The 275,483-nt window shown below is 39.4% G+C and overlaps 5 protein-coding genes and 1 non-coding gene across 59 annotated transcripts; 3 read left to right on the top strand and 3 right to left on the bottom strand.

Annotated features, from left to right (window-relative positions):
* Positions 1 to 9,131: 9,131 nt before the first annotated feature.
* On the bottom strand, positions 9,132 to 23,343 carry ZNF485 (zinc finger protein 485). Its single transcript, XM_070491660.1, is given in 5 exon segments — positions 9,132 to 13,466; positions 13,469 to 14,128; positions 14,131 to 14,328; positions 19,887 to 19,982; positions 20,726 to 23,343. Coding segments are annotated over 4 exon segments (1,146 nt in total). The 5' UTR covers positions 19,924 to 19,982; positions 20,726 to 23,343; the 3' UTR covers positions 9,132 to 13,215.
* Positions 23,344 to 24,094: 751 nt separating this feature from the next.
* Positions 24,095 to 37,678, bottom strand: LOC106831318 (translation initiation factor IF-2). Of its 2 annotated transcripts, XM_070491762.1 has the most exons (4): positions 37,213 to 37,678; positions 32,303 to 32,335; positions 29,718 to 29,883; positions 24,095 to 25,746 (listed from the first exon to the last, which is right to left on the bottom strand). In XM_070491762.1, the coding sequence occupies exons 1-3, from the start codon at positions 37,676 to 37,678 to the stop codon at positions 29,726 to 29,728; spliced, it is 657 nt and encodes a 218-aa protein (XP_070347863.1). In that variant the 3' UTR covers positions 24,095 to 25,746; positions 29,718 to 29,725. The 2 variants fall into 2 exon arrangements, with proteins under 2 accessions (XP_070347863.1, XP_070347868.1); XM_070491767.1 differs by lacking the exon at positions 32,303 to 32,335.
* Positions 37,292 to 65,065, top strand: ZNF239 (zinc finger protein 239). 39 transcript variants are annotated; one of them, XM_070491545.1, is made up of 8 exons: positions 37,373 to 37,515; positions 38,266 to 38,305; positions 43,095 to 43,167; positions 45,852 to 45,928; positions 48,693 to 48,823; positions 50,910 to 51,101; positions 52,522 to 52,698; positions 54,554 to 65,065. In XM_070491545.1, the coding sequence occupies exon 8, from the start codon at positions 54,886 to 54,888 to the stop codon at positions 56,038 to 56,040; it is 1,155 nt and encodes a 384-aa protein (XP_070347646.1). In that variant the 5' UTR covers positions 37,373 to 37,515; positions 38,266 to 38,305; positions 43,095 to 43,167; positions 45,852 to 45,928; positions 48,693 to 48,823; positions 50,910 to 51,101; positions 52,522 to 52,698; positions 54,554 to 54,885; the 3' UTR covers positions 56,041 to 65,065. The 39 variants fall into 39 exon arrangements, with proteins under 39 accessions (XP_014696970.1, XP_070347697.1, XP_070347747.1 ...); XM_044758113.2 differs by lacking the exon at positions 37,373 to 37,515 and adding an exon at positions 37,543 to 38,074; XM_070491547.1 differs by lacking the exon at positions 37,373 to 37,515 and adding an exon at positions 37,543 to 38,074 and having other exon boundaries at positions 48,697 to 48,823.
* A 43,517-nt stretch (positions 65,066 to 108,582) lies between these two features.
* On the bottom strand, positions 108,583 to 230,851 carry ZNF487 (zinc finger protein 487). The gene is given in 10 exon segments (XM_070519415.1): positions 108,583 to 110,195; positions 110,197 to 110,574; positions 123,111 to 123,180; positions 125,558 to 125,653; positions 126,212 to 126,338; positions 184,547 to 184,640; positions 185,199 to 185,325; positions 201,676 to 201,734; positions 219,600 to 219,751; positions 230,381 to 230,851. Coding segments are annotated over 9 exon segments (1,344 nt in total). The 5' UTR covers positions 219,668 to 219,751; positions 230,381 to 230,851; the 3' UTR covers positions 108,583 to 109,870.
* Positions 218,249 to 218,355, top strand: LOC123283687 (U6 spliceosomal RNA). Its single transcript, XR_006524353.1, has one exon. It is a non-coding gene; the product is annotated as a U6 spliceosomal RNA (small nuclear RNA).
* Positions 230,852 to 249,231: 18,380 nt separating the features above from the next.
* On the top strand, positions 249,232 to 269,563 carry HNRNPF (heterogeneous nuclear ribonucleoprotein F). Of its 15 annotated transcripts, none has more exons than XM_070491831.1 (5): positions 249,232 to 249,356; positions 261,147 to 261,282; positions 263,102 to 263,161; positions 265,379 to 265,456; positions 267,650 to 269,563. In XM_070491831.1, exon 5 carries the CDS (start codon positions 267,701 to 267,703, stop codon positions 268,943 to 268,945), a length of 1,245 nt encoding a protein of 414 aa, XP_070347932.1. In that variant the 5' UTR covers positions 249,232 to 249,356; positions 261,147 to 261,282; positions 263,102 to 263,161; positions 265,379 to 265,456; positions 267,650 to 267,700; the 3' UTR covers positions 268,946 to 269,563. The 15 variants fall into 15 exon arrangements, with proteins under 15 accessions (XP_070347932.1, XP_070347956.1, XP_014696967.1 ...); XM_070491860.1 differs by lacking the exon at positions 265,379 to 265,456 and adding an exon at positions 249,671 to 249,738 and having other exon boundaries at positions 249,266 to 249,356; XM_070491822.1 differs by lacking the exons at positions 249,232 to 249,356; positions 265,379 to 265,456 and adding exons at positions 249,853 to 250,318; positions 260,154 to 260,305.
* Positions 269,564 to 275,483: the final 5,920 nt, after the last annotated feature.

Below are 275,483 nucleotides of genomic sequence, written 5' to 3' on the forward strand. Positions count from 1 at the left end.
AGGAACTTGTACATTCCTGGTCCCTGATGGACACTCACGAACGTTACCCCTTCCCCTCCTTCTGCCCCGACATGCCTGGGAACTCCTGTGAAGCACACTCGCCCTTCACCCTTCCCCACTAGCACCTACTCCAAGCAGCCAGGCCTTAAAACAACAGAAAACAAGACACCCGCGGAACGAGCAAGGGCCCCAGACTGTATTTCCAGCCTTAATCTGTCCACACAGGGAAGACAAATGAACCGGGCAGTGGACAGCGGGTGCCATTGCCAGATCATTAATTAGCAACTTGCTCAGCCTTGGCAGGAAATCGTTCATCATTTTCAGATGAGTAGAGAACTGCAGACCCCTCGAACTGCCCTCCCTCATTCTGCACCAGTGTGTTGAATGCGACCGTCCCCGCCAGAGCTTTCCTTCCCACGGTGCCTTATCAAGATAAGTGACCAGGGCGCTGCTGCCATGTGATCTGCTGAACGGAAGAACCCTGAACTCAGAAGGGCGCTGGGCCCAATGGCTTCTAGGGCTGCAGGGCCAGGCCGGAAACCCAAAAAGATAGAAGGAGACTTGCAGAACAAGATGAGAAGACGAATAAACTATTTGCTTTGAGAATGAACATGATGTTCCAGAAAAATCCACTTCGGCTGCCAAAGTAACCCTTTTGGAGTTCACAAAGAACCTCACCAGGGCTCCCACACGCACGCTCAGTGCTCAGGGCTTGTACGGCGTTTCACAGCAATCCGGTGAAGTAGGGTTACTGAGATGCTTCACAGAGGAGGGACCAGAGGCCTGGCCATCAATAGTTACCGTCCAAATCGAAATATCTAGTAAGAGGCTGATTTGGAATCCAACCAACATCTGTTTGATTCCAAAGCTCAGGCCAGCTCAATGACACCATCCTGTGTCCCTCGACAGGGTGACAGGTCACCATGAACAAGACAGCCACTGGCTAATAGTGTCCTAACCACTGATTGCCCACTGCCTTGAAACACACACAGGTCCTTTGTGCTGAACAGGTGATGCATCTTTGGCCTTTTGACTGGTCCCTAGTCTTTAGAAGCCCCTTCTCTCTGGTTGTAACAATTTCAGATGGCTCAGGTTTATGGACAATGACATGTTCGTTGTTAGAGTGAGAGGGAAGTCCACGTTTTCCCCTGTGCCACAAAGGCAGAGAGACTGTCTCAACCAATTCATCAGGTCAGGAGCCTTTCAGGAAAAGGACACGGCCGAAAGTTCTCCCGGGAGAGGGCAGGAGGCTTCTCAGGAAGGAACAGGGAGAGGCGTCTACATGGAACCTCCAACCTAACCTGGCGAGTACAGGCCATCAGATGCCAAGAAAATGAGCAGCAAACATTGCTCTGAGCCCTCGAGACTTGGCTGGAAGTAGGGGAGACTCCACGACCTGGGGTGGTCAGGTGGTTGGGTTTCTGTCCTTCCAAGTGTGGCCCCTGCAGACGGCGGCCCCTGCCCGGCTCGGCGGTCGGGGAGCAGCACAGTGATGGGGGCTGCAGTGGGGTTGCTGCCCCACAGGAGACCGAGGGTTGGAGGCGGCTGTTGCTTTCACCGATCCGTCGTGCGTGAGGGGGCGCGCGAACGACATTAGGAAATGTCTTAAATGGTCTTAAATCTAAAACTAAAATTATTGTCACAAAACCGTATGTAGTTCTTAGTCTCTGATAGAATTAAGAACACATTTATTTATACCTGTGGAGAGTAGATATTTAGATTAGGGAAATCAAGGGTAAGCATGAAACTACAATTTTTTTTCTTGTTTCACTTATACCCCACTTTCTCCATCTCTGCTTTTATTCCTCCCCAAATTATTTAAAAGAAAATCCAGATTCTATACCAATTCACTAATAAACGTTTAACTGTGTATTTCTAAGAGAAATGGGCTACTTTAAAAAACATAACCATTTACCATTATCACCACAGCAATGTGAAAAATAATTCCTTAATATCATCTAAATATTCAGTCAATGCTTAAATTTCCCTGATTCTTTTCATAGTTTAAAAAAAGGAAATAAAACAATGTGCACTATATCTCAACCAAAAGTTCCTCCTCCTTCCTTTATCCCTTTGTTATTTATTTGTTGAAGAAACAGTCATTTGTCCTGTAGAATTTTCCGCATTCTGGATTTGCTGACTCTGTGATGCTGTTTCTCTATCTTGTTTTGTGTGAGTTGATAATAGATCTAGAGTCTTGATCAGATTTGGATTTTTTGCAGAATGATGTCCCAGCTGGTCCTGTGTCTTTCCCATAACCGTCCACCAGGAGCACTGGAAGGCCGCCACCTTTCCTTTTGGGATGTGAAGATTCGTCTATGGCTCAGGTAATGTCAGCCTGATCCATCCAGTAAGAAATGTCTCATCAACCTTCTACCCAATGGATTTGGCAGCTGTTGATGATCATTGCCAGGTTCATTATCTTATTAGGTCTGCAAAACGGCGATCCTCTAGCACAGTAATTCCTTCTGCATTTATTAGCTGGAATTATTTCATAAATAAGAACTTTTATTCATGAATTGGTCAGCTTCCCCAAAAGGTAGTTTGTACAGAAAAGTCCAAATAAATGCTTGATTCTTTCCATTTATTCACCAGTTTTCAGAATATTGGCTTGGTCTTCCAGCAATCTCCAACATGATCAATGCCGGATTTTTTGCTATCACTTTGGACTCAGGAATTGTAACTTCTTTGTTATAGTTCAACTCTCTGTTAGCATTATTCTTTTTGATGCTTAAATTGTCCCACCCCTGGCCAAAAAGAGTCCTTTCAAACTGGTCACTGGGTCCTTTTGACATTTCCTTGGTAGTCTTGGTTAGCATCTTTGTTTTCTTGTATTATAAAATAGTCTAGAATTATCTCATATTTTCTGCTAAGACCGGGAGACTAAAGTCTGCATGCTAGGGGTGATCATTACCGTTTGGTTTTCATTACTTCTATGTATGTTCAGTGGAAATACATATTTCCACAGAGCTTGGAAGTACATATTTAATTTCATTTGAAAAAGGAAAATACCTTATGAGTTCATACTTGTATTTCTAAATCAAATGTACGATTACAGGGATTTTATCTAACATTTGATTTTATGTGAGTTTTCTTTATTCTTACACTAAAAGTTCTTGATTCCTAATAACGCTGTGAGGTGTCTGTATGTGTGTAGTTTCAAAATAACAATATCAACAGCACTACTTATTACTAATAAAAATAAGACTGCTGAATCCTTTAAAAATTTTCTTTGTATTCTTTTTTTTGTTTGTTTTTGATAGCTCTCAAATCCATTCACCTCTCTATACATCTCTCCCCAATCCTCTTCATTTTCTTGTGGACCACAGGCTGGCAAACTCCTTTTTTTTTTGAGGAAGATTGGCCTTGAGTTAGCATCTATTGCCAATCTTCTTTTTTTTTTTTCTCCCCAAAGCCCCAGTATGTAGCCGTATATCCTAGTTGTAAGTCATTCTAGTTCTTCTGTGTGGAATGCTGCTACAGTATGGCTTGATGAGTGGTGTGTAGGTCTGTGCCTGGGACCCAAACTAGCGATCCCCAGGCCACTGAAGTGGAGTGTGCAGACTTAACCATTCAGCCACAGGGCCAGCCCCCTTACCTTCATTTTTGAAGGACGGTTTTGCTGGCTATAAGATCCCTGGCTGTCAGTTTCTTTTTCTTTCAGCACTTTGAATTTGACAGCCACTATATTCTGGCCTTCATTGTTTCTGAGAAGTCCATTGTTAATCTCATTGTAGTTATTTTTATCTTGTTATTTTCAAATTTTTCCTTTGTCTTTGATCTTCAATGGTTTAACTGTGACATTTCTACTTGAGGGTCACTTTATGTTCATTCTAATTGGAGTTTGGTGGGCTTCTTTTTGTGTGATTGCTTATCATTAACTTTGGAAGTTTTCAGTCATTATTTCTTCAATTTTTGTTTTTTGCCCTTTCCTCTTTCTACTTTCCTCATAGTACTCCCAATACATGAATGTTGGTATGCATTGAATGTTGTCCCACTGATCTCTGAGGATTCGTTCTCTGTTCTCTTTTCTTTCTGCACTCCAGATGGGTGATCTCTATTGCTCTAACTTTAGTATGATCAGATTTTCCTCTTTAATGAAAACATTAGCATGTAAACATGGGGTAAATTCTATCATGTTAAAAAAAAATCACTCTCTTGCCCCACAGCCCCTCCAGCTATTGTTTCATTTCTATGCTCCCACCTTCACAAGAAAACTCTTCAAAAGACATTTCTGTTTCTCCTGTTCTGTTAATCCCACTTTAAATTTTCACCTCCACTACTGCATCAAAATTGCTCTTGTCAAGGTCACTTTTGCCCTCTGTGTTACAAAAACCAATTGTCAGTGCTCAACGGTCATCTTACTTGATCCATCAGCAGCATTTGATCATTCTTTCTGCTTTATATACTTTCTTCCCTTGGATTCAAGGACAATAAACTCTTCTGGTTTTCCTCCTACCTCACTGACAATTTCTCAGTGTCCTTTGCTGATTCCTCCTCATTTTTCAACACTCTCTTAACATAAGAGTGCCCATGGCTATATCCTAGAACTTCATCCCTAGGATCTGCTCTCTTTTGTTTACATTTAGCTCCCATGGAAATCTAATGTTATGGCTTTGAAATATCAACTATATAGTGATGTATCTCAAGTTTATATTTTTAACCAGGACATTTCCACTGAACTCCAGACTGACTACTACAATGCGTCCACCTGGACGTCTGTTGGGCATCTCAGTATTAACATGTTCAAAATTGAAATCCTGACCTTGCCCATGAAATCTGTTCTTCCCAAATTCTTCCCCAAACTATTAAATAGAAACTCCATCTTCCCAGTTGTTTGGGCCAAAAAGCCTGGAGGTATCCTTAATTCCTTTTTATCTCTCACAATCTACATCCAATTATTCATCAAACTATTACAGGTCTACCTTCAAAATGTATCCATTCTTTGATGATTGTTTACCAACTCTACCACTACCATTGTAGTCCAAGCCACAAGATCTCTTTCCTGAATTACTATAGTGGCCTCCTAACTAGTATCTACTTTACTATAGATGGGAAGTCTGTAGAAGTCCATTATCAACCAGAATCATGATTTTAATTTTTTCCAATTTTTATATTTTCTAAAATATAAAAGGGTTATGCAACGATCACATATATACACACATCTCTCTCTCATACACACACACAATTTTATTCTGATCAATAAAATTCATACACACACACAATTTTTCTGATCAATTTGAAAGTAAAGTTGCAGACATCATCATATTTCACCCTCAATACTTTAGCATGCAGCAATGAAAAATTAAGATCTTTCTGAGACTACATATCTACAATATCATAAACCAGAACTTTTTTCCTATATTCAGAATTCTCCAATAGCTTCCTATCTCTCTCAAAACAAAATTCAAAGTTTCTACAAAGGCTACAAGCCTTAACTTCTGGCCCCCATTGCCTCTCATACCTTATCTCCTACTGCTCTTCCTGTCAGCCACACTGGCCTCACTACTATAGCTGCTTTTGGATGCAGTTATGTCTTAATTGGATCATTCTTCCTCCAGATAGCCCAAAGACTTGCTCCTTCATCTTCTTCAGATCTTTGTTTGAATATCTTCTCAGTGAGGCCTCTACTCCACCCCAAACCAATGCAGTTCCTATGCCTCTTACCTGCTTGTTTATCAGCTAATGTGTAAGAAACTACCCCAAAAAACTTAGTGGCTCAAAAAAACAACCTTTGTAATTGCTCATGACTGCATGTTTCAGAAATTTGGTCTGGGGTCACTCAAGCAGTTGCACTTACTTATCCGGCTGCTCAACTAAGGTTGATGGTCTAAGATGGTCTCACTCACACAGAGCAGTTGATATGGCTGTTTGTTGGGTGGCATTCTCCACAAGATAAGCCCAAACTTCTTCACATGCCTCAGGTCTTAGCACAGCAAGAGAGTGGTAGGTACAAGGCACTTTGTGGGCTGAACTTAAAATTTATGCATCACTTTCATCACATAGGTCAAAGCAAGTCACGAAGCCAATCCAAATTCAAGGGTGTAGAGAAATAAACCACCTCTTGGTGAAAAGAATGGCTAAGTCACATTGTGAAAGAATGTACATATAGGCATGTAAAGATTTTGTAGTCATTTTCAGCAATTTACCACAATTCTTTATTTTTCTCCATAGTACTATTAGCATCTGACGCATTGTTTTATTTATTTAATGTCTGTCTCTCTCCCCATTAACAGACTGGAGTGATTCTGGGATCAATACTTGCTCTTCTCAAGGCACACTATTTCCTTTGTGATCTCATTTAGTCCTATAGCTTTAAATGCCAACTTCTTGTTTAAAATTATTTTTATCATACAGTAAAATTGACCTCTTAATGTACAGTAATATGAATTTTAACATGTGTATAAGTTTGTGTAACCACCACCACTATCAACATACACAACAGTTTCTTCAATCCAAAAAAATTACCTCCTCTCTCCACCAATAACCCCTGGAAACTGCTGATCTAGTCTTCAGGTCTATAGTTTGCCTTTTCTGAGAAAGTCATATAAATGGAATCATTACCACCTTTTGGAAGTGGCTTCTTTCACCCAACATAATGTGTTTGAGATTCTCCCAAGTTGTTGTGTGTATCAATAATTTATTCCTTTTTAAAGTAGTATCATGTTGTATGGATATACCAGTTTATCAGTTCACCTGTTGAAGGACATGTGGATTGCTTCTAGTTTTTTACTACTATAAATAAAGTTGCTACTAACATTACCATACAGGTTTCTATTCAAACATATATTTTCTTTTTTTCTAGGGCAAACACACAGAATTTGGACTGCTGGGTCTTCTACCTAAATGTGTTTGTAAGAAATTGCCAAACCATTTTCCAGAGTGGCTTTATCATCCTGCACTCCCACCAGCACTGTAAAAGAGTTTCCAGTTGCTCTGTATCCTCACCAGCACTTGGTATTGCTGCTATATTTTTTATTTTAGCCATTTTAATGAGTAGTGGTATCTCAGGATTTTAACTGGCATTTCCCTAAAGGCTAGTAACATTGAACAACTTTACATACACCTATTTGCCACCTTCATATCTTCTTTGGTGAGGTATCCATGTCTTGGGTTTGGGTTTGGTTTGGTTTGGAGTTTCGTTTAGTTTTAAAATTCTTTTTATATTCTGGATATAATGCTTCTTCAGATATGTGATTTTCCCCCATTCTGTAGCTTGTCTTTTCATTTTCTTGACAGTGTCTTGTATAGGGCAAAAGTTGTTAATTTGGATGAAGTCAATTTATACTTGTATTTTCTTGCATGGATTGTGCTTTTGGTATCATGCCTAAGAACTCTTTACCTAATCCTAGATCATGAAGATTTACTCCTATGTTTACTTCTAAAAGTTGTATAGTTTTTGTACTTTACTTTAAAATCTATAATCCTTTTTGAGTTAATTTCTGTATAAAGTGTGAGGTTTAGGTCAAGGATCATTTTTATTATGGATTCCCAACTGCTCCAATACCATTTGTTGAAAAGGCTAGGTTTTCTCTGTTGAATTGCTTTTGCATCTTTGTAAAAGAAAAATTAATTGGCCATATTTGTACAGATCTATTTCTAGATTCTCTGTTCTGTTCCACTGATCTATTTCTATACCTTAACCACACAGTACTGATTACTGTATCTTTAGAGTAGGTCTTAAGTTGTGTAACGTAAGTACTCTCAAGTTCGTTGTTTTTGAAAAGTTTTAGCTATTCTAGCTCCTTTACCCTTTCATGTAAATTTTAGATCAGCTTGTCTACATCTACAAAACAATCCTGCTGGGATTTTTGTAGTATTTTGTTAAATCTATTGATCAATTTGTGAAGAACTGACATCTTGACTATGTTGAATCTTTCCATCCATGAACATTGTATGTCTCTCCATTTATCTAGTTCTTCTTTTATTTCTTTTTATAAGCATTTTGTAGTTCTTAGTGTATAGGTCCTCTACATGTGTTTTAGATTTGTATTTCAGAATCTAGTTTTGGGGGCTTTAAACTGTACTGTTTCTAAGTTCAGCTTTCAATTGTATAGTACTAGTTTATAGAAATATAATTGATCTTTGTGTGTTGACTTTGTATGCCATAACCTTGCTAAACTCACTTATTAGTTCTAGCACTTGTTTTAGTTATTTTTGGTAGATTCCTTAGGATTTTCTACCTATGGTCATGTGCCACATGACATTTCAGTCGATGATGGACTGCACATATCATGGTGGTCCCATAAGATTAGTACCGCATAGCCTAGGTGTGTAGTAAGCTATACTATATAGGTTTGTGTATATACTCTCTATGATATTTGCACAAAGACAAATTCACCTAACGATGCATTTCTCAGAACATATCCCCATCATTAAGCGACATATGACTATATTCAGTCATTTCCTCCGGAAATGGAAACAGTTACATTCTTTCCTTTCCAGCCTGTATGCTTTTTATTTCCTTTTCTTGCCTTGTTGCACTGGCCAGGAGTGCGAGTGCTATGTTGATTAATAGTAGTAAGCACAGACATCCTTACTTATTTCTATTTTAGAAGGAAAGCATTAATTCTTTCATCATTAAGTATGATGTTATCTCTAAGTTTTTTGTAGTTGCCCTTTAAGAGGCTGAGGAAGTTCCCTTCCTCACCTAGCTTGCCGAAAGCTTTTACTATGAATGGATGTTGTATTTTGTCAAATGCTTTTTCTGTATCAATTGGTATGATCATGTGGTTTTTCTTCTTTAGCCTTTAATCTTCTTTAATGTAGATTACTTTGACTTATTTCCAAATATTGAACCAGCCTTAAATATGGGAGATAAACTCTGCTTGGTCATGGTGTATTATTCTTTTTATGTATTTCTGGATTGATTTGCTAATAGTCTGCTGAGGATTTTTGCTTCTATGCTCATGATAAATATTAGTCAGCTTTCTTTTATTGTCCTGTCTTGTCTTATTTTGGACAAACGCCACATTCTTTTAAAATGAAAAAATCTTCATTTTAAAATACACAATTATCAAAAATCTGATACTTTCTATTACCGTTTTGAAAGATTTTATTAATTTTCATATGCTAAAGTGGGTCACCTCAAGAAGACAAGCCAGTACCCAGGCTATGTTCAAGGTGTTTGACTATAGAGAAAACTACTGGCCCCTCCTGAACTGTGCACATGATACAGGTGATGGTGGAGCATGTTCTTTTGAGACTTTTAATCAATTCAGAGACCTCTCATATATTCATATACATGCACACACACACACACATACGTACATGTTACATACATAAGCACAAAAAAAGGAGGAGAATGATTACCACTAACACAGCACCAGCTAATACTTGCCTTGTGCTTACTATGCATCTGGCATTCAGCTAAGCATTTTACAACATTATCTCCTTTAAACCAAGCAAAAAAATGTTTTTTGTCTGTACATGGCAGATGCTTTGATAAGCCACGTATCTTGCAATGGCCTTACAAAGTATATAAAGAGGTGAGTTACATCTTGTACCCTGACCTCAAAGCTTATGTTCCTAATTACTATGTCATACAGTTTTGAGATACTATTCTTTTTTTTTATTGAGTTATTGATAGGTTACAATCTTGTGAAATTTCAATTGTACATTAATGTTTGTCAGTCATGTTGTAGGTGCACCACTTCACCCTTTGTGCCCACCCCCCACCCCACCTTTCCCCTGGTATCCACTAAACTGTTCTTGGTCCATAGTTTTAAATTCCTCATATGAGTGGAGTCACACATAGATTATCTTTCTCTTGCTGGCTTATTTCACTTAACATAATTCTCTCAAGGTCCATCCATGTTATTGCAAATGGAATGATTTTGTTCTGTTTTGCAGCTGAGTAGTATTCCATTGTATATATGTACCACATCTTCTTTATCCATTCGTCTGTTGATGGGCACTTAGGTTGCTTCCACGTCTTGGCTATTGTAAACAGTGCTGCAATAAACATTGGGGTGCACAGGACTTTTGGGATTGCTGACTTCAGGCTCTTTGGATAAATACCCAGTAGTGGGATGGCTGGATCATATGGTAGTTCTATTTTTAGTTTTTTGAGGAATCTCCATACTGTTTTCCATAGTGGCTGCACCAGTTTGCATTCCCACCAGCAGTGTATGAGGGTTCCTTTTTCTCCGCAACTTCTCCAACATTTGTTGCTATTAGTTTTAGATATTTTTGTCATTCTAACGGGTGTAAGGTGATATCTTAGTGTAGTTTTGATTTGCATTTCCCTGATGATCAGCGATGATGAGCATCTTTTCATGTGCCTATTGGCCATCGGTATATCTTCTTTGGAGAAATGTCTGTTCATGTCTCCAGCCCATTTTTTGATTGGGTTGTTTGATGTTTTGTGGTTGAGTTGCGAGAGTTCTTTATATATTACGGATATTAAGCCTTTGTCAGATATATGACTTGCAAATATTTTTTCCCAGTTAGTGGGTTTTTTTTGTTTCAATCCTGTTTTCATTTGCCTTGAAGAAGCTCTTTAATCTGATGAAGTCCCATTTGTTTATTCTTTCTATTGTTTCCCTTCTCTGAGAAGGCATGGTGTCCGAAAAGATCCTTTTAATACTGATGTCAAAGAGTTGAGATACTATTCTTAATCTACTTTTTCACTTAATATATCTCCTCCATCCTTTTTATTGGCTATATCATATTCCAGTGGTAAACTGCATTTTCCAAAATGGTCACAATAATCTCCCTTCCAATGTGCTATTCTTGCATTGTAATTCTGATTCTTCTCCCATGAAGAAGTGTGGTTTATTTTCCCTCCCCCTTGAATTTGGGTAGGTTTGACTGTGGAAGAAGTGATACTGTTATTTCTGAGGTTAGGTCACAACAGGTAATATTGATTCCCTGCCTGACTGTCATGAGCCATTCATTCTTGGAACTCTGACCATCGTCCTGTGAGGAAGCCCAAGCAACCACATGAAGAGGCCATGTGTCAGTATTCTTGTCAACAGCCCTAGCTGAGGTCCCAGCCAATAGCATCAACCACCGAATTTGTGTGAGCACCTTCAGATCAGCACTGGCCAACAGAAATATAACGTGAACCCCTAATGTGGGTCACATATGTAACTTTAAATTTTCTAGTAACCACATTAAAATCAATTTTAATATGTTTAATTTAACCCAATATATCAAAAATATCATTTTGACATGAATCAATATAAAAAAGTGATTGAGATAGTTTAGTTTCTCTTTATCACACTAAGTCTTCAAAATCCACTGGATGTTTTACACTAACAGCACATCTCAATTCAGACTAACCTCTTTGCAACTTCTCAATAGCCACTTGTGGCTACTGTACTGTGGCAGCTTCATATGATTCCACCTTTCAACTGTCAGTTCCAGCCTTGGGTTTTCACGGCTGAGACCCAAACATCACAGAGTTATAAAGTTGTTCCTGCTATCCTCTCTTTGAATTCTTGACCCACAAAATCCGTGAGATAACAAAATGGCAACTAAATTTGGGGTGGTTTATTATGCATCGATAGTAGCTGGACTACCAGCCTATGAAAGCTCTATAATTTATCAAAACATTTCCCTACTTAGGTGTTTTTCCCACCTCTTCCCAGGATTTTATGATAAACAATGCTATGATAAGCAATATAATCTCTGTAAGCTAGTCTACTTCCTTAAATAGTTTGAGAGTGGCTTTTCTGGGTCAATGGGAACCTACATTTAGTAAATTTACATTTACGTTGTCAAACTGCTATCCAAAGCAGCTTAACCAGTTTTCATCAACAATAATGCATACGTGCCCACCTGTGCTTCTTTTGATTAATTCTGGCCCTTTTCTAGTTTGACATGAATGCTTAGTTCCTTTCTTTTCTGTTCTATAACATTCCTCTATAATTTTGCTTTACTTTACATTTTAAACTACCAGTGATATATCTTTATTGTAAAAGATTCAAGTAATACATAAACTATATAAAAGCAGTCCTATACCATTATTATATGCTTTGGCTTTTTTCCCAATTAATGTCTTAGACATCTTTCCCTGTCAGTTCATAAAGTTTAACTCATTGTGTGAATTGATTAAGTGACTGCTTTATAATTAACTGTTAAATGTTAAATGACTGCATGGCAGTCCAAAGAATGCATGGATCTTAATTTAACCACTGCCCTGGTGACTCCAGCTTTTCACTACTATAATGTTCTAAAGACCAACTTTACTCTTTCTTAGATTTTAAGAAGTTGAAATGTTAGATCAAAGGGCAGAAACTTTTTAAAAGTTGGTAGATATAGTCAAATTATGCTTCTCACCACCCAACACATTGTTAATTCACAATTCCTTCAACAATACATGTGTGTCTATTTTCTTGCTCACTCAAAAGCATCAAATATATCTTATTAATTTTTGCCAAATAAGCCCCCCAAAAATATGATCATTTTAATCCACATTTTCTAAAGTTGGTCATCTCTTTTTGAATTTGACCCTTTGTCCTTTTTTCTGACAATTGTACATGCATATCCCAGACCATTTTTCCACTGAGAATTTTATATTTTTCTTATGTATTTTTAAGAACTCTTTAGATATTCTAAGTGTTATTTGTTATATATGGTGGTGGTAATATTTTCTCCAAGTCTGGTTCTTTGTATTTTAATATTGTGAAGCCTCTGGTCATACAAAAGTTTTTAGTTTTCATGTGTATGATTTTTAAATTTTCATGGCTTCTGAGTTTTCTAATTTAAAAAGACAACTGTTAAGTTATAGACAATACATGTATGTATGCTTGATTAAATATTTCAAAAGACACAGCCAAAGTCAAAATTTCACTTCAGCATTCCAATACCACATCCTTCTCAAAGATAACTGTTAAAGTTTGGCCTTTATTTTCCCAGATCTTTTTGAATACATATAATATATATGTACACACAGAAAAAGTTTCACTCTTTAAAATATAAATAAGGCCATAATATATAAATTTTCTGCAGCTTGCTTTCTTAACTTAACAAGATATCATGGGGGTATTTCTCTGGCCGTAGATAGAGCTCTATCTCATTCTTTTTACTTGCTACATAGGATTCTATAGTAACTATTTCCATATTGATAGATATTTAGGTTCTTCAAATATTTCACTAGTACAAACCATACTACAATGACATCCTCACAAGTGAGAAGTTCTTCAGGATAGTGGTGCACAGAATATTTTTGTTAAATGTGTAATTTATTGACTGTCTCCTCTTTGATGGTCAAAAGGAATAAACTACATCTGCATGATTTACCACACTACATTTAATGGCTGTTGCTTCGTTATGAGTTTTCTTATGTTGTTTAAGGGCTGAACTCTGGGGAAAAGCTTTCCCGCACTTATTACATTCATAAGGTTTTTCTCCAGTATGGATTCTCTAATGTTCAACAAGGCTAGAGCTATGTCTGAAGGACTTCCCACATTTGTTACACTGATAGGGTTTTTCTCCAGTATGAATTCTCTGATGTCCATAAAGGTTGAGCTCTTCATAATGGCTTTCCCACAGTCATTACATTGATAGGGTTTATTTCCGCTATGAGTTTTCTGATGTCCAGCAAAGGATGAGCTATATCTGAAAGATTTTCCACATTTACTACAATGATAGGGTTTCTCTCCTGTATGTATTCTTTGATTACTAATAAGAGTTGAGCTCTTCCTAAAGGCTCTTCCACAGTCATTACACTGATATGGTTTCTCACAAGTATGGATTTTCTGATGTTTCAACACAGTTGAGTTATCCCTGAAAGCTTTCCCACATTCTTTACATTTAAAAGGTTTCTCTCCACTATGTAGCCTCTCACGATGAGTAACGGCTGCATTCTGAGCAAAGGCTTTCCCACAGTCATTACGTTTGCAGGGTTTGTGACCAGTATGAATTCTGTGATGACTTAAAAGGATAGAGTTCTTTCTGAAAGCTTTCCCACATTCACTGCATTTATGGGGTTTCTCTCTAGAATGAATTTTCTGATGACTAACAAATGTTGAGTGCTTCTTGAGGAATTTCCCACATTCAGTACATCTATAAGGTTGCTTGCCTATGTGGATTTTATGATGATTTAAAAGGGATGAGCTGCTCATAAAGGCTATCCCACATTCTTTACACTTACGGGGTCTCTCACCAGTATGATTTCTCTGTGGCTAATGAAGGAGGAATTATATTTGAAGACTTTCCCACACTCCTCACATTTATAGTGCATCTTCTCTGTGGAACTTCTGCCCTCTCAACCTAGGCCTCTTTCCATCATGACAGTTTTTGTTCGCTCTCCCAGATCAGATCCTTCAGAAATATTTTGCTTTAGGGCCAACATCTTTGTTTCAAACCAGTACTCCTGGACTGAAAGAAAATTTCAAAAATCAAATGTTCTCTTTGTTGAAATACCGAAAATGAGAGCTACACAAGGATAAGGATAATGTTCTATTCTACACAAGTAAGGGTTATGTAAAATTAACTCATCCCGCTTGTGATTCTTGCTCAGAAAAGATGGCAAAACTAAAGATAGTAGAAGTAAGTAGCAGTCAAAAGAAATGGAAGAAAGTTATATTATAAACATTGTATTTAAAGAATGCAAAGAGTATCAAAGAAGTTAGCAAGGTATGAGAATAACACAGGAAACATGCAAAAAAAGAAAAATGATGAGAACTGTGAGGATAAGCATAAATTTGGGGAGAAAGTCAAGCATCATAAAGTAAGCCATGATTACTAGCACAGATTCCTATAGGGTGGCACATTTGAGAAGATTGTAATTTCTCCAAGAACTTAATAACAACATTTCCTATGAGAATTTAACAGAGAACCAACATTTAATGATGCAGATAAAAAACAGACAAAATATTTAAGGAACCAAAATAGTTCTCATGTCAAAAGATTTTAGTATAATCTAATTTTCTAACATATCTAAAAAAGAACATACCAACCCAAAGGAGAACTATGTGATTTTTCTCTAGCTGTTTACAAAATACAGATACAAGACCCAATAGAAAACATGCAGAATGAATCTGACAAAGAGATTCTGAAAAACTAATGGAGCCAAATTTGTGATAAATCAATAATCGTTGATCAATTCTTTTACTGAATGAATTTTTTCTACAAAAAGAAGTTATATCTACCTTTATCTACAGACATAGATATATATACACACATATATACATGTACATTTATAGTTTTTGTATATTTTATGTTTATTAGCCTGGGGAGAAATCCCATACATCAGATACCAGAGCTGAGACTTATTATTTAAGGAGATGCAACTTGGAGGTGAAGCCTGGTAAGAAACAGCTCAGATCCTTCAAATGTCCTTTAATGGGATATGTATTTAATGTGTAATGGTTAAACTAGAGAAAATTTCAAGATCCTGGTCGTAAAGGTAGGTGAAAGCAAATTAGTCATATGAAGAGGAAGACTGTGACAAAGGCAGCCCTGCAGAGCAGTGAGGAAAAGGAGACTATACCTATACTGGCATATTTGGGGAGGGGGCAGGGAGTAAATATGAACCCTACCTCATACCATGCACAAACATCCATTCTAAGAGGATGGTAAAGCTAAACATAAAAGACAAACAATAAAACTTCTGGAAGTTAACACAGGAAAATATCTTCATGAACTTGGGGAAAGGAAAGATTTATTAAATAGGACACAGAAAGCACGACAAGAAAGAAAAAGATTGATAAGCTAGAGTTCATTAAAATTAAGAGCTTCTATTCATCAAAAGACAATTAATAGTGAAAAGCAAACCACAGAGAGCAAGGTGATACTACATATGTAATCACTGAAGTGTTCTTTGGACAGATACCTCATAAACGATGATACGTTATGGTCAATAAACATTTGAAAATGTCCTCAACCTCATTAGATACCAGGAGTATGGATTTTAAAACCACAGTGAGATACATGACACACCCAAAGAATGACTAACTTCAGACGGCTGACAATATCAAGTGTTGGTAAGGATACGGCACAATGAGTACTCTCACACTGATGGTGGAAGTACAAATCAGTTTAAAACTTTGGAAACTATTTGGCATTATGTACCAAAGTTGAATATATGCATATCCTATAAAATAGAAATTCCACTTTTAGATACCTAATCTAATGCCCAATAGAAATGTATTCCATATGAATCAAGAGATAATATACAAGAATGTTCACAGCATTGATAATAGTCAAAAGTTGGAAATATCCATCCAAATACATGAGATAAACTATGGTATAGTCATATAGTGAATGAAATATTCTATAGCAGTAGTTTTCAAAGCATGGTGCCCAAACCAGTAGCATCAGCATCAGCACCATCTGAGAACTTGCATAAATTTTCAGTCCATACTCCAGGCTTACTGAATCAAAAATTCTGAGGGTGGGGTCTAACAATTACACTCAAGCGTGCATTCTGATACATGCTAGAGTTTTAAGAAACACTGATCCAGAGCAAAGACAATGAATGAGAATGGATGAATCTTACAAAATGTTATCCTTAAGAAGCCAGACCAAAAAAAATACTATACGGTTCCAGTCATATAAAATTTAAAAACAGGCCAAAATAAACTACAGTGTTACTTTTAGGGGAGAGGGAGAGAACGGTTAATGATTGGGAGGAACCAAGATGTGATTTGGAAGAGTAAAGCCAGTGTTCTATTTCTCGACCCGAGTGCTGGTTACCAGGGTATTCAGTTTAAAAATATTAATTTAGGCTGTATATATATTTTCTGTCAACTTTTCTATATATGTATTAAATTTTTTAAAGTCTTTAAGAAAGATGAAAGGAAGCCTAGCTTATGAGTCTCTTAATATTTTGATTAGAGAAATCCAAATACAAATTGCAAAATATCTAAAAAATGATGTTAATAAAATCTACATATCAGAATCTATTGAATAAAACCAAAACATTGCATGAACAAAAGTGTAAGGCTTTAAATATCTATATTACATAAACAAGAAAGAAAATCAATGAATTAAGTAAACTAAAAAGGTTAGAAAAAGCAAATAAACCTAAGGAAAGAAAAGGGAAAAGGAATTAAAGATTAAAAAGCAGAAAACAATGCTAATAAATGCATCTAAGAGCTCTTTAAAAAAACAAAATGGAGCTAATGAATGAGCAAAAACGGAAAGACAAACAATGTAAGAAATTAGGAGAAAATAACCATAAATGTGGAGAATATTATAAAAGCCTACTTTGTTCACAACTACGCAGACAAATTTCAGAACTTGAATTATGGGATATCTTTTGGAAACTCTGAATTACCAAAACTGTTTTGGGAGAGAGAAGGAAAATCTACTTGGACAACTTACTACATAGGAGAGAATGCTATCAGAGAACCACCCCCAATTCCCCTCCCCTGCCCCCTGCCACGATGAATGAGCAAAAACAAAACAAAGCCCCACACCTTCAGGGACCCAGCTGTCACGTGAATTAAACTATACCAGAGGATGGAAATAGGAAGGGTCCAAAAAATTTTTAAGAAGTATTGCAAAATTGAAATAAAAGCTCAACGAAAATGGCCCGACAAAACAGAACATAAACAAAGTTCTTATGCATATCAGTGCAAAAATTTACATAAGATCAGCAAACAGAATCATCTATTGACATATTGAAAGAATAGTGTGCCACGACCAAGTGGGGTTCTACTAAGAATGCAAAGTCATTAAGATAATCGAGAGTAAAAGTTACCATATTAATAGATCAAAAGACACATATCATCTCCACATATGCTGAAAAGGCATTTGACAAAATTCAACATCCATGCTTAATTTAAAAAACAAAAATTTCTTAATAAAAGAGGTGAATTAAATACTTCCTCTACATAATGTATCCCAACACAATAACCAGCTAGATGGGAGAACCCTAGACACAATCCCATGAAAGACACAGAAAGACAAGCATATCCATCATTACTATTATTGCTGACAATACGAAAAAACGTCAAGACAAAACAAAGTTCAAAAATACATGCTCAACTACAATTCTGATAAAGAGAAATGCAAATTAAAATTACAAGAAAATAAAAAACTTTATTAGATTGGCAATGATCAAAAAGTATAAGACCCTGTTGACAAGGTATGCTCAAACTGGCATGCATACATTGTCATTAGGAGTATAAATACATATAATCTCTATGGATATTGGTAATAGCCACTAAATTTGAAAATTTACTTACCCTTCCATCTAGCAATTCTTCTTCTGGAATTTATCCTAGAGATTTACTCATACTTGAGAGAGATGATACGTGTATGAAGATACACCGCAGCACTTTTCGTGCTGTTATGTCCCTTAATAGGGAACTGATTACATAAATTACAGGATATCCATAAATGGGAACACTATGCTGGCAGTGAAAAGAAAAATAGTGGCTCTAAACAATATACCTATGTGAAATGATTTCCAAGACGTGACAACTGTGCTTTAAAAACAAGAATACATGTACATTCTTGCAAAGCATATGTTATATCTGGAAATTTCCACAAGAAACTTATACAAGGATGCCTCTGGGGAAGGGAACTGGGTGATTAGGAAAGGTATGTGAAGGAGGCTGCACACCATTTGAACTATCTGAATTTTGTACCATATGCATTTCTAAAAACTAATAGAGGGAAATACGGAAAAAAACGGGGGGAAGCATAAGACACTCAATGGATGTGAAATTTTTGTATAAATATTTATTAGTCCTCTAAACAGACAGAAGAAATATCAGAGGAAACACTGTTACTTTTTACTACATCTAAATTTTAAACATCCCATTTCAAAAACACCAAAATTAGGGGCTGGCCCTGTGGAATAGTGGTTAAGTGTGTGCTTTGCTTCGGTGGCCCAAGGTTCACGGATTCGGACCCTGGGCATGGACTACAGACCACTCATCAAGCCATGCTGTGGCAGCATCCCACATACAAAATAGAGGAAGATTGGCACAGATATTAACTCAGAGACAATCTTCCTCAAGCAAAAAGAGGAAGATTGGCAACAGATGTTAGCTCAGGGCCAATCTTCCTCAACAAAAATAAAGAAAGAAAGAAAAACAGAAAGAATAAGGAAGACTGAGTTCACAAGAATTTAGGGGGGTTAAGTTAAACATAGTAAGAACAAAAGGAATTACTGAAAAGTATCTTTTAAAAACCTAGGTTAAGCAAGATTATGTATCACTGGTATTTTCCATGAAATTCAGTTAGAAAAGTTTTCCTGATGGTGATACAGACAAAATGACAGAGTTTTAAAAGAATGACAGGATAAGTATTTCAGGTGAGAAAAAAAATCTACTTTTAAAGATTTAAAAATGAATTATGACACAGAGAAAGTGACATACAGAAATTTATGCAAAGAATACATAGAAAATAATGACAGCCAAGAGCAAAGGATAACAGAAGAGAAATAAAAGAAGACCCATGAGAAGAGGGAAGAAAATGCTTCCCCATCAGTCTGTTTGCCAAAAATAGTAATTACCTGATAGTTAAGAAACTATGCTTATACTTGGAATCTGCCATGCCAAACTCTACTTAGGGATATGGAGATGAAAACTAGAAAGGGTCAGAGAGTCAGTGAACAAGCCAACCACGGGAGAATGTGGAAGGAACTGAGAATGGACAGAAGGTAGAAACAGACAAAGGATAGCCTGACAAGTGCCGGAGATGGGGAGGGAAACACACATGAAGAGACTGAGGAGTGCAGGGCGGAAGGCTATGGGCCTGAGGCCCCGTGAAGGGAGCAGCTCTCCACAGGAGAGGAGAATGAAGAGAAAAATAGCAAGTCATTTGACACAAGGATGACATTAAGAAGAGGAAACTAGTGTCAGGGGCCCCAGCCCTGCTGCACAGACACAGGCCCGCCTAAGATGAGCCTTCTGACCAAGAACCTCCTCCTCACTTCTGTGTGCTGAGCTGCTGCTTGAAATGGTTCCCGCCTCACTCACCTGCACAAGAACCTGATGGAACTTCCTGTACTTCCATCCACGGCTCTGCCCCCTGCTTCAACTAGGTGATTAGTTTGGGTCTGGAAGAGAGCAGCCCTGTTCATAGGGAAAGAAAAGGAATGTGACCATGGTTACGGGCGCAAGGAGTTATCCCAGACCTCAACCTCAACTCCGGGGTCTACAATGGGCGTGGGTATGTCAGGGAGCCTTAGAGTGTGGCATCAAGGAGGTCCAGATCACGTAGTCATAGAGATGTAGGAGGGAAAGTCTGTTAGAAAACTGGGCCTCCTTGAGGATAAGAAACTCCTGTTGTTGGTGGCAGATGAATCCTGACATGGAAAATTTAGGGAACTGGGCTCAACTACACACAAAGCTGCCCATCTCAAATTCTGTAAGATTCCAACCTTTCTGACGGGTGGAAGGAGCATAAACTCCAACCTCTAAGCCCACGCTAAAACAAAACAAAACAAAACAAAAAAACTCACCCATTTAAGATTTTTAAACACGCCAAATCATTTATCTTGTGAAAATGCATAGTTGCCCAGTAGACCAATTCTTCTTTTTTTTTTTGAGGAAGATTAGCCCTGAGCTAACTACTGCCAATCCTCCTCTTTTGCTGAGGAAGACTGGCCCTGAGCTAACATCCATGCCCATCTTCCTCTACTTTATATGTGGGACGCCTACCACAGCATGGCTTGCCAAGCCGTGCCATGTCTGCACCCTGGATCCGAACCGGCGAACCCCGGGCCACGGAAGCGGAACGTGTGCACTTAACTGCTGCGCCACCAGGCCGGCCCCCCAATAGGCCAATTCTAAGTCAAAGAGAAAGACGTCCTTACCCACAAATACTGGATTTCCATAGTTTTCCAGCATCACATCCCTGTACAGGGCCCGCTGAGCAGCATCCAGGTATCTCCATTCAATCTGGGTAAAGGCCACAGCCACATCCCCAAATGTCAGTGATCTCTGCAAAACCAGACCCAATGCTGTTCATCCGGGCCGCTGACACCCTCGCCCCTGAGGTAGGGAGCCAAGAAGGCCTCACAAAAGGAAAGCAAGAAATTCAAGGCAAGTTGCTGATAGTTCAGATTGTTTGGGAGGCAAGCGCGACACAGTTAACAAAAGAACGGAGGAGAAAAGGATGACATGTTCAGAGAGAAGACCTGCTTCACAGGAATGAAGAACTAAAAGAGGAGAAGCTGGAGAACCCAGCGAGGCGTGAGAGGAGGTTGGACCCCTCACTTCAGCAACACAGCTCTCCTCGTCTTCTTCCAGCACACCCAGCACGCTCCTTTCCCCGGGCCTGGCGTCTGCTCATCCCTCACTTCATTGGTCTTTGCTTAAAAGTCACCTTCTCAGAAAGGTCTTCTCTTTTCTCTTCTCCTATCCTCACCATGACTCACTTAAAACATTTTTCTTCACAGGATTTCTCACTGCCTGGCAGGAGAGGTGTAGATTTACTGTCAATATCTCCTATAATGTGAGCTCCAGGAGGGCAGAGATCACTTGGGTCACTGCTGTCTTCCCAGCCTAAAACACTGCTTGGCACACGGAAGTGTTCAAGGATTTGTCAATCAACACGTTAACAGAAACTCTGAAAGAAATGCAAAGTGATATTGGCTTTATCCTAGAATTTACAGGGACTATGGTCTGACTCTGGGGCAGAATATTAATGTACATATTTTTTTTAATTGCCATTCATAGCAGTAGCAACTTAACATGTACTAGTCACAGTGCCAGGTCCTAAGATATACGCCATCTCTCTGAATTCCCACCACACCTGTATAAAGCATTACTGTATCTATTTTATAGCCAAGGGTACTAAGCCTCAGAGAGTTGAAAGAACTTGCTTCAGGTCAAAGGGCTGGTTGGGGAGTACAGTATAAAAAGCAGCTACAAAAAGTGGTAATGAGACTACGGAGCAAACAGAAATAGCTCTGACATATTAAAAGGAAAAAATGGGTTAGTCTAAAAAACACAAAGGTGTTTCAAATGAAATAATTTGATTTGTTAGCCTGATAGCAATGTGGGTAAGCTCTAATTTTTAAAATTGTGTTACTCTTAGTTTGTACAATAAATATTCAAATATTTATTACTTCTTTTCAAAAAGTGCTTACTTCCTGCCAACTTCCCAAAATCCTCAAAACCCAGTTTTCTCCAGGATAAACGCAAACTCAGCCTAGCACTCTTGACCCTGAGTGTTTCCAACTTTCTTTGGAGCCAGATTGTTCTTGATCCAGCCGTAATGACTTCACTCATGTTGCAGCGCCTTCCCCTAGTCACCTCATCCTCAATTATGCAAACTTCATTTATTCTTCAGGAAGAACTACAGCGATCACCGCCACCCCACCCTGAAGACTCCTCTGATCCCCGAAGGTCAAGTGAGAGCTGCCATCCCTGAGCCGTGCATTTCATTCACTGATACTTTAGCCTGTGTGTCTTTATATGCTGTGTCTGTCTTTCACCTTCTGTGAGTTGGCAACGTCTTTGAGGCAATAGCTATGCCTTATGTGGAAAGTATTTTTCAGTTTCTAGCACTCTAGAAAGCAGAAACAGCAATAATCTATTTAGTGAAGGACTCTGTAACCGGCAGAGGGAAGGACGTGAAGGGATGCAGTGGAGACAGGGGTCCCTTCTCTAAGAGCAGCTCCCATCCAGCATTGGCTCAGGCAGCTCGCTCCATACACGGGGCAGAGCATCCTCCAGGCAACAGGCATAAACTCAACTTCACTTTGAAATTATGGCGATTTCTCAGGAAAAAGAAAAACCAAACTTGCCTAGATCTCAGCTCTTGGTAGTCTTGGGGCCATCTGTCTCCTGAACTGTTCTCCCCGGCAAAGGCAAAGAATCCTGAGTAAGCCAATCTGGGAAAGAAAGGAAACACGGGAAGTCCCTCGGTGTCCTATACTAGCTAGAACTTCATCTCTGCAAGGGGGACAAGGCCGGGCCACCACCATCCCTACTCCCCACAACGGCAGGGAGACAAGTGAAGATGTTAAGGTCAAGAAGAAAGGACATGGAACGTCTGCCTGGAGCCCAGCCTTGCAGGAAGCTCCAGGCCAAGCTCTGGCTGAGTCAGGCAGCCACCTTCGCCAACACGGTGGAAAAAGTTTCGTCGGTGACTCAGTCTCCGGGCCTCGGCGCAAACCTTTAAGCTTTCTGTGACGCGCCGCTCAGGCGGTCACTCAACACTGCACGGCTCCTGAAGGTGGGGCCTTGCCCACATCTCTCAGGCCCCTCCTAACCGGCTCCTTCCTCCATCTGACCCCGGGGAGAGGAGGGGCCCACCCGGTCTCAGACCCAGCCGTGCAGGCTGCGCCTACAGCGAAGCCACTACCACCCGAAGCGGTCCAGACCGCCGACACCGGCAAGAAAGCGACGCCCCGCTCAACTCACAGGGCAGGGCCAGAAACGGAAGTGGTCGCGGAGGCCTCTGGGAAATGTAGTCTGGGGTGCAGTCTGGGGTCTTAGGCTCTGCGTCCCATCCACCGGCAGTTTGGCATCTCCTAGGGAGCTTTGGAAAGTAATGCTGCCTGGGCCCAGCTGCGGAGATTCTGAATTAATGCTCTGGGTATGATCCTGGTATCAGGGTTTTTTTTAACGCTCCCAAGTGATTCTAATGTGCAGCCAAGATTGTCATCCGCTGCTAGATTGATGAGGATCTGTGAGACATGTTTTATGTTACTTTTGGGCAGCTGTTTATGGGTTCTTCGTTTGTTTTTCCCCCAAATATTCCTGTTTTGATTTCAAGCAAAGATGGTAAAAAAAAAAAGTATAGCATAGGGGCCAGGCCCGTGGCTGAGTGATTAAGTTTGCAAGGTCTGCTTGGGCAGCCCAGGGTTTTGCTGGTTGAGATGCTGGGCACTGACCTAGCACTACTCATCAGGCCATGCTGAGGCAGCGTCCCACATAGCACAACCCGAGGCGCTCACAACTGGAGTATACAACTATGTACTGGTGGGCTTTGGGGAGAAGAAGAAGAAAAAGAAGATTGGCAACAGATATGAGCTCAAGTGCCAATCTTTAAAAAAAAAAAAAGTATAGCACCGAGAACAATAAAAATTACGTTCTCATCATTTGTTGACATAGATGTTGGAACAAGATTGAATCAGTTTTTAACAAATGTATTATTTTCTAGAAAAAAAATATTTCTACTTATAAACTCCAGGAACTGGACAGCTTGGGAAGGAAAATGTATCTCTTTTCTTCAATTAGGACTTTTTATTTGGAAGAAAATTTTTCAGAATGGGTCGCATGCACCACTTTAACAATGATTAACTAGTGCCTCACTATGTGCCACTCATTGTTCCAGATGCTAAGGATAGGGAAGTTGACAAGGACTCCCGCCTTGACCAAACTTTAGTCAGGCTCCTCTGATCCCTCTTCTCAACTAAGCCTTGTCTTTGGCCTGCTGAGCCCGATTTTAGCAAAGAATCCTACTAAGCCAGTTCATCAAGAATTCCCCCACCCTTGATATCCAATCAAGCTCCTCTTCCTGCACCCTTGATATCTAATCAAGTCCCTCTCCCGGCCACCACCACACCCTTGACACCTAACCGATTTCTTCTTAGTAATTTTCCATCTACCCTCTCACCCCGACAGTTGGCTGTGAATCCCCACTTGTCCCTGTGTTATTGGGAGTTAAGTTCAAGCTCTCTCTCTTACTGCAGTAGTCCTGAATCAAGTCTTCTTTGCAGGTTTCAACAAGTGTCAGAATAATTTCTCTTTCACACAGTGAACACAATAATTAATGTCCCTCCTCTCAAAGATCTTACATTCCAATTGGGGTCAGGAAGAGAGGAATTAAACAAAAGCAGGGCAAAGAGGTGGAGGAAGGATTCTTATTGAATATAGAGCTGTAAGGACTGGTCTGTTTGATAAGAGATCATATGAGTAGAAGTCTGAAGGAAGTGAGGTAATAAGAAGGAGCATATCTGTGGGGAGTCTGTTCCAGGGGGATGGAACAGCAGATGCAAAGCCCCTATAGAGAGTGTGCTTGGTTTATTTAAGGAATAGCAAAAGGCCAATGTGGTTACAACACTGAAGACATAGGAAAAGCCCAGATGATATTTTTGATGCTTAATTTCATATGTCAACTTGACGGGGCTAAGGGATGCACGATAGTTATAAAACATTATTTCTGGGTGTGTCTGTGAGGGTGTCTCCGGAACAGATTAGAATTTGAATCTGTAAACTGAGTAAAGAAGATCCACCTTCACCAGTGTGGGCAGGCATCATCCAATCCATTGAGGTCCCAGATAGAACAAAAAGGTGGAGGAAGGATGAATTCTTTGTTTCTTCTTGAGCTGAGGCATCCATCTTCTTCTGCTCTCAGACATCAAGCCTCTGGCTCTCACACCTTCAGACCTGGGACTTACACTGGCACACCACCCCTCTCTTCTCAGGCCTTTGGTCTCAGACTGGGCATTACACCACTGACTCCCCTGGTTCTCAGATCTTTGGACACAGGCTGAATTACACCACTGGCTTTCCCCATTCTCCAGCTTGCAGATAGCAGGGGATGGGACTTCTCAGCCTCAATAACCACATGAGCCAAGTAATTAATTAATTAATTATACACACAATTGGTTCTGTTTCTCTGGAGAACCCTGACTAAAGAATGTTGGTTCAGGGGCAGGCCCAGTAGCACAGCAGTTAAGTTTGCACATTCCACTTCGGCATCCCGGGGTTCGCTGGTTCAGATCCCGGGTGTGGACATGGCACCGCTTGGCAAACCATGCTGTGGCAGGTGTCCCACATATAAAGTAGAGGAAGACGGGCACGGATGTTAGCTCAGGGCCTGTCTTCCTCAGCAAAAAGAGGAGTGCTGGCAGCAGATGTTAGCTCAGGGCTAATCTTCCTAAAAAAAATAAAAATTAAAAAAAGAGAATATTGGTTCATTTAGTCCACTGTAAGAATATTGGTTTTTATTTTGAATAAGAAGCCATCAGAATGTAGAAACATTGGAATCCTCATTCATTGTTGGTAGGATCATAAAATGGTGCAGCCACTTTGGAAAACAGTTTGGCAGTTCCCAAAAACATTAAACATAGAGTTACCATGTCACTCAGTGATTCTATCCCTAGATACATACCAAAGAGAAATAAAAATATGCATCCACACAAAAACTTGCATGCAAGTGTTCATAGCAGTGTTACTCCTAAGAGCCAAAAGTGGAAACAACACAAATGTCCATCAACTGGTGAATGGATAAACAAAATCTGTTAATCCAAATAATGGAATAATATTCGGCAGTAAAAGGAAAATGAAGTACTGATACACACTATATAATCAATGAAGTCTGAAGAAAATACTAAGTAAAAGAAGACAGTCACAAAATACAATATATTGTATGATCCCATTTATACGAAATGTCAAAAAAAGGCAATTCTATAGGGACAAAAATAGATTACTGGTATCCAGTGGATGGAAGGAAGGAGGAATGGGGAGTGACTATTAATGGGTATGGAGTTTCTTTTGGGGGTGATGAAATGTTTTAAAATTAGATAGTAATTATATTTGTTTCCTAGGGCTACTTTAACAAAGCACCACAAACTTAAACGATAGAAATTAATTTTCTCACAGTTCTGGAGACTACAAGTCCAAAATCAAGGTGTCAGCAGGGTTGGTTCCTTCTGAGACTTTGGATAGAATCCGTCCTTGACTTTTCATGGTTGCCATCAATCCTTGGCATTCCTTGACTTGCAATTCACATATGAATTGGGGGTTGGGGGGGACACAATTCAACCCCTAACATTTAGTTTTGTGTTTATGTTTTGCCTTTAATACTCTGCAATTTATTTTATAAAGTTCACATCTTATAAGAGAGAGGATCTAAGTTTGTCTCAAATGAATATATAATCTTTCCAGCACCATTCATTGAAAAGTCTGTTCTTTCCTCCACTAAACTGAAATGCCATCATCATCTTATGTCCCACTATACTGTCACCCAAACAACAGTGTTGGGGATTTCTCAACCTGTGCTGTTTTTCCAGAAGCACAGGGTTCAGATAAAGTTCAACATTCTCACTATTAATAAGGAGTGATTAAGTAAATTATCGTAAATCCATATGACAAAATACTAGGCAGCCATTAAAAATATCAATGTAGATGTAGACATATGTTACATAAATGTGCTGACAAAATATTGCTGAGTGAAAAAAATCACTTTCCAAAACAGCCTGTGTAGTAAACCCCACATAACATCTCACATAATAATGAAATAATGCCAATAAAGTGCTCGGCAAAGGCCCACTGCAAGGTCTTGACTTATGTCAATTCTACTTGAGTTATCTCACTTAATCCTCAAAGCAACACTATGAGGTAGATACTATGACTATCCTCAATAGCAAAAGCTTTTTGTTATAGAAATTTGAAAATAGACATGATGTAGAATAATATAATGAGCCTCCATGTATCCATAACCCAGATTCAAGGTTGTGCCCATTTTCTTTTATCTATCTATCTCCCCATGTCTTTGGTTTTCTGGATTATTTAATCTGCAAATAATCTGGTATACATCCTACCTAAGGGCATTTTATTTCATTTTTTACATTGTACTATTGTCACACTTAATAAGTAATAACTTGAGAGACTGAATATGCAAATCGACAACGGCAAGACCATAGATAAACACTCTGCAGCAACCAGCCCAGGAAACCAACCGACAATCCACAATATCCAGCCCAGGAAACCAGCTTGCTAAGGCTTGTAGGAAGTCACACCACGATCTCTAGCAGTCAGCCCAGGAAGCCAAACTACCAATCACCCCCAAATAGTCAGGTCTTAATTAATAACTGACAGCATCACTAATTTTTGTCCCCACTTCCAACTGAGCACCAACCAGAGAAAGGCAAGTATACTTCCCTACCAATCACATAGGACACCCTCTTCTACTTAGCTGCTACCAATTTCCCTCGCCGACAGCCTGCTATCAAGGCATACCTGAAGCCTTCCCTTTTTTCCACTCTAAAGCTTTCCCACTCCTCTGTCTGCTTTTGAGCCTCTGCCAAAATGCAAGTGACAGTAGCTGACTCCGTTTCCATAGCAAGCTTTGAATAGACTTTGCTTATTCTCATTTGGTTGGTCTTCAATTATTTCCACAAATTCTTTAATGTCTAATATCCAGTCCATACGCAAATCTCTCTAAGTGCCTCATAGATTTCTTTTATACCTGGTTTGTTTGAATCAAATAGAGGAGCTCTTCAAGTCAGCCCTGGGTCCTTATGACATGATGGTGGTAGTCTTTGGTGCTTCTTTGCTCCCTAGCAGACAAGTTGTCCCAGGCTCACACTATGCTTTGCCACGAGCGAGCCGTTTCTCCAAAGAGCTCCGGCTTCTTCAGGTTCCTGCAGTCTTGTGGATTCACCTACAAACTGGAGCTTGTGGAGGAGTCTGACGAACCTTAGCCCAGTTTCAACAGTGTTCTCATCTTCTTGCTGACAATTCCAGTCAGAGTGGGACTCTCTTCTTTGAGGGCTGTGTTATCTGTTGGCAGTTTCTGTCTTTTGGGTTTCAGGATCTTCGCTCTCTTGGCACAGCTGCTGAGCATGGTAGTGGTTTGACCCCACCCATTCTGTGATTTGTGGGGATACCCTTACTCTAGTTTTGTTGAAGATACTGTCCAGTGGGATGTTTCTCCCGCTATCCTAGTGACTCGATCCATTTTTATGAGCGACTGGGGAGATTCAAAGACTCTGCTGCCATGCGGATCTCACCCTGTTCCCCATTTCATTTCACAGATGAGGAAGATTTAGAGAGGATAAATAATGTGGCCTCAGTTTGCTCATCTGCAAAATAGTTAATAATCTCTGCTTGTCTACTTTCCAGGACTGTTGTGAGAATTAACTGAGATAAAAGAAATGAAAAGCCAGAGATTCAAAGAGAGGGAAGCCACAGAGAGCAAGCACAAGGGCACACACCCCTGGAGCAGGCGCAAAACATCCTCCCCTAGTGCCTCCATGTCCAAGGACATGCTTCTAATGACCGCTGCCCCCTGAAGGTCAATAATGAGGATGATAACAGCTAACCTTTATTGCCGGGTGCTGGGATAAGCACCTTCCGTACGTTATTTCACGTAGAGCTCACGACAGCCTGAAGGAGCAGGTATTGTGAGCCTCATTTTACAGAGGAGGAAATCAGTGCTTAGTGACATTGATAAACCTGCTCATGGTGCCATAGTTTTCTGGAGGCAGAGCCTGTATTTAAACCCAGGCTATCTCACTCCGCAGCCCCTGTCTTTTGCTGCTCTGCTTTGGCTCCTGGAATGCAGACAGTGCAGGTTTCCACTGAAGAAGAGGAAAGACAGAGGACAGAGGAGGTGACCCTGGAGGGCCTGCTTAGGATGCTCTCTGTCAAGAGGCTTCGGGCAGCCGCTCTCAGTATCCTCTTTCTCGGAGGCAGGTGACTGAAATGAAGGCAGGGCATAGCACACCTTCTGGCTTAGCCTAAGAGATGGCAATTGCCCACTAAGAGTCTTCCGAAGAGTCCGTGGGAGCATGCCCCTCTCCTAGGGTTGCCAGATAAAATACAGGATGCCCAGTAATATTTGATTTTCAGACAAACATTGCAGGGGACACACATTTTCTAAAAATAATAATAATAATCATTGTTTATCTGAAATTCAAATTTGGCTGGACATACTATATTATAATTTGCCAAATTTGGTGACCCAACCCTCCTCACTCCATATAGATTTACATTTCTATTATGCTAATACAACATCTAAAAAGCCACGGTTTTTTGGTTTAAAGATTTCCAGATCTTTAGGGATATCCTGTGATACATTTAAGCTTGGCTGGGGGGACACCCCTTAAGTTGTTATCTACTCACCAGTGTCCTTAGTTGGCTGAGCCCAACATCTTTGAGAAAATCAACAGCAGGGTTTGAAGAAAGGTGGGAAGTACAGCAACAACACATGATCGGGGGAAGAAGGTGATGGGGAGGAGAGAGGATTCACGGTGCTGAAAACTCTCCTCATCCCAGTGCTGGTGTGGCCCTGTGGAGAAACAGCATTTTGTGTGACAAGGGACACAAAATATATTCGCTGAAAGCTTTTGAATGAATAAGTGCAGGAATGATGCTGAGTTGCATCTGGCAGCATGTGCACTATAAGGATGAGTTTCTACAACCCTGATGCTGTCTGCCCAGACCCCTAGCAGGGCAGCACCAAGAGGCCTTCATTACTGGGCAGCACTGACTTCCCTCCTCGCTCTTCCCCTGCTTGCCTGGCTCCACTTAAGCAATTCTCCTCTTTTCTCTCAGCCTCAGTTCTCAGTCTGAAAAGTGAAGAGGGCTGGACGAGACCCTCCTCATCACGCTCTCTATTTCCATGGCTTCACAGCATTTGAGGACATCTGGGGGCAACCTGGGAAATAGAGCTGGAGACATTGTTAGACCTGGCAGGGATCTGGATGGAGAGCTCTGTGTTCCCCTGCTCTAGCCAGGATCCAGGCCAGGTGAGGAAAGGGCTCAAATCTACATAGGAGCCTTGGCCTCCCTTTTCCAGCTCCAACTGGGATTTCCCCAGGTTTTCTAGGAGTCCAGTATGGTCGGACCTCCATCTGCAACCGCCATGGTTGGCCTGGTGTATTTCTGTGTTTAGGGTGATCCGCCAGCAGGCTGAACTGGAAGGTTCAAGGGGTCCAACAGAAGCTCCTTTGCTCATCTCTAACCTGGCCTGTTCCATTTGTGATCTGAGTTTGAATCCTGGCTCTGCCATTTATCAGCAACAAGATCTTAGGCAAGTTACTCTCTCTCTCATCTGCTGTGCCTTCATTTTAAGATGAGTGTAGAATGACCCCTACTCTACAGCACTGTTAAAAGGCAAGGATAAACGTTGAGCCCTTAGTCCAGTGCAGGGCAGCCAGGAAGAAATCAGTAAATAGAGTCCCTCTACCTTTCTTTCTGTGTGTCTCTCAAGGGCTCCCCAGCTAAAGCCTAAAGACCCAGGCGCTCTCTGACCAGTGCTTCTCCAGGTCCCAAGACCTCAACAGGCAGAAGATGTACATCCTAAATGAAGACCTCCCAAGCTTCTTCTCAGAGTGCCCGGCCCTGGCAATACAGAGAGCATCCTGGATGGGCAGGGCTCGGCTGGGGCTTGATGGTCTCAGGAGGCTTGCACTACTGCTACCTTTCTCTGGGGTCAGGGTTGGGATCAGCTGAAGAGAGATGGCAAAAGGGTACTGGATGGGGGTGGGGCAAGATCAGGATAGAACTGAAAAGAAAAAGCACTGTTAGATCATCCACACAACAGATCATTTGCCTTGGAAAACAGATACAAACCTCATTCCTATGAGCCTCAGTCCCACTGTTTAGGTAAAAGTTTCCTTACCATATTGTGAGCCCCCTAAACAGGGCCCAAGAGGGCCTACCCAGCATCAGCGGTAATCACTCCACCATGAAGGGTGCAGTGCTGTGCCTCCCACCCCTGACCTCTTCCCAGCTAGTATCTCTGGGCTGGGTTCTGAGGTCATACATGAGAGTCTTCAGGCAGCACAGAGCAGCCCCACTTTCCCAAGTTCATGGAACAGTTAAGGTTGACATGAGCCTGCCATAGCCGAGGACTGCTAGAATCATGGCCTCTCCTGCTAGTTTCCTCTACCACTCCTCCCCTCTTGTCCCCTGGCCACCCGAGCTTCAGGCCAGTTGCTTGCTTGCTTTACTGCAATCCAGGGACTCTCAGCTTTTCAGAGCAATTGCTTCTAAGTCTGTGTACTGCCCTTCTCTTCACAGACTTCCAAGGCTCAATACTGATGGGGATTCCTATGGAATCTGGGTTTTCACCACTCCACTGTGATCCCTAGTGATCCCCTGGAAGGCTCATGGAGTGGGTACAGCATATAATGAACATGCCAATAGAAATTACCAAATATGAAAACAGAGAGAATGGGAAAAAATGAGCAGAGCCTCAGGGACCTCTGTGTTTATTTTTAAAAAAACCAAAAACTAACATTCCTATCACTAGAGTCCCAGGAGGAAAGGAAAGTGTGGGCTTAAAAAAATCTGAAGGAAATAATGGCTGAAAGTGTCTCAAATTTGATGAAAAGCATAAACCTACAGATCCATGAGGCTGAACAAATCTCAAATAGGATAAATGCAAAGAAATCCATGTCAAGATACATCATAATCAGACTTCTGAAAATCTAAAAGAAAAAATCTTAGAAAAAAGGCTGGAGAGAAACAACATATTACATAGAGGGGAACACCAATTAAAATGACACGGGATTTCCCATCTGCAACCACAAAGGCCAGAAAGAAGTGGCACAACGTTTTTCAAGTAGTGAAAGAACTGTAAATACCAAATTCTATAGCCAGTGAAGGAGGGGCCATTCCAGTGGCATAGTGCTTAAGTTTGTGCCCTCCCCTCCAGCAGCCTGGGATTCAGAGGTTCAGATCCCATGTGTGGACCTACTCACCATTCATCAAGGCATGCTGTGGCAGCATCTGATCTATAAGTAGAGGAAGACAGGCACAGATGTTAGCTCAGGGACAATCTTCCTCACACACACAAAAAAAAACAAAGAAGAAGGAAGGGGAAATAAAGACATTCTCAGATGAAGGAAAACTAGGAGAATTTACCATTAGTAGACATACCCTTAAAGAATGGCAAAATAAAATTCTTCAAACAGAAAGGAAATGATAATAAAATAGGGTTCAGAACTTCAGAAAAGAAAGAAGAACAAAGGAATGAGTAAAAATGGGGGGTAAATATAATATACTGCTGTTTCCCTCACAAGTTTCTTAAACCCTAGCTGACAGTTGAAGCAAAAATTATAACATCATCTGATACAGTGTTCAATGTACCTAGGGGAAATATTTAATACAACTATATTTTTTAAACAGGGGGGTAAAAGGAAGTAATGTTTCTGCATTTCACTCAAAGTGGCAAAAAACTGATACCAGTAGACTGTGATAAGTTACACATGTATATTGTAATACTAGAGCAACCTCTTAAAAAACTATACAAAGCAATATATCAACAGCATTATACAAATTTTAAGTGGAACTATCAAAACTTTCAAGTAACCCACATGAAAGCAGGAAAAAGAAAAGAACTAAACAAGAACAAACAAAAAATAAAATGACACACAGCCCTAACATATCAATACCTACTTTAAATATAAATGGCATAATATGCCAATCAAAAGACAGGTATTGGGGCCAGCTCGGTGGCACGGGGGTTAAATTCACACATTCCACTTTGGCAGCCCAGGGTTTGCCAGTTCAGATGCCGGGTGCAGACCTACGCACCACTTGGCAAGCCATGTCAAGCCATGCTGTGGCAGGCATCCTACATATAAAGTAAAGGAAGATGGGCATGGATGTTAGCTCAGGACCAATCTTCCTCAAGAAAAAAAGAGAGGAGGGGCCAGCCCCATGGCGCAGCGGTTAAGTTCACATGGTCTGCTTCAGCAGCTCAGGGTTCACTGGCTCGGTCCTGGGTGCGGACATGGCACTGCTTGACAAGCCACGCTATGGCAGGCACCCTACATATAAAGTAAAGGAAGATGGGCATGGATGTTAGCTCAGGGCCAGTCTTCCTGAGCAAAAAAGAGGAGGAATAGCAGCAGATGTTAGGTCAGGGTTAATCTTCCTCAAAATAAATAAATAAATAAGACAGGTATTGGCACAATGGATTTTTTTTAAAAAATATCCCAACTATATGCTTTCTTCAAGAAATTCACGTCAAACATAATGATATATGTAGGTTGACAGTAAAATAGTGGAAAAAGATACATCATGAAAATTATGTAATGATAAAAGGATCAATCCATCAGGAAGACATAGTGGTCATAAATGTGTATGCATCAAAAAGTAGCTTTGAAATACATGAAGCAAAAACCGATAGAGTTGAAAGGAGAAGTAGAAAAACCCACAATTACAGTTGGGGACTTCAACACCATACTCTCAGCAATTGTTAGAACTACGAGATGGAAATCAGCAAAGATACAGAATGACTGAACAACACTATCAACCAAAAAGATCTAATTGACATTTATAGAACATTCCATCCAACAGCAGCAGAATACACATTCTTTTCAAGCACCCATAGAACATTCACCAAGATAGACCATATCCTGGGTCATAAAACAAACCTCAACAAATTTAAAAGAATTGAAATCACACAAAGGACAGTCTCTGAGATAATGGAATCAAACTATAAATCAAGAATAGAACGACAACAGGAAAATCTTCAAACACTTCAACTCACTTCTAAGGAGGAAAACTAAAAGGAAATTAAAAACAATAAATAGAACTTCATGATGAAAATACAGGATGTCAAAATTTGTGCTAAAATAGTACTGAGAGGGAAATCCTTAGCACTTAATGCTTATATTAGAAAAGAGGAAAAGTTTCAAATGATAATCTATGAGTCTATCCCAACAAACTGAAAATGAATACAACGAAAGCATAAGAAAAGGAAACGAAATTGAAAACAGATAAAAGAGAAAATTAACGAAACATAAAACTTGTTTTTCAAAAAAAATCAATGAACTGATAAATCCCTAGCATAAAAGGAGAGAAGACACAAATCACCAACACCAGGAACAAGCCAGAAGATATCGCCATAAAGCCTGCAGTCAATAAAAAGGAAAAAGAGGAATACTACTAACAACTCTACGTTCATAAATTTGACAACTTCGAAGCAAGGAACCAGTTCCTTGAGAACCAGAAAGACCAAAACCAAACCAAAATAAAATAGATAATCTGAATAGTCATAAAACCATTAAAGAAACTTAACTTGTAATTTAAAATAAAAAGAAACCTGTAGGCTCAGACTGTTTCACTGGAGAATTCTACCAAACATTTAAAGAATAATTAACATAAATTTTACACAATCTCTTCCAAAAAATAAAAGAGGAGGAAACTCATTTTCATTTCCAACTCATTTTATGAGGCGAGTATTACCCTAATACCAAAATCAAAGACAGTATCAAAACAACAAAAAAATACAGACCAATAACTCTCATGAACTTAGATACAAAATCCTCATCAAAATATCAAATCAAATCCAGCAAAGTATAAAAAAGATTATGCACCATGACCAAGTGGAATTTTTTCCACGTATGCAAGACTAGTTCAATATTTGAAAACCTATTAGTATAGTCTACCATATCAACAGACTAAAGAAGAAAAATATTAAGACCAAATCAATTGTTATAGAAAAAGCATTAGACAAAATCCAACAGCTATTCATGATAAGAATGCTCAGCCAACCATGAATAGAAAGGAACTTCCTCAAACTGCTAAAAACCTAAAACAACATCACACTTAAAGACAAGGCTTTATCCCTAAGATCAGTAACAAACAAGCATGTCTGCTCCCACCTCTCTTATTCAACATAGTGCGGGAAGTTCTAGCTAGGGCAGTAGGTAAGAAAAAACATAAAGGGGATACAGATCAGAAAGAAAGAAGGAAAACTGTCTCTATTTGTAGATGATACAACTGTCTATGTAGACAATGTCAAGGAAGCTTTAAAAAAACCCACCTATAACCACTAAGTGAGTTCAGCAAGGTCAAAGGATCCAAGATCAACAGACAAAAATCAACTGATTTGCTATACGCTAAAGAACAAGCACATGACAATTAAAATTAAAAACACACTATCATTTATGATCCTCCTAAAAAACTTAAATACTTAGGTATAAACTTAACAAAATATGTACAGGGTCTAATCCTGAAAATTACAAAATTTAGTTATGCAAGACATTACTATAGAGAGAAACTGGGTAAAGGGTGAAGAGACTTCCCTATACATTTTTTCCAAATTCCTGTGAATCCATAATTATTCTAAAATAAAAAGTTTTAAATATATATGAACTGAAAAAAATGGGAATAATGCAATATACAGGCAATAATGGGTGAATACATGCTACAAATGACTATGGTTGTGTGGGAACATGCTTTGAGAGGGTACAGACTGTGTGTATGTCTACAGTTTGTATGAAAGAATAATGGGTATATGTTTGTGGGAAGGTTGACCACTGTCAGGAGAATGCCATTCAGCACACATCCCAAGCTCCCACCACCACCCTGTATAAAGTGAGAAAATGTGATCATTCTCTAGGGATTCTAAATTACAGAATACGATGTGACTGTCTTTGTCCCCACACTAACCACTGCCAAGGCCCCTCAACTCATCCCTACAAACACCGCCTGACATCTTCTAAGTACAGAGCACCACATTTCAGTGATAATCACCTTCAACCCTAGAGAGCACCGGAAAGTTTCTAAAACACTTTAGCCTACTTTGCCTTCCTGGGGGTCTCAGTGAAGGGGGCTGTGGTTACTGACTCCATTTTATAAATGAGAAAACCAAGTCTTGGAGGAGAGAAGGATTTGAAAAAAGCAGAGTAATAATAAAAGGAGTCAACCGCGAAGAACTTTGTGCTCTGGATTCTAAGAAAAAAACCTAGGTTTGAATACATCCTCTGCCCCTTATTATGAGACATTATGCTTCTTAAAGCCTTTAAAATGTAAAAGCTATAAAATGGGGTCACACTACCTACCTCATTAGGGTGTATGGAAAGATTACAGGAGATAAAGGTATAGTGTTTGGCACATATATGCTAATTATTGTGCTTAATTTATTAAAAGACAGACAGAATCAGGATTTTTCACTGCTAACTGGGCTGCCTGCCATTCTTGTCTTTCTTCTTCCTTACTAGATCATTAATGGGATCAATTTTTGTACTGTTTCATGTTTTTAAAAAATGGTTATCTCCTGATTTGGGGTCTACTGTACTATATCTACGTATTAAATCAAGCTTGTTAACTGTGTTTTTCTGTTTTTCTATATCCCAAGCAGATTTTTATTGACTTGATTTTTTCTGTAAGAGATATCTCAAAATACCCCACTATGATAGTAACTGTCAATTTCTCCTGTTCTAAAAGTTTCTGATTTATATATTTTGAACCTAGGTTGTTGAAATTAATGATTTTACACTGGATTGGTAGGGAACAAAACCTAATTACAGCGGGATCAAGAAAACATGGGAGATTTTTGTTTAAGTATCTTTAACAGTTCCTGGAACACAGTATGCCTTCAAATAATGTTTCCTAAATAAATGAACTTCGGACGTGAGACGGAGATCCCGAGGGGCACAAAGCTATTTTAGAATATTTTTAAAGGTAAAGACGAAATTATGGCTGACATCTAAGTTCATTTCCCCCACTAGCACTTTAACAAAACGAAAACACCTTAATGGATACTCTTAAAATAATTCTTACGCCTATGTACTAAAAAAAATAAAAACAGGATAATGTTAATAAACTATTCGCTAACAAACAACCACAAGCCGCAGCGACCTCATTACGAACCCACCCTCGACGCAGCGCCTCGTGAGGGCGGGTATCAGCGCCAGAAGAGGGCGCCGGAAGTAGGCGTGGCCCGCCCGCGGCTTTCTGGGATTTGTAGTTCTGGGCCCTAGGCGCGGGCGCGGGTCAGTATCCGGAATCCTGCGCTGCCAGGTGTCGGTTCCCACGTGGGAGGTGAGACGCGTGCGGCGCCAGCGCCTGCAGGGAGGCGTCGGACCATGGGAGTGCCGCGGGGGAGGCGCTGGAGGCCTGGCTGGGCCGCCGTGGGAGGGCGTGCGACCTGGCGGAGTTGTAGTTCCGGGCCGCACGTGTATCCGAGCGCCGCGGCCGCTGCTGCGTCCCCGTGGCCGGGCTGCGGTCACTTGGGACGAGGCGTCCCAGAGCGCTGAACTGGCCCCGACCCCAAGGGGCGCTCCTCCCGCCTGACCGAGCTCTGGCCTTGGCCAGCCTGGGGGCTTCGTAGTTGGCCACATCGGCCTTTTCCGCGGCAGGGATTGGCTTTATTCAAGGAGGTTTTCAGTGGTTGTTAGGTGACCGAGAGGGGCTCCTGTGAGGGACCGAGGTTTCTGTCCCCACAGCGCTGTCCTCGCTAAAAGGAGGCTGCATCTGAGCCTCTGCACTCCTGAAACGAGTCAGGTCGGGGAAGGCGTCTCGGGCAGTCGAAATGCATCCCGAGAAGCGACACATCCGAGCGGAGAGCGACACATCTTACTGCTCTGACTAGAACTTTAGGGCAGAAACCGGAAAGCCTGAGGAAATGGACACATCTTAGAGCTGCTGGGGGCTGCAGAGTTTACTTAGCCTCGTGGGTTTGGGCGGGGTTGTGGGGGACGGCTTGGCCGGCTTGATCCAAAGCCCTACGGAGAAAGGTGAGGGAGGTGCGGCGTGGGGAGCCGAGGGCGGCCTCTGGGGAGAGGGCGTGCGATGGGCTGACAGAGGGGTTAGGAGCGGGAGCTGAGGAATTTTTTCCCACAGCCTTGCTGGACTGGCTAGTCTGTGTCCTGCAAGGTGGACTTGATTTTCATGGCTCTTCCTCTTTCCCTAACTCTACCTTTCCAAGACTGTCTCCTTCCTGAGAGGAGGAAATGACCAAGTTCCAGGTGAGTTGGGGTTTCTTCTCCCCAGAAATGCCATCTCTCTGAGAATGGACATAGCCTTTCTTTCTTGGGACTAAAGAAGGACATCAGCATTAATTGCGTTCCTATCTGGTGTCACGTCCTGTCTTTGTTCTGTGTGTTGTTTTTCTCTTTATTGTCAGGCTTCAGCGTGAGATATAAGTATTTCATAAATATGGGTTTAGGAACATTAATACACGAAGGGCATATAGCTATCAGATGATGTTGCCAGAATCCGCACCAGTATCTACTGACTTTAAATTCCACATCATTTTTCACTGAACCACCCTCTCTCCATGAGCTTGGTCCTCTCCCCAGAGCACTGGGCTATGTGCTTTTATTCAAAGTCTCCACACTGCTTCTTTGCCTGGTCCACTCTCTCAAAGCCTGCTTTTTCCTGCCAGACATTTTTCTTTCACTAAAAAGTCATTCAAAGATATTACATGCTCAGTCCAGTACTAAGTGGCCTCAGGAAAACAAATGGAATTACACTAGTCCCCCCTTATCCGTGGGGGATACAGTCTAAGACCCCCATTGGATGCCTGAAACCTTGGATAGTACTAAACTCTATGTATACTATGATTTTTCCTATATGTACATACCTGTGATAAGGTTTAATTTATAAATTAGGCACAGGAGGAGATTAACAACATTAACTTCTCTTTGGCATATCTGAATTGCCAGCATCACTACTCTGGGGCTTTGGGGCCATTGTTAAGTAAAGTAAGGGTTACTTGAACACAAGCACTGCAATACCTCAACAGTCCATCTGGGAGAAGGCGGCTACCAAGTGACTACTGGGCAGGTAACGGGTAGCTATGCAGCGTGGATATCCTAGACAAAGAGATGATTCATGTCCTGGGCAAGGTGGAGCAGCATGGTGAAAGATTTCATCATGCTACTCAAAATGGCATGCAATTTAAAACTTATGAATTGTTTATTTCTGGAATTTTCCATTTAATATTTTCAGACCATGGTTGACTGCAGCTAAGTGAAACCATGGAAAGCAAAACCATGGATAATGGGGGCTACTGTATAAACTATGGTGCTTTTCTTCACGAGCAGAATATGTGTACGGGAAAAAAGTAGGCACATTAATGATAATCATTTTTGAAACATGAAAGAGTGAAAAACATAAGAAAGTTTGTTAAATAGCACAGTAGGTACCAGATCACTCCTAGAGATGCTCCTCAACCAAGCTATTCATCGGAATTGTCTGTGGTGTTCTTTGAGAATTAAGGTTCCTAGGCACCACCAACCCCCAGATCTGCTAAAAGGAGAATTTTACTCCTTTTTTATCTGTTGATCTTTGTGCATCCAAAGATTTGTTGCACTTATTGTGAAGTATTTCTCTGCATACTGATGTGAGTGTCACTAAGGTAGGTGAGATGAGTCATCTTTTATGCTCTGATTGCTTTGTTCCCTTTACCAACGTATCTACTTATTTAATTGGTACATTAAACTCTTAAATTACCGAGTAGCACTTTTTTTAAAAGCAGTTTCTCATTTGTCTCCATAAAGCCATTTCTAGAAAGGCACCTCAAGATTGGCACTTAGAATTATAAAATGTTTGAAATGGAGGAGGCCAGCCAGCCTCCTCGCTGCTGTGCTGCTGGCATTTTGCAGAGCAGAGCTCTAATCCTGAGGGAGCTGAGGAGACGCACCGTGTGCTTTGTTGCAGAGAGCCACAGAGTCAGAAGGAAACCCCATGTTTTCTAACTCCATGCAGTTCCTTCTCCATGGCTAAACAGGTCATCACACCAGAAGTTATTTGAATAAAATGTCAGACTGGATTTTAAGGAAAAAATAATTGGTTCTTAACAACGCCACCAGCAAGACCATCTTTTTATTATTTTATTGAGGTCATATTGGCTTATTGTATAATTTCAGGTGTACATTATTATATATCAGTTTCTGTGTAGACTGCATCATGTTCACCATGTTCATAGTCTAGTTTTTATCCGTCACCATATAAATGTGCCACTGTACCCCTTTTGCCCTACCCCCAACCAACTTCCTCTCTGCTAACCACTATTCTATTCTCCTTATCCATGTATTTATCTTCCACATATGAGTGAAATCATACAGTGTGTATCTTTCTCTGTCTAGCTTATTCTCACTTAGCATAATACCTTCAAGGTCCATCCATGTTGTTGCAAATGGCACGATCTTGTCCTTTTTTATGGCTGAGTAGTATTCCATTGTGTATATATATGCCACATCCTCTTTATCCAATCATCAGTCAATGGGCGCTTGAGTTGCTTCCACGTCTTGACTATTGTGAATAATGCTGCAGTGAGCACAGGGTTGCATAAGTCTCTTTGAATTATTAATTTCAAGTTCTTTGGATAAATACCCAGTAGAGGGATAGGTGGGTCATATGGTATTTCTATTTTTAATTTAATTTTTTGAGAAATCTCCATACTGTTTTCCATAGTGGCTGTACCAGTTTGCATTCCCACCAGCAGTGTATGAGGGTTCCCTTTTCTATACATCCTCTCCAACAGTTGTTATTTTTTTGTCTGGTTAATTATATTCTGACAGGTGTAAGGTAGCAAGACCATCTTTTTGGTCTTGGCAAATACAGTCCTCACATATATAGGAAGAGACCATGAGCTCTTATAAAAATCAGTTTGTTTAGAGGACAGTAGCCTGCCTCAAGGTACTGAGAGCGTTCTGTCTCTGTGCCTTAAAAAGTAATTGAGGACTTCAAGGGAGATTAGCATGAGTAAGACCCTGTGCTCTCTATATTTTCCTTCCTTCTCTTCTATCTGGTCCCTGATGAAGATTATTTATGATGAAGTTGGAAATTGCTAGTATAGTGAAAAATTGAGATTCTGACATATGTTAATAACTTTTTGAATTTAAAGAAAACCCTTCATTCCCTCAACACTTGCTGAGTGTTTCCTATGTAACAGACATTGTCCTTGAGTCTGCTGAAAGGGAGGAATCCCAATTTAACCCTTCCCTCCCTCTGTGACCTTGTGTAAGTCACTTCCCCATTATGAACCTTGGTTTTCTCATCTGTAAGATTAGAGTGTTGAGTTTGATGATCTCAAGGTTTTTACTTGTATAATTTCATTAAGTTGAATGTGAATTTATTTATCATTTGATTCTGTATCAGTTGTGCTAGTTGGTGGGGATTTAAAGATTAGTTGAGCATGGCCCCTATCCTTTGGAATCTTATAGCCAATTTGGGAGATAGATTTAATAACTATAGTAGAGGTATGTGGAAAATGCTATAAGATCTTGAAGGAGGAGGCATTTAACTTAGCCTTCTGCTTCAGAAAGGAGGTTATTGGTTGTCCTGAAACAAAGGATTCCCAAAATGGATGGGAGAAATATAAGTCAGGGCAGAAGAAATGTGTAAAGGGATATTCTGGACTAGAGCATGACCTTTGGATCACTGCAGGTAATCCTGGGTGACTACAGTTCCTGCCTGCCTCCTGCCTTCTGCATTACTGTTTCCTGAGTAAATTGTTGGAGCTAGCAGGGATGGGCTCTGGAGAGGAAGTGGAAAGCCACACGTGTATGTAGATTTGAGGAGTTTGACATTCGTTGGATGGGAACAGGAAACTACGGGTCCTGTGACCTTCCACTTTGGTCGGGCTTCAGGATGCTGAGTCCTCTTTCCCACAGTAAGCCTGAGTTCTACCTTGGGGTGACTCGTTAGCCCCACTGACACCAGGGGAGACTATTCACTATTCAGGTGCTTTCATTCCCAACTTTGTCTTGCTTTCGCAGAACCACTCCTTTCTTGCTGTTTTCCCTTTCCCTTGTCACACTGATTCCTTTCTTGTGGTCCACTGTCATCCCATTTCTCATCTTGGAATTTTCAGACTACCACGAAGTTGGTAGTCCATCCACATATTCTTTCTGTTCTCAGCATGGAATTCTCCCCACCACTTAACCTGTGGGATCTTAATAAATGAATAACTCTGACTGTCCAATCTACGGATTGCAAGATGACAAAACTTGTATTTTGAAGACTTGATAAGGAATTGTTGTGATCTAGGTAAGAAATGAGGACCTCACCTAGGATAGGACAGTGGCAGTGGGAATAAACAAGAGGTAACACATTGGAGGAAGATTTAGGAGAGAGAATTGACAGGATCTGAAGTGGTTTGAATACTGTTGAGGTAAGGAAGGAGTCTTAGACAATCCAGATGACTGGGTGGAAGATAGATTAAAAATAAAAGGGAAAAAAGATAATTGATGGACTTGACTCTCAGAAGGGAGGAAAGGATTCCATGTAGAATGCATAGGGGTGGTGACCCTTGGACAGAAAGTAGTCTTTTTTCCCTGAGGTGGAGAAGAAAAAGTCTGGGTGAGAGAAGTGGCTCATCCAACCACTTGACATTCACGGGCCCTGTTGTACTAACAAGTATATTTATGGCGGTCTAAGGCAGCGCCCTCCACTTTAACTCCTTCGTCCCACCTTGCAGGGACCTGCAGGCTTCTCTTGCCCAATCTCATCCCTCTTCCTCAGACACAGTAGAGACCTGTGACCTTGAGAGGAGAGCTTGGGAGGAAACACTTTCTCTCATTGCTGCCTTCTCCACTGGTGGCGAATAGGGTAGTTGTGTCACTCCTGGGGGCAGCCTGGTTGTGCTCTTTCCTGAGGAGGGAGTGTGTGGGATCCCTTCAGCCTCCAGCCCAAGGTGCCTGCGCTTCTGAAGGTTGCTGGGCACTCCCCTGGCCAGAGGTGAGCTGCTCTTTTGGGCTTCACCTGGCTCTCAGTCGTTTTGTGTATATTCTATCCTCTGCTTTTCAGAGTGTGGCCTGTAGACTGCTGCCAGTCCACCAACAGCTTGTTGCCAGTCTGCAAAGACACAAGGAAATTGAGAGTAAGTGTTTAAAACTTTTATGTCCATTAAATCTAATGATTTTAAAAAATTGGTGTTGATATTTTATATGTCTGGGTTTTTATTTTGTAGTAATTATTATGTTTTACAAAAGTATCAGTCTGTGACATATTAGAAATTTTTTAAAAGAAATTGGTTCTTCACCAGAGGCAATTTGAGAAGTGTTCTTCCATTGACAGAACCCTGGAGGGAACCAGACTCACTGTGAAGTTAACTAGATAAATATTTGGACTCCTTTTATTTGCCAGTCCCTGCTTGAGGCCTTGGGGATGCAGCCATAAACACACCAGACAGCCTCTCTGTTCTTAGGGAAACTGTGTCTTCATGGGGAGAGACAGACTGTAAATAAGAAAGCAAATGAGTAAATTAGAAAATGACATAAGGCATAAGTAGTACAAAGAAATTAAAACAGAGAAGTGATAGTTACTAGGTGCTACTCTGGGTTAGATGGTCAAGGAGATGCTTCTCTGAGGAGGTGGCGGTTCAGTTAAGATCTGAATGATAAGGAACCAGGCATGTGAAGATCAGAAAAAGAACATTGTGGGCAGAGGGACAGCCAGTGCAAAGGCCCTAAGTTGAGATGCATTTGATGTGGTCAAGCACCTGCAAGGTCACTGGGGCCAAGTGTGACACATAAGGGAGGAGTGACTAGGGCTGAGTTTGGAAAATTGACAGGACCCCAGTCTGTAAAGCCTTGTAGACCAAGATGAAGACTCTGGATTTTACTCGATGTCCATTGAAAAGTCTTTGGAGGGTATCACACTTGATGTAGTGTGTGTTTTAAAAGATCACTCTGGTTGCTATGTGGAGAATTCATTGTGTTGGGGAGCAGGAGTGGTAGCAGACAAATTAGGAGGTTGGTGCAAGTAAGAGTTAATGATGGCTGGAACTCGTGACAATAATAGTGCAAGATGGAGAGAAGTGGGTAGATTCAGATGTGTTTTAGAGGTACAGTTGATAGCACTTGGTGTTAGACAAAATGTGAGGAAGAGAGAAGAGAATCAAAATTACTTCGAGGATTTTGGCTTGAGGAATTGGGTGCGTCATGTGGCCATTTACTAAAATGAGGACGACTAGGCAAGAGCAGATGTTGACGGAGATTGTTGGGAGCAAGAGTTCTGTTGGGGCCTGTTAAGTTTTAAGTGCCTTTTAGACATGCAAGTGTAGATGTTAGGTGGAAAGTTGGAGCCTGGAGTTGAGGGGAAAGGTTAGGGCTGGTGGTAAGTATTTGGCAGTCAGTGATATTTTAAGCCAAAGGGGCTAGATGGGAATACCTGAGAAGAGTATTTTATGGCTATGTGTCTATATGCTATTTTGATTTTTCCAGGAATGTTCAACTACTTAGTTTAGAGGGAGAAAGGATATATGATTGATACGACTAGGGAAAAACTTGAGGTCAGAAGTCTGCTTTGGCTGAGAGGAGAAAAAGGAAAGGTTAAAGGATGGTGATCTTGACAAGGCAGGTGTGATGGAAGAGGAAGAGCAGAAAGAACAGGAAGATTTGTGTGTGTGTGTGTATGTGTATTTTTTGTGAGGAAGATTGGCCCTGAGCTAACATCTGTTGCCAATCTTCCTCTTTTTGCTTGAGGAAGATTGTTGCTGAGCTAACATCTGTGCCAATTGTCCTCTATTTTATGTGGGATGCTGCCACAGCATGGCCTGATGAGCAGCACTAGGTCCACACTAGGGATCCGAACCCGCAAACCCCAGGCCGCTGAAGTGGAGCGTGTGAATTTAACAACCATGCCACTGGGCCAGCCCCAGGAAGATGTTTTTAAGGTGTAGGATATTAAGAGGTTAATCCTTCAAAGGCAGAGTGATCCAAATCGTGAAATGGGCCTGATTATGGTTATTGAGTTTGATGAAATGAGGCAGAGATCATCAACCCTAAGGAGATTAAGAAATGTGAGGTTAGAGAGTTGGGTAACTTGTTCTCAGGAGTGTTGAGGTTGTCAGGATAATAGTGGGAATGAAGGGAAAGGACAACTCAGCAATGACCATGAGATGGCAGTGGAAAGGAAAGATTCGGTAGCTGGATAGCTTGAGCTTGGGTGAGTTGTGAGCAAGAGGAGAAGGAATTGGATGGAAGTAGCAATGTAGATGAGAAAAGAAAAATTTTCTGACAAAACTTGACTTAGATCCCTCAGATCCCTGAACTGCACACTTTTGTACCCTTCTCATCTTTTCCAGTGCTACCAACCTCTCCCTCCTTCCAGAGCATTTGTGCAGGTGGTTGTTGGTTGAGCAGGAATGCGCTTAATGTTTTAGGAACCAGAAACGGTCGAGTAACTGAGGTGTGGTGGGATTGCTGGGACCCTACGCAGAGGAAGCGCGCAGAGCTGTGGTGCTGGAAAACTCGAGCCACTTGGTCTCATGGGCCAGAACATGAGCCTGGACACCTGTCCTTGGGAGTTTTTTTTCTTCCATTTTAAATAGTAATGGGGCTCCAGGAGTTGTGGTTCAGAAATCAGAGTTCCCTAGTTTCTCTTTGGCACAAAAGGATGTTTCTGATTGTTCTAAGCACTAAAGAACTTTGCTTGGTAAGAATTGGAGAATGGTAGCTTTACTGAGTCGTCTCAGAAACCATACCTTGTCCATCCCTGATAAGCCAGGGTTTGGGACTGATTTAGCTTTCTGCACAGTCACCCACTCTCTGTGTTTCCCAGATGTGACCTCTCAGTTGGAGCAAGTTGAAACTGAAGATCATTAAATAATGGAGAATGAACTTGATGAAAAAGAACCAGTTAAGCATCGTGGCAAGTTGTGAGCCCCGGCTAACGCATGAAAGAGGAGTCCCTTTTTAATTGTTCCTGGAGTTCTCTTTGAAGTTCTCTGGTCTCTGGAGACAGCTGAGGCCTCAGTTTCCACGAACTGACCAACATTTATCTACTCGTTTCCTCCCCATTCTGCCTTTTCAGAAGCTTGTGGTCTTCCCCATTCACGCTGACCTTCTTATCTGTACTCCATCTTTCCCTCATTTTCCCCACATTGGTCTTGCACCATCTTTGCTTAGACTTCATTAAACCTCCCCTGTCCTGCAACACCTCCTCCCCACTGCTGCTTTTCTTCCACCTTCAGGGATGCATCCGTCTCCCCTTCTGAAGATACGACGGTACTTTGGAGAGACAAAACCTCATTCCCTAGCGATACATAGGGGTATAATTGATATGGTTTTTCTCAAAAACATTTTGACTGCTTGAGTCAAAGAGCCTTAAACATTTTTGATGTAATAATTCATTTTTAGGTATCTAGACTTAAGTCCAACTGAAAATTGTGTACAAAGATGAGTCATTATAGAATCATTTAAAATAGTGAAAAGTTACCCACCAAATGTATCAGAAGGGATTGGTTATACAATTTATTGTGGATCATACAAGAGAAGAATATGTGGCCATTAAAAATATGCTGATAGAGGCCAGCCCAGTGGCGTAGTGGTTAAGTTCACATGCTCCGCTTCAGCGGCCTGGAGTTCACAGTTCGCATCCCAGGCACGGACCTAGCACCACTCATCAAGCCATGCTGTGGCAGCATCCCACATAAAATAGAGGAAGGTTGGCACAGATGTTAGCTCAAGGCCAATCTCCCTCACAAAAAAAAAGTAGATGCTGATAAAGAATTTTTAATTAGATGGGAAGATGCATGTCTCCCTCCCAGGTTGAACCATGTGAAACTGCCATTTTGTAGTAAAATCAGACATTCTATAAAAACGACCAAAGAGAAGGATCTTGCGATCATGGCTTTCAGGGTTTTTTCCTGTCCCAATCCACATGGTTCTCTTCCCTTAGAAACTGTGGCTCTTGAACTGTTATTTTCAGCCAAACCTGGGGAGTGAGGGGATCAACCCAGAAGGAAGTGGTACCTGGAGGTGGGGAGAGTCCTGCGTTTCCATTTTCTTTATATAAACCTAGTGCCGGTGCTCTATCTTTGGACCAAAATTGCTCACTTGGAAGTCACTAGTAAACTTTTGTGCCTTTCAGAGCTTTTCCTTTTTTAATGTCTTTCAGAGCATTTACTATTGTTAATGTTTTGCATGGTTTTGATAGTGTTCACCTTGATCTTAAAATTTTTTGACTTGTATGAAATCATAGTTTTCCTATTTCCTCCAGCCTCTCTTTTATTCCTTTTTTCTGCGTATTTCTCAGTCTTTCCTCTAACTTTGGAAATCTCAAAATGCCCTGCTCTTTGATCACTGTATGTCAGTTTCTCACTCTTTTTCTTACTACCACCACTGCCCTCTAAGAACCAATTCTCACCACCTTGGAGGCAATAGTGCCCTGCTGAGAATGCACGCTAGATATGTATACTTGTCTGCCTGCATCCAAGAGCTGTCGTACATTTAAATGGCCTTGACTATCCTTTCTATTTCAATAACCCTAATGGCTTTATTTCCTCTCCTCATATTAAACTCTGTTCCTGTGTATTTTCTTGGCTATGGGATACCTACACTTGACTATCCAGTGTCACTTCAAATTCAGTGTATTGAGAATTTTCAAAATTCCTTTCCCTTTTAACTTCTCTTCTCATATTCCCAGTTCTGGGGGAATTATAACATTCCTCCAGTCCCCTAGTTTATTTTATTTATTTATTTATTTATTTAGTGAGGAAGATTGGCCCTGAGCTAACGTCTGTTGCCAATCTTCCTCTATTTGCTTGAGGAAGGTTGGCCCTGAGCTGTAATCTCTGCCAGTCTTCCTATATTTTGTACATGGGACGCCGCCACAGCATGGCCTGATGAGCAGTCTATAGGTCCACACCCAGTATCTGAACCTACAAACCCCAGGCTGCTGAAGCAGAGTGCGAGAGCTTAACCACTATGCCACCAGGCCCACCCCTCCAGTCTCCTAGTTTAGAAATAGGCCGTTAAGTTTCTCCCTCCCCATCCTCAGTATGTGTAATTCTCTCACCAATAATTCTTTTTTGACTTTAAGTTCTTTTAAATTTAGTAACACTCTTAAGTCCCCCAGATATCACCCTGAAATGGGTCCATTTAATGCTTGAATTATGGTAACAATCAGCTAGATTATTGACATCATTCTTCAGGCTGAAGTTGGATCTTGCAAGTAGACTTGTCTCCCTGACCTCCCATTTACCAGGTCACTCTGGGTAAAAGCCTGGCATGACCTTCAGTTGCTGGTGTAGAGCCTCTCAACTCCCACCTGGCTCTCGAGGCCCTTGGTGCTTGCTCTCCCCTGTGGAGCATTGTTCTCTGCTATCCTGAGTTTACTTTCCTTCCAGCTAAGCCTGTTCTCTGGAGGTCCTCCATGCTCGCTTGCTCTGGTACCTTTGATTACCGTGCTCTGGTTCCTGGTGAATTTTGTCGTTTAAGGTTTTATTCAAAGTCCATTACCTGTGTGAAAACTTTGACCATCTCTTCCACTTGACTGCTTTCTCTCAGAACTTTCAATTTATATCTCACAGTCCTAGACCTGATTACATATTCTTTTGTATGCTTTTTTTTTTTTTTAACTATTGAATCTGCAAGTCTGATTTATTTTCCTTGTTTCCAGCCAGGTTTCTGGAGGGAAAGCAATGTATCTAATACTTCCAGTGCTGTGTGCACATAGTCAAGATTTAAAAATTGACTGCTGTGGAGTTTAACAGAGAAGAAATAATTTTTTACAGTCTTGCGGAAGAGACAGTAAGTAAACATGATATATTACTATAAATTGATAAGTCCTGTGAAGGATGAAACAGTGTGCTCTGAGAGAATGAAGGCATGGGATGGGACGAGGCTGACGTATGTGTTGTTGAAAGTTTCAGGGAAGGCCTCTGAAGTGACATTTAAACTGAGATCTAAAGGATCAGCAGGCATTAAACAGGTGACTGGTTAAGGGAGGAATATTCCAGGCAGATAGAACAGTGCAAGAGAAGACCTGAAGACCTGGAGGAAGGAGTGTGGCTAGAAGACAGGGAGCAGCTGGGAAGAAGGGGTGGGCAGGCCCTGCGCACTTGTGACGTTGGAGGCCCTGGTAAGACGTGTATTCGGTGCTAAGTTCTGTGCGAAGCCAGTGGAGCAACGGAGCGGTACGATCTGATCTACCCAGTGTCACTGGGACTGCTCTTTGCAGAGGGCCGAAAGTGGAGTACGATCTGTGCTTCCACTTTCAATCTCTGCTCTAGGTTTTCCTTTTTAATTGATACAAAATTGAACATAGTTGTCTGACTTTTTTTTTTTTTTTTAAAGATTTTATTTTTTCCTTTTTCTCCCCAAAGCCCCCTGGTACATAGTTGTATAGTCTTCGTTGTGGGTCCTTCTAGTTGTGGCATGTGGGACGCTGCCTCAGCGTGGTTTGATGAGCAGTGTCATGTCCGCGCCCAGGATTCGAACCAACGAAACACTGGGCCGCCTACAGCGGAGCGCGCGAACTTAACCACTCGGCCACGGGGCCAGCCCCGTTGTCTGACTTTTTTTAAAGCAACATATAAAAATCTCAAAACTTCAGACACATTGGTATAATATGAAATGACGTCATTAATAATAGTTTGTTTATCCTATTTTTCCTGTGTATTCTATATATGCATATTACAAATATATGTGTTAAAATTTATGAGATTATTCTGAATGTGTTTTTCAACTGGCTATTTCATGCAGTATGTCTTAGAGATCTTTGTCATGTCGTATTAACTCCTGCTAAAAGGACCTCTTTTCTCATTATGTCAGCATTCTCTTCTAATATTACACACTCATTTTTCATAATATTTTAAATATTTTTTTAAGATTTTTTTATTTTTTTTCCTTTTTCTCCCCAAAGCCCCCCAGTACGTAGCTGTATATTCTTCATTGTGGGTCCTTCTAGTTGTGGCATGTGGGACGCTGCCTCAGCGTGGTTTGATGAGCAGTGCCATGTCCGCGCCCAGGATTTGAACCGACGAAACACTGGGCCACCTGCAGCAGAGCGCGCAAACTTAGCCACTTGGCCACAGGGCCAGCCCCCTATTTTAAATATTTTTTTTAAATAATATCACAAAGATTCATTACTACTTATAAAACTTACCATTAATGGAATTCCTGCCCCGCTGACCTGCACAGACCTGTCATTTCTGCAGCCATTCCCGGATAGCGTGCAGCCAGATGGGGAATTAGTGTCCTTGGCCATCTAATAATTTTGGCCCACCTCATGATTTAACTGCTCCAAACTGCACTGTTTTTGTTTTATTGTTTTTTCCTTTTTCTATTTGCCGTTACTTTTCAACTTTGTAAACAAAGTAATGCATTCACCTAGATAAAGAAATTGTACTAAAAGGCTTATAAGCAAAACCAGTTTCCCTGCTCTGCTGCTCCTCATGTCCACAGTGTGGCTTCTCAGAGGCACTCAGTTTCAGTCCTTTCAGCTTTCCTTACTGGGTTTGTGTCCATATTTCCAAAATTATTTTATATAAAATAAAATAATTTATAATTATTATACATATAAAATATTATACATATGCAGCTACTTGTTTTCTTTTTTTAAAGAATAAATGCATTAGTTAAAAAAAGCATAAAAAGGTAGACAGTGTTACTTGTCAATTATACCTAAATAAAGCTGGAAAAAAATGTACAATGAGAATTTTGGACATGCTGAAGAAAGGTAGAAAATAAATTATCCGTGAGTAGCAAATAAAAGTAAGATTCCCAAATGTACTAAATGTTTTCAAATTATTAAAGTTATATTGCAAAAATAAAAACAAACAAAAAGGTGCACAGTGAGAACTTTCTTTCATGTCCCTAACTCCACTCTACCCAGGTTCTCGTCGTTTGCTGTCACAAATCGTCTGCAGTGAGTAAATCTCATGCAAATATCATTTCACAGCTGTGTCTGGAAATCTGAGGAACGCAGCCCCCTGCTGGAACGCTGAGTGCATACATTGGTGATTTTGATAGATAATTGCCAAAATGTCCTTCTTCGGGGGTGATGCCAGTTTACACTGACAAGCAGGTGTGTCTTCAGGCTTTGGGTTTTTGCCAGCGTAACAGGTGGCAAATGGCACCTCAGCATAATTCTAATCTGAATTTATTATATTATGATATACTGCTATTTTTCAATTTATCAATACTTGATATTTTCTGTTGACTTCTTTATATCATAGATGAGCATTTAGCTCTTTTACATTACATCCCCTAACATGCTCATCCTTTCAAGAATTTATGTCAGAGTCACGTCAGTGATTAATGCTTATGTTGCTTTGACTTCGTAATTCTTGTTCCTGCAGAGTCAAGTAGTATACTATGATTACTGTGCCTTTTTTTCTTTTCCTAAAGTCAATACTTGCTTTTTTAAATATGTTTTATTTGGGGAGATTTTCATTCCATACTATTTTATAAAGTTTTGGTTAATTATTATTGTTTTCTTTTATGTATCAACAATTGATTCAACTTTATTGTCTGTTTGATTGACTTCTTGGCTCACTTGTTTCTTGTATCACGTATCATCTTTTTCTTAAAGGAATTTTTAAAATTTTGCTACAGTACATTCCTGAGTAATTGTTTAAGTAATTGTTTAAATCCTTTCTTGTCTGAAAAGATGTCTATTTATTCCTCCCAGTGAAATGATTGATTGGCTGTATATAGAATAGAATGCGAATTTCACAATCACTTTTCCTCCAAAATTAGAAGATATTGCTCAGTTATCTTCAGGTATCCAGTATTGCTGATTAGTAGTTCAGTGTCAATATTATTCTCATTTATTTGCACATAACCTAGCGTTTCTGTCTGAGTGCTTTTAGCGTTTTCTGGGGTTTTTTTTGCTTGAAGTCCTGAGGTTGTACATACAATAGACAGATGGAAAGATAAAAGTAAAAGTCCATCTTCTAGGAGGTCTGTGAATATTGTGAAGATAGATTGAAGGGAAAGAAATAACAGAAAAAAAGTAATTTTAAAAAATTTTGCTACAGTACCTCTATTAATAATAAATACTATTAATTAAAATATTACTAAATAAAAATTACTAAAGACTTAACCCTTTAGCTTAACCTGTGAGCTGAGTCGCTTAAGCTTTTCAGCCTTGGTTTCCCCTTGTGTCAGATGGGTGTCTTAATAGTTTACATCAAATCGTGCCACCAGTGCCTGAGTGCTCCCATGGGCACAGCAGGTCTTAATTGTTACGATTATCATCTTTTTCGATCTTTTTGTTAATTTAGAATAATTCTGATTATTTTTCATAACAACTTGTCCATATTTTATTATTGTGTTGTTTTTTTCTAGATGTGATATCCTCTCAGATTTCTCTGGACTTTTAATTACGTACCTTTTAAATTCTGTTTCCTCTGTTCACTTGAGTTTGTGCCACTCTTTATTGATGTTTTCTACTTTTTTTTTGGTCTGCTTATATTTTTTTACTGTCTCATTTTTTCCGAAAGTCTTATGTTCACACTGTGACACTGGAGTGCTCCTCCTCAGCTGATGCCCGACCCTCTCTGCTGCGTGCGTGTTCTACCCATAGGGGGCGCTTCTGCTGACTGGACTTGGGATGGATATAACAAGAATCCAGATGGTGGTGGTGTAGACCCCTTTTTTGAGGTTGCCACTTCAGGCCAGTAAGTTATCTGAGGCGTGCCCTGCTTTGATCTCCAGCTCTGGGGTGTCTCCCTTATCAGAAATCCCACTGCAGGGGTTACCTGGAGGCTTTACCCTGGGCACATGTGGAGTCCACCGCTTCTTTTTGTACCTTAATCAACACTGTCATTGTTGCAGGCCCATCATTACCTTAACTTCTGCTTCTCTCTTCAGCCCAACTAATACTCTGAGGAGTCTTTCTTTCTTTAGCAGATCATTTATTCTGTTCTTGAGGCTTTGTATGGGGCCACTTCTGTTAGCCACCCAATATTTGATTTTTTGTGGGAAGAAGGTGGTTGGGAGAGTGTTGGTGCTAACAGCAACAACTCATCCTGCCGTTTGAAATGCCTAACGTGAACACAAAGCTGAATTTCCAAGATAAACCTTTCTTACTTTATAATTGTTGATTCTGAGTTTGGAATTTGAATTTCCAGGACTTCCTGAGAAGACTTCTTACTCTTTCAAAGTCTTCTCCTGTACATGATTTGAGGTGTTGCATTTTTTTCTAGTTTCTCTGTCATCATAATCCATCTACTCTTTGCCATCTAGGAGTTCCTCAGCATTTTTGTTCTGCTGATGGAAACCTTTCTTTTTTCCCAAGACTATTACAGATTGCTTTTTTGTCATTTCAGTGTAATATTCACTCTACTTGTTTTGACCAACATATATACTATTAAGCGTAAGCTCTGTATTCCTAGCACGGTTCTGACTCAGGCCTTCCAGACTCATATATCTCACTGCTTACTGAACAGTGCAAGACTCTTCCAGGAGCACCACAAATTAAACCAGACAGATTTTGAGTTGGTCGTCTGTCCTCCTTTCCCACTCCAGCCTTTTCCTCTTGCTTTCCCTGTCTTCTTGTGCAGCACCTCCATCCCCCGTCACTCACACAGGGAACTTGGGAATCGTGCTTGATGCCTTCTTTCCCTTCTAGGCTTAGTTAGTCGTCACGTGATTTAGAATGTCTCTCCCATTCTTTCCATAACCACCAGCCTTATCACCCTTCTTCTGATTTGCTACAGCAGTTGTCTCTCTACCTAAAGTCTTGCCTATTTCTGATGCTATTTATAATCATGAAGTCAGTCATTCACTCCCATTTGAAATCCTTCAGTAGCCTGAAATCCCTGAGGGTTTTATCCGTAACTCCTTAATAGTACACACCAAGCCCTTTGTTCTGGCTCCTGCTTCCTCTCCAGGGCACACTCTTTACCCCTGGTACCTGTTTTATATCCTTCATAAGAAGCTGCCTACAGTTTTCCTGAATGTGTCATATTTTCTCTCCACATTTCACTTTATTTTTTTCCTTACATTTTCTCCCAGAAATCTTCCCCTAGACCCCAAGGTTTGGGTCAAATGCCCCTTGTCTGTGCTTTCAGGATTGGTTGTGCATGCATCTACCATAGCACTTACGTGGTCTCATCATTATTGCTATACTTTTCTTTCTTCCCAATAGGCTCTCGCTTGTTAAGCAAAAGGATTTTTTTATTTTCTTCCTTGTATCCCTAGCACCTATTAAAGTGGATTGCCAATTAAATGCAAATTTAATTAAAATAAAACGAAGTAAAGTGAAATGAAATGTTATTTGTGGCAAGGATTCATAGGGTTCTGCAGGGTTAGGGGAGGAATGCTTTCATTGGCCATGCTTAAAAGCAGAGAAAAGATTTCTGTCTTGTGTAGTCAGACTTCCTCTCTTTCCAACATTAACCCAAAGGACGTGACTATGAGGATAAGACTGAACTTTTTCCTAGTTACTAAATCTTCAGGCCTTAGGCACTCCAGTTTGAAATCTTGACATCTACCCTTTGTTCTTATCACTGAATTCTTTTTGTTCCCTAGGAGACCTGAGTGAAAATTCTGTGGAGAATCTTCAAAAGAAAGGACTAAGGGATCTGTTACATGAAGAGCTTTCCTGCTGGCTAATTTTGGGAGAGAGAGCCAATGCAATAACTGGGAGTCACGATTCTATTGGGACTCTTCAATGGGAAGTATGCAAGAGCCCTGAACTAGATCTTTCCCCATGTCGAAAGTGGGGAGAAGCTTCTTCTCATATTGCCAGAAACAAGAGCCATATGGTGACTCTTCAAAGTAATGGTTTCAAAAACATAGAAAGTGAAGAATAGTTGTCTTTGAAAGTTCCAGGCCACGTGGCCACACTGGACTCCCCAGCGATGTTCTGTAAGAATAAGCCCCAGGATCCTCAGGAAAGCAAAAGTCTGTTTGTAACTGAAGAAAGCACTGAGAGAAGAGTGACAGAGGGGAGTAGTCCTCCGAGGGACCGTTGTTCAGAGAACCTTCAGATTAAGCTTGTGTCTGATGTAACAGAACTGGTCCCACCATTGTTCAGTGGTGAGGCAATCTGCCAGAATGGCCAGTTGAAAGCATCCTTGGATCCCTTCGACTGTAACCACAAAGAGGTTTGTGGTTGGAAATCACAGGTGGCCAGTCGTAGTCATCAGAGAGCTCACACAGAAGAGAAACCCTGTAACCGTTATGACTGTGGGAAAATATTGAGCTCTAGCTCAGATGGCCATCCACGTGAGAAAATCCACACTGCAGAGAAATGCTATAGATGTAGTCGGTGTGGTGAGGACTTCAGTGAGAGCTCGGCACTGCTGCTTCATCAGAGAGACCACACAGGAGAGAAGCCCTACAAATGTGAGCAGTGCGGGAAGGGCTTCACCAGGAGCTCGAGTCTCCTCATCCATCGGGCAGTCCACACGGATGAGAAACCTTACAAGTGTGACAAGTGTGGGAAGGGCTTCACGAGGAGTTCAAGTCTGCTCATTCATCACGCAGTCCATACAGGCGAGAAACCTTATAAATGTGACAGGTGTGGGAAGGGCTTTAGTCAGAGCTCCAAACTGCACATCCACCAGCGCGTGCACACTGGCGAGAAGCCCTATGAGTGTGGTGAGTGTGGGATGAGCTTCAGTCAGCGCTCTAACCTGCACATCCATCAGCGAGTCCACACGGGAGAGAGGCCCTACAAATGTGGAGAGTGCGGGAAGGGCTTCAGTCAGAGTTCAAACCTTCACATCCACCGGTGCATACACACAGGCGAGAAGCCCTACCAGTGCTATGAGTGTGGGAAGGGCTTCAGCCAGAGCTCGGACCTCCGCATCCATCTCAGGGTCCACACTGGAGAGAAGCCCTATCACTGCGGCAAGTGTGGGAAGGGCTTCAGCCAGAGCTCCAAACTCCTCATCCACCAGAGAGTGCACACTGGAGAGAAGCCTTATGAGTGCAGCAAGTGTGGGAAGGGCTTCAGCCAGAGCTCCAACCTCCACATCCACCAGCGGGTTCACAGGAAAGAGCCCCGCTAAACCAGGTCTCAGTCTCAGTGCTCGTGTTTAAAGACGTAAATATGTTTAACATCACTCTTACCTTTGTATTCTATGAAGGAGAGAGGTAGTAAGAGTTATTCCGATATGTTCCCTCACTGAAAATCACTCGTTCATTTTGAGTATTTAAGTACCAAGCGCTTTGTTGTGCTATCCCATGAGTTCATTGTTCCGGTTCCTGAGATGCGTGGAATGAAACTGTCTGTCCTTTGCGGTTCAGCCAGTGCTATTAGAACTGCATATCCTACCCAGCGTTTATAACTGCAAGAACTTTACATTTGTCCAAGCGGAACATGTTTCCCTTTGTTCACGATCTCTTGGAAATTGGAACTCTCGTTTCTCTTCAAATTGTGTGCCTTGTGTTTTTCATCTTTCCTTCCAGCTCTGAGGCGCCCTGTCTAAACTACGGTTGTACAATATGTTAGTTCTAGGCTGAGGGGGTTGTTGGAGGTCCAGTGGGCCTGGAAATGTGTTGTGTTTATTGCAAAAATGTACAGCAGTCTGTGGCCATACAACAAGAAGGTGGAGAAGAGCTGCTTGTGCAGCACACCCCATACGCCATGTTACAGGGTGTTGAACCCCCTCCCCCCGCCTCCCCCAACGCAGCTGCTCAGGATCACGAGTAGCTCTTGTCCCTGGGTGCAGCTAGTCCTTTAGGATTCTTCTGAATCTCACCCCCTCAGTTGACTCCCCTGCAAACTACAGCCAAGTAGGGTACATCCACCATGTTGAAACATGTCAAATGAAGTTGAAATAGATTTAAATGTATTCAGTTCTTCTCTGAACACTTCCTTCCCTTGTTTCCTTAATTTTCTTCACCACTTATGTTCTATTCTAAGCAAAACAAAGGAGTCAAGAGAGAAAGTTTCTGATATTTCTCTCTTCTGGTTTATCCCTTGTTTTAATATTTGATGTACCCCCAAAAAATCATTTGTTTTTGCAGCATCCCCAGCCACTTTACACGTCACCATAGACATCTAACTTATATTTACAAATTATTTTTATATTTAGCTAAAAGAACTTCATATAAAAATAGCTATTTAAAAATTTTTTAACTATATTTGGAGAGTAGGTTTGGGAAGATCAGGCTTGAAATATTCACTGTATCACATATAATTCACTTGTGGTGTGGGTGGGATTGCGTGTGGAGCTAGGACACCTCAAAGAGTTAGGCATTCATCCCCTAGGAGTCAATCCAAGAGGCTCGTGTAACAGGTGAGAGTAGAAAAGGGATTGCAAACATAACTGAATCAGAAGTTACTACACAATGAGCTCCTAATTGCAGCCCTGATTCTCTAAACTGGTTAGTGATCCCTCAGGCAGTGCTCAAGAGGCTGCCCAGTGATCCCTCAGGCAGTGCTCAAGAGGCTGCCCAGTGATCTAGATCCCAGTTCTTCCCCAATGACTAGTATCCATATATGAAAAATGCCAGGTAAGGAAATATGGATGCCCAATTTATTAGCTTGAGAAGGTGGGGTTGTAACTGATATATCCACATCAGAGGTAGCCTGAAGCAGTTGACTGGACATAGGTGACAGTGAAGTATACACTGATTTAGGGGAAACAGAGCTCATAACTAATAAGGAATGAAGGAGGGTGACAGATTAAGACATTCGCCCTCCTTCAAGAGATAGTCCAGACTATCTGACTCTAACCCTGAGCAGTCCATAGGGAATGATTAGGGTAGTGACTGAGCATCTGCCCGTTGGCATTACTAAGACCCTTCACTTGTTCAGATACCATAAGGCATCATCACAAGTGATGTGACTGTGTCAGTGATCTCTGAAATGATGAATGCCTCCCAGTTCCTCCTGCCCTCATGTTTGTCACATATGTTTTCTATTAGCTGACGTATATAATCTAACTGGGATTTGGAGCCAAGTATGATCACAAGAACCAGATAGAGTAGGACCAGAGGGTAGGTCTGAAGTCAACATCTCAAATGGGTGTAAAATGGCCCGTTTTTCCAAATTTTTGTACATACCTTAAGTAATCAATGTTTTTAACTATGTTTAGCTTTTACTGTTCTCTATTAAGCATTACCTTCCTTAATACAACTGAAATGTGATCAGAGTCCTTGGGGAGCATTTCGCTGGTTATGGGAAGGAAGTTTGGGGAAACCAATAAATTAGAAAAAGAAGGACTTGTGCACAAAAATGCAGAACAATGGAGGATATGTCACATTTCATCAGATCTCAAGATGCCTTGGGCTGTAAAAAGAAAACACTTCGTTAATTTTTAAGACACACACAAATTTCAGAGATGTGAAAATGGAAAAAAAGATGTGTCTTAGGATTTTTGAAAAATGGTTCCCATCAGAGTTCAAGGGTTGCCCTAGGCTTGATGCTTTACCAGTACTTGTTGATTTGAACAAGGACCTTTGGATAGTCTCAGTAACCATCAATTATATTCAGTTGAAAATTCTATCACTAACTTAGCAAAGGATCTAGGTTTCAGGTTATTATTTGTTGAGTACTTGAGACAAGCTTTTACAATTCTTAAAATTCTTACCTATTCAGTGGGTGCTGTTTGCTTTCTGTATGGATTGTTTGATATCTTAAGGTCAAAATACTGGTGAATATGTGATCACTACTTGTAGTCACAGTTCCAAATTAGAATCTTTTTAATCCTTACTTCTCCATCCCTGACCCTGACAGCCAGATTTAAGGGACAGAAACGTGGAGTGTCACTTTTGCAGCTCCCATGGCCTTTCTCATTGTACTTTCATTGGTGAGAAAAGGTGGTAACTGAGCATGGAGTGCAAGGCTGAACCGTAGGCAGTGAAAGCAAGGGGAAGTCCAAAGCAACATGCCCAAAGTAGCTGCCAGAGTAAAAGTGGCATTGCGTTGGTACCTGAGAGCAGGTGATACCAACAAGTAGGCTCAAGACATAGAGCTGGGGAAAGCTAATAGATAGGGAACATGGGGCAACTGATCAGCAGGGGCTACAGAAATCATGTCAGGACTTGGTCAGCTAAGCAAAATAGCAGAGAAAGGACTATAAAGTGCTTTTATTAAACATGTCTGATCTCCTGGATAGCATTAAAATGCTAGAAAAGAAACTTTTTAAATTTATAAAACCACAGCAATAGAACAGGAGAAACACCATCAGCAAATAAGAGATCTCAAAAAAAATTTGAAAGATGGAAGGAGGATAGCTATTGTATCAGAGCAGAAGCAGACACCATTTTTCCTGTTTGCACATGAGGATAAGGACAAGAAGGAACCAGTTGGTTCCAAGCTCAGAGATGCCCAATGAGGATAGGACTGAGACGTGAAGGGAAAGTAGTGAAATTAATGGCCAGTTGTATATGGAACGTTCCCCTCATCCCATACATATGTGCACCCTCCTCCCCAACCCCTGTGCATTGTCAACCAGAGGTTTACCCTCCAGCAAGAGGTGGGAAGTTTCTTCTCTGCAGAAATTGGCCCCAAGGGAGAGACCTGTATTCTGGCATTTGGGAATCCAACAGCAAAGCAGCTCTCTTCAGCTCCACTACCAAAACAGAGCTTCAAGATTTGAGCAATAAAAACTGATGAAGTTGAAATAGATATAGGCAAATTTTCAATTAGACATTTCAACACTTAAGTAACTGATAGCACAAATGGGTAGAAAATCAGCAAGGAAATAAGACTATCGATTAACTTGATTAGTTGATATTTATAGAACACTCCACTCAACAACAGCATAATACATATTCTTTTCAAGTTCACATATTATGGGCTATAAAACAAGTTTCAAAAGATTGAAAAGAATGGAAATCATATAAGGTATGTTCTATAACCAGAACAGAATTAAATAAGAAATCACTAATAAGAATATCTGAAGAATCCCCAAGTATGTGGAAATAAAACAACATACTCAAATGAGCCACGAGTTAAAGAGGAACAAGGAAAATTTGAAAATATTTTGAACTGAACGAATATATCAAAATTTGGAGGAGGCAGTTAAAGCAGTACGGAATTTTAACAACATTATGCCAATAAATTCGACAACTTAGATGAAATGAGAAAAGTCCTTGAAAAGGCACAAATTACCAAAGCTCATTCAAGAAGAAAGAGAAAACTTGAATAGCCTTATTAAATAAATTGAATTTGTAGCTGACAAACTTCCTACACAAAAAAAGTACAGGCCCAGATGGCACAACGAATTCTACCAAGCATTTAAGGAAGATACAATTCTACACAAGCTCTTCTGGGAAGAAACACTTTCCAACTCATTTTATGAGCCAACAACCACACACCAAAGCCAGACAAAGACATCATGAGAAAAGGAAATCATAGATCAGTCTCTCTCAACATAGATGCAAAAATTCTTTTTAAAAAATGGCAAATTGAAACAGCGATCTATAAAAAGATAGTAATACATCATGATCAAGTGGAGTTTATCTTAGAAATGAAAGGTTTTAGCATGCAAAATCAATGTATTTCATCATATTAACATACTAAAAAGGAAAACCATTTAATCTTTTTTAAATGTAGAAAAAGAATTTGAAAAAATTCAACACTCATTCATGATTAAAAACTCTCAATTGATTAGGAATTAAAGGGACCATCCTCAGTCTAATAAAGGGCATCTATGGAAGAACCTACATCTGAGATCATACTTAATGGTGAAATAAAGAGCACTTTCCCCCTAAGATTGGGAACAAGGCAAAGGTGTCTACTCACCACTTCTAGTCAACATTGTCTCAAATGTTCTAGCCAGTGCAACAAGGCACTAAAAGGAAACAGGGTAGGGGGCCCACCCGGAGTCCCAGCATGCACCATGCCCGGCATGCACTGGGGTTGGGGCAATCAGGTTGGGCCTGAGGGCCAGGGCAGAGCAGGACCAAGAAGGGTTACTCAAGCTGGCTCTGTAGAGAAGAGACAGACCCAGACACATGAAAAGAGAATGCCATTTGACAGCAGAAAAAGAAATTGAAGTTACGCTGCTGCAAGCCAAAGAACACCAAGGACTGACAGCCAGAAGCTACGAGAAAAGCGTGGAACCGATTCCCCCGTGGAGCCTTCAGAGAGAGCGTGGTCCTGCCGACACCTTGATTTCAGACTTCCAGCTGCAGAACTGTGAGAGAATAAATGTCTATTGTTTTATGTCTCCCTATTTGTGGTACTTTGTTACAGCAGCCCTAGGAAACTACTACATAGACCTTCAAAGTGGCCCTGGGACAACTGACTTTTCCATTTGGAAGAAAAATTAAGGTAGGTCACTACTTTATGCCATAAAAATATTACATTCCAGGTAAATTAAAAATCTAAACATGAAAAGCAAAAGTTCAGCCTTGGTAGAAAATATATCTTTGTAAACTTGGTGTAGAAAATAATTTCTTCAACAAAACTCAAAAAGCAAAAAAGCCTAAGAAAAGATCGATATATTTGCATCACTTGAAAACTTCTGTGCAATATAAGAAAGCATAAATAAAATTAAATGATAAGCCAAAGATTAGGAAAAAGTATTTGTAACCAAATAATAAATATACAAATCATATAAGGAAATCCTAGGACTGAAAGAACAAGTGATCCAATAAAAATATAGTCATGCACCACATAACATTTTGGTCAACAACAGACTGCATATACGACTGTGGTCCCATAAGATTAGTACTGTATAGCCTAGCTGTGTAGTAGGCTGTCCCATCTAGGTTTGTGAAAGTACACTCTAGGATGTTCACACAACAAAGAAATCGCCTAATGACATATCTCAGAATGTATCCCCATCATTAAGCAATGCATGCCTGTACAGGCAAAGGATATGAACAGTCATCTCACAGAACTGAAAACAAATAGCCAGTGAATAAAAGAATGGATTAAAAATTGTGACTTGCTTAGACAATGGAACACTATACAAAATTAAAATAAATCAGTTCTATATATATCAACATGGACAGATCTCAAAATGTTAAATAAAAATCCAACTTGCAGTATGATACATTTGTGTGTAAAAGACAAAGCAACACCCCATATTATTTATGGATACATATGTGTATTAAAAAATTTCCAAACATGAACTGAAAAGTTACCACATTCATCATAATATTTGCCTCTAGGGAGGAGAACAGAACTGAGTATAAGAACAAGATTGAAGATGGGAACCAAGGGAACGTGTTTCACCTATCATACCCCATTTATTTCACTAAAAGAAAATTTGAAGAAACAATGTTAAATTTTTTAAATCAATGGTGAATACTAGGATGCTCGTTATATTTTCTGGATCTTTTAAACTTCTGAAAATTAAAGTAATAATGAAAAAGATACAGAATTTGAAAGAAGACATAAAACTATTTGCTGTGACATTATGTAGAAAAGCATAAGAAATCTATGAAAATATTTTTAGAACTAATAAATGAATTTAGCAAGGTCACAGGATATGAGCTCACTATATTAGCAATAATTAAAAGTTGAAATTAATAAAAGAATACCATTTACAATGCATCAAAAACATGAAATGTTTTTAGGGACAAAATTATCAGAATTATCGTAAAACGACAAAACGATGCTGAGAGAAATTGAAGTCCTAAATAAGCAGAAAGATACACCATATTCTTGAAATATAAGACTTAAGGACATAGAAAGTCAAAACAATTTTTTAAAAGAATAAAAAAGTTAAGACCTTTTTCCAAAACTAACTGTAGAGCTTCAGTAAATCAAGATAGTATGGTATTGGAATTAGGATAGACATATAGAAAAATGGAACAGAATTAGGCCCACCCACATATTCTCAATTGCTTTTCAACAAAGATGCAAAGATATTTCAATGAGGAAAAGATACTGTTTTCAACACACGGTGCTAGAACAATTGAGTAACTGTATGGAAAAAAATGAACAATATAAACATAAGCACAAAACCCATAAACTGCCTAGAAGGAAACCTGTTAGAATACAAAAAAACACAAACCATTGAAGGGAAAATTGGTAAGTTGGACTTCATCAATTTTAAAACTTCTGCTCTTTGAAATTTCATATGAAGAAAATGATGGTTATGGACTCGGAGAAAATATGTGCAGAGTATATATCTGTAAACGAGGAGTTGCACCCAAAGTATATAAAGAACTCTTACAGCCCAATAATAAAAAAAAAAATCTGGTTAAAAAGTGAACAAAAGATTTGAATGGGCACTTCATTAAAGAAGATATACAAATGGCCGGTAAGCACATGAAAGAATGTTGAATATCGCTAACCATTTTTGTTTTGTTAGTGCCATGGAGTCGGTTCCGAATCTTAGCGGCCCTGTGTACAGCAGAGCTGAACCCAACCCGGTCTTTTTGCACCGTCCTCCACCTTCCAGTGCTATATCGGACAATGCTCTGCTGCTATGCATAGGGTTTTCATGGCCAATTTTTCAGGAGTAGGTGACCACGTCCTTACTCCTAGTCTTTCTAGTCTGGAAGCTCCACTGAAACCTGTCCACCATAGATGACCCTGCTGGTATTTGAAATCATGGTGGCATAGCTTTCAGCATCACAGCAACACATAGCTGCCACAATATGACAACAGACAGATGGGTGGTGTGGTTCCCTGACTAGGAAATAAACCAGGGCTGCTGGGGGTGGGAGCGCTGAATCTTAACCACTAGACCACCAGCGCTGGCTCATTAATCATTAGAGAAGTGCAAATTGAAGCCATAATGAGATACCACTACACACCTAGAATAGCTAAATTTAAAAGGGATAAAATTACCAAGTGCTGGCAAAAACACGAAGTTGCCAGCAGAAATGCAAAGTAGCCATTTGGAAAATAATTTGGCTGTTCTTATAAAATAAGATATATACTTACCACAGCCTGGCTATCCCACTCCTAGGCGTTTACCAAAGAGTAGTGAAGACATGCTCATCCAAAGTCTTTTTGTCAATGTTCATAGCAGGTCTATACAACATAGGCAGAATATTCATAATGAAAACAATCTAAACATCCATCAACAGACGAATGAGTAAACAATTTGTCGAATATCCACACAATAGAATACTTTTTCAGCAGTAAAAATAAACAAACTCCTGATACCACAACAGGGATGAATCTCAAAAGCATTATGTTAAGTGAAAGAAATCAGACTCAAAATGCTACATAGTGTATAGGAAATTCTAGAAAAGGCAAATCTACGAGAGGAAGCAGTCCACGGCTTGTTAAGAGGAGAGAGGTGACTGACTGTAAAGTAGCATGAGGAATGGAAATGTTGTCTCAGTTAAGGTGGCAGGTAAATGACTGCATTCATAGAACTATTTACATAAAGCGCATAGATTTTATTGTATATAAGTTGTACATTGTGTATAAATATAAATCAATAAAATGAATTGAAACATATGCATATGCAAACATACACACCAGTGCACATCATTTGTGTGTGTGTGTGTGTGGTAAGAACACTTAACATGAAATTTATCCTCTTAACAAATTTTTAAGTGCACAATACAGTATTGTTAATTGTAGGCACGATGTTGTACAGCAGATCTCTAGAACTTATTCATCTTGCATAACTGAAGCTTTATACCTGTTGAACAGCAGCTCCCTGTTTCCCCCGTCCCCAAGCCCTAGCAACCACCATCCTACTTTGTTTCTCTGAGTTTGACTATTATATGAGGTACAAGTGCACATAATTCTGGAATATTAAAACAGTACTTTGTTGTTTCACAGAATCTCTTAATTGGTAGCGTTGGCAGATTGCTCTGCTGTTGAAAACTGGGGTTCTGTACTCTGCTATCAGACAAATGTTAACCATGGGTTTCTCTGAGGTCAGGGAAATATTCTCACACAATTTTCTCTCAGAGTTTTTCTGGGCCACCGACTGTTCCTATTTCCTGAAAACACTCTGACTCATTTCCATGAGTTTTCTTCCAAAAGTTCTGAACCTGCATGAATCTCAGGATTTTGAAGAATTAAAATTTGATTTGTGAAAGTCATTTGATGCTTCATCCTCTTGAACATCCACCACATGGTCCTCACTTGGGGGAATCTGATGAGCTACTCCTCCTTTTCCTCAATAAAGGTCCATTTGTCTTTTTTCTTCATTTCCTTTTAATCTTTTTATTATGGAAAATTTTGAACAGCACAAATTAGAGTAATAAAAGGATTATCCATGAACTAATCACTCAGTTTCAAGTGTCATTAACTGATTTTCCTATGCAGTTTTCATCCCCATCTCTATAAGAATCAAGAGGATTAATATTTATAAAATTAATCAACTAGTATTTAATTTAGTATTACTAAATAAATGCTATACTCATAAATTAGTATTTCTTAAAGTTATTTGTTCACAGGACACTGTTAATATCGACAAGAACTCATGAGTTATAACATGTTTGCATTAAAGTAGCAATAAAAAATCTCTAAAGTAAATTTATTCTTTTAGTCATATTTCAGTTATATAGCAAGCAGCATAAATGTTTACAATGAGTCAATAGCTATCACAAATGCATTTTAAACTGGATGCTCATCACACAAGCAGTTATCAAAGAGATTACACATATCAACAGTTAATGGGCAAATGCTGCCTGTGTATTAGGGAGCAAAGTAGATGCTACATAGTCATACAGTTCTGGGAGTATGGTATGCCGTTTCTCAAGGAGAAGACTGCTGCATAATCAAAACTGTGTGTGTGTGTATACATACCCACATATACATACATATATATTTACATGTATGTATACACACCTACATGTAAGAGTGTGTGTGTGTGTGGCTTAAAATTTTACAAAAATATTACTCACACTCTTTCCCTCAGAACCAACTGTTTCCTGAACTAGGTTTGGGTATTTGCTGCTTCACACTCTGTGGTTTTGCATGTATGAGGAAGGGACACAGCAATATTTATTCTCTATTCACTAGGCTCCTACATGTATGGTGAACTAAGTTTTAAGATTATGTTTCCTATCCTGTCTTCCTAAGTGAGCTCCAGGCTTAGTATCTCCCAAACCCACATCTGCTCCTTTCCCCTTCTTCCTCATCAGAGTAATGACACCCCTGTGAAACATTGGCTTTAAACACCATGTTAGACCAGGTGGACTTAACATGCGTATATAGAACATTCCATCCAAAAGCAACAGAATGCACATTCTTCTCAAGTGCACATGTAACACTCTCCAGGAGAGATCATATTTTAGGCCATAAAATGTCTTAATAAATGAAGAAGATTGAAATCATATGAAGCATCTTTTCCAACCACAGTGGTATGAAACAAGAAATCAGTTACAAGAAGAAAACTGGAAAATTCACCAGTATCAGGAGATTAAACAACACGCTACTGGCTGAAATCAGTGAAGGGGTCAAAAGGTAAAAACTTCCAGTTATAAAATAAATAAATCATAGGAATGTAATGTACAGAATGATGATTATAGTTAATAATATTGTATTGCATATTTGAAAGTAGCTAGGAGACTGGATCTTGAAAGTTCTCATCACAGGAAAAAAAGTTTTGTGACTATGCATGGTGATGGATATTAACTGGATTTATAGTGGTGATCATTTAGCAATATATACAAGTATCCAATCATTACATTGTACATTTGAAACTAATATGATGTTATGTTATGTCAATTATACCTCAATAAAAACAAAACAGACCAAAATTTATGGGATGCAGCAACAGCAGTTCTAACAGGGAAATTCATAGCAATAAATGCCTGCAACAAGAAACAAGAAAGATCTCAAACAACCTGGCTCTACTCATTAACAAACTTATAAAAGGAAGGGGGAAAATCCCAAAGTTAGTAGAAGGAAGGAATAACAAAGATTGGAGTGGAAATAAATGAAACAGAGAATAAAAAGACAATAGAAAAAAGCAACAGACCTAGGAGCCAGGTTTTTGAAAAGATAAAGAAAACTAACAAACCTTTTCCTAGACTAACCAAGAAAAAAAGAGAAGACTCAAATAAATAAAATCAGAAATGAAAGGGGAGATGTTACAACTGATACCATAGAAATACAAGGACTCATAAGTGATTACTATGAACAATTATATGCCAACAAATTGGATAACCTAGAAAAACTGGATAAATTCCTGGAAACATACAGCCTACAAAGGCTGAATCATGAAGAAATAGAAAATCTGAACAGACCAATGACTAGGAAGGAGATTGAATCAGTAATCAAAAATCTTCCATCAAAGAAAAGCCCAGGACCAGATGGCTTCACTGGTGAATTCTACCAAACGCTTAAAGAAGAATTAATACCAGTCCTTCTCATACTCTTCCAAAAAACAGAAGAAGAGGGAGCACTTCCAAAGTTACTTTATGAGGCAAGAATTACCCTGATACCAAAACCAGACAAGGAAACCATAAGAAAAGATAGCTATAGGTCAATATCCCCAGTGAACATAGAGGCAAAAACCCTCAACAAAATACTAGCAAACAAAATTCAACAATACATTAAAAGGATCATACACTAGGATCAAATGTGATTTATTCCAGGGATGCAAAGATGGTTCAACATCTGCAAATCAATCAATGTAATACACCACTTAACAAAATGAAAGATAAAAATCATATGATCACTTAAATAGATGAAGGAAAAGCATTTGAGAAAATTCAACATCCTTTCATGGTAAAAATTCTCAACTACCTGGGTATAGAAGAAATATACCTGAACGTAATAAAGGTCATACACGACAAGCCCACAGCTAAAATCATGCTCAATGATGAAATTTTGAAATCGTTCCAAGATCAGGAAAAAGACAAGGATGCCCAATCTCACCTCTTGTATTCAACATAGTATTGGAAGTCCTAGCCAGAGCAATTAGGCAAGAAAAAGAAATAACAGACATCTAAATCAGAAAGAGAGAAGTAAAGTTGTCTCTGTTTGAATATGACATGATCTTATATAGAGAAAATCCTAAAGACTCCACCATAAAACTATTAGAACTTATAAACAAATTCAGTAAAGTTGCAGGATACAAAATCAACATACAAAAATCAGTTACATATCTATACACTAACGATGAACTATCTCAAGGAGAAATTAAGAAAGTAATGCCATTTATATTAGCATCAAAAACAATAAAACACTTAAGAATAAATTTAACCAAGGATGTGAAAGACGTGTAAACTGTAAACTTTAGGTCATTGATGAAGGAAATTGAAGAAAACATAAATAAATGGAATGATATCCTGTATTCTTGGATTGGAACAATTAATATTGTCAACATGTCCATACTACCCAAAGTGATCTACAGATTCAATGCAATCCCTATCAAAGTTCCAATGGCATTTTTCACAGAAATAGAAGAAACAATCCTAAAATTTGTATGCAGCCACAAAATAGCCCAAATAGCCAAAACAATCTGGAGAAAGAACAAAGCTGGAGTCATCACACTTTCTAATTTCAAACTATAGTACAAAGCTACAGTAATCAAAATGATATGGTACTAGCATAAAAACAGGTACATAGGGAGTTCAGAAATAAACCCCCACATACAAGATTAACTAATTTTTGACAAGGGTGCCATGAACACCCATGTGGAAAGGATAGCGTCTTCAGTAAAGGGTGCTGGAGAAACTGGATAGTTTCTCACATGCAAAAGAACGAAATGGACTCCTATCTTACACCACTCAAATATTAATTCAAAATGGATTAACAACTTAAACATAAGACCTGAAACTGTAAAATTCCTAGAAGAAAACATAAAGGAAAGGCCCCTAGACATTAGTCTTGGCAATACTTTTTTTGGATAAAATGCCAGAAGCACAGTCAACAAAAGATAAAACAAGCAAGTGGGACTACATCAAGCTAAAGAACTTCTGCATAGCAAAGGAAACAATACATTGAAAAGGCAACTATGGAATGGGAGAAAATGTTTGCAAACTACATCTGATAAGGGGTTAAAATTCAAAATATCTAAGGAAACCGTACAGATCAACAGCAAACAAATAGATAATCCAATTTTAAAATGGACAAAGGATCCGAATAGACACTTTTCCAACGTAAATGTCCAGTGGTTAATAGATACAGGAAGAGGTGCTCAACATCATGAATCATCAGGAAAATGTAAATCAAAACCACAATGAGATATCACCTCACGTCTGTTAGAAGGGCTATCATCAAAAAGAGAAGAGATAATAAATGTTGGCAAGGATTTGGAGAAAAGGGAAACATTGTACACTGTTGGTGGAGATGTAAATTGGTCAGTCATTATGGAAAACAGTATGGAGGTTCCTCAAAAATTTTTAAAAAGATCTATCATTTGATCCAGCAATCCCATTTCTGAGTATATATCCAAAAGAATGAAAACAGGTATGGTAGAGATATCTACACTTTCATGTTCAGTGCAGCATTATTCACAATAGCCAAGGTATAGCAACAACCTATGTGTCCTTTGACAGATGAAAGGATAAAGAAAATGTGATATATATAATGGAATATTGTTCAGCCATAAAATATAAAGAAATCCTGCCATTTGGGACAACATAGGTGAACAGGGAGGGCATTATGCTAAGTGAAATAAGCCAGACAGAAAAAGGCAAATACTGTATGATATCATTCATATGTAGACTCTAAAAAAAGAAAAGGTGATTCCATAGCAACAGAATAGAATGGTGGTTGTCAGGGGCTGGGGGGAAGAGGCAATGGGAAGATGTAGGTCAAAGGGTACTACTTTAAGTTCTAAGATGAATAAGTTCTGAGGATCTAATGCACAGAATGATAACTATAGTTAATAATACAATATTGTATACTTGAAATTTGCTGAGAGTAGATCATAGGTGTTCTCACCACTAAAAAAAAAAAAGTTAAGTATGTGAGGTGATGGATATTTATAATTATCTTGACCTTGGTAATCATTTCACAATGTATACATATATCAAATCATGTTCTATATTTTAAATATACACAATTATATTTGTCAATTATTGCTCAATAAAGTTCAGGGTGGGGGGAACAATCTGGATGGCTTGTATTTTTCTGGTTTAATTGCCTTGACTAGAATCTCCAGTACAATGTTGAATAAAAGTGGCCACAGTGGACATCATTGTCTTGTTCCTATTCTTAGGAGGAAAGCATCTAATCTTTCACCATTAGGTAGGTATTAGCTGTCAGGTTTTCATAGATGTCCTTTATCAGACTGAGAAACTTTTCTTCTGCTCTTATTTTGTTGTGTATTTTTATCATGAAAGGGTTTTGGATTTTGTCAAATGCTTTTTCCGCATCTATTGTGATGATCATGTGGTTTTTGTTTTTTCTTCTATTTATTTGGTGTAATACATTAAATGATATTTGGAAACTAAACTAACCTTGCACTCCTGGGGTGAATCCAAGTGAACTGTTGTATAAGGCTTTTTGTATGTTGCTGAGTTCAGTTTGACAGTGTTTTATTGAGGATTTTTTAGTCCATGTTCATAAGAGATACCAGTTTGAAGGTATTTTTTTCCTTGTGATCTCTTTGTCTGGTTTGGGTATCAGGGTAATACTGGCCTTGTAGAATGAGTTGGGAGGTGGACTCTTCTATTTTTTGGAAAAGTTTGTGAAGAACTGGTATTTATTCTCCTTTAAGCGTTTAGTAGAATCAGTGTTGACATCATCTAGGCCTGGGTAGTTTTTTTTTACCAATTCAATCTCTTCACTTGTTGTAGGATTTAGATGTCTATTTGTTGTCGAATCAGTTTTGTAGTTTGTTTCCTTCTGGGAATTTGTCCATTTTATCTAAGATATCAAATTTATTTACATATAAATGTTCATGATATTTCTTTATAGTCCTTTTTATTTCTGCAAAATTGGTAGTAATATCTCCTCTTTCATTTCTGATTCTACTAAGTTGAGTCTTCTCTCTTTTCAGTCAATCTAGTTAAAGGTTTGTCAACTTTGTTGATTATTTCAAAGGACCAGCATTTGGTTTCAGCAATTTTATCTGTTTTTCTATTCTCTATTTCATTAATTTTCCACTCTGATCTCTATTATTTCCTTTCTTCTACTTGAAGGAAGTTTAGTTTTTAGTTTGCTCTTCTTTTTCCAGTGCCTTAAGGTGGAAGGTTAGGCTATTGATTTGAGATATTCTTTTTTTATTATAGGCATTTACAATTATAAATTTCCCCCTACGCATTGCTTTAGCTTCATCTCATAAGTTTTGGTATGCTGTGTCTTCCTTTCACTCATCTCAAAGTAGGTTCCAATTCACATTTGATTTCTTCTTTCACCTGTTGGTTATTTAGGAGTGTGTTATTCAATTTTCGCATATTTGCAAGTTTCCCAAATTTCCTTTTTATTGATTTCTAATAAATTCCATGGTGATTGAAGAAGATACTTTGTATTATTTCAATTATTTTAAATTTATCAAGGTTTGTTTTATGGTTTAGCATATGTTCTGTCCTGGAAAATGTTTCATGCACACTTAAAAAGAATGTTTATTCTGCAGTAGTTGAGTGGAGTGTTCTTTATAGATGGCTGTAAGGTCTGGCTGGTTATAATGTTGTTCACATCTTCTGCTTCCTTGTTGATCTTATGCCTAAATGTTCTATACATTACTGAAAGTGAATTATTGAAATCTTCGACTATTATTGTTGAATTTTTCTGTTTATTATTTATTTTCTATCAGTTTTTCCTTCATGTATTTTGGTGCCCTGTTATTAATGTATATATGTTTATTATTGTTATATCTTCCTGATGGATGGACTCTTTTATCATTATAAAATGTCCCTATTTATCTCTAGTAACATCTTTTTGTTTTAAAGTATATTTAGTCTGATATTAGTATAGCCACTTCTGCTTTCGGTGGTTGTTGCTTGCATGATGTATCTTTTTCAATCCTTTTACTTTCAATCTTTTTGTATCTTTGAATCTAAAGTGTGCCTCTTATAGATGGCATAGAGGTGGAACTTGTTTTCCACTCTCTGGCAATTCCACCTTCTGATTAGGTTGTTTAATCCATTCCCATTTAATGCTCTTGACCAGGGATTCTTGAGGAAAGATTTTCTGGAGACTAGTGGGAAAGTTCTTCCTTCCTCTTGGAAAATAATCATAAGAAGTACATCTTTCCCACCAGTTGTGATCAAGGAAGCACTGTAGCCCCATTTCTATGACCTTGTGGAGAATTTGTGGACAGAGCAGACAGACAGAAAAAACTTGTGTCCCTGACACCACCAAGTCCTTGATCAAAATAACTCTGATGCTCACTCTGCTTCTAAACTTCCATTTATGGGGACCAATAAATTTCTTTATTTTGTAAACAAGTTAGACGTGGAGGTTCTAGTACTTGCAGCTGAATATATCCTAAAGGATTCCCCTCGAGTGGTAAATTCATGTGTTCTGCACAAAAATCAAATGTTAAAACTGTAAAACCCTTGCAAGGAAGAATCAACTGCTCCCTCCTCTGCTTGCACAGCTCTCCGTGAATATAACTCAGATGCTGTTGGGGGACTTCCTGTCCTGTAGTGACTTGACTTCTCTGTTATTTAAATGAAAGTTGGCTGTCTATAAAATGTTAATTTCAAATTTATTTTTGCTGTGTATCTGATGGTATTGCTTCAGTGCCTTCTAGCATCCAGTGTTCTTAAGAATTCTGATGACAATATAATTTCCATTCCTTTGTTGGTCACCTTTTTCTTAACATCTGAATGAGATATTATATCTGACTTTATATTCTGTAATTTCATAAACGATGTCTAAACAGTGTCACGTCATTCATCCAGCATGGCACTTGGTGAGTCCTCTCAATATGAAGGCCTGTAGCTTCTTCCACTTTGGATATTTTTTTATCAGTTCTTTGCTTTCCCCTGTCTCTTCTCTCTGTCCTCTGATTTTGGAACCATGATTTGATAAATATTAACTCCCTTGGATCTTTCCTCTGAGTCTTTTATTTACTTTGGGACATTTATTCCAAGAGTGGAAAGGTGCCTTAATATTAGGAAATCCATTATTTATTTCATCATATTAGTAAAACGGAGGAGAATATTCATGACCATGTCCAAAACAAAGGCATTTGTGAAAAATTTCACACCAAATTTATATTAAAATCACATAAAAAAATTAAATAATGAGTATTTCTTTAACATAGTAGAATGTACCTGTGTCAGCCCAAGCCCTCATTTAATTTAATTGGGAAATACTTTACCACAAAAGGCAGAAACAAAACAAATGTATTCACTATCTTTATTACTGTTTAACATTGTGTTTGTGGTGTTTGACAATATAATTAGAAAAGAGATAACAATCAAAGGCCTAACAAGACAGAGATAAAACTATATATGAAGATGATATATGATTATATACCTGCAAAATCCAATGGGATCAATAGAAAAAATATTATAAATAATAAGAAAATTTGATAAACTAGCAGCTTATAAAATTAAGATGGAAAACCCAATAGCCTTCATATATATAAACAAAAAGCAGGAGAGAGGAGTAATGTCACCAAGATGGAGTCACAGGAGACCCCAGCCTCTGTCCTCCACAAAGATCAACAGTTAGTCAGCTATCCACAAATGAAAAAGCTCTGGGAGAGCACTAGAGTCCACTTAAGAAATTTCAGAAACACAGTGGAACAAAACCTGAGAATAACTGCACAAAAAGAGAAGTAAGATCGTTTCATTTTGCCTGCACCACCCCATCCTGCAGGCTGGTATTGCTCAGTGCTGAGAGGAAGCTCCTCAACAGGAAAGAGTTCTCCTCAGCAGGAAAAGAAAAGCAGGGTGAGAGACCAGCTTCCCCAGCATTTCAGGGCACCACACAAAGGCTCCACTTCAGTTTCACCCCATCCACACTGGCAAAGGTGAGACTTATAGAGATGGCAAGGAACAAGGAAGAAAAGCAGGAAATACCAATAGCAGTCATGCAGCAGGAGCAATTGCAGTTCACAGCGACCTGCCCTGCAGACAAACCCAGGAGATTTCACCACCGACGAAACCAATGATGAAACAGCTTTCATCCTTTCACCAGCAGAACCCCTGAAGATTTCACCAGTTTTCACCCCACAGGTAGTTGCATTTGCTGATGCCAGCCACCTGAATCCCTCCCCATAAAAAGAATACAGTAAACTCCAGTAACCTGCTCCAAAGAGATGGAGATCCAGGAATTTCCTGACAAAGAATTCAAAATAATTGTCCTAAAGATGCTCAGAAAGCTACAAGAGAACAAAGATAAACAGTTTAATGATATCAGGAAAACAATACAAGAGCAAAACGAGAAGTTTAACAAAGATAAAAAATACAAAAAAACAACCAAACAAATATTGGAGCTGAAGAATACAATGACTGAACTGAAGAATTCAATAGAGTTCAACAGCAGACTGAACCAGGCAAAAGAAAGAATAGGTGAGCTCAAAGACAGAGCAATTGAAATCATCCAATCAGAGAATCAAAAAGGAAGAAGAATGAAAAAGAGTGAAGAAAGCAGAAAACTTGTGGGCCAGCAGAGAGTGGAATGACATATTCAAAGTGCTAAAAGAAAATAATGCCAACCAAGCATACACTACCCAACAAAGCTGTCCTTCAGAAATGAAGGAGAGATAAAGACATTCCCAGACAAACAAAGTTGAGGGAATTCATCACCACTAGACCAGTCTTACAGGAAATGCTGAAAGGAGTTCTTCAAGCTGAAATGAAAAATCACTAAGTGGTAACATGAAAACATATAACAATATACAACCACTGGTAAAGGCAAGTATATAGTCAGATTCAGAATGCTCTAGTACTGTAATATGGTAGAATGCTAACCATTTAACCCAGCCCAGCAGCTGCTGCCGATACTGGAACATGGGAAGACAGGGCTGCAGCATCTGCCCCTGCTGCTCTCCCTAGCCAGGCTGCTGGCCCTGGGATGAAGATATTGCTGAAGTATCCTCTTGAGGCTCTGATCTAAGAGCAACTCCCAAGAGGGAAAATCCTGAAGCATGACCTGGAGCGGCCTTCTCATGTCTGATTGTGGATCTCTTAGATCAAGAAATATCTCCTGGAGGGTATGGTCCCATGGCCTAGTGGTTAAGTTCAGCACGCTCCACTTCGGCTGCCCAGGTTCTGTTCCTGGGTGCAGACCTACACCACTCGTCGGCGGCCATGCTGTGGTGGTGACCCACATACAAAACAGGAAAATTGGCACAGATGTTAGCTGAGGGTGAATTTTCCTCAGAAAAAAAGAAATATCTCCTGGGGATTCTTTGGGTGTTGGAATTTTAGAAGTCTGTAGAAGCACCTTGAGCATTGGGCTCAACAGTTCTTCCCATTCAGGACATTTCTGCAACCATCACTGCAGGAGTTTGCAGTCAAGTTGCTGAAATGGCGCCAGGTCTTCCCTACAGGAGTCAGTCAGTGCTCTAAGAGGACTGTCCTGGGGTGGGGTTTTGTGTCTGACTCCTCCTTTCTCTAGACTTTTCACTGGGAGAATATGTAAAAGGTGAGAGAGTGGTTTGAGGCCAGATTATTGGCTGCCTATTGAGGAGGGGGAACTGAGCAATGCCCCAGAAGGTCCTGAGCTTGCCCTGAACATCACAGGGGCACCTGGGGCCACACCTGTGCTCCTGTTCCCAGGGCTCCTGGAGCTAGACTCTTGCCCAGAAACATGTTCTGTCTCTTTAGGATCGCTGCAAGGGGGCAGCAAGCTTGTCACGAAGCCCCTCTTGTTGCCTGGGGGCCTGATTCTGTCCTCTGAAGACCATTGCTTCTCTCCTTGCTGTGTCTAGCTCTTCAATCTGAGGCTAAAATCAAGAGGAAGAACAGAAAGAGAGAGTGTTAATTCGCTTACCCTCTTCAGTTTCATCAATGCCTTATCATGAAATAAGGAATATTTTCTTACTAAGCTCAGTCTTAGCCTGATGGTCACCTCACCCATCACCTGCACTGCTGAGGAGTACAGACATAGCTCAGATCCTTAGCCCAAGAATCAAGGATCTTGGTGGTCAGGCCCCATTCCAGCTTTCTATAATCTTTTCTTGGTATTCTCTTCCTCTCAGGTTCCTGGAATCCTACTCTGCTCACCGTGTTCTCACACCTACATGACCTGACCAAGCCCTTCCATGGCCCAGAGGGCCCTTCCTATGCTATCTTCCATATCTTGAAAACACGTTTCATCTCCCAGGACACATAGGAAGGGCAATCTTGTGTTTGCTGAAATAATGACTTCTCTGACGACACAACTGCCTTCATCAAGGCTTCATCTGTGGGAGCTAATGGATAAGATTGTGGGCAATGGCAGAGCCTATAGCGGGGCTTCTCAAACTTGGCTTCTTATCAGAGTCGCCGGGAGGCCAAGGCTCCCTGACATCAGATTGGACCTGGGCTCTGCATTTTTACCAAGCTCCCAGGTAACACTGATGAAAATCAGAGTTTGAGAACAGTTCATCTAAAGGCTCAAGACGTGGCTTAAAGGCCTGCTCTAACATTTGTCAGTTGTGTGGCCTGGAGACGTCTAGAATCTCCCTGAACTGCACTTTCCTTGAAGAAAAAGTGGGGATAGCAAAATCTGTCCTACATTTCTTATAGGCTTTAAAAGATGAACTGAGGGGCTTTCTAGCCTGAATGGCACTGTGCAAATGTGTCCTTATCCTGGTGTGAGAGGTTGCCAAGCGTGACAGCTACAGTTGAGCCTGATGACAATGCTTGTGCCACCTGACATCAGCAATGTCCTCCCCCCCCTCCCTCCCAATATGTGATGTTCGGAAGGACTTTTCTAAGACACTATTTAGGGCCAGCAAGAGTTTGATCCACACACATTGCTACAGCTTTCTAAAATAGCATTTTAGTCAGATGTACCATATGCCAGACAATTCCAAACTTAAATTCTTATGACAATCCAGCGATGGCGTGTATCTTGCTAAGTATCTGACAGGCTAATTCATGTCTCCAAGTCCCACAGCAGTGTAAAAATGGAGAAAATAGCCCATCATAATCTGAGAGTTGAGTGAATATCTAGTGTCCCTGGACAGAAGGACAATGAAGCTGCAGAACAGGCTTCATGACAAAAGAAATAAATACACAAAACTGTCCTCCTATGATGGCCCCTTCTTCCCAGGGCACGTGAGCCCCTCAAGGAGAACTGAGCAGTGTGAACCTAACACAGCAACCCCACACGGAAACCAGCACTCTGGGATCCTGATCTCCAGGAATCCAAGCCTAGGAATTATCTGTAACTAGGCAACCAAGATGCCAGTGCTTTCTGGGGTTTTCACGCCTCTTTCAAAGCTGCTAAGATCAACTACCATGTCTGGCAGCCTCCTTCCTAGAGACCTCGTGAATAACTATGTCTGCGTTCCTTCCTGTAAATTTTGTGGATTTTATTTATAGAGCATATGTGTTTAAGCCCAATCATCTTTGCATCAGATAGAAGCCTTACATTCTCACCTCCTGCCACTGACACTCCCAGGGCTGGACCAGGGCCATGCTGGACTTGTCCAGCTTGGAGATGCCACCACAGACCCAGCAACACCTAGCAGGGCCTTCATCTCTTCACCAGCCAGGGCTCCTCAGTCCTGCTTCCTACTAGAATCACTTGGAGAACCCTTTACAAATTGAATCTGAATTTCTAAATGACTCTGATGTAATGCAAAGACTAAGAACACTATCTAGATGGCAATTACATTCTAACTGCACCCACCCTGCAGGTGCCAAAGGAAGAAGGAGAGAAATGTTTCCAGGAAAACACTGACCTTCAACAAGAGAGCGTCTTCGCTCCTCCCTACCACCAACGCCTATCTCCACGGCAGAGCCCTACCTAGTCTTTTATAGCTTGAGCTTTAACAATTAACTATTTAAATCACCTGATACTGATCTTAGTGCATGAGGTGAAGCTCCAAATTAAACTGTTTTGCAAAGAACCTTTCCCACCTAAAAAATCAGAAAACCTAAAACAACAACAATTATGATAAAAATAACTAGTGGCAAAGTGAAGCCGGTATAACTATACATTGCTAATGGAATTATAAATTGGTGCACCTTATCCCGAAAACAATTTGATTAAGATCGTTTTTCAGAAAAACAGACATTTATTACCCTCTGTCCTTTTAAATCTCTTTCAGGTAGACTATCTTAAAGGAATCAGTCTCTACAAAGCTGTGGTTCTCAAAGTGAGGTTCCCAGAACACCAGCACCAGCCTCCCCTGGGAACTTGCTAGAAAGCCATCTCTTTGAGCCCGCTCTAGACCTCTAGAATCAGAAGCTTCAGGGCCAGACTCCAGCCTGTGCTTTAACAGCCCTCCAAGCGACTCTGAGGCCCACTCAAGTTTGACAATCACCTCTATATATATAGCAATAGTTCCCAAACTTGGCTGCACATTGGGATCACAGCTTAAGAAAATCCCACCTGAACTGGCACAAAAACAGACACACGATCAACAGAACAGAATCAAGACCCCAGAAATAAACCCACACATCTATGGACAGCTAATTTTTGACAAGGCAGCCAAGAACATACAATGGAGAAAGGAGTCTCTTCAATAAATGGTGTTGGGATAACTGGACAGCCACATGCAAAAGAATCAAAGTAGACCATTCACTTACACCATGCACAAAAATCAACTCAAAATGGATTAAAGACTTGAATGTAAGACCCGAAACCATGAAACTTCTAGAAGAAAACATAGGCAGTACGCTCTTTGACATCGGTCTCAGCAGCATATTCTCAAGTACCTTGTCTGACTGGGCAAGGGAAACAATAGAAAAAATAAACAAATGGAACTACATCAAACTGAAAAGCTTCTGCACAGTAAAGGAAACCATCAACAAAACAAAAAGACAGCCTAACAATTGGGAGAAGATATTTGCAAACCATATATCTGATAAGAGGTTAATATCCAAAATATACAAAGAACTCATACATCTCAACAACAAAAAAACTAATAACCTAATTTAAAAATGGGCAAAAGATCTGAACAGACTTTTCTGCAAAGAAGATATACAGATGGTCAACAGGCACATGAAAGGATATTCAATGTCACTAACTATCAGGGAAATGCAAATCAAAACTACAATGAGATATCACCTAACTCCCATCAGAATGGCTATAATTAACAAGACAGGAAATAAGTGTTAGAGAGGATGTGGAGAGAAGGGAACCCTCATACACTGCTGGTGAAAGTGAAAACTGGTGCAGCCACTATGGAAAACAGTATGGAAATTCCTCAAAAAATTAATAGATCTACCATATGATCCAGCTATTCCACTACTGGATATTTATCCAAAGAACCTGAAAACACAAATGCATAAAGATACATGCACCCCTATGTTCATTGGAGCATTAGTCACAATAGCCAAGACTTGGAAGCAACCTAGGTCCCCAGCAAGGGATGAATGGATAAAGAAGATGTGGTATACATACACAATGGAACACTACTCAGCCATTAAAAAAAGGGTGAAATCTGGCCATTTGTGACAACATGGATGGATCTTGAGGGTATTATGCTAAGCGAAATAAGCCAGAGGGAGAAAGTCAGATACCATATGATCTCACTCATAAATAGATAAAAACAACAACAATTACACAGAGACAGAGATTGGAGTGGGGGTTACCAGAGGAGAAGAGGGGTGGGAGGAGGGCAAAAGGGATGATTAGGCGCATAGGTGTAGTGATGGATTGTAACTAGTCTCTGGGTGGTGAACATGATGCAATCTCCACAGAAACTGAATTATAAAATGATGTACACCTGAAATTTATATAATGTTATAAACCAATGTTACTGTAATAAAAAAAATAAAAATAAAATTTTTAAAAAAGATGTTAAAGTGGCAATCTTTAGGTAGTACAAATATGGTGTAAATATGGTGATATAGTAAAATGTTTGCTTACTTAGTTTTTCTAACTGTTCTGTAATAATAAAAGGTTATTTTAATTAAAAAAGAAAATCCCACCTGAGGGATTTTAATTTAATTGGCCTGGGGTGTGGCCTTAGGCAAAGCTCCTAAGTGAGTCCAAAGTGCAGTCATGTTTAAGAAGTAATCCAATAAATAAACCCATTATAAGCCTTCAACACTATATTTTGTTTTATTTGTCAAGTAGGGAAAATGTGGATTCAATCTGAATGTCCATATTTTTAAACTCCACGTGTACTCAAAGTGGAAATTACAAAGATTATATATTTTAAAGAAGGATAATGCTTGGAATATAATTTACATACCAATTAATTACACACATTAAAAATTACCCATAAAAAGAGTATTACCTGTAAATATTACCTGTAAAGAGAGAAAAACATACTGAAAGGAAATATATGAAATTATTAAATGTGTTTTTGAGTTGTAAATGAATTTTTTCTGTTGATCTGCACTTCTCAAATTCATTTAAATGTGAAAGTGTTTTATATATTTTTTTTTTTTCTGGTGAGGAAGATTGGCCCCGAGCTAACATCTGTGCCAATCTTCCTCTATTTTCGGTATGTGGGACGCCACCACAGCAAGTCTTGATGAGCCGTGTGTAGGTCAGCACCCAGGATCTGAACCCACGAACACCAGGCCACCAAAGTAGAGTGTGCAAATTTTACCTCTATGCCGCTGGGCCAGCCCCTATAATTTTTTTAAGTAGTACTCTTTTAAAAAGTACTTGATGGTATTAGTTTTTTGTTGAAGTAGCATGCCCTACAATATAGGCAGTCACTGAATGGGCAAAGAGATTGAAGGACACTGAAACTCTGCTAAATTTTTAAGATGTAATTTCAAGGGAATAAAATGATATCAACATATAGCACACAAATTAATTAAGCTTTTCCCTAACTGGGTATATTAATCTCAATGAACTGAAACCTAAATAACTGTTAGTTCTCAAAGAGAATGGAAATAATCTGATTCAGAAGAAAATATAAAGGGCAGTAATTTGATAAGGTAAGAACCCCTGAATCAAGATGGAGAGTCTTTCAGACCCAGGAGAGTGGGATAAGAAAGAGTGAGGAAAGAGAAACAGATACAGACAGAGACAGAGACAGAGGTGGAGATTTTTTGTTTATTTAACTTTTGAAAAGCTTCTATTGACCATTCTGTTTCAAATTCTTACACAGAACCACAAACTGCCTTTAAGGTGTATCTTGACACCTCTAACCCACCACATAAAATGCAATCAAAACAGGCAACTTCTTGAATGCTTTCAAAAAACAAACTAACAGAGGCAGATATAGGGTCCAATTAAAAGTATATTTTGAACACCTACAAGGATAATGTCAGCAGGAGAAGCACACAACCACTTTGCGACAGAAGACTCCCACTACATGGGAGGGATTTTCATTTCTCCAGTCATTTCTGAGCTCAATAAGGTGACATATCTATGAAGTTATTTTACTTAATTTGAAAAATAATTTATCTCAGCTTCTGTAGTTCTTTTTAATTAAACCTGCTTGGTACCTCAAAATGCTGGAAACTCTTCCTTTTTGTATTTCTTGCAATCTGAACTCAGGTTTTCTGTATTTCTACTACTCAAGGATCAGTTTGGCAAATGGTACAGAGCCTCTGCATTCAAGCAGTCTTATGCCAGAATTCTCTGCAAATATTCAGAGTTTTAAAATAACAGCTTTATTGAGCTACAATTCACATATCATAAAATTCACCCTTTGAAAATGCACAAATTAATGGGTTTTAGTATATTCACAGAGTTGTACAATCACTACTACTATCTAATTTTAGAACATTTTCATCACCCCAAAAAGAAGCCCAATATCCATTAGCAATCACTCTCCATTCTTCTCTCCCTCATCCCCTGACAATCACTAATCTACTTTCTGTTTCTATAGATTTGCCTATTCTGGACATTTCACATAAACAGAATCATACATGTGGCCTTTGGTGTCGCTTTTTTGTTTTATTTTTGGTAAAGATAATTGGCCATCAGCTGACGTCTGTTGCCAATCTTCCTCTTTTTGCTGGAGGAAGATTGTCACTGAGCTAACATCTGTGCCAATCTTCCTCTATTTTATATGTGGGGTGCTGCCACAGCATGGCTTAATGAGCAGTGTGTAGGTCCACACCCAGGATCTGAACCTGTGAACCCAGGCCGCCAAAGCAGAGCGTGCAAACTTAACCACTATGCCACCAGGTTGGCCCCTGGCTTTTTTTACTTAGCATAATATTTGCAAGTTTCATCCATGTTGTAGAACACATCAGTACTTCATTCCTTCTCATGACTGAATAATATTCCACTGTATGTATCTATCACATTTTGTTTATCCAGTCATCAGTTGATGGAAATTTAGGTTGTTTCTACTTTTTGGTCATGATAACATATGTTATTGTCCACATATGGACATATATTGGCATATGTTATCAATTCTCTTAGGTATATACCTAGGAGTGGAATTTCTGGGCCTTGTGGTTACTCTATGTTTGACTTTTGAGGAACTGCCAGACTGTTTCCAAAGTATTTTGTATTCCCACTAGCAGCGTATGAGGGTTCCAATTTCTCTACATCCTTGCCCGTGTTTATTGTCCACCTTTTTCTTATAGCCATCCTCATGGGTATCAAGGGGTATTCTAGAGATTTCATTCCTTTTGGGGCACTAAGAGTTCATCAGACTGCTATATAACTGGTATGGGAAAAAAATGTCCTTCCCTACCAGTTCCCCCAAGTGAATACTAAATCAGAAAATAAAACCCTGTCAAGAATACAGACCTTCTTTTAATGGCAGATTTCTGCTCACCAAACAACTACAGCACCCCAAGCACATTAAACAAGGAAAAAGAGAATGAGTGTCTGTAACTAGGATTCAGGGAGAGACCTAGTATTCACGTCTCTGGAGAAGTATATTCTCCCAGAAGAAATCAATAAATAGAACATAACACACCAACATTAGGAAAGCCTGACTATCCTAAATGAGACTACAAGTCTGAGTTTGATGAACTCTGGGAGTAGTGGAAAATCTGTTGTTGATCTGTTTGTTTTAGTGTCATTTAACTTAATTTTTATTTTCCACGGATATATGGGGGACAGGGAGAGAAGCTGCCAGCAGCTACTTTAACAAGATGGACACAGAAAGTGACTTTGGAGCAGAAATTCACTGACCCTTCCCTGAACATCTCACGATTCTTCTTAGGTGCATTCTAGAGTGAAAAGGGGGAGGTGTGGGGGCTGGCCCCGTGGCCGAGTGGTTAAGTTCGCGCGCTCTGCTGCAGGCGGCCCAGTGTTTCATTAGTTCGAATCCTGGGCGTGGACATGGCACTGCTCATCAGACCACGCTGAGGCAGCGTCCCACATGCCACAACTAGAAGAACCCACAACGAAGAATACACAACTATGTACCGGAGGGCTTTGGGGAGAAAAAGGAAAAAATAAAAAAATCTTTAAAAAAAAAAAAGAAAAGAAAAGGGGGAGGTGTGTGTGTGTTGTGTGTGATGAATGTACATGCATGGTGTCTGATAAGGCGGGCTTTCCTAGGAGTTTTCTTTGATCCCTAAGAATGTAGGACTGGGCAAACTTGCATCAGGGCCAAGGGTCCTCACAGCATTTTGGTATTATATAGTAGAGATGAGATTAGATTAGTAGTAAAGCGGGAGAAAATACACCTACGTTCCAAAGCAGGCACGGGGAGGACTAGCATCAGAGCATATGTCACTACCTCCCAGCCTTTCTAATGTCATGGCACCCATGAAAAATAGTAATATTTTTCAGTGTTTGTTGGAAGGGATTTGAAGCTGTCTATATTGGACTTGGTGAAAAGAAATTACCCTTTTTTATATGCATAATAAAATACTAATATAATAATAAAATACCAAGTATTAGGGAAGAAAATAGATATTGAATTTACATAAAATTTCCAAATGAAATATTTAGACATTTTTAATAAGAAACTGAAGCTTTATTCCATGAATATACATTTTTAAATACTAGATTTAATTCCTGAAATGAGCTACCTGCAATTTTTGCTCAAAAATTTTTAATGATTTTTCATGATGATCTCCTCAAATTAGAGATGGTCACCACAGTGAGCTTTAAACATTTTACAGTTATCTTAAGATTGTAGCAGTTAAATTTTATATAAATACTCATATATCTTTTCTTTTATTCACAGAGTATTAAAATTTATTGTCATGATGCAAATGGCTTTCACATCCAATCAAACTTTTTATCAGATGTTAAAAAATAATGACACTCTAATTTGCAGAACGTATGAAGCAATGCTGTACAATGGGTAAGAGCATAGACAATGGAGACAAACTTTTTGTGTACAAATCCTGGTTCCACCATTTACTAATTGGAATTTGGAAAAATCCAGCAAAAAAAGCATGGGGTCAAAAAGGTTTCAGGGAGATTTCTTTTAAACCTTTGAAGAACACATCAATTCAACGTCATTTAAACTGTTTCCAACCACAAAAAAACTTTTGAATTATTTTAATGAAATAATCATTTTTTGTATCAATATTAGTGATACAAAAACATGACAAATATTGCATCATAAAGGAAAACTATAATTCAATGTTACTAGTAAATATTCCTTTTAAAAGTCTTTAATAAATGAAATATTAACAAGCAGAGTCCAAGAACAAATTAAAAGAAAAACAAGACATCCAACTGGAGTTTGCCTCAGGAAAGCAAGGATGGTTCAACAATAGAAGAAATATAATTACCTTCTCTACAGACACTGAAAATGAAATTTTGAAAAATGAAAATTTGAAAGATATTTTTGTCTTTTCTTGACTTCAGTGTAAACATTTCTAGTATTTTCCTGTTAATTGTAACACTGTCTTTTGGGCTTATCATGTTAAGGAAGTATGCATCTCAATATTTTACAAAGGCTTTTAAAAATCAAGTTTCTTTCATGGAAAAGGGCATGAAAAATTATAGATATGTTACATAATCAGGACATAACACAATGTTCTTTTAGATCAAGATATGGCTTCCAAAGTCTCTCAGATGACTTTGCTTCTTAGGCTACATCCTATTGAATCAACAAGAGATTTTAAAATTTGGGGCTTTTGAACTAAAACTGTTTTTCAGTTAAGCCAAACAACGTGGAAGGAGAGAAAGTGGACATCCTCTGTTGAAACAAATCTTTCCCGATTTTCCAATTGCAAAAGTTTTATGATCCTATGTCAAGGATAGTCTTCCACCATCTTGGAATTCTGGAATAATCTCCTTCACCTGCACTTTCTCCACCTCCCTCAAATCATCAGGGCCTACGAGGATCTGGGGACTTTGCATCAATACCATTTCTAACTCCCATCTGCATTGTCATGTCAGCGCAGTGATGTCATCAGGAAGGTCTTGGAATTTACTCAACTATACCAAGTTACAGAGAATGTAAAGATTCTTTATTGGCAATGTATTTGGTAACTTGTGAAGGTAGTTATACAAATCAGGAAATAACAAAGCATTCCTTTAGAAGAATTTCCCAGAACCCCCAAGGTTCCAGTGGGAAAGGAATATGAAGCTGTGAATGATACTACCCATATGAAGTAAGGATTCTTTCCAGTGCAGAAACTCCCTGGGACATTCTCACTGGTTTTATATCATCTTGTCCTTCCAGCCCACTCCTGACAGATTTGACTACATGTAACATATCAGCAGCAAATAACAAGTGTAAAGCAACTACAACTTATTTCTAAATATTTATTGTAAAATTGATTAAAATGAAGGTCAGTTGCCCAGTAGCCTCCCAGAGAAGGCATAGGACTAGAACCTTGTCCAAGGTCCTGGTCTGCAGGAGATTTCTGTCAAACTTGACAAGCTGATCCTAAAATTCAAGAATAAGAGAAAAGGGTCAAGAGTAGTTAGTTGAATTTGAAAAACAAGAATAATTAATGATAGCTGTGTTATACTGACATTTATTTAAAAGTTACAGTCATAAAATGGTCTGGTATTACATAGGGATAGAGATAGACAAGCCAGCAGAAGGAAATACAGAACCTAAAAGCAGACCGTCAAATAAATGGAGATTTAGAATATAACAAAAACAGAGTTAAAATAACTAGAGAAAGGATAAGTAATTTAATAAATGCTGTTGGGGCGACTGGCTCTCCATTTGGAAGAAAAAAAACATTTCCTACCACAAACAAAACAGAAAAATAAGTATTACATTAGTTAAAAGCTAAATATGAAATGAAAAATATACTTTTAGGGAAAAATATGGAATTGTTTATAACAACCGTTGGAAAGAATTTTATTTTTTAAAAAAAGATCTAAGAGGAAAGACTAAGAAAAATATACATTTTAATACTTTACAATTAAAATTTTCTCAATGACAAAATAACCCACAAATGAAATTAAATAGAATAGGCACAGGTTGGAAAAGCATATTTACAAAGCATATAGAAAAAGATTTTTATCCAGAACATTTTTGAAGAACTCCTACAATTCTTAAAGAGAAAGCAGTTCATGGAAGAAGAAAACAGAGTGGCCTATAAACATACAAAAAGATGCGCAACATCAGTACCAATCAGAAGAATGCAAATTAAAACAGCAAAATTGAGATTTTGTTTCATGAACATCAGGTTACAAAAAATCATAAGCCAAATAATATCAAGTTTTGGCCATGATGCATGAAAACAAGAATTCTCATAGACTGCTGGTAGAAATGTAAAAGTTGTACAGCCCCTTTAGAAAGCATTTTGACATTATTCCTGCAATCCAGCTGTTCCATTCCTAAGTGTGCTCCCTGGAGAGACTGTCCACCATATGCAAACAGAGACATGCATAAGGATATTCATTACAGCCATTTCTGAAATTGAGGAACACTGGAAAATGACATAAATCTTCATCCATCTTGAACTGGATAAAATATTATGGTATACACATACATCAAAATATCACGAGTGAACTATATCTGCATGTATCAATGTGGAGGAATCATAAAACACAATTTTAAGTTTAAGAAAGCAAACTACGTAAAGGTAGTTACAGTTTGACAGCATTTACATAAACTTTTAAAACAGAAAAATCTATGTATTTGACACATCATTTTCTGGAGTGAAATTTTTATCAACATAAAATGTCCCCCTTGGTCTCTAGTAACATTTTTGTCTTAAAGTCTATTTTGTCTAAGATTAGAATAGCCATTCCAGTTCTCCAGTGATTACTGTTTGTATGGCATATCTTTTTCTGTGTTTACTTTCGATCTATTTGTGTCTTTGATTCTAAAGTGTGTTTTTTGTAGACAGAATATAGTTGGATATTGTTGGGGTTTTTTTAAACACTTTTAAAAATTATTTTTAAAATTTGAAAATTTTGCCCTTTTAAAAATTATTACATACTTTCTCGTGTACCATTTTAATTCTTATTTTTAATGTATTTTATTCTTAATGGTTGCTCTAGGGATTACAATATGCATCACAATTTATCACAATTACTTCAGATTACACTAATTCCAGTAAAATATAGGGACTCCTTTCCTCTTTTGTGCTCCTATTGTCATACATATTACATCTATTTATGCTATAAATCGACCAATACAATGTTATAATTATTGCTTTATACAAACATAGGACTTTTAAAGAAGTTAAGGAAAGAAGGGAAAAATATATTTGTAGACTCATATAGATCACATGTGATAAACCTAACAATACAATTGTATTTTAAACCATTTAAGAAAATAGGGGGGCCAGCCCATGGCCAAGTGGTTAAATTCGTGCGCTTGGCTTCTGGGGCCCAGGGTTCCGCAGGTTCGGATCCTGGGCGCAGACATAGCACCACTCATCAGGCCATGCTGAGGTGGCATCCCACATAGCACAAGCAGAAGGACCTACATTAGAATATACCGTTATGTACTGGGGGTCTTTGGGGGTAAAGAAGAAGGAGGGTGAAAGGAAGATTGGCAACAGTTGTTAGCTCGGGTGCCAATCTTAAAAAAAAAAAAAAAAAAGGAAAATAGAAAAAAAATATTTATAATGTCTTTTATTTGTGCCTATGTAATGACCTCTACTGGTGCTCCTAATTTTGGGGGGTGGATTTAACTTATAATCTAGTGTTATTTCCTTTCAATCTGAAGGACTTCCTTTGGGGTTATTTTTTCTTTTTTTGCTGAGGAAGATTTGCCCTGAGCTAACATCAGTTGCCAGTCGTCTTCTTTTTGTTTGAGTAAGATTTGCCCTGAACCAACATCCATGCCGATCTTCCTATATTTTGTATGTGGGCCACCACCACAGCATGGCCACCAACGAGTGGTGTATGTCTGCACCTGGAAACCCAACCTGAGCCACCCAACCAGAAGCAGATTGTGCCAAACTTAACCACCAGGCCATGGGGCTGGCCCCTCTTTAGTATTTTTTGTAAGGCAGATCTGCTAGCAACAAACTCTCTCAGTTTTTGTTAATCTAGGAATGTTACCTTGCCTTCATTTTTTTAGTACACTTTACTTTTTAGATAAGTTTTAGGTTCACTGCAAAATTGAGCAGAAAGTTCCCATACACCTCCTGCCCCTCAACACATGCACAGCCTCCCCCACTATCATCAACAACCCGCACTAGAGTAGCCTATTTCTTACAACTGAAGCCACATTGACACATCATCATCACCCAAAGTCCATAGTTTATATTAGCGTTCACTCTTGGTGTTATACATTCTACAGTTTTGACAAATGTATAACAACATGTATCCACCATTACAGTATCATACAGGATAGTTTCACTGCTCTGAAAATCCTCTGCTGCCCCTCTTCATCCCTCCCTCCCCCTACTCCTGGCAACCACTGAACTTGTTACTGTCTCCATAGTTCTACCTTTTTTAGAATGCTGTGTAATTGAAATCTCACACAATTTAGCCATGCCAGGTTGGCTTCTTTCAATCAGTAACATGCATTTAAGGTACCTCCATGTCTTTTCATGGTGTGAAAAGATCATGCCATTTCGTTTTAGCACTGAATAACATTCCATTGTCTAAATGTACCACAGTTTATTTATCCAAAAGACATCATGGTTGCTTCCAAGTTTTCGCAATTATGGAAAGACACTCTAAACATCTACACACAGGTTTTTGTATGGACATAAGTTTTCAACTCCTTTAGGTAAATACCAAGTAATGCAATTTTTGCATTGCACACTAAAAGTATGTTTGGGGTTTTTTTCCAGTTTTGTTAAAATATAATTGGCAGTGGCCAGCCCTATGGCTGAGTGGTTAAGTTCATGTGCTCTGCTTCAGTGGCCCAGGGTTTCGCAGGTCCGGATCCTGGGCATGGACATGGCACTGCTCATCAAGCCATGCTGAAGTGGCATCCTACATAGCACAACCAGAAGGACCTACAGCTAGAGTATACAACTATGTAGTGGGGGGCTTTGGGGAGAAGAAGAAGAAGAAAAGAAAAAGAAGATTGGCAACAGATGTTAGCTCAGGTGCCAACCTTTAAGGAAAAAAAAGACATAATTGACATGCATCACTGTATGAGTTTCAGGTATACAGCATAAAGTTTTGACTGACTTATTGTGAAATGATTACCCCAATAAGTTTAGTTAACATCTGTCGTCTAACATCTACATTACTACAGATACAGTAAAATAAAATGGAAAAAAAAGAAAAAAGATTCCCCTTGTAATGAGAACTCAGAATTTACTCTCTTAACTTTCACATATATCATACAGCAAACGTAACTATAGTCATCATGTTGCACATTACATCCCTTGTACTCATTTACCTCATAACTGGAAGTTTGTGCCTTTTGACCACCTTCCTCCAATTCCTCCTCCTCCCACCCCCTGCCTGGTAACAACAAATCTGATCTCTTTTTCTCTGAGTTTGGTTTTCTGCTATTGTTGTTGGTTTTTATATTCCACATATGAGATCATACAGTATTTGTCTTCCTCAGTCTGACTTATTTCACTTAGCGTAATGCCCTCAAGGTCCATCCATGTTGTTGAAAATGGCAGGATTTCCTAATTTTTTTAGTATGTTTAGTTATGTAAGAAACTGCTAAACCGTCTTTCAAGCTGGCTGAAGCATTTTCATTCCCACTAGCAATAGATGAGAGTTCCTGCTGCTCCACAGTCTCGTCAGCATTGGTTGAGGTCAGTGATTTGGGTTTTCACCATTCTGATAGGTGTATAGTAGAACCTTATTATTTTATCACCTTCATTTTTTTAATGATAGTTTTACTAGAGAGATAACTGTTGCTTTACAGGGATTTTTTTTTCCTTTCAGTACTTTATGGGTTTTTTTCTTTTCCTTCTTGAGATATAATTGACATAAATATCATGTAAGTTTAAGGTGTACAATGTGTTGTTCTGATACATTTATATATTGCAATATGATTACTACCACAGTGAGGCTTTCTTCACTCTTTCTCATTCTTTTTTCTTTGTTCTGCTCTGACTGGGTTATTTCAAAATCCCTGTCCTCTAGCTCACTTATTCTGCCTTCCATTTGCTCTATTCTGATGCAGATGCTCTTTATTGTGCTTATCATTTCACTCACTGAATTCTTCAACTCCAGAGTTTCCTTTTGGTTCTTTTTTATAATTTCTATCTCTTTGATAAATATCTCATTTTGTTCATGTATTTTTTCCTTATTTCATTGAATTGTCTTTCTGAGTTTCCTTGCAGCTCATTGATTTTCTTCAAAAGAGTTATTTTGAATTCCTGACCAGCTAGATCACTAAATTATGTGCCTTTGAGTTCATTTATCAGAGGACTGTTGTTATCTTTGGTGATGACATATTTTCTTGATTCTTCATGTTCCTCATAGTTTTGCATTGCTGCTTTCACATTTGAAGGAGCAGACACCTCCTCACATCATTACTAGGTGCCTTCAGAAGGGGATACCAATCATTGGACCTGTTGTATTTGGGGTATTCTCTACCTTTCTGTGTAAACACCTGCTCCACACTTCTTGCCCTCTCTTGTGGCAGAATTCTTAGCCTTTTATGTTTTCTCTGGTTCTTTGACTCAGCAAACTGCCGGAAACTCTCTTTTGTTTTCCAGAAGGTGGTGCTATAGCTCAAGTTTGAGTATTCTCTCATGCCCACAGATCCTGGTCATTTTTTCCGAAAGCACTCTGTTTACTGTTTGCTGGACTCACTCTCCCTGCCATACTCAGGAGTGTGCACAAGAAAGGGGCCACAGAGTGGGAGGCGGTGTGGGATTAGCACTTGGGGCATTGGGGGTACTCACAAATCCAGTGAAAAATGTTTGGGTGAGGTTGTCCCACAGAATCATGGGTGAAATTCCTGGTGAAGTCCTGAGGGTAGTCAGCAGGAACCATGTCCCTTTAAGGCCCTTTGGTATTCTTATCTGCCTCTTTTCCAATCTTCTCCCCTCTCCCAGTCATGGAAGTTGCAGCTCAGTACTCCAGGTACTGCTGGAGAGAAACAGGTTTCTCCAGCACCATCTCACACAACTGGGATAGCTGGGCACTCACTCACTGATCTCCTTTTCCCCTGTGGGAGAGGTCGCCAACAGATAGTTCAGCCCGACTGTGTTGCCTTAGGGGATGGGCAGCACTGGTACAGCTCCTCTCAGCCTCTCCTCTGTGTTCGATCTCATAATTTTTTTTCTCCAATGGAATGCTAGAATCTCCCCTCAGGAAAGATGGGCTTCTACAAAGTCTCTCGTCTGTGGGTATCTGCCCAGGTCTTCATACTCCATGTCTCCCCCGACCACAGTTGAGAGGGGTTGGGGCAGGTTTGCAGGCTTTGCTAGTTCCATAGCCCCTACCAACACCTGTCCACCTATCACCAGATGCACAGGTGGGTGAGACTCCTCCCAGAATCCTTGGCATATGGTGCTGGATCCCACAACTCCCAGAGAGGCACTTTTATTCATGGATAGATGCCTGATTACGTGTTAAAGGAGACAAAAAGGAGGAATGTCTTACACCACCATGATGTGGACTCTCCCTTCAGCACTTGTAATATGTCATTCTACTGCCTCTGGCTTCCACCGTTTCTGATGAGAAATCAGCTATTAAGATTACTATATATGGTGAACTGTTTTTCTTTTGCTGCTTTCAAAATTTTCTATTTCTGGCTTGACTATGATGTATCTAGGTGTGAATCTGTTTGAATTTATACTATTTTAAGTTTGTTGAGTTTCATAAATGTGTAGATTAACATTTTTCATCAAATTTGGGAAGTTTTTGGACATTACTTCTTATTATGTTTTCTGTGCCCCTCTCTCTCCTCTCCTAATGAGACTTCCATTATTATTTTGTTGGTATGTCTGGTGTTCTACAGGTCTCTGAGGCTCTGTTCACTTTTCTTCTATTTTCTTCCTGTTCTTTAGATTGTAAAATCCCTATTGATTTATCTTCAAGTTCACTGATTCTTTCCCTTGGCAGCTCAAATCTCATGTTAAAAATCCTTCTACTGATGTTTTTCTTTTCACTTATTATACTTTGCAAGTCCATAATTTCCATAAGGTTCTTTTAATAATTTCTATCTCTTTATTGATATTCTCTATTTGATGAGCCAGATTTATCAAACTTTTCTTTAAATCTTTAAGGATTGTTTCCTTTATTTCTTTGAACATATTTACAATAGCTGCTTTGAACACTTTTCCTGCTAAGTCCAGAATCTGGACCCCCTGGGAGATAATTTCTATTGACTTATTTAGAATGGAAACCTTTATTGTTCTATCTTCAAATCCACTGGGTTTTAATTTATGCTAGATCAATCCTTCTAAATAGACTTATTTTATGGCCCAGAATATGGTCTATCTTGATGACTATCCCATGTGTACAGATTCAATTTACTTAATAGATATAAAGCTCCTCTGCCTTTTCTATTTGTTTTTGAGTTGGATTTAGTACATCATGTTTTTCAGTATATTTGTCCACTTCCTCTAAGTTAAGTAGTTTACTAGCATAAAGTTTGTCATAATACCCTCTTTTCTATAATATCCATAGAGTTTGTAGTGGCATCTCCTTTTTATATCTAACATTGGTTATTTGTGTATGGCTTTTTTCTCCCTTTATTTGTCTTCCAAAAAAACTTCCAGCTTTGATTTTATTTTTGTACAAATCTTTCATATTTAATAGACTTAAACTGTGATCTTCATTTTCTTCCTTCTACATTTATTCAGATGGCAGCTAGATAACTGATTTTAGTCTTTCTTTTATAACATGTTTAGAATTATAAGTGTCTCTATAAGCACTATTTTATGTGCATCACACAAGTTTTAATATGCAAAATTCATTATTGTTTAGTGCAAAACATGTCTTCAAATTCAATTGTGATTAATTCTCTGAGGCATCAATTAATTAGAAGTTTGTAGCTCAACTTGCAAACATTTAGTCATTTTTACTTAACTTTCTGTTTATTTCTAGCTCAATTTTACCCTGGTTTGATAATATACTCCACATGTGTTCATTCCTTTGAAATTTATTAGGACTTGTTTGGTGCAGCCTATGACCTATATTGGTAAATGTTCCATGTTCACCTGAGAAGAATATGTATTCGTTTTGTTGGGTATAGTGTTTTATGCTTATCAATTTGATCAATTTGCTTATTATTGTTCATGTCTTCTGTACTCTTACTGAATTTCTGCTACTGTTGTTTCATTTACTGAGTGAGATATATTACAGTCTACAACTACAGGTGTAAATTTACCTATATTTTCCCTTCCACATCTATCAATTTTTGCTTTCATACTTTGAGGCTGTTTTTAATGCATACAAATTTAGTATTATTACATCTTCCTATTTAATGAACTTTATTCTTTAAGCAAGTCTTGAGGGGAGGGTGTAGGGGGAGGGGAGGAAGGAAAGGAAGAGAGTGGGCCTGTGTGACTGGTAGCCTAAGGTCATGTGACAGGGCACTGGGGCAGAGGGAGCTGGGTTGGGAGTTGACATCTTTGACATCAGTCTTGGTGATGATTTCTTAGATTTGACACTAAAAGTAAAGGCAATGAAAGAAAACCTAAATAAATTGAACTACATCAAACTAAAAAGCTTCTGCACAACAAAGGAATTCATCAACAACCTATGGGAGAAAATATTTGCAAATCATATATCTGATCAGAGGTTAATATCCAAAATATACAACTCAATAGCAAAAATACAATCTGATTTAAAAATGGGCAAAGTATCTGAATAGACATTTTTCCAAAGAAGACATACAGATGGGCAACAGGTACATGAACAGGTGCTCAACATCACCAATCATCAAGGAAATGCAAATCAAAACCACAGTGAGCTATCACCTCACACATGTTAGAATGGCTATAACTAACAAGACAGGAACTAACTAGTGTTGGTTAGGATGTGGAGAAAAGGGAACCCTTGTGCACTGTTGGTGGGAATGTAAATTGGTGCAGTCACTATGGAAAACAGTATGGAGGTTCCTCAAAAAATTAAAAATAGAACTATCATATGATCCTACTTCTACTTCTGGGTATTTATGTGAAGGAAATGAATACACTAACTTGAAAAGATATCTGCACCCCCACGTTCACTGCAGCACTATTCACAACACCCAAGACATGGAAACAACCTAAGTGTCCATCAACAGAGGAACGGATAAAGAAAATATGGTGTGTATGTGTGTGTATATAGGAATGAATGAGTATGAATGAAGATTATTCAGCCATAAAAAAGAAGGAAATCCTGCCATTTGCAACAACATGAGTGGATCTGGGGGCTAAGTGAATAAGTCAGATAGAAAAAGACAAATACCATATGATCTCACTTATATGTGGAATCTGAAAAAAAAAAAGGCCAAACTCTCAGATACAGAGAACAGACTGGTGGTTGCCAGAGGCAGGGGTAAGGGTGGGCAAAATGGATGAAGGTGGCCAAAAGGTAAAAACTTCCAGTTATAAAATAAATAAGCCATGGGGATGTATTGTACAGCTTGATGACTATAGTTAATAATACTGTATTGCATATTTGAACATTACAAAAGGAGTAAATCTTAAAACTTCTTATGACAAGAAAAAAATCTGTAACTGTGTGGTGATGAATGTTAACTAAACTTATTGTAGTGATCTTTTCACAATATATTCATATATCAAAATCATTACATTGGACACTCGAAACTAATACAATATTATATGTCAATTATATCTCAATAAAAATAAGTGGAAATTCAAAAAAAGAGGACTGACAACACCAAATATGAGTGACAATATACAGCAAGCAGGACCCTCATACACTGACAGTATGAATATAAAATGTTAAACCACTTCAGAAAAATATCTGGCAGTTTCTTATAAAAATAAATATAAACCCCATAACCCAGAAATTCCACTCCTGAGTATTTACCCAAGAGACATAAAAATATATTATCTACAAAAAGACTTGGAGCACAAGGTCCACATCTTTATTCATAATAGCCAAAAACTAGAAATAACTCAGGTGTCCATTAATAAAAGAATGGATGTATTGGTTTTCTCTTGCTGCTATATCAAATTACCACAAACTTAAACACTTAAAAACAACACTCCTTTATTATCTCACATTTTCCATGGGTGAGACATACAGACACAGTATGGCTTATCTGGGTTCTCTTCTTTGGGTCTCACAAGGCTGAAATCAAGCTGCTGGCTGGACCTCAGGTCTCATCTGGAGCTTGGGGTTTTCTTCCAAGCTAGCTGGCTGTTGGCAGAATTCATGTCCTTATCATGCTTTGCAGATGGCCTCCTTCCATCTTCAAGCCAGCAATGGAAGGTCAAGTCTTTGTCATACTTTGATTCTCTCTGCCTCCTTCCCTTCTGCTTTTAAGGGTTCATATGATTATACTGGACCCACCTGGATAATTCAGGATAAACTCCCTATTTTAAGATCAACTATTTAGTAATCTTAATTACATCCACAGAGTCCCTTTTACCATGTAAAGTAACATATTCATGGATGTAACATCAGGGGCTAAGTCACAGGGGCAAAAATTCTGCCTACCATAATGGATAAAAACTATGGTATATTCATACAGTAGAATATTACTCAGAACATGGAAGGAAGGAAGGAAACACACTACCATATAGATGAATATCAAACATTATGCTAAGTGAAAGAAACCTTACACAAAATAGTATATATATAATGTGATTCTATTTACATCAAGTTCTAGAACATGCAAAACTATCTTATATGGATAAAAATCAGAATTGTGGTTGCTAGTAGGGAGATGAGGTGATGGTGATTTCTTGAAAAGTACAAACCAAAAGCAGCCCAATATGAAATAAATAACCTGAATAGACCTATAACTATTAAAGACATTGAATTTGTAGTTACAAACTTCCCTAAAAAGAAATTTCTAGGCCCAGATATTTTCAATGGAGAATTCTACCAAATGTTTGAAGAAGGTATATCAATATTTACATCAAGTCTACACAATCCTTTCCAGAAAGTAGAAGATGAGGGAATACTTCCCAACTCACTTAATGATGCCAGTGTTATCCTAGTACCAAAACTGATAAAGATAGTACAAAGAAAGAAAACTAAAGACCAATATACTTCATGAACATAGACACACACACAAAAATAATCCTCAAAAAAATATTAATCCAGAAATATATAAACAGAGTCATGCACAATGACCAAGTGAAGCTTATTCCAGGAATACAAGGCTGGTTCGACATATTAAGCCACCACATTAATAGGCTAATGAAGAAAAATCACATGATCATATCAAATAATGAAGAAAAACATTTAACAAAATTCAATACCCATTTATAATAAATTCTTAGCAAACTAGGAATAGAGGAGAACCTCCTCAACTTGACAAAGAGCACCTAAAAATATCTACAGTTACCACCATCCTTAATGGTGAAAGACTGGGTGCTTTCTTCATAAGACTGGGAACAAGGCAAAGATGCCACTCTTACAACTCTTATTCAATATCGTACGGGAAGTCCTAGTTGGTGCAATAATGCAATAAAAAATGGAATACACAGTTTGAAAAAAAGCTGACACTATTTACAAATGACATGATTGTCTACATAGAAAATTCAAAGGAACACACACATACACAAAATAAAACTGCTAAAATAAGTGAATTCATCAAGGTCATAGGATACAAGATCAATATGCCAATATCAACCGCATTTCTATATACTAGCAATGATCATGTAAAAACTGAAATTAAAGACCCAATACCATTTGCAATCAATAGCAACCAGAAAAGAAATAACTACGCATAAATCTAACAAAACACATACAGGACTTGTATGCTGACAATAACAAAACACTAATAAAAGAAATCAAAGAACATCTAAATAAATGGAGGCACACCATATTCATTGATATTAAAGGTGTAACTTCTCTTTAAATTGATCTATAGTAGTAATACAATAAATATCAAAATCTCAGCATGATTTTTATGTAGGTATAAATAAGCTCATTCTAAAATACACAGAAAAGCAAAGGTACTAAAACAATTTTGAAAAAGAATAAAAGAGAAATCACTTCAACCAACCTTATGACTTTCTTATACTTACAGCAATCAACATAGTGTAGAATTGGCAAAGAGAGGACACATAGTTCAATGGAATAGAAGGATCTAGAAATAGACTCACGCAAGTACAGGCAGCTAATTTTTGAAAAAGGTACAAAAGCAATTCAACGGAGGCAGGATAATCTTTTACACAAACAGCGCTGGAGTAACTAGATATCCAGACACAAAAAAACCACTTCAACCTAAACAGCACACACCTTACACAGAAGCCAGTTCAAAATAGATCATGGTTTTAAATGTAAAATTATAAAATTTGTAGAAGAAAGCACTGGAGAAAATCTTCAGTACTGAGGCTAGGCAAAGAGTTCTTGGACATGATGCCAAAAGCATGATGCATAAGAGAATAAATGGAAAAAACTGAATTTTATTGAAAGTGAAAACTTCTGCATTGTGAAAGACCCTGTTAAGAAGATGAAAAGACAAGCCATATACTTGGAGAAAATATTTGTAAACCACGTATCTGACAAAAGGTCTTGTATCATAAGAACTCTCAAAACTTGAAAGTAAGAAAACAAACAATCCAATTAGAGAATGAGCAGAAGACATAAAGAAACAGTTCACCAAAGTGGAGACAGGGATGGCAAGTAACACATGGAAAGACGTTCAACATCGTTAGCCTTCAGAGAAATATAAATTCAAAGCAGAAGGAGATATCACTACACACATGTTAAAACAGCTAAAATAAAAAATAGCGAAAATAACAAATGCTGGCAAGAATTTGGAGAAAATGGATCTCCCCTACATACATGGCTGGTAGGAACATAGAATGGAAGTTAGTTTGACATTTTCTTTAAAAACTAAACATACACTTACCAGCAATGGTACTCTTATGCATTTATCCCAGATAAATTCAAATTAAAACTTACGTTCACAGAAAAATCTATACAAAAATGTTCACAGCACCTTTATTCATAATCGCCCCCAAATTAAGACCATCCAAATGTCCTTCAGCAAGTATATGGTTAAATAAACTGTGGTACATCCAGAAACAGACTACACTGGTGAAGCTTAAAAGCGTTATATTAAGTGAAAGAAGCCATATGGAAAAGAATGCATACTTCATGACTATAAATCCATTTATGAAACCATAGGAAAGGCAAAACTATAGTGGCTGCCAGGGGCTGGGAGTGTGAAAAAGGGATTGATTGCAAAGTGGCACGAGGACATTTTCGGGGTGATGGAAATATTCCATATCAAATGTCGGCAAACTACAGACCACGGACAAAATCCAACCTGCCACTTGGTTTTGTAACTAAAATTTGACTGGAACACAGCCTGTTCACTCGTTTACATATTTTCTATGGCCACTCTTGAACTACAAAGGCAGAGCTGAGTAATTATAACAAAAGACCACGTGTCCTGGATAGCTTAAAATATTTACTATCTGGCCATTTACAGAAAAAAAGTTTGCCAACCCCTGTAATTTATCATGTTTGTGGTGGTAGTTGCACAAATGTATATATTTGTCAAAAACTCCTAACACTGTACATTTAAAATTAATAAAAATCATCCTACAGAAATTTTAATTCAATAAAGCTGATTTTTTAAATGCCTGGTACTTGCTTGACACTTTTACTCTTTATTCTTTTAGTCTGAATAAAACCTTTCAGAGAAAAACATCAGCCTATGTTTAATAAACTATACGTTTTTATCAAAATCTTTTTAGGTATCAGATTTTTGTTCCTATTATATGATTTTGTTTAATCTTTTTTATTATTTTTATTTTATTTTATTTTTCCTTTTTCTCCCCAAAGCCCCCCGGTACATAGTTGTGTATTTTTTCAGTTGTAGGTCCTTCTAGTTGTGGCATGTGGGATGCCACCTCAGCATGGCCTGATGAGAGGTGCCATGTCCCTGCCCAGGATTCAAACTGGCGAAACCGTGGGCTGCGAACTTAACCACTCAGCCATGGGGCCGGCCCCTGTTTAATCTTTAAATAAATAAAAACTCAATTGAAAAAATGGACTAGCTCTGCTGAGGAGGTAACACCCTTCACCCCATCTTTGCAAGCAACTGCCATAGATTTGTCTGGTAAAGACATGCTTCAAAAATTTGCTTGTTAAAGCCCTTTGGGCCAATATTTTCCCTTAAGAATGCCCATTCAGAATTATCCTTCTAGTGCTCCTGAACTTAGATCCACAGATGAGCCTGGATTATTCAGCTATACAAGGCTTCGCATTTTGGACCTTAGACAGCCAAAGGTCCAGCCATAGACAGCCTCTCTCAGAAATGCACAGTCGTTTCATCTCAGCATGCATCATGTCTGGATGTAATACTATTTTATCTCTACTACTAGAACTTTGTTGAGTGAAGAAAAACAAAAACAAAAAAACAGTGCATTTCAATATTCAAAATATTTCCTACCATTTCTCAGTGGAAAATTTGTCCAAATTTTCTAGAATGCAGTACCTGTATCCTTCCTGCCCGAGGTTCCAACCCCAACAACAAGCCAATTATTTGGAAGACCTCACTTCTTAGAACAAAATTTATTTTCAGGGACTGCATCTAATAAAAGTCCACAAGGGACCTGGTGGTAAATATGAAAGTTCTTTGCAGCAAGGATTGAAACTGTCATGTTCACTTACTTCCCTTGAGGCTAATGAAGCTCCTGGAAGGAAGAAAGCATACAATAATTTTGCTGAATAAATCAAAACAAAACCTCTTACAAGTCTGACTCCAGACACACCTTCATATCTTCACTGAATCTTCTCAGTAGAAGGAAAATGGAAAACACAAAAGAACCAGATACATACTAGTTGATGAACAGGTTCTGCTGTGATAATTCTCAAAGGAAAAAAAATATTTGCAGAAGGAGGAGGTAGGGTTGCTGGATGTAGTAACATCCTGATGACCTTTACTATATCACACCTCATCTATGTAATTTACAAGTCCCTATGCCATTAGTGTCTACCCTGAGATGGAACTTGAATATCCTGACTAGGAACTATTCTCGCAAACGCTCACTCATTGATGATTCTTTTACGCCAAAAACAAAACTGCAGTTATTTGCAATGTTTAGAAGCTCTGTTTATGTAAATATTTATAAAAATACAGGCAATCATTAAACTACTCCTTCACATATTCGCTTAAACAATACATAATATATTGCAAAAATTTTTGTGCTATGAAAACTATGGTGAGCAACACACATCACTCCTACTTTTACAGTATAGTAAAATAAATAGATTAACCAAATAATAAATAATCCAACAATGGAATTATAAATGGACATAGAATCCATGAAGATCATTATTGGGTACTTTGAAAGTATGTAAGACTTTGGTAAGGCAGTGAGTAGCACAGGACTCTTTGACATGTCTCTTTGTGACGCTGCCATTTAGATTCAAGGATGTCTGAAACATTTAGAAAGGCAAACAATGTTACCAGAATTATACCAACACTGATGAATTTCCTTTGAGAGAAGATTTTCTGCAGCAAATCAGTGAAGCCTCTTTTATTAAGTGAATTTTCTATTCTGTACAATATTAATTTTTAATATTGGAAATTTTCCTGTTTTATCTTTGCATAAATTATTCTAATCTATGTCAACTCTTTAATATGCATTTCATAAACACAATGTGATCCATCAATCATTTATTTTTATTTTAATGCAACAAATTTAAGATACTCTGGGTATTTTGTCTATCCAGACAAATTCTGCTGGTATATAGCCTGTCAAAAATTATGTCTTTAATTTCCAATAAATGATAATTTTGCAGTTTTATCTTTCATTGATTTTTTTCATCTTGTCAAATTACTGCCATGAAGCCTAATTTCTTCCAGATAATGCAACTTGAAATTTTATTAAAAAGAGAAAATTCTCTGTTTATATCTTTTTATTGTGAAATGTAATACATATACAGAGTACTACATGAAACATACATATACACACTCAGGTAAAAATGAGAATATTGCCAGCACCCCAGAAATTCTCCAAGTAAGTGTCCCCAATCACAAACACTCCCTTGAATGTAACTAATATCCTGAGTCTTATGGCAAGCATTTCTATGATTTTCTTTATGTACCAGAAGGATCACTTTTATGACTAGCTTCCCGTGCTCAACTTGTGTATCAGATTCATCCAAGTTTCATGTGTCAGTAGAGTTCATTCATCTTTCTTGCTATCTACTATTCCACTGCACGAATATATATATTCCACATTCATTGCACTTCATTCCTTCCTTAATCTAGGTCATTCCTTCTGGGATTTTCTTTCTTTTCTTTTTTTCCTTAAGGATTTTGTGTATGTGTGTTTTTAAAGTAATAGTGCAATTCTCCCAACAAGGATAAGCAAGAGGACTCTGGATTAAGACAGCATGAAAACTAAATTGTGCTCGGCTTAAAAGCAGCAAATAAAAAGAGATCCTTTTGACCCCAAAGTCCAATGCTAAATGAAAAAGCAAAAAAAAAAAAAAAAAAATATGAAAGGAGAGAGGAACTTAAAAAACAGAGTTGAAAGAGGCAGACTACCCTTCCATTGCCGTTCAACTAAACAAATGGGCAAGAATGCCTCTCTTCTTTGAAGAATGCCCTTTTGATATTCTTTTAGCCCAAATCTGAGAGAAAACTCACCTTTGTCTTCTTAAGATATCTTTATTTAGTTCTCATTCTTAAAAGTCATTTTTTGCTTGAAATAGAATTCTATTGCCTTGTAATTGAAAAAGTATTTTTAAAAATACATTGAACCCTAAGATGAAGTTTCTTCCTCCAGAGGAATTTTTCTTGCTTCTGACAGACATTGAGAATACAAACATTCCTTGAAATCTTTAATAGAATTTCAGGGCTAAGAATGTTCTAGACCTCCCAAACATCTTGAAGTCTGGCTACAATTTGTGGGACAGTTGATTTACTTCCTGGTCATGCTACATGTACAAAAGTCCTCAATGGACCTAGTCAAGGCAGAGAAGTTTTATCACAGTTCCTCTTATGCACCAGCCAGAGATGTCTCTTTTTGCTCCAACATCCCCAGAACATTCTTAACAGGAACCCTGAGCCTGCCACCTCTCTTAGATCAACCTGTACCTCCAGGACTAAAGCAGCCTCCTAGGCTGAGCTGACATCTTGGGAAATACTGTTCTCTCCATACCACATCCCAGTAGCCACTGTCTTATTAGTTATTTGATGCATTCAGGAAAATTCTTCAAAAATATTTTGTTCAGCTTTGTCAATTTCCTTCAGTGCACAGGTTGGTCAAAATTATCTTATCTACTTTGAACAGAAGTCCCCTGCAGTAGCAAAAATAGAAGCTATCTAAATGTCCCAAAATAGGATATGGGTAAAATCAGATGCAGCTTTGAAAGGTAGGGAAACTATTTGGCCATTAAGGATATTGTCAAGATAAAATAGGAACATGGAAGAATTCATATCATAAAATTTAAAGTGCAAGTTACATAAAAATATGTAAGGTATAATCTCATTTTTTTTAAATTGTACACATATCCTAAAATCTAAACACTGAAACACAAGAAACAAAGAAAAAATTCAAAGAATAAAAAGCAATCTACCTACACATAGCAATCCAAACCAAACAGTCTGCATCAGAGATGTTTATCCTAAAGACCTTTAAAAAAAATTTTAATGACATGATTACATACCAATTTTCCCAGCGGGACTAAATGAAACTGTGAAGATGCATTCATGCAGAGCACAGACCTACATCACTTCAGCCTATTTTTTTAATGCTGCTTTATATTCTCTAAGCATCATTCAACAAACCAGTGGAACTACGTTTCGTGGTGTTACTGACAATTTCTTCTCAGCCCTCCGGCAGTGATTCAGTAAGGCTTCTACACGGCCTTGTAAACACTTGGATGACATTTCTATAGGATTTTAAATTCACACTGAATATGAAATAGAAGCCAAAGTCAATAAATCAACTCCAGATCCTCCAAAGCATGGAAATAACAGCATAATTCATTCTTAGGATACTGACACACAACAGTTCTTTTCTTTACTGGCTAAAATGCCACTACCAGACAGCAATAAGCAAAATTTATAAATGACTAAGCATGATAGCTTTAAACTCTGTGATACCAGATAATGATAAAATAATTTGGGGACTGTATTGGTTAAAATTTTACATACAATTTGATAGTACTACTTTTTAAGGCAGGTTTCATATTTGCATGATTCAAATTCCCATAAAATGTCACTATTGTATTATATATTTGGTATTTGTACTTGTATGTGAATTTAAATGCATAGAAAATGATCAGCAATGGTGAGCATTAACCTAATAAAACTGGTTCCAAATAGCAAGGAGTGTTGGAGTCACTGCATTATGAGAGACCTTAACTTTACTCGTAAGTTTATTTTTTTAAATGTTATATAGTACTTGTGAAATGAAAATTAATTTTTAAAAGGTGATGATCAGATATCCCAGGTACACCTTTATATATTTTTATATTCCTATTTGAGATGGGTAGGTGAACACAACCTTTCTTCCTGGGGGCCACTGTAAGTCATTCCTATCTCGGATCCTCATCGTCTTCAACTTTATCACAGGGACACCAGTATCTACCATGTTCAGCTCAGTAAAATTTGAATTTTGGCATTCCTAGGATGGATGTGGTGCATAGTAGGTATGCATATATAAGTAGCTATAAGAAATGCACATAAGTACTTATCACCATTGAGAGAGGGATGGGAGCACTGAAATGTGAAGTGAGTTGCGTAAGGTCCTCTGAGACTGTAGAGCATGACTATATCCAGGAACTGAGTTGGAACTGTGCAGTCAGAAGGTCTGCACCCCCTCTCTTGAGCTCCCTGGTAGTAGGCAGAGGGATACCTTGTTAGACAGTGTATTAATGAAGGTTTGCTCAGGGGTCAGTTCCACTCTTCCAGATGAGTATTTCTACCCATTTATAGATGAGGCTCCAATGGAGACTCCTATGGGGGTGGGGGCTGTTGGGAGGGAAGTAATTGGATATTCCAGAGCCAAGAAGGCTGATTTTAGGCATCTATTGTGGACCAAATGTTTGTGTTCCCCCCAAATTATTCAACATATGAATGTTGAAGCCCTATTTCCAGTACAACTGTATTTGGAGATGGGGCCTCTAAAGAAGTAATTAAGGTTAAATGAGGTCATAAAGGTGGAGCCCTTATCTGACAGGATTAATACCCCTACAAAACAACAGAGATCTCTCTGATCTCTCTCAATCTCTTTCTCCTTCCCTCCGTCCCAACTTCTCAGCAAGCACCCACTGAAGAAAAGTCAGGTGAGGACATAGTGAGAAGGTGGCCATCTGCAAATAAGAAACAGTCCACACCAGAAACCATATCTTCCAGGATCTCAATCTGGGATATGTAGGCTTCACAACTGTGAGAAAATAAATTTCTGCAGTGTAAGCCACCCATTTGTCATCACTTGGTGGTATTTTGTCATCACAGCCCGAGCAGGCTAAAATGGATTTTGGTACTGTGAAGTGGGGTGCTGCTATAACAAATACCTAAAAATATGGAAGTGGCTTTTGAACTGGGTGATGGGCAGAGGCCAGAAGAGTTCTGAGGTACGTGCTATAAAAAAGCCTAAATTGGGGGTCAGCCCCATGGCGGAGTAGTTAGGTTCATGCGCTCCCCTTTGGCAGCCTGAGGTTTTGCCAGTTGGGATCCTGAGTGCAGACATGGCACCGCTCATTAGGCCATGCTGGGGCAGCGTCCCATGTGCCACAACTGGAAGGACCCACAACTAAAAAAATATATACAACTATGTACCAGGGGGCTTTGGGGAGAAAAAGGAAAAAGTTAAAAAATAAATAAATAAATAAAAGCCTAAATTGCCTTCAAGGGACCATTGGTAGAAATATGGATATTAAAGGCAATTCTGGTGAGGATTCAGAAAGAAAAGAGGAAGCTATAGAAGAAAGCCTCTATTATCTTAGAGAATACATATATCATCATGAACAGAATGTTAGCAGAAATATGGAGGTTAAAGGCCATCCTAGTCAGGTCTCAGACAGAAAAGAATGTTATTGGAAACCGGAGGAAAGGAGATTGTTATAAAGTGGCAAAGAACTTGGCTAAACCATGTTCTAGTGTTTTGTGGAATGTAGAATTTGCAAGAGATGAAATTGGATAGTTAACCAAGGAGATTTCTAACCAAAATGTTGAAGATGCAGCCTACTCCTCCTAACTGCTTATAGTAAAATGTGAGAGGAGAAGGATGAATTGAAGAAGTAATTGTTAAGCAAAAAGGAACCAGAGCTTAAAGATTTGGAAAATTCTGAGCATCTATACTGAAAAAAAAAAATCAGAAAACAGGAGCCAGCCCGGTGGCACAGCAGTTAAGTTTGCATGTTCTGCTTCAGTGGTCCAAGGTTTACCAGTTCGGATCCTGGGTGCGGACTTACACACTGATTGTCAAGCCATACTGTGGCAGGTGTCCCACATATAAAGTGGAGGAAATGGGCATGGATGTTAGCTCAGGGCCAATCTTCCTCAGCAAAAAAGAGAAGGATTGGCAGCAAATGTTAGCTCAGGGCTAATCTTCCTCAAAAAAAAAAAAATCAGAAAACATATTCCAAAGAGAACACCGAGGGTGTGGCTGGACTATCACTCAATAAAGAGATTACATGAGCAGAAACACGTCAGTTTGAACTGAAGGAATAGAAATGAGATGAAATGAAGGAAGTCTATCAGAATTCTTGGATTCTAAAGGACAGGACAACAGAGCTATTATTCAAGCAAAGGGAAAAGTGACCCAGAAGGCAATTCAGAGATCATCAGGGTTGCCTCTTCAATTTCAACAGGACACGGTGCAGATGCCAGATCCTCGGGAACAGGACTGTCAGGCACAACTACAGGGGTGGCACCGCCACCTAGGGCCATGGCGGCAGGTCTGCTGCCCCAAATGGGTTCAGAAAGCCAATGAGGATTATTCTTGAGCCTAAAATTTAATGAAATTTGCCTCACTAGGTTTTAGAGTTCCTTTCTTCTTTCTGATTTTCCCTTTCAGAATTGGATTATCTATCCTTTGCGCGCCCCACCATTGTATTTTGGAGGCAGAGAACTTGTCAGGTTTCACAGGTTCACAGCTGGAGAGGAACTTTGCCTCAGGATAAACTGTACCTTAAGTCTCAGAGTACCTGATTTAGATGATATCTAAAAGTCATCTAATTTGGACCTAAAGCAGTTTAGAGTTGATGTAGGAATGAATTAAGACTTTAGGAGGCATTGGGATGGAATGAATGTGTTCCAAATACAAGAAAGACATGAATTTTGAGGAACCAGGAGCAGAATGTTATGAACTGAATGTTTGTAGGCCCTCTTAAACTCATATGCGGATGCCCTGACCCCCCAGTGTGGCTGTATTTGGAAATAGGGCCTCTAAGTAAGTAAGTAAGGTTAAATGAGGTCATAAGGGTGGGACCCTGGTCTGATAGGACAAGTGCCCTTATAAGAAGAGACAGCAGAGAGCTCACTCTCTCTCCCCCCCAAGTGCACACACTGAGGAAAGGTCATATGAAGAAATAGAGCCCTCACCAGATATGGAATCTGCCAGCACCTTGATCATGGACTTTAGCCTCCAGAACTCTAAGAAAATAAATGTCTTTATTTAAGCCACCCAGGCTGTGGCATTTTGTTATAGCAGCCCAAGAAGACTAATGTAGCACCACAAACATCCCCAACTCTTATCCACTGCCAACATGCCCATGAGGTCTTCAAAAACCATACCAAAAGGGAACAGACTGTGATCTTAGGATCTGAAGGAAGAGGGGTCTTGGCTAGTAGGAAGTGGAAGAATTCCCACCTCTGTATTGAGCTCTGGGAATTGTCTTAGAGTCCCTCCAAAACTGTTCCTTTGTCAGCAGCTGATTTTTGCTGAGCGTCAGAGCCTCACCATCTGCATGTCCAGGCTAGTACTCAGATTACTCAAGCTCTCTCCGCTAGCCCCCTCTCCAGCATTCTATTCCACACAGTAGAGCTGCCTTGATCTCCCTGAACTCTGAAATTTTGTTTTTGTTAGTGCCATGGAGTCGATTCTGACTCCTGGTGACGCTGTGTACAGCAGAGTGGAACCCTGCTCAGTCTTTCTGAATCATCTTCTCACCTTCTGGTGCTATGTAAGACAATGCTCAACTGCTATTCATAGGGTTTTCATGACCAAATTTTTTGGGAGGAGAGTGGCCAGATCTTTCTTCCTAGTCTGTCTAGTCTGGAAGCTCTGCTGAAGCCTGTCCACCATGGGTGACCTTGCTGATATCTGAAACACCAGTGGCATAGCTTTCAGCATCACAGCAACACACAGCCACCATAGTGTGACAAGCAACAGATGGGTGATGTGATTCCCTAACCAGGAAATGAACCCAGGCCATGGCAGTGAGAGTACCGAATCTTAACCACTAGACCCCCAGGGCTGGCTGAATTCTGAAATATGTCTTCTTCATTGAGTAAAAGTATGTTTGGAGTTATCCCTACCTATGCCATGCATGGTCTGGGAATTTCCTCCTGACAGTAGCTGGAACAACGGTAGGGATGATAATATTTGCTTCCTTTATCTCAGGAATCATGGATGCACAACCTCTAATATCCAGAAGCTAAGAACAGATGTTTCATGTTTTTCCAGTTTTCTAGTTATTTCGTGTATCTTGCCCAGTTTTCCAGTTGTTTACAGTGAGACAGCAAGTCCTGCAGATGTTCACGAATGGAAGTGAAAGTCCTTTAAATAATTTTTCACTTAAATGTTGCACAGTTTATTACTCCACTTAGCTGACTCTGAATTAGGTGAAAAATTTACAAACACACTGTCTGGATTCTTTATTGCGAGGTTAGTTTAGTAGCAGTGACCATACTTACGTATATATGCTAAGAGAGTAGCAAGAGAGATATGAGCACATCAGTTTACATTCCACAGATATTTGTTTAAAATGCATATTTTGTTCTTATGGCTGAAAAAGACACAAATATTAAGTATGGGAAACTTTAAATACATCATAATAATTATTAAGCTAAGAGTATATTTTACCTAGGATTATGATGGGTTCCAATAAGCAAACCAACACATGCAATATTTTTCTTATAAAGTATAATTCAGTAACTCTTCACATTTGTGTTTAATGCAGTACTTGTGATTATTCAACTTAATTGTGCTTTTTCAAAGTTAGATTCCTACCACACAATGAATAGGTCTATAACTGAATATTTTCAATAGCAATTTTAGTATCATATCAGAAACAAGAGTTTTCATATAATATTTCTACAGGAAGTTTTTTATTCTCAATTTCCAAATTGGTATATTTCCAGTAAACTAAAACCTCTGATATATGATCAAGAATAAATTATTTTGAAAGCTACAACTTATTCAAAATATTCATAAGATGTTCCAACTTATCAAATATCTGCTGCTCAGTGAGATGTCACTTTATTTCTGGGTAAAAGATTTCCCATATTTATTAAGTTTCTCCCCTTCACTATTTCTGATATAAACCGAGTAAGTCAATAAGAAAAGGCTTCTGGACTTTCAGGATACCGACGAGGATTTCTTCTCTGTGTAATTGCTTTGATTAGTGAACTCTCAATTCTGATAAAAGGTTTTCCCACATTTGTAGATTCACAGGATTTCTGCCTTGTATGTGTTTTCTGATGTGCTGTGAGAGATGACCTCGGGTAGAAGGTTTTCCCACATTTATTACATTTGTAGGGTTTCTCCCCTGTGTGAGTTCTCTGATGTACTGTAAGGGATGACTTGTGATAGAAAGTCTTACTGCATTCTTATATTTATGAAGTTTCTCCCCTCTGTGAGTTCTTTGATGTTTAGTGAGAGGTGATTTCTGATAAAATGTTTTCCTGCATTGAATACACTCAAATGGTTTCTCCTCTTTGTGTGTTTTCTGATGTACAGTAAGGGATGACTTCTGGAAAAAACTTCTCCCACATTCATTACATTCATAAGGTTTCTCCCCTGTGTGTATTCTCTGATGTGTTATGAGAGGTGACTTCTGGAAGAAGGTTTTTCCACATTCACTACACTCATTGGTTTTCCCCCTATTTGAGTTCTCTAATGAACACTAAGTTTTGACTTCACAGAGAAGGATTTCCCACATTCATTGCATTCATAGGGTCTTATACCTGTGTGTATCCTTTGATGTACCATGAGGAATGAATTGTAGAGAAAAGTTTTTCCACATTCATTACATTCATAGGGTTTCTCCCTTTTGTGTGTTCTCTGATGTCCTGTGAGGCATGACCTCTATCTAAAGGTTTTTCTACATTCAACGCATTCATAGGGTTTCTGCCCTGTGTGTATCCTCTGATGAACTGTGAGGCCTGACCTATTTGTGAAAGTTTCCCCACAATCAGTACATTCATAAGGTTTCTCCCCTCTGTGTATCTTATTATGTACTTTGAGAGATGACTTGTGGCTGAGGGTTTTTCCACATTCACTACATTCATAGAGTTTTTCTTCTATGCATGTTTGTTGATGTTTAGGAAGAACTGACACAGGCCAAAAAGATTTCCCATACTGACTATTTTCAAAAGTTTTCTTTTCCGTGTGTGTTTGCTGATGTTGAGAGAGATTTGGTTTCTTGAATACTTTCCCTCCCTCATTAAACTCAAAGGTTGTTTGTCCTTTGTGAGTTCTCTCAGTGTTAGTGGAGAGTGGCTTGTTGCCAAAATTATTCCCACACTCATACTATTTCTTCCCTATGACAACTCTATGGTGTTTATTTACAGTTGACTTCTCACCAAGAGACCACTTCCCACAGTCATTAAATTCACAGTGATTCTTCTGTGTGAGAGTTTGATGGACAAGAAGGTTTGAATCATCATAAAAGCTTCTCGCATGTTCATTATATTCACAGGACTTCTCCCATGAGCATGCTCTCTTATGGGTAATGAAGTCTTCCTCCTCACGGAAGGCTTTCCCACATTCATTATATTCAAAATATTGCTTCTGAGTTTGAATATCCTGATGTTGAAATAGGTCCTCATTTTGACTGACAGCTTTCCCATTTCCCATATTTAAAAGGTTTCTCTCTGGCATGAGAATGCTCATACTTTGTACAGAGGAGCAATTTCCTCTGTGCATTAAATTCATCAAGCTTCCTTACAAAGGAATTTCTATTACTTATAATTAATTCTGAAATCTAATTCAAATTCATTACACATGAGTCATATTTATTAGGTACTTTTCTCATTGGAATAGGGTTTGTGTCCACATTAAATATTTTTCCTAATACACTATTTCTCTCCTTAGTCAGTGTTTTATCATTGACAAAATCAACTTTCCACAAATGCTGGTCTTGGTTTTCCTGGTTCTTCTGCATGAGGTCATCAACTTCCCAGAATTCTAGAAATGAGAATAATTTATCAAGCCTTATAAATGTTAATATATTTCATCTGGGAATGTGACATAATGTAAAAATGTCCTAGCATAGCCCAGTCTTATGATCTAAAATAATCCCGAGGGCATACTTCTCCCACTCCCTTAGGATTGGACAAAACAAATAACTGCAGTAGTGGAAAAGAAAAGAGTAATCCGCCAATAAAAACATAGTAATTTGGCACTTTAGAAATGTGACCTTCAAAATCGGATGGAGAAAGTGAACTGAACACAAAATATAACAAACAAGGTACTATTTGAATGAATGCTTGAGGCATGAAGGAGGAAACACAACAAAGCAACGAATAGTACGTAGAGTCAAAAGAAAAATCAGTAGCTAACAGTTTAGAGGGGCAATATCAGAGATAAAATTAGGTTTAGAAGAGGCAAATAAATATCTTTGTCCTTATCTCCTACTGTAGAATCTTCACACTATACATGCTTCCAATCTCCCACCACTCTTTTCTGTTCCTTAAAAGAAAAGTGCATTACCAACATCAAATTAAAATTCTAAAGAGCAATAATTTTCTCTTCAAAAGAAAATTCCTATTGTGTGGACTGTAATTCTCATTCTAGCTCAGATTCACATGTAAATCCAACATCCAAAGAAAGCATGCGTTTAGGCCAAACAAGATGAGGTGCTCAGTTCTATTCTGCTGCTGTATCTTCATTTCCTTCTACTAGAGTTGTTCACTAATGAACCTTCCATAGCCATCAAATTATAAAGTTTTCCTATTTCTATATGCCAATATGCTTATCTCATAAACAGTTTGCCCCTCACATGTCAGTAATCCTTTACTTTGTCTAAATATGTATATATTCTAGCATTTCTGGTTTCTCTTGCGTGAACTTTAAAGATTATAGCTTTCAACCTAGTCTTAGATCTTTATTATTCTTTATACAATCAGTCCTCATTATTCACGGATTCTGTAATTGAAAATTTGCCTAACTTGCTAAAATTTATGTATGACCCCAAAGTCAATACTCACAGTGCCTTCATGATCATTCACAGACACGCAGCACACTGAAAAATCTGAGTCGCCTGACACGCATGTTCCCAGCTGAAGTCAAACAAGGCGATGCTCTGCCTTCTTGTTTCAGTTCTCATACTGTAAACAAGTTCCCTTTTTGCAGTATATTTAGTGCCACATTTTTCATAGTTTTGTGTTTTCTGTTGGAAATTTTACTCTTTAAAATGGGCCCCCAGTGTAGGACTGAACTGCCAACTAGGCTGTGATATGTCTTACAGGGAAAATAGGTTTGTTATACATACTTCATTCAGGCATGAGTTATACTGCTGTCGGTGGTGAGCTCAATGTTAAGGAATCAACAATATATATTAAATAAGGTGTCCTTAAACAGAAACACACATAAAACAAGATTGTGTATTGATCACTTGATGAAAATATTGTGGGCAGAGGCTCACAGGAACCTAACCCTCTATTTCTCCTAGGAATAACAGTTCAGTATTCACCAGTTCAGTGTTTGTGTCAACTTTATGGAACACAACTACTGTGAATAACAAGAATCAACTGTGTCTTTTTATTATGAAGATCAATAAGGAAACAGAGAACTTGAACAATATTATAAACCAAGTAAATCTAATAGACATATACAGAACACTCCAACCAACAATAGTAGAACATATATTCTTTTCAAGTGCACATGGAACATCCTCCAGGATAAACCATGTTAGGCCATAAAACAATTCTCAAAAAGTTTAAAAAGATCAAATAACACAAAGTATCTTCCCCAACCACAATGGAATGAAGCTAGAAAACAAAGAAAGAATGAAAGCTGGAAAATTTACAAACATGTGGAAATTAAACAACACACTTATACAACTGACAGGTGAAAGAAGTCAAAAGGGAAATTTAAAAATACAGTCATACCTCAGAGATATTGCGGGTTTGGTTCTGGACTTCCACAATAAAGTTAATATCGCAATAAAGTGAGTCACAAATGTTTTGGTTTCCAAGTGCATATAAAAGTTTTGTTTACATTATAACATGGCCTATTAAATGTACAATAGCATTATGTATAAGAAACAATGCACATACCTTAATTTAAAAATACTTTATTGATTAAAAATGCTAACCATCATCTGAGCCTTCAAGCAAGTCATAATCCCTTTGCTGGTGGAGGGTCTTGTAAAAAATTCAGTATATGTGAAGCATAACAAAGCGAAGCACAATAAAATGAGGTATGCCTGTACCTAAGACAAATGAAAATGAAAACACAACATACCAAAACTTATGGGAGGCAGCAAAAACAGTAATCAACAGGGAAATTTATAGCTGTAAAGACCTTTATAGCTGTAAAATTTATAGCTGTAAAAATTTTAAAAAGATCTCAAATAAACAAACACCTTAAGCATTTAGAAAAGGAAGAGCAAACTAAACCCAAAGCTGGCAGAAGGAAGGAAATAACAAAAAAATAGAGCAGAGATAAATGAAATTGAGAATAAAAAACAATGGAAAGAATCAATGAAACCAAAGGTGGTTCTTTGAATAGATCAACAAAATTGACAAACCACTAGCTAGACTGACCAAGAAAAAAAGACCCAAATCTCTAAAATCAGAAATGAAAGTGGGGACATTATAAGTAAACACTATGAATAACTGTGTACCAACAAATTACATAACCTAAATAAAATTTTCAAAATTCCTAGAAAGAAACAAACTACTAAACTGACTCAAGAAGAAATAGAAAATAGGAAAAGACCCATTATAAGATATTGAATCAGGGGCCAGCCCAGTGGTGCAGCGGTTAAGTGTGCATGTTCCATTTCAGTGGCCCAGGGTTCACCAGTTTGGATCCTGGGTGCAAACATGGCACCACTTGGTAAGTCATGCTCTGGTAGGTGTCCCACATATAAAGTAGAGGAAGATGGGCATGGATGTTAGCTCAGGGCCAGTCTTCTTCAACAAAAAGAAGAGGATTGGCAGCAGTTAGCTGAGGGCTAATCTTCCTCAAAAACAAAAGATATTGAATCAGTAGGCAAAAAAATCCAACAAACGTTAGCCTAGTACCAGATAACTTCACTGGTAAATTATGCCAAACAAATAAAGAAGAACTAACACATATCCTTCTCAAACTCTTCCAAAAAACCAAAAAGAATACTTCCTAACTCATTATAATAGGTTAGCAATACTCTGACATTAAAGTCACACAAAGACATCACAGGAAAACTACACACCAATACCCCCTATAAATATAGATGCAAAATCCTCAACAAAATACTAACAAACCCAATTCAACAGTAAGATTTATATATCATGACTAAGTGGGATTTCTCTAAGGAATTAAAAAGGTGCTTCAATGTTTACAAAAAATCAATCAATGTAATATGTTGTATTAATAGAATAAGGGTGAAAAAACCCTACGATCATCTTAACTGATACAGAAAAAGTATTTGACAAAGTCCAATGTCCTTTCCTGATAAAAATAATCAACAAACTGGGAAAAGAAGGGAACTTCCTCAACATGGTAAAGAATATCTAGGAAAAATCCACAGTCAACATCATACTTAATGGCAAAAGACTGAAAGCTTTTCTCCTTATCTCGAGAACAAGACAAAACTGTCTGCTCTCACCACTTCTATTAGACATTGGACTGGAAGTTTTAGCCAGGGCAATTTCACAAGAAAAAAATAATAATAAAAGACATTCAGGGGGCCAGCCCCGTGGCCGAGTGGTTAAATTCGCACACTCTGCTTTGGCAGCCCAGGGTTTCACTGGTTCGGATCCTGAGTGCAGACCTGGCACCACTCATCAAGCCATGCTGAGGCAGCATCCCACATGCCACAATTAGAAGGGCCCACAGCTAAAAATAAACAACTATGTACCAGGAAGCTTTGAGGAGAAAAAGGAAAAATAAAATCTTCAAAAAAACAAAGGCATTCAGATAGGAAGGAAAAAGTAAAACTATCTCTATTTGCAGATGACATGATCTTATATATAGAAAATCCTAAAGAATCCAAAATAAACACTATTAGAGCTAATAAATTCAGCTAAGTTGCAGGATACACACAAGATTAACAAACAAAAATCAGTTGTCTTTCTATATACCAGCAACAAACAATCCAAAAGTTAAATTAAGAATTCCATTTACAATAGCATCAAACACGTAAGATACTTAGGAGTAAATTTAACCAAGACGGTGTAAGACTTGTATACTAGAAACTACAAAACATTGTTGAAAAAAATTAAATATCTACATAAATGGAAAGATATCCTGTGTTCCTGGATTGGAAGACTTAATATTGTTAAAATTAAATTGTTAAAAATCCTTCAAAGTGATCTGCAGATTCAATGCCATCCTTATCAAAATGCCAAATGCCTTTTTTGCAGAAATGAACAAGCTGATCCTAAGATTCACATGGAATTGCAATGGACCCAGAAGAAATAAAATAATATTGAAAAATAAGAGGCTGGTGTCAAGATGGCGGCATAGGCAGACTCTGAACTCACCTCCTCCCATGGACACAATAAATTTACAACTACTCTTGAAACAATTTCCCCTGAGAGATCTGAAAACTGGGTTAAAAAACAAAACCACAACAAGGGACAATGCTGACTGAGGTAGAAGAGGCAGAAATTCTTTTCTGGGGAGAAAAAAGCCACCTCCTAGCCACAATGCTTAATGGCCAACCAGGAGCAATCTTAAGGTATGAAGCTTTCCCTGGAGGAGAGAGGCATCTGAGTGGGGGAGTGTTACCACAACAAGCAGCTTTTGGACTCAGCACAACCAAGACAAGTGTCATAATATCCTGCTTTGCTGGCTATTAACAACAACAGGGAATACCCCAAGAAAAACTATCAGACATGGGGCGGGGGGGAGAAGCCTCACTTAAAGGGCCCGTACACAAATTTACCCATTTTGGAAAGCAACCTAAAATCACCAGAAAGAAAGGCGCACAGTCCTTTGGTGAAAAGAAAGTCACCTGATAGGCTCTGGGTGCATCTCAGTGAGAGGTGAGACACACACCCCCAAGGCTGGGACCACCTCCCCAGGGACTGAAACATTGGCAGCAGCCATTGTTGTGACCTAGTACAGGTGCACTGACACAGACACTGCCAGATGCTATTGGAGTTCTTCCCCTGGCCTGTTAGTGCAGGGGTCTGCCCCACTCACTAGAGCATCAATCTAATCCAGCTCAGCCAGGGCAGGCAGCCTGCACTAGGGATTGGCCCCACCCAGCAGCAAGCTCTCGGGCAACTTGTGGGCCAGCATAGGCTGGGTGCCTGGAACCTCTGCAGCCAGAAGAGTGCGTCCACCTCTGTGGGGCAGGGCATGCACAAGGGGCAGGCCTGCACTGATGGGGTGTGTAGACCTCTGGGTAGTGGGGCTTGTCAGCTACAGCAGATTAGTGCTTCTCAAAGAGCCACATAGGAGATTGGCCTCACCTTCCAAAGCCTGAAACAATTGTGTGCTCCCATGCATGGGACCAGTCCCACTGAGCTGCAATCCTGAGAGAGCTGACAAGAGCCTTGCAGGCAGGAGGCCTATAGCAATTTAAGCCCCTGAGCCTAGCAACCAGTCATGCTGGGGGCCTAGTCACTTAATAGAAAAAGTGGAACAGGAATGTGTTATTAGACCTTGCAGTCAACTGTGCTGGGGTTCCCCATGCCCAATAAAACAGCTGAAGAGACCATAGCAGCCACACAAAGCTGAGCATTACAATCAGCCACCCAGGGGGACAGGCTAGCCTCCCCAGGCACCTGCAGCAAGAACCTTGCCATAACAGAAGGACACATGTAGCCCACACAGGGGACACTCCTTGGACATTTGGAACTGGTGACAAGAGGGAAGCCACTGTTGGGCCTCATAAGGCATCTCTTACATAAGGCCACCTCTCCAAGATCAGATGTAGCTGATCTTCCTAACATAGAGATATAAGCACAGAAAAAGAGGCAAGGTGAGGAGACAAAGAAATACATTCCAAGTAAGGGAACAGGACAAAACCACAGAAAAAAAACTAAACGAAACTGAGATAAACAATCTACTTGATAAAGAGTACAAACTAATAGTCATAAGGATGCTTACTGATCTTGGGAGAAAAATGAATGAACTCAGTGAGAACTTCAACAAAAAATTGGAAAATATAAAAAAGAACCAATCATAAATGAAGAATACAATACTGGAAATGAAAAATTTACTGGAGGGACTCAATAGCAGAGTGGATGATACAGAAGAATGGGTCAGTGAGCTGGACAAAAGATTAGAGGAAATCACCCCAGCTGAACAGACAAAGGAAAAATAATTAAAAAGAAGGAGGAGAGTCTAAGGGACTTCTGGGACAACATCAAATGCACTAACATCCATATTATAGGCGTTCCAGAAGGAGAAGAGAGAGACAAAGGGGCAGAGAATCTATTTGAAGAAATAACAGCTGAAAACTTTCCTAACCTAAGGAAGGAAACAGACATCCAGGTACTGGAAACACAGAGAGCAACAAATAAGATCAACCCAAAGAGGCCCACACCAAGACACATTATAATTCAAATGTCAAGAATTAAAGATAAGAGAGAATCCTAAAAGCTGCAAGAGGAAGGCAACAAGTTACATACAAAGGAAACCCCATAAGGCTATCAACTGACTTCTCAGCAGAAATTTCACTGGGTAGAAGGGAGTGGCATGATATATTTAAAGTGCTGAAAGGAAAAAGCCTACAACCAAGAATAATCTACCCAACAAGGTTATCATTCAGAATGGAAGTAGAAAGAGTTTCCCAGACAAGCAAAAGTTAAAGGAGTTTGTCACCAAGAAACCAGCCTTACAAGAAAGGGTAAAGGGACTTATTTAAGTGGGAAAGAGACGACCACAAATAGGAATAAGAAAATTCTCCAAAAAATAAATAAATAAAATAAAATCACTGCTAAAGGCAAATATAGAGTAAAGGTAGCAGATCAACCACTTACAAAGCTAATATGAAGGTCAAAAGACAAAAGTACTAAAACGATCTATTGCCATAATAAGAGGGTGATGGATACACATGCACAAAAAAAGAGATTAGATATGATATCAAAAACATAAAATGTTGGAGGAGACGAGTGAAAGAGTAAACTGAAGAGACCAGAGACCATCAACTTAATATAGATTCCTATATACTTGGGTTGTTATATATGAACCTCATGGTAATCACAAACCAGAAACCTATAATAAATACAGAAAGAATTAAGACAAAGGAACTCAAACATAATACTAAAGAAAGCCATCAAACCACAAAGGGAGTCAGCAAGAGAAGAAAGGAACAGAGAATAACTACTAAAACACCCAGAAAAAAAGTAACAAAATGGCAATAAGCACATTCTTATCAATAGCCACTTTAAATGTCAATGGACTATATGCTCAAATCAAAAGGGATAGGTTAGCCAATTGGATAAAAAAGTAAAACCCAAACATATGCTGCATACAAGAAACACACTTCAGACCTAAAGACACTCAAGAACTGAAAGTGAAAGGATGGAAAAAGATATTCCATGCAAACGGCAAAGAAGAGAAAGGTGGGATAGCAATACTTAGACGAAATAGACTTTAAAACAAAAACTGTAACAAGAGACAAAGAATGGCACTAGATAATGATAAAGACAACAATCCAACAAGAGCATATAATGCTTGTAAATATCTATGAACCCAACAGAAGATCACCTAAATATATAAAGCAATTATTAACAGACGTAAAAGGAGAAATAGACAGTAACACAATAACAGTAGGGTACTTTAACACTCCACTTACACCAATGGATAGATCATCCAAAGAGAAGATCAATAAGGAAACAATGGCCTTAAATGATACATTAGACCAGATGTACCAGATGGACTCAGTAGATACAGACAGAATATTCCATCCAAAACCACAGAATACATAATCTTTTCAAAAGCACATGGAATGTTCTCCAGGATAGATCACATATTAGGCCACAAAACAAGTCTCAATAAATTTAAGAAGACTGAAATAATACCAAGCATCTTTTCTGACCACTAAGATATGAAACTAGAAATCAACTACAGGAAGAAAATTGGAAAAGCAACAAATACATGGAGATTAAACAAAATGCTACTGAACAACGATTAGGTCAATGAAGAAATCAAACAAGAAATCAAAAAGTACCTGGAGAAAAATGAAAATGAAAATATAACATGCCAAAATGTATGGGATACAGCAAAAGCAGTTCTAAGAGGGAAGTCTATAGCAATTCAGGCCTACCTCAACAAACAAAAAAATCTCAAATCAACAATCTAACAGTGCAACTAAAGGAAGCAGAAAAAGAAGAATAAACAAAGCCCAAAGTCAGTAGAAGGAAGGAAATAATAAAAATCAGAGCAGAAATAAATGAAATAGAGACTGACAAAACAATAGAAAAAAATCAATGAAACAAAGAGCTGGTTCTTTGAAAAGATAAACGAAATAGACAAACCTTTAGCTAGACTCACCATGAAAAAAAGAGACGAGGCTCAAATAAATAAAATTGGAAATGAAAGAGGAGAAATTACAATGGACACCTCATAAATACAAAAGATTATAAGAGAATACTATAAAAAGTTATACACCAACAAATTGGATAATCTAGAAGAAATGGATAAATTCTTAGAATCATACAACCTTCCAAAACTGAATCAAGAAGAAATAGAGAATTTTAATAGACCAATCATCAGTAAGGAGATCAAAACAGTAATCAAAAACCTCCCCAAAAATAAAAGTCTAAGGCCAGATAGCATCCCTGATGAATTTTACCAAACATTCAAAGACAATACTGTCTATCCTTCTCAACTCTCCCAAAAAATTGAAGAGGAGGAGAAGCTTCCTAACACATTCTATGAGCCCAATATCACCCTGATACAAAAACCAGACAGGACAACACAAAAAAGGAAAATTGCAGGCCAATATCAGTGACGAACATTGATGCAAAAATCCTCAACAAAATACTAGCAAATCATGGGGCCAGCCTGGTGGTGTAGCAGTTAAGTTCATGCACTCCACTTCAGCGGCCCGGTGTTGACCAGTTCGGATCCTGGGCGCAGACCTACGCACCACTTTACAAGCCATGCTGTAGCAGGCATCCCACATATAAAGTAGAGGAAGATGGGCAAGGATATTAGCTCAGGGCCAATCCTCCTCAGCAAAAAAGAGGAGAATTGGTGGTGGATGTTAGCCCAAGGCTAATCTTCCTCAAATAAAAGAAACTAGCAAATCGAATACAACAATACATTAAAAAGATCATACAACATGATCAAGTGGGATTTATTCCAGGGATGCAGGGATGGTTCAACATCCACAAGTCAATTAACACGATGCACAACATTAACAAAATGAAGAATAAAAATCACATGATCATCTCAATAGATGCAGAGAAAGCATTTGACAAGATACAGCATCCATTTATGATAAAACTCTGAAAAAAATTGGTATAGAAGGAAAATACCTCAACATAATAAAGGCTATTTATGACAAACCCACAGCTAATATCATTCTCAATGGAGAAAACTGAAAGCTATCCCACTAAGAATAGGAACAAAACCAGGATGCCCACTTTCACCACTCTTATTTGACATAGTACTGGAAGTCTTAGCCAGAGCAATCAGTCAAGAAAAAGAAATAAAAGGGTTCCAAATTGGAAAGGAAGAAGTGAAACTGTCACTATTTTCAGATGACATGATTTTATACACAGAAAACCCTAAAGAATCCACTGAAAAACTCTTATAAAAAATAAATGAATATGGTAATGTTGAGGGATACAAATTCAACATACAAAAATCAGTTGTGTTTGCATACAATTAACAATGAAATAACAGAAAGAGAAACTAAGAATACAATCCCATTTACAATTGCAACAAAAAGAATAAAATACCTAGGAATAAACTTAACCAAAGAGGTGAAAGCGCTGTACAATGAAAACTATAAAACACTGTAGAAAGAAATTGAAGACGCAAAGAAATGGAAAGATACTCTGTGCTCTTGAATTGGAAGAATTAACATAGTTAAAGCATCCATAAGTCCTAAAGAAATCTACAGATTCAATGCAATCCTTATCAAAGTTCCAAGGACATTTTTCACAGAAATAGAACAAAGAATTCTAAAATTTGTATGGAATAACAAAAGACCCCAAATAGCCAAAGGAATCCTGAGAAAAAGTAACAAAGCTGGAGGTATCACACATCCCGATTTCAAAATATACCACAAAGCTATAGTAATGAAAACAGCAAGGTACTGGCAGAAAAACAAGACACACAGATCCATAGAACAGAATCGAGAGTCCAGAAATAAACCCACACATCTATGAACAGCTAATTTTCAACAAGGGAGCCAAGAACATAAAATGGAGAAAGGGAAGTCTCTTCAATAAATGGTGTTGGGAAAACTGGACAGCCACGTGCCAAAGAATGAAAGTACATCATTATCTTACACCATACACAAAAATTAACTCAAAATGGATTAAAATCTTGAATGTAAGACCTGAAACCATGAAATTTCTAGAAGGAAACACAGGCAGTACACTCTTCAACATTGCTCTTAGCAGCATATTTTCAAGTACCTTGTCTGACTGGGTAAGGGAAACAATAGAAAAAATAAACAAATAGGACTACATCAAACTGAAAAACTTCTGCACAGTAAAGGAAACCATCAACAAAATGAAAAGACAACATAACAATTGGGAGAAGATATTTGCAAACCATATATCTGATACAGGGTTAATATCCAAAATATATAAAGAACTCATATATTTCAACAACAAAAATACTAACAATCCAATTAAAAAAATAGGCAAAAGATCTCAACAGATGTTTCTCCAATGAAGATATACAGAGACAGATGAAAAGATGTTCAGCACCACTAACTATCGGGGAAATGCAAATCAAAACTACAATGAGATATCACCTCATGCCAGTAAGAATGGCTATAATTAACAAGACAGGAAATAAGTGTTGGAGAGGATGTGGAGAGAAGGCAACTCTCATACACTGCTAGTGGGAGTGCAAACTGGTACAGCCACTATGGAAAACAGTATGGAGATTCCTCAAAAAATTAATAATAGAACTACCATATGATCCAGCTATTCCACTGCTGGGTATTTACACAAAGAACATGAAAATATGAATGCATAAAGATATATGGACTCCTATGTTCACTGCAGTATTATTCACAATAGCCAAGACTTGGAAGCAACCTAGGTGCCCATCAAGGTACAAATGGATAAAGAAGATGTGGTGTATATACACAGAGGAATACTATTCAACCATAAAAAAAGATGAAATCTGGTCATTTGTGACAACATGGATGGACCGTGAGTGTTTTATGCTAAGCAAATTAAGTCAGAGGGAGAAAGTCAAATAATGTACAATCTCACTCATAAATAAAAAATAAAAATAACAACAAACAAACACATAGACACAGACATTGGATTGGTGGCTACCAGAGAGGAAGTGGGGAGGGAGGAGGGCAAAAGAGGTGATTAGGCACATGCCTATGGTGATGGATGGTAATTAGTCTTTGGGTGGTGAACATGATGTAATCTACACAGAAATTGAAATATAATGATGTACACCTGAAAATTTATATAGTTGTAAGCCAATGTTACTGCAATAAAAAAAACAAATAAATAAAAAATAAGAACAAAGTTGGAGTACTCATACTTCTCAATTGCAAAACTTACCATAAAGCTACATTAATTAAAACAGCATTGTACTGGTATAAGGATAGATATATAGATCAATGGAATAGAGCATTACAATAAATTTTAACATCTAGGAGACAAGAAATAAGCCCACACATCCATGGTCAATCAATCTTCAAAAATGGTGCCAAGATCATTCAATGGGGAAAGAACAATCTCTTCAACAAATGGTAGTGGGATAACTGGATATCCACACACAAAAGAATGAAGCTAGATCTCTCCCTTATATCAAATACAAAAATTAACTCAAAATGTATCAAAGATCTAGATATAAAAGTTAAAATCATAAAACTCTTAGAAGAAAACATACGTGTAAATCTTTAAGACCTTGGACTTAGCAATGGATCCTTAAATTTACACCAAAAGCAAAAGCAACAAGAGAAAACAGCTAAGTTGGATTTCATAAAAATTAAAAGCTTTTATGCATCAAAAGACACTATCTGAAAAGTGAAAACATAATGCAAAAAATGGGAAAAATATTTACAAATAATATATCTGATAGTCTAGTATTCAGAATATACAAAGAGGACTTACAACTCAATAACAAAAAGACAAATAACCCAATTGAAAAATAGGCAAAGGACTTGATTAGACACTTCCCCAAACAAGATATACTAATGCCAATAAGCACATAAAAGATACTAAACATCATTAGTCATTAAGGAAATGCACACCAAAACCATAATGTGATATAACTTCACACCCACTAGAATGGCTATGCAGTTGGCTCTTCTTATCCACAGGTTTTGCCATCCATGTCTTCAACCAAGTGCAGATTGGTGCAATTCATGGTTGGTTGAATCCGCAGATGCGAAACCTGCGGACACAGAGTCCAACTGTATTCATTACACTACCTATTTTATATAAGGAACTTGAGCATCCGCAAATATTGGTATCCATGGTGGTTCCTGGAACCAATCCTCCAGATATACCATGAGACAACTGTAATGAAAAAACAGAAAATTACAAGTGCTGCGAGGATGTGTCGAAAGTGGAACCCTCATACATTAGAAGAAGGAATGTAAAATGGTGTAGCCACTACAGAAAACAGTTTGGTACTTGTTCCTCTAACAAGTAAACATAAAATTTCCATATTACCCAGTAAGTCCACTCCTAAATATATATGTAAGAGAACGGAAGACAGGTGTTCAACCAAAAACTTGTACATTGATATTCATAGCAGCAGCATTATTGATAACAGCCAAAAAGTGGAAACAACCCAAATGTCTATTAACTTTTGAATGGATAAACAAAATGTGGTATATTCATACAATTGAATGTTATTAAGCCATAAAAAGGAAGTACTGATAGAAGCTACAGCATGAATAAAACTTGAAAACATTACTCTAAGTGAAAGAAACCAGACATAAAAGGACCACATATTGTATGATTCTCTGTATGTGAAATGTCCAGCACAAGCAAACCCATAGAGAGAACAAGGATTACTTAATGAGTATGGGGTTTCTTTTGGGGTGATGAAAATATTCCAGAGTTACATAGTAGTGATGATTAAACAACACTTTGAACGTACTAGAAGTCATTCAATGATACACTTTAAAATGGTTAAAACTGTAAAAATGTTATGTTATATGAATTTTGCTTCAATAAAAAAAAATTTAGTCTTAATTGCAGATGCATTACAATAAATTTTAACATCTAGGAGACCTAGTTCCCCTTCCTGTTTCTTTTTCTTATTCTTGTTATTCCATACCTAATTTTAGAATTATGAGATTAAGTGCTAAAAACAACAACCAACCAAGTCAAATCTCAAAAAAATAAACTAAAATGGTGGGGACTTGGATTGGAATGCATTGAATCTACAGGTAACTTTAAGGAGGGCTTGACAACTTGCTATTATTGAATGTTCCCTATCTCCATATTTAGATTTCCTTTAACGTCTTTCAATACATTTTTCTTATCTTCCGCATTAAAGGTCTTGCTATTGTAAATGGTTTAAATTCTTTCAATTATATTTTCTAAAGATTATTACCACTCAGAAACGTAATAGATTGTATACAATGATCTTATATTCATCCACCTTGCTATATACTCGCATTATTTTTAATCATTTGTCAGCAGAATCCTTTTTTCAATAGGACAACCATAGCATCTGTAAATACGTTTGGTTTTCCAATGTTTGTAACTTTTATTAATTTCACGTTTTGTCTGATTATTATGGTTAGGGTCCTTAGAACAATATTAAATACAATGATGAGAGTGGAAATCTGATTTTCCTCCAGTTTGAAGGGGAATGATACCCGACACAGGTTCCTGTCCGTTCCCTTTGAAGCCTGAAGAAGTTTCCTTCTATCATATCAAAAATGGGTGTTGATTTTTATCAGTTATATTCTTCATCTATTAAGACGACATGGATTTACTTTTTATTAATGATAGTTTGTTTAGGATTCCTAATTTTGGAATTATCCATTCTTGCTTTTATCTTGTAAGATTTTTGTGTTGCTGTTATACCAGTTTCATAGTAAATTCTTGGGAGTGCTTCTTCTCTTATTCTAATCTCTGAAAGTAATTGTAGGATATTAAAATGATCTGATTCTTTAAAATTGCTTAGAACCTGCCTAAAAAACAATCTTGTAATTTGTATTCTTTCTGGAAAGATTTTAAGAACTGACTCAATTCCTATAATGGTTTTGAAATTATTAGGGCTTCGTATTGCTTTTTTTCTGTTTTGGCAAATTCTAGTTTTCTAGGAATTTTTCTACTCTAAATTTTTCAAATTTATTAGCATGAAGTTGTTCATAATAGTCTCATATAAACTTTTAAATATCTACTGACGCTGTAGTTATGTTGTGTGTGTTGTGTAGTTGTGTAGGAGAGTAAAACATTTGCTAAAATAATACACCATATTGTACTTTCCTCCAAAATAAAAACACAGACTCTGTAACAACAGAATCATAATATTGTCCACAGGTCTATTTCCAGCTGATAGACATAACTAGCATATAAATTAATAAATAATTTAATGTTTGATGAATGGATAAATGGTACACAACTAAAATGATACACAATTAAAAGAATATGGAGGGAATAAATTTTAAAAAGATCTAAAATTAGATAGGCAAGAATTGGATTTTTGTAAGCACTAAAAATGGTAAACCTGCTTAAAAAAATTCAAGCAAAAAACCAAAAACATTCAGCTATGAGATCATTACCTGCAAGTATGTATACTCTCAGCCAACTTAAGAAGTGGTGTCTCTAAAAAACAAATTCCTAAAAGAAAATCTCAAAAGGGCCAACCCCTGAAGTGACTGGATTCCAACGTCTCTTGCCTTGTGGCTGTTTAGGTACTCACTTCACTCACCAGGGGGACTTTGGCTTGAGGACTCATCTTCTAATACCCATGGCTCCTCTCCTTGCTCCAACTTGAAGACCACCTCTGGCTTGGTAATGTAATATCCTGTAAACAGGAAATGACACAGGACATGGGCCAGGCTCATGGGTTTCAGGGCCTCTAAAGGAGAAAGGTAGGAAGCTGTACAACAGGGGCTGGCCCTGTGGCCGAGTGGTTAAGTTCACGTGATCCGCTTTGGTGGCCCGGGGTTTCACCAGTTGGGATCCTGGGCGCAGACCCAGCACGGCTCATCAAGCCATGCTGAGACAGCATCCCACAAAGCAGAATCAGAAGGACCTACAACTAGAATATACAACTGTGTACTGGGGAGCTTTGGAAAGAGGAAGGAAAAACAAGAAGATTGACAACAGATGTTAGCTCGGGTGCCAATCTTAAAAAAAAAAAAACTGTAAACAAAAGCACCATTTAAACTTTTCACTGGGAAGAGGGGGAAAATTGTTTTCTCTAGCAACCAAAAGGGATCAATCACCTTATACCTAGAGCCCAGGGGTCACCTTTGAACCCTACATTTCAACTCTAAAAATCATTAAACTCTAAAAAGGATCATGTAATCAGCAATTTAAAAAAAATGCTATTTGGAATTATATAAAACACAAACCCTACCCACCGAGACGAGGTGGCTGTAGTTCTCCAGCATCACGTCCCTGTACAAGGTCCTCTGAGCAGGGTCCAGGTGCTGCCACTCCTCCTGGGTGAAGGCCACAGTCACATCCTTGAATGACACAGACCCCTGTAATAGCACATTTGTGTTCAATTTACAGTCCAGAACTAGACAGCATGCAGTATGTTTGGGATCTAACACCTTGTCGTGTTCACTGTTGATAGATGAAGAGAAAATATCACACAGCACATCTACTCTATACTTTATTTGGCATTACATGTTGTGGGAAAACAAAAAATCACAGAAGTACCCTAACCACATATTAATTTCTTGATTCATGAAAAATCAAACTGAGGTTCCCCACTGTGCCTGGAACTGTCTCACATTCTGGGGATATAAAAGTGAATTTTTAAAAATCCTGCTTTCAGGGAGCTCATCATGATTCAGGGACATATTCAAAAAATGTATACCTGCAATAAAGTGTTACAGAACAAATGCTAGAATTATCTAGAAGATAGTGGTTGCACAGGAAGAGAGGTATTAAGTTCTATTTGTAAATGAGATTGGGATACCTTAGCGAAGTAAAACTTTGAGTCCTTACAAATCAATCATGTGTTCTTATGGTTATGGGTCCAACAAAGCAAAGGCCTGGAGGCATTGAAAACTCTATGCAAGTTAATGCAACTACAAATAGCATAGTTTGTTGGTGGAAGGATTTGAGCAGTATTAAAATAAAGATCCATAAGCAAAATCAGGAGCAAGATTATAAGTAATTTGGTACTAATTCCTGTTGCCCAGAGGTCCTCAAAATATTTTATCATAAGTTACATACATGTACTAGGAAATTTCCTTTTTTTTAATACAAATATATGTAAATAGATATGCTAGTATTTTCTTCTGATATGCTGATTTTCCCTAAGTGCTCCCTAAGGTATATACCTCCATTCCACTTCTGGATCACAACTGTGGATAACGAGGAGCTAGTGGAAAGGTAAACTAAGCACTGTACTTCTACATCCAGACTTGCATTTCAGAAGCAATGATTTAAACAAGAGTGGAGAATGGCTTAAGAGGAAACAGAGGGCAAAGACCAGAGGGAGAGAAGAACCTATACTCAGGTGGTAAGAGTGGGCAGGAGTTGGCAAACTATGACTCATAAGCCAAAAATGTCCAGCCCCATTTTTCACAGCCTGCAAACTAAGAATAGGTTTTACATTTTTAAACGGTTGGGGGGAAAAAGCAAAGGAACATTTTGTGACACATGAAAATTATATACAATTCCAATTTCAGTGCGCATAAAATTTTATTAGAATACAACCATGCTGATTTGATTATGTATTGTCTACAGCTACTTTCACACCACAGAAACAGGCAGCGTTGAGTACTTGCAAGAGACTGTATGTGGCACTCTCACTGCTGTGCATTGCTGCTTGGCACACTACACATCACAGGGATGCACTTATAACTTCATGGCATTTTGAGTGCCTGGCCGCCATATTAAGTCATTTTATTTTACTTTTATTATTACCAGTGTACATTGTGTCAAAACAAGAAAAGAGGACTTTGTTTTTTTGTTTGTTTTTAAAACATTAAAATATTTTATTTATTAAAGATTCAGAAGACCTTTATGTTCTCTCTTATCTTAAAAATATTGTTGAGACCGGGGCTGGCCCCGTGGCCGAGTGGTTGGGTTCGCGTGCTCCACTGCAGGCGGCCCAGTGTTTCGTTGGTTCAAATCCTGGGTGCGGACATGGCTCTGCTCATCAGACCACGCTGAGGCAGCGTCCCACATGCCACAACTAGAAGGACCCACAACGAAGAATATACAACAATGTACCAGGGGGCTTTGGGGAGAAAAAGGAAAAAAATAAAATCTTAAAAAAATATATATTGTTGAGACCAACCAACTTATTTAATATACTTTATTTTTTTTAATCTGGCTTTAACGTTTTGTGAGATAGGAATTCAAAGGCCTAGATCAAAATTCGGTTTCTTTTCTTCTTTTTTTTTAAATATATTTTGTGACTATTTCCCAGTTTCTCAATTGTATTTCTTTCTTTTTTCATTGCAATGAAAAGTGGACTTTGAATGTCACATTTTTAAGGAACAGTAGAGTATGTAGTATTTTCTTGTCAAATTAGATGGCAAAGCATTGTGTTTATTATGGAATGATGTCATAGCTGTGCTAAAAAGAATACCATATAGGTTGACATTACCAGAGTAAGCATTCAACAACTGTATTTCCAACTCACGGCAAAGTACTAGTCTGAAAAATGTGATCATTTAAAACAGAATATCTCATCACAGCAGAATTTCTTCACAAAAATTAAAAATGAAAATAAGGTTGCATTTCTGAGTGTCTCATTTCATAGTCAAGCAAGGAAACCACTTACTAATGGTGAGTTAATTAAATCTTATTTGATAAAAATAGCTAAAGAAATGTGTCCAGAGAAAATAAACCTGTTTATGACTATTAGCCTCTTGATGAGAAGAGTTGCTCACAGAATTGAGGACACTGGAAGCAATATCAATAGTTAATTAAAAAATAAGGCAAATGATTAAGTTGTTTTCCTTGCTCTTGATGAGTCAAAAGATGTTAACAATACTGTTCAGTTGTTACTGTTTCTTCAGAATGTCAATATTAAGTTTGAAGTAACTAGAGAATTCATTCCGATAACCAGTCTCTGTGGAAATACAGGAGAGAATATTCTCAAACAGGTTGAGAAAACAATAATTCAGTACCAACTGAAGTGGAATCTGCTAGGATGTGTTACAACTGATGATAATGTAAACATACGTACAGCAGAAAAAGCCTTAGTGGGACAAATTTATAAAGACTATGAAAAGGTAAGCTGTCTAAAGCCTATGGTGATTCACTGTACTATTCATCATTAAGCACTTTACAGAAAAATTTTGCATCTATCATGATTGATAATTGAACCAGCAATGGCAATGGTAAACTTCATTCACTCTCACAGACATAACCATGGTCACTTCCATGAATTACAGTCAGAACTAGAAGTTGAATCTCTTCACTTGCCTTTCCACACAGTATTGCAATGGCTTAGCAATGATAAAAGTTTGTGATTCTTTGAGCTCAAGGCTGAAACTGAATTGTTTCTGAATGAGAATATCCCTTAACATCTATTATACCAAATACTGAACAGGTTTGGAAATTAGCTCTTCCTGAAAATAGAATAATGTCTCTTAACAAATTCAACCCAAAATTACAGAGTAAAATGGCACTTGCACAAATTTTATAATATGAGAGTCATTTCAATAACTGATATTATTAGAATCACAACTAATGTCAAGCAGCACATTCAATGCTGTCAAAAGTTTAAGCAAGAATTGGGATCTCCACTAACCAATTTGCAGTGGATATATTTTCTGAGCTCAAACTACACTTTCAGTGGCATTTTGTGGACCTCAATGCAAATCATATGATATTTCCATATTTCAAAATCCATTTAACTGCACAGTTAAAGAGATTCCACCTAACCTCCAGTTGGAAGTGATTAATCTGCAACGTAATGACAAGCTATAAGGCAAATGTCAAGAGAAGAATTTGAAAGACTTCTACAAATGGCTTAGAAATGAGGAATATGCTGATAAATTAAAATCATATATTGTGGACTGATATCAGTAATTGACAGTACCTATCTGCATGAAAACATTTCCAAGGATGAAATATGTAAAAGCTCATTACAGTTTGACATTAACAGATGAAGATTTGCAATAGATTTTGATGATATTTGGAAAAACTAACAAAGATTCTCAATTAAGCAAAATGTTATCCACCCCAAAAGAATTTCATTTTTCTCATTACTAGACCTGCATTACAAAACACAACACTCAATCATTATACCATTTTGAATTTGATCAACAAAAAAATTGGTGGAAATTTATTCACTCTCTTGTTCAATAAGCACCTACATAATACTCTTGATTTTATCTCTTGGCCCACAAAGCCTGAAATATTTGCTGTCTGGCTCCTTACAAAAAAATGGCTGCTAATTCCTGGAAAGAACTGATCCTACAAAATAACACATTAAGAGATTTTGGTCCCACATCCATGGCGCAAAAAGAAAACTGAGGAAACTGCCTCCCAGGGTATCTTTACGAGCAACCTAGTAAATGCAGGTGCTATTTGCAAAGACTGGGAAGCATGAGCAAGAGGTTGGGAAGAAACAAGAGTTACAGAAGGTCTTGGACAAGTTGTACTTGAAGTGTCTGCAGAACAGGTAGACAGAGATCTCCAGTAAGCAACTAGATGTGTGGTCCTGAATCTCAGGAGAGAAGCCCAAGACGAAGGTGAGGACAGGGGAGTCACTGGCATTTTGGTGGTAACTGAAACCAGTAGTGAATCAGATGGCTCCCAAGGAAAGAAACTGAGGAGGTAAAAGTACAAGTACAGGATGTGAGGGAACTCTGCACAGGAGCCAGGAAGAAAAACAGGCCATAAAAATGAAAAAAAAAAATTATCTGAAAGGTAAAAATAAAACTAGCAACCTACAGGGAGTGACATCTGCCTGATGGTGGAGTGAGCTCTTCCCTTAGACTCTCCCCACTAAGATACAAGAAAAAAGACATTCATACACCAAGAAAGGACAATCACACAATACAAAAGACACCTGAGAGACCCACAGAGCCATATGTCTGAAGGTCTGAAGTCCATATGTCTGGACTCCCTGGGAAGAAGTGGAAGGAGGCAAGGGGAACTCCTCTCCTTCCCCAACAGCAACCCAGAGTGCAGGATCCCAGGCACACGGCTATGAGAAAAGAGGGAGGAAGGTTGGCCCTTAGCAGGAATGCATTCGCTCTCCAAGTTCCCTCACAGCTGGTGGGAAAACCCCACAAAGAGGAGGCTAAGTATTGCAGGGGTGTCTTCATCAACTCAGCACCCCAGAACAGCAGATAGCAAGGGCAGAGAGAGAAGGTCCCCAGGATCATGCACACAAAAGAAAGCACCCCTCCCCCTGCCCACTGGTTCAGCTCAGCCAGCCAGCAAGAGCACCCCACATATGTTCAAAAAGTAGCAGCTACAGAAGCCAGGGATTGTAGCAGGCTCAGAATACACAGCTCCTGACCAGCAGCCCCCAGTGGCATCAGGTGGAATCTGCAACCAATACTATCACTATGCGAAGGCACAAATCCGTGCCATCAAATACTATGAGGAAATATATTAATACTGCAGAGCAGAAGGAAAATGACAAGCACCCAAAAATCAAAAGCAGTCCTAAGAGGGAAATTCATAGCAATACAAGCCCACCTTAACAAACAAGAAAAATCTCATATAAGCAATCTTAAACTATACATAACTCAATTGGAAAAGGACAAACAAAACTCAAAGTTGGCAGAAGGAGGGAAATAGTAAAAGCTAGAGCAGAAATTAATGAAACTGAAACAAACGAAAAAAACAGTAGAAAGGATTAATGAAACTAAGAGCTGGATCTTTGAAAAGATAAATAAAAATTGACAAACCCTTAGCCAGACTCACTAAGAAAAAAAGAGATGGCTCAAATAAATAAAATGAAAGGGGAGAAATTAAAACAGATACCACAGAAATACAAAGCATTATAAAAGAATACTATGAAAAACTATATACCAACAAATGGGACAATCTAGAAGAAATGGAAAATTCTTCAACTCATCCAACCTCCCAAAACTGAATCAAGAAGAAATAGAGAATGTGAATAGACCAATCACCAGCAAGGAGATCAAAACAGTAATCAAAAAATAAAAGTCCAGGACCAGATGACTTCCCTGGTGAATTCTACCAAACATTCAAAGAAGTCTTAATACCTATCCTTCTCAAACTCTTCCAAATGACTGAAGAGGAGGGGAAGCTTCCTAACTCATTCTACAAAACCAACATCACCCTGATACCAAAACCAGACAAGGACAACACAAAAAAAGAAAATTACAGGCCAATATCACTGATGGCCATTGATGTAAAAATCCTCAATAAAATACTAGCAAATCAAATACAATACATTAAAAGGATCATACAGCATGATCAAGTGGGATTTATTCCAGGGATGCAGGGATGGTTCAACATCCACAAATCAATCAATGTGATACACCACATTAACAAAATGTAGAATAAAAATCACATGATCATCTCAATAGATGCAAGGAAGGCATTTGACAAGATACAGCATCATTTATGACAAAAAAAAAAAGAACTCTGAATAAAATGGGTACAGAAGGAAAGTACCCCAACATAATAAAGACCATATGACAAACCCACAGCTAATATCATTCTCAATGGAGAAAACTTGAAAGCTATCCCTCTAAAAACAGGAACCAGACAAGGATGCCCACTTTCACCACTCTTATCTAACATAGTATTGGAAATCCTAGCCAGAGCAATCAGGCAAGAAAAAGAAATAAAAGCGATTCAAATGGGAAAGGAAGAAGTGAAACTGTCACAATTTGCAGATGACATGATATTATATAGAGAAAACCCTAAAAAGTCCATTGGAAAACTATAATAATCAACAACTACAGCAAAGCTGCAGGGTACAAAATCAACTTACAAAAAATATCAGTCACATTTCAATAATCTAATAACGAACTAACAGAAAGAGAACTCAAGAATATAATCCCATTTACAGTCACAACAAAAAGAATAAAATATCTAGGAATAAATGTAACAAAGGAGGTGAAAGACCTATACAGTGAAAACTATAAGACATTGAAAGAAATTGATGATGACATGAAGAAACAGAAAGATATTCTACACTTACAGATTGGAAGAATCAACATTGTTAAAATGTCCATAATACCTAAAGCAATCTAGAGAGTCAATGCAATCCCAATCAGAATCCCAATGACATTCTTCACAGAAATAGAACAAAGAATCCTAAAATTCATAAGGGGCAACAAAAGACTCTGATTAGTTAAAGCAATCCTGAGAAAAAAGAACAAAGCTGCAGGCCCCAAATCCCTGACTTAAAAATATATTACAAAGCTACAGTAATCAAAACAGCAGGGTACTGACACAAAAACAAACACACAGATTAATGGAATGGAACTGAAAGCCCAGAAATAAAACTACACATCCATGGACAAATAATCTTCAGCAAAGGAGCCAAGAACATACAATGGAGAAAAGAAAGTCTCTTCAATCAATGGTGTTGGGAAAACTGAACAGCCACATGCAAAAGAATGAAAGTAAACCATTATCTTTTGGCATACACAAAAATTAACTCAAAATGGATGAAATACAATAAGGGAAGACCTGAAACCATAAAACTCCTAGAAGAAAATATAGGCAATACACTCTGTGACATCAGTCTTAGAAGAGTCTTTTCAAATACCATGACTACCTGGGCAAGGGAAACAAAAGAAAAAATTAAAAAATAGGACTTCATCAAACTAAAGAGCTTCTGCAAGGCAAGAAAACTAGGAACAAAGTGAAAAGCAACTCAACAACTGGGAGAAAATATTTGCAAATCACATATCTGACAAGGATTTAATTGCTAAAATATATAAAGAACTCACACAACTCAACAACAAAAAAACAAACAACCTGATCAAAAACTGGGCAGAGGATATGAACAGGCATTTTTCCAATGAAGACATACAGATGGGCAACAGGCACATGAAAAGATGTTCAACATCTATAGTCATCAGGGAAATGCAAAAAGAAAACAAAGAAACTATATTGAGATACCACCTTACACCCCTTAGAATGGCTATAATCACCAAGATAAAAAATAACAAAGGTTGGAGAGGATGTGCAGAAAAGGGAACCCTCATACACCACTGGTGTGAATGCAAACTGGTGCAGCCACTATGGAAAACAGTGTGGAGATTTCTCAAAAAGTTAAAAATTGAAATACCATACAACCCAGCTATCCCATTACTGGGCATTTATCCAAAGAACCTGAAACCTGCAATTGAAAGAGACTTCTGCATCCCTATGTTCATTGCTGCATTATTCACAATAGTCAAGACAAGGAAGCAATTCAAGTGCCCATTGACTGATGATTGGGTAAAGAAGATATAGTACAAATCTATACAATGGAATACTACTCAGCCATAAAAAAGACAAAATTACCCCATTTGCAACAACATGGATGGACCTTAAGGGTATTATGTACACTAAATAAGGCAGAGAGAGAAAGACAGACACCGTATGATTTGACTCATATGTGGCAGATAAACAAACACATGGACAAAGAGAACGGATTAGTGGTTAGCAGAGGGGAAGGGAGCTGAGGGAGTGGGCATAAAGAGTAAAGGGACATATTTATATCATCACTGACAAATAATAACGTACAACTGAAATTTCACAATGTTATAAACTATTATTGATGTGGATTAAGGCTGCCCCAGCTAGAGAAGCCCAAGGTGACCTGGCCTACATGCCAAACTATATGACCCAGTGGACTTTTTTTTATGGTATGAATTAGGACTGCCCCAGGGAGAGAAGCCCAGGGCATCCTCACCTATGTGCCGATCTATATGGCCAGATTCGTATCTAAAGTTATATGACCGCACAATAACCAGACCCCATCTGCACTGAAATCATTTAATGACTTTTTACATCATCTTTTCTTTTTTCCAGTAAAAATAAGTCACGTACCCATGCCTTATAAAATTAGCCCTAACCCTCAACTCAGGGCACAGAAGCTCTGATTGCCCATGGGTCCTGTCCCCATGCTATTCCACACTATTCTCTAAATAAAAGAGCACTACTGCCAGATCTTGAGAGTCCAAGAAATCTTTCTTTTGACTCCTCGGCTCACCGACCCCGCATCATTTCGATCTCTATAAAAAACACATTAGCAACCTCCATTAAACATATAGTTCTTCACTTATGGAAAATGAATAGAAAATGAAGCAGAAGAGATTTTTTTTAAAAACAAGGGCATAATGGTAAGAACTCAGATAATCAAAACAATTGAACATGAATAAAACAAAATCACAGCAAGAAATGGAAGAACTTTTAATTCCAAATAGCATTCTTACATATTTGAGAAGAAAACTGCTAAGAACTGAATTCAATCACAAGGGGCCATCAGAGACAAGAAACAATTCTCAAAAATTAAAAAACTTGACTACTGAACTGTGAAAACCAAAATCAAAACTCTCAACTGAAGGCCCGAAAGAAAATGGATGGACATAAATGAAAAACTGTGCAAGTCTCCTAGAATGTAGAATAAAAGACAGACTGCCCAGTACACACGGGAGGTCGGAGCCTTCTTTCCTGAGCAGATAAAAAAGTAACAGTCTTCCAGCTTATTAGCCACCACAAAAGGAGAAACTGACTTGCCCTCTATCTGCTGGGTGACACCTACTCAATAGACCATAACAGCCTGTCTGTCAAAGTATTCAGGAAATACACAATCTAGATCATGAAAAGGACAATGACTACCCCGATTTAAGAGGAACAAGAATCCTAAGAAGTAAATAATAAGGTTCTAGTAAATTAAAGGAACAGATGGAAAAAAATTAATCATGAAGGAAATAAGATATTTTCACTGAATTGAAAGCCTGAGTTTTCACATTGAAAGAGACATACTAAAAGAGATCAGAATTAATTAAAAAAAAAAAAACTTTGGTTTCGGCTCTGACATATAAAGAGCTTGGAAGTCATCATTTCCATCCTTATAACAGCAAACAGCTAGACAAATTGAAAATCAAAGACTTTTCTTTCTTGAACTCAACAGAGAAACGAGTCACAAGGCAAACTGCCATCCTGAAAGCTGGAGAGACAGGCATATCCAGAGAGTCACAGCCAAGATCTGCTTACTTGGAGCAGAAGCTGCCAGAGACATAAACTGGTAGGAACACTGAAGTGGTAAGTTTGAAAATTGCTGGAGGCTAAGCAGGGAGAAGGCTCAGAGTAAAACACTCCTAGTCACAGCAGTCTTAGGGGGTCCACACGTTCACGGGTGTCAACGAAAATAATCCATAACCAATTTCTCCCGAAGGAAGAAAGGGCACCAAAGAAGTGGGGTGCACAGACTGGTTATATACCCCCAGAGAGGATGTTTCACATAGGATTGAAATGTCCCTTTTACAATAGTCACGAGACTGCTCTGTCGGCACAGCAATTGATGGAAATAGCAGGTAGGTCTTCTGTCTCAGTGAACACAGCAGGGTGGCAGTCTGTTGTCTCCAGCTGAGTGGTCACAGGTGAGCTGGGTGGTCAAAGGTGAGTGCAGCAATCAGTTCCTAGCCTAAGGAAAAATGCTTATCCCTAAGGAAATGCTAATGTGGGGGGAAGTTGCACCTTTATCTCAAGGGCCTTTGTTCTGGCCATAGGAAATGTCTAAGCAGATATGCAATGCGTGCTCAATAGCCACAGTCAGGCCCTTTTGGAAAAAACAAAGTCAGGCTGAATTAGGTTTATACCAAATGGCTTCCTCATATACTCCAATATCCTATTGCTTGCCATTTTTATTTGTCATGGGCTTTCCCTTAGGAACCTCACCAGGTTTTCATGGAGAACCGAAAAGATCCCCTCTTAGACATGGCAAGAGGAAGGGAACAGTAACCATTGTGGAAATAGGTTCAGACTTCATAACAAAGGCCTACTCTCTGAAATCTAGTCCCAGCAGGAGGAAGGGAATTCCCCACTCCACCCATCTTCAGCCTTCCTGTCTCACTTAAGGTGGGGCGAGGGGATATTTAATAAAGGTCAAGATTTCAAGGAAAGAGAGTAGGAACTCTCAGCCAAGGGAGGGAGAGGGTGGGAGGGGAGAGAAGGGCGCTATACCACAAAGAAACACTAGTGAAAAATCACAGCCCAGGGACACATTTTTAGTCTCAGTAGACTGAGATTTGATCAAGAGATTATAGAATATTTCCCTCCTCCACACTTTACCACCACACCAACATGAGTGCCAGCTAAATGAGCTGCAAGACACAGGCTCTCACTGAGGCAGAGTTCTTAAAGAATCTCAAAGTCAAGAGAGGAAACAAAAATAAGGACACCAGAGGAAACTGAAGTCTCTGGAACCTACAGCTACAACAAACGTTAAACACAGCCCATCTCCTAGCCGGAATAACATAAGTCCTCACACTAAAGGCCTATTTACCTATATTCTTTATTTACCTCAGTTCCCATGACCAGATATTTCTCCACCTTTCAACAAAAAACTACAAGGTCTACCAATAAGCAACAAAAAAAATACACTGAAGAAAAAGGAATCAGAACCAGATTTAGCTGTGACATAGATGTTGGCATTATCATACAGAGAATTTAAAATAACTATGTTTAGTATGTTAAGGATTCTTCATAGCAATCTTGTCAGAGGCAAATGGTATTTTTAAACACATAAAAAAACTCCATTGAGTACATGACAATTTAAAATTTTATTATTACCAAAGAAATTCCCGTGTTAAAAACAAGGGACATAGAGGGGAAAGGTGTTTGCAACATAAATAGAGAAAAAGGATTACTATCGAAATTACATAAAGGATTCTTACAAGATTATAAAGGATAGAAAAAAATGGGCAAATACATAAACAAGGCAATCCACAGGAGAACCGTAACATATCACAGTTGCTCAGTGATTTCCGGTAAACAGCAGCCCAGCCACAGGAGGTATTTAATGACGGAAATAGAAAGTCACTGTGTCAGCAGCAGGCTTGCAGGTCTCAGGATCTTGGACTCAACCCTGCCGACTGCTGGAAGCCAATGAAGTGGGAGAAACATTAACCGATGAACATATTAGACAAAGTACTGAAAACAAACTTGATATGCTAGAAAACAGATGATACAGACTAGTACAAAGAAGAGAAAATGAAGCTATGCTAGGCTACAAGGATGAGTGAGAAAAGACAGGTTAAAGAAATACTAAGAATTTAAAAGAAGAACGGGATGACTAACTAGATGGACAGGAGAACTGAGATAGGGAGTGGTTTAGTATCTGCTTTTTACCATTTGGATGACTGGATAAGCAGTGTTAACATTAGACAGAGAATAAAGAAACATGAGTACTTTCATTTTGGATCTGTTATGTTGAGATGCTTTTGGACAAGTTACACACAGGGGACCAGCACCAAGGAGCACTGGAAAGACAGACCTGGAGTCCCACAGGTGCTCCCCACATGTAAGCACAGAGAGGATGGAATCTGTGAGGGACAAGAGTAACCAGAAGCAGAGGGACCAGGATAGGCACCTAAGGATAAAATGTTTAAGGGCAAAAAGATGATGAAACTACCACAAAATAGAACATCCAGACAAAGGCACAAGCCAGTGGGGTGATGTCAGAGAAAACAACAGGAGACTCTCAGGAGAGAATGGTCAACAGTGTCGGTGAGGCAGTAGACACCAGACAAAGAGCCATAATTTGATTATATTTAGGTCACTGTGACCTTTACCAAGAGATTAAGGCAAGAGGAAAGGAAGAAGCAAGAATGGTCTGAAATGTGAAATAGAATTATGGACAAGAATGCCACAGAGTATAACTCGGAACTGTCTATGCTACCTGGTAAACACAGCCTAATGAAAAAAATTATTTCCTGAAATAATCAGTAAAGGAGGTACATTTGATTCCTTCCTCCAAATACTCTCTGTTTTATCTCTGGATCAAGCAGGAACATCACGAAGTGTTCTAGGGTATTGCTGTCCAATTTGGTAGCCACTAGTCACATGTGACAACTAAGCACTTAAAACGTTGATATGTGACTTAGGAACTACATTTCAATTATCTTAAACTAAATGTCCACATATGGCTAGTGGTTAATGTACTGGACAGCATACAATACTGGACCACGATATTTTGGTTGTCTGAAAACCTATATTCACCGAGCTCTCCCTTAGCTCTAGAGTCTTCTGCTCCCACTGAAGAACCGCCCAACGAAAGAGGCTGCATTTCTTTCAGGGAAGTTATTGGAAGTTGTACACTTCATCATCCACACAGAGAACAAGAAAGGAACTGTTTTAGACTTCAATGCTGGGAAGTCTTCATGCCCCATTAACAAGCAATATGGTTTCTCTTTACGGAAAATGTAAATCATATGACAGAGGTCTGCATTTTACCATGACTATTGGAAAGATCAGTAACAAATTTGCAGCTCAACTTTGTTAACTCTGTAAGATCATAAAACTTGTACATATCTATATATTACACACCATCCTGTCATTGATCTACTACTATATATTTTCCATGTTGATTTGTACCTATTTCTATATTTCCACGCTAATCTACTAACCCTTAAAAACCTTATACAAGGTATTATAAATAAATTTAAGAATAAGAAACTCACCTGGGATCTGTTCATTCTCTGCTGGTTTTGGAAAAGTATGGAGAAGTGTAAAGGTAGAGCTGGGGAAGAAGGAAGCAGGAAGGAAGTCAGGAGAATCTGGCCTGCCTTGCAGTTCCTGGATCCACCCTCCTAACACACTCGACAGAAGCGGGAGTTTGAACAATATGGAGACATATCAACGACCAGGTCATGTTGAGCTTAGACAAGCAATTTTTCACTGGGTGAAAGTAAACATATGCCTGCCATGGATTTTATTAATAATTTATGTCTCTCTCTGGCTGAAGCACAAAAATACTTAAAATACAACTGATGCAGGGTTGGTGAGCCGAGGAGTCGAAAGAAAGATTTCTTGGACTCTCAAGATCTGGCAGTAGCGCTCTTTTATTTAGAGAATAGTATGGAATAGCATGGGGACAGGACCCATGGGCAGTCAGAGCTGCTGCATGGGGACAGGACCGACAGGCAGGAGGAGGTACTGCTTGCATAGGGAGCTGCTGCTGCCGCTTCTGCTGCAAACATGGGTGGAGAGTAAGGCTAAATTTAAGGCATAGGTATGTGAGTTATCTCTTTGCAAGACAAAGGAAAGAATATGTAAAAAAAGTTAAAATGGTATCAGTGCTGGTATGGTCCAGCCATTGGGCGGTCCCCAACTTTTAGATAAGAATCAAACTGGATTGAGTAAATGGCAGAAGTCACCGCTTAAATATTATCCTCAGCAAAAGAGGATTTGGTGGGGGGGAGGGGTGTCAGTTACATGAGGTTGCCAGACAGTGAACAACTTAAGTCCTTGCCTTCCCCATTAAGAGTTTCCAGAGATAAGGCCATCCCACCTTCTTCCTGGCACAGAGAGGGAGGCATCTTTACAGATGGAGGTTTCCCTTACAAATGTAAATGTTTCCCAACAAAGGGCAAGCAACTCCGCTCCTCGAGCCTGCTTCTCATCTGCAGTTTTAAAATTAACCAGCCTAAAATCCTCATCACAACCAATTTATACATTACAGGATGCTTATATAGAAACACTGTTTTCTTTAAACTATGTGGCTGGAAATACTGAGACAAGGTTGGTTATCTGTTTTCCTACTAACGTAATACTGGAAATATTGTTGAAATTGAACAACTCACAGAAACTCTGAAAAAGAGAATGAGTGCTTTCATAGGAGTTTTAAAAAATATCTGTCCTAACTTGACTGCCATTTCATAACTTTTTGATAAGAAACTTGTTTTCACTGTGCAGAGGAGACATCTTCGGAATCAAGAAACTCTCATGTCTTGATGAGTAACAAAGGAGTGACCCACAGCAATTCATTTACCCTCTCAGGCTCCACATGTTTTATCTTTCAAACGAGGCAAAAATAAACCTTGTAAACCCCACCTGCACTACCATCATGTGCTTCTAAGTTCAGAGTAAGAGAATAAAAATATCTGGATACTAAATATATGGACGCACCTCATGTACAAGCTCAGGATCTGGAAAATGGGAGTGGAGAACAAAAGAAATGTGGGCTGGTTGAAGAGCTAAATAAAACTTTCTCAGCTGTGGTGATCCTGCCCCCAAGCTAAGCACCCACAGAGAAACGGCATTTCCTGCGCAGGCTGCCCCTCACTCACCGCTCAAGACAGCACACGTCTCTGGTCCTGACCTTCCACAGTCACAAAGCTGTGATACGTTCAGATGTGACATCTGAACACATGCTTATTTAGGGCAAGGGGATCAAAAACTGCTTCTGGCCTTGGAAATCTAGAATCTTTTCCTTTGGGGGGTCTCTTCCACTTTTGCTCTGAGCGCTGGTGAGAGGTCTCAGGGGTGTTTTCTTCCGGGTGGATTTCTAGTTCGTGCAATTCCTTCCCTCTTTATCTCCCCCGAACTGCTTTGCTCCAAGGGAAATGGAACTCGGGCCAAGAGGACAAAATCATTTACTTGGAATCTTCATATAGGGCCCCGAATTTGACTCTCTAGGCGGTTGCTCCCCAGAGTAGACCCCCTATAGGCTCAAAGCAGGACCACCGGGCGTACACTCTGGGAAGGCTGGGAGGAGCCCATACTCTCAATTATGGACTCTGAATACAAGGCTCCTCAAAGTCGCTAGGAAGCTACCTGTGCCACTCAGGGGCTGTGAAGGACCCAACGCTGGCTTCGGGCAGTGTCCTATTAGCAGCAACAGGAGATCTGGAACAAATTGACCTTCAATCCAACTCCCCTGTCTACTGGCTAGGTGACCTTGGGTAAATCATTCCCTTCAAGCCTGTTTTATTTGCTAAAACAGATGGTTGTGAAAATCCAACGAGATACCACAAGAAAACAGCTGCTTAGTTGTTAACCACAGACCGGGCTCAACGCTGCGCAAATGCTGTCGTTCGGCGCGCAGAGAAGCCGGCCAAGAGCCGGGTCTCCCGCAGGGAGCGGTCACCGGGCGCGCTGGCCCGGGGCCGCAGGGGCAAGGCGTCCGGCTGCGCTCTCTCCGCAGGCGGCCTGCTCCCCCCGCGCCCCGGCCCAGAGCAGCCCCTGACCCGCACCGGGCCCTCGACCGCACTCCACGCACCCTCGCAGCCCTCACGGCCCGCTCTGGGGCGCACCTCCACAGCCAGACCTGAACAAACCGCGACCACCGCCCCGGCACAGCCAGGAAGTAAGGAGCCGGCCTCCGGGCGCACAGGCGCCTGAGGGGCGGGGGCGCCGCGCGCGCAACTTCCCATCAGCCCCTGCGGCGCAGGGCCGACGCGGGGAGACGGCGGGCTGCCCTGGAGACCCGCGCCGCGACCGCGCCTCCTCAAGAGCAGATTTGCGAGACGAGCTGGCAAGTAGAGACAGACAGCTTCTCCCAGGACAGGAAAATAATGATGAATGTTTCATTATCATACTTTTTACAAGACTAGCCTTCAAGAGTTACATTAATTACAGTACTATACGAAAATTTTAGGAAAATCAGAAAATACACACAAACCAGAAGAAACAACGGACACAGCTTCACCTCTCGCTCCCTGAGATTTATGTGCCTAACCATTATATGCACAACCTTCTGGTAGTTTGCAGAAATGTGATCACATATGCATAATTTTACCACCATCCTTGCAGAAAACATTTTCTTGTAAAATATCACCAATTATTTTTTCCCAAAGATAGGAGAAATAAAGTTCCATTCACAATAGCATCAAAAATTGTACAAAATACTTATTCGAATTAATAAAAGAAGAAAACCTATAAAGAAAACGACATTTTGTGGTGTATATTTAAAAGATTTGAACAGATAGAGATTTCTATTACTTTCCCAGAAAGAAAATTCAATCTTTAACAATATTCCAAACAGAATATCAACAACTTTCTGTGCCTGTTTTGCTTTTTATTTTGTATTGTCTTACTCAACAGAACACCGTAATGTTACTCTAAGAGGAAAAAACAAAAATTACTGTTTAAAAAAACAGTAATGCTTAATATGTATTAAAAGTATTATATTGTTATACTTTTTTTAAGTTTGGAATTAGCACCAAAGACAAGAATATTTAAGAATTTATTACATGGATTAGCAGGAAAAGAATTGAGTATTCAATTAATCATATTGGACAAAGAGACACTTGAAATTAAATGAGCTTATATACCAGTTCACACATTACACTAAATATATTTCAAATATGAAGTCAAGATTAAAATTTTATACGTAAAGTATTATATTCTTCTCACAATTTTTTTTTTTTAACAATGTATTTCCTAGTCCTGGCCACTCAAAGAGCCTAGATGCAATTGTTTAAAAGAAACAGACCCAAAATGGACTTACTTGTGCTAAGCCCTTGTCACCAAACTAAGATCTAATACCTAATCTAATTACAGTTTCAACCTTCTCTAGGAATGTAATCTTAACCAGTCAGTATGGAATTTGTGTTCAGCACCAGTGAAATAATCTACCAAATTAAATTGCCTCTTTAGTCCTCCGAAGGAAGGGGACCTTGTCTGAAACAATCCTTTTTTCTGTTTATGACTTCCTTGTCTCACCCCCGTCCCTGCCATTAGAAACCTCTTTCTGTAGCTCTTTGGTGCTCCTTTCTATTTGCTAGAGGGGATGCTGTCCAATTCATGAATCATTGAATAAAGCCAATTAGATCCTCAAATTTGCTCAGCTGAATTTTAGGCGGTTTTTAACACAATGATCCCCCAGTAGCAATGAGCATAGTTAGTACTCAGAAATTATCCATGAATAGTAGACAGTGATCTTTGGAAAAGTGATTGATTGCAAATCTGGCCAAGAAAAATACAGATGAAAATGGGAACACATGCTAGAGAACAAAAACCACTTACAGATCAATGGGGTAAAATACACATAGGAGCAAGCTTGAGGAGGCAGACGTTAGCAACATTATGGAGTCAATTAAAACACCTAAAAGAATAATTTTTTAAAATGGAAGGAGGAAAACTTCCACTTCTGAGACAATAGAGTAGATGTACTTTTCCCTATTCCACTTCCTAAGTACAACTAAAACCCTGGACATTATATATAAAACAAATATAAGAAGACTCTGAAAGATGGAGAGAAGACAAAATAGCTAGGGACCTCAGGATCCAAGGAACAAAATAGTGATCAGGTCACTGGGTTTCCTTTTTGCCTCATATATTCCAAATTCGGAGCTAAAGGAAGTGACAACCTGGAAATGCCAAGGGCTGCAGACAGCAAATGCCCCCAAACAAGCCTGCTTTCTGTAACCAATGGACAAGGAAAGGGGCAGCCTAGCAAGACAGAAAGCTTTTAATCAATAATCACTATGCTCCAGACAAATATCACAGAAAAAATTGTGGCCCCAGTCCCACCCACACTAGTAAAGACTAAGCAGGAAGCCTAGACTTCCACCCTCACCAGCCTGTAATGATATGCCTCAATCCCCGCATCCTCCACTAGAGGGTATCAGACAGGCCAAGAAGGGAACTGAGACATTTGTCTCCATCCAGTAGTGATGAGGCTATCCCTACCAGGAAGTCAGTGGACACCATGTGGGGAGCCAGAACTCCCACCCTCCCTCTGGAGTAATACAAATCTCCCAGCTCAGGTTTCAAAGAAGGATGACTGGGAAACCTAGATTTCCACCTCGACCTGTCAATAAACAGGCAGTGTCTCCCAATTCCCCTGCTGAAGCACTATCAGTGAAAGCCAGCTAAAAACAGAAGATTTAAATAAGATCCAGAGTCTCCTAAGATAATATGAAAATATCCAGGTTCCAACCAAAATTCATTCATAACAAGAAACAAGAAAAACTCAAACTGAATGCAAAAATACAATCAATAGATGCCAAGATAACAGGATGTTAGAATTATCTGACAAAGACTTTAAAGCAGCCATGATGATGAAAATGCTTCAACACGCAATTACAAACACACTGAACAAAATAAAAAACTGAAGAATCTAAGGAAAGAAACAGAAGATACAAAGAATCAGCAAGTAGAAATTTTAGAAGTAAAAAATGTAATAACTAAAATTAAAAACTGGATGAGCTAAAAAAAAAAATGGAGAGGACAAAGGAAACAATAGTGAACTGCAAGAGAAAACAATAGAAATTACCCAACTTAAAAGACAGAGAGAAAGTAGACTGAAAAAAGAGCCTCAGCAACCTGACAGACTACATTTAAAAATTTAACCTTCGTGTTCTCAGAGTCACAGAAGAAGAGGAAAAAGAGAGTAGCAAAGGAAAAGAACTTGAACAAATAATAGCTAAAAACTCTCCAAATTTGGCAAAAGACAAACATTCAAGAAAATGAGTAAAGCCCAAATAGGATAAATCTGAAGAAATCTACATTAAGACACATCATAATCAAACTTTTGAAAACTAAAAATTTAAAAAATTCTTGAAAACAGCAAGAGAGCAATGACATGTTACTTATGGGGAAAATTAATTTGAATGACAGTGGTTTTCTCATTAGAAACCATAGAGACCAGAAAGAAGTGGCACAAAAGTGCTGAAAGAAAAGGAATGCCAAACCCAAATCCTATATCCAGCCAATATATCCTTCAGTACTGAAGGGGAAATAAAGACATTCTCAGCCGCTGGCCAAGTGGCACAACAGTTAAGTTTGCGTGCCCTGCTTCGGCGGCTGGGGTTCGCTGGTTTGGATCCTGGGTGTGGACTTGCACACTACTTATCAAGCCATGCTGTGGCAGGAGTTCCACATATCAAATAGAGAACGATGGGCACAGATGTTAGCTCAGGGCCAATCTTCCTCAGCAAAAGGAGGAGGATTGGCAATGAATGTTAGATGAGGGCTAATCTTCTTCTTCAGAAAAAAAAAGACATTCTCAGATGAGGGATAGCTAAGAAAATTTATCACCCTCAGAACTTCCCTGATAAATGGCTAGAAGAAATTCTTTAAACAGAAAGGAAATGATTAAGCAAGGGATCTTGGAACAAGTAAACAAAAATATGAGTAAGAACAATAGACTTTCCTTCTCTTGAGTTTTCTAAGTTATATTTCACAGTTAAAGCACAAATTATAATGTTATCTGATGTGATTCTGAATGTATATACAGGAAACATTTGAGGCAATTACAAGCAGAAGAGGGAAAAGAAATATAAAGGGAGATAAGTTTTCTATTCTTCACTCAAGTCAATAAAATGAGGACACAGTTAATAAGTTATATATGTATAATATAATACATAGAACAACCACTAAAATAGCTATACAAAGAGATATACGCAAACGCCCTGTAGATACATCAAAATGGAATTCTAAAAAATGTCCAAGAAATACACAGAAAGCAGGTGACAAAAACAAAGAAACAAAATGAACAAATATAAAACACAAACTAAAATGGCAGATTTAAACCTTAATATATCAATAATTATACTAAATCTAGGTGGTCTAAATATGCCAACTAAAAGCCAAACATTGACAGAGTGGATTTTTAAAACATGTCTCAACTATATACTGTCTAGAAGAAATTTATTTCAGATGCAACCATATAGGCAGGTTGAAAGTAAAAGAATGGAAAAAATATATTATGCAAACACTAACCTTTTGATTTGATGTAAAAAAAAAAAGCAAGAGTAGCTATATAAATACCAGATAAGGTAGACTTTTGAACAAAGAAAATTACCAACACTGAGAAGAACATTATATAATGATAAAAGGGTTACTCCACCAAGAAGACATAGCAGTCCTAAATGTGTATGTACTAAACAACAGAGCCACATAATATGTGAAGCAAAAACTGACAGAAGTGCAAGGACAGACAAATCTACAATTATAGTTAGAGACATCAATACACCTCTCTCAACAACTGATACAATAACTAGACAGATAATCAGCAAGCATATAAAATAACTCAACAACAGCATCAACCAACAAGACCTAACTGACATTTATAAAACACTTCACCCAACAACAGCAAATACACATTATTTTCAAGTACCCGTGGAAAATGTACTAAGATAGACCATCTCTGTGCCATAAAACAAACTTCAACAAATTTAATAGAATTGAAATCATATAGAGTATGTTCTCCAACCATAATGTAACAAAACTAAAAATCAACAGAGAACGATAACAGGAAATTTTTCCAACCTTTGTAAACTCAACACATTTGTAAAATAAATCTATGAGTCAAAGAGGAATCTCAGCAGGAATTTTTGAAAACATTAAACTGAATGAAAGTGAAAATAAAACATCAAAATTTGTGAGATACCAACCAAACTAGTGCTAGGAAGGAAATATATAACGCTAAATGCATATATTAGAAAAGAGGAAAATTCTCAAATCAATAAGTTCCCACCTCAAAAACCTAGAAAAAAAGAACAAACTAAATCTTAAACAAGCAGAAAGAGGATAACAAAGGTAATAAATATTAGAGCAGAAATCGATGAAATTGAAAGCAGAAAAATAAAGGAAATCAATGAAACAAAGAGCTGCTTCTTAGAAAAGAGCAATGAAATTGACAAACCTCTAGCAAAAATGCCAAAGGAAAAGAGAGGGAAGACTCAAACTACTAATATTAGGAATGAAACAAAGGATAACAAGACAGAACATGCAGACATCAAAAGGTAAATAAGAATATCATAAACACCTCTACACAAGTAAACATGACAACCAATGGACTAATTCCTAAAAACAACCCCACAAATATCACAACTCGCCCAGTATGAAATAGATCATTTGAATAGCTCCATAACAATTAAGGAAATTGAATTCATCATTTTAAAAACTCCGAAAAAAGAAATTTCCAGGCCCCAATGTTTTCACTGGAGAATTCTACCAAACATTTAATGGAGAATTAACACCAATTCCATACAATATCTTCCAGAAAACAGAAGAGGAAGGAACACTTCCCAATTCATTTGATGAGGACAGTACTACTCTGATACCAAAACCAAAGACATTACTAAAAAACAAAACTACAGACCAAGACCAATATTCCTCATGAATATTGGTGCAAAATTCCTTAGCAAAATATAAGCAAATATAGTTCAGCAGTATGTAAAGAGGATTATACATCATAATCAAGTGGGGTTTATTTCAGGAATGCAAGTCTGATTCAATATTCAAAAATCAATCAGTATAATCCACCATATTAACAGACTAAGTAAGAAACATCATATGATCCTACCAATTGATGCAAAAAAAAATTCAACTATTTAAGATAAAAACTCCAAAAAACACAGGAATAGAGAGGAACTTCCTCAATGTGACAAATAACATCCACAAAAACCTACAATTAACATTATACTTGATGGTCCTAGACCAATGCTTTCTTCTAAGATCAGGAAAAAGTCAAGAATCACTCTCATCACTCTTATTCAACACAGTGCGAGAAGTTCTAGCCAATGCAATAGGTAAATAAAGAAAACAAAAGGCATACAGATCAGAAAGGAAAACATTAAACTGTCCCTATTTGCAGATAACATGACTGTCTATATAGAAAATCTCATGAAATCTATTTTAAAAAGTTTGCAGGAGGGGCTGGCCCCATGGCGTAGTGGTTAAGTCCAGTGCATTCCAATTTGGTGGCCCAGGTTTGTGGGTTTGGATCCCAGGCATGGACCTACACCAGTCATCAGCCATGCTGTGGCAGCAACCCACATACACAATAGAGGAAGACTGACACCGATGTTATCTCAGGGCTAATCTTCCTCAAGCAAAAAAAAGAGGAAGATTGGAAACAGATGTTAGCTCAGAGCAAATTTTCCTCACCAAAAGAAAAAAGAAAAAAAAAGGTTGCAGGATACAAGAGAAACATGCAAATATATCAATGGTATTTCTGTATAATAACAACAAATACTTGGACATTGTAGCCACCCCTGACGCAGGAAGGGTTAATAATCACTGGAAAATGCTTGCCAACAAACTGTGACCCGGAGGTGAGAAGGCCGGTTAGCCAATGACGGGTAAGACCTCCAGGGGGAGGCAACCTAAGCCAGGCATCGGTCGCCCAGGGGCACAGATGGAGACACGATATCGGGAGCAGGAGGGGCCGTTGCCAAGGAGGCCTTGCATGCTCCGAGATAAAATATACGAGCACAGCAATAACATGATAATATCAAAACAGAGGCCAAGAGAGGGCTCCTTGAGAAATCACTAAGAATTCTTGGCATTTGCAAATTACTTCATCCAGAACACCTGTGTATGTTTAACAGATGTAAGCTATGTATATATTGAAACGCTGGTTATAATAAACTCAGAGTGGCCATCAGCCCTCTCCACATCTATCCTGGTGTGTACATTGGATTGCGACACCGACAGACATCGAAACTGAAAATACAATACCAACATTCACAAAATTCAAATGCTTAGGTGTAAATCTAACAAAACATACACAGGACTTGTATCTAGAAAATTACAAAAGATTGATTAAAGAATTCAAAGATCTAAACAAATGGAGAAAGAAAACATGTTCATGGATTAGAAGACTCATTACAATAAAGACGTCAATTCTCCCCAAATTGATATACAGGTTTAATGCAATTCCTATAAAAATCCCAGCAAGATCTTTTGTAGATGTAGACAAGATTATTCTAAAATTTATATGGAAAGACAGAAAAGCTAAAAGACAGAAGAATCTCCTAAGGAACTAAAACATTGAAAAAGAAAAGAATGGGAGAAATCACGTTCAACAACCTATTGTATAGTTATCAAGACAGTGTAGTATTGGCAGAAGGATAGATACAGAGATTAATATAACAAAATAGAGAACCACTAATAGGCTTAATTGATTTTTGATAATGATGCAAAATTAATTCAATGCAAGAAGAACAGCCTTTTCGACAAATGGTGCTGAACCAATTGGACACTCATAGGCCAAAAATGAACCTTGACTTATGTCTTACCACTTAAACAAAAATTAACTCAAAATAGAGCACAGATTTAATGTAAAACTACAAAAGTTTTAGGGAAGAATGCAGAAGAAAATCACGATCTGGTAATAGGAAAAAGTTCTTAGAGTTAACACCAAAAGCACTATTCATAAATGAAAAAACTTATAAATTGAACTTCATCAAAATCAAAAACTTTTACTCTGCTAAAGACAGAAATTCACTTTCACAGGTTGAATTTTATGGTATATGTTAATTATATCCCAATAAAGCTGGAATTAAAAAAAAGCTGCTCACTGGTAGAAAATATTTGCAAACAACATATCTGACAAAGGACTATTATGTAGAATATATAAAGAACTCTCAAAACCCAACAGTAAAAAAGTAAACAATCCAATTAGAAAATCGTCAAAGAGATGAAAAAATATTTCACCAAACAGATACAGATACAGATGGCTGATAAGCACAAGAAAAGATATTCGCCATCATTAGCCATTAGGGAAACAGAAATCTAAACTACAATGTGATATCACTACACACCTATCAGAATAGCTAAAACAAAAAAATAATGAGAAACATAAGTCCACACAAAAACTTCTACACTAATAGTCACAGCAGCATTATTGGTAATAGCCAAAAAGTAGAAATAAGTCAAATGTCCATAAAATAATGAAAGGGTAAATAAAATGTAGTACATCCATACAATGAAATATTATTCAGCCATAAAAATGAATGAAGTACTGGTATATGCTACAAAATGATTGAACCTTGAAAACATTATACCAAGTGAAAGAACGCATACACAAAAGGTCACATATTGTATATTTCCATTTATATGAAATGTCTACAATAGGCAAATCTATAGATGCAGGAAGTAAATGTGGTTGCCAGAGTAGGGGTGGGAAAGGAGAGAGTGTGAAATGACTGATGGGGGTAGACTTTCTTTTAAGGGTAATGAAAATGTTCTAAAATTAGATAGTGGCAATGATTGCATAACTCTGTGAATATACTAAAAACCACTGAATTGCTTACTTTAAAGTGGTGGGTTTTATGATATATTAATTATATCTCAATAAATTTATTTTAAAAATAAGCAATCAAAGTTTCCAACAGAAATGATGTATAACCAGTAAGTAAAAAAATAAATCAGAGGGGCCAGCTCCATGGCTGAGTGCTTAAGTTCACGTTCTTTGCTTCAGCAGCCCAGGGTTTCACCAGTTTGGATCCTGAGGACAGACATGGCACTGCTCATCAAGCCATGCTGAGGTGCCGTCCCACATAGCACAACCAGAGGCACTCACAACTAGAATATTCAACTATGTAGTGGCGGTGGGGGGGTGCTTTGGGGAGAAGAAAAAAAGAAAAAAGAAGAAGATTGGCAACAGATGTTAGCTCAGGTGCCAACTTTTAAATAAATCAATCAATCAGAAAAAGAAAACAGTGACAACACCAAATGTTGGTGTGGATATAGACAGAGTGGATCACTCACATATTGCTGATGGTAATGCAAAAGGATACAGCCAATCTGGAAAACAGTTTGGCAGTTTCTTTAAAACTAAATATATGCAGCCACAAAACAACCCGGTGATTGTACTCCTGGCATTTATCCCAGAGAAATTAAAAGTTATGTTCACACAAAAATCTATATTCAAATGTCTATAACAACCTTATTCACAATTGCCAAAGACTGGAAAAAAACCAGATGTCCTTCAACAGGTAAATGGTTAATCTGCAGTACATCTATATCATGGAAGACTCCTCAGCAATAAAAGCAATGAACTATTGACACACAGCAACTTGGTGGATCTCCAAAGAATTTACACTGAATGAAAAATAAAAAGGCCAATCTCAAAAAGTTTCATATTGTATGATTCCACTTATGTAACATTCTCAAGATGACAAAACTATAGAAATGGAGAAGAGATTAGAGGTTGCTAGAGTTTAAGGAAGAGCTGGGGTTGGGGAGAGAAGTGGGTGTGGCTATAAAAGAGCAACATGAGGGATCCTGGTGGTGACAGAAATGGTCTGAATCTTGACTGTACAGAGGTCAATGTCTAGCAGTGGTATTTTACTATAGTTTTTGCAAAATGGTACATTGGGGGGAACTGTGTAAAAGGTACATGGAATTTCTCTGTATTACTTCTTACAACTGCATGTTAATCTACAATTTCCTCAAAAGAAAAAAGTTAGTTTTAAAAAAAGAAGGAGGGGGGGAGGTCTTACAGTAGGATGCCAGTTAATCAATGTAGATCAAATAACGGATTAGGAAAATAACCACTCTGCAAACCCCAGTATAATAACTGAACAAACATCAGTAGGTGCTAACATGTAGATGTGAACAATTCCTGCTAAACATGATAAGCACATGGTGCCTTAATACTGCCCATAATTACCATGCAATACTACAGATCGCACACTAACTGCAGGGAGAAAACTATGCCTTAACAATGGAGTGTTCCAGTGGCTGCAACTCTGAGTGACCTAACTCATCATCACCAAGAGGGGGACAACTTGACATGATATATCTCCTGATGTGATACAATATTGAGTACATGGCACAAAACCTTTTCAACCTGAATTTAATCTACCCTTTACTTAACTTCCAGTTTACACACAACACGGGAAATAGTTTTTTTAAATTAAATGACACCTGAGAAATTAATCCATTACAGAATCTGAAACATTAGACAAGTCACTGGCCTGGACTCCTTAAAACATTGTAGCCACTCCTGATGGCCTAGTGGTTCAAGTTTGGTGCACTCACCACTTCAGTGGCCCAGGTTTGTTTCCCAGTCACACAACCACACCACCCGTCAGTCAGTTGCCATGCTGTGGTGGTGGTTCACATAGAAGAGCAAGAAGGACTTACAACTAGGATAAGCCCCATGCACTGGGGCATTGGGGAAGGGAAAAAAAGTCAATGTTAAGGGAAAAAAAATAGTGGATAGAATAGTGCTCAATTAAAATAAATAGACATAAAAATCAAAAGCAATGAATTAACCTTGATAGAATCTTGGTTCATACAATATCAGGTATAGAACATTCGTTGGACAATTGGGAAAATTTTAATTTGGGCTGAATATTAGATTACACAATATGGAATTGTTGTTAACTTTTGTATGTGTGATAATGGAATTCTGGTTATATCGGAGAATTTCCTTATTCCTAGCAGATCCTGACAGATTTATTCATGAAGTGTCAGATATCAAAACATTAATTCCAAATGGTTTAACAACAACAACAACAAAACTGCACACAGCTACATGAAGCAAATTTAGCAAAAATTTGATGTGTTCAATCTAAACAGAGGATATCTAGGTGCTCATCATATTATTCTTTCATCTTTTCTTCATCTTTATGAGCGTCTTTCAAAATGCTCATAAAGAAGAGTTGAGAAAAAAATTACTAAATTCTTAAAACAAAGACAGGTATCATTTTTCCCCATAAAACCTAGTATCTTTGGATGGATAACACTGAGAGCTGGAGTCCTAGATATCGACTGATCAATTTTAGTACAGAAAATTTTAAATCTTACTTTTAGGTGAAAAAGTTTAATAAACTTGAGAATATACTCATTACATATTTGAGAGACAAAGACTTACTATCTGAATTTGTAAACATAAACAAATCAATAGAAAGTTCAACACTACAATATAAAGATGCTAAAGACAATCAATTAAGAAAATATAAAAGAAAAACAAATACTACAAGGCTGATTAAGAAAGTAAAAGAGTTGGGCGCAGTCCTGTGGCCAAGTGGTTAAGTTCGCACACTCTGCTTGGGTGGGCCAGGGTTCCCCAATTCAGATCCTGGGCGCAGACCTAGCACTGCTCATGAAGCCACGCTGAAGTGACGTCCCACACAGAGGAACTACAAGAACCTACAACCAGGATATACAACTAGGTACTGGGGGGCTTTCAGGAGAAAAAAAAAAAGAGAAAGATTGGCAATAGATGCTGGCTCAGGGCCAATCTTCAAAAAATAAAAATAAAAAAGACAGTGACTTTAAAAAAAGTAAAAGAATTGGAAACATTGAGAAAAAACAAGGTATCTAAGAATGTAAAAGCTTTTGAAAAGTAAGAATATCCACAGTTGCTGTGGGCTGGAGAAACTGATCCTTTGCATTCACCTTTATTGAGAGGGTAATTTATAGAAACATTCTAGAGCTGTGCTCTTCAATATAGTAGACACTAGTCAAATGTGGCTGTTTAAATATAATTAAATTAAAATTCAGTTTCTCAGTCACAATAACTATATTTCAAGTGCTCAACCCTACATGTAGCTCCTGACATATTGGACAGTGCAGACACAGAACATTTCCTTCACTGAGAAAAGTTATATTGGATAGTGCTATCGTAGAAACTCTACCTAGAGACAGACTATAATAAAAGAAGCATGTCATTTAGTCTAGAAGTTCCATTTTAGGCAATTTACTAAGGAAATAATATCTTAAAGATGTACCTGACAATTTAAATCATAACAGCAAGAAGATGGTACCAATCTACACGGCCACTTGCAGTGTGGTTTATTGGGAGAAATTATAAATGGCAATACAAAGGTATACTTTCTCAAATGGGAAGATAGTCACAACATAAGGTGAAATTAAAAATGCAGGTTATATAAAACCCTTTGAGACCATTTTCATATTTTTCCTAAAAGAAAGATATCAAGATGTAAAATCCTATTTACATACGAGAACAGATAACTATAATGAAAGATTTGGCATGAGAAATTGGCAGAACTCCTTCAGACATATTTCAAGACTAATTTTCTCACAGGAATAAAAATAAATTAGAGAGGAAGCATTCAAAAAGAGCATACCATTACATCAACTTTGGATGATTTCTGCTTTAATGCTGCTTTTTATTTTCTCAGCATTACCTTTACTATTTCACATACTGTTCTCTACCAGAGTATGTGTACAGTGCATGCGTTTGAGGTTTAATCTTCTTTTGATTATCAAAATTCCACTAAAGTTAGTACACTAAAACTAGATATCAATGCATGGGTGACAATGTTATATTTGTTTATGAGGGTCAAATAACTGAAAATGTATTAAATATAAAATAATAGCAAATTTCACCAGATCATTAACAAATGTTATGAAGCACATTAATATAAGTGTGGTTCATTTCCAAGGGAAAAATGAGAGAGCTAAATTTTGCTGAAGGGCAACACTGAATAACACTACCATAAACACGGCCTCCAACTCACTTGTCATGGCAGTTTTTGAACTTCTGCAATTCCTGACAACTTTGAAAATTTGGGGAGGAATTGCATTGTTTTGAATTTTGTGCATAATGTGAGAATTTATTAGTATTGTACAGTGTTATATATATAATAGAAAATGCTATCTCATATTTGCATAATTAAAATTTCTCCCAAAATGCTATAGTACTGTATTATACAATATATACACAAAAACATAGAAAGAGAAAGAGAGAAAGATGGTCTAAATAGCTAACTTTTTAAAACAGACTATGTTATTAATTCTTTGTAAAATTAAAAACTAATAATATTTTGTAAAAACATTAACACACGTCTCCTCATGGAAGAATGTATTACATTGCTGTAGGCTGACATTCCTTCTGAAAACATCTAGCAAAGCCCATAGAAAAACAGAAACATATTTTAAAAGCAACAGACAGTTGTGGAAGCAACAAGGATAAGGGAGACCAAAAATTCAGAATAGGGAGAATCATGAAGAGGTGAAATCCAAATTTCCTGCTATTTGGGCTTTTTTCTTTCTCCTCATAGTATCTTCCAATTCTGGATACAAGCAGAGCACCTGGACTTGTCTTGCACCAGGAACTGTGTCTCTGCTGAGGCAAAAAACAAAGAAACAAAACTTTTAGCAGTGGTATAGCATTGGAATAACAAATTCAACCCGTGAAGTACCTCAAATACACAACTAGTATTCACCACAAAACATTTGTTGAATTCTGAGTCTACCAAGAGGCTAATGAGATGAGACCAAATGCTTCCAAAAAGGCAGAATGAAATCTAGGTCAGTCTTGCAGTGCTTAGAAAATAGAGACCTTCAGGGTGAGGTTACCTGAAAAGAGAACAGGAAAGATGGGAAAACCCTACACAATGTAGTGAATTGCTCTTAAGGATCTAGTCCACTTTTAACCTAGGACAACTTACTGATTCTGGCACAGAAAGAGGTTGAGAATAGGCTTGAACCTCTGAAGAAAATAGTTGTGGAGAACAGAGATTTTAGCATTCATAAAGTACCGGAGTTAAAAGGAAAAATTTGAGCATCTGAAGTGTGTCAAGGTAAGTACAAATTTAAAATTCCATGAGGAGAAAGACTTAAAATTTCTTAAGGGAAGAATTTAATTTTCCATAGTCTTTTAGGGCTGATGAGAAAAAGACCCACCAGGCTATCAATTGATAGCCCAGTAGAGCCATACCCAAATATCAAGAACAAACCAGAAGTAGACCAAAATTACAACCTAGTTCTGACCAAGATTCATCCCAGACTGAACCTGTTTAGTTCTCTACCCTATGTGTCCAAGAGATGGAAGGGAGAACTCTCACCAATGGAACAGGACATCATCTGGAGCCTCAGTAGTACTTTTACATACAATGTCCAGCATAGAGTCAAACAGAACTAGACACACGAAGAGGCAAGACCATTTTTCTGCTAGTAAAGAGAAAAACTCCTATGTTATATGCAGGTCAACTTACGACCTAGTGTCTAAAGTTTACAGAAAAAGATTATAAAATAATTAGGGTTACTTTATTAAAGAAAATAGAAGAAAAATAGATAAATGAAATTCACCAGAGAATTGATATCTGTAAAAAAGAACAAAATGGAAATTTTAAAATTGAAAAAGGGGGCTGGCCCTGTGGCTAAGTGGTTAAGTTTGAGCACTCTGCTTCAGCAGCCCAGAGTTTCACTGGTTCGGATCCTGGGTGCGGACCTAGCACCGCTCATCAGGCCACACTGAGGTGGCATCCCACATGCCACAACTAGAAGGACCCACAACTAAAAACATACGACTATGTACTGGGGGGCTTTGGGGAGAAAAAGGAAAAATAAAATAAAATCTTTAAAAAATTTTGAAAAAGCTATATGATATTAAGAAATCAACTGACTAGATTAACAGTACATAGGACATAATGACAGATAGGATTAATGAACTGGAAGACAGACCAACAGAAAATACTCAAAGTGAAGCACAAGGTGAAAAAAAGAATAAACACTCTAATAACAATACAGTCAATGTAAATATGACCATATAAAAGTCAATCATTTGTATTTCCATATACCAGCAACAAACCTATGGAAACCAAAATTTAAAATACACAGCACTTACAATCACTAAAAAAGAAAAAATATTAAATACTTAGGTGTAATCTAACAAAAACATGTACCAGAGCAGTCTACAAAAAACTAGAACATGTTTCTGAGAGAAATCAAAGAAGATCTAAATAAATGGAGAGATACCCTCTGTTCATGGATTGGAAGACAACACGGTAAAGTTATCAGTTCTCCTCAAACTGACATGCCAAGTTTGAGACAATTCCTATCAAAATTCAGCAAGATTTTTTTATTGAGATAGACCAGATTATTCTCTAATTAAATGAAAAGCAAAGGATTTAGAGTAAGTAAAATGATCTTGAAAAAAAGTGGGAGAATCAGTCCATTTGATTTCAAGACATTTGGGGGGGCTTTCTAAAAATTATTTTATTGAGTTCATAATGGTTTATAACATTGTGCAATTTCAGGTGTACATTATTATTTATCAGTTTCTGTATAGACTGCATCGTGCTCACCACCAACAGTCTAGTTTTTATCCAACACGATACATATGTGCGCTTTACCCCTTTCACCCCCCCAACCCTGGTAATGACTACTCTGGTAATGACTACTCTGTTCTCTTTATCCATCTGTTTGTTTATCTTCCACATAAGAGTGAAATCACGCAGTGTTTGTCTTTCTCTGTTATTTCACTTAACATAATACCCTCAAGGTCCATCCATGTTGTTGCAAATGGGATGATTTTGTCTTTTTATATGGCTGAGTAGTATTCCATTGTATATATATACCACATCTTTATCCATTCATCTGTAGATGGGCACCTGGGCTGCTTCCACATCATGGCTATTGTGAATAATGCTGCAGTGAACCCAGGGGTGCATAAATCTCTTTGCATTGTTGATTTCAAGTTCTTTGGATTAATGCCCAGTTGTGGGATGTCTGGGTCATACGGTATTTCTATTTTTAATTTTTTGAGGAATCTCCATACTGTTTTCCATAGTGGCTGTACCAGTGTGCATTCCCACCAACAGTGTATGAGGGTTCCCTTTTCTCCACATCCTCTCCAACAACTGTTATTTTTTGTCTTGGTAATTATAGCTATTCTGACAGGTGTAAGGTGATATCTCATTGCCGGTTTGATTTGTATTTCCCTAATAACTACTGATGTTGAACATCTTTTCATGTGCCTATTGGTCATCTGTATATCTTCTTTGGAAAAATGTCTGTTCATATCCTCTGTCCATTTCGTTTTTCTTTTTGCTGAGGAAGATTCGCCCTGAGCTAACATCTGTTGCCAATCTTCATTTTTTTATATGTGAGCCGCCACCACAGCATGGCCACTGACAGGTGAGTGGTGTAGGTCCATGCCTGGGAACCAAACCCAGGCCACCAATGCAGAGCACACCAAACTTAAGCACTAGGCAACCAGGGCTGGCCCATCCTCTGACCATTTTTTGATTGGGCTGTTTGTTTGTTGTTGAGTTGTATGAGTTCTTTATATATTTTGGAAATTAACCCCTTGTCAGTTATATGATTTGCAAATATTTTCTCCCAGTCAGTGGGTTGTCTTTTCATTTTGTTCATGGTTTCCTTTGCCTTGCAGAAGCTCTTTAGTCTAATGTAGTGCCATGGTTTATTTTTTCTTTTGTTTCCCATGCCTGAGTAGACTTGGTATTCAAAAAGATGCTGCTAAGACCAATGTCAAAGAGTGTACTGCCTATATTTTTCTCTAGGATTTTTATGGTTTCAGGTCTTATATTCAAGTCTTTAATCCATTTTGAGTTAATTTTTTAGTATGGTGCAAGATAATGGTCTACTTTCATTATTTGCCTGTGGCTGTCCAGTTTCTGAACACCATTTATTGAAGAGACTCTCCTTTCTCCATTGTATGCTCTTGGCTCCTTTGTCAAAGATTAGCTGTCTGTAGATGTGTGGTTTTATTTCTGGGCTTTCAATTCTGTTCCATTGATCTGTGTCTATTTTGGGGCCAGTACAATGCTGTTTTGATTACTATAGCTTTGTATTATATTTTGAAGTCGGGAATTGTGATATCCCCAGCTTTGTTCCTTTTCCTCAGGATTGCTCTAGCTATTTGGGGTCTTTTGTTGTTCCATACAAATTTTAGGATTCTTTGTTCTATTTCCGTGAAGAACGTCATTGGAATTCTGATTGGGATTGCATTCCATCTGTAGATTGCTTTTGGCAATATGGACATTTTAACTATGGTTATTCTTCCAACCCAAGAGCATGGAATATCTTTCCATTTCTTTATGTCTTCTTTGATTTCTTTCAATAATGTCTTATAGTTTTCATTGTATAGGTCTTTCACCTCCTTGGTTAAATTTATTCCTAGATATTTTATTCTTTCTGTTGCAATTGTAAATGAGATTGCATTTTTGACTTCTCTTTCTGCTAGTTCATTATTAGTGTATAGAAATGTAATAGATTTTTGTAAGTTGATTTTGTACCCTGCAACTCTGCTGTAGTTGCCGATTATTTCTAATAGTTTTCTAGTGGATTCTTTAGGGTTTTCTATATATATAGGATCACGTCATCCACAAACAGAGTTTCACTTCTTCCTTTCCAATTTGTATACATCTTATTCCTTTTTCTTGCCTAATTGCTCTAGCCAAAACCTCCAGTACTATGATGAATAGGAGTGGTGAGAGTGGGCACCCTTGTCTTGTTCCTGTTCTCAGAGGGATGGCTGTCAGTTTTTCTCCATTCAGTATGATCTTGAATGTGAATTTGTCATAAATGGCCTTTATTATATTGAGGTACTTTCCTTCTATATTCATTTTTATAATTGTTTATTTATTATTTTAAAAATTTTATTAATATTAATTTTTGTGTGTGTGTGTGAGGAAGATTGGCCCTGAGCTAACACCTGTACCCATCTTCCTCTATTTTGTATGTAGGATGCCACCACAGCACGGCTTGATGAGTGATGTGTAGGTCTGCACCCAGAATCTGAACCTGCGAACTCCAGGACGCCAAAGAGGAGCACGCATTCTTAACCACTAAACCACCAGGCCAGCCCTCCTTCTATACTCATTTTGACAGTTTTTTATCAGAAATGGAAGTTAGATCTTGTCCAATGCTTTCTCTAAATCTATTGAGATGATCATGTGATTTTTATTCCTCATTTTGTTAATGTGGTGTATCACATTGATTGATTTGTGGATGTTGAGCCCTCCCTGTGTCCCTCATATAAATCCCGCTTGATCATGATATATGATCCTTTTAATATATTGCCCTATTCAGTTTGCCAGTATTTTGTTGGGGACTTTTGCATCTATGTTCATTAGCAATATTGGACTGTAATTTTCCTTCTTTGTGTTGTCCTTGTTTGGCTTTGGGATCAGGGTAATGTTGGCCTCATAGAATGAGTTAGGAAGGATTCTGTCTTCAAATTTTTGGAATAGTTTGTGAAGGATAGGTATTCAATCTTCTTTGAATGTTAGAATTCTCCAGAGAAGCCATATGGTCCTGGACTTTTGTTTCAGGGGAGGTTTTTTTATTGCTGTTTCAATCTCTTTACCTGTGATTGGTCCATTCAGATTCTATATTTCTTCTTAGTATCATTTTGGGACGTTATATGGGTCTAAGAATTTAGCCATTTCTTCTAGGTTATCCAATTTGTGGACATATAGTTTTTCATGGTATTCTCTTATAATCCTTTGCATTTCCGTGGTATCCATTGTAATTTCTCCTCTTTCATTTCTAATTTTATTTATTTGAGCCTTCTCTCCTCTTTCCTTAGTGAGCCTGGCTAAGAGTTTGTCAGTTTTGTTTATCTTGTCAAAGAACAAGCTCTTAGCTTCATTGATCCTGTCTACAGTTTTTTTGGTCACTATTTCATTTCTTTCTGCTCTAATTTTTTATTATTTTCCTCCTTCTGCTGACTTTAGGCTGTGTTTGTTCTTCTTTTCCTAGTTCTGTTAGGTGTAGTTTAAGGTTACTTCTTTGAGATTTTTCTTCTTTGTTGAGGTGGGCCTGTATTGCTATGAATTTTGCTGTTAGAACCACTTTTGCTGCATCCTTTAAGAGTTCGTATGATGTATTTTCATTTTCATTTGTCTCCAGGTATCTTTTGATTTCTCCTTTGACTTCTTCATTGATCCAATGATTGTTTAGCAGCATGTTGTTTAGTCTCCACATATTTGTGAGTTTCCCAGCTTTTTTCTTATAGTTGATTTCTAGTTTCACAGCATTGCAGTCAGAAAAGATGCTTGATATGATTTCAGTCTTCTTAAACTTATTGAGGCTTGCCTTTTTCCCAACATATGGTCCATCTTTGAGAATGTTCCATGTGCACTTGAGGAGAATGTGTATTCTGTTGGTTTGGATGGAATGTTCTACATATATCTATTAAGTCCATCTGCTCAAGTGTTTCATTTAAATCCACTATTTCCTTGTTGACTTTCTGCCTGGATGATCTATCCATTGATGTAAGTGAGTGTTGAGGTCCCCTACTATTATTGTGTTGCTGTCAATCTCTCCCTTTAGGTCTGTTAATAGTTGCTTTATATACTTTGGTGCTCCTGTGTTTGGTGCATATAGATTCATAAATGTTATGTCCGCTTGATGGAATGTCTTTTTTATGATTCTATACTGCCCCTCTTTGTCTCTCATTGGTTTTTTTTTATCTAGATGTCTGCTTTGTCTCATATAAGCATGTCAACACCTGCTTTCTTTTGTTTGCCATTTTCTTGGAGTGTCGTCTTCCACCCCTTCACTTTGAGTCTACGTTTTTCTTTAGAGCTGAGATGTGTTTCCTGCAGACAGCATATTGTTGGGTCTTTTTTTAAAATCCATCCAGCCACTCTGTATCTTTTGATTGGAGACTTCAATCTATTTACATTTAGAGCGATTATCAACATGTGAGGGCTTAATACTGACATTCTGTCTTGTTTCCCAGTTGTTCTATACTTCCCTTGTTTCTATTCTTCCCTTGTATTTCTGTCATTTCAATTTGGTGGTTTTCTGTTTTCTCTTTATTTATCATTTGTGTCTTTGCTCTGATTTTTTTTTTAGTGGTTACTATGCGGTTTGCATAAAAGATCTCATAGATGAGATAATCCAATTTCTGCTATCCTCTTATCTCCATTACCCTAAGCAGGTTCCAGCCCTCTCCCCCTTCTAAGTTATTGTCGTAACAAATTATTCTGTTTTGTGTTGTGAGTTGGTGATTAACATGAAGTGTTTATAGTTATTTTTGATGCTTTCCTCCCCTTTATCTTTCATGTCATAATTAAATGTTTGCCAACCTGTTCTGATAGTTGTAATTTTTAAATTTTGTCTGTCTATTTATCTCCTTGCTCAAGACTTTGTAAACCTTTGCCTCTTTGTTTCAGATATGAGGACATCTTTGATCATTTCTTATAAGGGAGGTCTAGTGGTGATGAACTTCCTCCACTTTTGTTTATCTGGGAAAGCTTTTATTTCTCCACCATACCTGAAGGATAGTTTTGCTGGATAGAGTATTATCGGCTGACAGTTTTTTCTTTCAGTATTTTGAATACATCATTCTAATCTCTCCTAGCCTGTAAATTTTCTGCTGAGAAATCTGCTCAAAGCCTGATAGGGGTCCTTTGTAGATTATTGTCTTCTGTCTTGCTGCCCTTAATATTTTTTCTTTGTCATTGACTCTTGCCAGTTTTACTATTACATGCCTTGGAGAAAGTCTTTTTGCATTGATGTAATTAGCAGTTCTATTGGCTTCGTACAGTTGTAAGTCCAGTTCCTTCCCCAGGTTTGGAAACTTCTCAGCTATTATTTCTTTGAACAAGCTCTCTGCTCCTTTCTCTCTCTCTTCTCCCTCTTGAATACTTATAATCCTTATGTTGCATTTCCTAATTGAAGGAATTATTTTATAAGTACAGTAATCAAAACTGTGTGGTATTGATGGAGGAACAGACACAGATGAACAGAATATAGAACCCAGAAACAAACTCACACTCCATCAAAATTAAAAGCTTTTGCTCTGAGAAAAATTCTGTTAAAAGGATGAAAAAAATAAGTTATAGACTAGGAGAAAATGTTTACACATCACAAATCTGACAAAGGATTAGTGTTTAGAATATATAAAGAGCTCTCAAAACAAAAAAGAAAGGAAAGAAGAAGGAGGGAGAAAGCAGGGAAGGATGAATTCCAGTAGAAAATGAGCAAAAGACAAAAACAAATATTTCACTGAAGAGGATAGACAGCTGGCAAATAAGCACATGAAAAGATGTTCAACATCACTATCAAGTAGGGAAATACAAGTTAAGACAAGGGTGAAATATTATTACACACCTATTAGAACAGTTAAAATGAAAAATAGTGACAATACCCACTGTTCACGAGGATGCAGAGACACTGACTCTCTCACACACTGTTGTGGGAGTGTAAAATGGTATAGCCACTCTAGAAAACAGCTTGGCAGTTCCTTATAAAACTAAATATACACTTATCATATGACCCAGCAATTTTACTCTTGTGCATTTACCCCAGAGAAATGAAAAATTATTCACACAAAAGCATGTACACAATTGTTCATAGCAGCTTTAATTACAATAACGAAAACCTGGAAATAGCCAAAATATCCCTCAACAGATGAATAGTTAAACGAACTGATACATCCATACCATAGAATGCTACTTAGCAATAAACAGAAAGCACTATTGATACATGCAACAACTTGGATGGATGAACTCATGCTTTTACATAGCTAGGTACAGATATGTATCTATGTATCTATGTGTGTATGCATGTGTTTGTTCCTTAGCTATTTCCAGTGAGAGGTACAGGAGCAGTGATATTATAAAAGTAATGAGCACATCTGGCACCTAGATCTTAATTCCTAAATACCATTCTTCACTAAAAGGAATCAGGGTTCACTGGAGAAATGGCTGGATCTAGGGAAGGGGCTAGGAAAGTATGATGAACTTGAAACATCTTCTGACAGAAAATGAAAAAGAGCTCAAGGAATAATGGAAACATCAAAGGATACAGGAGCTAGAAGAAGAGCAATTTGAGTTTCCAAATATATGAGGACACTCATGGATAAATACAATTCATGTGCCAAATTGATATAAATAAACAAACTACAGTCAATTCTTGCTATTCATAGTAGCTGTGTTCTACAAAGTCACTGCAAACACTGAATTAGCAAATACTGAGGCAGTGCTCCTAGAAGAAATACAGAGTTAGGTTCCTATGAGCCTCTGGTCAGAACATTTTTGTCAACGCATCAATACATAATGTTGTTTTACATGTAATTAGCAGTTCTATTGGTTTCGTACAGTTGTAAGTCCAGTTCCTTCCCCAGGTTTGGAAACTTCTCAGTTATTATTTCTTTGAACAAGCTCTCTGCTCCTTTCTCTCTCTCTTCTCCCTCTTGAATACTTATAATCCTTATGTTGCATTTCCTTTAAAGGCACCTTATTAATATATTATATATATTATATAACTTGATTGATTAACATTGAATTCATGGGCAACAGCATTGTAACTCATACCTGAACAAAGCTTTTCTCATACAGTATTTTCTCCATAAGACACATCATAGTCTTCTTGCACTTAGGAACACTAGACAGCACTTCAGCACTATGTTTGGGGGCCATTCTAAACAGTAAAATCACCAACAAAAAGCACAAAATGTAAAGACATGGCACTAAATATACCAGGAAAAGGAAGACTGTTGACAGTATGAGAGTTGAAACATGAAGGCAGAGTATCCTCCTGGTGAGAGTGCAAACTGGCACAGCCATTATGGAAATCAGTATGGAGATTCCTTAAAAAATTAAGAATAAAACTACCATATGATCCAGTTATTCCACTGCTGGGTATTTTCCCAAAGAACATGGAAACACAGATGCATAAAGATATATGCACCCCTATGTTCATTGCAGCATTATTCACAAAAGCCAAGACTTGGAAGCAACCTTGGTGCCCATGATGGGAAGAATGGATAAAGAAGATGTGGTATATATACACAATGGTGTACTACTCAGTCATAAAAAGGATGAAATCTTGCCATTTGTGACAACATGGATGGACCTTGAGGTTGTTATGCTAAGTGAAGTAAGTTTGAGGGAAAAAGTCAAATGCCATATTATCTCACTCATAAACAGATGATTAAAAAGAACAACAAGCACATAGAGACAGAGATTGGATTGGTGGTTCCCAGAGAGGGAGGGGAGAGGGCGAAAGGGGTGATTAGGCACATGTGTGTGGTGATGGATTGTAATTAGTCTGTGGGTGGTGAACATGATGTAATCTACACAGAAATTGACATATAATGATGTACACCTGAAATTTACATAATGTTATAAACCAACGTTACCGTAATAAAAAATAAAATAAAATAAAGAAGACAGAGTATCACAGTGTTCAGCCTCAGCTGGAAACGTAAGCATCAGTCAACTCAAAGTTTTCACCACAGTGCCCATGTCCACAACCTACAGTGGAAGTGACACAAGTACTGATTTTGAAGTTATAAATAAATTGCAGCAAGTAGGCAAATTCACAAAGATAGAATCTGAAAATAATGAGAATCGACTGTAATGGGTGGGGGGGAATGGGAAATTCTTCAGGGTAGAATACCAATGAAATAATGGATTCATAAAATCAGTAATGGATATTTAAACTAATGCACAAAAGTTTCATGAGAAATATTCAGGGGGCCGGCTCCATGGCCGAGTGGTTAAGTTCGCGCGTTCCGCTGCGGTGGCCCAGGGTTCGGATCCTGGGCGCAGACATGGCACCGCTTGTCAGGCCATGTTGAGGCGGGGTCCCACATCCCACAACTAGAAGGACCTGCAACTAAGATATACAACTACGTACTGGGGGCGGTTGGGAAATAAAGCAGAAAAAAAAAGATTGGCAACAGTTGTTAGCTCAGGTGCCAATCCTTAAAAAAAAAAAAAAGAAATATTCACATTTTGTCATAGAATTTTCTGCAAAAGTTATGCATTCACTATACAAGGGGAAGAAACTGACTTTCATAGTAGAAAAACCCGGTGGATATAGGTTAAACAATGACTAAAGTGAACATCACCAACATCAGTACAAAGCAACATCACGGGCCTCATGGTATGATGAACTAAAACAAAACATCGCTTTATCACATTCCCTCAAAGATTGCAAAGCTGCATCCAATCAAAGAGGAAACTTCAGGAAAAAACCCAAACTGAAAGATATTTTACAAAACAACTGATCTACAGGGGCTGGCCCCGTGGCCGAGTGGTTAAGTCTGTGCGCTCCGCTGCAGGCGGCCCAGTGTTTCGTTGGTTCGAATCCTGGGCACAGACATGGCACTGCTCATCAAACCACGCTGAGGCAGCGTCCCACATGCTACAACTAGAAGGACCCACAACAAAGAATATACAACTATGTACTGGGGGCTTTGGGGAGAAAAAGGAAAAAATAAAATCTTTAAAAAAAAAAAAAAAAAAACAACTGATCTACACTCTTTAAAGGTAAGGTCAAAAAAGACAAAGGAAGACAAATTAAAGGAGACTAAAGAGATATGACAATTAAATATAATACATAATCTTGGACTGGCCTCTGGACTGGAAAAATAAAAACAGCTAAAAAAGATATTATTGGGAAAATTCAGAAATTTGAATTGGACATGGATTACATAAAGAATCAATGTTAATTTCCTGATTTTGATAATTATACTGTAATTATGTAAGAAAATGTCTTTGTATTTAGGAAATAAACAATGAAGTATTCAGAGGTAAAAGATCATGTCAAGAACTAACTCTAAAATGGTTCATAAAAAAGTATATATATATATATATATATATTATACATACACCAAAAGCCACACATACAAATACATATATACATATGCTGTATATATGTGTATGTATGTATATAAATGCACATGTGTGTTTGTGCATGCAGAGAGAGAGACTGATACAGCAAATGGGGCATCAGGTAAACAACTGGTGAATCTGGTTAAAGAATATATGGATGTTACCTCTATTATTCCTGCAACTTTTCTGCACTTTGGAATTATATAAAAATTAAAAGTTAACAAAAAATATAAATGGATTAAGTACTCTAATTAAAAGACAGATATGTTCAGAATGGATAAAAAAGCAAAACCTAATTAAATGCTGTGTACAAAAAGCTATGCTTAAATACAAACACAGATATGTTCAAAGTAAAAGAATGGGAAAAGATATACTATTCGAACACTAAGCAGAAGAAAACTGGTGTGGCCATATTAATATTAAGCAAAGCAGACTTCAAAACATGGAGTATTAACAGAGATAAACAGTGACACTTTGAGATGATAAAAGATGTAACAATTGTACATGTGCGTGCACGTAATAACAGAGATCAAAATATAGATGTCCAGGGGGCTGGCCCCGTGGCCGAGTGGTTAAGTTCACGTGCTCCGCTGCAGGCAGCCCAGTGTTTCATTGGTTCGAATCCTGGGTGCGGACATGGCACTGCTCATCAAGCCACGCTGAGGCAGCATCCCACATGCCACAACTAGAAGGACCCACAACGAAGAATACACAACTATGTACTGGGGGGCTTTGGGGAGAAAAAGGAAAAAAATAAAATCTTTAAAAAAAAATACATATATATATATATATATATAGATGTCCAAATTGACAAAAGTAAAGTGAGAAAATGGCAAATCCACAACCATAATTGGAGATTATAAGACTCCTTCCTCTTCATCTTTATCACAGGGATCCATCCAATACTCACCACATTTGGCTTCAAGAAGATTTGAATTTGAGTATGCCTGAGCTGGGGTCAGGACCACAGCTGGTGCTCAATAAGTACGTATTTTAAGTATGACTGTACCATCTATACAAAGCAGGGAGGTAAAGTGCCTGCTTACGGTCGTCCATTCTAGGGTGTTTTCCAGTTCTCTGACTGGGTGTCTGATAATGCAATTCAATTCTGACACTAACCACTGGGAATCAGTGTCAGACTCCACAGGTTTAAGGGCTCGGTCCCGCTTCACTTCAGATACCAGTCACAAATACTAGGTCCCCAGGTTACCCACACTTCTCTCTGATTTAGCTACAAAGTCAATGAGTTCCCACAACTCCCTCCTCAGGTTCAATAATTTGCTAGAATTGTCACCAACTAATTGCCCCAAGGAACTCAAGGGAGGTTCTGGAAGCGTTTAACTATTTAAGAGGTGCAAACTCTAAACATCCTGAACCAGACCAAGCCTCACCACAAGAGCAACACCCATGACCTCTGCCTTATTTTTAATGCTAAGAACTCTCCAGGAGGAGCTTAGGCCTTATTACCTTAACCTGCAGTGTATGTGGAAGCACGTTTTCCAACTGAGCCTGTGCAAGCGAATACCCACCTCTGCCTCTTGAATGTTCATTCCCCATCCGAAATAAAAGGCCCTGCTTCCCTTTGTTGTGGGACAGCCACAACTTTTGGAATGATTCCGTGTGGCCTCCTATTTGCTGCAAATAAGTTCTGCTTTGTGTGACAACTACTTCTAGTCAGGTCTGATTTTAACTCACCAGGAGGTAAACCCACTTTTGGTTCAGAAACAGAATGGATTCTAGAACCAGGAAAACACTTTACTTACATTTATCAGTTTAGTATAAAGGATACAACTCAGGAACAGCCAGCTGGAAGAGATGCATAGAGCAAGATACGGAGGGAGGGCAGTCTGTGGACCTTCTCTGCCCTCTCCAGGCATACCACCCTCCCAGCACCTCACTGTGTGCACCACCCTGGAAGTTCTCTGAATCTCAGATCTCATTGTTCAAGAGTTTTTACAGAGTTTAATCTCCAGACCCCTCTCTTTCCTAGAGGTCAGAGGTGGGGCTAAAAGTTCCAATCCTCTAATCACTTGGTCTTTCTGGTAACCAGCCCTGTCCTGAGGCTATCTGGGGGCCCTTCCCATAAGTCACCTCATTAGCATAAACTCAGCTATGATCTAAAGAGACCTGTTATGAATAACAAAAGACACTCCAATCACTAGGGAAATTCCAGCGGTTTTAGGAGCTCTGTGCCAGGAACCAGGTACAAAAACCAAATGTATTTCTTAGTATACCACATCTAGCACTAACTGAGTCTCAACTTCCCATTCATTCTCCTCAAAGGCATTCTCTACAGGGATTCCACATCTCTTCTCCTGCCCAGTACAACAGATGGTGCAGGCACAGGATTGCCAGTCAATCTGGGAACGCTGTGAGGGCCCCGCTCACCCATGGAGACTGGCCATGGCTACTAATCTTCTCCAAGTTCCTTTCATTTTCACAGAATGTTACTCAAAGACCCAGAGGGCATGATGGCAACAGTGACTTCAGTAGGAGGTATGCAGTTATTACTTCTGATCCCCCGATCCTCTGTTTTGAAGACTTGAGCTTTCTGGGGAATGCAAGTGCTTCCTAGAACGAGCTCCACTCTTACTGATGGAGATATTTGTCCCCATTTTACAGATGAAAAGATTGAGGCCACAGAGGGAAGGGGCTGACACTCTGGAAACAAGGCTGATTTTTAGGCATCAAAATCACCTAGTGTCCCCTCCTAACTCTAGGAACCATACCAAAAAACATCTAAGAAAGGAAACTGGGATCTTGGAGTCTGAGGAAGGAAGGTCTGAGAAAAATGAGGGTAAGGGTCCATCAGTTGAGGGAGGGAGCTGAAGATCTAATGTGTTCAGTCACTGGAGATCAGGGGGAAAAAAAACACAGATTTTAAAGAGATATGCTTTTGGTCACCTAATTAATCAAGCAATTATGAAGTCTGCTCAGTAGGCTAGTTATGAAGGTTGTTGTGTCAGAAAGCTAGGCAGGCAGGTAAATGGATAGAAAGAGAAATGTTCAGCCAGCCCATCAGCCTATGATATAAAAGGGAAGTTGGGGCTGAGCACTGAAGAAGACGGTTCAGTGAATTAGTTATCTATTGTGTCATCTCAAAATTCTATTGGAGCTAAAAGATCCACTTCCAAGCTCACCCACGTGGTTGTTGACAGGTTTCAAATACCCTGCAGGTGGTTAACTAAGGGCCTCAGTCATCACCATGCCATGTGGGCCTCTCCAAATGGCTGGTCACAATATGGCATCTTGCTTCCCCCAGTGAGAGCGATAAGCAGAGAACAGAGGGAGGGATAGGGGAGGGGAGGGGATGGCAGAGGACAGAAGACAAGAGAGACCACCCAAGATGGAAGCCACAGTCTTTTTGTAACCTAATCTTGGGAGTGATATTCCATCACTTCTATTGTATTTGTGTTAGAACAGAGTCAATAAGTCCACCCACAATAAGAGGGAGGGAATTACACAAGGGCACAAACATCAGAATGTTGGCAACATTAAGGACCATCGAGCAAGTGCCACATATAGCAAGGAGAAGACCCACTGCAAAAACAAAGCACCATCTTTATTTTGTATAAAATGCAATAAATACTACTGCTGACAGCTACTTTCCTTAAATTAACTCAAGCTTGACCTATTAATAATTTTGTAGTTCCATATTTTACTTGTGGGTGTTAGAAATTCCATTTACAGCGTTGATACTTTTACTGTAAAATGAGGTTTGCAAACACTTTCTATAAAGGGCAAGATAGCAAATATTTTAGGCTTTGTGGGCCAACTATTGTTTCTGTTACGTAGTCTTCATTTTTTTGGTTTTACAAATCTTTGAAACTGTAAAAACTATTCTTACAATATGGGCCACAGAAAAACAGGCTATAGGCCAGATTTGGCATGCAGCTAAAGTTTGCTGATCTCTGCTTTAAACAGTCAACTATTTTTTAAAGACTTTTTAAAAAATTTATGTTAACCTACATATTTACTATTTCCAGAATTTGATAATTCTTTCTATAGAATCAAGTATCCATCTGGTATCATTTATCATATTCTTGAAAAACTTTCTTTACATAGCATATAGTACAGCTCTGTTTCCAATTAATTGTCTCAAATTTTGTTTATGTGCAAAGTATTTCACCTTGATTTTTTAAAGATATTTTTGCTGAGTGGAGAATTCTTGGTTAACTATTTTTTCTTTCAGCATTATTGCCTTCTACTTGTTGAAGAATAACATCTGTATTATCTTTGTTGTTCTGTGTCTATTTTCTCTAACTGCTTTTAAGATTTTATTCTGTATGACTGGCTCGCAGCAATTTGATCATGATGTGTCTTGGTGAGGTTTTCTTTCTGTTTATCTTGCTGGGGGTATCATTGACCTATTTGGATCTATGAGTGTATAGTTTTCATCAAATTTGGAAAAATTCTGGCCATTGGGTCCTTTTTTTTTTTTTTGGTGAGGAAGATTGGCCCTGAGTTAACATCTGTTACCAATCTTCCTCTTTTTGCTTGAGGAAGTTTGTCACTGTGCTAACATCTGTGCCAATCTTCCTCTATTTTGTGCATGGGATGCTGCCACAGCATGGCTCAATGAGCGGTGTGTAGGTCCACGTCCAGGATCTGAACTCACAAACCCCGAGGCCCTGAAGCACAGTGTGTGAACTTAACCACTATACCACTGGGCTGGCTCCTGGCCATTAGTTCTTAAAATATTTTTTTCCCTCACCCTATCCCTGCCCTGGGACTCCATTTACGTGTCTGTTAAACCACATTATATTGTCCTACAGTTCACCTAGGCTCTGTTTTCTCTCCTGGACTCCTCTCGTTTTTGTGCTTTAGATAGTTTCTATTGCTGTCTTCAAGTTCACTGAACCTCTTTTCTGCAGTGGAAATCCCATCCACTGTATTTTTCATCTGTGGAATTCCACTCGGTCTTTTTAATATCTTCAATCTCTCTGTTTATTGTCATGTTTTCCCTTACAAATGTGAATATATTTTAAATGATTAACACCTGTTTTAAGCTCCTTTTCTGTTAGTTATGAGGCTGTTTCTATAGGCTGATTATTCTCGTGGCTTGGATCACATTTTATAGCTTTTTTGTAAGTCTACGAATATGCTGCATGCCTGCCCTTGTGATTATATTGTTGAGTGCTGGGTTTTATTATAATGTTTGGGGTTTTTTTTTACTTTGTCTCTAAACAATTATTTGTAGGTCACTTTAATTTTTTCAGGGCTTGTATTTAAGCTTTTGCAGAGTTAATCTAGAGCGGGCTTTCTTCCACCAAAGGCTAGAGAAAGCCACCAAAAGGCATGATCCATTTGTTGTATCTACTGAATGCTCGTGTATTCAGAGGTCTCTCTGCTTTGCCTGGTGAGAACCAGAATGATTTCCCAGCTCCTGGTGAGCCATGGGAATTATTCAGCAAAGAGCTTCCTAGGAATTGCTTTTTGCTCAGCATGTGTTCCTTGCCCAGCCTACTGGATCTTTACCTTCACATACACAGCCAACTAGTTTTCTAGTTGTTTCACAGATTATTTACAGGATTTTAGTTGTTTCCAGCAGAACAAGAGTTACTTCTTCAAGGGTGGAAGAAAAAATTCCTCTTAATAATTTTGTACCTAACCTTTGCATATTTTATTATTCGATGAGGCTGATGCTAAATTAGTTCAAACATTTATAAAAACACAATTTGAATTCTTTATTGAAGAATTTAGTAAAAATAGTCATACCTATTTATATATGCTAACAGACTCAAGATTTTTATATAGTAATTTAAACTTCAGAAATATTTTAAGAAGAAATACAGATGGCCAACAGGCATATGAAAAGATGTTCAACATCATTAGCTATCAGGGACATGCAAATCAAAACTACAATGAGGTATCACCTCACTCCGGTCAGAATGGCTATAATTAACAAGACAGGAAACAACAAATGTCGGAGAGGGTGTGGAGAGAAGGGAACCCTTGTTCACTGCTGGTGGCAGTGCCAACTGGTGCAGCCACTATGGAAAGCAGTATGGAGTATCCTCAGAAAATTAAGGATAGATCTACCATATGATCCAGCTATTCCACTGCTGGGTATTTATCCAAAGAACTTGAAAACACAAATGCATAAAGATACTTGCACCCCTATGTTCATTGCGGCATTATACACAATAGCCAAGACTTGGAAGCAACCTAGGTGCCCATCAAGGGACGAATGGATTAAGAAGATGTGGTATTTATACACGATGGACTACTACTCAGCCATAAGAAATGACGAAATCCGGCCATTTGTGACAACATGGATGGACCTTGAGGGTATTATGCTGAGTGAAATAAGTCAGAGGGAGAAAGTCAAATATCATATGATCTCACTCATAAGTAGAAGATAAAAACGACAAAAAAAAAAAACACATAGCATTGGAGATTGGACTGGTGGTTACCATAGGGGAAGGGGGGAAGGGGAGGGCAAAAGGGGTGATTAGGGTCACACGTGAGGGGATGCACTATAATTAGTGTTCGGGTGGTGAACATGATGTAATGTATCCAGAATTTGAAATATGATGTACATCCGAAAAAAAATAAAAACTAAGAAGCCAAAAAAAAAAAGACATTTTAAGTATATATATTGTGTTTTTACACCATAAATATATGCAGCTACTTGTAGTTCAGACAAGATGGTATATACTCATTTCTTCCCTGCTCCCCTCTGCTAAGTACAGCTATAGACTCTGGGAGGCAACCAAAGGAGAACTCTAAAATGTGGTGAGAAGGCAAACCGGTGTGGGGCCCAGAACTGAAGGAACGGCACGGGGCAGGGAGTCTCTTACATCCCCCACACAACAGGAAAAGGTGACCCAGGCCCAGTGTTTTCCCACCTCCAATCTAGCAACAGAAGCAAGCGCAGTAGGCTCATTCCTCCCCTCGACTGAACACAAGCCCACCTGACAACACCAGGTGAGCCCAGCACTAATAGCAAGGAGTATCAATTGGGAGCCCCACTAACAATGAATGGCCAGAGGAAGCCTGCTTCTTTCCCACTTGAGTCTCTCCTCCTTCATCAAGAGTTCCTGCACCTTTAGGTGGCACCAGAAGAAGGGACTCCACCACAACAAGCAGACCAGTCTTAGAAGATTCTTGGTCTCCATGGGCCTAAGACTTCCCTTCCCCACCCAGAGACATCAGAGTGGCTGGGCAGGATCAAGAGGACTCCACCATAACAAGCAACCTGGCCTGGGAATCTTCCTTTTCCTCATGGTGTGCAGACTCCCCCTCCCACCGAGAGATTCCAGAGCAGCTGGGCAGCATTGCCAAAAGCAATTCTGCCATAACAAGAGGTCTGGCCCAGGAAGCTTCTTCATACCTGTGGGGCAGGGCCACCCTCAGCACACGGAGAAACCTGGTGGCCCAGCCTAAGGAAAGCCCTTTACTCCCTCAAGCAATACTAGCAAGGACCAGTAGGAGCCCCAATGATTCCAAACAGATCAAGGATCTATCATTGGACCCACAACCACACTGGCCACAAAGTAGGCCAGGACCAGCACACTAAACCTAAACAGGGTGACTGCCTGCTAAAAGAAAAGATTTAAATAGGACCCAGAGTCTTCTAACAGCATAGGAAAAAATATCCAAGATACAGTGGAAAGTCATACATCATACCAAGAACCAGGAAAAATTGCAAACTGAACAAGAAAAAACAATCAACTGGCATCAACAGAGGCGAATCAGATGTTCCAATTATCTGACAAGGACTTCAAAGCAGCCATAATAAAAAGCCTTCAAAAATCAATTACAAATTCTCTTGATATAAATGAAAAAATAGAAAATAGCAAAGAAACAGAGGTTATAAAACTGAACTAAATGAAAATTATAGAGGTGAAAAATACAATAACACAAATACAAACTTGCTGAATGGGCTCAATAGACTGGTGCATTGAGTCTCCTCGGGCTGCCACACCAAAGTACCACACACTGCATGGCTTATTCTCTCACAGGTCTGGTGGCCAGAATTCTGAAATCAAAATGGTGTCAAGGCCAGGCTCCTTCCAAAGCTTATAGGCGAGGATCCTTTCTGGCCTCTTCCAGCTACTGGTAGTCTCAGGCATTCCTTGGCTGTGACAGGGTAACTCCCTTCTCTGCCTCTATCTTCTTGTGTTTCCTCTTGTGTCTGTGTCTCTTTTCCCTTCTCACAGGGTAACAGTCATACTGGATTGAGGTTCACCCTAAGAACCTCATCTGAACTTGATATATATATATAAATCTCTACATATATCCTATTGGTTCTATTTCTCTGGAGAACACTAATATACCAGTACATCATGTCCAGATTTCAATTAAAATTACAGGGTATACTAAAAGACGAAAAAGGACAGTTTGAAAAGACAGAGCAAGCATCAGAACCAGACTCAGATATGGCAGAGATCTTGGAATTACTAGACCAAGAATTTAAAACAACTATGATTAATCTCCTAAGAGTGCTAATGGACAAAATGAACAACATGCAAGAACAGATGAGTAAGGTAAGCAGAGAGATGGAAACTCTAAGAAAGAATCAAAAACAAATGCTAGAAATCAAAAACACTGCAACAGAAATGAAGAATGCCTTTATGGGCTCATCAAGAGACTGGACATGGCTGAGGAAAGGATCAGTGAGTGAGCTTGAAGAAATGTCAATAGAAACTTCCAAAACTGAAATGCAAGGAGAAAAAACAGAACAGAAGATCCAAGAACTATTGGACAATTACAAAGGGTGTTATACTGAATAAGGTAAACTTCAGAACAAAGAAAATTACTACAAAGAGGGATATTACATAACGAATGATAAAAGGAGCAATGCACCAGAAAGACATAACATTCAGAAATCCTAAATGCAAATGAACCAACTGGAAGAGCCTCAAAATACATAAAGCATAAAAATATGATAAAGCTAAAAAAGCCCAAATCCATAATTATAATTGAGAACTTCAACACCTCAATCTCGGCAATTGACAGAACAGACAAAATTCATAATTATAAAGCTCCCAAAAAAGACATCTCCAGACCAAGATTCACTGGAGAATCTACCAAACATTAAAAGAATAATTAACACCAATTAGACATTCTTTTCCAAAAAACAGAAGAGGGACACTTTCCAACTCATTTTATGAGGCTAACATCAGCCTAATACCAAAACCAGCTATACAGTAAGGAAAAAGAAAACTACAGACCAGTACCTCTCCTGAACTTACACATAAAAATCTGTAACAAAATATTAGCAAACGAAATGCAACGGTGTGTAAAAAGTATTATATACCATGATCAAGAGGGATTTACTCCAAGTAGTAAGGTTAGCTAAACATCAGAAAATTCATAATATAATCTACCATATAAACAGGCTAATGAAGAAAAACCATATGATCATATCAAATGCAGAAAAAGTATTTAACAAAATCCAACACCTGGACAAACTGAGCAAGTTAGGAAGAGAAGGTGTGCAGAAAAGGGTTAACAAAGCAAGCCTGGGATTAACATCGTTAGGAAGACCTGCTCACAAGGCTGGCCTGTGGCTGGCCCCGGGGAGCTTGGATCTCAGGAGTGCTCCCATCTTTCCCTCATAAGAATGGCTCACTGTGCCTAAATTGTGAGTGCAGACAATATGACTTATTCTGAACACCTGCTTTCCTTCTGGACATCTGGAACTTTGGCATGTGTCAGGCACAGTACCTTGGGCACTGAGTCTCTAACAAGTTTCCCTGGTAGACAACACTTTGCATATATTGTCACAATTTGATGCCAGAGGAATTAAGCGCATCCTGTGTGACTCCCCTGGGAGAGGACTCTTGGAAACATGTACCTCTTTTCCATTGGACTTCACCCCATGTACTTGTTCCCTTTGCTGATTTTGCTTTGTATCCTCTCACTGAAACAAATCTTAGCCATGAGTACGACTATATGCTGAGTCCTGTAAGTCCGCCAAGCAAAGCACCAAACCTAGGAGTGGTCTTGGGGACACTCAACACAGAAGGAAATTACCTCAACCTAGTAAAAAGAATCGATAAAATATCCACAGCTAACATCACACTTAATGTTGAAAGACAATGCTTTTCCCCTAATATGGGGAACAAGCAAAGGTGTCTACTCTCACCACTCTCATTCAGCATAGTATCGGAAGGTCTAGTCAGTGCAATAAGGAAAAGAGAGATAAAAGCATACAGAGCGTAAAGGAAGGAATAAAACTCTACTTGCAGATAACAGGATAGTCTACCTACAAAATCGCAAGGAATCTGCAAAAAAACTTCCTAGAACTAATAAGTGAGTTCAGCAAGATCACAGGGTACAAGATAAACACAAAAAAAATCAATCGTATTTCTATAAATCAACAACGAACATGCAGAAACCAAAACTTAAAACACATTACCATTTACAACTGTTCCAAAGAAAATTAAATACGTAGGTATACACTTAACAAAACATGTACAGGATATGCATGCTGAAAATTACAAAATGCTAATAAAAGACATCAAAGATCTAAATAAATGAAGAGATGCACCATGCTCATGGATTGGAAGACTCAACAAAGTAAACAGATCAACACTCCCCAAGTTGATTTACAAATGTAATATCAAAATCCCAGTAAGGTTTTTTGTACAAATAGACAAGCTTATTCTAAAATAAACATGGGAAAGGACAGGCCCTATCTAGAACAGGTAAAACAATCTTGACAAAGAACAAAGTGGGGAAAATCACTCTACATGATATTAAGACTTACTATATATAGCAACAGTAATCCAGACAATATCGTATTGGTGGTGAGACAGACACAGATCAACAGAAGAGAAGAGAGAATCCAAAGACCCACACAAATATGCTGATTTTTGGCAAAGATGCAAAATTAACTCAGTGGAGGGATAGCCTTTTCAACAAAAGGTACTGGGACAATTGGATATCCAAAGGCCAAAAAAATGAACCTTGACCTAAACCCCACTCCTAACACAAAAATTAACTCAAAATGGATTGTGGACTAACATGTAAGAAGTAAAACTATAAAACTTTTCTTAAAAAATAAGAGAAAATCTTCACAATCAAGAGCTAGGCAAAAAATTCTTAGACTTGACATCAAAAGCATAATCTGCTAAAGGAAAAATTAATAAGTTGGACTCCATAAAAATTAAAAATTTTCCCTCTGTGAAAGACCATGTAAAGGGAATGAAAAGACAAGCTACAGACTAGGCAAAAGTATTTGCAAATCACATGTCTGACAAAAAATTAGTATCTAGAAAATATAAAGAACTCTCAAAACTCAACAGTAAAAATACAATCCAAATTAAAAACAGGCAAAAGACAGGAATAGACATTTCACTGAAGAGGATCAACAAATGGCAAATAAGCACATGGAAAGATGTTCAACACTAGCCGTCAGGGAGGTGCAGATTAAGCCACAATGATATATCACCATACACCAAGCAGAATGGCTAAAATTTAAAAAAAAAAAAGTAACACACCAAATGTGGTGTGGACAAACTAGATCACTCGTACATTGCTGGTGGGAATGTAAAACAGTACAGCCACTCTAGAAAACAGTTTTGCAGTTTCTTTAAAAACTAAACATGCAACTACCACACCATCCAGCAACTGCCCTCTTATGCATTTATCCCAAAGAAATGAAAACATGTTCACACACAAAATAATCTATACACAAGCACTCATAGCAGTTTTTTCAAAATAGCCAAAAATGGAAACAGCCCAGGTGAATGGGTAAACTGTGGTACATCCATGCCAAGGAATAACAGTCCCCAATAAAAAAGAATAAGTTATTGATATACACAAAAATGTGGATGAATGAATCTTCAAGGAATTATGCTGAGAGAAAAAAGCCAACTCTAAAAGATTACGTATTGTATGACTCAATTCATACAACATTTTTTTTCTTTTTTTATCTTTTTATTTTTGGGGGGAAGATTGGCCCTGAGCTAATGTCTGTTGCCAATCTTCCTCTTTTTTTGCTTGAGGAAGACGGTCCCTGAGCTAACATCTGTGCCAGTCTTCCTCTATTTTGTACGTGGGAAGCCTTCACAGCATGGTTTCATGAGCGGTAGGTAGGTCTGCGCCCAGGATCTGAACCTGCGAAGCCCGGGCTGCTGAAGCAGAGCGCACGAACTTCACTACAATGCCACTGGGCCGGCCCCCACTCATATAACATTTTTTAAATGATAAAATTTTAGAAACGGAGAATGTGTTACTAGGTGGCAGGAGCAGGAATGAGGGAGATACTGAAGGGAGGTGGATGTGGATGTAAAAGGACAACACACAGAGTCCTTGTGCTAATGGAACTGTTCTGTATCTTGAAGGTGGTGGTAGATACATGAACCCACACGTGATAAAACTGCATAGAACTAAATACATACACAGAAATGAGTACAAACAAAACTGAGAAACTCTGAACTGATCAGTGGATCGTACCAATAATGTCATTATCCTGGCTGATTTTGCAAGATGTTACCACTGAGGGAAACTGGATACAGGGTACATGGGATCTCTCTGTACTATTTCTTACAACTGCATCTTGCAATCTACAATTATCTCAATAAAAATTTCAATTAAAACAAAAAAATTTACATAGGTATTAAGGTGAGACACCTTGCACATTTCATATTCATAATAAAACTCTGAAATGAAAATTTTATGAGTTGTTAAGCAACATACATGTATATTTCCTACCATGTTGGGTTCCAACAAGCAAACCTATCACGTAAAATTTCTCTTATATGGCATACTTCTACATACTCTGCAAAAGAAAAGGCCTCCATATTTTTTTACTTTTGTCGACACTGTTACATCTTCAAAACATTAATAAAGTGGTCAAATATCAATTATTTGCTATTCAATGAAATGTCACTTCTGGGTGAAAGATTTCTCATATTTATTGAGTCCCCTACCCCAATCTCAGGTTGTTTCTACTTTGCAATGAGTCTGACAAGAGGTGAAGTTTTCTGAGCTTTCAGGATGTTGACAGGGATTTCTTCTCGGTGTTGTTTCTCTGATGTTTAGTGAAGTCAGGATTCAGGTGAAAGGTTCCATTAAAGTCACAGGGTTTCTCCCTGGTGTGTGTCCTCTGATGTGTTGTAAGGGATGACTTCTGGTAGAAGGTTTTCCCACATTCATTACATTCATAGGGCTCCTCTCCTGTGTGGGTTCTCTGATGTACTGTGAGGGATGACTTGTGGTAGAAAGTTCTCCCACATTCATTACATTTATGAGGTTTCTCTCCTGTATGTGTTTTCTGATGTTCTCTCAGTTTCATTTTCACAGAGGATTTCCCACATTCATCATATTCATAGAGTTTCTCTCCTGTGTGAGTTCTCTGATGATTAATGAAGTTTGGCTTCTGGGAGAAAGTCTTCCCACATTCCCTACATTCATAAGGTTTCTCCCTTGTATGTATTCTCTGATGTACTGAGAGCTGACCCATCACTGAAGGCTTTCTGACATGTCCTACATTCATAGGGTTTCTCCCCTGTGTGTGTTCCCTGATGTACTGCAAGGCCTGACCTATATGAAAAATTTCTCCCACATTTGGTGCATTCATAGGCTTTCTCCCCTCTGTGTATCCTCTGATGTAGGACAAGAGGTTTTCCCACATTTACTACATTCACAGAGTTTTTCTCCTATATCTGTCTTCTGATTTGTAGGAAGCATTGGCTTCTTGCAAAACGAAGTAACATATTGGTTAATTTTACAGACTTTCTTTCCTATATGTGTTTCTTGATGCTGAATGAAATTTGGCATCTTGCAGAATACTTCCCAATCTTCAATACAGTCAAAGGTTTTCTCTCCTTTATACATTCACTGAAGGAGTGACTTCTTGCTGAAACTATTCTCACTTTCAATACACTCATAGTATTTCTTCCCCATGACTCTATGGTGTTTATTTAGAGCTGAATTCTCACCAACACCACCTTTCACAGTCTTTAAATTCACAGTGACTTTCCCTTGTATGAGTTCCCTGATGAACAATGAATGTTGGTCTATCAGAAAAGGTTCTCACATGTTCATTATATTCACAGGGTTTCTCCCACGAGCATGCTCTCTTATGGGTAATGAAAGTTGCCCCCTCACGGAAGGCTTTCCCACATTCATTATATTCAAAATATTCCTTCAGAGCTTGAATATCCTGATGCTGAAATAGGTCCTCATTTTGACTGATAGCTTTCCCACTTCTATCATATTTTAAAAGTTTCTCTCTGGAATGAGAATTCTTGTGCTTTGTACAGAGGCGCAATTTCTCATGTGCATTAAACTTGTCAACCTTCCTTACAAAGGACTTTCTATTACTAATAATTAATTCTGAAATATAATTCAAACTGATTCCATATGAGTCACATTTACCAGCTATTTTTCTGGATAGAACAGAGTTTGTGTCCAGATAAAATGTTTTTTCCTAATACAGTATTTCCCTCCTTAGCCAGTGTTTTGTTGTTGAGAAAATCAACTTTACACAAAGGCTGGTTTTACTTTTCCTGGCTCTTCTCCATCAGGTCAACTATGCAGAAGTCTAGAAATTAAAATAACTTACTATAGTTTACAAACGTTAACACATTTCTTATGAAAGGAAGACATATTCATATGTCTTATAGCCAAGTCTTTGGCTGGGAAAGTAATCCCAAGGGTACACTGCCTTGCTCCCCTAAGTCTGGAAAAAATAACTTGCAGTAGTGGAAAATGACTGGTAAATCTGGCAACAAAACACAATAATTCGGCACTTCAAAAATGCTTATTGTGGGGATCATTTTGCAATATATACAAATATCAAATCATTATGTTGTACATCCGAAACTAATATAATGTTGTATGTCAATTATACTTCAATATAAAAAATGTGACATTCAAAAGTGGATAGAATTTGAAATAAACACAAACAAGCAATAAATGAAAAATGTTTGGATGACTGCTTGATGCTGGGATGGGGAACCTCACAGAGAATAGGATCAGCCTAACAACTCAACAAATACTAAGTAGAATCACAAGGAAAATTAATAGACAGTGATGGTGAGGGGAGATATCAAAGGAACAATTAGATTTAGAACAATTAGGTCAGGATCTAGTCATTATCTCCTGAAGCAAGAGCCTCACTAATGTACACGCTTACAACCTCATCCCTCTCTTTTCTATTCCGTATAACACCATCAAATTAAATTTCCGAAAGTGCTCATTTCCATTAGAGTTAAAAGGAAAATTCTATTGCCTGGGCTATATTTGCATTCTCACTGGGATTCACAAGGAATATTAATGTCCAAACGAACTACACCTTCAGGTTGTTCTTATAACAGGATCAGATGTACATCTTTATTCATCTAGGATATCATCATCTAAAACTTACAGTCTGAGAATCCACTTATACAACCAATTATACCATGCTTCTACCTGTCTCTTTACATTCATCTTCTGTTTGTCTAATAATTGTGAAAAGTCTTCTCAATTTTCTACTCTTTGCAATTAAAGGCAGAAGATAAAAATTCTGAATTCTCAACTATGTTCAATGAAGGCTAAAAAAAGAAAGAAATGACAAATAAGGTGTCTCCAGACTTCTTTCATACCTTCATCACAATTGATGCAGAACTTCAGAGAACTCAATAAGAAAACTGAAGGGTGGTATAACAATGAAGATTTACTTCACTATTGTATTATCCTTTTAAGAAATTCCATTATTTTTCTATTTTCTTATATTTTAGTCTGTTTTAGCACGGTTGTACTAACTGACGAGTAGTGTTAAAATAATTGCTAGGGTGATAGAAAAACATTTCAAAGTATGTTAAAATTAGATGACAACAATCCTATGTTTCTTAGATTTACAAATGGGACCAAGTCATCCATCTGGAAATTGCAAGATAAAATAAGTTTTATTCAATTAAAAAATAAGTAAATTCTCTCTTTGTTCATTCAGGTTAAAATTTTATTTTAATTCATAATTATAAGAGATTATGAAAGATATAAAATATCAATCCTTGCAAATAGAACTGCTTCAAAAAGAAACTCAAAAACTAAAATTGGGTACACTGAAACCCTGATGGTACACCAAGGGTTAATATTCCATTTTGTTTAATATTTGAAGTATATCACTCTTCCTTTTTATATTCTAGTAATAGAATATTCCCTTACTCCTTTTTATATTTCATGTGTACTTTTCAAACACCATATACCTAGATTTGTAAAATTCCAAATTGACAATATTTGTCTTTTAACAACAGGATTTAGTCCCTTTGAATGTACTGTAATTACTGGATTATAATATCTGGATTGGTTTCCTCTGTTTCATTTACAGTTCCCACTTGTTCTAATTTTCACTTGCTCCCCAGCCCCCCCCCCCCCCACCCCGGCTTCATTGTCCTTTTTTGGTCTGATCCAATATATTTTTGGTGATTTTTTTTCTTTTCCATTTTCTTCCCTTTAAAAGTTTAGAAGTTACCTATCATTTTCTTTTAGCATTTATTCATTAAATTTTACCATTTATATTTAAGTCAACATTTCTTCTAAACAATAAAAGGATTTAAGAACATGAGTCAAATCAACTGGCAAATTATTTACATGCTATCATTTGTCAATATTTTACTTTTGTCATTTTTATACCCAACAGAGCAAACATTACTACTATTTTACACAGACAATATTGTTTGAGTTTACCTATATCTTTACTTATTTCCTCCCCAAACTGCTTCTCCCCAAGTTTCCCCATCTCAGTTGATGGTATTATCAGGTGTCCAGTGCCTAGGGAAAAAAATCTTTGAGTTTTTCTCTTGATTATTCTCTTTTTCTTGTATGCACAATCCAATCTAAGAGCAAATCCTGTTTTGGCTACAACTTCAAAATATAGCAAGAATCCAACCATGTCACTTGACATTCATGATTCCCAAGCCAGTGTAAGGCGGCAGGATCCCTTACACGGAGTACTGCTAACTGCCCTCCTTGACTTTACTCTTACCCTCCTCCTCGCCCCTCTGTCAGCATTTCCACTGCACAGCAGTCGAGACACACATGAATCAGATCAGCACATGTGCTCCTGTGCTCAACACCTTCCAATAGCTCCATCTCAATCAGAATAAAATTAAGGAGCTTACAATAGCGAGCACGGCCAAAGATAACAAAGGCCCAACTACCTCTCTGACATCATCTCTAACGCCCTCCCCATCACTCACTGACCTCTATCCAGCCTGGCACGCACCATCCTGTCCTGCACACCCTAAACACTCTGGCCTCAGGATCCTGGTACAGGGTATACCATCTGGCCAGAATATTCAAAATCTACTGCCTTACTCCATTCAAATCTGTTCATTATTATACTGAACCTCAAAGAGGCTCTCCCTGACCACACTTTCACAAACAGCACCACATTTCATTCTCTTTATCACTGAAACAGTCATCATATCGTTAACAGCTGTAGCCCCAGCACACAGACGAAAGTGGCATACAGTAGATGCCAATTTAATAATTATTGAAGGAATACATAATATATGATTAAAAGAAGACAACTAAAATTGATGCAGAAAGAATAATCAAATATCTAAAACAAGAGGGGCAAGGATTGGATTTTTGGAAGAAAACAAAAGGGACCATTTAGCTGTTATCTGTCAGTGTGATATATGCATCTGGGGCACGGTGGCCAATTATTCTCAGCCACTTCCAAAGTTCCTTTAACTCTAAAAAGAGTTTCCTGAAAATTTCAAAGATGCCAACATCTGAACTAAGTCCCTAACATCCAATTTCTCCCTGGGTTACAGCATCCTCTGTACTCACTCACTCACCTGGGCCTCTGGGTTTGGGACTCTTCCTCTAATATCCACGGCTCTTCTCCATGCTCCAATTTGAAAATCACTTCTGGTTTGGTAACACAATACCCTGTGAATGGGAAATGACACAGGACTTGGACCAGGTAGCATGAGGTTCGAGATTTTTAAAGGAGGACAAAGGTGCGCCTGCAGAAAAATAGGTCCACTTGAACATTTCACTGGAGAAGAGAACACAAATTGTTCTTCTTTTCTTTCTTCTTCTTCTTCTTTTTTTTTTTAGTGAGGAAGATTGGCCCTGAACTAACATCTGTCACCAATCTTCCTCTTTTTGCTTGAGGAAGATTGTCGCTGAGCTAACATCCGAGCCAATCTTCCCCTATTTCGTACATGGGACACTGCCACAGCACGGCTTGATGAGTGGTGTATAGGTCTGCGCCCAGGATCCAAACCCACCTACTCCAGGCCACTAAAGCAGAGCACACAAACTCAAACACTATGCCACCGGGCTGGCCCCATAAATGTTCTTCATAGTGCCTGAAAGGGATCAATTGCCTTTGACTCTGGAATTTCAAATCTATAAATCACTAATCTCTACAAAGAAACCACATATATCAGCAGAGAAAAAGGAAAAAATGTTATTTGGAGTTACAAATTATACATTCCCTACCCCCTGAGACGAGGTGGCTGTAGTTCTCCAGCATCACGTCCCTGTACAGGGTCCTCTGAGCAGGGTCCAGGTGCCACCACTCCTCCTGGGCGAAGTCCACAGTCACGTTCTTGAATGACACTGACCCCTGAAACAACACATTTGTGTTCAATCTATAGTGACGAGAACTGGACAGCATGCAACATGTTGGAGATCTAACACATTATCATGTTCACAGCTAATAGTTGCAGAGAAAAAGCTATATAGGATCTCTTCTGTCAGTATTACATGTTGTGGGAAAATAAGAAATCACAGTACAAGGACTTGCCAGTGTATTAACTTCTTAATTCTTACAAACAGTATACAAGGTCCTGCCAATGTGACAGGAACTGTCCCAATTTCTGGGAATGTAAACATGAATAAAGAATAATTCTGTTCTCAAGTGGTTTATAATCAGGTCAGAAAACATTTAAACATATATATCTGCAATAAATTTTCCAAAAGCAATACTACAAGTCTCTGAAAGGTAGACAGGTAGTTGCGAAAAGGGAAGAAAAGCTAAGTTCAAAATGGAACTTAACGTAATATCAGGTTGAGCTTTATTGAGGAGTAAAGCTGTAAGTCTTGATACATAAATCATGTGTTCTTTATAAATATGAGCCAACTACGTAGATAAGGCATAGCAGCACTAAAAAATATTTGATAAGTTAATGAAAATGCATGATAGCAGAATAGGGCTTGAGATGTATCAAGATAAAGCCTCAAAGATATAATCAGAAGCGAGATTAAAAGTAACTGGAGACATGTTCCTACAGTTAGGGGTTCCAGAATATTTGATCTTTTACCCCTTAATTAAAATATGAGCACTCTCCCAGCATAGTTATTTATACGTTTATATGTACGTAAAATCTCATTCTTATTTTTTTTAATACAAATATCTGCATATAGATATGCTAGCAATTCCTTCCCACACTCCAACAGCTTTTCTCAGGCAGCCCCTGGGACAGTGTTCTCAAAGTGTGGACATAAGTCAACAACAGTGGCATCACCCGGGAACTTGTTAGAAATCCAAATTCTCAGGCCCCATCCCAGACCTACCATGGTGGCCAGCTTCCAAAATGGTCATCAGTGATTCTCACTTCCTGCGATTCATGCCCTTGTGCAATCCTCTCCCACATTAAATAGGGCTGACCTCTGTAACCAATAGGATGTTGCAGAAATCACAGAATATCACTAATGAGGTCACGTCACAGAGGAATATTGTTGCTTCCACTTTGTTCCTTCTTGGATCACTGCCTCTGGGGAAAGCCAGCTGCCATGTCATGAAGACAGTCAAGCAGCCCTATGGAGAGGTCCACCTGGGGAGAAAATGAAGCCTTCTGCTGAACAGCAGCACTAATCTGCCAGGTATGTGAGCGAGCCAATATGGAAGCAATTCCTCCAGGCCCAGTCAAGCCTTGAGATGGCTGCAGCCTCATGAGACCCTAGCCAGAATTACCCTGCTTTGAAACCACTTGTAAATAGGTGACCCAGTAAAACTACATTAGATAGTAAATGTTTGTTGTTGTCTTAAGCTGCTAAGTTTTTGGATAATTTCTTACATAGCATTAGATAACTAATACATCTAATAAACAGATACTCTGAGGATGAGACTTAACAAAGAGAGTTTTAACAAGCCCTTCAGGTATTTTGATAGACACCAAAGCTTAAAAACCACTGACTGAGAGCAGGAGTTGAAAAACTTCTCTTTAAAGAGCCAAATAATAAATACTGTAAGCTTTGAAAGCCACAGAATCCCTGTCACAACTACTCAACTCTGTCATTGTAACATGAGAGCAACCAGACACCTTGTAAACATATGGGTATGTCCATGTTCCACTAAAATTTTATGCAGAAAAAGAAGTGGCATGTCAGATTTAGTCTATGTGCCACAATTTGCTAAACCCTGATCTAGAAAATAGGCGAGAAAAGTAAAATATGGTAATATCAAATTTAAACTCATAAAATACACTCTAAATGCAAGAGAAACTGCCTCTTGAATGATTAACATGTAATTTAACAAGCTCCCAGGTGATGTTCATGCTGCTGCTGATTCTGAATGCATGCTTTTAGACCACCAAGGTAGGAGATAGAGCCCCACTTTTGAAATCACGGATGCAGATAACAGAGTCAATGAAGAGGTGAAATGAACTCTAGAGTTACATGTCCAAATATGCATTTCAGGAGCAATGATGCAGAGTTGGGCTAAACAATAAGGTAACCCATAGCCACACATATTACCAAGCAAAGGAAATGTGGCTAGGGGAAACAGAGGTACGCTATAAGTATAAAATACAGACCAGATTTCAAAGATAGTACAAAAAAATGTAAAAGATTTTATTAATTGTGTTTTTCTAATATTGATTACATGTTGAAATGATATTTTGAATATGCTGAGTTCAATTAAATACACTAAAATTAATTTCACTTGTTTCTTTTCTACTTTTTTTAAAGTGGCTACTAGAAAACTTTAAATTACATACGTGGCTATTCTATTAATCAGCACTGATCTAGAAGAATAGTGAAGAACGGGTTAAGGAAAAAAGGAAGGAAAGGACCAGGATGAGAGTTGACCCCCTAATCCAGGGGCTAATAATGGAGAGGTAGAATAGAGACTTGATGCAACAGAAAAAGAAAATCAATTCCCTGATTCATGGAACAGAGGGAAAGACAGGGAAACTACCTCCCAGGGTGTCTTTATGAGGATCCAGGTAAATCCAGGTGCCATTTGCAAAGACTGGGAAGCAGAGAGAAAGCGGTTGGGCAGAAATAAGAGTCAGAGAGCTCTTGGACATGTTCTGCTCGAAGGGTCTGTGGAATAGGCAGACAGAGATCTCCAGGAGGCAGCTGGATGTGCGGTCCTGAAGCTCAGGAGTGAAGCCCAAGATGAAGGTGAGGAAAGGGAGTCACTGGCATTTGGTGGTAAGTGAAACCAGCAGTGAATCAGATGGTTCCAAGGAAAGAGACTGAGGACGTAAAAGTACAAGTACAGGACGTGAGGGAACTCCGCACAGGATCCTGGAAGAACAGGCCATGAAAATGAGAAAAAAATTATCTGAAAGGTAAAAGTAAAACTAGTAACCTACATTAATAAACATACAGTTCTTCACTTACAGAAAATGAACAGAAAATGAAGCAGCAGAGCTATTTTAGGAAAACCAAGGGCATAACATAAGAACTAAGATAATCAAAATAACCAAACACACAAAAAACAAAACTGCAGCAAGAAATGGAAAAAAATCTTCTAATTCCAATGGTAAACTCACATTTAGAGAGAGAGCAGAAAACTGTTTAAAGAACTGAATTCAATTACAAAGAATCAAAGAACAAGAAAAAGTCCTCAAAAATTAAAAACTGACTGCTGAATTGTGAAAACCAAAACTCTTAACTGAAGGCCTAACATATAACAGACATAAACGAAAAATTGGGCAAATCTTCTAGAACATATGACAAAGGACAGAGACTGGTGAGTACACATGGGAGATCTCAAGATGATTGAGCCTTCTTTCCTGGGCATATAAAATAGTGACAGAGTCCAGTCCAAGATGGTGACATAGGAGGCTCTTGAACTCACCTCCTTCAATGGACACACTGATCGACAGCAACACACAGAGCAAATCCTTCTGAAAGAAATCCAGAATCTAGCCGAGTGACTCCTACACAACGAGCGAATAAGAATATACCCACGTCGAAATGCATAGGAAACACTGAGACACAACCTTACGACAAACCCCACCCCCAGAACAGTCCCACACCATCAGGAACAAACTCTCAACTCTAAGCTTCTCTCTGAGGAGCAAAGGTTATGGACACCACATTTAGTGCCTCAACTTTTAAGACTCCCACCTGAGGGCATCAATGCAAATAACCAATAACCAATCTATAGATAAGACAGATAAGGTGAGATTTACTTGAGCCAAGCTGAGGACTAGCCCGGTAGGGCAGTCTCCACAAAGGAAGAAAGTGTTCCGGAGAAGCATGGTTTACAACATAGTTTTATACATTTTTAGAACAAGGAACATACATCAAACACGTCCAGGATACATATTCACCAAAGTTTCAAAGAGATATTTAGTTATAGATTAGCAGGTCAACATGACCCTGATGACTGGAAAAGGAAACTATTTCAGGGGTACTGATACTGGTGCTACTGGCATCATAGGAAAGGCAGTATGCATCCTTATCTTCAAAGAGTGCCTTCTTTTACTTTGAGATAATGTTTAGTGCATCCTTATCTTTAATGGTTAAAGCAGATGTACAATGTATGTCTGATAGGCCATAAGGAAGGCTTCTTTAGTTCAGGCCAAATCAGGTTCAAACCAGAATAAGCTACCCCATATACCTCAATATGTGAAGTTTTCTTATCAAAGGATAGGCCCTCAAAACAGTGAGCTCTGAAAGCAGACAGGGCTTGCATCCACTAGAACCACAAGACTATGGCAAACAAAGAAACAGTTCTTAAAGGGCTCCTGAGACTTGCCTCGGCCATCCCCCAAGGGCTCAGCGCAGAGGGAGCACACAGAAGGCCAGTCTCCCAGTCTTTCCCTGAAAGAGGCTATCTGCATACTTTAAAAGCTGCTGCCCGAGGACCAGACATCTAATTTAGCATGCATCTAGGAGCTAACTCCAATGCTCCCAGCAAACTGGGGAAGCCATAAGACATCACTCTGCCTTCTTCCTGAAGCCCACTCCAAATTGCCAATATCTCCCCAGAAAGAGCTTGGACACACGTCTGGCAACCCAGCTTTTACAGCTGCTGCCCAAGGGACAGGCCCCTGGATTGCCTGGCTCTGATATCCACCAGGGCTTGCATTCACAAGACCCACAGGACTATAGTAAACAAAAGAAAGAGTTCTAAACTGTGCAGGAGCACACACCTCCACCCTCCTACCCCCCAGGACTATATACCCAAGCCCACTGCAGAGGGAGCATGCAAAAAAGCCATCTCCAGTTTTTCCTTGAAATGAACCTAACTACATACTTTCCCAGCTGCTGTCTGAGGATCCAGCCTCCAATCAGCCTTCATCTATGTGCTGACTGAGATCCTCTCCTTTGGTGCACTGACAGGTCTTGGTGTGCCCTCGACTACAGGGAGCCACTAAGAACAAAGAAGGTGGCTTGGACAATCTCAAAGGTTTGAAAGACCCTTGAATGGTGGCGAGGATATGGAGAAAAAGTAATCCTTGTGCACTGTTGGTGGGGATGTCAACTGGTGCAGCCAGTATGGAAAACACTATAGAGGTTTCTCAAAAAATTAAAAATAAAACTATCATATGATCCAGCAATCCCACTTCTAGGTACATATTCAAAGGAAAAGAACACAGATATCAAAGTGATATCTACACTCCCATGTTCACTGCAGCATCATTCACAATAGCCAAGATATAGAAACAACTTAAGTGTCCATTAACAGATGAATGGACAAAGAAATGTGGTATATATATATATATATATATATATATATATATACAGTAGAATATTATTCAGCCATGAGAAAGAAGGAAATCCTGCCATTTGGGACAACATGAATGGACTTTGACAGCATTATGCTGGGTGAAATATGTCAGACAGAGAAAGACAAATACTGCACGGTATCACTTATACGTGGAATCCAAAAAAAAATCAAACTTAGAAACAGAGAATAGAAAAGAGGTTGCCAGGGGCTAGGGGTGGTAGAAACAGAGATAGGTTGGTAAAAGGTACAGATTTTCAGCTATAAGATAAGTTAGATCTAAGGATCTAATGTATAACATAGTGACTATAGTTGATAACACTATATTGTATAAACGAAATTTACTGAGAGTAGAACTTAAACGTTCGCACAAAAAAATAAAATAAATATGTGAGGTGATGTGATAATTAACTGGATGGGGAAGTCCTTTCACAACATGTATATATATCAAATCATCACAATGTACACTTTAAATATCTTAATATTTTATTTGTCAATTACACCTCAATAAAGCCGAAAAAAATCTTAAATAAAATAGTAACAGTTTTCTAGTTCATGAGAAACACTGGGACACATGCCTAATTAAAAGACTGCGATTTAATTTTAAGATTATAGAATGCTGGCCTCTCTACAACTTCACACAACATCAACAGGCTCCAGAGCGACAACAGTGGATCACAGCTGTGGATCAGAGCCGAACAGTTTCAAGACACAGCAGGACACAGGGAGGCCCAAAGTCAAAGCGGAGAGTCAAAAACAAGGACACTAAAGGAATTTGAACCCTCTGGCAACTACAGCTACAAAAAACATGAAACACAGCCCAACTCCTAGCCAGAGGAACATAAATCCTCACACGAGAAACCTCAGTTCTATTACCAGACCCATGTCCAGCTTTCAAGAAAAAATTGCCAAGCATACCAAAAAGCAAGAAAAAACACACTCAGAAGAGACAAAGTAATCATCAGAACCAGACTCAGATACGGCACAGATGTGGGGATTATCAGATAGGGAATTTAAAATAACTATGACTAATATGTTAAAGAGTTAAGTGAAAAAATTAGACAACATTCAAGAACAAATGAGTAACGTAAGTAGAGAAATAGAAATTCTAAGAAAAAAATCAAAAGGAAATGCTAGAAGTCAAAACCACAGTAATAGAAGTGAGGAATGCCTTTGACGGGCTCATCACACAACAAGCGGAGGAAAGAATCAGTGAGCTTGAAAACAGGTCAACAGAAACTTCACAAACTGAAACGGGAGGAGAAAAAGAATGAAAAAACAGAACCTCCAAGAACTGTGGACAACATCAAAAGGTATAATATATGCATAATTAGAATATCAGCAGAATAAGGAACAGAGTAGAAGAAATATCTGAAGTAATAACGACCAAAAACACCCAAAAATTAATGACAGATCCAGGAAGCTCAGAGAATACCAAACAGGATAAATAAAACCATATTATAGTTAAACTGCAGAAAACCAAGGACGAAGGGAAAATTCTTGAAAGAAGTGAAGAGGTTGTGGGGCAGGGAGGTTGGAGAAGTATGAACCTTACCTACAAAGGAAGAATGATAAGAATTGCAACAGACTTCTCAGAATCCAGGCAAGAAGAAAGTAAAGTGAAACGTCCAAAGTGTTGAAAGAAGAAAACCATCAACCTAGAATTAATGAAAAAGACACACTGAGGCATACATTTATATAACTCTGAAAGACAAGGATAAACTCTTACAAGCTTTCAGAGGAAAGACCAGCTGACTCAGAAAGTAAAGAGAAGTATATCTTAGCTTCAGATATCTCCGCTGCAGTGGTGAAAACAAAAAGACAATGAGATTAGGAGAAAAGAATTTCAATCCAGGAATCCCACACACAAATAAATTATCTTTCATATGACAGACCCCAAACCAGATGCATTCAAATGAGCAGGGCCTCGGGGAATAAATCACCCTCGTAAGCTCTGCAGAGAAAACACTGAGGAGGTACCAACAAGCTGTCAAACAAATCTCAAGCAAGGGGAAAGTGAAGAGGAGGGGAAGGAGTGGGAAACAACAGATCTTGTTATTGATATGTGGTTACAACTAGATGGGTAATAGTAACATGATTTGAAATGTATAACATAACGTTAAAGACCACCTCTTGAAACAGAAGAGATTCTCCATAAGGGAAGAGCCAGTAATAGACTGATAAATTAGCAAAATGAAGGAGTCTGGGTGTGGTGTGGGGTGGACGGGTGGATTAGGGCTTTCTAAGGTCATCCAAGAGCAGCTGGAGGAGAAGGAGCAGTTATCACTACACCAGGGAGTGGCCGAGGAGCAGTGAAGTAATCCTGATACGTGAGTAGACAGAGGCTCAGTTACAATATTCAGGAGTGGGGTTGGTAGCTATGAGAACTGAAAACCAGAAAACTATCAAATTCACAGAGAAGAAAAATGAAATAATGAGAAATTTTAACAAGGCAGAAAAAGTAAAGATTCCGAAAAAGTATAATAATATAAATTATGATACATATTATTATATTATATTCAAATAGAATATTTAGTAAACTAAGGTAGATACATAAAACCAAAATATGAATTGTTGCAGAAAATGTGAATTAATATATTTCTTATCTGTTATATTGGTCTAAAAAACCAAAATGTTGCCATTTGTTGTTTACAAAAATAAGTCTAAAACAAAGAGATAAAGAATGGTGGAACACGAAGAAATGGACAAAATATTAAAAGAAAATGCAAATAAAAGAGAAACAAGCATGGCCTTATTTATATCAGATTAAGTAGAATTTGCAGCCCTAAACTTTCAATGGGGCAAAGACAGATACCATATAATGATAAATAGTAAAATTAATCAAAGTTTAAGTCAAATCTGCATGTATCTAAATAAAGGAAAAACTGCTACAATTACAAGGTAATTTGGTTAAAGAAAACAAAGCACAATTACAGTGAGACATAATCTCTCTCAATAAGAACTATCCAGTGGAGTTTATTTAACTTTCATGTTCAGGTAGCTAATAATGACAGCAAAAATTCATTGGGCACTTATTTAGAAGAGTACTTTTCAAAGAATATTTTAAATATACATTATCTCATATTCAGGACAAACCTATAACGTGAATAGTATTTTTCCCCATTTAACAGATAAGAAAATTGAGGCAGAAAAAGATTACCCAACTTCCCAAGGTCATCCTAAATTGGAACCAGGTCATTGACAATAAAGCTCCACTTACAATTATTATGTAATTCTGTGCTTTCGGAGAAACTAAGTTCTACAGATCAGAGGTTTTACAAGCTACTCTGTGTAATTATGACCTATAAAACCAAAATGAAAAAAAATCTTACCGAAAAGCCATTAACTCATAAAATGAGACATTCTCCAAATCAAAAACTTTAGATCAAAGAAAAGTAACCAACATCCAAATTACTACTTTCCTAGAAAGAAACAAAGGGGGAATTCATTACATGAAAACTTAAGAGCTACAACTAAAGCCATCACAGAGAAAACTTATTTTTAATTTATTTTTAAAACAAAGGCTGAAAATAATTATGAACTTTATATTTAGCTAAAAGAAATATGAAAAATAAAAACAAACCAAAGAAAACATGAAAAAATAAGGATAAAATCTAAAATTAATAAAATTAAAATAAAGCCAAAATTAATGAGGAAGACTGAAACTGAAAGCCTTTTTTTTAGTATGTCCCATAAAATGAGCAAAATTTGGGAGAAAAAAGTGGGAAAGTGGGAACAAATATACAACAGAGCTGAGAAAAGGCATATATCCACAAAGATGCAAGAACAGTAAAATTATAGGAGAATCATATGTGGCATTTCACAGCAATAATTTTCAGAACATAGAGGAGAAAACATTGTTTACTAGCAAAATTTTAACAAAATTGATTCCCAAAGAAGATCATCAGACCAATAATTAAACATGAGATTTGCAAATCCATTGATGATATAAAAACCAGGAGGACTAGAAATCTTTTCCCAGCCTTTCAAAAGGAGGTAAGTCACAATGTCATACACTGTTCCACAGAACACGGAGAGCTCCCAAATCATCAGTGAACTATGAGAATCTTAATACCAAAACCTTACAAAGTAGTACAACAACAACAAAACATAGGACAATTTCTCTTATAATGCTGAAGCAAGTATTCCTAATAAAATATTAGTTCAGGAGTATATTATAAAAACAATATATCACAACCCACTGGACTATGCAGTGGCTTTCTGTTGTTCACAGTGGACTTTCCACATAAAACATAGGGAATGCTCAATAAATTTTTTTAAATAAATGAAAGACCAAGACAGGTTTATTCCAATAATGTAAGGCCAGTTCAACAATAGGAAGCTTAAGCACCACGAGTCATTATATCAAAACATTAATCTGAGACACAAGATGAAAATCACTAGCTGATGGGCAATTAGATGCAACTTTTAAATTATGTGTTAGCAATAACCATTTAGTAATGGAAATGGAAGAAAAAAACCATTTGGGAATAATGAAAATGATAAATAGCTAGAAAGGTATATGATTTGGGTCAAAAATCATTGAAACGTAAGGAAAGAAATCACAGCTGTAATAGGACTTACATTCAGAAGATATAAAGAACTCTCACAACTCAATAATAAAAAGACAAATAACTCAATTAAAAAATGGGCAAAGCGGGGTCAGCCCTGTAGTGTTGTGGTTAAGTTCGGCGCACTCTGCTTTGGCAGCCCAGGTTCATGGGTTCGGATCCCCAGAACGGACTTATACCACTCATCAGCCGTGCTGTGGTGGCAACCCACATATACAAAGTGGAGGAAGATTGGCACAGATTGTTAGCTCAGGGCTAATCTTCCTCAAAAGTAAAATAAAAATAAAAAGTGGGCAAAGGTTTTTAACAGCCAGTTCTCCAAAGAACATACACAAATGACCATTAAGCACATGAAAAGATGCTCAACATCATTAGTCATTAGGGAAATGTAATCAAAACCACAATCAGATTCCACTTCACACCCACCAGAACGGCTACAATTAAAAGGATAGACAATAAGAAATATTGGCAAGGAAGTGGAGAAATTAGAACCCTCAGGTATTGCTGGTGGGAATATAAAAGTGCATTCACCAGAGAAAACTGTAGAGTGTGTGAGATGAGAAGTGCTATGTTAAAAAAACAAAGTGGACCAAGGTAAGGAGGATGGGAACACTGGGGGTTAGTGGAGCAATTTTAAGCTGGGAGTCTGTGTAGACCTCAGTGAGTAATGACACTTGAGCAAGGAGGAGAGGGAGTGAGCCACCAGTTTCCCTGGGGAAAGTGCACTCCAGGCAGAGGGTAATTTGGTACAAGGATGAAAGTGGCATTGTGCCTGGTATGTTTCGAGAAGAGCAAGAAGATAAGCAGGGATGGAGCAGAGTGATCAAAGAGCTAAGGAAGTGAGATTGGAGAAATAAGGGCCACATAACCTACTCTAAGAACGCTGGCTTTTACACAGAGAAAAATGTAGATGTTGAGCAGAGGAGTGACACAGAATAACCTGACTCATGTTCTACAAGGAACACTCTGGGTAATATGCTCAGGGGCCAGGCTTGAGCAGCAGCGAGGCCTGCTCCGTGACTATTCCCATAATCCAGAGAAGACAAGACCAATTACCCTGGCCTGGTCTTGGTAACTACAGTAGAGAGGATCAGAAGAGGTCAGACTCTAGATTAGATATAGGGCCCAGGGTGTTTTGCAACCAGTAAGAATATGGAGCATGAGGGATAAAAAACAAGTCAAAAAGATTCCAGGGCCAGCCCCGTGGCCAAGTGGTTAAGTTCATGTGCTCTGCTTCAGCGGACCAGGGCTTCATGGGTTTGGATCCTGGGCATGGACCTAGCACCACTCATCAGGCCATGCTGAGGCGGCATCCCACAAATCAGCCAGAACAACCCAAAACTAGAATATACAACTGTCTACTGGGCAGCTTTGGGGAGAAGAAGAAGAAGAAAAAAAGAAGATTCCAAAGGGTCTGCTACTAAACAAGAAGGGGAAGGCTCCCAAGGCAGTAGGTTTGGGAGGGGGTGCCCAGGAGGTAAGTTTTAGTCATGATGATTTGAGTCTACTAAACATTCAAGTGGAGATATAGAGGACAGTTAGATATACGCATCTCAAGTGCAGGGAGACATCTGTGCACCAGAGATTATCAGAAGTGGTCAGGCCACAAACAGTACTGATGAGAACACATGAAATCACCAAGGGAGGGCATCAGACAGTGAAAGGACGAGCCCCAAGGACTTTGCTCTGGGGCACACCAACATTCAGAGATAGGAAGAAACGGAGGAATCAGCAAACAATGAGAGAGAAGGGAAATTAAGCAAGTGTGGAAGCCAAGTGAATAAAGTGAATCAGAAGGAAAAAGTAACCAATGGTGTCAAATGTGGCTAAAGTGTCAAGTAAGACAGAGACTGAGACTTCACCACTGGATTTAGCAATGGAGGTCACTGAAAATATTAAGGGGTGGGATAGGGTTTTAAGCCTTTAGTTCCTATCAAGATGCTAAATTAGCACCATTGCTGGCTTCCTCCCTGAGGATCAACCCAAGGAGAAAGAGAGCCAGAAAGCAAAGTGAACTCTGAGCAACCCTTGGTGTGACTGTGGTTATCTGAACTGGTGTGTGTGAGCTGTGCTTTGCCCTGGAACAAAAAGGATCTGCTCCCAGCTGGGGATGACAAATGACAAACTGGGAAGAAACAACTACAACTTATATCATGTTCTAAAGGATAATTTCACTAATATAAAGAAATTAAATCTATAACTTAAAAACTTTCCATAAAGAAAATCTAGACCCTGGATAAACTAACTGGTGAATTTTTACAAACAATTAAGGAATATATAACACCAATCTTTACACAAAAACACTTCTAGAGAATAGACAATGAGGAAACACTTAACATGTTTCTTTGAGGTCTGTATGAAATTGACATAAAACCTGACAAAGACATTATAAGAAATGAAAATAGTCTCTCTCATGACAAAGACAAAACTCCTAAAAAATTTATCATGAAATATATTTAAACATGATAGAATATCAAGCCCAAGTGGGATTTTTCCTAGAAAATAGGCTGGTTTAACACCTGAAAATCAAAACATTAATAGGATTACCTCAATCAACATGTTAAATAAAGGAGAGAACCATATAATCATCCTAATATTTAAATTCGACACCCATTAGATGATAAAAACTCTCAGCAAACCACAAATAGAATGAAACTTCCTGAAGAATATCTACCAAAAAACTTACAGCAAACATCATGCTAAATGACAAAATATTAAAAACTTTCCCTGAGACTGGGAAGAAAACAAAAATGTACTATTTCTATGCCATGGTACATTAGAGTTCCTAGCCACAGCAATAAAGAAAGAAAAAGAAATAAAAGCTTAAAAATGGATTAAAAAGGGGGGCTGGTCCCATGGCCAAGTGGTTAAGTTCGTGTGCTCTGCTTTGGTGGTCCAGGATTCGCCAGTTCAGATCCTGTGCACAGACCTGTACACTGCTTATCAAGCCATGCTGTGGTGGCATCCCACATAGAAGAGCTAGAATGACCTACAACTAGGATATACAACTATGTACTGGGGCTTTGGGGAGGAAAAAAAGTGGATTAAAAAGGAAGAAACATCCATATAATATAATTGTATGGGTAGAAAACCCAAAATAATCTACAGATAAACTATTAGTTAATAAATGGTAAGGTCACTGAAAACAAGTTCAATATAGAAAAATCAACTATATTTCTATCTACTAGCAACTCTAAACAGGGAAGAAAAATTTTCAACTATGTAAGAATAAATCTAGCAAAAGAAGTACAAGACATACACATGGAAATTATCGAACATTGCTGAGAAATATTAAAGAAGACATAAGTAAGTGGAGAAAAACAGCACATTCATGGATTGAAAATTCAAGTTAATACTAATATGACCAGTCTCCCAGATTGATCTATAATAGATTGATTGCAATACCAAATTCCAGCAGATTCATGGAGGAGGGGGTTGGACAAGATGATTATAAAGTTTATATGGAAATACAAAGGACTTAAGGTAGCCAAGGCAAATCTTGAAGAACAAAAGCAGAAAATTTATATCCACAGATACGAATACTTTTTATAAAGCTGCAATAATAAGGGCAGGTGTATTGGCATGAGGTTACACAAAGAGACAACTGCAGTAGAAACAAGAATCCACAAAGACGGGGGGCCGGCCCCGTGGCCGAGTGGTTAAGTTCACGTGCTCTGCTTCAGCGGCCCAGGGTTTCGCCAGTTCAAATCCTGGGTGCAGACATGCCACCACTCATCAGGCCATGCTGAGGTGGCATCCCACATGCCACAACTAGAAGGACTCACAACTAAAAATACACAACTATGTACCGGGGGGCTTTGAGGAGAAAAAGGAAAAATAGAATCTTTAAAAACTAATAACAATTTTAAAAATTTAAAAATTAAAAAAAAAAGAATCCACGAAGAGACATACATATTTGGTCACCTGATTTTCGACAAAGACACCACTGCAATTTTGTTGGGAAAGAAAAGTTTTTTCAATAAATAGTACTGTGGGAAGTGGATAGCTATAGCTCATACCAAAAAATAAAAAGATATATACATATATGTATATACATAAAATTCTAAATGGATCATAGACTTAAATGTGAAGGCTAAAACAATTCGAGCTTTTAGAACAAAAACATAGGAGAATTCCTTTATGACTTTGCATTAGGCAAAGATTTTTTTAAATAGGACAAAAAGTGCACTAACCATTAAAAAAAGATTGATAAATTGGACTTAAAATTCACACCAAGCCTCAGACTCAAAGAGGATATTTGCAGTACATATATCTGACAAAGGACTCATATCTAGAACATATGAAGAATTCCTACAAGTTAATACAGCAGAGAAAAACTATCATTTTTTTTAATGAACAAGACTGGAACATGCACTTCAAAAAAAAAAGATATCAAAATAGTGAGGAAACATGAAAAGATGTTCAACATCATTGGTCATCAAAAAAGTGCAAATCAAAACCACAATGAGACAGCACTACACTTACCCACTGAACATTGAAAAAGAAGAAAGAAAATAAAGGAAATCCTCACAAACAATATCAAATGCCGACAAGGCTATGGGGCAACAGGACCTCTCACATACGGCTGGCAGGAGTGTCAAGCTGCACACCTACTCTGTCAAACCGTTTGGCAGAAATCTATCAAAGCCAAACACATACACGTGCTATGACCCACCAATTCCACTCCTGGGTTTATACCCCTCAGAATCAAGTGCACATGTATACCAAAAGACATGTATAAAAGCCAGAATTAGAAACAGCCCAAACATCCATCCAGAGCACAATGGATAAACTGTGGTATGTTCATACAATGGGAAAAAACCAAACCACTGCTACACGTGGAAGATTTCACAAACACAACGCTGAGTAAAAGAAGTCAGACACAAAAGAATATATAACCCATGCTTCTATTTAGATGAAGTTTAAAATGAGGCAAAACTAAGATATGATAATAGAAGTCAAAGTCTCCCTCGAGGGAGAGTGGGCAAGTACCATTTGGGAAACAACACAAGGAAGCCTTCTACAGTACAGAAAATGTCCCTTATCTTGATCTGGGTGATAACTATCCAGATGCAGAACATATGAAAAATTCATCAAGTTGTACCCTTAGGATTTGTGCAACTTACTTCAATTGCAAAAGAAGAAAGAAATATTAGCAACTTAAAAGTAATAAGATTTGATCACTGATTGGATGTATAGGTAGCTGGTAAAAGACAGCACTTAGAATAAATGCCACGTCTGTCACCTGGTTGATGGGCTGGCTGACAGTAACATTTGATGATCACATATCAGAAATAAAGAAGAAGGGTGGAGTGCTGTTAATAACAACTTTCCTTTGGGATCTGTAGAGTTTGGAGGGCCTTCAGAAGAGCTATACAAAGATGTTCAGCAGAGAGTTGGCCATTAGGGCCTAAGATAGGGGAGAGCCAGATTCAAGCACCCCAGCAAACGGTGCATCCCCAAAGAGGAGAAGAGATCAGTCAGCAAGACTAGGAGAGTGAGGACAACAGGAGAGCAATAACGGACACCTTGGAAGAAGCAAAAATAAGAGGCAAGAAGAGGAAAAAGACTCCATCGAGAAAACAGAAAAGAAATAATCACAGAGGGAGGAATAGACCAGAAACCAACTGAGAAGACTTTCTAGGAGACTGGCCATGAGCATCAACTGGACAGAATGCTCAATTTTGGCAACTACTAAAGTATCCATGACATTTGCCATAATAAGGTCACTGGTATCACTTACCAGACAGATCCAGCAAGTGATGTGGTTTGACATGTGGAAGGGAAATAGGGAAACATTTGCCAGAAAATACCCATCTGCTGCACAATCTATACGCAATATTAAAGGAGATATCTGAAGGTGATATAACCCATGCTTTCTTGCAGATATCCCAGGTTCTACACCTGGATCAAGCAGGACCATCAGAAAGAGGTCCACGGGACCACGGTGTTTCAGCCCCTTAGAAACCTGTATTGACTGAGTTCTCTTTGGCACAAAGTGTCCTGCTTCCCCTAAGGAACGATTACAAGCAGCAGGCTGCATTGGTTTCCAGTAGTCACTGAAAGATAATTTATTATGTTATCTCCAGGAAGACCAGGAAAGAAACATTGTTTAGAATTCTTAATGTCTCTTGAGTAATTTGCATGAAGATTTCTTTAAGGGCCAATGCAAATCACCTAACAGAGAATGTTTGCATTTTTGCTATGAACATCAGAAAAATCAGACAAATTTGCCTGATGATAGCATAGTATAGCATAGTAATAGTATAGAACTTGCATATTTCTGCGTTACCACTTTACCTGATATTGTGTGCTCCTGTATATTTTCCCTGAAGTTGATTTTCATGTATTCTTATATATTCATTCTCACCTGACCCTTAAAAGCCTCACACAAGACATTATAAACGAAGTAGGGAAAAAACAATAAACAATTTACCTGAGATTTGTTCATCTTCTGTGGGTCTAGGAAACGTGTAGAGAAGTACAAAGGTGGAGCTGGGAGAGAAGAAAGAACGGATTACAAGAGATCTGAACTTCCTTGTACCTCATGGATTCTCCTGCCTAGAGAGTTCCACTTGCTAGCCGAATAAAATATCCTTCTGTCGGAGAACATCCTTTGGTTCTTAACCACCTTGACAGTAGTTTCTCAGTCTTCTGACAGAAACTGGTTTTGACTGAACTGTGTCTGAAAATCTACTGCCTAGGCGAGTAATGAACGAGATGACCCACACATTCACCTTCTCTGGCTCAGTGGTTTTCATCTTTCATGCTAGGCAGACATGGGTAATCCAGGGAGCTTTTTCCTGCATTACTTTCTAAGTCTGTGAAGTCAGGATGGAGAAAGCACCCACATCTCTCAAAGCTGCATGTGGTAAGGGGCAGGATGTGAGGGCCCCTGAGGATCTGGAAAAACTGAAGAATCTGAAAGAAGTCAAAGGCTGTTAAGGAGGTCTGAGAATTTTCTTAGTGGTGGGGGAATTTCTTTCCCCCAGACCATATTCTCTCAAACCCTCAAATGAAGCAACACTTCCTAGGCAGACTTGCCCCTTGCCTTAGCTCCAGCTCACCTCCCCTGAAACTTGGTTCAAACCTCAGGTTGTCACAGTTTGAAGGATGGCTTGCGGGAGCACAAGGATCTCATACCGCTAATAGCCATTGCAAATCTAGGGTCTGCTCTTTCTCCAGCCTTGCTGCTCCTCTGCTCTGCAGGCCCCGTGGGAGGTCTCCTTTCAGATGGGCCATCTTCCAGGTGGGGTTCCTCTTTACCTCACAAGGTCACCTTTGTTCTGTGGGGACCTGAAATTGGCCACCCCAAGATGTGTCTCTTTGGCATCAGGATTATTTGAGGCTGATTGCTTTTGATAAACTGGGACAGGGAAGGAGGCTCTGAGGAATGGAACTTGCCCTTCCTTAGGACACATTTACATTTGTAAGGTAAATCTCTATCTGTAAAAGCTGCCTCCCTCTCTGTACCAGGAAGAAGAAAGGAGATGACCTTCTCTCTAAAAACTCTTAATCAATACCAAAGGCAAGGACTTAAAATCTGCATTTTATTGTGCTAGTCTGGTAACCTCCTATAACTGACTTCCCTCCCCCTCCCAACGTTGGCATCTCCTTAAAGATTAAGCATCTTTCTTTAGGCTGGGAACAGATTGCGGCGCTCATCTGTGACCCCCCTCCCCAGCCCGAGGCAACACACCTGCCATCCCGCGGCGTTCACTGGGACAGCAGACCTATCTGTCGTTTCCATCAAGCGCTGTGCTGACAGAGCAGCCTCATGACTATTGTAAAAGGGACATTTCAATCATATGTGAAACACCCCGTTTGGGGGTATATAACCACTCTGTGTACCCGACTTCTTCGGTGCCCTTTCTTCCTTTGGGAAGAAAGGCCCTGGGCCATGGTTCCTCATAAAGCTTTGTTTAATTTTCTCTTGCTATTCTGTCTCATGTGAATTTAATTCGTTCTCCGGCCAGACGAACCCACATTTGGGGAGAGGAAATGTCCTCCTCCCCTACAGTTCCTAGGACCCAGGACCTGAACCTAGGGGACAAAATCATTTTAGTTGTAACCTACATGATGGCCCCAAACCTTGGAACTCCCTATGCCCCACAATTTCGGGCTGGACCTACAAAAAACTCAAATGAGAAGGACCACTGAGGACACACAGGCTAAACAGTTCAGATCAGGCCCAGAACTAACCATCATGAAATGTGACCCAAAAGCCCTGAAAACACACCAAGAATCCCCAAAATACAAGCGCCCCGTGATGAAACGGGGTTCACATTATACTTGACGGCAATGTCCCTTGGCTCAGGGCTGGGACGGATATAACGATGGATTTAGGCAGAATCGTTTTTTATAAAGCAGGCAGATGTGGATGTGCCTCTCAGCGCCGTCTCCCATGAGCTGTGTGGTCTGGAGGCAGTCGCTGGCCCGACTCTCCGTTTCCTAATCAGAGCGAGAAGGCGCGGACTCCCTGCTGTCCTCACTGAGTGAGCGGCAGCCCCCAAACTGGAGCCGTCAACACTACAGCCACCCGCAGGCGCCAGTCGGCGCACAAGCGCCGAGCCGGGACAGGACAAACCCGCCGCTGCCCCTCCACCAGACTAGGATCGGAGCCCCGGCCCCGCCCTCCCGCAGGCTCGGCCCCGCCCCGCCGCAGGCTCGGCCCCCGCCCCACCAAGGCTCGGCCGTCTGCGCTAGGGCCGCGCCCCGACCACACTCCAGTAGCCTCCGCCGCACCCAGACGAAGGCCGTGGGCCTAGCGGCGCATGCGCCAGAGCGCTCGTTCCCGGCCCCTGCACAGTGCGCGCCGCAGACCGGGAGGGGCGTTTCCCATCGGGCCCCGCGGCAAAAGCCAGCCTCTCCCACCCCCAGCCCCCACCCCGGAGCGGGCTGTGGGGCCCGAGCCGCGTAGGCGGGAACGGCGGCAGGGGAGGGGAGCTTTCCGTGCTAGGCCAGACTCTGACGCCGGCGAAAGAACGGAGAGGAAACCGGCAGTGCAGACATTAAGAAAACGAGCCCCGTAAGAGCACACCTTCTCCCAGGAAGGTACAACAGCTTAGTGCTTGTGGCGTTGGCAGTGGTAGTAATGATGACACCAGCTTCTCAAAATTACTTGCGATACACAAAAACTAAATGAATAAAAGTACAGTAAACCCCCTTTTATCCTTGATTTGCTTTGTGAAGTTTCAGTTACCTGCGGTCAGCCCCGGTCTAAAACTATTAAATAGAAAATTCCAGAAATGAACAATTCCTAAGTTTTAAATTGCGTTCTGTTCTGAGTAGCATGATGAAAGGTCCTGCCTTCCTGGTCTGTCCCGCCTGGAACGTGAATCATTCCTTTGTATACCCGACCTGCCCGTTAGTCACTTAGTGGCTTGTCTGGGTTATCAGGCTGTTGGGTACCCCAGGGCTTGTGTTCAGTAATCCTTATTTTACTTACTAATGGCCGCAAAGTGCAAGAGCAGTGGTGCTTGCAATTCAGATATGCCACAGAGAAGTTATTGTTGTTACTCTCTTACTGTCCCTGATTTAAAGTTACTTTATGATAGGCATGTTATGTATGGGAAAAGACCTGGTATATATAGAGTTCAGTACTATCCGTGGTTTCAGGCATCCCCTGGGGGGAACTACTGTATACACAAACACAAAGAAAAGGACTAGCATACACAGCCTCATCTCCCTTACACGACTGTGCACAACCTTCTGATATTTTTAAGAAATGGGATTTTAAGGGCACAACTATTAGAGATTAAGTTTTAATCTAATCCTTGTTTTAAGTAAACAAGGTAAACGTTTTCTTGGTCAGTGTATTTCCCAGGTCTTACTGAAAATTTCAAACAAAATTTGGAAGAACTCATTGAACAGACATACCTCATCTAGAGTCAACAGCTGGTTAATATTTTGCCATATTTGCTTTATCTAGATGTGTAATTATTTATTTGTGATGACATTTCAGTCCTAAATATGTTATCATGTATCTTCTAAGATTAAGGACATACTATAATCACAATACCATTATCACACCTATAAAAGTTAATGGTAATTCCATAAATAGCATCTAATATCAAGTCCATATTCAAATTTCCCAATTGTCCCGAGAACGTCTATTATAGAGGTTTAAGTTTTTCGAAGCTATTTTTTTTAATCAGGGTTCAACGAAACCAACATATTATAATACATAGTAGTGATGTGAAGAATATGTAAGTGAAGACATGGCAAGATTCACCCCCTAGATAATCAAGTACTAATTTTCCCTTCGGAATAAGTGTAGAGAGTGCATTCTCAAAGAGCATAAATCTACAAATGGGCTAAAGAAATTTTGTTTTACTTCTACTTCATATTTTCTGAGCATTTCAAACTGTTAACTACCAATTCAACTGCACAGTGCATCAAAATCAAATTTTATTAAACATAAAAATTCTATCCCAGAGTTATCAATTTTCAGGCATGTTTTACAGCACAAGCATTAACAGCACTCTTAAATGAATAATTGGGTTAGTTGGTTAAAAAAAAGAGATTTTGAATTTGAACCACACTGAATATTAAAATAGCAGCTGTAGGGGTTTGGAATTGGCCACCCCAACACATGTCTCTTTGGCATGATTATTTGTGGCTCATGTCTTTGCAGACAGGAAAGCAACTAAAAAGTAGAACTAAATCTCTATCTGTAAAGGTGCCTCCCTCTCTGTACCAGGAAGAAGAAAGGAGATGACCTTCTTTCTAAAAACTCTTAATCAATACCAAAGGCAAGGACTTAAATCTGCATTTTATTGTGCTTGTCTGGTAACCTCCTATAACTGACTTTCCTCCCCCTCCCAACATTGGCATTTCTTTAAGGATTAAGCATCTTTCCTTAGGCTAGGAACTGATTGCTGCGCTCACCTGTGACCGCCCAGCTCAAGACAATAGACTTACCTCCTGCTACACCCTCTGAGACAGCAGACCACCACCTGCTGTGTCCCTCAAGCAGTGTGCTGACAGGGCAATCTTGTGACTATTGTCGGAGGGACATTTCAATCATATGTGAAACACCCCGTTTGGGGGTATATAACCACTCTGTGCACCCCACTTCTTCGGTGCCCTTTCTTCGGGAAGAAAGGCCCCTGGCCATGGTCCTCATAAAGCTTTGTTTAATTTTCTCTTGCTATTGTGTCTCATGTGAATTTAATTCGTTCTCCGGCCAGACAAACCCACATTTGGGAAGAGGAAATGTCTTCCTCCCCTACACAGCACAAGTCAGCAGATCTTTCACAAAAATTTCAAAGCACACACACATTTATAGGAGACTGACACATGATAGAGTTAAATTTTGTGTCTTAGTTAAAGGGGGTGATGTATAGTAATAACGAATACTGTCCTCAATTTGCTGTTTGAGTTTTGAAATTCTGTGATTCCCAACAATTTTTTAAAATACTAAGAGGATTGCATTATGTCAAACTTTATGCATAATATACAACCTTGAAATATTTATTCACATTATTTTAAATTTGCACAATTTACATTCCTGTAAAATGTGGCAACACTATACTCGACAGGCAATCCTTTGCATGGTTCGGACATGCATGAATTTCAGTCATCATGGTTTAGTTAAGTAACACCAGATTCAAATTTCAGTTACCACTTTATATTAACTATGAGTAATCGCATAAAGTACAAAAACTTGACTGCTAGCTCTTCAGTCTACAATCACTACATTAATAACAGATGTGCATCATGATCAGTGACAAGCCACATCGCTTCTTTCCAAGTCTATTCGTAATTGGTCACTGCAAATCTGTTATTCGATTCATGCAAAGACAACAATAGTTGTAGTTGTGTGGGCTCTCTGTCTCCCAGTGATAAACTGTTGTGGTTACTAAGAATTGCACTCTTAGCACAGAATGACTCCATCCATACCTCTGCAGAGAGACAACCAAACTCTAGCATAGCTTCTAAGCAGCATAAGGCCATGTGCCTAGGATGACCCCTGACGACCACCCACACAGCCCCTTTCCCCCCAACCAACCCCCCCCCCCCCACACACACACACACACAAACATTAAACTGCCTGCCTGAGAAAACTCAACACTGCTGGGAGAATTTACTATTAGTTCCAGCCAACACCTGACAATAGGCCCCTGACCTCCTTTCTTAAAGCGTTTCCTAAAAAGAATTTACAATTATGATTCCTTCCTCTGTCCCTTTGAGATGTATATGTATCTTCTACAATTCAGAAATGCCTCTCTCAAGGACCTGAAAGCCGCTCCTTTAAAATATAATCATCAGAAAGGATAGGGCTTCTGTTTCCCAGTCTCTGTGGGATAGAATCCTAACTTCAATAATTGCAGACACAGCTGGCAGACAGGTGGCCTAATTGCATTTACACTGACCAACCCTTTGTAATTTGCCACTTCTCTGACTCTACTTGAACCCCTACTTGCCCCCCATTCTCCTTTTAAAATGTCCAGTCATCTCTGCACAAATCAGAACTGAGCTCAGCTCCTTTCCCTGCAGTCAGTAGTTACTGAATAAAACCTGTTTTGACCACTTTAACTGATGTCCAGCTGTGTTTATCTTTGACATTACCCTGAAGAAATGAGATGGACTTTCCATCCAAAATTTGGTATGGATGTCAAAACTGATGACACTCCACCTGCACAAAGAGAGTATGAAAAGGATTATTACTCACATAATGCTGCTTTCTGGAGTGCACAGGGATAGCTCCCAAGCAGGTCCAAGAATGGCTTGAGAGAGCAGGGAAGAGACTGGCTTAGAGGTTTTATTGTGGTTAAGGGGTGGGGCTGAAGAGTGGGCTCCCACCTACACGCCAGGGTTTATGTGGCTTGAACTTCCCTCCAGAACCAAAGGAGGGAGCACCTGGGCTTTCACACCAGCTTCCTCAGATGTGGGGCAGAAGGGGAAAGAAGACATGGAGCTTGACAGCTCTCATCAGTCAAACATTACATATGGAGTCAGACTCTCTATTATACAAACTCACCTTACACTTTACAAAAAATGAATAATTAAGAGGGAACTGGCCAAAACAGATGAAACTGCAGCAAAGAAAGGAAAAATGATAGTGCTGAAAGTGAAATTCAAATTGAATATAAATGGAGTTACAGAAGAAATAGCTGATGGGGGTGCCAGGGCGGGGGGGGGGGGGCAATGTCAACACTGCCACCATTCAAGAGGCTCTAGATCTGCAGCTAAAGGGACTTGTTTCTGGGTAACTCATCAACATAGACGAGGGAAGTGACAAAAAGGATGAAGGTGTCCCAAAGGAAGTGATGCTGTTTCTCTGGGGTATTTCCTAAGCCACTATCTTAGCCTTCTATCAGATGGTTTAGTTAATATGTTGATGTCCAGAATTTCAGGAGGTATTCATCGAGCTGCTTCTGCACATATGAAAATAGTGGGACCACTGTCCCTTTCCAGTTTAGTTCTCTTAGAAACTGTTAGTCACAAATTTTGCAGGCAGTTTATTAGTTATCTATTGCTGCATAACAAATTTAGTGGCTTAATTTAGTGGCTTAAAACAACAAATATTTATTATCTCACACCATTTCTGCAAGTCAGGTGCAGGGTGTTTCCAGCTCAGGGTCTCTCTTGAGGTTGCACTTCAGCTCTCAGCTGGGCTGCTGACAACTGAAGGCTTGGCCAAGGCTAGAGGATCTCTTTCCAGGATGGCCCATTCACATGGTTCTTGGCAGAGGCCTCAATTCCTTGCCATGTGGGCCTTTCAACATAGCAACTGGCTTCCCTCAGGGCAAGCAGTCGAAGAGAGAGAGTCAGAAGCCATGGTGTCTGTCCTTTATAACATTACCTCAGAAGTTACATGCCGTCACTTCTGCCCCATTCTGCAGAGGCAATCCTGATACAACATGGTAGGGGACTATGGAAGGATGTGAACATGAGAGGGCAGGATCACTGAGGGTGACAAATCACCCAGGAGATGACAGTGGCGGTAGGACCCCATGTGTGTGTGTCTGTGTATCTGTGAGGTTCTTTGCACTCATCTGTACTTTTCTAGATGTTTTTCTGCAGTTTTCTCTCATTTTTTGACTCTCTTTCCTTGTATCCTGGCTTTCTTCTTTATAGTTTAAAAAATGGGTCACATTTTTTAGAGTTGAGTGTATTTTAAGCAAGTTCAGGTTCCAGGTTTGGTGAGTTTTGCTTATTTTTGTTCTTCTCCCGGTGTGAGAGTTGCAGGTTTTGTAAGAAATTGAAAGGGGAATTCTGCTTTTGAACTTGTGGGGAGGGGTACTGACATGTCACTGCTGGCAAAAGGCATACATGAGGATGGAGGGAGGAATCATTTGTCCTAGTCACAGGATGGGAGGCCCCATGCTCCCTACCTTCTGCTCTTAGAGGTCCTCTAAGGGACTGTTTTGGTTGGACTAGTAAACAGATCTTACTGCCTGACACAGTACAGCAGCCCATGTTTTCTATTATCTGAAACTAAGGTCATCCAGTATACATTTAAGCAAATATTTAAAATGGGAGGCTATGGTCCCTAGTCATCTATAACCTGCCTCTACTGATGATCTGTATATTTCAGACACTATCCAGATGCCTAGCCCTGAATATGACTGAAGGTCAAGTTCAGAAGCAGGAAAGCCAGTTAGGAGGCCAATGCAACAATTCATGTACAAAATGATGGTGGTGGCTGGGGTCATATTAGTGGAGACAGATGTGGTCAAAATCTTGATATATTTTAGAGTACAGCGGATAGGATTTTCTGACAGTGCGTGAGAGGTTTGAGAGAAAGAGAGGAGTCAAAAAAATGGCTGTTTTGGGCCTGATAAATTGGGCAGATGGAATTATCACTATTCTGAGGAAAAATCAAGAGGAACAGGTTGATGGGAAAACACCAGATCTTGTGCTGGCTATAAAGATTTTAAGATGCCTATTTAACCAACATGCAAGGATGTGCAAATGGCTGGATATTTGAGTTCTGAGTATCAGAGTATGGGTCTGGATAGGAGATCTCACTTTGAAATTTTTAGGGATACAGGTGTTATTTAATACCTTGTGATTTAATAAGATCACTTAAGTAAACAGAGAGACAGAAAAGAGTAAAAGGTCCAAGCACATGCCCTGCTCTAAAGGTTTGATTATCTGCTAAGAATAGGATGGTTATAATTTATCATCTAAATATGAACACTTTTGAGAACAAAAATGAGCACTACTAATTATTAGGCCTAGATAAAGGAGTAGACTGAGACTATCCCTCTCACACCAGTAGGGATGGCCTCCTTGCTGACAGGATGGGAGAACAATGAATGTTGAAATAACATTCATGTATAAAATAAGTATAAAATGAGTTGTCTGGAAGAATGGAAGATTAACTAGACTATAGACAAACAGTATGACTGCTGAATACATGCAGAAATCCTGTAGGTTAGTTGTTCATGAATGTGAAGTGCTAAGAATAAGTGTGTTCACCCAAGTCCAGCTATGTTGGGTTTGACCAAATGATAAAGCAAGAATGGAGGGATTCATAATGATTGAGAATCAACTGCACAAGTAAGAAAAGGGGACATCACTTGGTGAGGGGCAGACATGGTCTCAGACATGATCATGACAATCAGCAGTACACACAAGATGAAGAATAAGATCGTTAGAGGAGAGGAGTCAAAGGGATGAACGAACAGTGTGTGGGACTCATCATCTACATTGATACTGAAATTACAAGTTCTGACATAAGTAGGTTGGAGACAGTGAGCCAGTAAGCGCAGTTTTCAAAGAATGAGAAATGACCAAAGACCAACTTTGTGCTTGTCAAATTTGTTTACAACTTAACAAACTGACTTTAAAAAAAATCTATTATATCCATGATTCTCTCAATTCAAGGTTTCTCTTTCACTTCCAGTTCTTTACCATACCAGCTGCATCTCTTCCAGCTCCATACCTTTCTGAATGTCCAGCTTAACAACAACACAGAATGAGAAAAGATTCTCTGAAATAGAGCATGATATTTTCTACATTTGTAACTTTCCTGCTGCCTTCAAATGTCTGGTGAAAGTAGGGCAGTTTGTCCTTCATGTACCTTGTGGTCACGACTTTTCCATATCTAAGAAGGTGGGAGTGGGCCACTGGATTTCAAGAGATTTGTTGGAAGATTTTCCTTGTGAATACATACTTTTCATAGGTTTGAGACTAAAGACTCATCATGAATATCATCGGCCCCTGTCGACCTCTCTAGATCTCTTGGGTCTAGACAATCTCATATTGATCAACATCAAAACAGACCACTGTACTTGAATTATATTTGTTACTCACCATTCAATGAATAGAGTAAGAACATATCTAATTAAGCACAAATAGAAGAGAAGGGACAGTTGTTACAAAATAGTTCCAATAAATAAAGGTAGAAGGAATGAGGGGAAGGCAAAATCACCACTGGGCAAACAAAGATCCACCAATGGATACTAACTGAAATCAGTGGGCAAAAGTTTGAAAAACACTATATGCATAGTCTCAAAATATATCCCCACAAGAAAAGTATCCCTTACAAAGGGAAAAATAGTAACTTTACAGTGGAAAAACCCAGAAAACACCACCTTAACTGAGTGAACAAAATTAACACCACCAGTAATAAAACATATAGACATCAATGATACATTGAGAAAAACACATTACTTCTGTGGTATTCTTGCCAAAAATGCATAATCCCAATCTAATTATGAGAAAATATTAGACAAACTCAAATTGAGAAACATTCTATAAAATAAGTGACCAGTACTCATCAAAAGTGTAAAGGTCTTGAAAAACAAGACTGAGGAAGTGTCACAGATTAGAAAAGACTAAAACAAAACAACTAAATGCAATGTGGGATCCTGGATCAGAAAAAGGAAATTAAGGGGAAAAGATGGGTTGTGAATAAAGTTTAATTAATGTATGGTACCAATGTTAATTTGCTGGTTTCTCTTGTTCCATAAGTTGTTAACATTAGGGGAGGCTGAGTGAAAGGTATACATGAACTCTCTATACCAGTTTTTCAACTTTTCTGTAAGTTTAAAATTATTTCACTCAACATCACTAATCATTAGGGAAATGCAAATCAAAACCACAATTACATACCACTTCAAATCCATTAGGATGGCTATCATTAAAAAAAAAAAAACAGAAAATAACAAGTATTGGTGAGGATGTGGAGAAATTAGAACCCTGGTGCATTGCTGTAATACAGTACAGCCACTATGGAAGACAGTAGTTTTTCCACTATGGAAGAAAGCAGTTCCCCCCAAAATTAAAAACAGAACTACCCTATGATCCAGCAATACTACTTCTGGGCATATACCCAAAAGGATTGAAAATAAGCACTCAAACAGGTATTTGTACACTAATGTTCACAGCAGTATTAACAACAAAAAGTGGAAGCAACCCAAGTGTTTATCAACGGATGAATCAACAAAATAGGGTACATACATACAACAGAATATTCAACATTAAAAAGCAAGGAAATTTTGATACATGCTACAACATGGATGAACCTTGAGGACATTATGCTAAGTGAAATAAGCCAGTCACATAAGGACAAATACTGTCTGACTCCACTTACGAGGTGCCTAGAATAGGCAAATTCATAGAAACTAAGTAGATTGATGGTTGCCAGGGACTGGGAGGAAGGGGAAGTGGGGAGTTGTCTAATGGGTGTGGAGTTTCACTTCTGGGGGATGATAGACTTCTAGAGATTGGTTGCACAACAATGTGAATGTACTTAAAACTTCTGAACTATACATCTAAAAATGGTTGAGATGGTAAATTTTATGGTATATGTATTTTATCACAATTAAAAGTTATGGAGATAAATGGTGGTGATAGTTGCATAACAATGTACATGTAAATGCCACTGAACTGTATGCTTAATGGTTAAAATGGCAAACATTACAATATATATATTTTACTACAATGAAAGAAAATAACTTTTTTAAAAAAGTAAAATAATTCAGACTATAAAATTTTAAAGGAAAACGTAAACTCCAGGAGCCCTCAATATATATGTGAACCTAGAAATGTTTAAAAGTTGGGTTGTGTATATCCAAGAGATTTGAGACACACAAAATAAAGACATTACTAGAAAAAGAAAATATATTTCCAAACTCTAGGTTTTCAGAGTCATATTACAGAACAGAGTATGGATCAATCCACCTAACAGGCTGACTGCTTTTTCAATTGTTTATTGTCTATATACTCCATAACTCTCCATGCCTGGTTTCAAAAACATCAAGAGGGGCCGGCCCGTGGTCAAGTAGTTAAGTTGGTGCACTCCACTTTGGCAGCCCAGGGTTTCACGGGTTCGAATCCTGGGCGCGGACATGGCACCACTCATCAAGCCATGCTGAGGCGGCGTCACACGTGCCACAACTAGAAGGACCCACAACTAAAAATACACAACTATGTACTGGGGGGCTTTGGTGAGAAAAAGGAAAAATAAAATCTTAAAAAAAAAGTCTAGAGATATCAAATTTTTTATTTTTTTCAGATTCCTCACGCAGTATGCATTAAAAACTGTGGTCCTACTTGAGGGTATTATGTGAAGTGAAATAAGCCAGACAGAGAAAGACAAACACTGTGTGATTTCACTCAGATGTGGAAGATAAACAAACACATGGACAAACAGAACAGACTAGTGGTTACCAGAGGGGAAGGGAGTTGGGGGGGAAGTGGTTTTAAGGGGTAAAAGAGCACATATATATGGTGACTGACGAACAATAATGCACAACTGAAATTTCACAATGTTGTAAATTATCATGACCTCAATAAAATAAAAATTTTTTTAAATACAAAAAGAAAAAATTGTGGTCCTAGATTCAGTAAAATTCCCCTGGGGAGAAAGGCTGACCTCTGCTTTGACTGCTCCCCATACCCAAAGATGGAGATTTCCAATGAGACTGTTTGCAAATACTCTTCCTCCTTACCGTTAGACGTTCCTGGTCATTAAAACCAAAAAGGGAAACTAGCAAGAAAAGGACACCAGGGTAAAACTTAATCCATACATTCATTCAATAACTAATTATCACACTCAATAATACCTCTTTCTCCTCTGTGAAATATTCCTTCCTCCTTGACCTGACTGACTGGCTTTCATCATTTTAGACACAGCAGTGCTGTCCAATAGAAATATAATGAAAGCCATATATGTAATTTAAAATTTTGTAGTGGCCACATTAAAAAAGTAACAAGAAACAGCTGAAATTAAAATAACATATTTTATTTAAAACATACTCAAAATATTAGCATTTCAACATGTAAACAATATAAAAATTTTTGAGGTACTTTTCATTCTTTATTGCAGAAAGCTTTCTATCTCTGATATTTATTTCACACACTTTCATCACTTCAGTTTTACAAGTCACAAACTCTTTGTACCTCGGTTTCTTAATCTGTAAAATGGGAATACTAATATCCATTTTATCAGGCTGATACAGGGTTTAGATAATATATGCAAATTACTTGCAGCAATGCATGCCCAGTAGTATATGGTCATAAATAAGTTTACCCCTTCTTCCATTAATCTCCATAACTACTGTGAGTGAAAAACAAAATTGCTATTATATCTTACCTACAAATGAAACTGAAATGCAAGAACAACTGACACACTTGTCCCTATTAAAATAGTGAGGAAGGACGGAACCCAGCTACTCTGCTCCCAGCCCCATCTGGTCACTCGTTTACATCCATACACTACAGCTTCTAGGGATGAAGCAAGAAACAAAGCTCTTGCTCTCATGGAGCTTTTTTTTTTTTTTTTTTGAGGAAGATTAGCCCTGAGCTAACATCTGCCACCAATCTGCCTCTTTTTTTGCTGAGGAAGACTGGCCCTGAGCTAACATCCGTGCCCATGTTCCTCTACTTTATATGTGGGATGCCTGCTACAGCATGGCTTGCCAAGTGGTGCCATGTCCGCACCGGGGATCTGAACCTACGAACCCCAAGCTGCCGAAGCAGAAGGTGCGCACTTAACCGCTGCACCACCGGGCCAGCCCCAGAGCTGCTGTTTTAATGGGAAGAAAATAATAAATATGTCATGCGGTAGTGAAGCAAAATAAAGCAGACTATTGGGATGAAGACTGATGTAGAGTGAGAGTGTTGGGGCATATTATGTAGGACTCAGAGGAAAGCCTCTGTGATAAAAGTCATATTTGAGCAGAGAGGTGAAGGCAGGAAGGGAGTAAGGCATGTTGGTACCTGGAAGAAGATCATAGCAAGTATGATTGGTATGATCTAGAGACAGTAAGGAGGCTAGCTGGGCTGCAAGAATGTGAGATAGGAAGAAGAGATCAGACAGCAGGCTTGGGAAGCAGATCCTACAGTGCCCTGTGGTCCCTCGTACTTACCACACTGCTGTCCGGCTCCTCAGAGAGCCAGTGTAGTTTTTATTTTGTGACGCAGGAATTCCTTTCTAGTACTCCTCTTCTCTTCCAGCCTACCATTAATTAGTAGGCTTTGTAAATGCTCCAATAATAAAATGATGTAAAATTTGCAATTGACAATGCTCCTCCAGATAGACTGCTTGTAAGAGCATCACAGCACAGGTGCTGTCAATCACGTTTCATGAATAAGGACATACTTGAAGCCCTTTTTTTTGTACTAAGTCTTCAATATCTGCTGTGTATATTACACTTAGGAGTATCTCAATTCAGATGCTAAATTTTCATCAGAAATATTTGATCTGTATTTAGATTTCACAAAATTTACTATTGAAAAAAAATATTCACATCCCAAGTTATTCCAGGCACACTTAAAGAGTTTTCCAATAACTGAATTGACTATCTGTATTTAAACTTACATTAAAATTAAAAGGAAAAATTCAGTTCCTTAGTCTCACTAGCCATCTTTCAAGTGCTCAACAGTCACATGTAGCTTCATATTGGACAAAGCAGTTTTAGACAGACATTACCTTTTCAAGGAATACCTTTGTGAGCATTCTATTTCCATAAGATTTGTATTTATCTGTTCATTATACTTAACATATCACATTAGAAGTGTGTGAGGGTTTTTGTTTTCTCTGTTGAGAAAGACTGTCCCTGAGCTAACATCTGTGCCAATCTTCCTCTATTTTGTATGTGGGATGCTGGCACAGCATGGTTTGATGAGTGGTGTGTAGGTCCGCACCCTGGATCCAAACCTGCAAACTCCAGGCCACTGACATGAAGTGCACGAACTTAACCAATACACTACTGGGCCGGCCCCCAAGGGTTTCTGTATCTTTTCTTGGAATCAAACTATGGGACATTAAAGGCATCACTCTTATTCACCTCCCCGTCTCCAGAACCTTGTACCATTCCTGACCAAGAGTGGCCCGGGCAAGTTGTTACATTTAGTAAATAGATGAGTAGTGTAGTGGGTTTAATAGTGGCCTCCCAAAAAGATATGTCCAAGTCCTAACCCCCAGAACCTGTGAAGGTGACCATATTTAAAATAAGGGTCTTTTCAGATGTAATTAAAGTAAGGATCTTGAGATGAGATCATCCTAGATTAGGGTGGGCCCTAAGTTCAATGACAGGTGTCTTTATGAGACAGAAAAAGAGAAGACAGACAGAGATACACAGAGAAAAAGGCCATGTGAAGATGGTGGCAGGGAATGAAGGGCAGCCACAAGCTATGGAACACCAAGGATTGCCAGCAGCCACCAGAAGCCAGGAGAGAGGACTGGAACGGATTCCCTCTCAGAACCTCCAGAAGGAGCCAACTCTACTGACACCTTGATGTCAGACTTCTGGCTTCTAGACCTGTGAGAGAATAAATTTTCTTTTTAGTCACCAGGTTTGGCTTAAAACCTGAAACAGAATTTATTAACAGAATCAGCAGGAAAAGGAACAAGTTTCCAATATCCAGAGACTCTCTTGAGAAAAAGTCTTCTAAAACATTTGCTTCCTACCCCTTTCTTTACCATCACTTTTGTCATGCAAATCCCCCATAAACCACTACTGCAAGACACATCTACAAGCTGTGTAGCCTTAAGTTACTAACCTTCTATTTGCCTGTTTCCTCATTTGTAAAACAGTGGTGGTGATATTACTGATGTTATACTCACCACAAGGGAGGTATTCTTAGACTATATTTCAATTGCTGTTACTTCAACATGGTCCTAAGGGGTTTAACCAATAAATCATTTTACAGTTTTATACCTTGATCTGTGATCCATTCTGAGTTAACATACAAGGTATGAGGTTTCAGCTGGGCCTCTTTTATTTGCATATGGGTATCAGCACTTATTTGTTACTCCAGCACTTATTTGTTAACGACTATCCTTCTTCCACTGATTTCCTACAATTTTATCAAAATTCAATTGGCCATATTTGTGTCAATTTCTGGATTCTAGCCTGTTCCGCTAATCTACCCTTTCACCAGTACCATGCCAGACTGATTCCTATACCTTTACAGTAAGTCTTTTTTTTTAAAGATTGGCACCTGAGCTAACATCTAATCTTTTTCCTCTTCTCCCCAAAGCCCCCAGTACACAGTTGTATGTTCTAGTTGCAGGTCCTTCTAGTTGTGCTATGTGGGCGGCCGCCTCAGCATGGCCTGATGAGTGGTTCTAGGTCCGCGCCCAGGATCCAAACCAGCAAAACCCTGGGCTGCAGAAGCGGAGCACGGGAACTAAACCACTCAGCCACGGGGCTGGCCCCTACAGTAAGTCTTAACATTCAGTAGTGTGATTCTGCCATCTTTAGTCTTCTTTTTCAAAACAGTTTTGGCTATTCAGTTCTTTCTTTCATTATATACTGCTTCTCTTTATCTCTGGTAATTTTCATGGTTCAGAAGTCTACTTCATCTGATATCAATACAGTCACTTCAGGCTTCTTTTGTTTACTGTTTGCACGTTATATCCTTTTCCTTCTCTTTATCTTTAAAATGATCTATATAGACTTTCTTATAGATATTGAGTCTTTTTTTAAATACATCTAACAATCTCTGTCATTTAATTGGTATGCTTATGCCATTTATGTTTCATGCCAAAAAGAGTTAACATAGCAGGCCTGAGCCTACTGTCCTTAGAAAGGCCTGCTTACGTGCTCGCTTCGGCAGCACATATACTAAAATTGGAACGATACAGAGAAGATTAGCATGGCCCCTGCACAAGGATGACACGCAAATTCGTGAAGCGTTCCATATTTTTGTACAACTGAAATCTCACAAGGTTGTAATCTATCATAACATTAATAAAAAAAAAAACAAATAAAACTGCTATTAACAATCAAAAAAAAAAAAAAAAAAAAAAGAAAGGCCTGCTTACAAGGCTGGCCCTTGGCTGGCACCTGAGAACGGGCCTGATAAACAGCTGCCCACACTCATTTAAACTTTCCCTAAATCATAAGAGTGGCTTACTGTGCCTAAATCAACAAACAATGTGGTATATGCTGAACACCTGCTTTCCTTCTGGGCATCTGGAATTTCAGTGACTGCCATCAGTCACACAGACACTCTGTGCCTCCATAACGGACCCCCGAGAAAGACCCAAGACTCCTAGTCTCTGGTGAGCTCCCCTGGTAGAGAACACTTCACACAAGTTGTTGCAACTTGTTGCTGGGGGAATTAGTGCATCCTGTGTGATTCCACTAAGAGAGACTCTGGGAAGCTCACGTCTGGCTTCCTCTGGACTTCACCCCATGCATCTTTTTTCCCTTTGCATCCTTATGCTGTAATAAATCTTGGCCACAAGTATGTCTATATCCTGAGTCCTGTGAGCTTTTCTGTAAAAAATAATTTATTTTAATTTGATAACAAAAATTTTAGTTAAATGTTTCACTTAGCAAAACACATCTAAAATGAACAGTAAAAAGAGAGCTTTAAATTAAGGCTTCACAATTTCATATAATCACAAAGACCAGAACCTTACAGTATTAGTATTTAAACTAATTTTTCAAAAGCACGTTTCTCGAATGTGTTTAGAACAACATGGTATAAAAGTTGTACTTCACATAACTGAAATTTCTTCAGTATATACATATAGTGCTAAGGTATTCTACTACAATATAAATTGAAATAAGCTAACAATGCAAGAAGTACTTTGAGGCATTACAAAACACCGAAAAGAAAATTTTTTTTAAGTACTGATTTCCCAAGTTCATGGCACGAATGTGTTACACAGCTTTCACTTCTGTAATAGCAGCAGTTCATTGTTCCTGGGTTCCCTATATAAGGTTAGACTGAAATCAGTGGAATTTTCCTATAAAACTAGCTGTATCAACTTGAGCTGTCTTGACTAATACTTTATGTGTCACTATGCTTCAATATCCACCTGCTTCAGTTCTATGGGACTTGAATACTTCAATATATCTGTGTCCCATGGTTCCTCCGTCTTTTTTCAGGGCCATTTGATATAATCTTCCCATTAAAGTTAACAAAAGATGAAATGATCACCTGATGCCCATCTTCAATTTTGGAAATTCTGCACATCTCAGCAGACAGCACCAGAGTGAGCTGGTCATCAATCCTCCATCGCCTTAAGGACCAAGCATCAGGGACACTTGACAGGGCAGGCATCAAACTAGCTTGGCTACAACATTTTATGGCTGAAAACAAAGCAAAAACAACATAATTTTTCATTTAATATATAAAACAAGGATATGTAATAAGCATCACTTTCCCCACAGTTATAGAGGAGGAAGGTAATAATGACTGAAATTATATAGAGAGACTTAAGAATACCAAATGTGTTTTAAAAGTGAGATTTAACCCCAAGTCTCTCTGATTCCAAAGCTTGTACAAATACCCTCATCCCACCTATAAGCATTATCTAATACTACTAATAGAGTGTGCACAAGTGAACTATTACTAAGTGTGCACAATTAAACAAAATCAAAACGGCACTCAGAACACATATTGCAGTAGGCCCTCTGACCAAAAAACCTAGAAAAATGACAAAAGATATTTCAAAAATATAAATGGGTACCATTGCTGGGAAATGAGAAGGGTCACCCTCAGTGGACATGGAATTTTGAGTAACTCAGTAAAGATGGAATGACCACAGAGTTAGATCCATGATCCCGAACCTATAGGACACGACAGGTGGAAAGGATGCAAGAAGCTCCAGGAACAGTCCGAGTTCTGGGCTCCCTTCTCTTTGTGTTCAGAGGGCTGGAAAGCAGCTGTGGGTCCACTCCTAGGCTGGCACAGTGAGTGTGACCAGTGAGGCAGTAAAGTGTCCTTGGTGTCTGGCAGGAGCCAGGATAATTTTGGAACCCCACATCATTATCATCTCCTGGCACCCATAACCCACACCACATCCCATCCTATTACCCATAAAGGGTGTAGATAAACAGAGTACTTAGAGTCAGGCCAGCAGAGACTCTCACACAACATCTGAGGATAACCAACACCCCAAAGAGCATCACCCAACTGAAAAAACAAAGGCTAACTGAAGAAAACTAAGCCAATACAGCAAATAGGAGATTTTGAAAGATGTACGCCTAATATATGCAGAGAAATATGAGCGATTAGGACAACCTGTAAAAGAAGAAATATCCTTAGTGAAAAAGAACAATTCGTCTTGGATATTAAAAAGTGTCAAAATCTGAAAAAGAAAATGCTTACAATATTAAGGAAGTAGGAGAACAGAGGAAACTTTGTAGAGTGAAATGGTGAACTGGAAGACCTAGTCAATGATCTCAAATGTGGAGCAAAAGAAAAAAGTGTGAGCTTTAGTATTGGGAGTTTAGTATTTAGTATTGGTTATAATTTCTAATATAATTTCTAGTAACCAACTGAATGTTCTAGAAGGAGAAAAAAGAGAATAAATTGGGGGTAATACTCCAAGAATAGTAAGATAATTTCTCCAAATTGGAGGAAAATATGAGTCCATATATTATATGTATTGCTATATGACTAAAGAAGGAGGATAAATATGATTCAGATGCCTTGAACATACTGGGAATACAAATATTGTCAAGTTAAGGCACAGGTGCCTTATAATGTCATGATAAAATTTGGTAATTTGATTATAAGGAACTCCTCTGTAATAGTCTTAGTTCTAATAACCTCTTACATTTAACCAATAATACTGGTTTACTTGTTTGTGATAGGAGGCATATTTATATGGAGTGTGACTAATGATGGAAGCTGGAATTCACCTTGACAATCAAACCTTCTAATTTTTAACTCCTGTCTGTGGCTTTAATAATTGTTATGATTAACAGAACCAGCAAAATAACTGCTCTAATGCCTTGTGGTCATAAGCAACCATCTGCTTTATCCTTATAACAAATTTTGGTTAAAATAAAAAATGAAGAATATATCACAATTTTTTAAACCACCCTTAGAAAATCAAAATTTTTGACAGTTCTAGAAAGGAAACAGAATCACATCAGCAACAATGTTTGCAAGAATACAAGAGAGCAGTGAGTTCCACACACTAAGGGAATATAATTTTTATCCTAAAATTCTCAATTAGAAAATAAATTAACCAATAAGACCTAAATGCAGATTTATTTTGATCCATGAATACTATTTTTAAGAATTATTAGAGGATATAATCTATCAAAATAAAAAACTGATTGTAAAAGGAAAATATGATGCAAATAAACAATAGTTATAGAAGAAAAGTATACAATGTATTGCTAAGTCTAAATTAATATAGATTTTTAAAAATAAAATAAAATTCTAAAATTAAGATTGTAAATAATTTCCATATGGGATATACTGAATAGCAGGAGGCAGGATATGTGCACGCATAAACTATGAGCTAGCAATCCTGCTTGTAAGTGAAATGTGGGAAGGCACATTATAGTGGTAGATGAGCAGGCATCAGTAAGCAGCAGTCTCAATGGAATAACTATCACATACCAACATGTTTAGATGTGAAAATATTGTGCTGGGGGACAAATGAACAAATTCACCAGCAGGTTAGTTATGTGCATTGCAAATACATGCTCAGAAAACAAGTTATATACATAATTTGTATGTATATATATGCATATAATACATATATATACATAATATGTATATACAAATTATATACATAAATTCACATACAAATTAAAGGACATACATAATACAAATTAGAATTGTTGCCATGAGGTCAGAGAACGGAAATAGGAAATGGGGATTAAATGGAATAAACACGAGGCCGGCCCAGTGGTACAGTGGTTAAGTTCGCATGTTCTGCTTCGGCGGCCCAGGGTTCGCCAGTTTGGATCCTGGGTGCAGACATGGCACCACTTGGCAAGCCATGCTGTGGTAGGCATCCCACATATAAAGTAGAGGAAGATGGGCACAGACGTTAGCTCAGGGCCAGTCTTCCTCAGCAAAAAGAGGGGCATTGGCAGCAGATGTTAGCTCAGGGCTAATCTTTCTCAAAAAAAAAAAAATCAAAAAAATAAAATTTAAAAAAAGGGAATAAATGCATAAATATAACAAAATGGACCACAGAGTGTTATAAAACTAAGAAAAAAATATTCATTCACCATTCTGTACTCCAGTCCAAATTTTAAAACAGATAAATAACAAAAAGATTTACGTAAAAAATAAAAACAAAATACAGAGGACTTCCACTGCTAGGCAAGATGGAGTAAGTATGAGGGACCAGATTAACCTTCCCACCTGAAATGATCAAAAAAATTGACAAAACATAGGGAAAACAATTTTCCAAGACAATGGACATCAAACAACAAAGGAGAGAAAGAAAACAAATGAGATGAGCCCTAAAATTTTTTTCTTTTTCCTCCCCAAAGCCTCAGTACATGTTGTATATACTAGTTGTAAGTCGTTCCAGTTCTTCTATTAGAGCTGCTACCACAGCATGGCAACTGACACATGGGTGGTGTGGTTCTATGACCAGAAAGCAAACCCGGGCCGCCAAAGTGGTGAGCACCAACCTTTAACCACTAGGCTATGAGGGCTGATATGAGTCCTACAATTGCCCCAACTTACTGCCTTGAGAAGTTTTTAGACTGTGTTGCTAGGAGAAAAAACTGAGGCAGAGTCTGGTGGACCCCCTCAGTTGAAGAGAGAGATCTGAGAGTCCAGGGAGACCAAGGCAGCTAGCGTTCACAGAACAGACTACCAGAGAGGAGAGAGCTACAAGGAGAGAAAACTCCAGAGATCTGCAGAGGTTCCCCCTTGAGCAACTGGCAGAGCGCTGATCAGCATGTCTATGTAAGGAAACTACCCAGGTCTGGGGAAAGAACCATTCAAAAGCATTTGAGGGAACAGTGACTAGTGCTCACCCAGGGCCTTGAATAGTGCCTGTCCCAAGGTAGCAGACAGGAAAACTTCATAATTCATGGCCCATTGGGTAGAGTACTCAGGAAGATCTTGCCTCAGTAGTAGGGAATAACTAACGCTAGACTGAGCCCTGCCTTGGACCTGCCTAACAAATCTCACAAAAATGAATACCAAAAACAATCAAACTGTTTTCAAGTAACTTAACTATATCCCAGAATAAAGCTCAAAAAGATTTACAGGAATACAAAATATCCAGCACTCAACAAAGTAAAATTCACAGTGCCTAATATCCAATAAAAGATTACCAAGCACGAAAACAGGCAAGAAAATATGATCTATAACAGAGAGAATAATGAATGAATTGAAACTGACCCACAACTGACACAGATCTAAGAATTAGCAGAAAAGGACTTAAGCAGAATTACTATAACTGTACTCTATGTGTTCAAAAAGTTAAGTTCAGGCATGAAAGATATAAAAACACCCAAGTCAAACTTTTAGAAATAAAAACTATAATGTCTGAGATGAAAAATACATTAGATGGAATGAAGAACAGATCAGACATTGCAGAAGAAAAGATTAGTGAACTTAAAGACAATGAAGTTCATTTCTCAACCCGCAAAATGGAAAGAACATCTGTGAGCTGTGCGATGACTTTAAGCAGACTAATAGACAGACAACTGGAGGAGGGGACAGAAAAAACATCTGAAGAAATGATGGCCTAAAACTTTCCACACTTACAAAGAACTACAAACCTACAGTTCCAAGAAGCTCAACAAACCCTAAACAAAAGAAACATGAAGAAAACTATACCAAAGAATACCATAATCAAATTGTTCAAGACAAATGATTAAAAAAAAGGTTGGGGCCGGCCCCATGGCTGAGTGGTTAAGTTGGCACACTCTACTTTGGCGGCCAAGGGTTTCACTTGTTAGGATCCTGGGCCGGAACGTGGCACCGCTCACCAGGCCATGCTGAGGCAGCATCCCACGTAACACAACCAGCGGCACTCACAACTAGAATCTACAACTAAGTACTGGGGGGCTTTGGGGAGAAGAAGAAGGGAAAAAAAAAGATTGGGAACAGACGTTAGCTCGGGTGCCAATCTTTAAAAAAAAAAATTAGGGGCTGGCCTGGTAGCACAGTGGTTAAGTGCACACATTCCGCTTTGGCGGCCCAGGGTTTGCCGGTTTGGATTCTGGGTACAGACATGGCACCGCTTGGCAAGCCATGCTGTGGCAGGCGTCCCACATAATAAAGTGGAGGAAGATGGGCATGAATGTTAGCTCAGGGCCAGTCTTCCTCAGCAAAAAGAGGAGGATTGGCGGCAGATGTTAGCTCAGGGCTAATCTTCCTCAAAAACAAAAAAATTAAATCAGTCAGAAAAAACTAACATGTTAAAGAACATACATAAAGACGAGATCAGATTTCTCACTGGAAACAATCCAAAAGAGAAAACAGTAGAGTGACAACTTTAAAGTACTGAAAAGAAAAAACTGTCTAATTCTAGAGATAGCAAAAATATCTTTCAAAAGTGAAGGCAAAGCTCCAGTTCAGGATAAGATGAAGTAAATACTACTTCATATCTACTAAGTACAGATAAATATCCTGAACATTATATAAATAAACATAACAAAACAAAGGTGGAAAGAAAATGGGAGACCAAGACAGGATCTCGGAATCCAGGAAATTACATGTTGAGTTCCCTGGGTTTTCTTTTTGCCTTATATATTCCAGACTGAGTGTTAGAGAAGCCAGCAATCTGAAAATGTCAATAGGTACAGATTTTTAAAAGCCTAAGAGAAGCCTGCTCTTTCGAGCCAAAGGATGAGGAAAGGGGCAACCCTGCAAGACAAAAAAACCTTTAGACAATAACCACCCTACTCTGGCCAAACTCCACAGAAAAGAAGTGTGACGCCATCCCCACCCATATTATTAGCCTTATTAGCAAAGCCTAATAAGAAGTGCAGCCTCACCAGGCTGCAACACAGCACATCTCACCCTCCCGGCCAAGGTGCTGTCATTTAAGGTCCAGTAGGAAACCTGACAGCCACCCCAGTCCACTAGAATGAGGCACCCTCCCATTCCCCATTCCCAGACTGTCAACAGAGGCCAAGAAGAGAAACTGGACTTCCACCCTACCTGGCAGTAATGAAATAGCACATTCCTTTCCCTTGCCAGTGTGGCGTCAGAGAAGACCTGCTAAAAACAGATTTAAGTAAGTCTCACGAAATTGCTCAAAATGTCCAGGATCCAATAAAAAAAAATCACCACACCAAGAACCAGGAAAATACCCACTTGAATGAGAAAAGAAAACCAAAAAGACATCAACACCAACATCTGGAATACCTGACAAGCATTTTAAAGCAGCCATCACAAAAATGCTTCAATGAGCAATTAAGAACGTGTTTGAAACAACTGAAAAAGTACAACACAGCAAAGAAAAAGAAGATTTAAAGAACCAAGTAGAAATTCTAGAACTAAAAAATTTAATCACCAAAATAAAAAACTCACTAGATGAGCTCAAAAGCAGAGTGGAGCCAATTGAGGGGTAAAAAAATCAGGGAACTTGAACACAGAACAATAAATACTACTCGATCTGAATGACAGAGAGAAAATAGAGCAACAAAAACGAACAGAGCCTCAGGAACCTGTGGAACTGTAGCAAAAGACCTGACATTCATGTCATGGGAGTTCCAGAAGGGAAGGAAAAAGAATGTGGGGCTGGAAAGTATCCAAAGAAATAGTGACTGAAAATATTCCAATTTTGGCAAAACAACCTCAAAGAGTAACATGGGAAAACTATAAAGAACTCTACTCACATAAATTTGGCAACTTAGATGAAATGTACCAATTCCTCAAAAAGCTACTACCACAGCTCACCCAACCCAAATAATTTGAATAGCCCTATAATTATTAAAGAAATTGAATTTGTAATTTAAAACTCTCCCCAAAATCTCCAGACTCAGATGGTTTCACTGGAAAGCTATACCAAATATTTAAAGGAGAACTAAAACCAACTTTAAACAATCTCTTTCAGAAAACAGAAGAGGAGGAAACACTTCTCCAGGTCATTTAATGAGGTCAGTATTATACCCTGACACCAAACCCAAAGACATGGGAAAAACAAAGAAAAACTAGACCAATATCCCTCATAAATACAGATGCTAAATCCTTCAGAAAATATTATCAAATAGAATTCAGTAATACAGAAAAACAATTATACACCACGACCAAGTAAAGTTTGGAATATGCAAGCCTGGTTCAACATTTGAAAATCAATGTAATGCAGCACGTCATCAGGTTAAAGAGGAATTATATGATCATATGAACTGACACAAAAAAATTTGACAAAATGCAACATCCCATTCATGATAAAAACTCTCAGCAAGTTGGAAATGGAGGGGAACCACTTCAACTTGATAAAGAGCATCTATAAAAACTACAGCTAACACACATAATGGAGAAAAACTGCACGCTCCTCCCTAAGACTAGGAAGAAGACAAGGACGTCCACTTCACCACTCTAATTCCACATCGTACTGTAAGTCCTACTCAGTGAAGAAAGACAAGAAAAGGAAATAAAAGGCATATGGATTGGAACAGAAGACGTACAACTACCTCTACCTGCAAATGGCACGGTGTGCCACATAAAAACCCCAAGAAACGTACAAAAAAATTCCTCGAACTAATAAGTTAAGCACATAAGACTAACAACAAGATCAACATAAAAATCAATTATATTTCTACATACTAGCAATAAAACATGTGGAAATTTAAATTAAAAATATAATACCAGTTATGATAGCTCAAAAAATTAAAATACCTTAGGTAGCTAACAAATCTAACAAAACATATGCAGGGCTTGTATACTAAAAATTATAAATGCTTATGAAAGAAATCCAAGAAGATCTAAGTAAATGAACATATTGTGGTCACAAATTGAAAGACTCACCATAGTAAAGACAGATGTCAATTCCCCTTCAAAATGACACACAGGTTTGACACATTTCCTATCAAAATCCCAGCAATATTTTTGAGAGAAATAGACAAACTTAATCTAAAATTTATACAGAAAGGCAAAGGAACTAGAATAGCCAAACAATTTTGAAAAAGGTGAATAAAGTTGAACTCCTACTACACAATTTTAGAAATCAGCATAAAGTTACAATGAAGACAGTACAGTTATTGATGAAACAATACACATATAAATCAACAGAACAGACTAAAGAGTCCAGATCTAGACCCACACAAATATGGCCACTTGATTTTTTACAGTGGAGCAAAGGCAATTCAGTGGAGAAAATAGTCTCTTTAACAAATGGTGCTGGAACAATTGTATACCCATATTGTATATATATATCACACCTCATTAAAAAACAAAAACAAAAAAACTCAAAATGAATCTTACATCTATATGTAAATCTAAAAGTGTAAAACTTTAAAAAAAAAAAATATAGGTGAAAAATCTTCAAGACCTAGTGTTACGCAAAGAGGTCTTAGATGTAACACCAAAAGCAAGATCAATAAAGGAAAAAACTGACAAACTTGGCTTCATCAAAATTAAAAACTTTTGCTCTACAACACTGTTAAGAGAAGATAAACTACAAACTGGAAGAAAATTTTGTAAATTACACATCTGAACCTATATTTACAAAGTATAAAGAACTGTCAAAACTCAACAGGAAGGAAACAACCCAATTTTTTAAAATGGGAAAACATTTGACCAGATATTTTACAAAGGGGATATTGGGATGACAAATAAGCTCATGAAAAGATAATCAACATTATTAGCCATTAGTGAAATGTAAATTAAAGCCAGGATAAAATATGGTATGTACCCCTATAGAATGGCTAAAATAAATATTTTAAAATTTTTAAGTTGACAATACCAAGTGCTAGTTGAAGATGCAAAGCAACTGGAATTCTTATGCAATGCTAATGGGAATGTAAAGTAGGACAGACACTGGAAAAATGTGGTAATTTCTTATAAAGTGTAATATTTACTCACTATATAATATAGCAATCCCACTGGGGTTAAGGTGGTAAACTGTACAACTATTTTAGAAAGTGTCCTTATATGATGAAGTGGGCAAACCCTATGACTCAGGAATTCGATCCCAGGTATAGAGCCTAAAGTATGTCTGGCAGATGTGCCCTCTGGCCACCACCTGCTGGTTCAAAGCACCACTGTTTATAATATCCCAAACTGAAAACCAATACGTCCTTGAATAGAATAGTGGAGAAAAAAATTATTGCCTGCTTGTTAAATGGGATACTATAAAACAGCTAAAAAATACTATAGCTGTATGCTTGGTCTTGGAATGATCCTTTGAAGACAACAGACAAGGTTGACTAACAAAAGAAAGGCAATGAAGAAAACATAGAGTATAAAACAACTTCTATATAGAATCCAAGTACATGCAAAACTATTCAATACATTTTTTCCTGGGATACATACAATTTTAGTGTAATTATAAAGAAAAGCAAGTAATTGACAAGGCTAAAATTCAAGACAGTGACGGGGAGGGAGCTGTGATGACTGGAACTACAAAAAAGGTCATAAGCGTAGAGTTCTATTAAGTTCTCTTAAGATTAGTGATGGAGACACAGATCTTGAGTTGAATAGTATTCTTTACACCTTCGAGATAGGTTTTATAATTTCTCTCTTATATGTCATATCTCTTATTTTTAAAATGGGAAAAGGGGCCAGCCCAGTGGCACAGCGGTTAAGTTCACATGTTCCGCTTCTCGGAGGCCAGGGGTTCGCCAGTTCGGATCCTGGGTGCAGACATGGCACCATTTGGCAAAAGCCATGCTATGATAGGCATCCCACGTATAAAGTGGAGGAAGATGGACATGGATGTTAGCTCAGGGCCAGTCTTCCTCAAAAAAAAAAAAAGGGAAAAAAATAACTACACACAAAAATCTTGATCAAAAAGAAAAGACATGAGCCTGAGACAAAGCCCTGGACCCACCCCTACAACCTGCTGAATTTAGGCTCATTCCAAGATGAGGTGTCAAAAAGCCTGGTGGCACAGTAGTTAGGTTCACCCACTCTGCTTTGGTGGCTTTGGGTTCAGGGGTTTGTCCCAGTATGGACCTACACACGGCTCATCAAGCCACGCTGTGGCGGCATCCCACATGAAAAATAAAGGAAGACTTGCACAGATGTTGGCTCAGTGACAGTCTTCCTTGAGCAAAAAGAGGAGGATTGGCAACAAATGTTAGCTCAAAGTCAATCTTCCTCACCAAAATAAAAAGGAACCAGTGCAAAATGTAGTCAAGGGTACGACTAGAAAAAGGGAAAGAAAAACAAATGGCTGAGCACGTACATGCAGCAGCAAAATGACCAGGAAGCAAAGGAAATCAATGAGGAAATACTTCAGATCGAAGTATTCAAATTCAGTGAAGCTGATGAAGGAAGAGCACAGAGAAGAGATGCAAATACAATAGGAAGAAATTAAACTTCTGAGGAAGTCCAAAGGTTTGAAAATATTTCCGCAGGAAGCAGGAAATGGAGAGAAGAGGTTTTGAGTAACAAAGCCTTGTACAAATTTGTGACTTTAAATATGTGAGTATATTGCCTTAAGAAATAAAAGAAAATAAAACTAAAGTAAAAAGAGCCTCTTTCCCACCACGTCTCAATACCCTTAAAGGGGTTCTTGAAGGCTGGTGCAGATGTCTCATCCTTCCAGGTCCTGGGATTACCACCCGTCCAGGACTCGCCCGACATCCCTGCCCTAAGGGAAGGGAGTCCTCAAACTCGGCCCCTTCTGGCTCTCCTTGTCTCGGTCTCCCCAGGTGTGCTGGCGACTCCCCGACTAGAGCTAAGGATCCTCTTGGCTCCCTCCGCAAGGACTCCCCCTGCCACATCCCAAATCTCGGCCTGTCCGTGCTCACCCCCAGAGGGCTCAGTCCCCAGTTGGTTCCGGGTGTGCGGCCCTCGGCTTCGGACTCGCCGTCCGTCCCGCCCCTCACCTCGGGCTCCGAGTCTCTGCGCTCCCGCTCTTCCTCACACCCGGCGCCTCGGTCGTTTCCCTGAGCACCTAGAGGAGGGTGGAACGCGGGGGACTTGGCATTTGTAGCTGATGCAGTTGAGGCTTGTTTACCATCACCATGGAAACCCCTGGCGGCGCGCCCTGAGCGGGGCTCCCGAGGGGCGGAGTGAGGCGCGCGGCAGGCCCGAGTCCACAACTCCCGCTCGTCGTGCGCACGCGGCCCTTCCGGAAGCCCCTGCGTGCCCGGTCGCTACTCGGCCCTCCACCCCAGCACCCAGGTCCCCGCTGCCCGGCTCTGCTTCCAGGTTCTCGCCAAACCCCTAGCTTTTTCTCCTGGAAGATGCAGCACTGTCCTACTTCCAGGACGAAGCCGGAAAGACGCAAAGACCGCGGCAGGGCGGGGCCTCCGCGGCGGCCGGCCAAAGATGGGGCCGCGAGGGCGCCATTGTGACGCACCGGGAGCGGAGCTGGGGATTGGCCGGCGGGCGCAGGGGCGGCCGGGCATGCGGGGCGGGGCGGGGCGGGGCGGGGCGGGGCGCGGCCGGGAGGGGCGCGGCGGGACCCGGGCGATCCTGGAGGGGAGGGTGTGTTGAGTGCTCCTGAGCCTCTGAAAATACCGACTGCGAGAGGCGCTCAAACGGTGAGCCCAAAGGACGCGTGGATTAAAGACCATCGTTTGAAAAGAAATGAGAGTCGTTTCCTGCCGAGGAAGAAATAGGGAACCGAGAAACCGGAGACGAAAAAGGCGGCTGCGAGGGCAGAGCTTGAGCAGGGGGTGCAGGCTGTGCTCCCAGCTCTTAGGTCGCCTACTCCGCACCGTTAAGTCGCCCCACCTTCCCGTTCCTCCGAAAGCCAGGACTTTGGCCTTGGGCCTGGTCCTCAGGGACAAAGTGCTGCGACAGAGGATGTCACCACCAAGACCTTTACTGCTGGGGAAACTCGAGACGGTTCAAAGTCATTTGGGTTCGTGCTACGTCCAGGCTGTGTTTTTGCTCTAAACAGAACAGGTTGGACTTGCCAGACCTTGGTGAGGAGGAGTTAGGCAGATGTACACAGCCGGAATTAGCTGTATCAGGGACCAAGAGTTGTCATATTTCTGTAGCAAAAGCTGCTAAGCAACTTCCTTTTGCTTTCCATCTTAATCATCATCAGGTGCAGCACTGTTATGGCAAAAAGCCTCCCTAAGAGCCGCGGTTCGTAGCTGGCCTGGATTCCCTGATGAACATAAACAATGTCATAGAATATTGACGTCAGATGAGGTCTCTGACAGAATGGAAGAAGAAAATAAGACTGATCATGCGTAAACAGATAAAAAAAAAAAAAGACACTGTGCAACCACAAAAGGATGACCAAACAGCTTTCCGCAGCTAACACGAGTGACTACTGCTTTTCCACTGACAACTCTAGCCCTGCTCCATTCCTCCTACTTTCTAGATTAAGATAATCATTGAATTGCCCCTGCTTTCTAACAGTATCCAATCCAGAACAGACCCGTTTCCTTGGACCCTCCCCAAAATCACCTAACACCAGTCCAAATACTATAATAAGCCCGCTTTAGCACTCCTTTCATGAGACGCCCACCCCATGGTTCCCCATGGTGTGAGGTCTTCCACTCTGCAGCAACTAATAACCCTTCATTGCCAGACAATAAGTATGTCCTTGGTAGTCTGACCGGTGGGCACTGCCAGTATGAATAAACTTTGATATTTATACATGAATTATACGTAACTCATACACCAAAAAAAAAACAACACCCTAGAGCCTATACTTTAATGAGAAATCAAACATTGTGAATGGTAAAATGGGACGAGATCTTGGTGTATAAAAAGCTTATATGCTAAGTGCAATGTGGGATTCCGGATGGGCTCCTAGAACAGTACAAGGACATTAATGATAAAATCAGGTTAAAGTCTGTAATTTAAGAGTATTGTGCCAATGTGAATTTCTCAGATTTGACAAATGTGCCATAGTTATATCAGACATTAAGTATAGGAGAAATGGTGAAGAGTATACAGGAGCTCCCTATCTTTGCAACTATTCTGTAGATTTAAAATTACTCCAAAATAAACATTTTTTAAAAAAAGAAACAAAAACCTCGTATGCACAATTTAATCTGAAAGGAGGAGACTTATTTTTGCTTTTGACTGGGGTGGTAATGGTTATTGCATCTTGTGGTGCCCTGGTTTGAGTGGCAGAAATATAGTAACAATCACAGCTCTTCTACCTCAATTCCAGCCTCTGGCTCTTCCCTTCTCAACATTTCAGGGTTCTTCCCTGGGTCCCCACACACCACCTCAGCCCCTCTGGGCATGTAGCCATCAGTCAGTGAAAGTGATCACACCTGGTCTAGGTCTTGCCCCACTATCTTGTTGTCATGTAGATGAAAGTAAGTCCTGATGGCTTTCAGAGTGGAAATAAGCTGTAATTGGGTAAGAACCACAAAGGTACAGGAGGAGAAGTTGTGTCAAGGCAGCATTGTCAAATCAAAGGAGAAGGAAGCAAGTGCCTCTTTCGACTCCAAACACATTAACACATCTCCTGAGCTTTCCTTGGTGTGGCCTTATCTCACAGCCCCCAGCATTCACCCCAGACTCAGGAGTTAATTGACACTGTAATGGAAGGCATCAGGCTCTGATACACCAACAAAACAAAATAGGATACCCAAGCCTGGACACTAGATAGTCACCAGGGGACTAGATAAAACAGGCCAGCTTTTGGCAGTAACAGTGGATAGAAGTTCATTATGTGGTGGGAGTGGAGGCTGCCTCTATAGCAGTGTGGTCCAATACAAATATAACGTGAGCCACGTAGGTGATTTTAAATTTTTCTAGTAGCCACGTTTACAAAAGTAAAAAGAGATAAAATTTTAATGTTTTTATTTGAGTCAACATATCCAAAATATCATGTCATATGTAATCAATATATAAAATTATCAATGAGATATTTCATATTCCTTTTCTGTATTAAAACTTTGAAACGATATTTTCCACTTACAGCACTTCTCAATACAGGTGCTAAATTTTATGGGAAATACTTAGATGTATATTTAGACTTCATAAAATTTACAGTTGAAAAAGTAGATTCACATATCCATATTGTTCCAAACATACTTAAAAGTTTTCTAATAACTGAATTGAGTATCAGTTTTTAAATTTAAGGTGAGGATGTGGAGAAATTGGAACTCTTGTGTGTTGCTGATAGAAATGTGAAATGGTGCAGCTGCTGTGGAAAACAAAACACTATGGCAGCTCCTCCAAAAATTAAAAAGAACTACCATATGATCTAGCAATTCCATTTTTGGATATATAACCAAAAGAATTGAAAGCAAGGTCTCAAAGAGATATTTGTACACCAGTTGTTCATAGCAGCATTATTTACAATAATCAAAAGGTGGAAGCAACCCAAGTGTTCATTGACAGTTGAATGAATAAATAAAATGTGGTATATACATACAGTGGAATATTATTCTGTCTTAAAAAGGAAGGAAATTCTGAGACATGCTGCAACATGGATGCACCTTGAGGATATTATGTTATGTGAAACAAGCCAGTCACAAAAAGACAAGTACTGCATAATTCCACTTACCTGAGGTATCAAAAGTAGTCACATTCATAGAGCCAGAAAGCAAGATGGTGAAGTTGCCAGGGACTAGGGGGAGGCAGGAGATGGGGAGTTGTTTTCTAATAGGTAGAGTTCCAGGTTTTCAAGATGAAAAGAGTATGGAGATTAGTTACACAGCACTCAATGTACTTAACACTACCAAACTTAGAAATGGTTAAGATGGGGCTGGCCCGGTGGCACAGTGGTTAAGTTTGCACGTTACACTTCGGTGGCCCGGGGTTCACCAGTTCGGATCCCACTGCTTGGCAAGCCATGCTGTGGTAGGCGTCCCACATATAAACTAGAGGAAGATGAGCACGGATGTTAGCTCAGGGCCAATCTTCCTCAGCAATAAGAGGAGGATTGGCAGCAGATGTTAGCCAAGGGCTAATCTTCCTCAAAAGCAAAAACAAAAAAATAGAAATTGTTAAGATGGTAAATTTTACATGGTGTATTTTACCACAATTAAAATAAAAAGTCAGGTCCTCAGTGGCACTATTCCAGTGCTCAGCAGCCCTGTGTGGCCAAATGTCCCCCTTATCACACAGTGCAGCTTTAGACTAAGAGAAAGAAGGAACTGAAATCCTACTATCTTCAACTGCCTCTCTGAATGGGCAGCCCCGGCTCTGTCTCTGCTTGGAGCCCCTACCTTTCTTTACTCCACCTGGAGGGTCAGAACCTCTTACCTAAATCCTAGGTGTAGTAAATACTCACATTAATTACTTCAGAATAAGCTTCAGTTTCTTTTAGGGGGTTTCCCTTTTGTGCAGAAAGAAGTGCAGGATTCTAATATGTTAGCCATCCACTTAACCCCGTGGGTGTAATATTTCTCAGACGGGAGGCACAGGAAACTTCCTCTAACTCCAATTTTCACCCCATAGAATTTATCCCAAAATGGATTCTTTCACACTGAAATCAATGTGATGCAACCTCTAAGCTTTGAAAGTAACTATATAAAGTTGTCTCACTTGTGAATGGCACAGAGATTTGAAACCCCAGGGCCAGAGGAGAGAAGGAGCAATGGGAGGCATCATCAAGGTTTGCTCTTGACTTTCCCTCTAGGGCTTAAGTGTGGTTGGCTCTTATTTACAGTTTTTAGTACAGTTTAGGTTCCTAACAAGTGCTTAATATGTATTTTAGACAAGGATTGAGTTGTGTTGTTTTATAGTAATGTTTGTATTTTATTACTATGTGATTTAATCAAATTTTCTCTTATCAAAGTCTTTTTAGTTACATGTGGCTCTTGAGAATTTTTATTCTTTTCTGAAAAGGCATAATGTACATCTTATCAGACTTGTCATACATTATGCCTTTTCAGAAAAGAATAAAAATTCCTCAGCTGGGTGGTAAGCTCTCTAAACGCAAGGACAGAACAATTTGCTTCTCTTTATCTTCCATACCGTTAAGCACAGGGCTCAAGTAAGTTCTCACTAAGTATTTGCTGATTTCTGGAAATGCTTTTTATGTAGATATTCCTGTGTTTTAAATGAAATTATCCAGTTTTAATTAACAAGGGTTAAATGTCTTTGTTGCTCAACAGTAATCAAGGGCAGGGACCAAGTTCAGCTTAGCTGCTGCTGTAGCCAGAGCAGCTGGCACGGTACCCTGCCTGAAGGAAGGACTCAAGTAGTGTTGAGTTAAACTGCTTTAAAATGAATAGATAGGGGCCAGCCAGTGGCTTAGTAGTTAAGTTCATGTGCTCTGCTTCAGTGGCCCAGGGTTCGCAGGCCTGGGTCCTGGGCACAGACCAAGCATCACTTGTCAAGCTACGCTGTGGCGGCATCCCACATAAAATAGAAGAAGATTGGCACAGATGTTAGCTCAGTGACAATCTTCCTCAAGCAAAGAGAGGAAGATTGCCAACAGATGTTAGCTCAGGGCCAAGCTTCCTCACACCCACACAAAAAGAATAGATAATTGCATTTATTAATACTTAGGAAGAACTCTCATATAAAAATATTTTGTGTTAAAAAATAAAGCAAAAGTGAGACTTTCAACATCCTCTCAGATTTTGTAAACATAAAGGCACATTTAAGGGGCACAATTGCCTGAATGCATTCAGCACCAGGAAAAGCCATGCTCACAGGAGCTCAGCCACAAAAATGGGGCCTGTCAGGTGTGGTCAGGATGAACAAAAACCAACTTTGTGACTCTAAGTCAGTCAACATCCTGATAGGAAATGAAGAGTTTATAGTTCACATTTTCAGGAAATGCCAAATTGCTTTTCATTGCATTTACAGATTTCAGTAGATTTATTTATAGATTAAATATGCATGACTGCATTGTAGATTAAGTCCAGTGGCCCTCTCACTTAGAGGACAAAAGGAAGACCTTTACCAGTAGTAAGTTGCAGGTTGTCAATTAGCAGAAGTCAGATTGGTCAGGACAGAAGAGAAAGAGTGATGGTTCAGATCTCTTATTTCATGTTGAGGAGACTCAGCCCAGGGAAGTTAAGTAACTTTTCCAGTTACGCAAACAGTAAATGGTCGCACGGAAAGCCACAGTGCTTGGATCCCATTCTAATGATCTTCCTCTTAAGCCAGGCTGATTCTTTGCTGTGTGTGTGTTCCTCACTTTGCACAGTAGTCTGGGACTGTCAAAGTGACCATGTAAGCTGAAACCATGCAAAGAGATCTTAATGCTTAATGGGGAAAAATTATTTTTCTGTGACCTTACAAATTTTTTGCTGAAACATTAAAAACTCTGACAGTTATAAGTGTTTTGAGAAATTAAAACAATACTAAAACTAATATTTACTTTATATTCTGTAACTTATGAGAAACTTTGAGAATTAAAGTGTTTTATTTGTAAAAGCTTATCAAGAGGAGTTTGAATAATACTTGCCACTTCTTTTCATTGTATAGCTCATGGTAAAGCAAGCATCTTTTCAGTGTCTTGGCCAATCGTCATACTCCGTTATAAATTTGGGTCAGCTTCCAATATTTTATCCTTTGCACTTTTAATGTCATGAAATGTCTCCAAGAATCCTTTAATGTGAAGCCTTTTGCCAGCATCACTTCCTCTAGGACACCTTCATCCTTTTTGTCACACTTTCCTCTTTATGTTGGTAATTTCCCCTTCAACAGCTTCCTCTGGCTGCAGATCTACAGCCTCTCCAACAGCAGCAGTGTCAACATTCCCCGGGTCAGCTATTTCTTCTACAATTCAATTTACATTATATTCCAATTCCACTCCCAGCATTATCACTTTTCATTTGTTTGCTGCACTTTCATCTTTCTTGGTCAATTCCCTCTTTCTATTATTCATTTTTGTAAAATGTCAGGTTTTACAAAAGAAACAAGAAGCAACACAACTGCATGTTTTTCTGTCCATGTGTGAACTAAATAACAGATTCACGGGGATCACTCACAGACTTTCAGAGAAATTATGTGACTGGTCAGTGATCAGGATGCACATTATTATTTTTGTATTGATTTGTGGCCTGAAGAGCTAGCAGCCAAGATTATACTTTATGCAATTTGTTAATATACTGCAGTAATGGAAATTTGAACTGTGCTGTTGGGGAACTAGTGTTATTTAATTAAACCATGGTAAGTGAAATTTGCGCATATAGGAACCCTACAAGTGGAGGCCTGGCTGTGTCCAAGTCCAATCTAGTAGAGAGTTTAAAAGGAACATAGACTCGAGGGTTCAACAGACTGGTTTAAATCCAGATCTGCCACTTCCTGTCTGGATGATCTTGGACAAGTCCCTCACCTGTAAAACTGAGATAAAACTACTCATCTCTCAGGGTTACTGTCAGAAGTAGTGATCACATAAAGATCTTGTTCCACACAGCGTTGGGCAGACACCTGTCAGCTGTGCAAGTAGGAGCAGTAGCAGAAATAGAATCTAAATTTTCCATAGACAATTCCAGAACTGCTTTTAGATTCTCACTGATGTAATTAAACGGAGACAGATAAAATAGTTTATGGAAGCATATCTATTCAGCTTCTTGCAGTCTGAAACCTCTTCAGATTACTTAAAGGTGTCTAGTTTTGAGAAAATGAGTAAGGAACTTAGAATGCCTAAACCAAGGTACAGTGTAACCACCTAAGAGGACTGTTGCCTTGTTTCCAGGGAGGAAGGAAGTGGAGCTGGATTTGTTTATTTTATTTTATTTTTTTTCCTTTTAAAGATTAGCACCTGAACTAACGTCTGTTGCCAATCTTCTTTTTTTTCCCTTCTTCTCTCCAAAGCCCCCCAGTACATAGTTGCATATTCTAGTTGTAGGTCTTTCGGGTTGTGCTATGTGGGATGCCACCTCAGCATGGCTTGATGAGCTGTGCCATGTCCACACCCAGGATCCAAACCACCCAAACCCTGGGCTGCAGAAGCAGAGGGCACTAACTTAACAACTCATGGGGCCAGCCCCTGGAGCTAGGTTTTCAGGTGAGGAAAAGGATGGAGTTCTGCACAATGTTCTGTGTTTTTCTGAGTCAAATCACAGGAGCTTCATTACTTGATTTGCAATAATGTCTAGAACATTAGCCAGTCTATTCACAAGTGCAAAAATAAACACATTCCAGTAACAAGTAACAGATTATCTTTTTAACATTTGTAATTTGTTTTCTATGCCACTGTTTTAAGAGTGTATATATGGAAGTATAGATATATTGGTGAGTCATAGGCATTAAGGATGACAAGACAGATGACATAATCTTTATTAGTATTTTTCCCCAGTGCCTATAAAATGGGCATTCAGGAGAGTATAAGAAGTTTTTCTCAGATGAGAGGATTGTTCCTCAGATTCTAGCAGTTGCCAGTGAAATTAACATTGATAATAGGTAGGTGAGACCTTTAAGAGCAGAGAGAGACAACTTGTTTCAAGAAGGCGCCCAGAGGACCTGCAAGTGAATTTACTGCCATGAGGTTCCTAAGTTTAGAGAAACAGTGAAGAAAGGACGAAGGGCTAGAATAATAGAAATAGGCAGTTGTCCCAATATTCAGAAGCAAGGATGAGTGGAGGAAACCACTGTTAACACTTTCTGGTACATCCTTCTAGAACATTTTAATGTATGTAGATGTTTATTGTATGTAGATATATATATTAACCACAGTACCTGAATGCATCATTTTAGGAAAATGTACACTGGATCACGTTTTTAAAAAAAAGATCTCTGCTAGGGGCCAGCTCCGTGGCCGAGTGGTTAAGTTCGCGCGCTCCCGCTGCGGCAGCCCAGGGTTCGGATCCTGGGCGCGGACATGGCACCGCTCATCAGGCTACGTTGAGGCGGCGTCCCACATCCCACAACTAGAAGGACCTGCAACTAAGATATACAACTGTGTACAGGGGCGGGGTGGTTTGGGGAGATAAAGCAGAAAAAAAAAAAAAAAAAAGATTGGCAACAGTTCTTAGCCCAGGTGCCAATCTTTAAAAAAAAAGATCTCTGCTGCCATACATCAGGAAAGCAGCAGAGTTAACTGCTTGTCAGATCAGGTGATTTCTCTCCTGCGTGGGTTAACCAGGAGGGCACTAAGAACTCAGCCATGTAGCTAAGTACCCATTTACTGTATAAGTACAACTAAAAATTTTGAGTGGCCTTCTGTATCTGTCAAAGTTCAAAGAGAGGAACGGAACCACCAGGAGATGTGTATACAGAGTTTGTTACAGGGATTTGACAGTTATGCCACTGTGGGAGCTGGTTAAGTGGTCACTGTTGGGAAGGGAAGATGGATGTAAAGTTGGGGACAGCAAGAACGGCTGGAACTCACAAGTCAGAGCTGGAGCTGAAATTCACTTTGGTCCTCCTTGCTTCTGACCTTGGTAGTGTGGGTGTCCAGTAGAAGACCCTTCCTTGCCAAGCTAAACACACACCTGGCCTAGGAGTCAGGGAAGTTAAAGGAGGATGCAGGGGGAGGTAGACCAGTTGCAAGGTTGGCTGCTGCTGCCCTCTAAGAAGGATAAGGGACTGCAGGTTCCACTCCCCAAATCTCACACAAGAATCTCTCTTGTATTCTCCTCCCCAACCAGAAACATACAGGGAAGGGAATTCTGGGCAATGTCTTTCAGCTTGTCCAGGCTGCCACAACATGAAGAGACCACCACTTGCCCTGCCAGCCCGGGTCATTTTTTTTTTTTTTGGAACTCTATGTGGTCAACCTCTTGGGATGCCCTGAAAGGAGCTAGAGTTTAGGAAGTTTTAGTGGTTCCTGATTTGAGATTGACTGCAGTGCAGGCAAATTTTGGGTTCTGCCTTGTACAGAGAGGAGTTTCTTTTTATTTTTAATATTTTTATTTTAGGGGCTGGCCTGGTGGCACAGTGGTTAAGTTAGCACGTTCTGCTTCTCGGTGGCCTGGGGTTCGCCAGTTCGGATCCTGGGTGCGGACGTGGCACCACTTGGCACACCATGCTGTGGTAGGCATCCCACATATAAGGTAGAGGAAGATGGACACGGATGTTAGCTCAGGGCCAGGCTTCCTCAGCAAAAAAGAGGAGGACTGGTAGTAGTTAGCTCAGGGCTAATCTTCCTCAAAAAAAAATTTTTTTTTAATTTTATTGAGGCCATATTGGTGTATAACATTGTATAATTTCAGGTGTACATTATTATATATCAGTTTCTGTGTAGACTGTATCGTGCTCACCACCAATAGTCTAGTTTTTATCTATCACCATACATACGTGCCCCTTTACCCCTTTCGCCCACCTCCCCTCCCCCTTCCCCTGTGGCAACAACTAATCTATTCTCTTTATCCATGTGTTTGTCTTTTACATATGAGTGAAATCGTATGGTGTTTTTCTTTGTCTGGCTTATTTTGCTTAACATAATACCACCAAGGTCCATCCATGTTGTTGCAAACGGGACCATTTTGTCTTTGTTATGACTGAGTAGTATTCTATTGTATATACATATACCACATCTCCTTTATCCATTCATCAGTTGATGGGCACTTAGGTTGTTTCCACATCTTGGCTATTATCAATAAGGCTGCAATGAATATAGGACTGCATAAATGTCTTTGTATTGTTGATTTCATATTCTTTGGATAGATATCCAGTGGTGGGATAGCTGGATCATATGGTATTTTTATTTTTAACGTTTTGAGAAATCTCCACACTGTTTTTCACAGTGGCTGCACCAGTTTGCATTGCCATCAGCAGTGCATAAGGGTTCCCTTTTCTCCACATCCTCTCCCCCACTTATTATTTCTCATCTTGTTAATTACAGCCATTCTGATGGGTGTGAGGTGATATCTCATTGCAGTTTTGATTTGCATTTCCCTAACTATTAGTGACATTAAACATCTTTTCATGTGCCTGTTGGCCATCTGTATGTCTTCTTTGGAAAAATGTCTTTTCATATCCTCTGCCCATTTTTTGATCGGGTTGTTTGTCTTTTTGTTCTTGAGTTGTGTGAGTTCTTTACATATTTTGGAAATTAACCCCTTGTCAGATATATGATTTGAAAATATTGGGACCGGCCCCATGGCCGAGTGGTTAAGTTCACGTGCTCTGCTGCAGGCGGTCCAGTGTTTTGTTGGTTCGAATCCTGGGCGCGGACATGGCACTGCTCATCAAACCATGCTGAGGCGGCGTCCCACATGCCACAACTAGAAGGACCCACAACAAAGAATATACAACTATGTACTGGGGGGCTTTGGGGAGAAAAAGGAAAAAAATAAAATCTTTAAAAAAAAAAAGAAAATATTTTCTCCCAGATGGTGGGTTGTCTTTACCTTTGGTTCATGGTTTTCTTTGCCTTGCAGAAGCTTTTTAGTCTGATGTAGTCCCATTTGTTTATTTTTTCTTTTGCTTCCCTTACCTGAGCAGACATGGTATTCGAAAAGATGCTTCTAAGACAATGTCAAAGAGTGTACTGCCTATATTTTCTTCTAGGAGTTTTATGGTTTCAGGTCTTACATTCAAGTCTTTAACCCATTTTGAGTTAATTTTTGTGTATGGTGTAAGATAATGGTCTACTTTCATTCTTTGGCACATGGCTGTCCAGTTTTCCCAACACCATTGATTGAAGAGTACTTTCCTTCTATATTCATTTTTATAGTTTATTTATTATTTTAAAAATTTTATTATTAATTTTTTTTTTGGTGAGGAAGATTGGCCCTGAGCTAACATCTCTTGCCAGTCTTCCTCTTTTTGCTGAGGAAGATTGACCCTGAGCTAACACCTGTACCCATCTTCCTCTATTTTGTATGTGGGATGCCACCACAGCATGGCTTGATGAGTGGTGTGTAGGTCTACACCCAGGATCTGAACCTGCGAACCCCAGGACGCCAAAGAGGAGCATGCATTCCTAACCACTAAACCACCAGGCCAGCCCTCCTTCTATACTCATTTTGACAGTTTTTTTTATCAGAAATGGAAGTTAGATATTGCTTTCTCTAAATCTATTGAGATGATCATGTGATTTTTATTCCTCATTTTGTTAATGTGGTGTTTCACATTGATTGATTTGTGGATGTTGAACCCTCCCTGTGTCCCTCATATAAATCCCACTTGATCATGGTATATGATCCTTATAATGTATTGCCCTATTCAGTTTGCCAGTATTTTGTTGGGTATTTTTGCATCTATGTTCTCCAGCAATATTTGGCCTGTAATTTTCCTTCTTTGTGTTGTCCTTGTTTGGCTTTGGGATCATGGTAATGTTGGCCTCATAGAATGAGTTAGGAAGCATTCTGTCTTCAAATTTTTGGAATAGTTTGTGAAGGATAGGTATTCAATCTTCTTTGAATGTTAGAATTCTCCAGAGAAGCCATATGGTCCAGGACTTTTGTTTTGGGGGAGGTTTTTTATTACTCTTTCAATCTCTTTACCTGTGATTGGTCCATTCAGATTCTATATTTCTTCTTGATACCATTTTGGGAGGTTATATGAGTCTAAGAATTTATCCATTTCTTCCAGGTTATCCAATTTGTGGGCATATGGTTTTTCATGGTATTCTCTTATAATCCTCTGCATTTCTGTGGTATCCATTGTAATTTCTCCTCTTTCATTTCTAATTTTATTTATTTGAGCCTTCTGCCTTCTTTCCTTTGTGAGTCTGGCTAAGGGTTTGTCAGTTTTGTTTATCTTGTCAAAGAACCTTCTCTTAGCTTCAGTGATCTTTTCTACTGTTTTTTTGGTCTCTACTTCATTTATTTCTGCTCTAATTTTTATTATTTCCCTCCTCCTGCTGACTTTGGGCTGTGTTTGTTTTTCTTTTTCTAGTTCTGTTAGGTGTAGATTAAGATTACTTCTTTGAGATTTTTCTTCTCTGTTGAGGTAGCTCTGTATTGCTATAAATTTCTTTCTTAGCACCACTTTTGCTACATCTATAAGAGTTGATATGTAGTGTTTTCATTTTCATTTGTCTCCAGGTATTTTTTGATTTCTCCTTTGATTTCTTCATAGATCCAATTGTTGTTCAGTAGCATCTTGTTTAGTTGCCACATATTTGTGACTTTCCCAGCCTTTTTATTATAGCTGACTTCTAGTTTCATAACATTGTGGTCAGAAAAGATGCTTGATATGATTTCAATCTTCTTAAACTTATTGAGGCTTGCTTTGTTTCCCAGCTTATGGCCTATCTTTGAGAATATCCCATGTGCACTTGAGACGAATGTGTATTCTGCTGTTTTTGGATGGAATGTTCTATATATATCTATTAAGTCCATCTGGTCAAGTATTTCATTTGATGCCATTGTTTCCTTATTAACTTTCTGTCTGGATAGCTATCCATTGAAGTAATGTTGAGGTCCTCTACTATTATTGCGTTGCTGTCAATTTCTCCCTTTAGGTCTGTTAACAGTTGCTTTATATACTTTGGTGCTCCTGTGTTAGTTGCATATATATTCATAAGTGTTATGTCTTCTTGGTGATATGTCCCTTTTATCACTATATACTGCCCATCTATCTCTCATTGTCTTTTTTATCTTGAAGTCTGCTTTGTCGGATATAAGTATGGCAACACCTGCTTTCTTTTGCTTGCCATTTGCCTGGAGTATCATCTTGGATCCCCTCACTCTGAACCTGTTTGTCTTTAGAGCTGAGATGTATCTAGTGGAGGCAGCATGTTGTTGGATCCTGTTTTTCAATCCATCCAGCCACTCTGTGTCTTTTGATTGGAGAATTCAATCCATTTACATTTAAAGTGATTATTGACATATGAGGGCTTAATACTGCCATTCTATCTCTTGTTTTCTGGTTGTTCTATATTTCCATTGTTTCTTTTCCCTTGTATTTCTGACTGCTGTTTCAGTTTGGTGTTTTTTTGTAATGGTTTTCTCAGTTTTCTCTTTATTTATGATTTGTAGCTCTGCTCTGATTTTTTGTTTAGTGGTTACCATGAGGTTTGCATAAAAGATCTCATAGATGAGATAGTCCATTTGCTGATAGCCTCTTATCTCCATTAGCCTAAGCAGGTTCCATCCTTTACTCTTCCCCTTCTGAGTTATTGTCACAAATTGTTCTTTTCTGTGTTGTGAGTTTGTGACTAAGTTGAAGTGTTTATAGTTGTTTTTGACGCTTTCTTTTGTCTTTTATAATTGTTTACTAACCTATTCTGATATAGAGCTGCAATTTTCAGATTCCATCTGTGTATTCATCTTCTTGCTCAAGGTTTTGTAAACCTTTGCTTTTTAGTCTCAAATGAGAGGGCTTCTTTCAACATTTCTTATAAGGCAGGCCTAGCAGCGGTGAACTCCCTCCATTTTTATTTATCTGGGAAAGCTTTTATTTCTCCATTGTATCTGAAGGATAGTTTTGCTGGAGAGTGTATTCTTGGCTGAAAGTTTTTGTCTTTCAGTATTTTGAATATATCATGAGGAGTTTCTTCTTTCTTTTTTCTCCTTTTTTTCTGTCTCTCTCATTGCTCCACACACACCAAACCACTTGACTCAACTGATCTTCCTTAACTTATGAACCCTGCCCTTTTTTTCTGTTGTAGCTCAGAAACTTTCAAAGTCAACATTATTCAGAACTCCTATTAAGAAGATAAAGATCTCAAATTTGTTTCATTTTCCCAGGATAATACTTGGGGATTATTCTTATTATTGGGGTTTATTTTTTCAGGAATAATGTGGTCAAAATGCAAAGGTTAGTGGGACACATTGCTGCTTAATAAATCCCAAGTAACAAAAAAGAGAACTTCTGACAAAAGGATAGGTAATGAAAATGCTTGGCATATAGTCAGGGAGGACTGCACCTGCATGGCCTGGACCCACACTTCTGTCCTATTACCTCTTTCCCACATGGAGTGAGGCTGATGAATCATTGGCCACCCCTGGCATCCTTGCTCATTTGCCCTTTGGGAGGACAAACACCGCCTTAAAGAACCAGAAGCAGGATAAGTTGCTCCCCCAAAGGGGCTGGTAATTGGGGGAAATGTGAGGCTGATGCAAGGACTTCAGTGTCGGGCTCCCTCCCACCCATCCAACCATGGTGGTTTTGAAATAGAAGCTGCAGATGGAAGGAACCATATTACCTTGGGTGAGGTATGGTGAGGTCAGATGCAGATCAAGAGAGAGAAACTGGAAATAGTTTTATGTTTTTTTTATACTTACACAGCTCTGAGAGGAGGACTCAACATGCCACCCAGGGCCACTCAAGTGAAGCACCAGGTTGGTCACGAGGCAGAGTGAGGGGGAACTGTGGGCAAGCACCTTTACTGTGGTTTTCGCTGGGAGGAAAGTGTCAGGACAAACAGGTTTAGGATTGGCTAATTTGAATAATTTCATTCGGCTCTAGATCAAGGGGCTGTCGCTGGTTATCTGATATCTGGCCCTGGGGCAATTGGGGGGTGTATAGTGGCCCAGATTGTGAAAGCCCAATAAGGGAGGTGTTTGGTAGTACAGACTTAATCAACTGTTCAAGGAGAGGAACTGACCAGCATCTAGACAGGGCTTCAAAACTGGATCAAGATAGCACACATCCACCCACACAAATTATATTAAAGGAAGCAGAATATTTTTTAAAAATTTATGTAAATGGACCACACATTCTGTTACTTCTCTGATCCCAAAATGTCAATGCTTCTCACTGACTCTACATTATCTTCAAAATTTTTTTAAAATTTTGAAATATTTCATCATTGAAAAATTGTATTATAGTAATTGCTTTTTGAAGAGTTGAAAAGCACCTCAGAGCATTGGTTCAATCTGGGGTTTTTTTTGGTCCAAAAACAATGAAATAGTCAATATGTCAAAATGTCAATATCTCTTACGTTTGTACAATATCTGTAATTTTGTGTTCGTTTTAAATAGTCTATAGTTTTTTAAAATTGAAGTTACTACCAGAGAAAGGCAGAAAGAAGCTGAAAGCTGCCCTGCACCCAGCACATCTTTTCATTTCCTTTCCAGTTTTATTGAGATATAACTGATATATAACAGCACATTTTGATCCAAATGAAGTTTTCTCACTCTCCTAAGGCCCCATAGAAGTGAAGGCGTCTAACTGTAGACTTTTGGGTGGGAAGACTCATGATCAGGCTAAAAGCTGACAATTCAGAATGGAGATAGAGCTAGACCTTCAATCACTAATGTCCAAGCCAGGGTTTGTTGCTGGGCTAGCCTGCTGAGGAAATGGTCAAAATAAAGGCAGCCACACAACTCTGTTCAGAACCACCCAATGCCCCTGCAGTCTTTTGCCAGGCAAAGAAACCAATTCAAGCAAGTAACTGTCAAGCTCAGGGGGTGCCATAACCTCTCTTTCACTATTTAACACACAGTGATGTTTGAAAGAACTCTAAAGTACCTTAAAAGAACTGCAAATAACCCAGGGATCAAGCCTTCTGTAGTGGTAACTTTCTTCTTGAATAAGCATTGTGCTGCTTCAAAGGTGCATTTTTCTATATTAGTCAAGAAAATTAACCAGACAAGTCTGTGACTGCTGAACTTGCCTGTGCCCGACCTGGGTTATCTTTTTTTTTTTTTTTCCAAAGATTGGCACCTGAGCTAACAACCGTTGCTAATCTTTTTTTTTTTTTACCACTCGGCCACGGGGCCGGCCCTCCACCTGGGTTATCTTATTCCTCATCTCTGCCTACTAGAGTACCTGGCCTTAAGGAGAAAATTTACATTTGGACAGTACCTATATTGTGGCTGCACAGTTGAATTTGCTTTCTCACTTCAGCCTTTCCTTCTTTCAAATGGGAAAGGGAGACAGAGGAGGGGCTTGTAAGTCAGCCTGAAAGCCCTGTCTTGACAGCGGAGCAGTTAAGAGGGCAGATCCTGAAACGAGAGTACCTCAGCCCAAAGCCCACACCTGCCATCTACAAGCCAAGTAAGCTTAGGAAAGTTCCCTTAACAACTTTGTACCTCAGTATCTTTCCACTCAGTCGTGGTGATAATAATGTCTACTGTCGGGTTGCTATGATGTTTAAATGAGATTAAGTATCTAGAATAGTGCAATACATGTTAGGTATGATTATAGTCATTGCTAGTTGACAGATACTGTGATTTTGAGTAAGAGCCTTCTCTGGTGATCCTGCCTACCCACTGCATTGGGGAAGTGGGTCAAAGCTTAACGGGTTAAGTGTTCTTTCAAGGGGCATCAACTGGGAAATTTTAACAGACTTTAGACAATACAAACCTCTGTACCATTTGTTATGGACAAGTAGTTTCCAGAGAGAAGTTTATTTTTAAAACTTAAAATACTTATTTAAAGGTATTAAATTTGATAATCTATTTACATAAACAACAGGAAATAAACAGGTCAATCTGTAAAGGATACATCTTGCGGTGATCTTCATTTGTGGTAAATTCCATTGTTTTTAGACCACAGACTTTAAAGGCTCATCTCTGTGCAGGTACTCTCAAGAATCAAAAAACATGTCTCTTTTCAGATTTCAGAGCTTAGCTGAGACTTCTGTGTACAGAGGTGAAAAGAAAGGGTGGAGGCCCCCAAAGCCCCACAGCTGAGGAGATGGTTCAAGTAAACCAGGTGTGGGCAAGCATTCTCTGGTTGGTGAGATGAGCCAGACACTTATGGAAAAGACCTGGGATCTGTGGCACCAGTCTGATTCCAGGCCTCACTATGGAAGGGAGTCTACATATGACTGTGCTGGCACTCACCTCTAAAAAAGATAAAATAGTGGACACGTGGGATGACTCCCTCAGACAAGGGGAGGCTCATAATCAGGCCAAGGCCCTAGTGTTTCATTCAAAGACTTCAAAGGTTACTGCATCACTGATGAATGATGAACTGTCAAACTGGATGAGGGGATCAAAAAGCTGGCTTGCCTCAGAGTCCTCTTAATGGATTGCATGAACATATCTCCTTGGACCTGGCTTTACAGTCCCAAATTACGAAGCATTATTATTTTATGGTATAATTTTAATATTTGCCTCAGATTGGCACTTGCATTTACTCTCTGGAAACAGATTTTTCTACAGCATGAGCTTTTGATAAAGTCATTGTGGGGTTCCTTAAGAATACCTATCTGATTTTTGTCAGATCCGTTTTCTGTAATTTTGCCTCTGATTAATTTTCTTGTACATTTCCACCTCCTTTGACAGCTTCTGCTTTCACTCTTTCAATTTTTTCTTTCCTGGTATCAGCTTCTTTTGACAAACTATGCTCCTCTCTCTATCGTCCACTCATCTGACACTATGTCAAGGACTCCTTTCATTTAACCGGTAATTTTTAAGTAATCTCCTTAATCTGTGATGAGTCCCATCTTTGTAAAGAGTGTCTCCAAACACTCTTGTGTTAATAATTGTTAATGTTAATAATTATTAGCCCTAGGACACGTCGAGAAAAATCTGCTCCACTGCCTCAGGCCATTTCCATCCAGCCTGTCTGCTCAGGTGCGCTGTGACTGACAACCCTGCGTTCTCCTGGGCTTTCACCTTAAGAGACTTGGGGCTTCCCAGCCCAAGTGATTATCACGTAAGCAACCTCAGTCAACCAGCTAAACTCTAAACCCTGCCCTCGGAGCTGCCTTTTTAGTCTCTCGTTTCTCGGTTCCCTCTTTCTTCCTCGGCAGGAAACGACTCATTTTCTTCTCAAACGCTGGTCTTCAACCCAGGCGTCCTTTGGGCTCGCTGTTTGACGGCCTCTCCCAGTCAGTACTTTCATAAGCTGAGGGGGACTCAACACACCCTCCCCTTCCCTAAGGAGGGATCGCCCCTGTCCCGCCGCGCCCCTCCCGGCACCACCCAACTCCGCATACCCGGCCGCCCCTGCGCCCGCCGGCCAACCCCCTGCTCCGCTCCCGGCGCGTCACAATAGCGCCCTCGTGGCCCCGCCCCGCACCCAGCCAGCCAATCCCAGGCTCCGCTCCCGGTGCGTCACAATGGCGCCTTCGAGGCTCCGCCCCCCGACTGCCGCCGCGGAGGCCCCGCCCTGCCGTGGTCTTTGCGTCCTTCCGGCTCCGTCGTGGAAGTAGGACTGTCCCTCGTCTTCCAGAAGAAGAAGGTGGGGTTCGGTAGGGAAACCGGCCTGCGCTCACGTAGGCAGGCGGAAGCAGGGCGGGGGCGCGGGGACCTGGGGCTGCTGCTCCCGAGTGCTGGGGCGGAGGGCCGAGCAGGGCCCGGGCACGCAAGGGCTTCCGGAAGCGCCGCGTGCACACGACGAGCAGGAGTTGTGGACTCCGGCCTGCCGCGCGCCTGACTCCGCCCCTCGGAAGCCCCGCCCAGGGCGCGCCGCCAGGGGTTTCCATGGTGATGGTAAACAAGCCTCAACTGCCTCAGCTACAACTGCCAAGTCCCCCGCGTTCCACCCTCCTCTAGGTGCTCAGGGGGACGACCGAGGCGCCGGGTGTGAGGAAGAGCGGGAGCGCAGAGACTCGGAGCCCGAGGTGAGGGGCGGGACGGACGGCGAGTCCGAAGCCGAGGGCCGCACACCCGGAACCGACCGGCGACTAGGTCCCGTAGGGGTGGCGACAGTGGGGCTGAGATTTGGGGTCCAGGGAGGCGGGGTCTGAGGTCAGGGGCCGCAAACCACCGAGGGACTGACCGTGGCCTCTGCTCACTGGAGGTGGAGACGGCGGTGCTGAGATTTGGGATCTGGGGAGGCGGGGTCTGAGGTCAAAGGCTTTACACTCGGGCATTCGACGGGGGGCTGACATTTGGGGTCTGGGGAGGAAGGGCAGGAGGGCCTCGGGCGGACTCCAGGGAGAGCAGGGCCCGAGAGCCTCTGCCAGGAGCAGGGTGAGGGCCCTCGGCGGCCGTCGGAGGGGGAATTCATTTAGAAACGAGAGCAGTTCCCTCACGTGGCCGGGCGCGCCTGGGAGTCGCCCGAGACTGGCTGGGCCTGGCTCCTCCCCCCTCCCACGTTCCCGCTCGCCGCGCCTCCACTCCGTGCTCGTGGCCTTTTCTTCCTCTCCGAGCCGCGTGTGTGCCCTGCGCGCCTGTCCGCCTTCGTCTCCTGCCATCGAGGTACCGTGTTCGCATTTTGGGTGAAACTCTGGTTCTCGTTGTCTTTGCTTGGTGCCTCCACTTGTGCTGAGCGAGCTTAATCGGCCGTTTGGTTTTCCCTCGTGCTTTCCTTCTTTGTATCTTTGAGTGTCTTGCTGATTCTTGACTGCGCCTAAGAAACTTCCGGACGCTGCCGGCTCCCGCGCGGCGGTCGCGCGGCGCTCTCTGCCTCCCGTGCGCCCGCGCGCTTCCCTGAGGTGGCGCCGGGCGGCCTGCGTGACCCGACCGGCCGTGAGCCCCTCCCGTTAAGGGCCTCAGAGGACCCCACAGGTTCCCGCAGACACCCTCCAGGCCCGGGAAAGTCCCCCCCTCCCCCGCCACCTGCAGCCCCCCGACCGGCATCCCGTCGGTCCCAGCCCGCCGCCCGCGGGACGCCCGTGGCCTCAGTTCTCTTCCTCTGGAGGCCCTAGGACGAACGGTCAGGCCGCCTGCTCTGGTTCACAATTGTCTGCGGGCGCCGGGGGCTCGGCCTGTCCTGCGGGCCGGGGGCGCGGCCGGAGGAGCCCGTGGCAGCTGCGCGCCGAGGGGCCACCGTGCGACCGCGGCAGCTTCCCGGAAGGGCCGCGGGGGAGGGCGCCCGGGGTTCGCTCAGTTGTCCGCAGCCTGGTGGAGCAGGAGGGTTTTGAAGGCTGCAAATAGTCTTCTATTTCAAATATCGTCGAAAGTACCGATTTTAATATAATTCTGTTACTTTTAGTCACGGTCTTAAAAGTTAACTATTTACTTCTGAGTTTCTAGTAAGGATGAAAATACCTCGGGTTCTCAGGGTAGACAGAAAATATATTAGAATCTAACCTATCAGTGAAAAGTGATGTTTTCAGTATGTACTAATTTCTACGTAAAATTTTTTCATTTTACAATAAGCGATTAAGGGGCCTGCGCGGTGGTGCCCCGGTTAAGTTCGCACTTTCCGCTTTCACGGCGCGGGGTTTGCCAGTTCCGATCCCAGGTGCGGAGCTACGCACTCCTTGGCAAGGCATGCTGTTGCAGGCGTCCCACGTATAGAGTAGAGGAAGATGGGCACGGGTGTTAGCTCAGGGCCAGTCTCCCTCAAAAAAAAAAAAAATAAAGGTATTAATTCCTACACTTAATGAGTTTTGGGAGAGAAGCAATTCCATACTTTGCCTTGGGGAATCTCATGTTCCTGTATGCACTTGTGTAAATTGATTAGGTTTATTATTTCTGTTATGATCTCCTTTTTTAGTTTTTTCTATTTTAGTAATGTTCTTGTAGTTTTTACTTTTTTTTAGGTGACAAGTGACTGGGTTTCGCTTGAGTATTGTTACAAAGTTCCCTTTGTAAACAAAATATTCAAGGAAAAATGTGAATTGATTTAAGGGAAAAGATTGATTAAATAGGAGCGTCAGTCCTCGGAGATAGGCAAAACTGTGGAGATGAGTGTGGAGACATACGGTGCCCATCAGAGTAGGTGCCTGGAGTGGCTACAGAAATGGAAGCGGGCTGCCTTCAACGGAGGTGACTTCCTGCCAACCTCCCCTCCCCGATCTGACCTCTGGCTTTTGGACTCTTTGTAGAACCACGTTAATTGATCCTTAGTGGGTCCAGGCGCATAGCTAGGGTTTACCACGTTTTCTAATCACATGCTCATGAGCAGTCTACAAGGGGGTATTGCTATTATTCCCATTGTACAAATGAGAAAATGGAGGCCGTGAGAAAAGAAGTCCCTTGCCCAGGGACAGCTGGGACTAGGACTCACCTCTGACAGGGATACCCCTTTGCCAGGGTGCCCTCCTCCCCACCTAGTTGCTTTGAACCAGGGTTCTTGTGGAAGACAAAAAGCTGGGCAGAGGGATAACCAGGCTTAGCTAAGACCAGCTTGGCTTATTTTACAGCAAATCCCAGACATAAGATTTTTATCGGTAAATATTTCAGCTTGTATGTCTAAGGACTTTTAAAATATAACCACAATACCATTATCACACCTAAAGAAATAATAATTCCTTGATATCAAAATCCCCAGTGATCAAATGTGCCCGACTGTGTAATAAATATTTTTATACAGGTGGTTGTTTTGAATTGGGATCCAAACAACATCACATTTTATATTTGGTAGATATATATCTTTTAAATTGTTTTAATCCAGAGCAGCGTTGTCCAAGAGAAATATAATGCAAGCCACATAGGTAATTTTACATTTTCTAATAGTAAAAAGAAACACATGTAGTTCACTTTAATAATTAGTTTAACTTAATATATATCCAAAATATATAACATTAAATTATATTTTTCATGTTTTTTATTCAAACTAAGCTTTCAAAAATCCAGTGTGTACTTTATATTTACCGGCCACGTTTCAAGTGTGGCAATTGGCTACTTTATTAGTGACAATCTAGAGGTTCCCCATTCTTAAAAGATTTTTCTTTGTTGAACAAATTAGGTGTGTGTCATGCAGAATTTCTTCCCCACACGCTCTGGGTTTTTCTCATGGCATTCCTGTGGTGGTGTTTGATTCTCTGTCCCCTGCGTTTCCTGTAAAATGGTAGTTACCTCTAAAGGCTATTCTTATTCTGTTGAGGTTTTTTTTTTTTTTTTTTGAAAGAATGCTTCATTCAAGATGCCCTCTATTCCTGCCAGAGGCATATTTTGGTTAGTGTTCCACCTTTGTAATGTTAGCAGCCATTGATGATCCTTCCCTCAATCCATTGTTTTGTTAATGGTTTTGAAATTAGTGATAATTTTAATTAAATATTCTTTCTCATTTATTAGCAAAAATACTCTACAGAGAGGAAGTTTTCTTTAAAGGCAGGTTAAGTTTTTGACTCCTTCGTTATGTTTATCAATATCCAGCGTAATGAATTGAATCCTAACCATGTGCCAGACAGTAGTTTTTCCAGTGTCATTCTGAAGGCCTGGATTTTAAATATATAGGATGTGTTTTAGTCCACTGTAGCTTTTATTCTCTTTGATGCTCAAATTCTCCAATTTTTGGCCTTCAAATTAGTTCCTGACTTTTTTGATAGAAACTCAGTGGTCTTTGATGGCTTCTTTGGTTTAAGGTGTAATACTTTTAGTGGATCCACCAAAGTTTATTCAGTTGGACCTCTAGTGATGGGCAGTTGGGTTGTTTCTAGTCTTTTCCTATTAGAAATAGTGCTGAAATGACTATCTTTTGCAGTTGTCTTTTCCCCTTTTTGACCAAAGGGATTGAACCACTCAATATTTCCACTAACAGTATTTAGAGTGCCTGCTTATCTACAGCCTTGCCAAGGAAGTATCTTATCAAACTTAGGTATTTTTGCCAATGTGATAGGTATTTTAAAGATTATTTCAAGTTTTGATTTATTGTATATGGCTGAGGTTGAGCATCTTTTCACGTTTAAGGATATTTTCTGTCAGCTCTCCATGCCTCTAGCCTATTTTGCTTTTTGGATCGTTGGACTTTTTGTCTCTTTAGAAGCTGTCTAAATATTAAGGATATTGACATTTTTGGGAAGTAAATTGCAAGTATCTTTCCCATTTTATCATTTGTATTTTTGCTTAGGTTATAGTGTTCAGCCATGCATAAGAGGTTTATTTTGTTGTTTTGTTTATAATCAAGTTTTTAGGTATTTTCCCATATTCTGGGTTTTGAGCCACAGTCAGGAGACTTTTCCCTATTCCCAGTTTTTAGAGGAATTCATCAATTTTCTATTCTATTATTTAGGATGTTTCTTAGCATGTCTCATAAAACATGGACAATTTTTAGTTAACTCATATTTTGCCTTCATTAATATGTCAGTGTGACAGATTGCAGTAATCAACTTTGAAATGATGGACTACAGTTGCATGCCTGCAATAAACCCAAGTTGGTCGTGATGCATTTTGTTTTTTGCATATTGCTGGATTTGGTTAGCTGATGTTTATTTAGGGTTTTTGCATCTGAGTTCATGAGTGAAATTAGCCTGTAAAACTTGATAAACTAATTCTAAAACTCTTGAAAATTAAAATTCAATTCCAGGTTGATTGTAGATCAAAATGTAAAGATGCAGATGAAAACAACAGCTTTATAAGTTAAAAAGATATCCATATAGCCTTGGGCTAGGAAAAAGATCTCTTGGGATACAAAAAGTGATATAATTATTAAGGGAAAAAACCCAAAACAATTCCTATTAGGTTTTCCTGACAGTATGCATCTTCTTTTACAAAAATCCTCACCAAATACAAATATTACAAATTCCTATCACATTATTTCCTTATAAATCTATTTACGTTGTAAAGACCCGTCATTGATGTCTTCATTCTTCATCTTCCCCTAATTGGGGTCTCTGTTCTGCTTTATACAATACTTGGTTAGAATAGTACTGTCCAGGGGCTTGGCCCAGTGCTTAAGTTCACGCCCTCCACTTCACCGGCAAGGCTCAGGTTTTTGCCGGTTCAGATCCTAGGCGTGGACATGGCACTGCTCATCAGGCCATTGTGAGGCGGCATCCCACATGGCACAGCTAGAAGGACCTACAACTAGAATATACAACTATGTGCTGGGGGGCTTTGGGGAGAAGAAGAAAAGAAAAAGGAAGATGGGCAACAGATGTTAGTTCAGGTGCCAATCTTTAAAAAAAAAAGTACTGTCTAATAGAATTATGATATGAATGGCATATAATTTTTTCATTTTTTTAATTGAGATGTATAATTCACATACCGTACAGTTCACCTTTTTAAAGGGTACAATTCAGAGGTTTTTAATATATTCACATGTTGCAAAAACCACCACTATCTAATTCCAGAACATTTTCTTATGTTGAAACCCCCTAAGCATTCCTGGGATAAATCTCACTTGGTCGTGGTGTATAATCCTTTCTATGTGTGCTGGATTTGGTTTGTTAGTATTTTGTTGAGGAATTTTGCATCTGTATTTATAAGGAATATTAGTATGTAGTTATCTTTTCTTGTGATGTCTGCCTGGTTTTGGTATCAGAGTATATTTGTTTGCTAGGGCTGCTGTAACAAAGTACTGCAGACTCGGTGGCTTAAACAACAGAAATTTATTGTTTCTCAGTTCTGGAGGCCAGATGTCCTAGATAAGGTGTCAGCAGGGTTGGTTCCCTCTTAGGGCCATGAGGAAAGGATATGTTCCAAACCTTTCGCCCTGGTTTGTAGATGGCCGTCTTCTCCCTGTGTCGTCATGTCGCCTTCCCTCTGCTTCTCTGTGTCCACATTTCCCCCTCTTATAAAGACACCAGTCATATTGGAATACAGCCCACCCTAAATTAAATGACCTTGTTTTCACTTAATTACTTCTGTAAAGACTTTATCTCCAAATCTGGTCACATTCTTGGATACTGGGGGTTAGGATTTCAACATACGATTTTTTGTGACACAGTTCAGACCATAACACAGGATAATACTGGCCTTGTAGAATGAGTTGGGAAATATTTTAATTTAGTGTATTTTAATATATTTTGATTAACTCCATACATCAAAAATATCACTTCAACATGTAATCAATATTTTAAAATTGAGATATTTTACATTCTTGTTTTAATCTTTAATTCAGCATGTGTTTTATACTTAACAGCACATATTAATTTGTACTTGCCACATTTCAAGCGCTTAGTAGCACTTCTGGCTAGTGGCTACCATATTTTTTATCTTTTGTACCTAACTTGTTCTTTTTCCAAAGCAGTTTTTCCTCTATGCTTTGAGAGTTTTTACCAATACATGCCTGGGTTGGGTCTTTTTAAAGTATCTGTTGGGAACTACACAACGGAGTTTATTTTAAGCCAGGAAAATTTCCTTCCATTCTTTATCTATCTGTTCTCTTGCCTCTATTTATGTCTTTTTCTCCTTCTGGGATTCCTGTTATTCACATGTTATATCTCCTGTCTCGTGTTATATCTTGTGTCCTCCAAATTTCATATCTTTTTCCTCTTAGTGTTTCTATTTTTTCTGTTTTGAGATATTTCTTCCACTTGGTTTTCCAGGCCCCTATCCTTTCTTTCAATTTATTACTAACTTTAAATTCAAAACTCAATTTTTGGCACCGGAAAGTTTTTTATTCTGTGGTTGAGTATCTGAAACTGCCTATTTTTTTCTGTTATAATATTTACAGTTTTGTCCAGCACTCCTTGTTCTCTGAAAACGGCCTGCTGTTCTAAGCTTTTGCCTGATGTGTGGTATCCTCTCTGGGTGCTGGAGCCCCTCTTAAGTACATTGTTATGTTCCTCTCTTCCTCTTGGCTCTGTTCTCCACTCACGCAGGGCAGTGTGCTGTTGTCCCCTGAGCAGCAAACATTGAGCACAAGCAACTACAGCAAGTCTCCACTCATGGCAGCTGCAATGGGACCTGACAAGGTATCAGCTCTCACAGACCACCAGGAGGTGGCTCCAGACCCCCTTCCCGTGGGGTCTGTGGTCTTGTACCAAAAAGGTCCCCTGGAGACCATGAGTGTAACCCACTGGCTCCCTGAGGCCTTCTGCCCAGCTCCAGGATCTGAGTGCTCATCCACCCAGGGGCTGCAGGAAACTTGCTAGGGGAGGTGGTTGGGAGACTATCTTCTTAGCAATTGTTTCCTTCATCAGAATTCTCCTTTCCTCCCCACCCCTCATTTCTTAGCTAGGTTAGAATTATTTCCTGCTATGGGGAGAGCACTACCAATTAATACAGATAATGAGATTTTCCCCTTAATTGAAAACAGATTTTTATTTTTAGCAATGGAAGTCTGATAGGGTTTCTTTTTATGAAAACCTCATCTGATACATTTTTTTTTCTGTTGTAACTTTAGATCTTGATTCTTGGGTCACCTGCAGAATGCAATCAGTAATATAGAGCAAGGGTTGCTTGTTCTGTGCTGGGTAAAAATTTGTTCCTTATATTAATTTCAATATGAGCATTATATAGATAGGATAGTAGTTTTGCTTTTTAGTTAACACAGCTCTTGAGAAGTGAACACTGAGGAAAACAATATTACTCTCGACTTAGGCCCTTTACTTACCGTAGGTAATAGTTAAAAGATAATGGAAAACAGCTTTCTTGTTGCTTATAGATTGTGTCACATCCCCTTTGATAGATAAAAATGTAGTAATAGCAAGAGACATTTAAAATGTTAAAATATATTTAATGATCCATCTACATCTCCTCTCTCCTTAATAGCTCTTAGGTAGCTTTGTGTATTGAATTTGGCATGCTGGCAAATTAGGTCAGAGTTCTCACACTTCAGCTGCATGAGGCTTTTCAAAATTTAGGTACAACTGTGTGGGAGGGTACATTTTTTGAAGAAGTTGGTCCAGACATGCATCGTATTCATATGAGTCCCTGACACCAGAAATGTTTAAGAGCCACTGGGTTGGTACTTTATGAAATTGCTAGTTTGGAAGAGACTTTTGAGGTTTCCAGTAGAACAGAAAACATCCGTAACAAATAGAGGTCTGGGCTCTGCTCACATACTGTCCCATGAGCAGAGAATTGCTTCTTCCCCAGACCTCTCTGTGCACCTTGAGTGGAAAACAGACATAAGCAGCAGAAACAATATCTAAAATTCTCTTGGGAATTTAATAAGAACTGAATATAAAGACTAAAAAGATTCATCACAAAAAAAATATTTATACAAAGCAACCAACACCAAAACATATCCTGGTAAAGGGCTGCATTTTAAAAATACAAAGAATTTGAACAAGCTTCCAGGGGGAATAAGGTAATGTACAAGGGAAAAAGAGGCTATGTAGTCTTCTAATTCTTAGTTTTAAACTTTAGCTATTTACCAGGGAAAAAAGGTTTCACAGTCCCACCCCGCCTCATGCTTCTGGTCTGTTTAAACATCACTTCCTGAGAACCCCAATGTAAGTTAATCCCTATTTTCTAGTGTTGGTCATTTCAAAATTTATCATTATACATTTATGTATTCATTTCTTTATTGATTTCCTGTGCCACTGTTCTGTGGACCTAGAACAGTGCCTGCCTCTGCTAAGTGCACGCTATTTCTGGCTAATGAATGACTCTTCAAGTCTGATCAATTTTATTTATTGCACATCACTGAAATCCTTTCACATGGTTCAATTTCCCCCGCAGTGTTTCTGTTGCAGGGTACCATCAATTCTTCCTAAACTCGTCATTCCTTCTCATCTCATCTCCATACATCTGTTCCTACCATTCATTTTCCATATAGCACCTTGACTGTTCTGTTGAAAAGCAAAACTCAAATTACACTACATTCCATTTTGAAACAATTAAGTGACTTCCCATTGGCCTTACAATAAAGTCCAAAATACCTTCCCAGGCCTTTTATAGAGGATCTTCCTCTACATCCCTCTTTTGTTGATGTCAGCCCTGGCTGCAAAGTGTTTTCAGGTGCTTTCTATCTCAGGACAACACGCTCCTGTGTGTCTTCTGTACATGTTGTTCCTTCACCAGGCAAGAACCACATCATGACTGATCAATTATTAACACTCGCCCTGCCGGTGTCACCAACCAGATAAGGAAGGCATATGTAAAACTACTTACCTGCAACAAAGACATTCCAATAAATTGAGAAAATGCACACCAGTCATATAAACTACCAAGAATATAGAAGAGGATTCAAATTTTGTGGGATGGTTTTTTTCTGTCACCCAGCTTCAGTAATGACCAATGATGGACAGTTCTCTGCCTCCCCCACCTTCTTCCCTCATGGATAATTTTGAAGCAAATCCCAGCCATCACAGTTTCATCCACAAGAACTTCAAAATGTATCACTAAAAATTAAGTCCTTTATTTTTAAACATAACTACAATTCTCTCATACCTAAAATAAGTATAAATATAATACTTGAAGATTAAATTTCTAGTCAGTGTTAAAATTCTCCTAAATTGTCCCGTAAATATTTACCAATTTGTTTAAATCAAGACACATATGTCTCATGCACTGTGAATCCTTGATAAATGTCTTAAATTTCTTTTATTCAATAAGTGGTCTTTTCCCTTAGAGCTATTTTATTGAAGGACTGGCTCATTTGTCTTTGCAGTGTTTCCCAGAGTCTGGCTTTGCAGACTGGATCACCATAGTCTCACCTAGTACCTGCCTTTATTATAAATCCTATAATTTGGTAGTTACTTCTAATTTCTAGTAAGTAGAGTCTTAAGACTTTTTTTCTTTTAAAAATAATTTTATTACTAAAAGTGTTAAACATACACAAAAACAGAGACGAAAGTATGATGAAACTCCTTCAGGTACCCATCACCCAGCTTCAATTAGTAAATCATGGCCCATGTTGTTTCATCTGTACTCCTGCTCCCTCCACTCATATTATTTAGAAACAGATTCTAGACATCAGATGTATCTCTAAATAATGTCTCAAATAAAACCACAGCAGCATAATTGCAACTTTTATAATTCCTTAATATAAAATAATTCAGTCACTGCTCACATTATTGCAATTGCCTTTTAATTGTTTTCCAGTCTGTTCATTTGAATTAGGATTCAAAGGTTCATAAAACGTAATTTGCTTGATAGGTATAAAGTTTAAGAATTGCATGTTTTAAAATTAATCTTTTAAAAATTATGCAAAGTATTTACATGAGTCTATAGTCAAATACACAAAATAAGGTACTGTATATACAAGGAGGTTCTACCTTTTGTCCGTTAGTTTCGGTTCTAAATTCTTGCCTCCAGAGATGATTTTTTTTTTTTTTTTTTTTTTTTACGGTTTGTCCTTCCACCTAAGCCGTACCCGTCCACCCCCCCACCCCGCTGGAACTCTGGACTTTTCCCCACCCTGGCATCTTTCCTGAGAACTCACTCAGAACGGTCTTCCTCGTTGCTTTTCTTTCCTCCTCCTCCCACTTCCTGCCTTGGCCGGTCGCGCGGGCGCGGGCCGCACCTGCAGGACGCATTTCCATTGGTGACATCTTGGCGGGCCTGTCGGTGGCACTTCCTCCTTTACACCCCGTGACCCACGTCCGGCTTGCCGCCCTCCCAGTCACGCGGCCTCTGCCTCTGGGACGCAGCCCCGCGCGCCGGCCTTCCGGACCCGTCGTGGTGAGCCGCCGCGAGCGGACGACCCCCGCCCGCCCATCCGCCACCCCCACTGCTCGCAGGTCCCGCGACCTCCTCCCTCCGAACCACCCCCCACGCTTCGGGAACTCTTCCCCCCTCCCCCCCTTGCTGCCCCGCGAACTCTTTCTCTCCCCCCGCCCCCCAGCTCCCCAGGATGTTCCCCCGACCCGACCCGGGAGTTCCACCGCCAGCCCGGAGACCGCCCGCCCCCCGCGGGCCCAGGGAACTTTTCCCCGGCCGCCCCAGGAGCCCCCGACTGGGGAGCTCCGCCCCCGCCCCCCGCGGCTCCGGGAAGCCCGGCCCGCGAACTCTTCCCCCGCCTCACCCCCCTCCCGGCCCGAGAACTCTTTTCCCGGTCCCCCAGGAACACCCCCGCTTCCCCCCTCCCCCCCCCGGGAGCTCCCCTCCCACCGTCGGGCCCTGGGAAGCCTTCACCCTGTGACCTCTTCCTCCTCCCCCCTCCCCCGGGCCCGGGAAGCCTCTTTCCTCCCCCCGCGCTGCTCGCCCTGCCCCCGCCCCGGAAGCTCCCGCTGACCCCGCCCAGGACCTGGGATGGGGCGCTCTGGGGACCCGCCTTCCTGCAGGGCTGGGCCGGCCCGAGGCTATCGGATCGCCAGGCGCCTGGTGGAGGCCGGACGAACTCCTTCACCTTGTCCCGGTCCCCCCGGCCCGGGAGCTCGGCGTCCGGGACCGCTGCTGTGCTTCCCGCCGAAACCGCTCAGGCGCGCCCCTGGCGGCCTGTGGCGGCGGCTGCGAGCTTGAGACCGCAGTTTCAACTTTCGTATGAAGCGTTTGCCCACAGCCAGTTGAGTTTCAATTTCAGGTTAATAACAAGAGGATGCACCTGGACTTTCCCCGGAGCCCTCTGCGTGTTTAAGCGTCCGGTGGAATTGGGGGTCCTTTGGCTGTAAACTGCGCTTGCTTGCTGAAAATAGGACTCAGCCCTGCTCCCCTCAGCGGTAAGTCCAAAAAGTGAGCCGCGTAGTCCTGAGGAGCGGCTCCCGCGGACTAGGGTTTAAGAGTAGAACTTTCTGAGTAGTTAAGATACCCAGGACGACCTGGTTCGTGCGTACTGCCAGCTGTAGGTTAAAGTTCGTTTACAAATAAGGGCGAAATTGCTCCTCAGGTGTCCCTGACACGCAAACGTAAAGGAGGGTGAAGCCGGGGCCCCGCCGCGTTCCCGTCCCTAACCGGGAAGATGGGAGGTGAGCTTTAAACCGCCCTGCGTACTCCGTAGATAAACCAATTAGTCACGGCGCTGGCAGGCGCACCCTGTTTATCTTGATTGGATCGACCTGAATCTGAACTAAATTCTGTCTCACCCGTAGAGTGGTGAAGAGCACATTCTGGAGAGCCTCGCAGGAGTCCAGGGAGCCTGTTAGAAATACAGAATCTCGGCCCCAGCCCACATCTGTGGTTTTAGAATCTGCATTAGAATCCCTTAGGTGGTCCGTGTTCACACTTAGCTCACAGTCCAGTCGCCTGCGGGAGTCGTGCAGAATCCTTGGCTGCACCCCGTACAGCACAATTACAGCAGAATCTCCAGGTGCGGGGCCCAAGAGCAATATATTTTAACACTCCCCCAGCGATTGCATGGTGCTGCTGGGGTGAGACCATTGCTCTCCATCAGCGCTTCAACGTGCGTTGTGCGCACGTCCCGGGAGGGGCCCCAGCTGTTGGTCTGCGGACCACACTAGAAGGAGCCAGGAACTGGGAAAAACCAAGGCAGAAAGGGATCAGATCACTAAGATGACTGGGTTTTACCCTTCACATTACACTCTTTTCTAGAGGCAGAGGGGAAGAACCATTGAAGCCTCTTGAAAACTTTCTTCCAGAGAATTTGAAACCATTTTTTCTTAAACTTTAATACTTATGCGGGATTTTTTCCTCCAAATAATGTCTCATGTAATAATCACAGGATGCTAGTAAGACAGGGCAGATACTGTCTTTAAGACAGTGGGCTCAGAGAAATTAACTGCTTTCCCAATTCTATGTTTCCAAAACTAAAATGTAGCTTAGTTCCTCAGACTGATCCCTGTGCTTCAGCACATATCCTAGTCCTTTGAGGACAGCTTTATCATGTGGCTGTGGGTGATGGTGATGATGTTTTTCCTATTGAAAAGCATATTTCAACATTTTCTCCCCTCATTCTTCCTCGGTTAATTAAAGTATCAGTGTCAGATCAAATACAGGTCACAAGAAATGAAGTTACCAATTAAAACTGGGAGAGAATGTCTTGAGTATCTCCACCCTGCCCCTCAGGGATTCTTGTAAATTGTAAATCCTGTTGAACAATTTCTAGCAAACAGCCTTTTGTTGAAGCCCATCCCAGTGACGATTGGGCTGTGTCTCCAGTCCTGTACGGGTCTGCATAGCTGCCCCTCGCCTTTCGCCCCTGCCAGGGTCGGCCCTTTTCCCCCCACCCCAACTGAGCCCAGCCTGCCCTAGATATTTAAATTTCCTTACCGCTCCTAGAGTTTTCTGTATAGAAACTCAGGAATTGGGTAAGTCTCATCTCAGCAAGTGGGATGCTTCCCTGCTGTTATCCCCTATATTATCCTATGAAAAGGTAAATCTTTTAAATTAAATGTTGTAGGGGCGGGCCGGGTGTGTACTTCAATTATGGCACCCGGTGGCTATAAAGGGCCTCACACAGCCTGGCCATGCTTTTCCCAGAGGAAGGGAGCTCCCATTCCATCCCAGCCCCAGGGACCACAGCCTCCCATCACTCTGGTGTGTGCTGGGGCACCAGGCAAGACTGCCATCTCTCTTTTTTAGGACAGTTCCTTGCCTGCCAGGAGCATCTCCGACTGTGGGCATCCCCCGTTGTTCTTTAAGGTGAGCTATTTTAAGAAATGTAATTTCTAAGTTTATAAATTCTAAGTTTAAATTTCTAAATTATATTCAAGCAGAAGATTTTCTTAGGAATGTGAAGTACAGTTTGTCACTAGCTTTAAGGCTAATGTTGAGCAGAACTCCACAGTGTTCTTCTTTTCTAAGTTTTAGTTAATGTCCTAAGTACTGTAAGTCTGCAAAGGATCCAAATGTAGAGGAGTCTGAGGACAAAAATGAAGATCTTATAGTATATTGTGTTAGCACCAAAGATTAGGTTTGAGTTCCATTGAAAGTTTAGAAGAATAAGAAATTGAAAGTCATAGGACTTCTCATGAGAAATGGAAGAGAAAGATAATTCTGGAGTAAAAAGCATTTAAACGTAGACATGTATTTTGGAAAAGAATGCTCCTTTACCTTGCTTTCCCAGAAGAAATCACTTTGTTTTTGAAACATTTTCTGAAACAAAACATTTGTAATCTGTTCTGTATTATTAGATGTTTTAAGTAATTAGATGAAATGTCAGTTCTTATATGCTTTCTACATGTCTTTTTCAGCCTAACTAGGCTGCCGTATTCTAGAGGGAGGTGTTGACCCTGCATGGCCGTCAGTTAATCTCTTGCTAATCTTGGCCCTGCTGTGCTTGGGCGGGCCACAGTGACCAACAGAACAGTCTGTCTGTCACAGACTCTCAGTGCAGTTTTGAAGACGCCTTTTAAACAAATCACAGCAAGAATGCTATGGGAGCATAGAACCATAAGACTTAATTTGTAGAAGGGGAAGATCTTTTGGAAAGTGGTATATTTGAGCTGAGACCTTAAGGATTAGTAGGATTTAGCTAGACAGAGATTGAGTAGAGTACATTTGGAGAGAGAATTACCACGTGTTAAATCCAAGGGATCAGAGAGCCTGGCAGCACATTCCAGGCACAGGGGAATAAATGGATAGAGGAGATTAAAACGGGTGGGGGGAATGATGTGAGCTAGATAATTGTTGCAGGCCAACAGAAAGTTGCAAGACCTGAGCACCCCCTTAGCCCTGTGGTTTGTGTTCCAATGCCAGTGGGAAGCCACTGAGGACTTGGAACAGGAGAGTGACAAAGTCAGTTTAAAAGAATGCTTGAGAAGTTTAAGACCACATAGAGTTATCTTGGAATGGGCTGTTGGTACTAGAATTAGAAAGAAATGTGAGGAAGTCAAAAGGGACATGAGGGCGATTCAGAAAGAAAATTTTAAAATTTGATAATTAACATCACAAAGGAAGGAATTATTGAGCTCAGACTCTGCCATGCAGTGTGCTAGGACTGAGTTTAGAGCTATGAGAAACCTTTATTATTTGTTCAAATCAAGAGTTAGAGAGTAGGATTTAGGGGTGTGGGTTAGGGTAGAGAATGGTAACACCCCGGAGAGATGATGAATTCATTGGCTTTGAGGGCTTGGGTGCAGTTCAAGGATTACTTCGGTTTCCTTCTGGAGCCTCTGGATGACAGGTAAGGCCATTTATGCTGCAACCAGGGTGCTATAGAAGAAGAGTTTCTGGAGAAAAATGCTGGTTCATTGTACATAGGAGCTGTAGAGTAGAGTGTGTATACCAGTCTCGGCCTTAAGGAGCTTAAGGCTGGGAACTTCTGTGTCCTGAGCCCAGAGCTGGTCATGGAGATCCAGGGGTCAGGTGAGGCTGCCTAGAAAAGAAGGACTGGGTCCAAGCCCAATGAGTCCCTCCAGTTGAATGTTGAGGAAGGATTCACACAGGAAGAGGCTGAGAGATAGTGTCTAAGGAATTAATAAGAAAACCAGGAGACAGTTGCATCATAGGAGCCAAAAGGAGAGAGGATTTCTGGAGGGAATGGGTGAATCCTGCCCTGGGAACAAGTAAGGTGAAGATAAAATACTTGTTCTCTTTCTTTCCGTGGAAGTTCCTTGGTAGAGATCATGTCCTTTTAATGTTGGGGGGGTGGAGGTGACGGTAGAGGCCTTTTAAGGAGATTTTATTGAAAGGGAAAGCAAATCAGCAAGTAGCTGGAGGCAAAGTTGGCATCAGGAAAGGTATATATTACGGGATTGGTAAGAAATGAGCATACTTAATTGCTAAGGATATAGTCTTCAGCGAGAGAGATTGAAAATAAAGAATCTCTTGAAGGTGGGTGGAGTTGGGACCAGAGCAGAGCTGTAGGTAATGATGTCAGCTGTAAGGAGAAGCAACTCCTTGTTTCTAAATTCCTAGACTTGGTGGCAGTTCCCTTTACATGGTCCCTAATCCTCTGAAGTAGAAGATGATCAGCTGAAGTGAAGAAAGATTAAAGTATGTGAGGTTATCACAGACATTTAAGGGCTTTGGGAGAGTGGGGAGTTGTGGTGGAACTATAGGCAGTATGGAGGGCCCACTTTAAGGTTGGGGACCCTGATTTTCTACAGTAGTCATTCCCAACTTTGGGCAGTTTTATCCCCTAGGGAACATTTGGGAATGTCTGGAGACATTTTTGGTTGTCACAACAGGGGAGGGGAGTGCTAATAGCATCTAGTAGGTAGAGGCCTGGGATGCTCCCTGACATCCTATAATGCAGAGGTCTGTCTGCCACAACAAAGAACTGTCTGGTCCAAGGTATGATCCATTGTGCTCAGCTCTGTGCCCCTGAGCCACTCAGTACAGCCATGGAACGTTCAGATCCTTGGAATCTTCCAGGGCTCTCTTTTACTGGGCACAGTAAAGGAGGAACTGCATATGAATTCCATTTATTGTTGGGGGAAGGGCTGAAATTATCACTAAGAATTATCCTTTCATACATTGGCAATTTAAGATGACTAGGCCCTGCATACAATGGCTGTATCAAATATTTAAATTATAAAAATTGTGATGGGTCAAATGGCAACTCGCCAATAATTTTGTTTTCCCTGATATTAGTGCAGTTGAGCATTTCATACATTTATTACCAATTTGCTTTTCCTTTTCTTAAATTACCTACTGGTGCTTTCTACATTTTAAATTGTGGGATTTTTATAAAAATTATTTTAGGAGCTCTTTATATATTTGTCCATATTTTGCTATAGTAGTGTAAATGCCCTATTTTATCTGGAATATTTTGGTGATTCATTTGAGGTAAGGTTGTATTTTCTCTTTCTACATGATGATCAGTGTGCCCACATTTCTTAAAAAGGCATCTCTCTTACCACTGATTTTAATAGCTGCATCTATTACACTTGTTGTAAAATGACACCTTCATGAAACATTTAACTTCCATATACTTACATGTGCCCATTTTGAGCATCGATCACTAAAAATATTTTTGGCCCTATCAATATTTTTACTGTCTCTATGTTATGTGTATATTGCTATCAGATGGCTCAAGTCATTCTCCTCTTCTTAAACTGCCCTTCCACGTGGATTTCACCTTTACTCTCTTTCAGTTTGGGCTCTGGGTGCCAGATGCCACACGCACTTCATAACAGTGTCAGGAAGGGCACCTCTTGTACATGGAGGTGTTCATGCTCTTTCTTCAAGTCCCTCAATGAAATGCACAATACATACGTTACGTTGATCAACATAAGGTGGTTTTATGTTGATCCTTTTGTTTATATGAGAACCTGAGAAGCGTATAATTTAATTTCTATGTTTATTGCAGTGCACATAACTAATATTCTGCTGATGGACTTGTTTCTTTGTCTGGATATGTCTTCAGTTTGGCCTCACACTTAATATATTTTCTTTGATTTGACAATTTATGAACAAAATGCTCCTTCCTTAGATTCCTTGTTGCCGTTGCTGTCTTGTATCCTTGCAGCATTGCCAATGAGAACGCTGATTCTGGTTCACCCTAGTGTCAAATAAAATGTTATTCTGTAGTGTGGTTTAAAATAGTCTTTATCACTTATTTTTACTTACATTTTTAGAGTATCTTGCCATAAACAAGTAAATTGGTTAAATGTAAGGGTTGCACTTTAAGAAGAATCTCACAGAGGAGCACTTGTAAATGAACTACCAAACTTCTTCCTGAGAAATATCTGGAATAAATATGAATATAAATATAACAGGAAAATGCCCTTGCTCTTGGCTAATATTTAGATTCCTCTGTATTCAAGGCACCAAGTTACACCTATGCTCCTGCCTTTTACTTCAGTGGTTTAGCAGTTCACTAATACATCTCATCTGCTTTCCTCTAGTTCTGAGAAATCCTCTTATAATTTCTGAATGTTGCCTCAATTCATTCTCTTTCTTCTCTTCTAGAACTTAGAATTGACCATTAGAATTTATAGATTTTGGCTTGCTATTTTCTCAAGACCTCTCATTTGTTCTGTTTCTATCTATCTGTGAGTAATATATACATTTTTGGAGAGATCTGGGATTGAATCTCAGCTCAACTGTATTTGGTATATTTCTTCACAGCTTTAATTTCACTCATCGTTCTTCATCTGTAAAATGGGGAAAACAATATTTGCTGCATATTCTTGTACATATTAAATGAAAAATTATGTAAAGTAGTTTTTGCTTTCTTTTCAGCTACAGAAAGCAACACCCAAGCTTGTTTAACATCTGTCCTGTCAAGTGTCCATGATGCTGGGCCCTGAGGGAGGTGAAGGCTTTGTGGTCAAGCTCCGTGGCCTGCCCTGGTCCTGCTCTATTGAGGATGTGCAGAATTTCCTCTCCGACTGCACAATTCATGATGGGGCTGCAGGTGTTCATTTCATCTACACTAGAGAAGGCAGGCAGAGTGGTGAGGCTTTTATTGAACTTGAATCAGAAGATGATGTAAAAATGGCCCTTAAAAAAGACAGGGAAAGCATGGGACACCGGTACATTGAGGTGTTCAAGTCTCACAGAACCGAGATGGATTGGGTGTTGAAGCACAGCGGCCCAAACAGTGCCGACACCGCGAATGATGGCTTCGTGCGGCTTCGAGGACTCCCATTTGGATGCACCAAGGAAGAAATTGTTCAGTTCTTCTCAGGGTTGGAAATCGTGCCAAACGGGATCACATTGCCTGTGGACCCTGAGGGCAAGATTACAGGGGAAGCCTTTGTGCAGTTTGCCTCGCAGGAGTTAGCTGAGAAGGCTCTAGGGAAGCACAAGGAGAGAATAGGGCACAGGTATATTGAAGTGTTCAAGAGCAGTCAGGAAGAAGTTAGGTCATACTCAGATCCCCCTCTGAAGTTCATGTCTGTGCAACGGCCAGGGCCTTATGACCGCCCAGGTACAGCCAGGAGGTATATTGGCATTGTCAAGCAAGCAGGCCTGGAGAGGATGAGGTCTGGTGCTTACAGTGCAGGCTATGGGGGCTATGAGGAGTACAGTGGCCTCAGTGATGGTTATGGCTTCACCACTGACCTGTTTGGAAGAGACCTCAGTTACTGTCTCTCGGGCATGTATGACCACAGATATGGAGATGGTGAGTTCACTGTCCAGAGCACCACTGGACACTGTGTCCACATGAGGGGGCTGCCGTACAAAGCCACAGAGAACGACATTTACAACTTCTTCTCTCCACTCAACCCCGTGAGAGTCCATATTGAGATTGGCCCTGATGGAAGAGTGACAGGCGAAGCTGATGTTGAGTTTGCCACTCACGAAGAAGCCGTGGCAGCTATGTCCAAAGACAGGGCCAACATGCAACACAGATACATAGAACTTTTCTTGAATTCCACAACAGGGGCCAGCAATGGGGCATATAGCAGCCAGATGATGCAAGGCATGGGGGTGTCAGCCCAGTCCACTTACAGTGGCCTCGAGAGCCAGTCAGTGAGTGGCTGTTATGGGGCTGGCTACAGCGGCCAGAACAGCATGGGTGGATATGACTAGTTTTGTAGGAGCATTTGAGTTGTTTCAATCAAATTTTCACAGGCAGCCAACAAGCAGTGAAAAGCAGTTACTCTAGAGGGAGCTGTGGGACCCATTTTGCACCATGAGTTTGTGAAATCTGGATTAAAAGAATTACCTCTTCAGTGTTTTCTCATGCAAACTTTCTTCTAGCATGTGATATTGAGTAAACTAAAACTATTTTCAGCTTTTCTCAATTAACATTTTGGTAGTGTACTTCAGAGTGATGTTATCTGAGTTAAAGTAGTTTTAAGTACATTAAATGTGGATCTTTTACACCACATCACCGTGAACACATTGGGGAGACGTGCTTTTTTGGAAAACTCAAAGGTGCTAGATCCCTAATTCGAAGAGGAACATTTCTCATGTTTGTTCATTCTAGTTTATTTTCATTTAAAATCTTTTAGGTTAAGTTTAAGCTTTTTAAAAGTTAGTTTTGAAAATTGAGACACATTACTAATACTGTAGGAATTGGTGAGGCCTTGACTTAAAACTTTCTTTGTACTGTGATTTCTTTTTGGGTGTATTTTGCTAAGTGAAACTTGTTAAAATTTTTGTTAACTAAATTTTTTTCTTAAAATAAAGACTTTTTCACAATGACTGGCACAGACTATCTACTCACCAGAAAGCAGCAAAATGACTGGGTGATTGAAGAGAATTCATTTTAATACTACTGTATTTCAGTGTGAATTTCAAAATAATTTAGCATGTGAAATCCATGATTTCCCTTATGTTCTTCCAATGAGGCTAAATTAAAAGTCAGGTTAAAAAAATGTTAAATATGTGAGTGGTGGAAATAGTGGTAGAAACACATCCCGGAAAGAGAAAATAGAAGCACACAGTCCCAGCCTCCTGTGACTTGTGCTCTGTTCTTCAGCCATTTGTAATGTCCTACTTTATTCTGGAGTTGCATCCATTGCCATAGCTAGGAATCCTTAGTTTTTGGTGCCAAATAGATTGTGAGTCATTAGCCATAATTTGTGTTTTAGGTTTTCTTTATAGAGAATGTGCTGATTTGAACATTCTTTTTTTTCATACTTAGGAATATTTCTATAGGGTACACTCCTGGGTTAGCAATTACAAGTTATTGCAGGATACACGTTCTCAAGCTTGAGGCCTGTTTCCAAGTTGTTATTAGAAAATTGTCATCCACTTAGCAGTGGAAAGCAGTGTACAAATTACAGGCAGCTGTGCACACAGCATGTTACCATCACTTTATGACATACACTAAATAAAACCGTCAATACTTTAAAATGTGAATGTAGTTTATTAAACAAGCTTGCTTTAATAGCTCTTATTGGTAATGCTCCCTAATTTATTTTCCCCACTTTAATAACCATAAAGCTGTAGCCCATATAACCTAATTTCACCAGTTTAAGCATCTTTGTTTCAAGGGACCCACCTCCTCGGTCACAGAGAAAATGCTCTTGGTTAAGCCCCTGAGGGTTTTAAAAATAAGTCTATTTGTAGACTAGAGCCTTACTTTGGCCCTATTTGGCTTCTCAGGCCCACCTTAACTCCCATCCTTCCCACCAGTTTTCCAGAGACTCTGAGGGCCTGAGATAGGGCAGCATCACCAGCCAGGAATGCCAGATGTGCCAGGACACAGGCAGAACTAGGGATATCCACTGAGAAGACAGCATGAGAATTATAAGGAGGCAGAGACCGTGCACACCTGTTCTAGGCCATGTTTACAGGGTCTCTGCCTATCCCTTGGGCCCACCTTGCTCCAAGTTTCAGGCAGCAGTCCACAAAAGGCTGAGTTGTGAGGAAGACCCTGAAAAACCCAGGTGAAGCACGTGGGAACTTATGAAACCTGTAATGGGAGGGACTAGGATGCCATAAAAGACGTAGATTTGATAGGGCAGTGAAGTTGCAAGGAGTATATTCATCGCCTCTAAATCTTATACTAAGTTTAGGGTCCAAATAATGGAAGGAGTAGGATCCAAGAGCCTGGGATGGAAGTTTGGGGGAATGTGCAAGGTGACCTTAAATTCCAAGGTGACGCTGAAATCTTTGGGCCAGCAGCAGTGGCCCTTTCCCTCTTAACTAGAAGAAATGATCCGGAGGCCTCACCTCAGGTAGGTGCTTATAAGATGAATTCTGTCCCGTCAAAGTCTGCTCCAAGTCACTTTCCAGAATGGGTTGGGTAAGCCAAATCCACCTTGCTGCCTGTTTTTGTATGGTATATGGGCTAAGAATGGTTTTTACAGATGCATCAATTTGATGGCAAGGAGCCCTGATTAAGAAAAGTCTGATCTCCCCAAGAATTCATTAGTAGATCTGTAGTACAAAATACTGTACTTAATTATTTTGAGTTCCGTCAATAAGAGATTATGTGGGGGCCAGCTCAGTGGTGTAGTTTGTGCCTTTGGCAGCACAGGATTCATAGGTTTGGATCCTTGGTGCGGACCTACACACCACTCATGGAGCCATGCTGTGGTGGCTTCCCACATACGAAATAGAGGAACATTGGGAACATGTTAGCTCAGAACCCATCTTCATCACCCCCCACCCACCCAGAAAAAAATTTTGTGAAACTTTCAAATTTGCCTTGGCCTGTGAAACCTACATGTCTAGCCCCTTAAAAGTTTGACTTTTCTGTTCCAGAAAACTAGTATCAGGACCAAGCATGAGATGACAAGAGAGTCCCCACTGTAGGAGGAAACTGACATTTTGCCAAAAAAGCTGAAGGTCCTGGTTGGTATGTATGAACCAGAGTCAGCACATGAGAGGACCTTGAGGATGCTGAAACAGAGGGTTGAGTATAAAACAGTTGGTGTGGGGTATCTCTCTTGACTCAGGATTTAAATTATGAGCAAAATGCTTGCAGTCTATCATAGTAATATGCTGGAGTTAATCCTTGAAGTCTGGAAACGGTGACCTACGGGAGGGAGAGATGCTTGATGTTGAGAAAGGGGTTGGAGGACTCGGAGATGGGCCTGCTAGGAAAGATTTAGTATATAAGGCCAGAAAAAACTGGAAAAGTTTCCCTGGAAGGGCCCAAGAACGCTTGCTAAATTGATAAGGAATGAGCTAGTAGGGTGCACCAGAATTTTGAGAAGCTTAATGGAAGCTCTCATCTCAGTCAGAGTTGGCAATAGGAGAAAATAGGGATAAAAGGATTCCAGAAGAACAGAGGCCAGGTAGTGGCAATCATCAGATGTGAGGTAAGCATGATTGCCATAATAGGCTGCAAAGTCCAAAAGTCAGTAAGGGGCCTTGACCTAGCCAGGTCTGTGGTGAAGGCTAATGGAGCTCTGTGTCCAGGGGCCACACATGGCACAGCTATGACGTCCATTAGCCTTCTGCTCTCAGGTCTTAACTCCTTTTTGGCTATGTGGACAGAAAGCTGATTAAAAATCAGGATCTTGTTCTTTTTCCAGAACTGAGCCAGGTCTCACCCAGAGACCATCAATTGAAGAGGAGGAACGGCCTGGCAACATTGCAACAATTGTATATAATCTATAAATCTTCCCCTTTGAGGCCAGGAGAATGAAATGACCCGGGTCTCTTGAGTGCTGTTGGATATGAGGTCTGAGTCGACATTGATACCAGGGGAGGTGATACAAATGGATTCCCAGACCCAGTTTGTCTGACTGTGGGTCAAACAGGTTTGCAGACCCCTCCGGTTATCTCCCCATGTGAATTAGTAGGAAGGGGTACCTTAGGCAGTTGACAGAGCCCTCACACTGGGTCCCTGGCTTGTGAAGTAAGAGCCATAAAGGTAGGAAAGCCAAGAGGAACCTCTCAAATTGCATTCCCCATCCAAGACAGTGAATAAGGAGAGGTGGTGAGATGTGTGCGCAAAGTCTGAGGTTAGGGCCAGGCTTGAAGACTCAAAAAGGCAAGTATATGTCCTTTTCATTTGTCTGGTCCCAGCAAACAGCAGATGGATTCTGGCAGATGATAGCAGACAACCAGGAACTTAAGCAAGTAGTTTCCCCAATCACAACTCAGTGCTTAATGTAGTATCAAATACGTCCTCTTCGATCAGCATCAAGCAGGAGATCAAAAACCATTTTACCATCTCATAACACGAGCATCAGAATACATTCCCTGTTTTTTTCCAGGGCTGTGTAACTCTTCTGTTCTCTTTTACAGTAGGGTCTAGAAAGATAATGATCATCTTGCCATGATCCACTATATTGTTGACGTGCTCATTGGACTGGGGGGGGGGGGGAGCAGCAAGTACTCTGGATGCCCTAGGAAGACACACGTGTGCTAGAGGGAGGAAGAATTCAGGGCTTTGCCATGTAAGGGAACTTTTTAGTGTCTAATAGTCACGGGCAGGGATCCTAAAACTAGGGTCCATGGGCTAAATGTGGCCTGTTGCCTGTTTTTGTAAATAATGTTTTATTGGTACACAGCCATGCCCATTCATTTATATTTTGTCTATGGCTACTCTTGTGCTACTTTGGCCAAGAGATAGGTAGTTTCATCAGAGACCACGTGTCCCACAGAGCCTAATGTATCCTATCCTGTTTACTATCTGAGCTTTCACAGGAAATGTTTGCTGACCTCTGACCTTGGGCAGAACTGGGACATTTTCTCCAAAGTAAAGGTCAAGATTTTCCATCATTAAGAAAGGGCATAAATTTTGGTAAAACATTTAGGATTTTGGAGAAAGCTTATTTTACACTTGAAAATACTACCCAATTATTAGGTGAGCAGAAGGCTGCAGCAATTCTGCAAGCTGCTGTGCCATCTGCTGCAAAGGACATAGCACGTCCCGGCATGGAGGTGTCTGTGTTCATAAATGGTTTTGTGTGGTGTCTCTGACAATTCTCCTTAAACAGTCATAGCTCAGACCGTGAGTGTTGGGAATCAAGGCCATGTCTTCTGCAGCAGAGAGCTATTTACTATTCAAAAAGCAGCTCCTGGGGGGGACTGGCCTGATGACTAGCGGTTGTCACGCACTCTGCTTTGGTGGCCCCGGGTTCACTGGTTCAGATCCCAGGCACAGACCTACACACCACTTATCAAGCCATCAAGCCATGCTGTGGCGGGTGTCCCACATATAAAGTAGAGGAAGATGGGCACAGAAGTTAGCTCAGGGCCAGTCTTCCTCAGCAAAAAGAGGAGGATTAGCAGCTGATGTTAGCCCAGGACTAATCTTCCTCAAAAAAGCTCCTGTGGGCTACTAAGCTCACTGTGCTAAGACCATCTTCATGCTCTGGGTGTTGGCAGATGCATCAAATTGTAAGACTCTTAAGGCATCTGTTTTGTTTTTAGTTTATGTGTAAAAATTCTTGCACATATTTCATTAGATTTGTTTCTAAGTATTTTACATGCTGTCTTTTATTTCATTTCCTGAGAGTCTGTTGCTGGAACTAGAACTACTAGGATTAAAAAACTGGATTTTTGTGGCCTTGCTAAATTCACTTATCTATTTTAATTTAAATGTAGCTTGTTTGGATTTTTTTTACATACCAAAAAAATGCCATTTGCAAATAATGACAGTTTCATTAATTTCTTCCTAATCCTTATGTACACTGTTCTTTTCTTGCCTTGTCTGCTCTTGGATAAGTTTATTTATTTATTTATTTATTTATTTTGGTGAGGAAGATTTGCCCTGAGCTAACAGGTGTGCCAGTCCTCCTCTATGTTTTGTATGTGGGATGCCACCACAGCATGGCTTGATGAGCAATGTATAGATCTGTGCCCAGGATCTGAACCCACGAACCCAGGCCACCAAAGTGGAGTGCACTGAACTTAACCACTACACCACCAGGCTGGCCCTGGTAAATTTTTTATCATTAGAAAGATGATGCTGAACAAAGTTGGGGTCAGAGGGCATCCTCATCTTATTCCCAATTTCAGAGAGAAAGCTTCCTTATTCCTCCATTAAAATACCGATTGTTTTTTGGTTGCATACCCTTGATTAAATTAGGAGAATTACCATTTACTGCAGGTTTAGTATAAGTTTATTTTTTTAGTCATTATTAAATGTTGATTTTTATTTAATGCATTTTTCCTTCTTATATTGTCTTGATACTCCTTATTATCTATCTCCCAATTCACTCATTCCCTTCAGCTAAGTCTAATTTGTTGTCAAACATCACTTAAGTTCTTAACTTCAGGTAGAAATTTTGGTTCTAAAATTTCCACTTAATTTTTTTTACATAATGTAAAAAAGTTAATGTTCTCACGGTTCTGAAGGCGAGAAGTCAAAATCAGGGTGTTGGCCGTGGCTCCCCTAAGTCTCCGAGGAAGAATCCTTCCTTGCCTCTTCCCAGCTTCAGTGGCTGCCGGCAATCTTAGTGTTGCTTCGCTTGCAGCTGCATCACTCCCATCACTGCCTCTATCATCACAGGACCTTCTCCTTGTGTCCACATTTTCCTCCTCTTAGAAGGACACCAGTTGCTGGAATAGGGCCCACCCTAAGCAAGTATGACCTCATCTTAAAATGATCAATGATATCTGCAAAGACCCTATTGCAAAATAAGGTCAGTCTCGGGTACTGGAGGTGAGGACTTGAACATACCTTTTTGGAGGACAATTTAACCCACCACACATA

Source organism: Equus asinus, chromosome 2 (assembly GCF_041296235.1).
Source record: "Equus asinus isolate D_3611 breed Donkey chromosome 2, EquAss-T2T_v2, whole genome shotgun sequence".
In the NCBI taxonomy this organism is placed as follows: domain Eukaryota; kingdom Metazoa; phylum Chordata; class Mammalia; order Perissodactyla; family Equidae; genus Equus; species Equus asinus.

Bases quoted from the DNA above. Each gene is read 5' to 3' on its own strand.
- LOC106831318 (XM_070491762.1), bottom strand. From the start codon at position 37,678: ATGTGGCCAACTACGAAGCCCCCAGGCTGGCCAAGGCCAGAGCTCGGT. The intron at 32,336-37,212 runs GTGGGTTCGTAA...CTCTACTTATAG, and splicing joins CACGAGGCGCTGCGTCGAGG to ATCAGATGCTGCCACAGCAT. The intron at 29,884-32,302 runs GTGAGTAGGTCC...GTTTCTCCACAG, and splicing joins ACAGCATGCCTTGATGAATG to GGCCACACCAGCACTGGGAT.
- ZNF239 (XM_014841484.3), top strand. From the start codon at position 54,886: ATGTTCTGTAAGAATAAGCCCCAGGATCCTCAGGAAAGCAAAAGTCTG.
- HNRNPF (XM_070491831.1), top strand. From the start codon at position 267,701: ATGATGCTGGGCCCTGAGGGAGGTGAAGGCTTTGTGGTCAAGCTCCGT.